The following is a 252,655-nucleotide window of genomic DNA, read 5'->3' on the forward strand; positions in this document are numbered from 1 at the left end:
TAGCTAGTAGACCCTTTCTTGAATGTATCTTTAATTCTCTCTAGTTCAGTAATTTACAAAACATAGTATCTCTTATGAGATAGAAGATATTGATTGCCCTAAGATTTTCAGTGGGTCACTCGGTCTGACGTAGTCTTAAATGGAAGCCACAAAATGTGGACAAAAATCTCTTGTTGGTTTGTCTACGAAACTCAATCATAGATGTTTTGATTTCTATACCTTTACTTTTCGAATGGAATTGTAGAATTGTTCATCAATTATATACGGGGCTATATATGTGTGATCATACGTGATGGCTAGTAAAATATGTAATCAATGTCTTATAGATTTGATGGAAAGAAAGTGGATTTACAAGGCTCATATTCTTTGGACAAAATGTGTGGACAACAACCTAATAAGTAATAACTGTAGTGAGGAACGATTGGATATGGTTGCATTCATTGGACACCCTAGTGGCACTGAGATGAATTTTTGTTATTAATTATAATCTTTTTCAATCACCTACATCTGCATGCATGTCATATTAATGAGCTATATATATATCATTACCCAAAAACTAGTCACATATAGACACTCGTTTTCTTGGTGACTCTTGACAACTAACGCCAAAAAAAAAAAAAAAAAAAAAAAACACACACACACACACTCTTGCGGTTTATTGGAGGCCATATTATACCGTACGGCTATTTTAAAGAAGAGAAAATAGTTTTTTCTTTGAATTGGTAGGATTATTGATGGCTCGAGACCTTGAGTACCAATAGGAAATAAGTAAGAGGATAATGGTTAGTTGATGGGTTTGGTCTCGTAATAAATAATTAACTGTCACTTTTTTATTTATTGCTCAATTTATGTTGGTTGCGACTTGTGAGCGTTCTAATTAATTTATTTCACGATGTATGTTGTATATGTTGAGTGATCGATATTTACTCGTATAATGTCTTTGCGAATATCATATAACTTACTAAAACAGTTTTAATCTATATTTAAAACATATATTTCATGAGTGGCTGTTCTATCAATTATTTTTTAGATGGAGCATAGTCATACTAAATAAATACTAATATTCAATATATATATATATATATATATATATATATATATATATATATAATACATCGTTACCTTTTTTATCTTTCTTATTAATATATTGTTTTAATTTCCAAAGCTCAACTTTTAGAAAAAAAAAAGAAAAAAAAAGAAGTGCAACGAAAAACAAAGGGGTTAATAATCTAATTATACAACAATGGATATTTAAAAACTTTGGAGCACGCTCATAATAATGGAAGGTCTAGGGCCCAATTGCATGTGAACCTCTATGTGCCATTGTACAGAAACCATTCATTTAGAAGTTAGAACCACAAATGCTCTCATATGCACGTCAGTGTACAGTTATGTATTTAATTATTTAGCGTTATTACTTGATCATATTAATTGTATGCATGTATGCAGTGACCGCTAGAAATTTAGTTGAAGGGACACTAAAATATTTTTTTGAGATAATTAATGAGCAATAATGAAATAATAAAAATATAAGAAAAAAGATTAAAAAAGGCTTTACATATGTTTAAATGAGTTATATCAAATAGGATTTAAAACACTAAATAAGCTATAAATATCTTATTTTATTTAGTTTTAAATGAATTTTAAGAAATATTAAAAAATGATTTTTTTGAAGAAAAAAAATTCTGTACTACAACCTAGAGCGCATGCATGTATCCTTAATTAAGGTACATACAGTTTATGACCGTCAAGAAGTATAATAATCACATATAGTTTGGCAACAAAGATTCAAGCCATGCACTCTTATAGGAGTAACGACGAAAAATCAATTTATAGATATATCCCATTGTTCAGAACAACTACACTAATAAGTTTTAGAGTTTATATATGTATGCTTCTACGTCTAAATATAAATTTAAATGGGTGATTCTCCGCAACGAAGCCAGGAATCTAAGCTAGGGAGAATAGCATAATTATTTATTTTAATTAGGGTATAATTTTTGTCATTTTAAATAAATCGAATGTATGAATTCGACATTTTTGAAAATAAAAAATTAAACTCAACATTTCATTTAAACACATGTTATATATGTATCATTTTTCAATTATATCAAATACGAAGAACTAATGTATAGTGCTCAAACAGTACTAACTAATTAACGACTAGCTAAATAATTAACGACCGTATCAAGAGACACGTCGTCGTACAAACATCACAATAAAGAAAAGGAAAAGAGCTGTCGCTTTACAATAAACACAAACGACGCTCCGCTAAGACTAAAACTTGAAACAAACAAACCAATTAAACTTATCTCCTCGTCTTGATATGGTAGACATTTTTTTTGCACGGGTGCTTGAATTTTATAGATTTTAGCAGATTGACCTCCATTTTTTTTTCTTGACAATACCGGCCCTTGAAGTTTAGAACTTAACATCCGCGACTATTTTGCGTTTTCATGGCAATACCGAAATCTTTGAGCAGAAGATTTCCTGGTTTGAATCTAAAACTTAATGCAACTAATTATAAGTTTGCCGTAAAAATGGTCTCACAGAGTAGCACTCTGATAAAATAATTGATTAATTGACAAAGTTTATATAAAAGGCCCAGAATTAAGCATCTCTAGCTAGCGCAAGTCACTTGAGATAAGTCCAAAGTGACAGTGTTTGGTTTGGATTGATTACACACTAAACTTTGTTTATTTTAGGTCATATAATAAGAATTCTTCTCTTATCATCTATTCTACATCCAAGATTATTTTCCACACACAATTTTCAAGAACACCACTTTTGACCTTTATCAGTGAACAAAACCTAACAATGATGGCATGAAATCTTCATACGGTCAGGGTTCAATTTCAATTATAATTCGTACTGTAAATATATTTAAATTCGTGTTTTTACTGGTTAGGTTTAAGAATTAATAAACAGGTCATTGTGATGATGTTCATACTAATACATATCCTTAAATCTATCATTAGGTTTTGTGAGAACGCAATATTATTTTAATCGCGTCTATTTATAAATATATATATATATATATATATATATATATATATATATACTCATGTATATATTTGAATATTTTCATGGCTGTATATTTCGTTTTCACCATTGTATGCAGGCATGACAGTAAGAAAGAATTACTTCATGATGTTGTATATAATATATGCCCCACAGATATCTCCACGCAATAAAAAGTATTTCTAATTAAAAAGAAAAAGATCAAAAATAGTATTTGAAATATAATTTTTTATTTTTAAATTTTATGGGGCTTTGATGGAGACAAGTTGATTGCACCAGTAGGTTCTAGTAGTTTTGTTTTTCTTCTTTCAAATCATAATTAGTATACTTTTGATTTATGGAAAGAAAAACCTGAGGTAGTCTTCTAAATAACCACTCTGTACCCTAAATTTCCTCTATTCCTCAAAACGCTCCTCATTTCAAAAATAAGAAATATTAAAAATTAAAAAAAAAAAAAAAAAAAAACACGTCTAGTGTTCTATAAATAGTCTTCTCATGTCGTATGCGAAATAATGCCATAAGTTAATAACTGCCATACCAACCAAGCAAAGTCCCCTCTGCTCTCTCACTATAAAAACCCCATTCCTTACTAGAACCAAATACATTCATCACACACGAATAATAATATTAAGTCTTATTATCATTATTAATTAAATAATAAAAAAAAATAGATGGAATCGGCGGCGAAGGCGGTGAACGGGAATAATAACCAGTTGGGGTGTGGGGCCCAGTTTCAGATGCCGGTGCACTATCCGCGATACACACGCGCCGACTACGAAGCCATGCCAGAGTGGAAGATCGACTGTCTCCTCAGAGAGTACGGACTTCCCATCTCCGGTGACGTGGCACACAAGAGGACTTTTGCCATCGGTGCTTTTCTCTGGCCTCATTCATAATAATACATCGTTTTTTCCTACTATATATATTACTGTTATTATATATATATATATATATATATATATATATATATATATATATATATATATATATTACCGCTTCTTCTTCTTCGTGAATGTACAAGATCATGGTCACGTCACGGTCTTTGTTATTGTTGTTGTTTAACGATCTTTTTTTTTTTTTTTTTTTTTTTCTGGCTAGTAATCAATTATTTAGGAAGGGTTAAGTATAGCTAGCTATAGCCAATATAGGTTTGATGAAGGAAAATATTTGGAGTTTCGTTTTTGTGATTTTTGTTGTTGTTTGTTTTCGTTGTTGTTGTTGTTGTAATATATTGGTTTTTGAAAATTGTAATATAATTGTTGTGTACTTATTGTGTAACTTTGTTCTGAATAATTTATGCTTGATAATCCATATATATATTAATCTATATTCGCAGTTAAAATTCATACATACTCTATTCTCATAGTCATATTGTATTAAAAATACAATTCTAGCGTACAAATATTTTATCTAACATAATAGAAACAAATTAGCATGCCTTGTGGGTTTTTTTTTTTTATCTTTTAAGGAAAAAAAAAACATCCGTCTAGTAAGTCTTCCACCAAGCCAACTAACTGGTCTAAATACAATTAACCTTAAAAATGACAATGCAAGAGACAAATTCAATTTCAAAAATGAAAACAGAGTAAAAAGAGAGAAAATTTAGTCAGTCACTAAAAAAGTGTAGCTGGTAACATATTCAACATACTTTTTTCCTCTTTTTTTGGTTCTTTAAAATGAAAGGTGGAAAGAATATTTGTTATTCCGCATTAATTGTGTTTACAAATAGCATAAAGTTAGCCTGTTGAAGTTGGGTTCGTCCAATTTATTCTCTTATGACGCTTAAAAAGCGACAGCATTTGTTGTTACAATCTGTATTACATAAACCGCGTTTGGTAAAATAATTTAAAGTGACGAATTGGGTTCAAGTTTTTTTTCCCCACTCTAAAGCAAACTGTGCGGTCGTTTTGGTTCCACTTGTCACCCCATTCGGAAAGGACCGTCTTTGACTAAATTTCTTCTTCTAACCATCGACGTGACATTAATTTACCACATACTAAGTTGTTCAATGTTTGACCGTGTTTCTATTGTATCTTTAAAACAACAACAACAAATTAGAAAAATAACCAATTTAAACGTATGATATTGTTAAATAGTCAATGTTTGATAAATATTAGGTAAATAACTATAAATGATGACGTGACTTAATATGACAGTGATTATTTACTTAATATTTACGTGTGTGAATATATAAAATGAGCTATTTACTTAATATTTATCAAACCTTGATTATTTAGCAATTCTCAATGTTTAAATTGGCTATTTTGCTAAATTACCCTTAAAACAATGTGTCGATGGGATAACTAGGGGGTGATAATTTTGTGTAAATGTGCAAGATCCGACCATATATCAATTGGTGTGAAAAACAAGTTCCCATAAGCGAAAGTGACGCCCTGAGCCGATCACTCGATAAGGATGTGAAAGAGCGAGGAATCCATCTACAACAAGTATCACATTATCAATAATTTTGTATTGAAATCAAATAAATTAATTTTAATCCAATAATATAATTACTCATATTGTGCATTTGTCTTTTTAACCATTCAGTAAAGAGTTGAGTCAAATTGGGATTGTTGGAGGACTTGGGCCGGATTTAGAGAATAGACTCTCAAGTCCGGATCGACCCAGGTCCTAAAAAATGTCCAATTTGAGCCTCCCTCGAGCTCTATTTAAGCCCAACCCTTTTATAAGGAATATGATTCCAATAATAAATTTCAAATACTTATTTTGTTATGTTCTTATACCATTTAATGTATTTTGAATTTAAATTCAGAATCATTTATTTGTATCACTTATAATATATAGTAATTTTAAATTATTTAAATGTATCACAACTATAATACTGTCTTCTCTTAATGTTATTTTTTAGCATTTCATATTCTATTTCTTATAATACTTCATCCATACTAAATATAATTCTAATTAAAAATACGAACATGGGCATGGCCTCAAGAACTAGTGTTATAAAAGAATGAATGTTTTTGTTGATAGAGTAAGAATGGGCATATTATCTTTTACTTTGTTATGCTCTCTCTCTCTCTCTCTCTCTCTCTCTCTCTCTCTCTCTCTAGCACACATGATCTAATGATGCCTGCTTTTTAGGTATGTAAGGATGTTAAATTAAAATAAGTTTGGAGCAAGGGATTATTCCTATTCTATGACTTGTACAAAGATTTTGGACCAAAATCTACTAAACCCAAATAAATCCTAAACTATGACTACCTATTTTCACTAAATACAAAAATACCCTTACTTTTAATAACATTTGATTTTCTTTCTTATTTAATTATTTGACTTTATTTTTTTATTTTTGGATTAATGGTATGGGTTATTCACGTCCCTCTCTCTTCCCTCTCTTTTCCTGCGTATTTCATGTCTATGTGTCTTCCCTCACGTCTCACGTTTCTGGGTTTTCGTTGAAGATTTATTGACATTGATGTCAATAAATATGCATTTTTATTGACATTAATGTCAATAAATCTTCAACGATTCTGGGAAATTCCTTTGAAGATTTATTGACATTGATGTCAATAAATATGCGTTTTTATTGACATCAATGTCAATAAATCTTCAACGATTCTGGGAAATTCCTTTGAAGATCTTCAACGATTCTGGGAAATTCCTTTGAAGATTTATTGACATTGATGTCAATAAAAATGCATATTTATTGACATCAATGTCAATAAATCTTCAACGAAAACCTATAAATTTTCAGAGCTGATCCCATGCCTCCCAAACGACGTCGCCGAGCTATGCCTCCTCCTCCCACCGTTGTCGTGCCCTCGACCCCGGCCCACCTCAGCTCCTCCCACCTCGCCGTCGACGGCACCGAAACCCTCTTCGCCCATGCCCAACCAAAAGAGTCGAGAGCGACGACGAGTTTCGAATCCCTCCAGGCGTGACAGAGCAACGAACGCGCTGGAGCTCGACGATCGTCTCCGTCGAGCTGGTTTTAGCTCGATTCGGAAGCCGAGCCGCATCGCTTCCTCGCTCCGTGTTGTGCGTTGACTCCACCTTGTTGTGGACGTCGTTGATAAGCTTCTTCAAGTAGTACCAGCTTTCTCCAGCGAAGATTTGGGTTTTGATTTTAGGGTTTGGCCACAGATTGAAGAACACACATCAAAAAGAAGAAGATAGAATCATTGTAGCAGAGAGAGAGAGAGAGAGAGAGAGAGAGAGAGAGAGAGAAAGACAAATGAGTGGTGAGTATAAAAAGGGTAAAAGAGTAAGTTAAACAAAATGAAAGTCATATATTTGGATTAATTTAGACATATTGGATTTTGGTCAAAAAATAGTGTAGAGGTAATAGTTTAGGAATAATCCCTTTGGAGCAATCTTACAAGACATTGTTAAACAGTATAGTTTTTTACATATGTTTCACCGCAACGAGTGAATAACCATCCTTGTTAGTTAGTAGTGCTGTCAATTGGACAAGACTTTCTATATCTTAATTGGTCCGCCCATTTTCGAAAAAAAAGTCAGGCCGGCTCGCTTAGAATATAGGTCCTCGAACTCGGTCCAGACCTTAAAAAAAATCCAACCTAAGCTCGATTTCATCCCTAATTAGATTTGGTTCGGGCCCAACTCTTTTTAAATAAAATAAATATTTTATTTTTGTTTAAAATTTATATTTTTATGTTTTAAAAGTATTCTTCACATACAAATTTAATTTTATTAATAATGATATAAATGTTTTAACTAATTTTTTTGTTGTTTTGAATGAAAGTATATATTTTGATATAAATTCAATTTTATTATTAATAATATTTATTAATTTTTTATGATATTAATTTGAACTTTTTAAGGTCAATCTATGTCCCTTTCAAGTCCGGCACTCAATCTTTAGGGTCGAGGGCTAAATTTTAAATTGGTCCTAAAGTTTTATTCTTTAAGCTCGACCTGACACGGCCCTCCAATATAAGATTGGGTTGGGCTCAGGCCTGAACCTCTTTTGGTCTTGAAAAAAAAAGGTCGGGTACTCTATTAAATCACTGAAGAAAAAAAAAGTTGATTATTTAATTTTTTTTAAATACAAAAACAAATAATTAAAGCAAGAATAAAATATTAATTTGAAAATGAAAAAGTTGTCTAAAAAGGTGAGAATAGTTAATTATTTAAATAAAATTAAATGTTTGGTTATTTTTTAATTGATATAGTTTGAAGTGGCCTAGAATTATTTAAAGCACAGCACTGTACTAGACTCAAGCTGGCTTCTTGGATGGCACACAAACGGGAGGACGGAATTCCGAGGCACGCGTCAGCCTCACGGAAGTACCGTGTACCGTGTGAATGGCAGACGGAAATTTTCGTTCCGACACGTGGCGGAAATGGCAGGAGGTGTCGGAAGGAAATGGCAGGCGATATTTCCGTTGCTCAGTAGCTATCTGCGTGTGTGTGTAATGTAACGGTTCAGTAGTGTTGTACTGTATAACGTACATGTGAACGTTTTTTTTTTATTTTTTTTTTAAATCTCAGCCGTTAGATGAACAAAGATTAAGATTTGGACGGCTGGAAAAATTTGTCCGTTAATTGACCGTTGGCCCTCCGATTTTACACAATTCTTTAAATTTTAACCCACTTTTTATTTCTCCTATAAATACATCCGAATTCTACAATTTTAATCACAACTCAATCTCCAAAACTCTCAAATTCTCTCATATTCTCCACATACAAAGTTTATAAGTTTATATTCTAATTTTTTTTATTTAGTTAAGTTTAAAAATAATTAGTATATACTTAAGTTTTTATTTTACTTAATATTATATAGTTAAGTTTTTTGTTTACTTAATATTATATACTTAAGTATTATAATTTTGTTTATACAACTAAGTTTAAAAATAATTAGTATATACTATATACTTAAGTTTTTATTTTACTTAATATTATATACTTAAATTTTGTTTACTTAATATTATATACTTAAGTATTATAATTTTATTTATATAACTAAGTTTATAAAATATTTATTATATAGTTACGTTAGTTAGTATTATAATTTTTTTAGATAATTAAGTTTATAAAATTAATATTATATACTTAAGTTAATAGAGGGTAGTCATACCGCTGATTGTAACCATTTTGAAATTTTTCAACCATGCGTAGAATCTATGAGAGCAAAATTTTCAAAATATTGGGGAACTACAAAAATTCCTTACTTATATGCTTTTGCATGCATTCTAGACCCTCGAATGAAATTTGGGGGTTATTTGACATTTTTACAATATTTAAAACGTCATACTGGACAAGATTACGTTACACATGATCATGCTAGGGTCGTGGAAGAGTTTTACTCCTTTTTCAGGTTCTACCAGCACCAAGCTCCTGTATTTCCCGAGCCGAGTCCACCTCGACACTCATCGACAAGCAAAGGAATGTTCCGAGACATAGCTCGTTTTGCTCGAGGTGGAACTTCATCTCCAAGATCGTCACCGCATGCCCAACCCACTGAAGATACGGCTTCCAACGACGAGATCGCGTTATACACATCTCAACAATTTGCCTCCATGAACCAAGACGACCTCAACTTGCTAGCATGGTGGCGTCAACACGAGAACATGTTTCCGATCTTGTCGAAGATGGCCCGAGATGTTCATTCGATCCCGGTGTCAACGGTGTCGTCCGAGTCCGCATTTAGTAGCTCGGGTCGCATCCTTGATGATTGTAGACAAAGTTTGAAACCCGAAATGGTCGAGGCTCTCACCATATACAAAGATTGGTGTCAACACGAACAACGTTCTCAAGAAACATTTATGAACATTGATCTTGTTGATAACTTTGATATTAACTTTCAAAACATGACTATTAATGAAATGTAGTCTTGTTATAATGCTTTATTCATAATATTGTTGTAATATTTTAACTTTATTTAAAAAAAATATTAATAAAGATGAAATTCAGTTTACATATTAGTACCTTCTTTTAAAATTTTAACAGTTTAGTCATTTTCATTTACCATTTAAATTTGATTTTTTTTTTTTAATTCCTTATTGGAAGTTAATGGAAATATGGATTTCATATGGATTTCCATTAAGGTTAACGGAAATTTCATTTCCGTTAAGCAATAGAAGACATCAAAATGGGTAATGGAAATACCATTTCCAATAAGCAATGAAATGTGGCTTATTGGAAATGGAATTGTCCCCGGGATGATACTAGACTAATTTTATCTCGTCACTTTTGTTTTTATTTTCTTTTTATTTTTATTTTTGTTAAATCTCAAAACGAAACCTCCATTAAAAACCCAATAATACCGGGGAATTCTTTCTATTCTTATTTTCCCTCGCTTATATTTCTTTTTCAAAACTCGCGAAAGAAGCCCAAAGGAAAGGAAAGTAGAAGAAAAGGAACCCTAGGTTTCCAGATAAATTGCGAGAAAATGCCGAGAGAGATCATCACACTTCAGGTCGGACAATGCGGGAACCAGATTGGTATGGAGTTTTGGAAACAGCTCTGCCTCGAGCACGGCATCAACAAAGATGGCATTCTCGAGGATTTCGCTACTCAGGTTCATCGATTGAATTCAGACTATCTTCCTAGTGTGTTTATGTGCGTCTCCGTGTAAAAATTCGCGAAGGAAATTTGAAATGAAGTTCGTAACTTAGTGTCTTTTGAAATCTGAAATCGCAAACTGAAATTCGCGGGTTTTGATTTGTTAGGTATGCTTAGTCAGAGGAGATGAAATCTGTAAACTTTGCAAACTAAGTGTGTGAGTTGAAAGCAAGTTGGAAATCGTGCTGTTTGGTTATGTTTAAGTGTGTTTGGCAACTGACGAAATTTCTACTTTAGAATGAAATGAAATGAATGAAATTTCGTAATAGTTGGCTTTGAAGTAGTATTCGAAAATGTAGAGTTTGTTTTGCTTTAATAGCTGATCTCTGAATATGATATGCTCAGGGAGGTGATCGTAAAGACGTGTTCTTTTATCAAGCTGATGATCAGCACTACATTCCCCGGGCTCTGCTAATTGACTTGGAACCGCGAGTAATCAATGGAATTCAAAACAGCGAGTACCGGAATCTCTACAATCATGAGAATATTTTTGTTGCAGATCATGGAGGTGGTGCAGGAAACAATTGGGCGAGTGGATACCACCAGGTTTGTTGCTCGAATTCACTTTAGGGCGATCTTCTAGTGGATTTTTAGATTGTGAGTAAAAGATTTCTCCCCCTTTATTGTGGTGTTAGAGAATCGTATTTGAACTTTGCGGTTATAAGGATTTTTGGATAGTAAGTCTCACTGCTGTTAGAGTCGCTAAGCAAAAACTTGCAAGAAATTTCAATGTGTCCGAACAAAGATATAAGTGAAGCAGCTGGGATTTCTAGTTGTTATCCGTTCTTGTGTCCTGGGTATTAATTTCTGCTAAATTATTGAGTTATCCAAATTTCGGATCAGGGAAAAGGTGTTGAAGAGGATATAATGGACATGATTGACAGAGAAGCGGATGGGAGTGATAGTCTCGAGGGTTTTGTGTTGTGCCACTCCATTGCTGGAGGAACAGGCTCAGGTTTCGTCACTGCACTTATGTGATCTGATATCTGTTTTTTTTTTTTTTTTTTTTTTTTTTTTTTTTCTCTTTGTAAGCCAGTGTCTTATGAAAAAAATTTCAATATGCACTTTTAAGTCAATTTTTTAGGGTTGAATATTCTGCAACTTGTTTATAAAACAACAATTAGTCCAGTTTTAAATATGAATTTAAAATTCGTCTTCATATAGCCATCTAAAAGTCCTTGGAATAATATGCTTGAAGCTTTCTCTGATGAGGCTCTGGTCTGGTCACATTTCATCTTGAATGTGTTGCTGCCTTCACCGTTTTTGAGTATTTTAAATAACTATGATACAGGAATGGGATCATATCTATTGGAGACTCTGAATGATCGCTACAGCAAAAAATTGGTACAAACATACAGTGTGTTTCCTAACCAGATGGAAACGAGTGACGTGGTGGTCCAGCCATATAACTCGCTTTTGACACTCAAGAGACTAACACTTAATGCCGACTGTGTCGTTGTTCTTGATAACACTGCACTGAATCGAATTGCTGTAGAGCGTCTTCATCTGTCAAATCCTACCTTTGCGCAAACAAATTCATTGGTTTCTACCGTTATGTCTGCCAGTACTACTACTCTGAGGTATCCGGGATACATGAACAATGACTTGGTTGGCCTTCTTGCATCTTTGATTCCGACACCAAGATGCCACTTTCTTATGACAGGGTATACACCACTCACTGTGGAGCGCCAGGTAATTCTATTTCAATTATGCCCACACCCAGACCAAAGTAAAATTATTTATGGCTCTTTTAGCTATATAGCCATTTGACTTATAGCGATTTGTATAATAGCCAATCTTTTGTAAATTTTCTGTAAATAGCCACCTCAACTTATTTACGACACTCAAAAAGACGAAAAAAACCGAAAATAGACGGGAATGTTTTTGGGTGTTTTTGTCTTTTTGAGTGCCGTAAATAAGTTGAGGTGGCTATTTACAAAAATTTACTAAAGGTTGGCTATCTAGCAATTCTTAGACTTTCGGTGGGTTATTTGGGTAATTTTTTATTATTATTTATACATTAGTGCTAATGTAATTGTGGGGGCATGGTTAATAAATTAAGAAAGTATTTTGGATATACTGGATAGGGTTAGGTAAGGGCTAGAATTGCTGGATATACTGGAATTTTGGATGAGAAAGAAAGTATTTTTGTTTCTAAAGCTTAAAATTGGGTATCTAATGCAAGTATATCTTCTGGGCAGGCCAATGTGATTCGTAAAACCACCGTATTGGATGTTATGAGAAGGCTTTTGCAGGCAAGGATTTTTCTCCGACGCTCCAAAAATAGAGATTGGAAATCAGTTCTAATTGAATTTATCTCTTTCTTTTTGTAGACAAAAAACATTATGGTTTCCTCTTATGCTCGCACAAAAGAAGCTAGTCAAGCAAAGTACATTTCTATATTGAACATCATTCAAGGAGAAGTAGACCCTACTCAGGTATGGGAACTATTATGGCATACATTGATTCAGGGATTAAGACTTTTGCGCAGCATGTATACGAGTTTGTTTGCAAACCTTTGACATGGTTTCTTCCTTTAATCAGGTTCACGAAAGTTTGCAGAGGATACGGGAAAGAAAGCTTGTTAACTTCATAGAGTGGGGCCCAGCCAGCATTCAGGTTTTCACAATCATTAAATTGCTATCATATCCACTCCATTGTTCTCTGTTCACTGAGAATCATGCGAGATCATCATTTGCTTTGTGTAGGTTGCTTTATCAAGAAAGTCTCCATATGTTCAAACTTCCCACAGGGTAAGGATGAATATACTGTTCACTTGACCTCTTACTCTTTTTTCTACCCTTCGTTTTTTCTTCTTCTGTAAAAGATCTCATCGAGGAGGGTTTATAAGGGTTGAACTTGAACGTCGATGTGTTCGTTGACCATAACTGGTGAAAGCTCTTATTTGGAAAATACTAACAATGCAATACTAAATTATTGGGAATAATTTGGTTGGATAACTCTGCCATCCAATAAATATACTGTCAAAAGTAAATGTGAGGAAAAAAAAAAAGAAAAAGAGAATTAGAAGCCTTTTTGTGTTGATCTTTTAGGTCAGTGGTCTTATGCTGGCCAGTCACACAAGTATCCGACATCTATTCAGCAAGTGTTTGAGCCAGTACGAAAAGTTGAGAAAGAAGCAAGCTTTTCTCGACAACTATCGCAAGTTCCCAATGTTTGCTGTAAGTATCCATCGTTCACACCCACAAATTGTTTTCAATATAGCGATGGCCCTACAAAACTTGCTTAACATGTTGATGTCGTTTTTCATCTTTGGTGAACGTAGGACAATGACCTTTCGGAATTCGACGAATCGAGAGACATCATCGAGAGCTTAGTTGAAGAATACAAAGCCTGTGAATCTCCAGATTACATCAAATGGGGAATGGAGGTAAGTTCTCCACCCAGATTTATTCCCGTTCTTATTTTCAACATAAAAGCATAACCGGGTAAAATTGATTTTACGAATTCTTTTCCTCAGGACCCGCACCACGCTCTAAGTGGGGAAGGCAATGCAAGCGGAACTGTCGACCCCAAGTCAGCGGTGTGAACAAATTGTAAGTCTCGATGAAGTGATCCCCGGAAAGTGTGGGTTGTCAATTTGGTATTTAAAGTAAACAAACTCCCTGGTTGCAGGTCAATTTATAGCCCCAGGAGGTTTTCTTTTAGAGTTGATGTAGTTCTGGTTTTGGGTTGTTTCATGGTTTGTGTGGTGTGGTTATTATTTTTACCAGTCTTATAAATATGTTCACAATGTGGTCTGTCAAAAAAGTGCTTTTTTGTAGCTCAAATGTATACAGAATCTCGCTGTATCTATATGATTAACTGGCCCTTTTTGAAGTCTCTTTTGTGGGTGATTCGGGGAATTTTAACCACTCATGATTAGCCGCCCTGGCAACTAGATTCTCGGTCTCCATTCCTTGATCCCAGCTAGATATCTTGGTGTTTTTTTTTCCTATTTTATTTGGTATTATTTTATTTTGTTTTTCAAGGATTATATACGGCCAGCTGTTTATCTGATTCGCGTAATCATTTAGCTTAAGCAAATCAAAGCTGCTGTAAACAGCGAAATTTGCGGGGGTTTTTTTCTCTCACGTTCAAGTTCAACAATGAAACTCCTGGGATTATTCTAAATTATTGTTATGGATTTATTTTGTTTAAATAAAAACATCACAAAATAAATTGTAAATTGTTGTAATAATGTAAAGAAAAAAAATGTCAACTTATTTTTTAATTTCTTTCCTGATACTTTAAATAAATTGAATTGAATAACTGCTTCAGAATCTTTTTTTTTTTTTTTTATAAAAATTGAAATAGGTAATAACATCTAAATTCACGTTGTAATTTATATGTTTCACATCATGACCAATACGTAACAAAAGTATAGTTTTAAAGTGCTAATCGTCGATAATGACTAGCATTTTTTTTCTTTAACTAGTAAAAATTCTAAAATGAACCTATCACAATTCATATTCATGTTTATAGAAAGAATTTTTTTTTAGTTATTTATTTATGTTAATGTAATGTTAGAGAGAGAGTATCTATATGGCCTTAAACGAATCGACGACGTGACACTCGTGAATGGCATGTAAATTTATATCGGGTCTAGGACTATTTCTATTTGAATTTGAAATTTAAATTTGGGTCGATGTGGATGTCCACGAGTACATGAATAACGGCTAGAGGGAAAAAAAGAAAAAAAAAAAGAAAAAAAGAAGAATGAATGAAAGAGAGTGAGACGTGAATGATAGATAGTTTAGCACTTAAGCTGCCGTTCTCAAGCACAATATTTTTCTCTTGTCTTAAAAATCATACTTGTCTTGAAAAATGCCTTTCATGTGGGCACGTATCGTTGTCTAGGCATTAAATTTGAGAATTTTCGCTCCATTGAAATCTACCACGGAAAAATAATACATGCAACCTTTCAACATAATTAACTATTTTTAATTTTTTATACGTGCAATTCTTTGTGCTCAGACTTTTTAATTCGAGCAACTGAATTATTTTCAACTGCTATTGATGTCCATGATTGCAACACTATAATTTAAAATAGTTATAGAAAAGTACGTTGTTTCATTTAATTTGAATGTCACTAAATTTTCATTCACCGAACGGAAAACAAATTCGTACGCCAAATATGTTGAAAAAATGAGATTTAAAATTCAGCAGACGTAAGATCATATTAAACGGAAAAGTTCATTATTTGACATAATTTCATGGGAAAATAACACATTTATACTCTGTGTTTTAGTGAAATGTCGAGTTTAACCCTCGGTTTTCAAAAATGTCGAGTTCATACCCTCTGTTTAACTAAAATGAGGAAATTATACCCTCTGTTTAACTAAAATGATGAAATTATACCCTGAAATAGACAACAGTGTCACAAATATTCTTTTTATTGACTTTTCATTGACGTTGACTATCATATTTATATATAAACACCAATTATCTTTATTCATTCGCGCCATATATGTAATTTATTTAAAAACTAAAAAATAAACAACAGTCTCTTAATCGTGAAGAACACAGAAAGAGGCAAAAGGGTAAAAATCGATAGTTGATAGTCATCAAAATCGCATATTCGAACAGAGAATCCAGGATTTAGAGTTATAATTCGAACACGGAATGAAGTCATTTCTTAGGAGGTATGAGTTTTATTATTTAATTTCAATTTAAGGCTATTTTTATTTCAAAATTGAGAATTTGGAAGTTAGGGCAGTGATTTAGATTTGATTTGGTTTTTCTTATATAAGAGTTAATATCAATGAAAGAGAGATTTGTGACGTTGTTATTCATTTCAGGGTATAATTTCATCATTTTAGTTAAACAAAGGGTATAATTTCGTCATTTTAGTTAAACAGAGGGTATGAACTCGACATTTTTGAAAACTGAGGGTTAAACTCGACATTTCACTAAAACACAGGATATAAATGTGCTATTTTCCCTAATTTCATTACCATACAAATTACAACAGTTAACAAAAGACACCAGATAAAATACAGACTCACTGGTAAATTCGTCACTAGATTTAAAATTTGAATATATTTTGAGCTCAAAAAATACGACCGGACTTTAATCCGTGGTCCCACACAGGGTCTACTCTAGTATAGTATCCGAGAAATATATATGCAATATTTTATTATAAAATATCCCAACATAATTATTTGAGAAATCAAGAATTTAATATTAGCCGAAGAGGTTACGGAACAGGCTGTCACTACTTAACCCGCCCACATGGCTCTTGCAATGAAGCTGGGGCCCACCAAACGCATCTCTGCGTGTGGAATTCCGAAACTGACCCTGGCGTTTCGTTGGGCCGTTGGGTATCGTTAGTATATAATCAGCCTGCCGAATTCCCAAGCTCTCTTCCTTTTTACCTCCGCGTCAGAATCGGATTCATTCTCTCTCTCTCTTTCTCTGTTTGGCATTTCTAGAGAGAGAAACAATGGCGTGCGGTCTCGTCTCCAGGGTTCTGTGGTTCGTAGCCGTCGCGCTCTCCGTCGCTTCGTCGTCCTTCGCTCAGGCCGAGAATGTCGCTCCGTCTCCTGCTCCAACTAGCGATGGTGAGTCTTCTCTCTCTCTCTCTCTCTCGCTAGATTATTGAGTTCGGTTTAATTGAGAATGTTGGGGCGATTTTCAGGGATCGCGATCGACCAAGGCGTCGCGTACGCGCTAATGGTGGTGGCGTTGGTTCTGACGTACCTGATTCACCCACTCGATGCCTCTTCCCCGTTCAATTTCTTTTAAGAGGTGTTTCTAGGGTTTTTTCTTCGAGATGAAAGTTGAAACGATTATTTTGTTTTTTTGTTTGTTTAGGTTTCTCTATTCGTGGTTGTGAATAGCCTTTTTCGAGGCCAATTTTATTCAATGCAGTTCTTTCTTTTCTAGTTCTATGATTCTTCATATTCTTGATTGATTTTTTTGTCGTTGAGAATTAAATCGGAAAGGATTTGTGAACAATTTGATTTGAGGCCAATGTTTGTATGTGTAGTAACACAATTGTAATCAAAACAAATCGGTTAAAATCTGGAATTCGTATGAGCAAGCCACGTATCCACGATTCGGAAATTTCACAAGAATAGCATTCTTTGCTTGCCAATAAAAAATATAAAAATATAATTAAAAGAATAACACGAATGAATAAATTGTAACAGTGTGGTCTGCAAGAAAAAAAATCGATCTAGAAGCCTAAACCATTTTTTGTCAACAAAGTGACAAGGTATTCTTGTTCATTGTTCTCCTCCGCTTGCGAGGCTTCTCCGTTGCTGTAAAGTGTATTTAACGACTTCGTAAAAGGAGACGACTATTCCGACAGATGGTCCGGCTCGAGCAACACGCGGCCCAACCCCCGTAAATAGTCCCTTCGCTCCTCCGTCCCTGTATCAAAATTATGCTGTTTTCGAGTAAATATTTTTAAAAAAAATGGATAGCCAAAGAGAATCTTAGAACCAACGACGAGAACTCACCGCCATATCTCTGTTAGGGTCTTTCTCGTCGTCATCTTCAGAGCTCTTTCGGGATCCTTCTGAGAAACAAAACAAAAAAAAAAAAAAAAAAAAAAAAAAAAAAAAAAAAAAACTAAGTACTTACACGAACCAAAACAAAGCGTATGTATTTTAACAAAGTTACCTCAATTTGTTGTCGAGTTCGTGCGACATCCAGCGGACATGTGGCGGCGGCAGCGAGGCTTCCGGCGACAAAACTGGCGGTGAAATTTGCCCCGAACACATGTGCTGCGCTGGCCTCACCTCCCACCAGCCCGAGAACCGTTCTTCTCATCTGCCAAACAGGAAGCGAAAAGACGAAACAATCTGGGTTCAGAGCTGATAACGAAGAAAAAGAGAGATGAACAAGAAAGAATCGGGTTATAACTGAAAGATTAGAGAGAATGGTGCGAGACCGGCTCGAGGGTTGACCAGCAGATAGCAGAGAAAGGAACGTCACGGGCAAGTTGTGCTCCAAGGCCAGTCCACAGAACGCGGTATCTTTGTACTGTCAGAGAACACAATGAATACCAAAAACGATAAAGCGACATATAATAAATATTATAAAAGGTAAAGAGTTTTAAACTTGCCATTTTGAAGAAAGTTAGAATTCTTATTTGCGGGTGAAACGACCGCCTGCAGTGTCCTCCAAACTCCGGGAGGTTTTCCGGCGGTTCCTCCTTTGAAAGCCTATCATATCACGAGAAAGAAAAAAAAATGAAAACACCGAACTTCGAACAATTTTCTCTGAATTGAAAACGTGAAAGTGCGACAAAAGTTGAACCTGCATGCGGGTCCGAGCCAGCTCGATCGGGTAGCAAGTCGCACAAGCTAAGGAGCGCGAGGCTGACCCAGCCACCAATGGTACGTAGGGAATCAAGCTCGGTGTGTTTTGGGCGGCAAAGTCTTCCACGTAATCGCGAAAGAGGTCATAACAAGGCAAGTAGATTCCAACCTGGCGGACGTAAAATAGACTCAATTGTGATGGAAAGGTTCTGAAATGTAAAATAATTTGAAAAGAAAAAAAAACACCTACGGTTGGTATAGCCAGAGCTAAGCTCGCATATGTGCCTCTCCACAGTCCCCAAAAACCTTCCTGCGATTGGAAGTATCAACAATATCACATTGTTTGATGTAACTCTGGAGAAAATAGTTTCAGTTTGATCAAAGGTTCGAAAGTAGTGACAGTAAACCGACCTGTCGTAAAACGTTGTATAGTACATCGATTGTTCCTCTATATTGGCCACACCCGGGATGGCACGCAGGTTCAGAGCCGAGAGCTGAACGCGTACGTGATACAGAAGATTTCAAATCTGGAATCACCTGATAAAGTTTCCAAAACCCCCCCGAAACTTGATTCAACTTTACCCCAAAATAGACAGACCCAATTATACGATATACGATTTTTGTTTTTTCATTCTGAAAGAGAATTCATCAGACTCACCACGCCCGGCTCCAAACACACAGTGTTGCTCTGATAAGGAATTCCAGCGGCTTGTGCTTGCAACCGAGTCTGAACCACCACAAAATCAACAAAGAAAATCCCTTTCAAACAGGGGTATTCTAAACCAAAGATCGAAAAGTATGAGTATATTCTCTACTGATACATCATACACTTGGGCCAAAACGTTGCTACTCAGAAGCTAAATGTAGACATTAAGAATATATTCGGAGCTAAATAAATAACTCCGTATATTACTGAAAAGAAAGGAACGAAAACGGTGCTCATCAAAGACAACAAAAGCAATGATCACAAAACCAGTAACAGAACAGTGTTCCTCAGATTACTTAACATTTCAACTCACTGACTTGCACGTTAATCAAACCACATTCTCCAAGTGCTGATTTTTTTTACCAGCAAGTATCCTCATATTTAGCATTGGTATAGCTTTACAGCAAAAAGAACATTTAATCTGAAATCGGTACTTTAAATCAGAGTCAGAACCACCATAGAAAGGAAAAAGAACCTTGGCGATGTCGAGAGGGTTGACGAGGAGAGCGGAGATAAGAGCAGCGCCGGCGGCGGAGAAAGCCCTCTCTCCGAACCCTAAGTCAGAGTCGTCGCCGGAATCTGCGCGAGTGGCACTACGCTGTTGATTCTGAATTTGAATTTGCATTTGCGCTTTCGTTTGTTGTTGATGATGATGTTCTTCTGTCGCCATGATTGCTTCTCTTTTGCTACCGGAAATGGAGTGTTACACGCACAAATGGAAATGGGATTGTGAGATTTTGTATTGGTTGAACGGTGATTCTGAAAATTGGTGGTGTTTCTGGGGGATTCGTGGCGTGGACCTCCAAGATCGCTCTTCATTCGACACCTGTCATTGTCCCGCTTTCTCCTTTTCGTATATCTGTCGTTTTCTATTGAATACGTCGTTTCTTCCCTTAAAATTAGGAATAGCAACAAAAAAAATAGGAATTTTAAAGAGTATGGCACCAAAGAGAATCAGTGGATTTCATATTTGTTGGTTGTACTGGGAAAATGCTATTAAGTATTTGTTTCTCAATTCTTCAATTGTTCCTGCAAATAAATTGCATAGATAATAACTTGAAGAGAGAAATGTTATATAATAAAGGGAAGAAATATCTGAAAAACGAAATGTTGCATTAATATTTTTGGTCCTAAAAAATTCAACGTTTGTATATTCAGTTTATAGTTTATTACTTATGTATGTGTTAACTAGTATTGATGAGGTAAATTTATATCTTATTTTTACTTTTTTTTTTATTGATTTTTTGGTTCATAATTTTTGAAATCTCTATCATTTTCTTATTATTTATGTAACATTTTAATTTAAAATCAGAAGAAAAAGATATCTCTCTCGGTCACTTTTCGATGACAGCCACTGCCCAAACCTTCAACTCGTACAACCAAACTCCTACCTCTGCCGCTTTCCTCTGATCCACCTCCGACCACCTTGTTGCCCTCCTCCATCAACACCGTCAATCCTCGCTAGACAACATGTATTGTTGCAATGGAAATGTGTCGGTTCTTAAAATAATTTCAAAGTCAGAGACAATGAATGAGAAACAAATGTACTTCAAAAGCAAGAGAAGTCATGAGAAAATGAATTTCGAAACTTTGCATCTCTCTCTCTCTCTCTCTCTCTCTCTCTCTCTCTCTCTCTCTCTCTCTCTTTGCTACAAGATTCGACTATGGCAGTGGAGGTTCGAGCGTTAGAGGGTAATTGGGTGTGGTGGTTGTTAACAAGAGACCGAGCCAAGCAAGAGATAGGTTCTTTTATTTTAAATTAAATTGTTAAAAAACAGATAAATATACAAAATTAAATGTAGGTTCAAGTCATTTAATTATAAGCCGGGATGTTTTTAAAAAAAAGGGGTTGGTAAAGTTGCATCATCATCATATTCACACACACACACACATATACATATATATATATATATATAATATATATATATATATATATATATATATATATATATTATGTAAATCTTCATATATTTTGCCATGAATTTTGTTGGCGTGGGATAGATTCCATACCCTACTTGTTACATCCGTGCCGTAAATATAATATTTTTAAATAATATACAGGCTGTCTAATTTTGGTACAAGAAAATGAATGAGAAGTTGGAATTTCCTACCCTACTTTTAGCATCCGTGTAATAATAAGTAGTATTTTTTTAACAGCATATATACTAGTTACATCTAAAAATAAAAAGAAGGGTAAAACATTTTTTTATAAGCGGATTCTTCTGTTTCTGAAGACTTCTAATTCACTTTTAATGAGGCATTAGAAGCAAATGTTGTAGTAGAAATATCCGCTTGTAACTTGACGCTTGTAATGGTTCACGAAATTAAATATGTTGCTTATTGTCAGTAGAAGCGAATATCCACTTCTACTGACCGAATCCTCTTGAAACAAAAATTCGCATGTAAAATTAATAATTGTACTAGTTAAAATTTATAAAACATAGTTAATGAGAAATTGAGTTGTTCGGTAGCTATATAAATAAGATATTCAAAGCAAGTTGAAATTAGTAGTTGTAATTACCGGCTCTTTTTCGTTATTTTATAAATTTGTTGAATTCTCGTACAATCAAAATAGCTATTTTTAAGGCTTAGCTAGTGTATATGGACTTCCCTTCGCCACAAGGGTCGGAAACAATGGTCGGCCCTCTTTTCGTGGGCCGGGTATCTCTTCGCCACAAGGGCCAGCCACGAGGGATGATCCTCCCTTCACACGCAAGAGCCTTCCACGTGGGCCAAATCTCTCTTCAGGCCAAGGGCCGACAATTAGGGTTGACCCTTCCTTCACCTCAAAGGTCAGCCCTCCCTTCCAAACATGGGCACGTCTAACAATATACAAAGGCCGATGTGTCCTATCCATTTCTAATAGCTTATTTCATCCAGGCTAAAGATCAATTTTCTCAACTAAACAAAATTATGCATCTCTCTCACCTCGAACTTCCCTTACTATACTAAATAAGACCTCTGTTAATCGCGGCATAACAACCCCCACCTCATGTTAGAATCAGAGTGAAATTGAATGCTAAAGAGCGTGTCGAGAAAATTTTTATACGTCCCATTAACTCACTTCTCATTTTTTGTCTTTAAGGTGACAAGCGACGAAAAACTGACTTTTCGACGAAGCTAGAGTATCAATACGAGGAGTCAGCGATCCTTAAATTTTGTCATATAGATCCTAAATAATGATAATATTTTTGGCATTAACACTAGTGTGGAATAAATAATAGACAAAGCTAGCAACCACAAAAACCGTTTTGTTTATAATTGCTTGTTTTCTTTGTTTCGAAGAAAAAAAAATGACCTCAATATTTTTTAAGAATGATAGTACGATACCATGGACAAGTATTAACCGACCAACCAAAGGCCTTTTCCTATATTGCTATGAAGACATTGTGCTATTGGGCCACGTTATTATCACTCACACACGCAGGCCGTGAATGTTCTATTTTTATTTTTTAGGGATTATTCCTATTCAATGACCTCCATAATGATTTTGAACCAAAATCAAATAAGTCTAATTTAATCCTATTCTATGACTACCTATTTTCTTTAAGTACAAAAATACCCTCAATTTTATTAACATTTCATTTTTTTATTTTATTTTTGTATTTGAATTTCCTAGTCTCTCTCTTCTTCTCTCTCTCTCTCTCTCTCTCTCTCTCTCTCTCTCTCTCTCTCTCTCTCGGGTTAGACCCGATTTTTTTTTTCTGTTCAACTCATCTCTCTCTCTCTCTCTCTCTCTCTCTCTCTCGTCTTCAACTCGTTTTTCAGTGGCTTCAACTCAAGGGAAGAAGGTTCGCTCTCTTTTTATTGGTCTTTGAAGTTGAAAAAACAACGAAAGAACGATTATTTGAAGCATGGAAAATCTGGAAAAAATTCTGAAAATTTCTGGGAATCGTTGAAGATTTATTGACATTGTTGCATTTTTATTGACATTAATGTCAATAAATCTTCAATGGTTCTGGGAAAATCCTTTGAAGATTTATTGACATCAATGTCAATAAAAATGCAATTGTATTTACATCAATGTCAATAAATCTTCACAGTTTTTTAATTTTTTTTTTTATGATTTTAAATGTTTATAAATGAATTTTAAACGTTTAAAATATGAAATTAACATCCCGATTTCACTCTTTTATGCAGTAATGGGTGATATTTTAGTGTATGTCAAGCATAGTTGTACATGGGTTAAACCTTCATGCTCTTTCTACTTTAATGTTGGTAAGATCTATACTAATGTGATATGTTCTTTCTCACAATTATTTTTCAATAACTTACACTGACTTTTTATTGACATTAATTAATTATTTTTCTATAACTCACAGTGACTTTTTATTGACATTAATACCAATAAGTTCCAATGTTTATTGACATTAATATTAATAAAAAAAGAACATGAATTAATTATTTTTCTATAACTCATAGTGACTTTTTATTGACATTAATACCTATAAGTTCCAATATTTATTGACATTAATATGAATAAAAAAAGAACATGAATTAATTATTTTTCAATAACTCACTGTGCCTTTTATTGACATTAATATCAATAAGTTCCAATGTTTATTGACATTAATATGAATAAAAAAAAACATGAACTAATTATTTTTCTATAACTCAGTGACTTTTTAATGACATTAATACCAATAAGTTCCAATGTTTATTGACATTATTATAAATAAATAAAAAGAACAAAAATTACTTATTTTTCCAGAACTAACTATAAATACTTGTTCATTGTAGGTGAGACCTTTTTCTGTTGAAGTTATTATTTAGGTGTCATTCACCCCATGGCAGTGCTAAAGCATGGGACATTCCTGTTGAAGTTAAGCAAAGAAGGACACAATAGAAAGACATGTGACGATCCTGTTCCTTTGTTTCAGAGAAGCAGTCGTTGAATAAGTTTTAATTTTGTAACTATTTTGTAATTCTGAATATGATGTAATACTTTATAATTATGGATGTTGACTTTTGTGAATATGAAATTCTTTTACTTCTCTAAGTTTTCTTGAAAATGATGGTTTTATTGACAATGATGTCAATAAAAATATCAGTTTTATTGACAATGATGTCAATAAAACCTCAATTTTATTGACAACGATCTCAATAAAACCTCAATTTTATTGACAACGATCTCAATAAAACTATAGTAACGATGTCAATAAAACCTCAGTCTTATTAACAATGATGTCAATAAAATATATGGTCCTCTTCCTCGGACATTGATTTCTTGATGACCTCATTGAAAACATGTCAACCCTAAATGACAAAAAAATAACTGAAAACATGATAACGTTGAAGTAACAATGTCAAACCTGCCGGTTTATTGACATTGATGTAAATAAACCAGATAGTTTATTGACATTGATATCAATAAACTAGCTACTGTCAATAAACTAGCTACTGTCAATACCAAACACATGTTATCAAAATTGGGAAACAACAACTTTGTATAAAAAAAACATTTGGGCGCCAAGAGTTAGAGATGCATGTTTAGTAACATAATTAACATCGCAACAACATAATCATGGTTTTTCTTCAACAAAATAAAACTATAATCATTCAAATGACAGCAGATACGAAGGGTAGTACAGAAGGACAGCCTTTCCCAGCCTCTCAATGTAAACAGGCCTGCCTTCTTTATCGACCCCGTGATACCCTTGTGGGTAGTACAGAAGGACCTCTTCAAGCTCTTCAAACTCGAAATCCTATCGATAATATCATATCCAAGAGAGTTGTCAGTCAGTAGATACGAAGCCCCACGATAACCGAATCCTCAGAGTTTCTTTAACAATAGTACAGTAAAAGTTGGCCTCTTTACCTCCAGAATCGTATCCGTTCCATACTCCTTTCTCCAGTCAAGCGTTTCATCCCACATTTGGGTCGTCTTCTCAGTGTTAAAATCTCTAGCTTTTAAGAACCTGCAAATTGAAAAGAAAGAGACAAGCTATAAAACAGCAGGGTGGCCAAATAAGCTAGAAAAAAAAAAAAAAAAAAAAAAAAAAAAAAAAAACCTACACAGAAATCAAAAGCCCCAAATTCCAAACCTAGTTCATCATGATTTTGGCCAAATTGAATCCAAAACAAGAAATCCGAAAGCAATCCTCAAATTCTCAACATAATCCTCACTAATGGAGTCCAAAGATCAAATATCACCAGCCAATTTCACAGAATCCTCACGGAATTGAAAAATCCCCAAATTTGAGCATAAACCCTACATTTGGAATTCAATCCGAGAAAGAGGAATTCTTACCTCAATCCACGAAATTAACCTTCCTTGGTGAGTTCTCACTTCTTCCCCGACGTTTTCCCTAGCTCCGGCGCCGCCGTGGCTCGCGGCGAGACTCGTTTTCCTCAGCTTGGAGCGCGCGTGAATGGAGGAGCCTGGCTGGTGAAGATGGCACACGAAGGTGAAGGAAAGAAGAAGAAGAGAAAGGGGTGTTCATCGATAGTGGTCGGGGTGTTTTTCATTTTGGGTGGTTTTTGTCGAAGAAATGGAGAAGAATTAGAGAGAGAGAGAGAGAGAGAGAGAGAGAGAGAGAGAGAGAGAGAGAGAGAGAGAGAGAGAGAGAGAGAGACGCGGTGGGTTTCGGCCGAAGAAATGTAGAAGATGAACTGGAGTGAGAGAGAGGGACGGTGGGTTTGTTTAGGGTTTCGGTGAGAGAGAGCGAAATGGAGAGATATAGTGAGTGAAATGGAGATAGAGAGACCGAAGCCTGGTTTGTTCGGTCGGTGGGTTTGTTTGGACGAAGAAGAAGAAAAGAAAGGGGATTTGGACGGTTTCAAATTTTAAATCCAAATAAAATTAATTGATATAGGTAATAAAATTAAAAGAAAAAGGTTTTAATTTTCTTATAAAGAGTGAAAGGATATAAATGTAATAGCTCAATTTATGTAGTTATATGTTAGGATTAAATTGGGTTTATTTGATTTTGGTCCAAAATCATTATGGAGGTCATAGAATAAGAATAATCCTTACTTTTTATGTAAATATATATATGTGTAGGTATACGTACCATTGTATGTGAAAGCTCAAAGTTTTATACGAAAGGTAATATAAATATATATGAAAAGTAACATAAATATATGGTAATATGTTATATAATACAGAGGATCTTACCCGATGGAGGATAGTATAAATTCAAAGGTTTTAGGTTTCCAAATGTTTGGTATTCCTCTCAAAAACAATTTTTTAGTTTTTGAGTTGAAAAAATTGAAAACAAAAATTGAAAACATGTTTGGTTTAAGTTTTTGGAAAAAAATTTCAAAAATTTTTGAAGTTGTTTTGGAAAAAAGTAAAGAAAACTGAAAACAAATAAAATGTGTTTTTGAAAAAAAAATTCTTTTCTTCTCTCCTCTTTCTCCTCATCTTCTCTTTTCATTCTTTCAAAAACAAAAATGAAAACTATACCAAACACTTTTTTCAATTTTTTCACTTTCTCAAAAACAAAAATGAAAACTGTACCAAACAGCTTTTTGAAAACAACTACAAAACAGTTTTTCAGTACAACTACAAAAATTAGAAAACAGAAAACAAAAACTTTTTGAGTTAACTACCAAACACAAAAAGTTCCCTAAAAAAATAAAAAGACCATATATTATCGCTATTACCAATATTAAATGCTAGTTAACGGTTTAAACATCGCTTGAAAACCACTATAAATTAAAACCTAGCTATGTATAATACCGTACCTTGACCAGCTTTACGAACCATACAATTAAATTCTTTTGGCCTAGCAGGATGTTTTTAGAGCATATAAGATAGTGTGAGACAATGAGCAAAAATGTTATATAAAATCTCCATCTTACTTAGGGGTGGCAATTTGAGACCGTACACGAGACGCGACACGGTTACGATACGGTGTAAATGGGTTTGGATCGACCTTAAATGGATATGAGTCCATCCGTGTCGAACGCGATTAATACGATTAAATAACCGATGAACACGACACGAACACGACAACTCATTGGGACACAATTAGACACGAATATTAAATGAGTTGTTAATGGGTAAACACGATCAAGACCCATAATGACCCAATTAAAATATTAAAAACAACTATAAAATTAAATTATAAGAATAAATATTATATACAGATTATAAGTGAAGTGTATCCACTCACTACAAGAATTTAACCGTATTAGCAACTATAAATGTAATCGCGATAACACACATATGTAATCGCCACAGACCAATGGCGAGTACACCGGCAACTACATTTGTAGTCGCATAAGCTTTCTCACGCTTTGCTGAAGCAAGTACGAATGTAGTTGCTTGGTTTTTTTTTTTTAATATAATGATGCTAGTACTGTGATAGTGATATTCATTCAACCTTATACAGAATACAGTAAATCAATCAATTACCACCAAAAATCTCAAATATAAATATGATATAAAATATGATCTAACCAAGTTTAAGAATAAGTAAAAAAGATGATAACAAAAGAACATCTTTTTAAATGCAAAGATAAGAATGTAAGTCAGCAATCGTCAAGATCGAAAAAAAAATTAACTAAAAAATGTAGCAAACTAGTTACCAAATCAGAATATAATCCCTAGGCATAATTAATGATCATTTTCCCCCTCAATCGAATTCAAATACTTTTCCATCTAGTCCACCGTTGATATTACCTTTTTTAGACACTCGACAACGACCATGTAAGTTGGATCCTCTTTTGTTGGTGTAGCACATGAAGTGGAGGCTCCCTCACGACGCGTATGGAGAAGAATTTTTGTTGGTATTTTTGGTCCGATTCCCTTGGTGTACCTACGGCCAGAGTGTAATAGTTTACGCATGATTTTTTCATCTGTGGTGTGATCATCCGGATCAGCATCTCGTTGTTGTCGAGCCTTGTCCATTTGATCCTAAAAAAACTTAAAACCTATTAAGAACATTATTCTAATAAACGATATATCTTATAACTGATTTACTTCATAAGTACATAGTAATAACAATTTTACAACTTACATAATATGTGCAAGCAACAGTTGATGTCCACATCGATTCTTTAAAATGCAAATCCTTCCATGCATCGATTGGGCTTAGCCATTCTCTCGTCTCCTTATTACGCTATTACACATGTTTGAAGTCATAAAAAATATAATAAACATAAGTCAATATTGCAAGACATAAGTGCAATCACATATTTGTATATATAGAGTATAATCATATGCATATATTAAGCTTACAGGGACAGAAAATTGATTTTCAAATTTTTAGACATAGCTATAGAAATTACCTAACGATGTCGATATTGTGCAATCGACTGGGACCCTTGCCGACTTTCAACGGCCACACATAAACGATTATGTGAATAAATTTTCGACATTGCCTTCATATATAAAAATAAACCATGTGTTAGAGGCAATAAAACAATTCAAATCCGTTATTTACGTCAACAATTTATTTGCTTTATATAACTACTTCAACATTAATAACATCTTTTATGATATTTAACTCCAAGTTTTTTTTACTGCCCTTAAATCTCTGTTAAGCTAAATTGTCAATTGTCATATGATACTAAAAAATCTACTAGAATAAGCTACAATCATACACAATCAGAGACAAACAAAACATTATATAAATTTTTATATATCCTATCATGAGCAGAGAAGAAGAGCTTACCTGCTTGTTAGTTTGGATAATGAAGTTCAAATCTATTGTGCTTGAATCTCTTTGGAAAGAATTGTCAAAATAAAAACACCTACAAGTTAGATAATCCTCAAATAAAAATTTGCTTAAAAATAAGATAATCTCCAAACAAAAAGACCAACAAAAAAAACCAAGAATTATGCTCTAAACTAAATCAATCCCTAAATTTATATAATGTTTTGTGTTTTTTTTTACACTAACTTTGTTAGGCTAAATTATCAATTGTCAAATAATGCCCAAAAATCTACAAGAATAGGCTAAAACCATTCAATCAGAGACACGCAAAACACTATATATATATATATATATATATAATATCATAAGAAGAGCTTACATGCGTATTGGTTTGGATAACGAAGTTAAAATCAGTTGTGCTTGAATCTCTTTACAAAAATTTGCCAAAATAAAAAACACCTACAAATGAGATAATCGTCACATCAAAAATTGCTTAAAAATCATATAATCCCCAAAAAATAATTAAAAAAAAATCTAAGAATTATGTTCTGAACTAAATCAATCCCCTAAATTAGATGCTACATAAAAAAATAAAAATAAAACCCTGAGAATGGCTGGTGACAGAGACGGGTTTGTTGACAGAGTGAGAGTCGGAATTAGGTCGCCAAATCATATTCACCTAATATTTCATCTAAAAATATAATAATTGTATAATAAAAACTCCTAAATGTGTTCTAAAAAATTAATCCCCAAAGCGTGCTTAATCATATTCAGAAAAAACTAATTTGAGAATTGCGGAAAAAGGGAGAGATCGAAGACAATTGAGGAGAACGAGTTCACTCTACCCCCGCGGAGATGGGAACAAAGCTTCTCCAAGAACATGGCATCGCGATTCCGATGGCCGAGACGGTCGGAGATGGCGGAGTAGGCGGTGGGAGGTGGTCGATGGTGTGGGAGTCTGAGCGTGACGACAACGAAAGAGAAGAGCCGAAATAAGTTTCCTTGGAGTGGTGAAGAAATCGCGAGAAGAGCCCAAATCAGTTTTTTGGAGTGAAAAAAACGCGGGTATGGTTCTATTAGCGGGGGTATAATTATTGTAAGTCATATTTCGGAGTAGTGAGTTTTTTTTTTTTTTTTTAAATTGTGTGGGCCGAAATCCAATAGAGACTACATATGTAGTTACAAAAGATGGGAAAGTACTCGTAAATGGTATCTATAACCGGCAACTACTTATATTGTTGCTATTAATTTGCACGCGTCACTTGCTAAATATGAGAATTCTTGTAGTGACTTTACATCGAACAATGAGTTAGTTGTATATTTCCAAAACAAACAATTAATAAAACTTTCCACTTGCTTCGTGGAATCTCTAGAGCAGAGACGTTGTGCCTTCTCTCATCGCGTGTACAAATGGGTTTAGTGGTCTAAATAGGTCTGTAGGTCTAAGTGGGTTCGTGGGTTACATGGTTCATTAGGACAAGATTAATAAATGAGTCTTAGTGGGTTGTGTCTGGGTTTGGCAAAAAAATAGTGGGTCGTGTTCGGGTTTTGCTCCTAGACACGATTAATAAATGGGTCGTGTCTAGATCTGTCAAAAAATACATGAAAACGAATAAGATACGGCACGAACACGACACGTAACCCGAATTACCGCCCTCTTACTACGAACATTTTCTCAACATTCCGCTCCATAATAATATTGGTAAAATCAAGACACGTGCCTCTATTCTATATGTTAATATAAACAATTTATTAGTATTAGATTTTTTAAAATTTAAATGATAATATTAAATTTGAAAGAATAAATACCATTTCCTCAGGAACTTGATGACCTCATTTTTCGGGGCCCTTCGATCGGATCGGCGTCCCCATCGGCCAGTTTTGCTCTTATTTCTAGCTAATATATATTTATTACTTAAAATAATAATAATAATAATAATGGTACTAGTATTTTATTTACCGTATGTGACTAACAACCTCTTACAGGCTTTTTGGTACTGGGTCTTGATTACTGGAGTGACAAAAGGCTGTTCCACGTTTGATATTCTTTCTCTTTGCAATTTCTTTTTACTTTCCATTTACACGAAACTTACCAACCAAACCCAAGGCAATAGTGGAAGTTTGACCGAAAGAAAAACGACAAGCTCAGATATACAGTCTCTTCTTTTGGGTCATTGGCCGGAAATTCAAGAACCAATGCTGAGTTATGTAGCACATGCAAAAGCTAATAAACTTGCAGGTAAAGAAAAAAAATGTCTTTGGTATTATAGCCTAGAAATAGCAATTAAGACACACACCTATAGTCTATCTCTGTGAGCTTTTTATGTTCGTTTTTTACTCTGATTATCTTGTCTTTTTACCTATGGGCTGGACGAGTGGTTAACATCGCATTAGTATATCGAGAGATGATGGATATATTTGCGGTAAAAATTAATTTCTCCGATAATATTTGTTTAAGTGTATATAATCAGTAATGTTATGCTTCACAATTCTATGCATAGATAATGACAGGTTTTAATATGCTTTTAGTTATTTTTAGCATAAGAGTTCACATGTTTGCCTCTAAATTTGTTAAAAAGCGCACCAAATATTTAAAGAAAAATTTCATTTTGTAAACTCAGTAGTTTAATAATATCTGAAATTGGACTTTTGGACACTTTTTCGGACAAAAATGCCCTTGAAATTCAAATAATCAATATTCCTCTCTCATTTTCAAATCATCTTCATCACAATTCTTGTCACCTTCGAATTGGGTGCACTAGAATTAGAACTTTCGGTGGTCGAGCTCACCGTTGAGCTCGTGGGGTTCGGGGCAACGCCCCGATTTTCATCGGATTTCATCGGAAATCCGATGATCTCCGATGAGATTCATCGGATTTTTCTGATGACCTTCAACCCAAAATTTGTGTTCAAAATCCGATGAAATCCGATGCTTTTTATACATATATGGACTTACAAGGGCATTTTTGTCCGAAAAGTGTCCAAAAGTCCAATTTCGGATATTATTAAACTAATGAGTCTAGTCTTGATATTTTGATAGTTTTTAGGTCTACCAAATGAAATTTCTCTATTTAAAACTGTTAAACCGGTCAAAATTCTCAAATTTTGAATTAGTAGTAAAATATCTCCAACAACCACAAAAAAAAATGTATTCTATTTTACGAATTTATTAATGTATAAAAAATAAAAAATAATAACTCAACAATATCAAGTATTTTGGTATTAGTACACCATCAAATTATTTCGTAAGAGAAATTTAGGCACCAAATATTGGTTTAAGGCAATGATCCAAATTGAGGAATCCTTCTCTCTCAAATGCTAGCAGCCGCGCTCTCTCTCAAAAAATCAATATTTAAGCGTTCAATCTTTGGTATCATTGCTTCCCCGGGGATACGGAGACTTTAGTGATTTCGATCATTAGAGAACCCTCGATATAAGGAAAAATATTTTTTTATCTTTATTTTCTTCTTCATATTAATAATCCAGATTTATTAGATCTAGTTTTTGTACCGCTCGATCTTTAATCAGAGTGATTTTGAATATTTTTTCATATATGAATCTCATATTTAAATATGGTTTTCTTTGGGCGTGGATCTCAGTCGGGCAAGACACCTAAAACCGCAATCTGCAATATGCGAAGACCGGCGTTTTCGCTCGTGATTCGTGTAGTAATATGATAACGACTAGTTACATGCATAGACGGGTAACTGACAAATTATTTTGTTGTATTTATGGCTGTTTGTTGTCTATTTTTTATCTTCTTTATGTAGAAGTTTTTTAATTTTCATGCGCTATTCTTTTTTATTATTTTTATTTTTATTTTTAGAAGTAGCACTATTGGTCAATATTACATTATATATTAGCAGTGCAAGTGCATGTGATAATATTGACAAAAATTACATGATTTAGTACATGAGCATTAAACCGAAAGAAAGATAAAATTCAACCACTTGTAAAGGGGATGAATTTCTGCTATTCCATTGAAGAGCCCTGTATAAAAAAAATAAAAAATAAAAAATAAAAATGGTTTAAGCTTTAAGCCATTAACACGTATCGATAAATAAAGGGAAATATATTATAACCGTAAATAACATGTTAGTGTATATCACACTTTATTCTTTTTTAGTATCGATATAGGTACTGCAATTCGTGGACTATTTGCACTGTGTCTGTGGTCCTCTTTAAATTATTTTTTTAACACATACTCCTAGTCATATTTTATTGCACGTTTTACAGAAATACTAATATTAATGTGTATTTTATTAATATATCAGTCGTTATTTCATTAAACCAAAGAAACATACAACCAAAACTCCATTCTAACATATATATTTTATGAAATATCCAATTATGTAATTAAAATCTACATTAATTTAACTGCAAACATTGAGCATATAGTTTTTGAAATCCTTTTAAATGACCAATATGAAAATAAATTAAGACCATACAAAAATTCAGTGTCTTTTCAGAAGGGGAAAAAAAAAAAAAAAAACAGCCCTAAAGTATGCGCTGTATAAGGACGAAACTATTCATCTTAGTATTTGCCATAAGAACAAGTTGTTGGAGCAAGGATGGTCAATATAAACATGATTTGGACAGCCTTTTAGTTGAGGCATGTGACACTGTCTCTCTCCCACCTTTTGTGAGATTTCATCCCATAATGTTCCTCTAAACACATAATGCCTCATCATTACCAACATCCATTCCTGCTTAAGATTCCCCTAAAATCTAAATCAATTCTCGCTCGCTCGCTTCTATTTCACGCTACTAGTTATAAAGCAATTTACGCTTAATTCTACGTGAAATAAAAATAATGTTTTTGAAGAGAAATCAAGCTTATATATATATATAGTACATAACCGTACTATTAAAATATATATATATATGTATAGTACATAACCAAATAACTACAAGCATTGTAATCCTCTTCCTCTTTCTTTTTAGCACATTAACTAAAATCCACCACTCTTTTTCAAATAACTACAAGCATATTGTTAAAAAAAAAAAAAAAAAAACTTGATCTCTGAATCAATGAATGTAACTGAGGAAACATGGGAATTTTCTAGTGGCTCTCAAGAGATCACCGTTGAACATGGAAAGCTTACTAATTTTTTTTTTTTAATCTGCCTTTAATGAGTTCATGGCAGACTTTTGAGTCTCAACAACACCACCATATAGAAAACAGTATTAAAATCTTTTTTATTTTTCTAGTTCAAAACATAAATATCAAGTTGATACACAGCTAGCGCAAAGGCAAAAAGAAAAATAAAGAAGAAGAAAATTTCATATCATTAAAGTCATATTAACCATGAATTAATATATGACCAAACAAAAAGAGTTATGGAAGAGAAAAAGATATAGAGACTAAACATTAAACTATCCCCTGCTTCGAAATAAAAAAAAAAAAAAAAAAATGAAACTATCCCAAAAAAACATAAACTCGAAAACACTTTACTTTTTTCCATTTCAGAAACTCGGAATTTACATAGATTAGAAACGCAAATAAAGAACTCAACAACAATCACAAACCTTTTGAGTTTCAAAAAACCAAACCACTTAATCGATCAAAATCTCATATATACTTAATTCATTGATTCTGTGTAGTAATTATCAACGTCCCATTTAAAAGACCCAAAATCAGTGTCCAAGTCCGCCAAAACGTCGCCGATGTCTTCGTCGGGAATCGCCACCGTCAAGCTCGCCTCATCGGCGAAAAGCATCGCTGGAAAACTTTCGAAAGGAAAAAACGACTCGTCGTCTAAACTGAAACCCTCCGCCCAATTAGTCGTACTACTGTTACTACAACTGGCAACCTGCTTAGCCGGTTCTACCCCCTCACTATTTACCGGCTCAAACCGTAACACTGAGGTCGGCGAAGCTATCACCACCTGACACGACGAGTCGTTGTCCGAATGCAAAACGACGTCGTTCGGCGAGCCTAGTTCATCGACAACGACGACCGGTTCCGGTTTACCGGAACCGAAATTGGTTACGGCTCCGGGACCTTTGAGCCGAATCGCCGCCTTGTCGTAGACCATCGCCGCCTCTTCGGCCGTGTCGTACGTTCCGAGCCAAACCCTCACTCGCTGGATAGGGTCCCGGATCTCCGCCGCCCACCGCCCCCACGGCCGCCGCCGAACGCCGCGGAATTTTGCGACGCCGGAGATCACTTCCTCCGACGGAGCCTTTTGCCTCGAACGGTGGCCGCCGATTCGGACCTCGGTGATGTGGCGTTTCACTCTCGCTATTTTCTTGTCGTCGTTTTCGTCCTCGCCGCTGGAAGAGTCTGTTGCGTTCTCGTCGGTCACTGAGATTCGAATTAATCTGAAATCGCATTTCGAAGATGAGGAATTTAAGAGCTTGTTCGTCACTGTCTTGTGCTCTGTATACTTTAGTGATTCCATTTCTATCACTGATTTCGAATCATGAGAAAAACCAGAAACAAAGAAAGGCGATTTTTTTTTTCACGGAAAATGCCAGGAACGAAAGAGTAAATAGCTAGAGAGAGAGACAGAGAGAGTTTTCAAAAAAGAAATGACAGAGAGAGAGAGAGAGAGTCTTAAAAATAAATAACGAGAGACTGTGTTAATTAAGTTCAATAATCTCGGGAAATAGGGGATTCCTGTTAATACCGGAGATTCCTAACGACTCGCCGCATATATATTGGCCTCTAGAATTATGACACGTGTACAAATATTATTCTTGGACCCCAAGCAACACACGCCTTTCATGCAAAAAAAATCCTCGTTTCTCAACGGCGGGTGAACTTAGCAAATTTCTCTGCAGTTTCGTAACTCTGGGCGTCTGGGCACGTGACAATACGTGACCTAGGACAAATATTAAAAAATAAGATTAAATTAAATGGTACCATTCCGTCACAGTCATGTTTGACTTCTTAAATACTTTTCAATAAGACTAAATAAAAATTATAATATATATACACATATTTTGTTTTTAATTTCCAATTATAGTTCTTAGAATATTTGCTTGTCGATCAAGGAATTGAATTGGGCTATACAGATTCTTTGGTGCAATAAATTTTAGGAATACATTTGTACCTACAAAGTTCATCCCAGCTATTCGTGCCTACCAAATGATGCGTATAATTTTACCTAATATTCTGATTTACTTGCATTGCATCCCAAATCATAGAAATTAATTACTTCCTATATATAATAAAAATAAAAGATCATACAAAAGAACAATTACTCGAATAAATATATATATAAAAAAAGAACGTTTATTATGTGCAACTTTTAGCATGCCTTCGTGATCAATAAGTATAATAAAACATACCAATATCGTTTGGTTTCTTTTTTATTTTTTTATTTATTTCTGACGTGACATCTTCCCGCAATTATATGCTAATCAGTTTTTTTAACCAATACCGTCGAAAGTCGCAATTTGGTGGTAGAAATTGTTTGAGAAGGAATATAAGTTATAAGTTCATTTTTTTTATACAGGATATAAGAATATATATATATATATATATATATATATATATATATATATATACATAACTCATATATAAGTAATTAAGTACAAAAAAATATGAAATTCCTTTTTTTAATGAATATACCATCGAATGACTAATTTTTTTTTAAAATTAAATAAAGTCAAATTGTTTTAACTTTATTATTTTTTATTAATATAATGTATTTTAATTAATGACAGTTTATTAAAATACACTACATATGAGAATTTATATCTCAAAATAATCATATAACTGAGAGTTTTATTTTGAAGAGAAAATTTGTACATTTTTTAATTTATGAAAAATCGTAGACATTAATTTAACTACATACTAATAATTGGACATGCATCCATCTCAGATTATATTTCTTAGAGCGCATGTTATTAGCAAATAAACACATCAATTAAGATTTAATTAAATTAGTATTTTCAAAGATCCAGTACAGTAATTAAAGCTAGTAGGGACCGATTAAATAGTAGGCTCAATTGAATTAGTATCTTTAAATTCTTTACATGGAAAGACGTCGTCGTGAATTAAAGCTTAATCAAGGAAAACCATGAGAATACAAAGGGACCAAAAAATGGTAAATACAAATAAACATTTTCCGAAAAAAAAGAAAAAGAATAAAAAAAAAAGGTCCAAATAAATAGAAACGGACTTCTTCTTTTGAAAGAGCAGAAGTTAGGTGTAAAATGCGAAAAAATCTCTCATCTTGTTGATGTCACTTTATCACTATTTTTACATTTACTTCATCTTACTTGTTATTGTTTATGGTTTTTTAATTTGAATAAATTACTCCTAACACCAAATTTTCAACTTCAATCTCAAGAATACCGTAGTAAACTTTTTTTTTTTTTTTGAGAAATCGAGACACTGGGAGATTTTATGCATTGATCAAATTTTTATTAGAGTTTTCTTAGTTGTTTTTTCAAACTGAAAAAACTAAATTTAAAAAAATAATAAAAGAAAACATAATTATAAGCGCAAATGCCACAAAATAGGGTGGAATTTGGAATTTTAGTGGTACTTTTGTAATTCCCAACTTCAAAATAAATATCTATCTCATTTCCCCTTTTTCATTTGGGCTTATTCATTATCCTCTGTATATACATGTACTCCAAATTAGTCTGTTTTTTAGTAGAATATGCACTGTTTTCAGTCTCAGACAGAATCATACAAATTAATAGACTTTATCTTTATCCTATTCTCTTTTTTTTTATTCTTCTTTAAGGGGTTAGAATCAAAATCATTCCAGGTTGATATAAACTGATCATCCTTCTTTACAAGCATTTAGCAATTTACAGTGCTTGCTTTTTGACCATAGATTAGCCTTGGCTTCAGTACAAAGTTTTGAGCTCATCGTAACGGCTCTGGTGAAGGAACTTGTAAATAAAATAAGCATCATAGTTTTATTCTTCATGTCTTCAAAATTAGAAATGAGAAAAGAAAAAGGAGAGAGAAAAAGTATGTTTCTTTTGTTTTCGGGTTTAAATTTAGCTGATACAGTTGAGTATAGAACTAGCTATACAAATAAACGGATCAACGTATTTGATTTTTCAATAATTTGGGCGATGTATTATTACAACTAGGAGATCATGAAGCTGGATCAAAAAATTCATAACTTCATAAAACATAACATTAAGATAATGCATTGAAATTGCGTTGGTCAGTCAGATTGACTACATTTATTACCTACTTGAAATCGCATGGTAAATGAGTGTGACAAGTTTATTTAAAATTCATGAAGTAATTTTGTTAAAACTCACCAATACGATATTAATGGTGTCAAGAGGACCGAGCTGGCTAGAGACCTTATCACGGCCTAAAATAGCCAATCGTCTATATAGAAATTTTTTATTTAATAAGAAAATTATTATTTTTATATCAAAGAAAACTATTTAAGGTTACCGCTTTCGGGGGGATCAAGGTAGAGTATTGAAGGTTTGATTACCCAATTTTGTGCTAAATTGTTCGACCACCAATTTGTATGATTGGTATGACATCCTTAAGATCTTGTGCATGCTCTTGCACCATGAGAAGTCGTTTGTAAGATCAAGATATATATAGATATGTTGTTGCTCGGGAATAGTTGTCACGATATGTTCGTAAGTCATCGTAAGTATTTTGATCAAGAATATCACAAGATGAAATTTATGATTTTTGAAATAGTTGCTTACAATTTGAATAGTGAACTATTAGTAGCCAAAAATCCTTGCGCTGAAAAATCATTGGTGATGCGATGACAATTTTATAGAAGACTACATAGTTTTTCACTAATAAAATAAATCTGATTTACAAATTAGAAATCACACAATAAAACACTTAAGCTATATCACCAAATATCACTATTCCTTGAATACACGGTAGCCATCTTAAGCTAGCGTAGATATGTACTTCTTTTAAAAAAAAAAAAAAATAGCTCGATGCTTTTTTTAATAGAAAATGAGTATAACATAAGAGTATCTCTTAATAATGAAGATTGATGCTCCAATGATTTAAAACTATAATCGTACGAAAGCATATCGTGTGAACTTCCAACAAACGTAACACAAACACTAAGATTGGCGCAACTCATTGACTCTCTCATAAAACCATCAAAAGTTAATATATAAACCAAAATGCTCGGGGACTACCAATTATGGAGAAATACGCTTGAGTGTTTGATCCACCAAAATACCAACAACAAAAAAAATCGAACTAAGAACCCGATATATGATTAATTCATCTTCAGAACACAAAAACAACCATAGTATATAGTGGACAAAGCAACAAAGATTAAAAAACTATATGCAAAAGATAAACTAAGTTAGTCAATACCCAAAACATTCAAGGGTAAAACACACACTTTCGAGAAATAAAATTTGATACTAATCCTAAAACTAACATCCTCACGAAAAAAAAACCTCACTACAAGAAACAACAAGCACCACCAACGCATTGGCAGAGGCGGGAGGAAAGAACAACTGCGACGATACCATCAAGAGGGTCGGAGATGGAAGCATTGAAGGTGAGATTGGATCCGAGAGGGAGAGACCACCCAAACACCGCTCCAAGTGTTTGATCTGCAAGGCTAGGGCATCGGCGGAAAAAAAATCCAGCGTCGTCGATATATGAAGAAACGGATGATAAAAGAGAGGTAAGAGACTAGGAATCTCTACCTTCGGAACAAAGATCCGTCGTGTGCTGAGAGATGCGATAAAGTGGTGATAATGACATTGAGTGCTTCAATGTTGATGGTGTACATAAGACGATGGAAATACCATCTTCCTATAAGTCGGAGAACGCCGAGTGTAGTGTCTCACTTCCTCGACAGGTATCAAATAAAAAACGAGAGCTTTTTCTCCCTACGGAGAGAAAAGATGAAATATGAGAGAAGAAAAAATACCTAGGCAGTTGGTTTACATAGATAGGTATTCATTTCATTCGTCGTTTGTTACTAGTTTGGGTTTTCAAGATTATTGTTTTGATTTCCAATCAATAATATAAATATCGATGTGAATTACATTCAAAGACATGTTATTCGATTGTTAAATATGAAAATTCGATTAAAATTGATTTCGAATGAAATTTTGATTTTGGGTTTAGTTTGATTCAAATGCATTATATATATATATATATATATATATATATATATATCCAATTAAATTGGACTCCAGGGCCTTAAAAAATGATATATGCGAAGAATACTAGTCTCCCTCACACGTAGAACTGCAGTGAAATTAAGTGCGATAGCATATTCACTACCGTTTATTCTTGCGTTTGTGTGTGGTTTATGGTCACTCATCATATTTTCTCTAGGTTGTGCTTCATCAAAAGATCATGTTTTAATTAAAAATACAAATAATTAGCTGTTTAGCCATCTAAAACACTAGCAATTTGGTTTTAGTCAATTTTTCGTTAATTTCCCGTAAATAGCCATCTTGCTTACGTGGCAGCTTATTAATTGATTTAGTTTTACCTTTTTGTCCTTACGCTATTTTAATTAGGCATTTTTTTTTAAAAAAAAATTCGAATTAAATATTGAAATCGAATAGGGAAGTTTTCAAATTTGAAATTTTAATTTTGAGCAGATTTTGAAAGATATCAGCCATTAATTGTTATGTATTTGGAAATTTTCAACGTTGACTTTAGGTAATTAGTTTCTATTTTCGTTGCAATTCATTAGGTAATTAATTTCGAATTAATTCTTCATTCATTGATATTATTTTTTCTTCCATATATTCATAATTTCCAGAATTTTCGTGCTCAAAATATTTCCAGAATTTTTCAGTTTATTTACACGAATACACTGTAAATAGGCTTTGTATTTACAGTGAATATACTGTAAATAAGCTTCGTATTTACACGAATATACTGTAAATATGATTTCTATTTACACAAACATACTGTAAATAGGCTATCAATTTACACGAACATACTGTATTTAAATAAAATAAAAATAAAAAAAAACTCCTCTCTCACAGGGACACAAAACAGGGAAAATGGCGTCCAGTTCAATCTCGCTCATCGAGCCGCCGTCGCTCCGCCTTAGCCTGCGCACCCGGACGACCCAAGACGACCTCAAAAGGCTCGCCGCCGACAAGGCCGTCGAGTACGTCAAGTCTGGCATGATCCTCGGCCACGGAACCGGCTCCACCGCCGCCTTCGTCGTCGCCAAGCTCGGCGCCCTCCTATCCTCCGGCGAGCTCTCCGAAATAATCGGCGTCCCGACCTCGAAGCGCACGGAGGAGCAAGCCAGATCGCTCGGAATCCCGCTCTTCGTCCTCGACGACCATCCCCGCCTCGACCTCGCCATCGACGGCGCCGACGAGGTCGATCCCGATCTGAACCTTGTCAAGGGCCGCGGCGGCGCTCTCCTCAGGGAGAAGATGGTGGAGGCGGCGTCGGAGAAGTTCGTCGTCGTCGCCGACGAGACCAAGCTCGTGGCGGGGCTCGGAGGGAGCGGATTGGCGATGCCTGTGGAGGTGGTTCAGTTCTGCAGAATATTTTGATGATCTTATTGATCTCTTTCTTCTTTTTTCTTTCTTCTTTCTTAATGATCTTAATTAATGATCTTAATGACATTAATGGGCGGTTATATCAGAATATTTTGTATTAAATTTTTTATTTTCAGCATGTTAATGGGCGGGACGGTTGGGAGGTTATTTTGGTATTTTTATCTATGTAAATAAATTGGGCTGGCTATTAACACGAAATTAACCAAATGTTGGCTAAATCCAAAACTGTATATTTTTAGGAGGCTATTTAGCTATATAACCCTTAAAAATATAAGGCAATCTGCACATATAGGATGGGATACTTGGTCCGGATCTTATATACTAAATGTATCATGAGAAATATTTATTGTAACTTTCAATAAAAGGAAAAAGAATAAAAAAGATGTCGTATTTAACCTCAAGTCCATACCCTAATATATAACCCGATAGAACTTAAACTTGCAAAATAGTCATAGTTTGCCAACTAAGAGCAAAATAGCTCAAGTTTCTAAAAAGCCCAATTATACCCTCGGCCCAATAACGGTTCTGAACCCTAATTCTTCTCAAGCTATTATGAACCCTAATTCTCCCTGACTCTCTCTCCTCCTCCGTGCCAATGCTCATGCGCCGAAAGGAGGTCAAGGACTACGGCATCGCCAAGTCCATCGAGGGACACTTCTCCGCCGGAGAGACCTACCTCGTCGTCGAGGACATCGTCACCAGCGGCGCCTCCGTCCTCGAGACCGTCGCGCCTCTCCACGTCGCCGGGATCGTCGTCCACGACGCATGGAGGAGAATCGGAGGGTAACTGTTCCGGCTCCGGCGAAGGCGCGGAGGTTCGGGTTGGTCTGGATCGTGGATTCGGCGAGAGAAGTTGTGGTTAATCTTTAGCTTGTTTGAATTTTGTTATTGTGGATTGTAGTTTTATAACCTAGGATTAAATTTAATGAAGGGTAGATTAATCAACGAATCTGGATTGATATTAGATTGTGGAAATTTATCAGCTTATTGATTAAAGATTAACATGGATCAATTAATTTTTTCTTATTGTTGTTGTTGGTGCGAAATCAATCAATGGATTAATATTACTGAAGCCTGGATTAATTTCATTGAAAGATTAATCCAGGCTGGATTAAAATTAATCCTGCCTTAAACTCATGAAAATATGAACAAAATTAATCCTGCCAATCTATTCCAAATATTTTGAATTAAACTACAATATCAAACAGTTTTCACAGCCTAAACATTCATAAACACTAAAATAAACAAGATGAAATCATTCAAAGAGCATTCTCTTCTTCCGAGGCCTTCCGGGAAGAGTCTTGAGCGTAGGCGGTTTGATAACGCTTGTATCACACGCATAAACCAATGAGGTCTGATTCTCGTTTACAAAATAGACGCATCTGGAATAAGTCGACCACCTCGAATAGCGTCAAATGAACTTCATTGACATAATTCAAGAAAAATATGACACTATCAGTAAGATTAATTCAGGCTGCATTAAAATTAATCCTACCTTAAACTCATGAATATATGAACAAAATTAATCATGTCAATCTATTCCAAATATTAATCGAGGCATGATTAAATTTAATGAAACCTGGAAATCCAATTCATAAACACATAATACAAAACAAAAACAAAAACACATTGAATTCAGCTGGATTAATGAAGATCGTTGTCGGAATTCGTTGATGAATTCGCCGACGACTAAGAATCAACGCAAACTCGGAGAAGGAACGCGAGAATCGGAGCAATTCGCCGACGACGAGAAAGAAGCCAAAACTGAAATTGACGATCGAGAAAAAAATCGAGCAATTCGAAACTGGAGGAACGCGAGCATAAATCCGAGCAATTCACCAACAACGAGCAAGAACGCGATTCTGAACTCCTCTGAAGCCGAAAGGGAAACTGAATCGGGAAATAGAAAATTTTTGAAGGAAATCGATCGATCGAGCGAGAAGGCCTCAAAAGGGAAGCTGAAGCTTATATACCAAAGGGTATAATGGTATTTGTACTCTCAATTGGCTATTTTGTTATACCTAAACTATGGCTATTTTGCAAAAATCATAGTTTGAATTGACTACTTCATACCATTTTATATATATATATATGCCATGTTGACTCATATTTTACACATTAAGCTTAAATAGGTACACACATACATATATATATATATATATATATATATATATATATATATATATATATATATATATATATATATATATATATATACAAGCGGGATACCCGCGCGTTGCAGCGGAGCCGAGATACTTGTTGCATTTTTATGATAATAAGTTAAACATATAATTTATTAATTTCTTATCATTAAAAATAATAAGTAGATTTGTTGAAATATGTAGATTAAATTAAAGACTTGCAATGATAAATATTTAGTCGAAATAATTACAATAATATATATATAAATAAATCATATAATATTATTTATATATGAGACCAACCATTAAGACTATTAGAAAATACTGAGAAGTTGATAAGATAATAATTTGTGAAAATGTAATTTTGTATGCTTAAGAAAGTCAAAGTTTTTTAATTTGAAAAATAATAATAATAATACAAATTTTCCCCCTTAAGTTAATTTCTCACTTAAAAAGAAACGTTTTATACTGTAGATAGATATTTAATATAAATTTTACAATTTTCTTAATTACAACTAACATTGTATAGTAGATATATACAAATGGATGACAGATGTATAATAGAAGAAGCTATTGAGGGTTATGTGCAAACTGCAAAGTGAAGGGTCTAGAAATAATTTTCAAAGGAATTGTTTCAAGACCCCACGACTTTTCCTGGTTCACTTCATTAACGCAGAGATAAAAAAGGAAAAAAAAAAAAATCACAGAGACAATTTTGGAGAGAGACTAAGAGAGAGAGGGTGAGCCGGAGAAGAAAAAGGAGGTGGTTGAAGCTCGCATGCGTGGTAGATTGAATTCTTCTTCATCTCGATCTTTCTCTTCGTTCTTCTTTCCCTTTTGAATTTCTTTGGAGGGCTTGAATAGATTGGGGGTTTATGTTTTCTCAGGGTCTCGACAGTGATTCAAGGCGGAAGGAAGGATTTTAAGCTCGTGGTTGCTGGATATCGTATCAAGGTAAAATAAAATCATTGATTTCTTTGTTTTGGTCCGATTTAGGATATTTGGGGCTTTTGTATACTTTGTTTTCGTGATTGTTCTTGGAAGGGAACTCATTTTTTTAAGTAGCTTCATGCATTTCCTAAGCCGATTTAAAAAAAAAATTTATCCCATATCATTTTCAGTAATTATTTTACCTGTTCTCTCTCTCTCTCTCTCTCTCTCTCTCGGTCTCTATTTTCTTGCGCATTTGAGCTATAATGGTTTATTTGTTACTTTTGTGTTTTAATGTTTGCACTGCACTAATATATAAGAGTTGGTATTTAATTGAGTCTTCAACAGATTGGAGAAAGGAACAACGCAAATCCTCACATCCTAATTTCTTCATTTCAGCTGGTTCTTCTTAAAAACAATGGCATTTCAGCTGTTGAGGTAAGTTTTGAGTTTTTAGAATGTAGAAAGATTAATTTCATACTGATATTCACCAACCTAAGACTCTAATAGTTTTCGCTAGTTTAATTTTGTTTCCTTTAATTCGTTACCATTATTCAGTGTAAGCATTTTGTTTATCTATAGTAAGCTCTATGTAGCTGAAGCTGAATCGGGATCAAGTTAAAATTTACTTACCAAACCCTTATTTTCAATACTCGTTTAGTTCATAGTAAGCACTCTAATTTTCACTATAATTTGTTTAAATTTGGTGTTGATTTTATACCCACACATCCAATCATCTTTGGGGCAGCAAGAATAGGTTTAAAATAAGTTGTATAAAAGAAGCGTTCAATCCTTTGCCTTAATTGTCACCTGCTGCAGAACTAAAAATGGAGGGAGCAAAAGTCAGGCAATTGATTAAGAATATAAATAAATGAAATTATTACTCATAGATCTTTGTATTTGGAAATTGTTACTGATATAGACTGAAAAACCAAGAAAAAATAGTTGTTATAGTGAGGTTCGACTATTACCTGATGATATGATATTTGCAGGTTGGAAGAGCAGTATTGGTAATGGACTCAGAGCATCTACAATGCATCTCTACTATAGAGATAGAGATAGAGATGCATGCACAATGCATCTTCAATTTTTTCTCCATTCTTCAAATATGGAGATGAATGCAATAGTGTGTCTCCAAATATGGAGATGCACTATTTCATCTCTATATTTACCCCAAACTTTTAAAAATTATATTATTAGCCCAAAATTTAATTTATAACTACAATTTAATACTTATATGTATTATGTATTTATTTGTAAATTAGTGTATTCTAAAAATTATTAATTAAAAAACAACTCATACTTGAAAAAAGAAAATAAAATTACTACAATAGAAATCACAATATTTTACATAGACGATTAAAAAAACATCAAGACATTTAAAAATTACATAATTGAAAAACTTAAGTCACAATACTACATAAAAAAAAAAGATTAAGGCATAAATAAAGACTTTAGACACAATAAATAAAACCAAACTACTTAGACTTATATGAAAGTCTAATAGCTCGGAAAATCACTTCCGGAACCTCCAATATTATCAAATATTGTCTCAAACACATTCGTGGAATTAGAAGTACCAGATTGTTGTAGTTGTTCTTCGTATATTTTTTGTGTAATACGTGCTTGTTCCTGAATAATATAAGCACGTCGGCGTGGATCAGAAATAGAATTTGGGTCTTGTATCATGATTTTGATCTCCATATCTTTCTTTCTGAGCTCCATGTCTTCCGCTTTCATTTCCAAGCGACGACGTGCAATTTCCAGCTGTTGTTGAGCTTCTAATTGTGTTTGCTTTTGATCGTTGCTCTGTTTCAATAACTCTTTTAGTTCGTCATCGCGTTCTCTTTTTAATTTTTCACTAGCTGAAGCCTCTTGGTGCAATTTTCTCTTAAGTTTTGCCTTTTTCTCTTTTTAATTAATGTACTCTATTTTCAATTAATATATTATCATATTTGTGCAATTAATGATTTTTTTTTTTAATTTTCGGATAGATTATTAATAATATCTATGTATTTGGACTAATATGAACAAAATTATTGGTGTTGGTCAAATTTACAATTTATAAAAATAATAATGGGTTAAAACTCAATTATAAAAAAATATAGTGGGAGATGATATATTTAGAATATTCTTTAAAGAAGATGTAAAATAGAGATGGAGTGCAGATAAAATATATTGTTCATTGATGTAAATATGTAAAATAGAGATGAAAAATAGAGATGGATTGTGGATGGTCTGATGTGCTTATTTAATTGGAGATTGTAATGTCTGCTTTGTATGTATGTATATATAAAAAATTCTCAGAAGTTTCGAGTTGACTCCGGAAATCAGCGTCTTCAGAAGAAGACGTCCTCTGGAAGAGTCCAGAATCATCACAACAATCTAATTTTTAGAATTTTTTTTTTACTCTTAATGGCATGAATGTAATTTTTAAGAATTCAAAGGACAAAACTGTCAATTTAATGTTTGAGTTCATTTAGTATATACATCCACATCCAGAATTTGAACCGTCCGCCGATGAAGAATACAATCAGAGGGTATTTCGTTACTGTAGAAAAAACAGTAAATTGAGTAAATTGAGTCTGGATGAACAGTGAATCTTGGGTTCTCCTTTATATATATATAATATATATATATATATATATATATATATATATGCCATGTTGACTCATATTTTACACATTAAGCTTAAATAGGTACACTTTACTTTACACATTAGAAGAAGGCCTAGTTTGACTCATATTTTTTTACTGGTGGATGAATTTGATATGATCTTTTTTTATGAGGTTCTCTCTAGCCGGAAAAGAGAATTTCACCAGCAGCTCTCAATTAAATTGATTCATGAGTAAAATGCAAGGATGTTTTCGCAAACACTCCAGCGCGAACAGTAAACTTGTTTTAACTTTGTGTGAGCAGATTTTGGATTAACGGTTTTAGCTTGTGTTAGTCAATCCATCCATGATAATGAGGCGCCTGATAAATTGAAACTCGAATCATACCTAGTCGAATTATGCCGTTATATTAAAAAATAAATTATCTACTAGCGATCATGTTCTATGAATGCTAGTCAATTAAAAAAAAAAAAAAAAACCTTAGCCGCTCTCTCTCACTCTCCCAAAAAATTATTACGGTTTAAGAAATTCAGTATCGTTGTCTCCCTCGAGGCATGAGACTCTAATGGTCCTAAGACTCCTAACCATCAGAGGGCTCTCATACTAGGATGGGAGGTGTTATCTTTTTTATTCTTTGTGTCTTTGTTGATTTCCGTCAAGTTTGTCATCATAAGAAAATTCTTTATTCTTTGTGTCTTTGTTGATTTCCGTCAAGTTTGTCATCATATGAAAATTCTTAACTCTTAGCGGTCGCCGTCTGGAGCTCAAAGTCATCGTCATCCACATCACTACGAGCCCGCCTTCGTCGTGCACACCAACACCGATCGAGTGTATCAAATATAGGGTTTTTTTTTATTGTTTTTAATTTTCTTTAGTTCTATGTTTTAACAATCCATACATGAATTTGGTTTTTGTACCACTTGATTTTTTTATTAGTGGTTTAAAATTACATTCTTTATATGTGAATCTTAAATTTGAGATATGGTTTTGTTTTCTTTGAGTGTCCATTTAGGAAAAGTCCTATAGAACACAAATTGACAACAGATAATCATACGTGTTACTGAAAACACTTATAACCCACTATTCTTTTTGTATTATGTTAGTGTTTGCGATCCACTTTTCATCTTCTTTTTTAAGGAGTTTGAATTTTCAGTTGAACTTAATTTTTGTAATCTAAGCTTTTATAACTTTTATCAATATATTCGTGTAAGGAGCCATTTGTCAAAAACATTCTATGAAGGCTATACTTTTTTTACAGCAATCTATGAACGCTATACTCTTTAGGGAAATTGCTCTAAATAGGAGTAAAAAAAAGTGTTTTGACTTTTTTGGACTTTTTTTTCAAAATGTCACAAATAGGACTTATGAATTTAAAATGAATTATGTAATTACAATTTTATCCTTACTTTTACTTTTTAATTACAATTCCTTATATTTCATTTAATATATATTTTTTTCATTTTATTTTGACTATCTCACTTCCTCTCTTTCCTTTTTTCTGGATTCAAATTTTGGTATGTTACGAAAACGTACAGTTTCCTGATTTGAAAAGTTTTGTTTCGTGACAGATAAGTCACAAAATCCTCATTTCTCGTGACAGGAAAGTCACGAAATCCTCATTTTTCGTGACATAGAAGTCACGAAATTCCAATTTTTCGTGACATAAAAGTCACGAATTCCCATTTTTTCGTGACAAATACGTCACGAAATCTCATAATTTCATGACAGAGAAGTCACCAAATCCGAGCCAATTACGTGAAACATGCTCTCTTTCGATCTTTTGATCTCGGTCCTCATAAACTTGCTTCTAAACTATTAAATGAGTGGATTTGGGAGGACTAACAATCCTAATACATGTGTTATCAATAAATCCCCACATTAAGGAGAAGTTAGAGGGAAAAACGACATGCCATTAAATCTCATTCACCTATGTTCATTTGTTTTAGACTACTTGACACTTTGTTCCATTAATTTGAAATGATGAAATGAAAAAATGAATGTATGTCAGCAACACTTCACAATACAAAACACATTAGAGCTTGACTTACCATGTATTTTTTCAATTTTTTATTTTTATATTTATAACAATCATTGGTCACCTAAGACGTATTTAATAAAATAAAAGAGAGATTTCTCATTAAATTCCATCAAAGTATCCAATTTTTCGTGGCAGGAAAGTCACGAAATCTCAATTTTTCGTGACAAATAAGTCACGAAATCCCCATTTTTCGTGACAAATAAGTCACGAAATCCCAATTTTTCATGACATAGAAGTCACGAAATTCCAATTTTTCGTGACATAAAAGTCACGAATTCCCATTTTTTTCGTGACAAAGATGTCACGAATTCCCGGAATTTCGTGACAAAGAAGTCATGAAGTCCGAGCCAATTACGTGAAACATGCTCTCTTTCGCTCCTTTGATCTCGTTTGGTCCTCATAAACTTGCTTCTAGAATGTTAAATGAGTAGATTTGGGAGGACTAGCAACCTTTATACATGAGTTATCAATAAATTTCCCACATTAAGGAGAAGTTAGATGGGAAAACGACATGTCGGATGACATGACATTAAATCTCATTCACCTATGTTCATTTGTTTTAGACTACTTGACATTTTGTCCCATTAATTTGAAATGATGAAATGGGACAAATAAATGTATGTCAACAACACGTCACAATACAAGACACATTAGTTCCTCAAGATCTTCTAGGTAAGTAGAGCTTGACTTACCATGTATTATTTTCAATTTTTTTATATTTATAATAACCACTGGTCCCCTACGACGTATTTAATGAAATAAACAAGAGATTTATCATTAAATTCCATCAAAGTATCCCATTTTGGGACTGGTATGTTACGAAAACGTACTGTTTCGTGACTTAAAGACTTTTGTTTCGTGACAGATAAGTCACAAAATCCCCATTTTTTGTGACAGACTAGTCACGAAATCCCCATTTTTTGTGACAAATAAGTCATGAAATCCCCATTTTTCATGACAAATAAGTCACGAAATCCCAATTTTTTGTGCCATAGAAGTCGCAAAATTCCAATCTTTTGTGACATAGAAGTCACGAATTCCCATTTTTTCTTGACAAAGACGTCATGAATTCCCAGAATTTTGTGACAAAGAAGTCACGAAGTCCGAGCCAATTATGTAAAACATGATCTCTTTCGCTCATTTGATCTCATTTGGTCCTCATAAAGTTGCTTCTAGATTGTTAAATTAATTGATTTGGAGGACTAACAATGCTAACACATGAATTACCAATAAATTCCCACATTAAAGATAAGTTAGAGGGGAAAACGACATGCCGAACGGCATGACATTAAATCTCATTTACCTATTTTAATTTGTTTTAGACTACTTGACACTTTGTCCCATTAATTTGAGATGATGAAATGAGACAAATGAATGTATGTCAACAACACTTCACATAGAAGTCACGAATTCCCATTTTTTTGTGACAATGATGTCACAAATTCCCGGAATTTCGTCACAAAGACGTCACAAATTCCGGAATTTCGTGACAAATAAGTCACGAAGTCCGAGCCAATTACGTAAAACATGCTCTTTATCGCTCCTTTGATCTCGTTTGGTCCTCATAAACTTGCTTCTAGAATGTTAAATGAGTAGATTTGGGAGGACTAGCAACCTTTATACATGAGTTATCAATAAATTTCCCACATTAACGAGAAGTTAGATGGGAAAACGACATGTCGGATGACATGACATTAAATCTCATTCACCTATGTTCATTTGTTTTAGACTACTTGACATTTTGTCCCATTAATTTGAAATGATGAAATGGGACAAATAAATGTATGTCAACAACACTTCACAATACAAGACACATTAGTTCCTCAATATCTTCTAGGTAAGTAGAGCTTGACTAACTATGTATTTTTTCAAATTTTTTATTTTTATTTTTATATTTATAAAAAATATTTGTCACCTAAGACGTATTTAATAAAATAAAAGAGCGATTTGTCATTGAATTCCATAAAAGTATCCCATTTCGTGACTGGTATGTCACGAAAACGTACTGTTTCGTGACTTAAAGAACTTTGTTTCGTGACAGATAAGTCACGAAATCCTTATTTTTCGTGACAAATAAGTCACGAAATCCCTATTTTTCGTGACATAGAAGTCACGAATTTCCTTTTTTTCGTGACAAAGACGTCACGAATACCCAGTCAATTACGTGAATTATGCTCTCTTTTGCTCCTTTGATCTCGTTTGGTCATCACAAACTTGCTTCTAGACTGTTAAATGAGTTGATTTGGAGGACTAACAATGCTAATACATGTATTCTCAATAAATCCCCACATTAAGTAGAAGTTGGAAGGGAAAACGACATGACAGTAAATCTCATTCACCTATGTTCATTTGTTTTAGACTACTTGACACTTTGTCCCATTTATTTGAAATGATGAAATGAGACAAATAAATGTATGTCAACGACACTTCACAATACAAGACATATTCTTTCTTCAAGATCTTCTAGGCAAGTAAAGCTTGACTTACCATGTATTTTTTCAAATTTTTATTTTTATATTTATAACAAATATTGGTCACCTAAGACGTATTTAATGAAATAAAATAGAGATTTCTCATTAAATTCCATCAAAGTATCTCATTTCGTGACTGAAATGTCACGAAAATGTACTGTTTCGTGACTTGAATAGTTTTTTTTGTGACATCTACGTCATGAAATCTCAATGTTTTGTGAGAGGAAAGTCACGAAATCCCAATTTTTCGTGATAGAAAAGTCACGAAATCTCCATTTTTCGTGACAGAAAAGTCACGAATCCATTTGTTTCGTTACATGAAAGTCACGAAATCTTATTGTTTCGTGTTATTATTTCATATAAATAAATAAAAATGTGTCTGTTTTATTAATTATTTATTTGTGCACTTTATTATTTTCATGGAAATTAAATCGAACTAATTTCATAAAAATAAAAAAAATGTGTCTGTTTTATTAATTATTTATGTGTGTACTTTATTATTTCAATTAATTGGCCAGATAAGCCTTATAAACAGTGACAATTGCGTTTTAGCCAACATTTGGTTAATTTTTTGTAAATAGCCATTGCGCCTACGTGGCAGGATATTAACTGTTTTTTTGTTACTTATTTGCCCTTACTCATTATATGCGGCAGTTTTTTTAAAATTAAAAAAAAAACTGAATATTTGTATGTGTTAATTGGACATTTTGGAAGAGGTTCGTCCAAGCCCTAGACAAGATCGGAAAGATCTGCCATCTCTACCTCACCCGAGACCACGCCATCTTCCTCCACAACCTCCTCAACGCCGACGGAATCCAGTCCGTCGCTCAGTTCCGGCGAGAAGCCATCTTCGACGACTACCGAATTTCCAGCCAGAACGACGACCGCATCGCCTTCGCCGTCGACGTCTCTCTCCTCCACCGCGCTCTCCGCAGCGCCTCCGGCGTCTGCGCCGACCGGAACCGCCTCCAGATCAAGCTCGTCAAGAAGCTTCCGACGAGCTCCACGGTTCCGGCGCCGTTCCTCACGTTCGAGACCAAAGGCCACAGATCCTCCGTGATCCAGGACGTTCCGATCTCGAAGCCGATGTCTAGGGCTCAGATCCGAAAGCTCCAATCCGCGCTCGATTCCGCTCAGGATCTCCCTCCCACGCTCGTCCAGGTTCCGGATCTGAGCCAGTTTCAGAGCTTCGTCGATCGGATGAAGAGCGTCGGAGATGTTTTGAGCGTCACGATATCGAAGCGAGGCGATTTGCATCTGCAGATCTCCACGGCGGCGGTCACTCTCGGCGCGGAGTTTCGGAGTCTTCCGGTCGTTGGAGGTCCTCCGGCGCCGGCGACAGCGGAGGAGGAGGAGGCTCCGGCGCAGAAGGTCCAGGTGAGCGTGAAGCACTTCGCGAAGAGTTTGTGCTACCATTTGGCGAAACCTAACAGTGCTTTCTATGGGATTTCGCCGGAAGGGATTTCGTTGACGGTGATTTTCCAGTTTTTTATTCCCGGCTCGCACCAGACTGACAAGTCGATCAGCCTCCACTGTCGACTTCCGGTGCTCGATCCGGGAGATAGTTAACTATGTCTGGTTATGGTATCGTAGATAGCTTTTAGTCAACAATTGTGTTTGTAGGCTGTTTTGGGCGGGATCGGTTATGAGGACATTTTGGTATATTTGTATGTGTAAATAAATTGGGCTGGCCATTTACCCGAAATTAACAAAATGTTGGCCATATCCAAAACTGTATATTTATAGGAGGCTATTTAGCTATATTACCCTTATTATTTTCATGGAAATTAAATCAAACTAATTTCATAAATATATATAAAAAAAATTGTCTATTTGACCAATTATTTATGTCTGTACTTTATTATTTTCATAGAAATTAAATCAAACTAATTTTTAAAAATAAAAAAGTGTCTATTAATTACTTATGTTTGTACTTTATTATTTTCATGGAACACTAATTTCATAAAAAAAAAAATGTGTCTATTTTATCAATTATTTGTATGTACTTTATTATTTTCATGGAAAACTAATTTCATAAAAATAAAAAAATGTGTGTATTTTATTAATTATTTATGTGTGTACTTTATTAATTTTAGCTTGTAGGTAGTTTGAGTTTGAAAGATTTACATTTGCATTAAGATATGAGAATTCATTCAATTTGTAGACGGTTGCCTGTGTATTATTTGCTAATGTTTTTTTCTTTTCTTTTTTTTTTTGAAAAAAATTTCTCTCTTTTGTGATGCTGTGGTTTGATTGTTCATAATATAATATAGAAGGACAAAGAATAGAGAGAGAGAGAGAGAGAGAGAGAGAGAGAGAGAGAGAGAATGGGTAGGTGAGAGTGGGGTCCATGAGATATTGACATTTGTAAAAAGTAAATAAATAAGGATGTAATGGTAATTACATAAATGGAAAAGTGTCAAAGGTCCTATTTGTGACCTTTTAAAAAAAAGTCCAAAAAAGTCATTTGCATTTTTTTTACTCATAGTTTTGGAAAACTCCCACTCTTTATTCATAAAAGGCCGCAATTTCAATAAAAACCAATCACAGGGGTTTTGCACATCGGTGGGGCTCGGTCTTAAATCGGCCTTTAAACCAAACTTGATGATCTCAAACCGTTTTAAAATAAATTGAAGTCGAGCCAAATACGATAAAAAAATCAAAGCAAAAGATCGCTGTCCAAAATAAATATATATTTCACAAATCAAACTATAAAATATCTAAAATAAATTTATCACGGTTCGTGATATAAGCATGCTAATATTTACCGCTCAAAACTAATTATATGAAATTTTAAGCAACTAAAAGTAATAACCAAAGTGAAAAATATAAAATTTTAGAGCTAGCCCTATCCTCCACGGTCTAAGCCTCGGCTTTAATTTTTAAAATCGGACCATACCATTTAAGACCAGTTTAACACAATCAATTTAGGATAAATCGTTTTAGACCGGAACTTGAAGTTTGAAAAACTTTTGATCCGTTCCAGTTTAAAATTTTCGCACACTCCTGCAGCCTCCCTACCAAAATAGGCAATTCAATAAATATATACTAAAAGGCGTTTCAAAACTACTTTTGCAAGTTAATGCACTAGCTAAAAACTAAAACAAACATAAAAGTTATTGAACTTCTTCAGGTGAATCAATCCATCTCTGAGTAAAGTAAATGACTTCAGAGTTGCCAAGATTGAGACAAGAAACAGTAACCAGAGAGAGAGAGAGAGAGAGAGAGAGAGAGAGAGAGAGAGACGAGTTGATATTTCAAACATCATCTATCGATGTCCATAGTTTGGGAACACAAAATATGGTCTTAATTTCAAGAGGGCAACATTGTAGATGTAGAGACTCCTATTCTTCAATTGACGAGTCTATTGCAGAATGCAGAGAGAGAGAGAGAGAGAGAGAGAGAGAGAGCACACTTCATGTATACATAAGACAAGAAGAAATATGTCAAGGTTTCCTAAAAAGCCCTCTCACATCACCCCATGGCGTACTTCTGGGTCCAGCTTCGAGCGGTGGTCTCGTACTTAGCCCGGTCCGTCTTGTACATGTGGGCGATCTCCGGCACCAAAGGATCGTCCGGGTTCGGATCCGTCAGCAACGAACAGATCGACAGAAGAACCTGAATTCCCATCACCCAAACGTTAAAGCTAACGCCGATGATAGTCGATATCAAAAACTGCAATTTTAGGACGAGAGCAATAACAAAAAAATGCAAATGCGAAGGACCTTGGAAATCGTCAACGCAGGGCTCCACTGCTCTTTCAAAATGTCAAGGCAGATGCTTCCATTGCTGTTGATGTTCGGGTGAAAAACTTTCGTTCTGAAAGCAACCTTCATCGAGGAAAAAAATAAATTAATTAAAATCAGGTTAAGAAGAGTAAAATTATCTTCTTTACAGCCGCACAATCATCAAAGATAACGTATTCGACGATTAACAAATAATAGGGACGATCCACGATCCACTTCCAAGCACTACGAAACATAGAACTTTTGTTTAGAAAGCAACCTTCACCGGGGATACAAAGAATTGAAAAAGGTTAAAAAAAAATCTCCGCTTTACAAAAGGTTGTCAATTGGCAAAAACGCAATCTACATCGAGGACAAATTCCACAGGTAACAAAAAACAATCCACTCCCAAACACCACGAAACGTAGATTATTGGCATTGATACCTTGGGTGGTTTGAAGGGATAGTCGGGAGGGAAATGAATGGTGACTAGAAAGACTCCTCCGGCGTAAGGACTATCCGGTGGACCCATTATCGTCGCTTGCCAGTGAAACATGTCCTCCGCCACTGGCCCTGTAACCAAACACACCGTACATCATTGCTCACACAGCATAAAAATGGCATATCAAGAATTTGCACAGCCCTATAACAATCCAGCTTTCTCTACACTGAAACATTACACTTCTCACCCAAAACCTGAGAAATATTTGAACAAACAACCAGCGCCAGCTACAAAAATCGTTAAACGTCACGCAATATTTCAATTTATTTTTTTCGACTTTTGAACAGTCGCAAGGAAAAAAAACACGATTACACAGATAAGTTCTGCATATATTGTCATCGTTATTACAGAAAAATTCTTCGAGAGTAGATATAAATCTAGATGCTAAAAATTCGACGGAACGCGCAGATCGAAGCTAGATTCACAAAAGTTAAGCGTAGAGGGGCAGAAAAAATACGACGAACAGTAGAGAAAAGGGGAAAAGGATTAGGTTTTTTTTACCAGCACTGCAAGAGGTGGGAGGATCCTTTTGGAGATCCTTGAGCTCCTTCAAGATCCGCTTCGATGCCATGGATGAGCGTGAAAGATCGTCGACGGATCTGAAGGGAAGAACACCGAGAGAGAGGGAGAGAGACGAGAGAAGTAAAAGAGCCTTACAAAAGTTCACAAAGCCTACAAAAAGGGACCAGAGAAATTCGTGCGTGTGAATTATGTGCGGTGTGTGTGAAGCGTCGTTTTCACTTTTCCTTTCTTTTTTTTTTATCGAATTTTTTTTTTAATCAGCGGTGCGTGTGAACCTAGTTCTAGTAGTTTCGATCTGAGCCGTCACTTTTGATGACTTAATTACTTGTCTCGTTTGACGGCTGTGGTGGTAAAGAACTGTATAATCTAATCTCCAAGTCTCTAATTGGATGTATTTGTGTGCAGCGATGGAATTAGAAATTCAAAGAAGGATCACAAAAGTAGTAGATATTTATTTTTTTTCATCAAATAAAAAGTCTAATATATGATGATAAACAAAATAATATTAAGTAATAATAATGTACATATGATGATTGCATCTGACGAGTTTTCATATCCTGCAAATGTTGGATAATAACTTTATTGTCAATATTATCAAAAATTTCTTTACATACACGATCAAGTTGTCATTCATGAATCGATCTCTCATTCTATTGCGTAAGCGATTCTTCACAAAATTCATGCTAGATAATATCCTTTCAACCGATACGGTAGCAATTGAAAGAATTAATACAAGCATAATAAGCAAAAAAGACTAAAGGATATATCTAATCCTTTTTTGTCTCAATAATCTTCTTCGTAAGATCTCCAAGCCCTTGCAATCTATCAAAATCCTCGTTGGAATGCACATGAAAGATATATGTTTCAAGTTGATCTTCAAGTTTCAAAAGTTAAATAGGAGAAAAGTCTTCTTGATAAATTTGGGCAAGCAAATCAACTTTTGTTTGTCATAACCACAAAATGAATCATTGGGACACAAAAATGCTACATTTAAAAGAAGCTTGATGTTGGCCTTTGTGAAACGATTGCCTATCAATAACTAATTAGAACAAGTTCACAAGGAAGTAATACAGATTCGTCGCTTCTTGAACTTTACGTCTTGATCTCCCTTGAGCTTTAATAACACCATTCATGTCGGGAACATCAATTTTGTGTTTTTTCACAAAAAAGAAGCAACTAGACCATAGAATGCTTGCAATCCAACATCTCGAATCATATGTAATCTTTGCTTGCATTTTCTCCAAAGTCATCCCATTCTATTGATTTCTTCTTTGAAAAGACTTTGAGAACTCGCTTATAATTCCTATTACGGCTTTCATCGAATCCCAGCCGCCATCCCTCTTGGATTTGGAATGCCGCTAAGTTAAATGCTTCTCCACAGATCATCTACCTTCGCCTTCTCTCTCTCTTTATCTCTTCGCACGTTTTGTTTTTTCATGTAGCCTTCTCACACTACTCGATATCATCAATTGTTGCGTCTTCCTCTACTCGGAGCGTAACTACAAGTATAGGAGAAGAACAAGACGGACTCTCATGCCTAGAATATCGGATCTCATACCCCATTTGAAAAATTATACAATTTGTTCAATCTTAATTTTGTATTCTGGTTTGAACTCGGAAAATTAGATAATATGTTGCACATGTATATTTAAGTTAGGATGAAACAAGAGAGAAATGGTTGATGAAGTAGTATTTTCATTGAAGTAGAATGTCCAGTACTAAAATGGTCTGGAAAATTTCCACTACACCTAAAGACAGATTCTTTCGATGTATATAAAAAAATTTGATGTCTTTTGCTAGTATAACTTTCATGACCACGATTTATTACTAGGATTTTCGCCTCGAAGTAAGAAATTGTATTGATACTAGATATAGTGATTTCCTTCGTTTTTATGGTTGCTTCTTAATGGTGAGATCATCTCTATACACCGGAGCCTCCTCCCTCATTTCATTTAATCAATCTTATTGTTAACTTGTACAGTTTACACCTTTTGGCTCTACCCATAATTATATAGTAATAGGTTGTTTCACAAAAGATCAACCTATACAACAGCGGTATTTTTTTTATTATAAGGATTCGCTGAGTAACTGAACTTGTTAGTCCGTTCTTGCAAGAGTCTAGAGTTAATGGTATAATATTTTTTTTCAAATCATATTTCCCATTAGAAGGCATAGTTTGATTCTCTTTGTTTTATTGGTGGATGAATTCGGTTGATCCTTTTTTTCTTCAATATGAGGTTCGCTCTATACCCGAAATAGAGAAGATCCTTTGATTCATGAGTAAAATTCAAGGGTATTTTCGCAAATACCCTAGCCTCTTTCTAGCTCTCTCTTATTTTTTTTTCTTCCCTTTACAATTTCATCACGACAATCTATCCATGATAATGAGGCGCCTGATAAATTGAAACTTAATCATACCTAGTTGTTTTATGTGACAGTAGGTTTATAAGATGTAGTTGATGTTGGAATTGATCTAGGGTTAAAAAAAGATTTAACGCTTCGAGCAAGCGACAGAAAATAAAAAATTTCTTTTAAACAAGTAAAACGATTTTACTAACCTAGACAAAGAGCAAGCACATGTTTATATTTAAAAACTATTAAAGAGCATTACTCGTTTACTAACCTTTGTGAAGCTTGAACGTTGAGAAGCCTTAAGAAGGTTGAAATGTTTGTCTTCCCACGCAGCTCGTCTTTCTTCGTTCTTCGGGAACTCAAGTAACCACGAAAGTTTATATCACATGAATCACTCAAGATTAAAAGGAATTATTGTGTGGGCACTTTTAAACACGACGACTCAAGAACAAGTCTAAGAGTCGAAGAGCTAAAACACCGGGTCAAATGTGGACCTAGGTGCCAAAACAAAAACGAAACGAACTAGAGAGAGAGGGAGAGGGGCGGCCAAGAGGTTCTAGATAGAGAAGATCTCAATCTCTAAAACTTTGGAATGAATAAACAATGAAAATGAGGGCCCTATTTATAGGAAAATGATTACCTTCAACAAGGTAGTTTCCTCTTCTATAGAGTATCACATATTCATGAGCAAATATTGCCCTTATTCTATCAAAGTAAGACGGCCAACATGAGGCTTCTAGAAGACTTGGATTTGTTTCCTCTTTTGTTTTTGCTTCTCCCTTGACTCTAGTTGGCCGATCCCCTACTTTCCTCATGGAGGAAATTTGTTTATTCTTTTTCTTTTGGAAAGTATCTTGATACATCAATGCACAAAATAATCTCTCTTTTTCTCCTTGGGTTGGACGGCCACATGCATCTAGAAGGAGCTTCTAGATGTTTCTTCATTTGTTCATGACAACATAAGAAAGACCCATTAAGAATTTTCAAGTAAAATTCTATTAAATGAAATTAATCTTAAAGGCCCAAAATCTTATCATGGCCGAGTGGTTTATTTGTCATCATATGACAATGTCAAAAAATTTATTGACATTCATTTCATCCTATGTCCAAAAAGACAAAAATACTATTTAGACAATTTTCGTAAAACTTGTCTCGTTCTTGTTTTGACTTAGCTTCTAGTTTAACTATTCCTACTCGATATGATCTGTGACAATGACCTCATGGATCCAAATGAACAAAGCTTGAGCTAACATACTTGGACTCAAAAGTTCACAAACTTTTTCCAAGTTTAGCTTAATATCAACGGACTCCACTAAAGAGTTGACACTGAGAATCTCTCGGTTCAAATGAATTTATTTTCTACTCAAGAATTCAACTTAATTGTGATGAGTGGATCCACTGAATATTAATTATGTTTACCCTTCATGAATATCATCAGCTAGTCGGGATTCACAAAATTACCATTTACCCTTCCAACTGTTATTTCCTCAACTCCTTTGTCGCTTCTGAATAAGTTAGAAACAATGTATTGACGAGGAGCTAAAAGTCACATTGATCCATCCAAAAGAGTCATGACTCAATTTGGACACTGGTCAGTTCATTTATTCACATTCCAAGGAACAAAACATGAGGTGATATACATTGCATTTCAGCAATCTTGTACATGAATTCCATATCTACGAGATCTTCACAAAGTTACTCATGACATTTTCATAACTTAGTACTTCACCAATAGGTCATGTTCAGAATCACATAGTGAATCCGAACTCTGACTTTCTCAAATGAGAATACGTAAGCTAAGAAATGACATGTCTCATTTCAGGACTGAGGTAAGCATGATGCAATTCATACGTTAAATTGTTTGTTCTTATTATGTCTCTAGAAGTGCACTGGCCAATTCAGTACCTTCAGAAGATACCTAGAAAAACTATAGAGTCTCTAACTCTCAATGTCTCATAACCAAACAGCATAGATTCTCCTAACAATCGTACTGAGATCAATAGTCCTTTGATCCTTAGATTGCGAATATATTGTTTTACGCAAACCATGAAGAGTTTGTTCATGCAAATCTATATTTGTCTCTTCATATGTTGTTAGGTTTGTTTAGGGACTAAAGACTATAGATTATCATAAAGCTTCAAACAGTCAAGGAAGAATGAATGAACGTTTCAACTTTTTATTAATGATTTGGCAATTACAAGTAAGAGTCTTCGTGAGACTATATTACATCAAATGTATACAAATAGACACTATTACTCTTCTTGTGGGCACCATTGACAACAGTTGCATTTACATTAAAAAAAATCTACTAGAGATCATGTTCTATGAAGGCTATACTTTTTGTGGAAATTACATCTAGTAGCGTGTTTTTTTTTATCTTTTTTTGCCAAAACAATGGGTGAACGTTCTACATTACGAAAACATCATATTTAGAATGTGAATTGTTGTTTTTACCCTTACTTTGTTTATTTCTCAGTTGCTTTTAGGATTTGCTCTGGCCATGGCTTCTTATGTCGCGCTCATTGTCGTTGTCCAATAAACTTAACGTATACATTATACGATTAACATACAGTATAGATATATAACTTAACTTGTAGTTGATGGAGATTTTTCTTAACGTAGAAAAATTCACACGACACAAGCGTACGTGTCGTCAAGTAGTAACGTGCATGAGCACGGATATTAATCCCACGAGGACTTTTATCATGTTTTGATGTATAGCACTAGCTTTTTCTTTTTGAATTATGAAAATGTAAATATTGAGGTTTTTTATAATTTTAAAAGTGTAACTAATTAAAATGCAAGAAATAAGTAGAATGACCCAAACAATTTGAGAACTTATAAAGAAAGCAATGGGCGTGACTTCGTTAGCTCATTGATTCGGCTGGTTAGGGAAACAAGTTTAAGATCGGGTTAGAGTGAGAAAATCTAGTCTAAATCCCCCTAAGGACATCCACTAATCTCTCTCAAGTCTTTAGAGATCTAGTTATTTAATGAACTTAAAATAAACAACCATATTTAGCCCGAGATTTCAACCAACTACATTTACTCTCTAGTTTTTCTATAGATCTAGGTAGATGAATGATGGGACGGATATAACTCGCTCGTTTATTACCTCTCAGTCCCTAAAGTAACCTATGAAGCACAACTATAATCTAACCAAAACCCATTGAATTCCTCTCTTTAACCCACCCCGAAGCACAACTCTAATCTAAGGTCATCAACCAACCAAATTCAACATACTAACTAGATCACCAACCAAATTCAACATACTAATTACATTGCCCCCCTCTAAAAATTTAGCTTCTCGTGATTTTGAAGAAACAAAGCATAATAGAAATAAGCAAAAACAATCAAACAAGAAATAGAGAAGACATTGAATTCAAATCTCAACAATCATCTAAAATGCATTGATCATGAACCAAATCTCAATATCCACTTCAATAATATTCAAATAAACATAAACTAATTCAAAATCCAAAATTCAATTCCAAAATAAAATAAATCCAAATCAAATATTCAACTCAACAAGAACTAAATCAAATCCAAAAGCAATAAATAAAAGGAAAAATTATGAGAAATAACTATTTGAAACTAATTGTTTTGTAAAATAACCAAAGTTTCAAATTTTTAGCAAACTAGCCAAAGTTACGCTGTCAACTTTTTGTTAACACTAAGATTAAATTTTTTGACTATTATGATAAGTAATTTTTTGTCAAATTTATTTGCTTTAACGCAAATAAAGCAACGAGAAAAAGAAAAGAAGTAAACTAATGGAGTGTTGATGATGAAGATGGATAGAGATGTCAACTTCCTCCTCATTCTTCTTCTCTTCTCCAAGAACTCAAGAACTTCAAGATTTTTCTCTAAAAATTGGTCTTAGATCTAAACTATGGAGTATTGTGTAATAATGATTTAGACATAATTAAGAGTATATGGTACCTAATGGAGGATTTTCGGAGCATTATGGACCCAAGATTAGCTAAAAAATGAGCTCTATAAAAAACTATCTTCGTGATCATACGCGACACGCTGGCTCCTCCACACGTCGCATCTCTGTCCACGCGTCGCGTTGGTTTGAACCTGTGTAAATTGGCGTCGCGCACTCGACGCGTCGCCTCTCTCTGCTTGGACCCGACGTGCTGAACTCTGGGTTCACAGCTTTGACTATTGACTTCCTAGGGCCATAACTTACTCCGTTTAGCTCCGATTTTGCTCATTTTTGCACCATAACTTTCTCTCATTATCTTATACCTGAAAATACACTAAAAACTAACAAATAACATCAAAGACCTAAGAACAAGCTTCTATTCTGGTCTAAAATATAATAATAAGTTTGAATGAATCTCACTTATCAGTAGCATATATATATATATATATATATATATATATATATATATATATATATATATATCATATGTATTTTATTCAATCACATATTGGTTATTATATACATTATACTGATTATGTGATGTTGTATACAATATACGAATGATGTGATCATTGTATACCGTTAGCGTCGGAGAGGAACGTCGGAGCCACGTCTGCGGCGGAGACGGCCTCCCACGGGAGTTTGAGCTCTGGCGTGGCGACGCGTTTTTGCATCTCGTAGATCTGATTTTTTTATCTGATTTTTGAATACTCTAACCAACCAAGATCCTGCAATTATATATATATACACATAAGGCGTTTTAAAACTACTCTTGCAAGTTCATGCACTAGCTATAAACTAAATCAAACATAAACGTTATTGAACTTCTTCCGGTGAATCAATCCATCCTAAGTAAAGGACAAGTTGCCAAGACATAAAAAACTGAATGCAGAGAGAAAGAGAGGAGTTGATATTTCAAACATCTATCGATGTCCATAGTTTGGGAACACAAAATAAGGTCTTAATCTCAAGAGGGCAACATTGTAGTTGTAGAGACCCATTCTTCAATCGAGTCTATTGAAACGGTACAGAGAGAGAGAGAGAGGGCGAGAGAGAGAACACACTTAATTTATACAAAAACACATGAAAGAAATATATAAGTCAACGTTTCCTAAAAAGCCCTCTCACATCACCCCATGGCGTACTTCTGGGTCCAGCTCCGAGCGGTGGTCTCGTACTTAGCCCGGTCCGTCTTGTACATGTGGGCGATCTCCGGCACCAGAGGATCATCCGGGTTCGGATCTGTCAGCAACGAACAGATCGACAGAAGAACCTGAATTCCGATCACCCAAAAGTTAAAGCTTACGCCAATGATAGTCGATATCAAAAACTACAATTATAGGACGAGAGCAATAACAAAAAAAAATGCAAATGAGGACCTTGGAAATCGTCAACGCAGGGCTCCACTGTTCTTTCAAAATGTCAAGGCAGATGCTTCCGTTGCTGTTGATATTCGGGTGAAAAACTTTCGTTCTGAAAGCAACCTTCATCGAGGAAAAAAAATAAAAAAAATTAAAATCAGGTTAAGAAGAGTAAAATTCTCGTCTTTACAGCCGCACAATCATCAAAGATAACGTATTCGTGATAGGACAATTCCACGATTAACAAATAATAGGGACGATCCACGATCCACTTACAAGCACTATGAAATATAGAACTTTAGTTTTGAAAGCAACCTTCACCAGGGATACAAAGAATTGAAAAAGGTTTAAAAAAATCTCCTCTTTACAAAAGTTTGTCGATTGGAAAAAGCACAATCTATATCGAGGGCAAATTCCACGGGACACAGAAAAACAATCCAATCCCCAACACCACGAAACATAGATTATTGGCATTGATACCTTGGGTGGTTTGAAGGGATAGTCGGGAGGGAAATGAATGGTGACTAGAAAGACTCCTCCGGCGTAAGGACTATCCGGTGGACCCATTATCGTCGCTTGCCAGTGAAACATGTCCTCCGCCACTGGCCCTGTAACCAAACACACCGTACATCATTGCTCACACAGCATAAAAATGGCATATCAAGAACTTGCACAGCCCTATAACAATCCAGCTTTCTCTACACTGAAACATTACACTTCTCACCCAAAATCTGAGATATATTTGAACAAATAACCAGCGCCAGCTACAAAAATCGTTAAACGTCACGCAATATTTCAATTTATTTTTTTCGACTTTTGAACAGTCGCAAGGAAAAAAAACACGATTACACAGATAAGTTCTGCATATATTGTCATCGTTATTGCAGAAAAAAATTTCGAGAGTAGATATAAATCTAGATGCTAAAAACTCGACGGAACGCGCAGATCGAAGCTAGGTTCACAAAAGTTAAGCGTAGAGGGGCAGAAAAAATACGACGAACAGTAGAGAAAAGGGGAAAAGGGTTAGGTTTTTTTTTTACCAGCACTGCAAGAGGTGGGAGGATCCTTTTGGAGATCCTTGAGCTCCTTCAAGATCCGCTTCGATGCCATGGATGAGCGTGAAAGATCGTCGACGGATCTGAAGGGAAACGAGAAAGGAAGACCGCCGAGACCTTGCAGAAGAGAGAGAGACGAGAGAAGTGAAAGAGCCCAACAAAATTCGACAAAGCCTACAAAAAAGGGTACCAGAGAAATTCGTGCGTGTGAATTATGTGTGGTGTGTGTGAAACTCGCTTTCACTTTTTTTTTTCTTTTTTTTTCTTTTTTTTTTGTTAATCTGCGAACCTGGTTCTGCGTAAAAGTATAGTCTATAGATTCGGTAAATTATTGTATTTTGATATTTGTTTTATTGAAATGAACCGGAGAGTTAATTTTAATTGAAATTTTGGTTAAATTTTTTATATTTTAGATTAATTACATTTTTGCGTCCTTAACTATGACACGACTTGTCTCTGCTATTTTTTTTCTATGTCGATTATTTATTTCAAATTAACATTTCGTATCAAAAATAGTCTTTCCATCAAATTTTTCTCAATTCTCGTAGGATTTGTATCAGGTACGCACCACAAGTACATCAATTAGTGGGAAATTATGTAATTTTTATTGGATATAAATACCCCAAATTAATTGCCCAAATTAATTGCTCAAATTATGTTTGTTAATCATCATCGCTGAACATTCGTGAACATTGAAAAATTCAATCATATCACCACATTTAATTTTCCGATCGCATGAGAAAGTATTGGATAAAAATTTGTATAAAATACTCACAAACTCCACGAAATGGATTGAAAAGCATCAAATTTTTTCGTATCACTTTGTTTCCCTTTGTATCTAGTATGTGGCCTTTGTTTTTTTTATGCGATTCAGGGCTCCTGATTTCTACCCAATCGTAGAGGCAAAAAAATCAAGAAATGTCAAGTGAGTTCGGAGAATCGACGAGCTTTCCGCCACATCAAAGCCCACGTCAATCTACGGCAATAGCGGTTCAAACGATGTCGGAGATTTTGAGTGCAACATTTGCTTTGATCTGGCACAAGACCCAATCGAGACTCTCTACGGCCACCTATTTTGCTGGTCGTGCCTCCATAAGTGGCTCCACCACCAAGTTTATATTGCCCTCTTACTGATGTACACGTGGTGCTCACGTGATTTAAATCCTAACAAAATTGAGCAAGACTTGATGGAATGACTATTTCTGATACAAAATGATAATTCGAGATAAACAGTCGGCACAAAAAAAATAGCAGGGGCAAAATATTAATCGTGTCATAATTGAGGGAGCAAAAGTGTAATTAATCCTTATATTTTCATTCAACATTTTCTATATTTATGCATTTAATTTTTAATTCATACAAACGTAATAATTATATTTTTCCTTTAAATTTTCAAATATGCATTTAATAGTGTATTACCAAATTACAATCTCTATAATTAAATATTATTAACATTATCTTCGAAATTTGGATATTCAAACATAATTATATCTGGGTTAATTTCGATTAATTGGGCTGAAATAATATTGGTTAACAATTAACCTTTGAACGAAATTAATTGTTCATAATTAACTTAGGTTAACTGAATATTTTCTTTAGTTCTGCGAAACCAGTTTTGATGACTTTATAACCTGTCTCGTTTGACAGAAGCACTTGTATGACTATGTTGTAGGACTCACTTCACTTGTCATTTGAGACTAGAATAACAATTTACCCTTTTAATTTGCTCGATATAAGTGGTTTGGTTCTCTCTCTAATCTATAGAATAACTAAATGGATAGTACCCGTTATGATTTACATAGGTTCATAGGTATGGATAGAGTTATAGTACTCAGTTATGAGATATCTAACTAGTTAAAAAAGAGAACTATAAATAACTAAATTTATAAATTGTATTCTAACTAGCCTTTGGTTATAATTAAAAATTAGTCATTTTGATAACTTATGACAAAAAAAAGTTTTGTACCATAAATACCCTTATTAATCGGGGTAATTGGTATAGTAGAATTGCGTCCTTTGATTCGGAAGGCCCAAAACAATGTGCATCAATCCACCAAGATATGCCCGCGAAATCAATCCCAACGCGGATGAAAAGAAGCTGTGCGAGAAGGAAGTATCAGCTTGTGCAAATCTCGGTCAAGAGGAGATAGGCACTAGGACAAATAAGGGCTTTGGATGCGACGAGGCTGGGGGCAGCACCGTGGGGATGATGATAGTTTCTTAAAGAAAAATTGCGAGAGTGAGATTGAGAGGCAACGTCTTACCAATGCGAGGTAGTGTTGGTCTTGGGTGGTCTCGGCGTCTCAGTATCTTAGCTCAGAGAGAGAAAGAGGGAGCGAGAAAGGGAGAGAAGGTTGGGCTCGGTGGTCGCGGCGTCTCGCATGGTCTATGTGTCTCGGTTACTCAGTGGTCCGGTGGTTGCAGGACAGAACCACAAACACGGCGATGCGATCAACGATGTCTGAGTGTGTGAGCGAAAGAAAGATCGAGAGATAGAGAGAAGCATAGAAAGATCGAGAGAGATACAGAGAGAAAGAGTACCTTAGAGTGAAAAAGAGTAGAGATAGAGAGAGAGAGATAGAGATAGAGTGGTCGCGTTGTGGTGGTGATCGCGATCTGGCGTTGGTAATGGTCTGGTTGTGGGTCTGATGGCGGTTGCCTGGCGGTGGTCGCATGGTGGCGGTGGTGTGATGGTAATGTTAACGGTGGTTAGTGGTGGTCGCGGTGTTGGAATAGATCTAGGATTAAGAATAATTTATCGCTTCTAGTAAGCGGCGAAATATAAAAAATTCTTTAAAACATATAAAACAATTTTACTACATAGACAAAGTGCATGAACAAATAATATAAAATAAGACTATAATGAGTTTTCACTCGTTACCAATCTTGCTTGAAGCTTGAGCGTTGAGAAGCTTTTGGATTGGTTGAATCGCCTGTCTCCCCACTTAGCTTGTCTTCTTCGTGTCTTCTTAAATCCGAGTAACCATGATAATTTCTACCACTAGAGTCTTCGAGTTTAGTAATGATTTACTGTGTGAGCACTATTAAACACAATGACTCAAGAACTAGTCTTAGAGCCAAAGCGCTAATACAAAACGCTAGGTCTAATGACGACCTAGGTGCCAAAACAAAAGAGCAAAAAGAAGAGAGAGAGAGAGAGGTGGACGACCAACTTAGAGAAAGAATGTCTCACCAAAAACTTGTTTCAACATTGTGAATGTGGTGTGGTATTTATAGGAGAAGGGATTGCCTTGAAGAGGCAATTTCCTCTTTTCTATTATGATTGAATACCACATATTCATGAGCACAATATTTGTTTCTCATTCATATCATAATAATACAAAGGCTGGAAATTTGTTTCCCTTTTTCTCTATGTTGGCCATGTGACTTCATAGTTATATGCCATAAATTTGTTTCCTCTTTTCCTTTTTGACAAGTATCTTCATACATCAATTCACAAAATAATTTCCCTCTTTCTCTTGATGGTGTCCACGAGTTTTTCATCTAGAACAAGCTTCTAGATGTTTCTTTATTTGTTCAAGACAATACAAGAAAGACACATGTAGAATTTTCACATAAAATTCCATAAAATAAAATTCAATCCTCAGGGCCTAAATCCTATCTTGGCCATGTGGATTAATTCACATTGTCATCATATGACAATGTCCAAAATCTTATTTTGACATTTATACCATTTCATGTCCTTATGGACAAAATTATCATTTAGACGATTTTCGTAAAATTCGTCTAGTTCAACACTCGAACTTGTTTTGACTTAGCTACTAATTTAACAAATCCTACTCTAATGACTTGTGTTAGTAACCTCATGGATCCAAATGAACAAAACTCGAGCTAGCGTACTTGGACACAAAAGTTCACAAACTTTTTTCCAAGTTCTAGCTTAATGTCAACTGACTCCACTAAAGAGTTGACACTGAAAATCTTTCGGTTCAAATGAATATATTTTCTACTCAAAATTCTACTTAATTGTGATGAGTGTATCCATTGGATATTATCTATGTTTACCCTTCATGAATATCATCAACTAGATGAGATTTATAAAATTATCATTTTACTCTTCTAGTTGTTATTTCCTCAACTCATTTGTCACTTGTGAATAAGTTAGAAACAATGTATTGACGAGGAGCTAACAAGTCACATTGATTCATCCTAAAGAGTCATGACTCAATTTGGACACTGGCCAGTTCATTTATTCACATTCCAAGGAACAAAGCATGTTGCGATATACATTGCATTTCAACAATCTTGTACATGAATTTCATATCTATGAGATCTTCACAAAGTTGTTCATGACATCTTCATAACTTAGTACTTCATCAATAGCACTTGTCTATATCACACGGTAAATCTAGAACTCTGACTTTCTCATATGAGAGTATGTAAGCTATGAAATGACATGTCTCATTTCAGGATTGAGGTAAGCATGATGCAATTAATACATAGTGACTTTGAGACAGAAGATGTTAAATGGTTTGTTCTTATACTGTCTCTAGAAGTGCATTGGTCAATTTAATATCTTCAGAAGATACCTAGGAAGAACTATAGAGTCTCCAACTCTCTATGTCTCATAACCAGACATCATAGGTTCTCATAATAATCATACTGGGATCAATAGCCCTTTGATCCTTAGATTGTGAATTTACTGTTTTAAGCAAACCATGAAGAGTTTGTTCATGCAAATCTATATTTGACTATTCATTTGTTGTTAGGTTTGTTTAAGGACTAAATACTAAGGTTTATCATAAAGCTTCAAACAAACATGAAAGTTTCAACTCTTTATTAATTATTCAGCAGTTACAAACAAGAGTCTTTGTGAGACTTTATTTCATCAAATGCATATAAGTAATAACTACTACTTTTTTTGTGGGCATCAAAGCCAATGCGCGGTCTAGTGGTGGTGATCGCGCGGTTTGAAGATGGTGGAGAGAGAGAAAGAGATAGAGGGATAGATAGAGAGAAAGATAGAGAGAGAGAAGGAGAGAGGCGGTTGATTTGGGCAAAATGAACAAGCGATTTAAATCGTTTTGATCTACTTTTTGGATGCGATAAAGTCGCATCAATGCTCGGCCAAACTAAAAAAGGGGAACTTTTGTCATGTAAATAAATGAATGAAAATAAAATGGAGAAATTAATCCCATTTAAAATTCTAGCTTTTGGATGCGACAATAATTTTTTCGAATTTTGGATGCGACTTTAAATATCCCACTAGAACAAACTAATTTTGGTGAAGCTCGGTGACTCTTTCGGATGGGACTAATCGCATCTAAAAACTGTCTGAAACTAAATAACCAATTTGTTCTAGTGAGGGTCAACTCCAGCTATTCAGCTCAGCGGTGCGAGTTGGACAACGCGATGCAACGGTTACTAACACGTCATCCCTTCCTTTAGGATCTCATAATTCTAATGTTTTATATTATAAATAGCTTGTCATAGAAGAAAGATGTAAACAATTTTTAAGATATATGCTATTGATATTATTTTAATCACACTATTTCTCATATCTATATATCATTTTCGTATTATTCGCAAAAAATTATACTTTATATTCATTAATATTTTGTTATTCCATTTGTTCTTGAGTCGGATCATCTACGACGTAATTTAAGGGACATAACACAAAAATAAATCGATTATGTTCATTAAGAGTTTTGAGACTATATGGAGTTGAATTATCAGGATCAACCGTAATCATATTAATTATTGAAATAATAAAAATAGACACTGATATTCAAATTGGGATTAATTGTTATATTTATATATTTATGTGTATTTGTATTTGTGTTTAAGTTGTACTCCCATTCCCTGATCAGTTCTAGATTAGGCTTTAACAAGTTTTTTTTTTTTTTTGAAAAATTACTTTTTCATATTTATTATAGGGTAATTTAGCAAAATAGCCAACTCAAACCTTTAAAATTGCTAAATAGCCAAGGTTTTGTAAATACTAAGTAAATAGCCACTCGGATGACGTGGCCCAATTATATGTTTTTTCATATCCGAAAATTGCCCTTGTTCCGTTTGAATTTTGAATTTTATTTCAAATTTCGGATTATATAACTTCCCGAATTTTTTTTAAATTTATTTCCTGATATAAGTGTGAACAAGATTTAGTCTATTAATGATTCTCTTTATGTATGAACTAATTTGGACGTGGCAGTTGCAATTTATTTGTTTCCTATTATATATTATTTTCTTATATTTACTGCTTAATTTATCTTGTCTTGTTTAATATTTAATTTTTTTTTTCAACGCGCATGAATGAATCAGGTCTATATGCTTTTTTTTGTTAAAATTTTAGGCTATTTTCGCACAGGTTTTCATAAAATTAATATTGTATTTATGTATATTTACTATCACTGTTATGTTGCAGTTAAGCTTCTTGAACGTCAATGGCTGGAAAACCATAATCCATTGTCAGGTGGTGTAAATACATAATGTAATCAACATGATTTACAAACTGTTTTCGGTAGACGGCGTTATTGTGAGCGTCTTATTTCTTACGGCGGTTATTTTTGTTCTCGCCGTCGTGGTTGAGTCATATTAACCCTGTTTGCAGTAAATACACGTTAATATTCTAATTTCATTAGATATAACAAATTCATAACTTGACATATTTAGCAGTAAATACATGGAAATATCTTCGTCACAACTTTCTAATGTATTTCGGCAACTTTGAAAATTGACATATTCTGCAGTAAATATGTGTAAATAAAGATTTGGTCAAAAAACCTTAGAGTGTCTGATATTTACTCAGATTTACTGCAGAATATGTCGACTCCTATTTCCTTCTAATATCCAAACACCCAAAATCTTCAAACGCATTCACAATGGTATTACCCATACACTAACACACTGAAACATGATTTCATTTCACTACGCATCAAGATCTAGATATAACACATCAAGATTTATACATCAAACCCGTTCCAACAACATTTAAACATTCAAAAAGATTTACAATAAACATTTAAATCACTGAATGACACATGCATTTTGTATTTAAATCAAAATAGTCGGATCCTCCAAATTTCATTGTGATGAATTGGGTTTTGTGTAAATTTTAGGATTAATGAACAATAATCCACAGATTCATTACACATAGGGAGATGAATAAGCAATACCAATTTTAATATGTAAATCCAGGTTGAACATTAGTAAATAAGAGTTCCAATCGAAAAAAAATCACACATGCATACCTGTTACAGCCGGAGAGAGGAGCTGGTGTGAAAAATAGTTGTTGTTCATCGGTTGTCACAAAAATAATTGCAGTTCGTTGGAGAGAGGAGCTTGTTTATGAACATATTTTTGGGAGTGATTTTTTTTTTCTTAATGGCAGAGTAAATATCGGAGGGGAGATGAACGGTATTAAATGCAGTTATTACTTCCTCGATTCCCGGAATCACGTTACCTATTTTGTTGTTTTTTTTAAGTATACCGTGTGTTATGGGCGGGAAAGTCTGGGCGTTTTGGTAAATTTAGGAGTGTCTTAAATGATATCTGGCTATTTACTTAGTATTTACAAAACCTTAGCTATTTAGCAATTTTAAAGGTTTGATTTGACTATTTTGCTAAATTATTGTTTATTATATGTTATTTATGATTATCAACTAGGCTACATGTCTTATTTTTGTAGTCAAGATTTTCAAGCGTCAGTGTTTTGAATATGAGAGTTTTTAGTCATCGATCTTCTTCCCTCTTATCTTGGTTCTCATTACAGAGGACTTGTGCTGCAAAAATTAATCGATCAACATTAATTTCTATATCAATATACCATTGCATTTAGGTTTTTTTTTTTTTTTTTTTTTTTTTTTTTTTTAACAAACTAATGTTTATTAATCTATTAACATATTAACCCTGATCTTATATTAATAGTTATTTATGATAAACTCATTAAATTGTACCTTGTTGTTGATGGTCTTTGTGTATTATTCAATATATCTAGAAGTGATTGTTGGATACTGAAATGTTGAATAGAAGAAGCATGTTTGATTGTAATCTCCATCGAATTGCGCGTAATTGATTTATTTTGTTTTTATTTCTCATTATAAACTGACTACATGAGTGGGCGGGAAATTTGAAAAAAAAAAAAAAAAAAAGCGGATTTTCCTTTACACTCGGCCCAACACAATTGAGGGCTTTAGGCAAAATTTAAGAATTAGGCTTGTTAAAAAATTACATTTATAAAGAAATAAGTCAATAGTTACATGTCCGATCAAATTAGGAACCTTTGATTTTATGAAATGGGACCATTTTTAGCCTTTATTATTTTTTAAAATTTTGGGGCTTTAGGCATGGGCCTAACTCGCTAAGGGCAAATGCCAGTATTGGTCCTTAGCATATAGTAAATAATATGGGTGATTAATTTTCAATTATTATTAGTTAAATGTTGGCTAAAATATAATTTCAACATTTTAAGTAGAAATCAAACATGGGACGTAAAAGTTGTTTGAAATAATACATACCATTAAACCAACAATCACTCGTTCAAAAGACTACTTATATTTTATTGTGTTTTGAACCTCCAAAGAAGGAAAAAAAAAACTTTCACACAGTGTCCTAAATAAAATATCATTTTCACTTTTCAGTTATATAATATTAGACGACAAATTTAAATCTAGAAATATGATATTGCATTATAGTAGGAATATTTTTTTTTGTCTCTGTACGTTATAACGTAAACCCTTCCTTGTTTGACTAGTGATATAATGTATACAATTTTGATCCGTTGAATATGGACATCAAAATATGTATTTTTTGTATAAGAGCTTTTTAATGTAATTATTTTTTTTCTTAATTTGGACAAGTTTTAGAGTATTCATATTTTAATCTATCACTTCGGTAAATGTGGCATATAAAATTAGATATATAGCCAACAAAATGGTAATTGTGTGTATTGTACTGTTAATTTCTGTATTGCAATAATAGTGTGCTTAAACTTTATACTATGAAAATAGCTTTTTAATTTGCAAACACTCATTGTAAATTGATCGAACATAGTATTTGATCTAGCTAGAAATACACCAACACACAAGCACAACTCAAACCACAAATAATTGCAAAAAAATAAAGGAAAGAAGAACACCGAATTTGTTGACGAGATTCAGCGTTAACGAGCCCAGTCCCCGCGAACTCTTTCAAGTCAAGATAGTTCAATATGCACTGATCTTCAAGAACAATACAATGATTCTGACGATTACAACCCTTCTCCAAGAGCAACTCCACAAAACTAGGGGTGGCAATTCGGGTTACGTGTCATGTTCAATTCGTGCCGTGTCTTATTCGTTTTTATGTATTTTTTGACAGACTCAGACACGACCCATTTATTAATCGTGTCTAGGAGTAAAACTCAAACACGACCCACTATATTTTTGCCAAACCCAGACCCAACCCACTAAGACCCATTTATTAATCGTGTCTTAATGGACTATGTAACTTACGAACCCATTTGGACCACTAAACCCATTTAGACCACTAAACCCATTTGAATACGCGAATCGGTTTAGGCCCTTAGGCATATTTATTTCAAAATATTGAAATTCTCTAAATCAAATTAAATAACAAATTAGTCAGAATAAGTAATTTATAAAAATACTCCATATAATCAATTAAGCCACCAACATAATATTTTTAATACAAAAGAGAAGTATAAACACAATCCATTGGATCATTATGGGTCTTGATCTTGTTTACCAATTAACAACACATTTAATATTCGTGTCTAATTGGGTCCCAACGGGTTATCGTGTTCGTGTCGTGTTCACCCGTTATTTAATCGTGTTCGACACGGATGAACCTAGATCCATTTAAGATCGACCCAAACCCGTTTACACCGTATCGTAACCGTGCCGTGTCTCGAGTACGGCCCCAAATTGCCACTCCTACACAAAACCCTCACCGAAAAACTCTCAAGAACAATGACTATATATTTTCCTGATAATCACACTCAGATTGCCTTATTCTTTGTTTTTCTATTTGATTTTTTTTCTCTCTCTAATTTCCTTAAGCTATACAGTACAATGAAGATACATGTACATCTTAAGCACATGCGTAACAAATGCTCGAAGCTTCAATCTCAGCCGTCCACAGCCTTCTAATCTCGACCACGTGAACGGCCATGTCAACATAAGACTTTAGCCAGCACATGAAGCATGAAGTCGTTTCTTTCTGCAGTAGATGATGTCTTGACATGTCGTACGAGTCTGATACTGCAGCTGAACTTACAACACTTATTCTTCTTGATTTTTGTCATAATTGTTTTTATAACTTTGTTTATTTATTCGGTTTTTATTTAACTTTATTGACTTTTTACAATTTTATTTATAGAGAAAACAAATACTCATCGTTTGAAAAAAACACTATTTCTAAAATATTTAAAACAACCGTTATTTTAAAATGTTGCATCTTAAAACTGTTATTTTTGTAATTTTCACGCGAATAAGTTACATAACCGTAATTTTTTCATCTAAATTAATAACAAAATGTTACAAACATGATATATATAATATAAAGTCTATTTGAGCTTACACGTACCCGTCATTCCTATTTCAGGCACACAATATTACTATGTGATCACCGACCATCCTCGAATGAAAGGTATAAATTTGAGTTGATCGTACAGACGAGCTTGCTCTACTCACCCCGCTCTGCACATAAAATAGCTATCATTGTATCATGTTAGCTTTAGCCCGATTCGTCTTTTAGTTGGAGAGTGTCGACTTCTCGGCTCATATAACTCATTATCTATTCATGTCGTTATTCACTTATTATTACGTGACTGCTTTTTAGAACAAATTGTGAATAGTGGTCCTTGGAAAGAGCTCGATTAGCTAGCCATCTAAGAAGCAAGAGTTCGTGACTTGAAGCCCCACGCAATAATATAGAGCTTTCTCTGCTGCGCCATTTGAAATTATTTGGCTCTAAGTCCTATGGTTGGATATTTGAACTTTTACAATCATTTGGTGTGACCACATGTAAGAGCATATTCACTTATTTCAAATCATGTCCTTCATGCTACGACACTATATTCGTAGCTACTAAGTTGATAGAAGTGCAATATATTATGTTCTAAATTTCTCAAGATTAAATAGCTGAGATGTGATAATCAGCTCTCACTATATCCCTGAATTCGTACATTTGTGTTCAAAACTTAACATGGCTTGTGTTTAACCTGGTTTAGCTGGAGCGGTATTTTATATTATAGAGGCACAGGAGTTCTTAGATAAATGTAAGTTAAATTAAGTCTAACAGTTAATGTATGTATGTTTGAATATTTCACTCTCTAATTCGTTCTCTACTATATCCCTCTTCAATCATTTGGTTCTTCACCGGTTAAACTTAAAAAATAAATAAATAAATAAATAAATGTAGGGGAAATATTGATCTAGATACCCATTCCAAAATAAATGTATTCGATCGGTCTCAAGTCTCAAGTTTCAACTATGAGACTAGCTAGTCTTCAAAACTTCAGTTATTTTCAAGCCTGGATAGATTGAAAACAAAAACCTTGCAAGATCACTTTTCATTTCTTTAATGACAATTATGAATTTGCAAGCTGTCAGATCCAAATAAACCCATCTACACTTTTTCCTTTACACTAAAAAAACCCGTCAACTTTGCTCAAAAAAAAAAAAAAAAAAAAAAAAAAACCTCTCAACCACCGCCACCACCATGATAAAGAGTCTTTTACACTAAAAAGAAGAGAATAATTATACCAATTTAAATTCAGTCAACAGGAGCATTTAATAGATAAATCAACCCACTTAAATTTATATATATGTGTATCAAACTGCAAAAAAAAAAAAAAAAAAAAAAAAACAGAGACGCATTGGGCCTTCTATTTTTCTAAACTTCTTCTTTATGTGTATGAATAAACAAATATAATAAATTATATTTAACTAGAACCAAGGCAAGCGTGTTTGATTATACTTTGAAATTACGTACATAAATGTCGGCAAAAAATTTGTAGCCTCAAAATAGCTAAATAAAAGAAAAATAAATAAATATGTATAGTAATCTGATCTCTATAAACACGGGCTTTCAAGAGAGTGAGGACTCATGTCAACGTATCTTAATCCTGCAGTCAAAGCAACAATCCAAATCAGAAAACTATAACCTCCTCTCATCAATACTTTATTTGACTAATGACCCTCCAAGAATACGACTTTAAGCCTATAAATAAACCCTTCAAATATATTAATAATTTATGATACCAAAAGTATTACGTTGAAATATGAACCACAATAATGCGTATATGAAAAGCCAATTAAATTAAAATTTTATCAGATCTAAATCTAATGATGTCACGCCTCTAATCACACAGTTAATTTTTTCCCGTTTGCATGATTTGCGTCAATCATTGATTTATAATACCCACTGTAATGTAGCTTAAGATTAAAACCCAGTAGTCAACTTTAAAAACAAGTTGAAAAAAGCAAGAGCTAAAAAAGGAATATATTAACCTGCTAATCGTAATGCAGCATATAACTATTTAACCTTACGTTTAAAGCGAGAGATAAGATATAAACAAAACAACAAAAAATTACGTGCGTGATTCATGACAATAGAGTTCAAGCCAAACAGTTCACCTGACGGTTAATCAATTAAGTGGTCCGAATTCATGAACAAGCAGGTAAAAGCTACGAGATAATTAAAACAATGAATCCAATTTTATTTTTCTTTTAACTTACTCTAAACATGCACGTTCAAAACTACGTACAATCATGAGAAAGAAAAAAAAAATAACAAAAAAAAAAAAAACCATAGCCATTTTCAACAAGTTTTTATTACAACCCCACTTTATGCAGAAAATCGCTAGAGCTAGCCTAAATTATGATTTGATTTCTGAGTTATAATCAATTATTTATTCGAAATAACGATTAAACCCTTGAAAAATTATCATGCATCCTAATTCTGAAAAAATAAAAAAGTTATAACATAAGAAAAACTCCCTAACCTAAAAACCCAATCCAGGAAAAAAAAAATCAACAACATAAACATACATCTGAAGCTCAACATTCATCATCAACCCTAACAAATAAATAAAAGACAAACACACACACACACACACGTTGCGTACCATTTGAAGACCTCAATGGCACATTTGGGCGCGTCACCATCACGAAGCCGCTTCAAGCTAACCCCGCCACAGACAACCCTAACCCGGACAGACCAAACCCTAATCCCCTGAACCACGTAACCAATCCTGACCTTGAGTCTCAGCCCAACCACAAGCCCTTTGCTCTTAAACCCGCTCCTCAATCGCTTCCCAACTCCCTCCTCCACCGCCACACCCTTCGCCGCCACGTCAGCTCTCAGGCTCGTCACGTTTCCCCTTCCCTGGAAGAACCCCGCCACGTCATCGCCGCCGAGCCCGGTCGCCGCGTCACCGGCCCCGGCCGTCACCTCCACCCGGCCCGGCCCGTAGTAGAGCTCCAGCTTCGCGTTCGGGTTCTTGGCCTCGACTCTCGCCACGGCGGCGGAGGATAGAAAGGTCATTTCGTCCTCGGCGCGGGACGTGACGTTGAAAGCGGAGAATTTGATGGACTGGAGATGGAACGTGGGAAGTTTCGGGTCGAACCAGAGGTAGAAAAGTCCGGCGGCGCCGGCGCCGGCGAGGGTCAGGAGGAGTGTGAACACGAAGAGGAAGCAGCAGCAGATTCGGCACCCGCTTCTCCGCCGCCTCCGCCGGGTTTTGTTGTTGTTCCGGTGAGTCTGGAACGACGGCGGTACGGAGGGTCTCCGCTGTGGGCCCGGGCCGGGTTTCGGCGGCGGAGCTCCGGGGTCTCGGTAGCCTGGGGGTTTCTGGAGCGGAGGTTTTAATGGCGGCTCGGCCATTTTGTTTTCTAGATTGAGAAGATGAAGACGAAGAAGAAATATATATATATATCAGTGTGGCGTTGTGTTTTGTCGTTTTTTTTTTTTTTTGTGGTGGTTTTATTTGTGGAGAAGGGAAGGGAATAATAATAATTAAATATGATATCAGTGGCAAGGGATTGGGGGACCGACATTCACGCGCGGCGGCTCTGACGTGGTGGTTTTGTTTACTTGCCACGTTGCTTTGTTTTGATTTACTTAATTGCCCTTTTTCGTTTTTTTCTTGTATTTGTACGTCGTAGCGTTCGTGGATTTTGGTCTTGTAATTATTTTCTAAAGTGAGTAACGGTCGAGAAATAAATGGGCTAATTTGGAGAAAAGTCCTAAGCTGATACGTTTCTTCGTCAGAAAAATAGCACCGTGTTATATATTTGTTATATACATATACTTTCTATGTGTAGATTTATAAAATTGTTTGTTTCGAGAAATCATGTGGGACATCGATCGGTATGAATATAGGAAGAGAGAAAGAATAAAAGAGACACAAGTGTTCGTTATTCGTGAGCGTTTAATTTTTTTTTTCCTCATAATAAAATGAGTGAGGGAAATCATATAATAGTGATATATTCATATATCTTTTTTTTTAGTTGGTATATTAATTTATATGATGTTGGATAATACGAAGAGAACAAAATAGAAAATGGCAATATACGACGTTGAGTACTGATGGCCTCGTGAACGCTGCATGTTCATCCACGTGGGTTTTCTTATCCACCGACGACGAGATCCACTACAAAAAGAGAACACAAATTGATAATTAATAACAGTAATAAATTACTAATATTCTATTGCTATCTTAATCTAATCTCGACTGAGTAAGCATAATTCCGTATAACCTACACGCACGAAAGAAAAGCTCATTTTTTTGCCTCGTAGTCAATTAATAATCATGAATTGATTTCCACATCCATTAGTATACGTGTTAAACCAAGCCAGTCACTGTTACCTTTTTTTTTGTGCAATAAATGTTTCAAGACTTTGATCGATAATTAATTAATAATAGGTGACTAAAAATGATGGATGTATATTATCTTATAGTATACTATACAAGAGTTTCATTCTTTTTCATATCTATAGAAATGGAAAACTTTATTATGGCAATTGTAGTAGAGTGGATAAGACCTGGCTGTGATGCACGTATTTGATGATTAAATATATTGCAAATTATAGCTGTTCGATGTATCCTTCGATGACGCCAAAATTCAATATATTCACCAGCCACCACACAAACATGAATTAAACACATCCAAATCACACGTTCCACTTGCAATAATGTAAATGTTCGATGTGTTTGCTTTTAAAGCTTAAGTGACTAACTTGCCACCAATAATCATTTGAATATATAGGAAAAAATAGCTTGTGAAACTCGTCCCACAAAATGCACGATTGTGATATTCTTGCTGTGACTACTGATAAAAAAAGAAAAGAAAAAAAAAGACAACTGTATTTAGTTTAAGAGTTAGGAGAGCTACACATTTTTAGTGCGAGAAACTTGATTTCATTGTTAACAAGTAATAATATTGAATTCTATTGAGCTTCAAATTTTCTCGAAAAATTAGAGACAAATTACAACAAGAACAGTCCCGATCTTAATGATCGATGCTTTTATATTTAAAAAGTGAACAAGAAGGTAATCCATTTTCAAACCAATAACAAAATCTAACTTTCTAAATATCTCGGGCTCGCAAGACTCTAGCTTCCTTAGTCTTTCTCGCCCAAACCTAATATTTATTATTAGTTTTGTCTCGTGTAACTCTCTCTTGTTAATTACAGCTTCTTTCTTGGATCTTTTGAAGTCATGGAAGCTTGCTTGCTGGACCTCTGTTGGCTTGAAAACTATACCTCTAAGGTATGTATTAATATTATGTAGATACTTGTTTTCGTATCAATCATCATATCGTATCTATGACGTGCTCTTTTCACGGTAGTATTTGCATGTCGTCAACTCAAAACTATATTTCTCGGCCTTTTATTTTTATATTCATTGTTATAATTCTGAGAAAGTTTTAGGTTATTAACTGTCTGTAAATTTCAGAAGTTATATTTATATTGATGGGTTAGGGATTTCAATTCAGTGGGCATATTTTGAGTGGTTTAGTGACGAGGATTAAAAGAATATTTTTGGATTTATTTTTACTCTATTTGGCAATTTTATTCTAGTAATTGAAACTCTAGTTTGATAAATACTCAATTGAAATTAGTACATTTGTAAAATATTTAAAGTTTGTCTAAATTTAATAAAACTAAAAAAATAAAAATGTAAACTATAATTGGATGTCCTACCTTTTTTTTTATATAAAAACGAGACGTCGTTATCATTAATTTGTAGGCAGGAGGGTATGCATTGCTTGTTCATTCATGTGCAAGGCTCGCATGTTAGTTGGACCTCAAGATGTTATGTCAATTTGTAATAACAATAATATGCGAGAACCACTCAATGCTCATTCAAATTACATTTACGATATTACCTATAATGAATAAATTTGGTAGCTTTCTTTTTTATATCATTTTTCTTCTTTAATTGATATAATATGAACTATTTTGATGACAAAATGTAAGTTACCCTATACATGCTTCAATTATATTTCAAATTGTGTTTGATCCTTAAACTAAATTAATAGCTTAAATGTTTTTCTAACCCAATATAGTCATATATTATTTTTATATATTTATTGAAAGGAATCGTCAATGGAAATATATTGATCGTTGCGTTACTTTCTGATTATCGAGGTGGCCTTCTCCTTGAAGAGAACAATCTATCTCGGTCAAAGTATATATCAGATTTTTTAGTGCGCTCGTCTCACTGACAGTAGGATTGTTGACACTCCACTTGAAGTCAATGCTCACTACTTTCCATCTGACGGGTTTCCTTTCCCCGATCATAGTCTATACCGTACGGTGGTAGAGAGCTTGGTTTATCTCACAGTTACTCGTCACAACATTGCACTTGTTTTCATGTTGTTAGTCAGTTTGTCACTGCTCCTACCACAGTTCATTGGGCTGTCGTTCTTCTCATTCTCAGGTATCTTCGTGCTACTCAGTTTCAGAGTCTATTGTTTCCTTCATCGTCTTCGTCAGAGCTCCGTGCCTACTCTGATACCATATTGAATTTCATCTTAGAACTAATTGGTGTCAAGTGAAGAGATCCAACCGATATATAAACACATGTTCAGTCACACACACAATCAATGTGGGACTATCCCACTTCAATACTCTCTCTCACGCGTAGCGTGACCAGACCAACCGAGTTACAATCTCCATTTAATATCCCTTGAGTCGAAGAGCACAATTGAATGATGACTTTAGCGTCCCAAGAGTGACGATGGCCATAAAAGAAACAAACATATAAGAGATTAATTTTTTTAGTGTGTGCGAGAGAGAACGCACTTTTGTTTCTCGTATAAAATTGTGCACTAAGATTCTTGACGTAACACATTAGATATTATCAGCGTTTAACCTTTATTGAACTCCTTACATCATTGAGGATTCTGACAAAGTACTCCATTAGAAAAAAATTAAAATAATAGCTAAATTGCTATAAATTTTATAATACTATTCACACTCTTAAATTATACTTAAAATAAAAGTTAATTGAATCCACCATATTAACCACTCTCTAAAATCTAAAAAACCTAGCTAGTATAATAATATATATGAATAAACATAGGTGATCTAAATTAACCATTATCTAAAATCTAACAACTTTACAATAAATCTGAATTGAGCATTTTTAAAAATTCACAATCGACCTAATATACATCAAGACCTTAGGCGGCGAAAATTAAAATTTAGGCTTTTTCATTATATTTACTATTTTTAGATTTTTCTACTTCCGAATCATGATCTTTGCACTTCTTCATCTATATTTACTAAAGCACAGGACATGAATAAATTCGATTTAAATATGCAGGATATGAATGTATCATCCGACTAAAATCTAAAGAACATGAATGATACTTTTTTAAAATATATGTATGGTTCACTTCTTAAAATGGTACTTTAAAAGATAATGAATAATGGTAAAATTAAAACAAACGGTTAAGATATGATTAGATCAAAAAAAAAAAAAAAAACAGTATATCCTCGGGATAATTATGATTATTCTCAAATAGAGTGGTAAACTCAGCATTTTAATAAAACGAATGTATATGATATTTTACCGAGAAAGAGAAGAATAATGTTTTATTTTGCAAGGTCTTTATTGCAAAACAATAGTGGGGTATAAATGTAATAAGAGAACAGAAGAAGCCCTGAATTACAAGGGCTCCCAGCGCCAAAATTATAAACTTCCTTTCGGCGCTCTCAGAATCTCAATACTCACCACCTTCCTTTTTCTCGGCCGCCGCGAGTCCCAAAGGTCAAAAAAGTCAACAGTCGGTCAAGACTTTTCAAACCTCCTTCAAAGAAGCAGTGATACTCTTCGGCGATGGAGTTCGTGAGCCCTGAAGGTCTCCGCTTGGATGGCCGTCGTGCCACAGAAGTAACTCCCTCTCTCTCTCTCTCTCTCTCTCTCTCGAATATATCATACAATGAATTCATGATGTCCTATTTTGTGTCTTGAAATTCAGCTGAGACAGATTCGAGCAGAGCTCGGAGCCGTGGCCAAAGCCGACGGGTAATTGATTTAGTTATGCTCTTAATCAAATTTATGGGTTCGAACAAATAATTTTTGTTTTGAGAGTATTGTTGCGGTTTCAGTTCTGCTATGTTTGAGATGGGAAATACCAAAGTAATCGCTGCTGTATACGGTCCCAGAGAGGTACATGAAATGAAAACACCCAATTTTTTTTTTATAGAAATTTTACTTCCAATAATTGTTTTCAGCTGTTAAAAATACAAGAAAAACTGATTTGTTTGCTGTTTTGCATTGTCAGGTCCAAAATAGATCCCAGCAACTGAATGACCAAGCTCTGGTTAGTGTTTATTCGTTTTTCTTTCTTTCTTTCTTTCTTATATCTAAATTTGATTAGCTGAATAATTGTTTTAGGTTCGGTGTGAGTATAGCATGGCTAATTTTAGTACCGGAGACCGGATGAGAAAATCAAAGGGTGACAGGTCTTGAAATTTTTCATACCTAGAAGTCATTTTTCTGGATCAGGAATTAGTTAACGTTGTCATGTTTTAATTATGGGTGTTGAATGTTAGGCGTTCGACTGAGATATCTCTTGTTATCCGACAATCTATGGAAGCGTGTATAATGACCCATCTCATGCCTCGCTCTCAGGTTCCATTTTGAACCCATCTCGCTATTTATACAACCTATATACTAGGCATCGAAATGTTTCTGAATTTTTTTTTTCTTCTTCTTTATACTTGTTTTTTCTTTTTCTTTTCTAGATAGATATTTTTGTCCAAGTTTTGCAAGCAGATGGAGGTAAATAATGAATTAGAATATTTTACTTTCAAAGTCATATTTTTTTCCTTTCTTTATATCTATATTGTTTGAAGATGTGGATTGATGTGTTGCAATGCGTTTCGGATACCAAAGGAACGCGGTCGGCGTGTATAAACGCTGCCAGTCTTGCCCTCGCAGACGCTGGGATTCCGATGCGCGATCTCGTCACTTCTTGCAGTGCCGGCTATCTTAATAGCACTGCTTTGCTCGGTAAATTCTTTTGGTTTTTTGTTTCTTGCAGCTTAAGTTTCTTATCGGAAGCCATTGTTCCACGTGAAAAGGGTTTTCTTGCCTGATGTTAGAAGTTCTGATGTTTTTACAGACCTGAATTATGTGGAAGATAGTGCCGGAGGCGCAGATGTTACAGTGGGGATTCTTCCGAAGCTCGACAAGGTTACTCTTCTTCAGGTAAATATATATTACCATCACCTAAGCATCTGGGTAAAATATCATCACTAAGCATCTGAAGAAAAGTGTACAACTTTCTATCTTCATTTATGCTAAATACTTTCGATAATTTCCAGTGTTAAAGAAGCAAGAAATTTTCATTCGCGTATTTTTTTTTAATGACGTGTCTTGACTTGACTTTTTATCATTCTTTGGGATCATAATGTTTTGTTTTTATTTGTTTGAATCTAGATGGATGCGAAGTTACCGTTGGATATCTTTGAAAACGTCATGCAATTAGCAACAGAAGGGTGTAAGGCTATAGCGAGCGAAATGAGAGAGGTAAGTTATTTATCCGTCCAAAAAAAAGGACTAGTCTTGTGATCGGTGGATCCGAACATGAAGCTCTAGAACGAATTTATTCATTGCCTTTCTTATGGTTTTCTCTAATGGTGTATGTCAGGTTCTTAAGGAGAATACAAAGCAACTGGAATGCCGACGAGGCAGATAAATTATTTATTTACTTTAGGTAAAGTTGTAGCAAGTAGTGTTTTTCTGAGTGACTTAACTTCAACGATGCAAAGCTTATTACCGGCTTTTTTTCTCGTTCGCACCCTTGGGAGGAATTTATTTTCAATGTATTGTGAAAGATAATATCTTATTGGTTGGATAGATAATTTCATGGTAGACTCGTTGACACTTTGTTTCTCATATATACACAGTCGAATATTATTTTGAAGATTTAGCTTTCTGTGTGAAAAACTTTTCTGCCACTTGGATCGGAGAATTTTTGGAGGAAAGTTCATAAGTTGTGCGGAGCCGAGCATCTTCTATTTGCGTATCCATCGAGCAACAATTACGCTTATAATTTTGTTTAAAGACTAGGCTATCACTGGTTTCAGCAAGAACAAGGAACAAGGAAGTTCTTTGTTGGTTTCAACTTCCGGCAAGAACAATGAAAATTCTTTTATACAAAAGTTCGATGAAAGAATTCGAAATTACTTTCAAGTTTCATAAAATACCTTTTAACCAGTCTCTCCGTTTTGTCGTATATTATTTTTATGTATAAAAAAATTGTATTGGTATATGACTATATGTTGTACTGAAGTGAAAAGTTTTTCCTTTCGTTTCTTTCGATATCTCTATGTTAGTTTTCCTCTCAAACTAAATTAAATAATTAATTATAGAGAAATTGCTCCATTTGTCACTAATTTCATAACATTTTCCCACTTTCCACAAAAATACTAATTTGTCCCAAAATACCACCGAGATGTCAACATTGTTGACATCTAAAATAGATGTCAACATTGTTGACATAGATGGTGGCATTTTGGAACAAATTAGTGTTTTGATGGAAAGTGGGAAAATGTTATGAAATTGGTGACAAATGAAGCAATTTCTCTTAATTATAACTATCTCACTCTACCAAACAACTTTTATTACTATCTCTGTGAGAGACAAATGCTAAATGATTTAATTTTATATTGGATATCCTATTAACCCATCAGAGTGGCGTAGCGGAAGCGTGGTGGGCCCATAACCCACAGGTCCCAGGATCAAAACCTGGCTCTGTATTTCAGTTGGGCTTTTGTTTATTGTTTTTTTTTCTCCCAATACACTATTAAGTGATTTGTTTTTGAGATTTGTAAATAAGTAGCCACTTAATGAGGGATCTTTTAAAATAATAGCCAAGGTTTGTGTTTTATTAAGCAATTAGCCAAAAAAAATTAATGTGCCTAAAATGCCCTTTCCCAATTCTCTAGATCAATTCAGTCGACGATGAACGAGGCCAAGTATGTTTCGTCCTCGAATTCCCGATCCTCTGGAGATCCGTCGAGATCCATCGTGCTCTTCTCTCCTTCCGCGAAATCGAATACCTCTATTCTCACCTCGCCACAGATCCGCTTTGATTCCCTTGCCGATTCCAGGCCATCTTCGTCGCATTTGCCGAGAGCCAGCCGCGCGAGCGCCGAAAGCCCGACCACGCGAGCGCCAAGTGCCGACCCCGCGCGCGCCTCTGCTGGTTCGCGCGACCAGCCGCCGCCTTATCTCTCCCTCCTTGCATCTTCTCTTCTTCTTCCTTGCCGCGCCCGTCCAGAAGCACCATCACCGAGCCTCCATCGCCGCGCGCGCGCCTCGCCGAGGAATGAAGAATCGCCGCGAGTCCCGGGAGCTCCGGTGAGCGTCTCCGACGAGGAAAAGAGAAAGTTGGCGGGTTGGGTAGCTCATTTCTTCCAGCGAGGTAAGGTTTCTTCCATGGCTGAATTGAAGATTTTAGAGATTAGGGTTAGACGAATTGATTTGGGGGTTTTGTAATTCCGAGATGAAATTGATGATCTGAGTTGTGGATTTAGTGATTCTCGGTGTGGTTATGATCAATTTGTGGTGGTTATGGATTTTTGAAGTGATGAGTTTGATTTTGGAATTGAGTTTTTGGCCGTGTGGTTGGTTGTTCTTGGCCGTGTCATTGAGTTTTGGTTGAGTTAGCCGTGAATTCTGCGTGTTGTTGATGCTGAGTTTAATCGAATTTACTCGGCTTCTTTCAATTCGCGGATCACTTTCGCCCGCAGTAAATAAAAAATGGTTATATTTACTGTTATATTTACCGTTAACGAATGATTTACTCAATTCTTAATAAGATTTACTGTTAATATGAAATAATTAGTAAATCGTATGTACTGTTATATTTACCGTTAACGAATGATTTACTCAATGCTTAATACGATTTACTGTTAATATGAAATAATTAGTAAATCGTATTTACTGTTATATTTACCATAAAAATGAATGATTTACTCAATGATTAATACGATTTACTGTTAATATGAAATAATTAGTAAATCGTATTTACTGCTAGATTAACTACAAAATGTTATGGTAAATAAATTTTACTTTTTGTTCTTGTTACGATAAATGAGATTTACTATTGTTCTTATTACGGTAAATAAGATTTATTGTTTTCTTGTTACGGTAAATAAGATTTACTATTGTTCTTGTTACGGTAAATAAGATTTACTGTTATTCTTGTTACGACAAATAAGATTTACTGTAGTTTTTGTTATTGTTAATTAGATTTACTAAATTTTTTTGTTATGGATGATATTATTTACTATGATAGTTAATAATATTAACCTAAGGGTATAATTGGAATATTGAAATGTTGTCATGATAAAGTGGCTATTTTCCTAAATATGTTAATAGTTGGGCTATATCTCTCGTTTCCATAATAAACTCAATTATTATTCACAACTCCTAATTACCAAGATCTCAGTTATATCTCTCGTTTATTATCTTTCTCCCTCTATTCTCTCTCTCACACACATATACGCACTTGCATTTATTCAAAACTAGGCGAGATTTTCTGTAGTATAAAGTATGAACTATCGCTCTCCTCATCACTACATATATGAATAATAAATTATTTATAATAAAATCACTAGTCTCACCTGAGAGGTTTAAAAGTGTTTATTGAAAAAAGATTATCATTTGACGACGCTTTAAGATGATTGGATCAATTATGTGTTGATGTTAGCTATTTGAAAATATTTTTCAAAATTTTGGGTAGTTTACATTTTGGAATATGGGGAGTTTCAAAGTTTAAACTCAATCATTTATGCGTTTTTTTAGAGTTTTTGTATTTATTCCTTGTTTGTTTGAAAATTGTTGAATTAATGAAGGGTGTTAATGTCTTTCAATATCCGTTTATAAATGTAGATGACTATTTGATATATATTAATTGTAATTTGACTGTTTTCAAATTTGATATCTTAATTAAGTTTATTACATATAGAACCCTTACAAAATTATAAACACCATAGCCCTTGTGCTACTGTTGCTCCAAGTCAACTGTAGGCACTTCATTTTCACTAAGCGCATTTCGTTTTTCAATCTAATGACGCTTCTTATTTTACTCACGAGGGGAAAATTATATCTTTAAATAGCCAATTTAAAGTTATGAATTTGCAAAATAACCAAAATTTATCTTAATTGAGTGAAATAACCAAAATGTGCAACAATCTGGTTTTAAAAAAAAATTGACCCCAAAATTAATTTGTTTGAAAGTGATAAATTACTTATAATAATCGTAAAAAAATTTAATCATGACTGTCATAAAAATATTGAAAACGTAAATTTGGTTACTTTGTTGAAAGTTGAAACTTTGGCAATTTTGCTAATCAATAAGTTTGAAATGACTATTTTGTACAATTTTTCTTTATATATATGTATATTTATCTAAAAAAAATGTATTTTTATCCCATGAGAAAATCTGTTTTAAAAAAATATTATGAAAGAAAATAAAAAATAAAATAGATCCCTATATACTACTAGCCTCTTGTGGTTTGAGTTTGAGAGAGGAAAAGATCGTCGGAAGTTTTATTTTTTATTTTTATCGTTTGATCTTTTGCTTTATATTTTAGTAGATATGAAAGAATTTCGGAAAAATAACTACACCACTTAATGCCAGCTAATTATTAAATTGCCAAGACTGTTTAAATGCCTCATTAATGACTCGATTAATCTCTTGTGCTACCACATTCCTGATAAATATAAAAACTTGCTCTCCAAGAAGTAGAAAAAAGGAAACTCATGCGAAGATATTATGATCGATCCTAATTCGTTCGATCAAAACCACAAACTTTAATCCAACGGCCAAACACACTCCAAAAGTAGAAGGCAACGGTAATATTTCTGTCATCACATGTATATAAACAAGAACTCGAGCGCTTAGCGCAGAACTCACCCGCCTTTCTTTCTCTCAGTCTCTCTCTCTTTTCGATTGTTAGGGTTTCCTCCAAAATCCTCCTGATCTAGGGTTTCGTCTCCACTGTCGCACTCGCTAGCCGCGTTGCCGGGAAACCTCGACGCCGTCGTCGGTATCTCGCGGCAGATCTTCTAAGCCGGTCCCTCGCAGAGCCAGGGTTGCGGGTTTACTCGTCCGAAGAGCCAATGTTTGGGATCGGTGGCGGTGACGCCCGAGAGAATCGCGCCGGAATAGCGGTCTTCCGGCGATGGCAAGGCTGGAGAGCAGCGCTCGGGTGGAGAGAAGAAGGGACTAGACTTGGTGTATCTTTTTCTTCTGAAATCGTTTCTTAAAGTAAGATTCGCAACATCATACATAAAGATAAGACTTCGTTCACACAAAACACCCTCGTTTCTCTTCTCAATCTGTATCCAATCGCCAATTTTAGGGTTTCGTTGAGAAAAATCCTGATTTAGGTATCTGACTCTCCACCGTCGGCCCGCCGTCGTTCCGGCCGGCCGGGAATCCTAGATGCCTTCGTCGTTATCTCGTAGCCGATCTGCGCGCTGAGCCCTCTCAAAAGCCGGGTTGCGGGTTTACTCATCCGTTTAGCCCTTGTTTTTGGGATCGGCGGCAGTGATGCCCGAGGCAACCACGCTGGCATAGCGGTCTTTCGGCGAGGTCAAGAACGACGCTCGGGTGGAGATATGAGGCTAGACAGGTATATTTTCAAGTAGAAATGTCAGTTGGGGGTTAGGGTTTCATGGGGTTTGACTCCTCCATCGCCATAGGGTTCCCTGCCCAGCCAATCGCTCTCTGCGTCGCCGTCCACCAGAACGCCATCGCCTGAATCTCAGGGCCAATCGTCTGCGCGGACCCCTGGAAAAAGTTCTTAGCAGGTACTCTTTCGCCGCCAAGTCTTGGGGTGTCGTCTCGGCCGACGGATTTTTCCGGGAAGCAAGGTCGCGGCACTTCCAGATCCTAGTTGCGCTTAAGTTGCCGAGAGGGCTTTTTCCGGGGCATCGTGGCGGACATTGACGCACGAGAACCTCGCGCTGGTGATCTTTCAAGCGCGTGGCTGGAGAGCGATCCCTGGTCTGCGAGAATCGCAGTGGAAGTTTGTGTGGGTTTGGCCGGCCGACAGCCACAAAGCCTTTCTATGGTGGGGGTAATTTGAAGGCCTGAACTTTGAAAGGAGACATAATGGGTAATTTTACAAAATTCTGTGACTAAGAAGGTAGAGCAATTAAACAAAATCAGAGTTAAATCTCTCTCTCTCTCTCTCTCTCTCTCTCTCCATTTGCAAAGTGTGGGATATGCACCATGAAATGATATACCATTCTGCTGCATTGGGGCAAGGCAGTGAACGATTTTTGGAGTCCATTTAAGAGTTTCTTTATCTCATGTTTATTTTTCCCCTTAACTATATTCCTTTTGTTTTAGGAACCCATGTATGCTGTAAGAACTTACAAAGAGGTTGCAATCAAGGAGGCACCAAATGGACCAGGTTGTGAACTATCTTGTGCTATAAAGTAAATCATTTGAACTCTTCGTATCGCTGTTTCACTATTAGTAACTTGGTTTTGATTGTTTACTACACAGTTGAGGCAAAGCTACAGGATTTCCAAACATGGAAGATATTCAAGCTTATTGTATGTTATATTCTCTTTGTTCTGCACTCTTTCGCTGTTTGATTAGTTCATTTATTAGTACATTGAATGGTGTTGAGTGTTTACAGATTATTGGAGGTGTTGTGCTTCATCATGACAGTTTCGATGCAGAGATGATGGGAAAGAGACACATTTGGATGGTTCTTGCATATCTCGTATGAAACACACATCAACTAAGAGGTGGGTATTTTGACCCATTTTGGTATGATTATGAAACTGGTTTTGAATAAATTTGTGAAACTGATGTTTATGCCAAATTAGCCAATATTTATTTATGTTTTTGGGGATTGTATTTTCATGAAGCTGCTGCGGGGAAGGAAACAGCCGATGAAATTGACAATGTGACGAGTCGCAGCGCAAATCAAATCTCTAGAGCTCCGATTCATCTCAGTATTTATTCTCCTAATGTTACACAATATGCTCTCTTGCAATTATTTACATTGCTATATAAGACTTATTGCGTTTGATAGATGTGTAATGTAGATATTTTATATATCTAGATGTAAATACAAGCCCTGATTCATTTGTCCTTACATGTATTATTTTTTACCTTGGCAGTTGTGAATATGACTCCTTGAAATCAGTCATCAATTTACTTTTGCACTTCTCTCTCGAAACAAACTCTGCTTTTATGTTCAACACACAATGCCAAACATTTTTTTTTTTCCTTTTCCTTATGCTGTATTATTGTACTCTTCTCAGTCTCATACTGTTGGTCAGAGAAGAATTTAACAAATCATCTTAAATAATATACCTCTCTATTATATTAGTTGATAGTATGAAAATTCATAACTTGTTTTTGCTGAACACAGTACATTTTCTTTGTCTTTCAATGAGCTTTTTCTTATTTTGATTTCTGTGATTGTTGTTAGAGCTTCAGAAACCGTACAGCACCACGGATCAGCTGCGATATCATTATTGTGGATCGGACTGCATTAAAAATCGCTGTAATCGTGGTTTAGTGTTCATTATCAGCCAAGTAGTTCATGATCTTGGGGCTAACCTAAGAGAGGAAATCAGGTACCTTCACTCTACATTTTTTTTAATTTTTTTTTTACTACCATCTTTGAATTTTAAGAATTTCCTTATTTTAAATTTTAAACCTACTTCTACGGTTTCTCAATTTTACCAAGATTCCATTTTTAATTAATATAACGGTCTGTTGAACAAAAAAAAAAACCCATTTCTATATGGTGGTGTTTTAATTTGAAAAGTTTTCGAAATTACTTATTCTTCTTAAACTATCAATTTCTTTTCTTCTATCATATATATTATGAAATATATACTATTATAAATACAATAAGTTTAAAATATAAAGAGGATGAGATACATGTTCTGTATTATGCTTATTGATATCTTGTTTTTTTTTACTCGCTAGCTAGAAAATAATGGAGTTTTGATTTTTTTTTTTTTTTTTTTGGTCATGCAATGCAAACTTAATGCATTGTTCTACTCTTTTTAATACTGAAATGTTAGCATTCGAAATCGTCCAGAGGCTGCAAAGAAGATGCCCATAACACTACATTTCAGTATGCAGGTCTCTATGCTCTTTTGTTATTATTTGACTCTCATACATTAGTATATGCAATGGTGTTTGATGCTTGGTTTACATGTTATTGGAGGTGTAATGATGACAACAGGCCTGGTCCGGCGCAGTAATGTTGAGAGAGAGAGAGCTATAGGTGGCTGCCTTTTTTTTTGTTAAAGAAATTATTTTTACTTTGCCACACTGTTCTTTTGAGACACGTTTTAAAACCACTTGATTTGGTTATTATTTCCTGAACTCATTTTGCATATAAATTCTATATGTTTGATGCTGTTGTGATAGGTGCAGTAGAGTCTTTGCTTATAGTTATGTTATTGTAAACTCAAAGAAATGGAAAGTTCTCAAGGTCTAATATGTACACCACAATCCTGTCCTCGGGGCACTTAAAGTACAAAACGAAGATGTTTTCCAACCCTGTTGTGTGTGTATTTATATGGTTTGTCAATTTTTTTAATGAAATGCGTGCTTCTGTTTTTTAACTGTTTTTATTTTAAATTTTATGAAGGGCTAATATTATTCACGGGCGGTGTTGATCGTTCCTCGTAAGGTTAAGAGCATACGAGTTCCGCTTCATGTGAGTTTCATACATTTTTTTCCGCTTTAACTGCTTTTCTGGTCAGGGACTCAGGGTTAGATGAATCTGAATGTGGTCTGGTATATATTATACACCAAATAATCTGAATGGTGTTTTAAGCTTTGTAGGGGAAAAGAGTTTTGCTTCTGGTGAGATTTATTTATTTTTAACTGAAAGAACTGTGTAGATTTTAGTGTTTTTTTTTTTTTTTTTTTTTTTTTTTTTCTGAACTAAATATTGTAGAAGCATTTGATGCTTTTCTATTGATGTGCAGGTATCTCAATTTGGTTTGGCAGCAGCCCAAATCCTTGTGTATTCTCTTCCGTGCTAGGCATGCGACAAAGGCAAAGTGCATTGGGTAGTGAAACAAGTCATAAGGTTCAGTTCCTATGATTTTCTCTTTGTTGTGAGCGTCTATAATTTTTCTCATTTTTTTTTTTCCTTGACAGGAAATTCAATACGAGTATTTGGTTGAGACTTGTGATGAACAAGACAAGGAAATCAAGGCGGTTAAGTATGTATTCTTTCACTCCAATCTTACGTTAGTAAATCACGAGTGTTTGAGACAAATGTAACACACATGGATTATATGTTGCAGGTTGAGGAGTTGCAGTAGAGGAAGCTTGAAGCAAAGGTAACACCTCTCTCTCTCTCTCTCAACATAATTACAGTCTTAGGTTTGTTCCGTAAGTTTCTATTTTCTTTTCATCCCCTGACGATGTACATGTGTATTGAACTTTCAAGACATTGATGGGCCCGAGAAACAGAGCAAAGAGCAAGCCATCAAGCTGAGTTACTGTTAGGTGCTTTGGATGAATACAGTCTAGAATTGATAGTAAAACAGACAGAGAAACTGAATAATCTGTCAAATTAATCTTAAAACTGCGGGTGCCGAATTAGAGGTCTGTTCTCTGCTTTTGCGAAGAATCTCGATGCTTATTTTTGTGTGAGGTCTTTTTTATTAAATGGATGTTTTGGAGATGATGCAGGCCGTTTATTTTCCCTCATTTTTGGTCGTGGAATGCAAAAAGCAATGAGTATCTTGAAACATTGCATTTACTTTCCAAGTGAACGTAATGCACTATTCTATTTATTTTATGCTGAAATGTTAGCATTCGCCATTGTCCAGAGGCTGCAAAATAAGATGCACGACATTTCAGTATGCAGGTCTCTCAACCCTTTTGTTATTTTTTGGCTCTCTCATTCACTACTATCTGCAATGGTGTTTGATGCTTCAGTTTGTATACCACAAGCCTATCCTCTGGGCCATTAAAGCAAAGAACGAAGATGTTTTCCAACACTGCTGTTGTATGTATTCGATCAGTTTGTCATTTTTTTTTCTTTTTTTTTTTGTGGGTTTCTGTTTTTTATTTTGACTTTTTTGAAGGGCTAATATTATTCATGGGTGGTGTTGATCATCCCTCGTTGAGAGGTTAAGGGCAGTCGAGTTCTGCTTATATTTTATTTTTGCTTGAACTGCTTTCTTGCCAAGCTTGATGAATCTGAATGAGGTCTGCTAGTCTGAATGGTCTTTCAATCTTTTAGGGGAAAAGAGTTTTGCATCTGGTGAGATTTATTTATTTTTTTACTGAAAGAACTGTATAGATTTTTTTTTATCTGAAATCAATTTTGTAGAAGCATTTGATGCATTTCTATTGATGTGCAGGTATGCAGGTATCTCAATTTGGCTTGGCAGGAGCCCAAATCCTTCTGTATTCTCTTCCATGCTAGGCATGTGACAAAGGCGAAGAAGAGACCGATATTGGGTTGTGCGCGTCACAAGTTTCAGTGCCTCTGATTTTCTCGCTGTTGTGTGCGCCTATAATTTTCTCACATTTTTCTTTTGTTCCTTGACAGAAAAATCAACACGAGTCTTTAATTGAGACTCGTTATGAACAAGACAAGGAGATCAAGGCGGTTCAGTCTGTATTCTTTCACTCCAATCTTACCTTTGTTTTCACATTTTAATATATTTGTTAATGCAGCAGATGATGTGTTTACAGGCTGAAACGAGCAAATCAGCCTTAGCTAAGCTCCAATTAGCCAACTCCAAGAAGGAATTTGGAGTTTGTACAACGGACAGAGGTCACCAACTTCCACCTCTATCTTCTCTTCTCTTGTTTGTTTGTTTAAAAATAAAACAATGGTTAACTCCAAATTGATACAACCACATGTCGTTCACAATCCAGAACTGGTATCAATTTGGAGTTATGATGATGATGGTGATCAAAGCAGGAATTCACACATTGGGTGTGTGATGGCATGGAAATTCCACCTTCTGAAGTCTCGATGCGGTAATTCAGTCACTAATCAAAATTCGTGAACTAACAGTGAAGCAGCAAGAGTGGAAAACATACAAGAATATCTGATGGAGCAATATCCAGCCATTTTTGAATCATGTGCAAAGGAAAAAAAAAAAAGAAAAAAGATCACTAGAAGCGTGTTAGAGAGTCGAATGTTGTGGAAAATAGTTACAGAAGCCCACTACAAGACCTGGCCATGACTCTTTAAGACATGAAGTTACTGCAACCGCTTACATACATCATATACAACATCTTACAACGTTTACTCAAAAGTCCAATCTTCTTCTTTTGTAGTCCCAATAATGCGAAGATTCTCGGATTTCAGTGTTCTGCCTCTCTCTCTCTCTCTCTCTCTCTCTCTCTCTCTCTCTCTCTCTCTCTCTCTCTCTCTCTCTGTTTTATTCGTTCATTCATTAGTATATGAAAAATGGTGTATCATGCTTGATTCACAGATTTTTGGAGGTGTAATGAAGTCAGTGCCTGGTTTGGAGCTGGTATAGATGTAACGACGAGAGCGGGAGCTAAAGTCAGTTCCTGGTTTTTATTAGTAATTCATTTTCCCTATGCACCATGAAATGATATACCATTCTGCTGCATTGGGGGCAAGGTAATGAACGATTTTTGGAGTCTATCTAAGAGTTTCTTTATCTCATGTTTATTTTTCCCCTTAACTATATTCCTTTTGTTTTTAGGAACCCATGTATGCTGCAAAAACTTTCAAAGAGGTTGCAATCAAGGAGGCACCAAATGGACCAGGTTGTGAACTATCTTCTGCTATAAAGTAAATCATTTGAACTCTTCGTATGTCGCTGTTTCACTATCTTAGTAACTTGGTTTTGATTGTTTACTACACAGTTGAGGCAAAGCTACAGGATTGCCAAACATGGAAGATATTCAAGCTTATTGTATCTTATTTTCTCTTTGTTTTGCATTCTTTCGCTGTTTGATTAGTTCATTTATTAGTACATTGAATGGTGTTGAGTGATTATTGGAGGTGTTGTGCTTCATCATGACAGTTTCGATGCAGAGATGATGGGAAAGAGACACATTTGGATTGTTCTTGCGTATCTCGTATGAAACTCACAGCAACTAAGAGGTGGGTATTTTGACCCATTTTGGTATGATTCTGAAACTGGTTCTGAATAAATTTGTGAAAGTGATGTTTATGCCAAATTAGCCAATATTTATTTATGTTTTTGGGGATTGTATTTTCATGAAGCTGCTGCGGGGAAGGAAATAGCCGATAAAACTGACAATGTGACGAGTCGCAGTGCAAATCAAATCTCTAGATCTCCGATCCATCTCAGTATTTATTCTCCTAATGTTACACAATATGCTCTCTTGCAATTATTTACATTGCTATATAAGACTTATTGCGTTTGATAGATGTGTAATGTAGATATTTTATATATCTAGATGTAAATACAAGCCCTGATTCATTTGTCTTTATATGTATTATTTTTTACCTTGGCAGTTGTGAATATGACTCCTTGAAATCAGTCATCAATTTACTTTTGCACTTCTCTCTCGAAACAAACTCTGCTTTTATGTTCAACACACAATGCCAAACATATTTTTTTTTTCCTTTTCCTTATGCTGTATTATTGTACTCTTCTCAGTCTCATACTGTTGGTCAGAGAAGAATTTAACAAATCATCTTAAATAATATACCTCTCTATTATATTAGTTGATAGTATGAAAATTCATAACTTGTTTTTGCTGAACACAGTACATTTTCTTTGTCTTTCAATGAGCTTTTTCTTATTTTGATTTCTGTGATTGTTGTTAGAGCTTCAGAAACCGTACAGCACCACGGATCAGCTGCGATATCATTATTGTGGATCGGACTGCATTAAAAATCGCTGTAATCGTGGTTTAGTGTTCATTATCAGCCAAGTAGTTCATGATCTTGGGGCTAACCTAAGAGAGGAAATCAGGTACCTTCACTCTACATTTTTTTTTACTATTTTTGAACTTTAAGAATTTCCTTATTTTAAATTTTAAACCTACTTCTACGGTCTCTCAATTTTACAAAGATTCCATTTTTAATTAATATAACTGTTTGTTCAACAAAAAAAAAATACCCATTTCGATATGGTGGTGTTTTTAATTGGAAAGTTTTAGAAATTACTTATTTTTCTTAAACTATCAATTTTTTTTCTTCTATTATATATATTATGAAATATTTACTATTATAAATACAAATAAGTTTAAAATATAAAGAGGATGAGATACATGTTCTGTATTATGCTTATTGATATCTTGTTTTTTTTTTTACTCGCTAGCTAGAAAATAATGGAGTTTTGATGTTTTTTTTTTGGTCATGCAATGCAAAAAGAAATACATATCTTAAAACATTGCATGTTCTTTCAGAGTGAACTTAATTCATTGTTCTATTCTTTTTTATACTGAAATGTTAGCATTCGAAATCGTCCAAAGGCTGCAAAGAAGATGCCCATAACACTACATTTCAGTGTGCAGGTCTCTCTGCTCTTTTGTTATTATTTGACTCTCATACATTAGTATATGCAATGGTGTTTGATGCTTGGTTTACATGTTATTGGAGGTGTAATGATGACAACAGGCCTGGTCCGGCGCAGTAATGTTGAGAGAGAGAGCTATAGGTGGCTGCCTTTTTTTTTCTTAATAAATTATTTTTACTTTGCCACACTATTCTTTTGAGACACGTTTTAAAACCACTTGATTTGGTTATTATTTCATGAACTCATATTGCATATAAATTCTACATGTTTGATGCTGTTGTGATAGGTGCAGTGTAGTCTTTGCTTATAGTAAGCATTTTATGTTATTGTAAAGTCAAAGATATGGAAAGTTCTCAAGGTCTAAGATGTACACCAAAAGCCTGTCCTCGAGGCACTTAAAGTACAAAAAGAAGATGTTTTCCAACACTGTTGTATGTATTTAAATGGTTTGTCAATTTTTTAATGAAATGTGTGCTTCTGTTTTTTTAACTGTTTTTATTTTAATTTTTTTTTAGTGGCTAATATTATTCACGGGCAGTGTTGATCGTTCCTCGTTGAGAGGTTAAGAGCGTACGAGTTCTGCTTCATGTGAGTTTCATATATTTTTTCCGCCTTAACTGCTTTTCTGGTCAGGGAATCGGGGTTAGATGAATCTGAATGTGGTCTGGTATATATTATACACCAAATAATCTGAATGGTGTTTCAAGCTTTTGTAGGGAAAAAGAGTTTTGCTTCTGGTGAGATTTATTTATTTTTAACTGAAAGAACTGCATAGATTTTAGTTTTTTTTTTTTTTTTTTTTTTTTGTCTGAACTAAATAGTGTAGAATTATTTGATGCCTTTCTATTAATGTGCAGGTATCTCAATTTGGCTGGGCAGCAGCCCAAATCCTTGTGTATTCTCTTCCATGCTAGCATGCGACAAAGGAAAAGAAGATACCGACATTGGGTTGTGAAACAAGTCATAAGGTTCAGTGCCTCTGATTTTCTCTTTGTTGTGTGCGTCTATAATTTTTCTCTTTCTTTTTTTTTTTTTTTTTCCTTGACAGGAAATTCAATACGAGTATTTGGTCGTTGAGACTTGTGATGAACAAGGCAAGGAGATCAAGGCGGTTAAATCTTACCTTAGTAAATCACGAGCGTTTGAGGCAAAGGTAACACACATGGATTATATGTTGCAGGTTGAGGAGTTGCAGTAGAGGAAGCTTGAAGCAAAGGTGACACCTCTCTCTCTCTCTCAACATAATTACAGTCTTAGGTTTGTTCCATAAGTTTCTGTTTTATTTTCATCCCCTGACGATGTACATGTGTATTGAACTTTCAAGACATTGATGGGCCCGAGAAACAGAGCAAAGAGCAAGCCATCAAGCTGAGTTACTGTTATGTGCTTTGGATGGATAGAGTCTAGAATTGATGGTAAAACAGACAGAGAAACTGAATCTGTCAAATTAATCTTAAAACTGCGGGCGCCGAAGTAGCCGACTTACCAGCCTAACTTGATGCTTCTTAGAGGTCTGTTCTCTGCTTTTGCGAAGAATCTCGACGCTTATTTTTGTGTGAGGTCTTTTTTATTACATGGATGTTTTTGGAGATGACACAGGTCATCTAAAGAAAGAGGTAGAAGTAGAGGTATAGATCTCAGAAATTGGGGAACTTTGTTTCTTGTTTTGTATTATTGTACTCTCCCAGTCTTATACCGCTGGCAATTGAGAATTTTAACAAAACTCCTTAAATTATGTTACGTGCTTGAGCAGGATAGGATAGTACGGAAATACGTTGCTTGGCTTGCTGAGCACAGTACATTTTCTATGTCCTTCAATGAGCTTTTTCGTACAGCACCGCTGATCAGCTGTCACATTAGTACTGTGGCGTGGACCACATTAGAAGTAGCTGTAATCGTGGTGTAGGGTCCAATATCAGCCAAGTAGATCAATGGGAGGGTGATTGTGGGGCTAACCTTAAGAGAGAAAATCAGGTACTTAACTCAACATTTTTTTTTTACTAAATGAAATTTTAAGAATTTCCTTAAATGAAATTTTAAACCCATTTCTGTCCAGCTCTCAATTTTGATAGCAGGATTCCATGCTTAATTAATATAACTGTCTGTTCAAAAAAAAAAAAAAAAAAAAAAAAACCCTATTTCTATATGGTGGTGTTTTTAATTTGGAAAGTCTTAGAAATTTGTAACTAATCTTTCTGAAATTATCTTTTTTTTTCCATTATATATATTATTAAAAAAAAGAGTAGTATGAATACAACAAGTTATTATATATGAAGAGGATGCGATATATAAGCTGCAGGTCATATCATTATTTTACATATGTATAGAACTATGCTTTAGTGATATCTTCTTTTGTTTACTCGCTAGCAGAAAATAATAAAATCTTGATAGCATTGAGTTTTGATGTTTATTTTCCCTCATTTTTGGTCGTGGAATGCAAAAAGCAATGAATATCTTGAAACATTACATTTACTTTCTAAGTGAACGTAATGCACTATTATATTTTTTTATGCTGAAATGTTAGCATTCGCCATTGTCCAGAGGCTGCAAAATAAGATGCACGACATTTCAGTATGCAGGTCTCTCAACCCTTTTGTTATTATTTGACTCTCTCATTCACTACTATCTGCAATGGTGTTTGATGCTTCAGTTTGTATACCACAAGCCTATCCTCTGGGCCATTAAAGCAAAGAACGAAGATGTTTTCCAACACTGCTGTTGTATGTATTCGATCAGTTTGTCATTTTTTTTTCTTTTTTTTTTTGTGGGTTTCTGTTTTTTATTTTGACTTTTTTGAAGGGCTAATATTATTCATGGGTGGTGTTGATCATCCCTCGTTGAGAGGTTAAGGGCAGTCGAGTTCTGCTTATATTTTATTTTTGCTTGAACTGCTTTCTTGCCAAGCTTGATGAATCTGAATGAGGTCTGCTAGTCTGAATGGTCTTTCAATCTTTTAGGGGAAAAGAGTTTTGCATCTGGTGAGATTTATTTATTTTTTTACTGAAAGAACTGTATAGATTTTTTTTTATCTGAAATCAATTTTGTAGAAGCATTTGATGCATTTCTATTGATGTGCAGGTATGCAGGTATCTCAATTTGGCTTGGCAGGAGCCCAAATCCTTCTGTATTCTCTTCCATGCTAGGCATGTGACAAAGGCGAAGAAGAGACCGATATTGGGTTGTGCACGTCACAAGTTTCAGTGCCTTTGATTTGCTCGCTGTTGTGTGCGCCTATAATTTTCTCACATTTTTCTTTAATTGTGTGCGCCTATAATTTTCTCACAGAAAAATCAACACGAGTCTTTAATTGAGACTCGTTATGAACAAGACAAGGAGATCAAGGCGGTTAAGTTTGTATTCTATCACTTCAATCTTACCTTAATGAATTACGAGCACTTGAGGAGTTGAAGAAGAGGAATCTTGAAAAGCAAGTGGTTGCAGACATGTTCACGCAGAGCAGTGGCGACGACAGGTACATCGATTTCAAATTAATTGAATATAATACAGAAATTAAAAAAATAATAATAACACCCAGTATGAATGGTTGATGCAAACCTCTCTCTCTCTGACATGGTTTACAGGTCGCAGGTTGAAGAGTTGCAGAAGAGGAAGTTTGAGGCAAAGGTAACACCCCCACTCTCTCTCTCTCTCAAAACATAATTGCAGTCTTAGGTCCATTCTGTAAGTTTCTGTTTTATTTTCATCCCCCGAAGATAAACGTATGTGTATTGAACTTCAAGACATTGATGGGTTACTGTTACGTGCTTTGGCTGGACACAGTCTGGAGATGATAGTTAAGCAGCCAGAGAAACTGAAGAAGAGACAAAGGCTTACTTTTGTAAGATGTCGTTTTTAACATAATTGTTTTGGAGATGACAGAGGCTTTAACTCCCACAAATTATCCTTTTTATATTCTTTGTTTTATATCCATGTGAGAGAGAGACGTGTTTAAATATCTTTTTTCATGATATGCCAGACAATTGGTCAAGCGTACGAATATATGAAGACATTGAACCAACGTCTCTTGTAGCAAGTGGACCGCAAGAGATAATTACAATATGTAGAGTTTTTTTTTTTTTAAGAAATTTATTTTAGACGTGTCTGTATTATCAATTTGATTTTTTTTTTTAATATTTTTTTCTTTGACTGAACGCCAGCTTGTTTCTGACAGTGTGAACGCACAAAAGGAGCCAAGAAACAGGCAATGATGGATCAGCTTCAATACACGAGCTCGTTACTCAAATCTTCAAGAACGAGAATCGCGCACAAGGAAAAACAGGTATGTATATAATTTTCAACAAAGTCTATGTATTTAGTCTTGTTTTCACGTTTTAATATATTTGTTAATGCATAGATGATGTGTTTACAGGCTGAAATGAGCAAATCAGCCTTAAGAATGCTAAGCTGAAATGAGCAAATCAGCCTTAAGAATGCTAAGCTCAAATTAGCCAACTCCGAGAAGGAATTCGGTGTTTGTACAACGGACTGAGGTCACCAACTTCCACCTCTATCTTCTCTTCTCTTGATTTGGTTATTATTTCTTGAACTTATATTGGTTATCACCAACTTCCACCTCTAAACTAGTTCTCCGAGACGCATTTCAAAACCACTTGATTTGGTTATTATTTCTTGAACTTATATTGCATATATATTATACATGTTTAATGCTTGTATTGTTTGCAGTGGAGTGTTTTCTTATAGATGGTAGTTCGTTGATTGTAAACTCTAATCTTTAGTTTGGGAGTTGGGGTAGCGTGTACAACTAGCGTTTAACTCTGGTCTCTAGCTCCTTTTGCTCGACCTTTTCCTTGTTCTTCTTTTCTGGCTTCGCCTATATATATAAAATATAACAAAATGTTTCTATTAAAAAAAAAAGAAAGAAAAAAGAAGACAATCTTTTGTTGATTGATACAACTTTTTTGTTTTCTGCTCATGGCTTACTATTTTTTTTTTTTTTTTAAGGGATTCTATACTTAATGTCATCAACCATTTTTTCTGTCTACAAGCTTTGAGCGAAATAGTATGACATTGTCAATAATGTTGCAGATTTTTAGACACCATGTTGTGATACGAATATGCGTTGGTGTTGAGCCATCATTAGTGGTTATCTTATCACGAGGAGGATAGGACATTGTACTCAGCTGAACTCCTCTATTCAAGGGTGTGTTATTCTTCAATTTTAAATTTACTATATTTTCCTCCTTGTTTGCTAGCTAAGGCTTCGAAAACCCGACTATATTTTCTCAGTTTGGTCTCAGTCAGTGTAGTGGCGTCGCAGCTGAGTGTAATGCTTATCGTGGGAGACTCATCATGAAGTAGGTATGTAGCCGTTTTATCCCTTTGTTTGTCTATTTTATTTTTCTTCATCTTTTTATTATACCTTTTTTGTGTCTTGTTCTAATGTGTTCTCTTCCATAAATTCTCCATTATATTAGGCTATCTTTGCTGTTGTTTTGTCTCTGGGAGCGTCTAGGACTTCAACTTTAGGCTAGGAAGGCAAAATGGATGAAGAAGAGAATATCTGAGGAAATTGGTTCTTCATTCTTTCTATGTTTCAGGTGTTGTATTTCTTATTTTGATCCATCTTGGAATTTGATGGATGGTCTTATACATAATCTACATACGTATAGTGTGTGTGCAGTAAAGTAATGGAAATATATGTATGTAATGTGAGCAGTAGAGCTATGTAACCACCAAATTGCTTTTACTGAAATATATTGGCTTTTGATTTGCTCTTTTCAAATGTAAATTTGATCTGTTGAGTTTGATTATTTCAATATTTTATTTTCCAATACTTGGTAACTTAACTGTTGCCTACAAAGTGTATGTGCTTGTATATTGATTTGCTTTTTTTTTTTAATGTATTTTTTATTTATTAGTGTAGTTATCAATAAACTTAAAGAAGTTTATGTCTCATATTTTCATAGCTTTACTATTGCTTACGAATTACCTAAACTTTGTTCAAGAGTGTAAACTTTGGATAGTTCATTTAGGCCAGAGGTTGGAGATTTTACAGTAAACAAATTATCTTATTGAAGCTCCTTTTGGATAACAGTACACTTTGAGTAGGTTTTATTGTGAATATGAGATGAATGGAGTAGTATGGATATTTCATGAGTAAGATTTTTACTGACATTTGCTTGTATATTATGTTGTTTTTGTGTAGGTATTTGGAGAGCCCTCTAAAGCTTAGTAATGAAAGAGAATACATAAGAAGACCGGATAACTATTAATGCGGACTCTTCTCTTCTCACCCTTGTTCTTCCTTTATAGCTTGTCAAAAGATTGCTTGCGAATTATTTCCAAGGCCAGTTGGTTTCTTCGATCTCTCCTCTGTTAAATTATTCTTTTTTAGCTGTTTTCTAATGTTGTCTTATGACTTGCTACAGGTGGTTATAGATTCGAGAAAGCCGTTTCAGTTTCATGCTTTTCGAAGAAAGCAAGCAGAGAAACAAATGATCCAAGACAAACCCTAGTCAATGACTTCCATACGCACTCGCTTTTGAGTTCTTTGCGTTGTTGGCTTCACTTTGCTGTATCAGAGGGTTATTGCTCACTTCCATTCCCCATGTGTTTGGTGATATGTCGGTTTATTTACTGTTGCTTTCCATTGGATTTTCTTTAAATTCCTCATAATTTTGTTCCTTGTTCATAAATTTATGTTTTTCAGTTCAGGAGAATATGGTCTTACAGCGGCTTCTGTTGATTCTCTTTGCTGCAAATGTGTCTTCACGCTTGAGGACTTGGTATTCTCCGCCACCACCGAGCCATGTGTATGTGAGTTAGTGCAACTTTTTTTTCCTCGTTGTGTGCTCTTCTTTTCATTTTCTTTTTTCTCTTAATTTGGTTTTGTGTTTCCCTGAGATGTTTATTATTTTTAAGTTTCTGCTCCTTGTTTGCGATCATGCTTAGCGCTACGTTACCAGTAATTGAGTTCCGTAAAATCACCATCTCACTGCTGTCCCTTTCCACATCACCTCCGGTCACCGGGCCATCTCAGCTAGTCCGTATTATCCGTGGTGAAGAAGCTCCGATGCCATAGTTCTTGTGTCCAAGATTTTAACCAAAACTTCTGACCACCAAGCCCGGCGCCATGGTTCTGCTGTCGAAGAACCCAAACCGCTCGAATAATCTATTGGGTCAAGCGGTTAAATGGCCAAATAGAACTTAAGGATTTGCAAAATAGCCAAAGTTTATTAAGTATAAGCAAAATAGCCAAGCTGCGATTATTAATCCAGGCAGGATTAAATTTAATCCAGACAAGATATCGGGATTAAATTTAATCCAGGCAGGATTAATTTAGTCCAGAGATTTTATTCAGCCTTAAAATTTAATCATCGACCTTCTCCGATCTTCTTCTTCTCAGACCTCCTTTCAGTCACTGCAATCGCACAGATCTTACCTCCCGTCGGACTCTCCGTCACGGCGGCGAAGGCGAGGAGATCGACGGAGATTCGTGACTCTCCGTCACGCTACGGCGACGAGGCGGGCTTCCTCGCTGGAAAGGTTCGTCGCCGGAGCTCCTGCCCTCCCTCGCCGGCGAGATAGTCGCCGCCGCCCGCCACATGGCCGACCACCGCCCGCGGCCGGACCCCGCGGTGCTGCGCATGGAAGTCGAGATGGTCTTCCCGGTCGACAGAATCCCCGGCGGCGAGGCGATCGAGAGTCTGCAGAGAGTGGTGGTTATTTTGGCTAACCTAATAAAACTATGGCTATTTTGCAAAAGCCATAGTTTGAATTGGCTAGTTCATGCCATTTTTCCTAATCTATTTTGAATTTTTTCTTTTCTTCTAATTTAAAGTGAATTAATAATTTATTTTTGTGTATATTTCCCCCATACTTCTTTCCGAAATTTTCATTTTGTTTGTGAAGCTGCAAGTTGGAAGGTTTGGATGTCCTGGTTTATATGATATGCAAAGGTGCTGGACTCAGTCACGTCTATCGCCACACCTGAGCCGTCTCTGAGGTCAGTGTTTAGTTTCGATCGCCATTTCATTTAATTAAATATTGTTGCTTATTTATTTTTTATTTTTTTGCAGGCCAACTCGAAAGGCTTGTTATTAGTGGTAAGATATGCTTGTTTCCGGTGACTCGATGCTGTTAATCTGGTAAGCTACATTTAGTATTATTACTACTATTCATGTATTATATTTCCAGACCGACTAATTTTAAAAACATATACATCAAAATTTTGCGCTTCCTTTTCAATTTGAATTTGATTTTGTTAATTGATTGTAGGCTTATCAGTTGCTCTCTACGGAGCATTTAAAAAAATCAAAAACAGATTTTGTAATCAGGAATGAAAACAATTAGCTACTTCAAACAGTAGTGCGTTCATTGGTATTATTGAGGGATAGCATGCATTTTAGAAGCCGTTTCACTAGTCCGTAGTCTTTGATTAAGCTTCACTACTTATTTTACGTGCATAAACTTAAATGCTGATTCATGTAACTGTTTCTTATGGCTCTTTTGTTCATTGTTTGTGTTTGGTTCATTGAAATCTGGCTGCCGATTCCGATTCCGATTCTGATTCCCCTAACTGGCTCTATAGGTTAATAGCTGTGCTCTTTTGCCCCATGATAAGTGTGTTTATGCAGAGTTTATAACCTTCTCTACTTCTTCTTTTTGGGCCTAAGATTCTCTCTAATATATATGTATACAATAACTTTTTGTTGGGTTTCTTGTTGGTGGTCTTACTTAAGCTCACGCTTGTTGACTCTACTTTTGTAAAAAGAGCTCACTGCTTATTACTAAAGACGGATTGTATGCAATGGAGTATTTGCATATTGTAAGAATTTCAAGAAATTGTAGAATTTTGTTGATTCTGCTTCTCTTTATTGTGTTCATCGGCATGTTTGTGATCGGAGAAAGTTTTTCAGTTTCATGTTGTCACAAGAAAAGAAGCCCTTGATGAAATAATGCCCAGGACCTAGTCAAGCTGCTTCCATAGGACGCACCTTATATTAACTGAATGCAGATTAAAAAAAAATTACAAATTTATTATACCTTGAAGGAAAACATTTTAATTTATTTTCGTCATATCTTTTTGGTTTTAATATATAATTTTTTTTTCATTCTTCCTATAATTCTTCTATTTCTACCAAACAAGAGTGTTATTTTCCATTTCACAAAAATAAATAAATAAATAAAAATAATGTTTATTTCCTCTTTTTCTCACTTACCAACCAACTTTTCAACGAGCTGAACGTAAGTGAATTGAATTGTATTTCGGTTTTTCTCGTATTCGATAATAAATTGACTATGGTGAAATTACTAAATATCAGAGTGGCGCAGCGGAAGCGTGGTGGGCCCATAACCCACAGGTCCCAGGATCGAAACCTGGCTCTGATATCTCAGTTGGGCTTCCGTTTATTGTTTTTCTCTAGCAATGTGCTTTTTACCAACTACTCTCTCCTTTCCGTTTTTTTTTTTTTTTTTGTTCTTTTTTCTAAGAAAGAAAATTTCTCTGTGCTTCAGCGGATATTTTCGTTACTTTTTTTTTTTATCACACTTTCGTTACCTTTCTTTTTCTTATTGTTCGTACGAGTAGCTGTAAAACACCATGTCAAACTTAATATATTTCAACCTCTTTTTGTTTTTTTAGTGCCGTAAATAAGTTAAGGTGACTATTTACAGAAAATTAACAAAAGGTTAACTATTATACAAAACGCTATAAGTCGAATGGCTATATAGCTAAAAGACCCTTTAAATAATAATAATAATAATAATAATATATTTCAAACATTAGTTCTACTATTTATAATTTTATCTATTATGTTGCGTAAGTTTAAATATATTTTTACGTTTTACCCAATTAACTGCTCTTAATAAATACCTCGGTGTCTACTCTCTATATGCTCTATATTAAATAGCTCGTAGGCTCTCTACGCAGTAGCAAAAGTTTATTATCATTAATTGAATTCAGTGATGATAATCAATCGTCTGCAATGTATCATATATTTTAAAATGTGCAATTAATCGTCCATGCTATTGACTTTTATTTTATTTTCGTAGACATAGTAAACGCTACTATAACAGAGTCTGCAATTGACGATATACTATCATTAGTTACAAGACTTTTTTTTTTTTTTTTGAAGGCTACAAGACTTTATTTCTGATTAAACAATAAATAAACAAAGTAATTTCCATTCGAAAAAAAAAAAAAAAAAAAAAAAAACACAACAACAGGCTCTAGTAGTTTCATGATCACATCCCAACGGACATACATATACATATATGATATATATCTCCCTTGATCCTACATGTATCACAGACCTTCCTTCTTTCTTTCTTTTTTTCTTCTTTTTTTTACCCACATTCACAGTCGGACACTTTCATTCTACTATTCTATCTGAGACCCTAAACACTAGAAATTGTTCAACCACCTGATAAGTAATAATAATAATATCAGGCTAAAAACTCTTTCAATCTGCAACCTCGCAAAAGGACTGAAATAAAGAATAATGAAGTGAAGAGCAAAGAGTGTAGTGTGTGAGCTTATAGGCCGAGATGTTCGCTGCAGAAACTGGAAGGCACGACTTTGAGCTGAATCCTGGCCGTCCATTCCTCGCCAGGCTTCAAAGTGATTGGCCTCATTATCGCCGCCCCATCCACACACACCATCTGCTTGTACTCTTCGTCTCCAATGTCTCCCATCGCTTTCGATTTCTTCTCCCACGGATTCCAAACCACTGTCCAAATTTTTTATGTTATTTTCAATGACATAAACAAAAAAAAATTCTTTTTCTTTTTCTTTTTTCTTTATTTGGCATACCAATATCGGGTAGACCTTCCTTTCGTATCACGTAAGTCCGTTTCTTCTCGTGATCGAGGATCGCGACTGCATTGGGAGCGCTGAGGTAAACGCGGTCCACCTGATTTATAACGTAAAATGTAAAGAAAAAAAATGGTAAAGATCGAGGCTTTTTGTGACGTGTAAACGGGTGTTACCTCGGATTCAAATGTTATGGCGTTCCCTTGTTCGGTAAAGCGTTCTCTTTGACAGAGGTTGTCCAAGTAGTCGAGCGTCTCAAGCCCTTCGATCCTTACTTCGCTGCAATGCACAAAAGACCGTGACTTTAAATAACTAAGGCTTGATTGATGGTTTTAACAAAGAATTGGACATACCTTATGTCGGAGACTGCAAAGTAAGTGCGATAAGCGAATGAGAAGCTGAACGGCTTTCCGTTCACATTCCTAACACGGGATATCAACGTCAGATCTCCATCGTACGAAAGAGACACCCTCAAACGGAACTCGAAGCTGGGGAAATTTAAAGAAAAAAAAAAAGGAAAATTATTACATAAACCAATAAACATCAAACCGTGTCTTCTAAAAAGAAGAAAAAAAGTTAAAGGTGCGTACACGTGAGGCCAGCATTTGAGGTCATCATCGGAGGGTCTAAGAAGAAGATCCACATAAGATTTCCCATTGGAATCGTTCGAGTGCAGAGGCGGAGGATCGTCATCGATCGTCCACATCTTGTTCTTAACAAACCCATGTTCTAAAGACCCTCCATTTCCAAACTAAATAAGCACACAGACATTCAAAATCAGTACTATGATTTTATCGAAGTTGTGAATTGATTGCAATATCAAGAAAAGAAAAAAAAAATTAAGATTATTAATGTTACCTGTGGGAAACAAATGGGTATGCCTCCCCGAATTGCTTTCGGGTGCTTGAAAATTCCCTGCAACCAATAACAGAAAGTAAGAAAAACACAGGACTCTATAGGAATTCATGGTAAACTTGCTTGTTTTCCTGTACAAAGGCATCGAGAATCGGTCAATTTTTTCAAAAATTTCCTGTAGTGATTTCGCTAATGCCACCACTAGCCACAATGAGCAGCTAAAGAACAATTTTTTTTTCCCCAAAAAATTGTTCTTCATCTTGTGTCGTAAAGTACTGATCTTTTTTCTCTCTAGACTCTAAATTTATGACTTGCAATGATGTGTGACAAGATTGAAGACGAGTTGATACAAATTACAAACCTTACTACTCGTGAAGAGGAGTTCTTCGCCGTGCTCGTTCCTCCACGAAGTAACCTGACCACCGTGCAAACTCACCTGTTCACCATTAATTAATTAATTCATAAAAACAAAGCTCTACTCTTTTATTATTATAATTATTATTATTATTGCTTACTTTGGCTGAGCCACCGAGTGGGCTCTTGAGAACAACTTGATCGATCCCATTCCAATCCTTCGTCATCTCGTTCGCTGCCTTGTTGTAGTCCCACACCGTCGCCGAATGACCCATTGTTTTCCAATGAAGAAAAGCTCTCTCTCTCTCTCTCTCTCTCTCTCTCTCTCTCTCTCTCACTGTCAAAATGAGAGACTCATATCGTCTTTGTTAAGTATATCAGATCTGACTGGGATGGTTTTCGGAAAAGCTAGAAGGACCAGATACAGAAACTCACGGAAAAGTGGAGAAAGGAAAAAGTTGGTGCTTGATTGGGAAACAATGGGTTGTGAAAATTAAAATGTGTCACGTTCATGTATTTTTTTGAGATTTCGAATTTAATGCAACGCTTCTTATTTAAATTTCTTTTCTTATCCCTCCTTTTTCTTTTAGGATGAACAACGAAACAAACAAACCCAAAACAATCCCAGTTGAGTAACTGACAATGATGAGTCAACTTCTCCAAAGGATTTATAACCCAAAAAAAAAAAAAGGTAAGCCTTGCACACAATAAAAACGAAACCAGGTAAATGGAATGAAAGCAAAAGAAATGTCTGTTTCACGAGCTTTTATATAAAGAGCAATGGCATAAAGAGTTCTAAAATTTAAAGCTGCCCTTTCGGTACCAGCATCCCATTTTTGAAGTTTCCGTTATATAATATGGAAAATAATGATCAAAAGAATATAAAAAGGTAATGCATTATTTAGGACGTAGGCAAAATCGTGGAAGAAGGTAAGGACACATGACTGAAGAAACATAAAATATAGTAAATAGATAATATTTTAAGAATTGAAGACAAGGAGAGGGAAAACCGGTCTCTATTCTCTCAGTTGCTGAGATCTAATCTAAGAGCGTGGATATATACGAGACGTACATGTTGAATGTACAACTATAGAGTCAACAATTTCAAATATTAAAATGGCTAAAATTTTGTTTTCAATATAGGAATAGAAATAGACTATTTAAGTAAACATTTGAATGAGGTCCATAACTTGGAAAGAAGTTTTAGAGTTGTGTGCTCTGTCTCTCTCCCCTCAAAAAAATGATAAATAATACAGGCGAAAGAGATGAAAAAGACAGCAAAACAAAAATACAATTTTTAGCTTGACCATGTGGACCAAAAGCCAAGTACGTTATATTATGTTGGTAAACGTCCAAATAGTTCTCTCAGATTTTGAAATGGGCAAAGGCTCTATTCGGCAAACTATGATAATTTCATCTGAATTCTATTTTGATTTGATCCCATTTAAATTGTTATTTAAAAAATTGCGTAAAAAACAATTCAAAAAGAAAATCAATAAATTAGCGTTCGATAACCATCTAGTGCATAATATTAGTGTATAGATTACTAGTAATATTATTAATTGAAAGAAAGCAAAATCACTATATTTTAAAATAAAATGTATTTAACTGATAAAGAATTCGTCATCCGGGCTCAGCCCACTAGCTCAACTCGCAAGCCGAGCTGAGAATTGTTCAACGAACCGTTGAATTCTTGAAAGACAAAGTCGAATGAAACACAACTTCATCAAACTACCTCCCTCATTTTGGATCTATGGGTAGTCATGTCATGTGCTAGTTGGAGTGTACAAAATCAACAACGACATGTCTTATGCAATACACGGAGGAGGAAATGACGGAAAAAATCCCTTAAGTTTTAGGAAACAGCTAACATTATTCATATTCTTTATTTTAAACGGTGAAAATCTCTAATCTTGAAAATTACACATTCTGTTGGTCCATACTGCTATATGACGTTAAATTCTTAACAGAATCAACATTTAAACATTTTTTTTGTAAAATAAATCATTAAAAGACTTAAAACAATTCAAACAATGAAAATAAAAACAAAACGTATATACACGAAGGGAAATAAATCATTAAAACATTTGAAACACTTAAAACAAGAGGATTTGAAAACTTCGAGCCCCAGCAGCAAATGGAAGAACCCCAAATAAAAACAAAACCTATATCCACGATGGAAGAATTCGAGCCCCAGCAAATGGAGGAACCCCAAATCGGAGTCGAGCACCGAAATGAAGAGTTTGAGTTCGCCGAAGAGGCCTATCTTGGCCAGGAAGACAACGACGAGGATTCACACCCAAAGCACCCTCAACAATGGTGGGCGTCGGTGAACCAGGCATGTGAAGAAGGCGTGGGTGGTCAAGACGAAGTTTTCAAATCCTCTTGTTTGAATTGATTTAAGTGTTTCAAATGTTTTAATGATTTATTTCCCTTCGTGTATATACGTTTTGTTTTTATTTTCATTGTTTGAATTGTTTTATGTCTTTATGATATATTTTACAAAAAAAAAAAAAAAAAGGTTTAAATGTTGATTCTGTTAAGAATTTAACGTCATATAACAGTAGAGACCAACGGAATGTGTAATTTTCAAGATTATGGATTTTTACCGTTCAAAATAAAGAATAGGAATTATGTAAGCTGTTTCTTAAAACTTAATGAACTTTTGCCGTCATTTCCTCATACACGGAGCTCATAGAATAAATAAAAGAATATAAATTAGCTCAAAAATAGACAATTGCTTTCAATATTACATGTCTCGTTATTCCTCTTTATTCTCTTTGCATTGAGGATGCAAGCTCCTCTCCCTCACTGTATTGTTCAAATTTTCTTCCGAATAAATGAGTTCATTTATCTTATAATATCCGAACTCGGATTCCCAAAGGCCTCGAACTTTGGATATTTATACAAAGGTCTAAAACTTAAGACGGCTTAAGTTGTGCGATTCATCTTTTTCTTTTTATGATAATTCATCAAAAAAATTTGGGCTCATATGTTTTTCTTTTTCTTTTTAAGTATGGGGGAACTTGTCTAATTGGACGGTGTAAAGTTAAAAGATAATTGTTGGAACAAATTAGTGATGTTCATTGTTTCTGTGCTCGAGGATTTTGAACCAAGTGGGACGTGGCCAACCTTTGACTCTGTGGACCCCCTTAAATGTGGGGTCCGAATTCTGATAAAATTCTCATCCACGTTCAACTTCTGATTTTACCACTCACCCTTATAATTTGCAAGCATAATGAAGATAAATTGTAAACAAGATAAGCATTAACTTTCTAACAAAATAGAAAGTTTAGGGTACGTTACAGGTCTAATTTTGACAGCAATCTATGATCAAATTTACTGTTGGGTTTGACTAATTTTGGGATTGTTTATAAAGTATTAGCCATTAAATAGTACTAGTACAAAATAATCGAATTTCAAGTTTCGCCCATGGTTTTAAAAATCATGAAACACCAATGATTTTAATCGGTGAAGGCTTTACCTCAAGGTTGGTTACTTTTCATGAGGGAAGACAGCCATGCAACTGGGGGAAAAAAAAGTGTGCAATAAAACCAAATGCTTTTCAAACGAGCAAAGATTAAGGCAAACAGTAGTGTCATTAACGTTATTAGAAGTGAAAACTCCAAGCAGCTCTGCCAAGGAATTAAAGAACCTTGCAAAGCTGGGGTCTTCTTTTCAAGCACATATTAGTACGGTCATCACATCCTAATAAATAGAATATTACACCACCACCAAAACACACAAATATTTTTTAACCTATTCTATGTATCACCCCTTTCAATTTACACTATCCTTTCGGTGGCATTACCAACCACTCTGAAAATTCTAGCATCAGGAAAATAAAAACATAAAACATAAAAATTAGAAAATCAGTCGGATAATATTAAAGTCTTTTTTTCTGCTTTCTTATAGGGACGCCAATTATGTGGACATGTAATATTCGCCTGCTTATCGTTAGCGGTAATTTTGGGCTAGAAATATTGCCAAAACTACATAATTAAGCAACAGAGCACACTTCCGAACCTCGGGTTTTAGCTGGCGGCGACCATATCGGTCCTCGGACTCGTGTCGAGGAGTTGATGAAGCTTTGCTCCCGAGTTCGAGCTCTTCTCGTAAACGTCCTTCTCTTCCTCGGCCACCGAGCCTGAATTGTTGACTCTGGAGAGGAGGTTCTCGGTGCTCATAGGCTTCTCTATGCCCTTCAGCATCATCTTTTCGGTGCGTCCCAGTCCCAGCTGAGCGCTCTTCAGCTTTTCCTGAGCAGTAAATAACGTATTGGTGAGACTAACATCACAGAGCTCGAAATAATTAAGAACACAAACCCTTGGTCCTTAATTATATTCAGAAATACGGTTCGTTATTAGGGAGGTGAACCAATCTCTCGGGATTTGTTCTTCCCATCAGCCAAATGACCCTCTAATGACTTGCTTATACGTAAAACATGACTAAACGAACTGCTGTTGATAATTCCATCTAATATAAGATTCTAACACGGTACTCTGGTAAAATACAATAGGGAGTGATGGCTCGTTAAGGTGAAGAAAATTGGACGTACCATTAACTTGGCATTCTCTTGCCTCAGCTTCTCTGAGTTTTCAGTTAAACGAGTCAAGTCAGATTTGAGTGCCACGTTCTCCGTGGTCAGGGAATCGACCTTGCGTCCAAGTTCTTCAGTCTCGGCCTGAAAAAAAAAACCATTGTATAAAGCTCCGTGCAAAGAGATAGAAATCGCTAACTATAACGATGATGTCCAAGTCTTACCTGCTTCCTCAACCTTGACCTCCGAGCAGACTCTCGGTTGGACTGTTTCCTTCTCTCTCGCTTCAGTTCCCGGTCATTCTGAAAATGCGATTCAAATCAGATTTTTTACATTTAAACAAGCCTTGAAGACAACAGAAGTAAGCTATTTATGAACGATTGAGGTGGGTTTGGGCGACATTACATGTACCCAGGAATCAGGAGGCATAACCGAGCTCAAGTTAGAAGGGTTCCTCAATTCCAATGCCGTGCTCATGCCAAGCCCAGCAGGAGATATATCTGTGCTTTTAGCAGAAATATGATTCTCGGTCTTCTCATCTCCGACTGTAGGATAGCATTATCAAAATATTGGGTTAGCCTCAGAGATTAACTCGGTGTCCATTCCCAGTGTCTGTAATATTGGGTTAGGGTATTGAAAGAGAGCGTAGTGTAGTTGCTTGCACTACACTATATAGAAGAAGAACATACCATTGGTCGGTGTTCCTTCTCGACTTCTTTTTCTTCTGCTTTGATTAGCCTGCAAGAAAGATATAATTTTCTGTAAAGTGAAAAACTTGATTCATAACAATATGACCAGTGAAGTTAACAGATGTCGTCACATTACCCCAGAAGAATTTCCATCACTTCCGTCACTTGAACCTTCCGTCTCCAAACTGCAGTGAGAAATATTATAGTACCAAAATTAGCAGTTTACAGACCAAGTTTCTCAGTAAAAAGTATCTTACATAGAAATATTCAAAAGACAAAAAACAGATGACAAAACAAACCTCAGTGACATTCTTGGTTCAGACGCACCCTCGGTGTTACCGTTGCCGATCGAAATAGCAAGTGCATCGAAACCTTTCGACTTTTTTACAATCTCCTTGTCGGTGCCAGATGATTTTGTCTGTGTTTCAATACCCATGGGAGTGACAACCTGAATCAAGAAAATAAAAACATTAAATGACGAGCATGTCAAACCTATAGCTAACCAAGTAGGGGAAAAAAACTTACAGCAGGTGATGATGGAACTCCTTGGCCATGTGACCCCTGAACCAAATAAAAGAAAGATAAAAAAAAAATGGAAGAAAGGCCTTTTAGTATGCTATGGAGAGCTTAAGAAAAAAAAGGATGTCCAGCTAAACTTGACATGAGTAATCAAATTAGATCTACATCTAGAAAGGAAGAAAAAAACACATAATAATCAATTAGAATGTGTGAGCTATATCAGAAACAAAGAGACTAAACACTTACAAGTGGAACTCCAGGATGAGCATAAGGTGGATATATTGCAGCATAAGGTGGTCCATAAGGCGGCATCATTGCCTGCAACATCAATCGCATAAGTCAGCTCATTATCCGAATTCGATTATTACTCTTTCCTCAAGAAAACCGAACTTAAACGCTACGAAATTCAAACAGGCAAAATTCAGTTGCTTTGACCGCTGGTATATACCTGTGGTGGACCCCACATATAAGGATGAGGAGCATGGCCCGGAGGCACCGCGGAGTTGTAATACGCGGGAAGTGCAACCCTAGGACCATAATACGCCTGCATAATAATAACTAATTAAACCTTAATGGTTTAATAGGAAACAAGTATGTGAAATAAGTTCAATGATTATTTGCTCAATGTAAAAATGGAAGATCATTGGTTGTACCTGCATGGCCGCCCAATCAGGATAGACGTGCATGTTTGGCTGATTAGTATCCTGTCAATACAAAAATAAATAAATATTAAAACCAAAGGCATAATGAGGCTGAATCTACATTTAAGTATGAGGAAACTCAAAGCATTATTATGCATATCGGGGATTTATGTACCGGCGTTTCTGGTGGGGATGATTTTTCAGGTTTAGCCGACTTTCCCTCTTCTTCGATTCCCATCACGATGAATGACAAGAGCTTTCGAAATGGGATTTCAATGAGAAATTGGCGATTCCCAGAAAGTTGAATAACCCTGTACCAAACAAAACGTGTTGGATTGTGATGGTCAAGGAAAAAGAACCACAATACGGCAATGGAACAAAAACTAACTAAATGCCTATCAAAAGATGCTCAAACGTTATTATTTGTATTTTTTGAACATGTTGCTATGTGTGTAGTCGATGAAAACTTACTGCAAAAGTTACACCATATTTCTAGTCTTACTTGGCTGATAAACTCTCTCCCCCTTTTTTATTTATTAATTATTAACTGTTATTTTTGCTCAGAATATAACAAAACTCGTCAAAACGCCTGAGTAGTTTGTGAAGCGCATCATAATACTCCATGAAGATTAGTTTGTGATTGTGATATACCACCGAGCTTAGCTTAAATATAAACAGCACAAAGACTCTTTATTTTTATTTTTCTACGTCGTTCGAAAAAATAAATAAATAAATCAATAGTAGATAAATATGCATACATTATAAACACGTGATTCATAATATATATATATATATATATATATAAAATAAAATAAAATAAAATAAAAAAAAAAAAACAGATTCATAGTTATTGTTTCCTTTTTTAAAACAGTAAATTAAGGAAAAATAAAAAAAATAAAATAAAAGTCTTGCTCTGTGAAAACTTCGGGGTCAATGGAGTCTTTTCCTAGTCTCTCTTCATAAGAAGACCGTAGCTATGTTTATCTCAGCGGATAATCAGGACGCTAAGTGACAAATACACCCCTAAATGAAACTTTGTGGGATTGATTTGCTTGATTAGCTTTCTTTTTGGTATAATCTAATCAAAGTTAAAAGGCAAAAAAAAAATATACAAAATTTATCCACTGTGGTTAATTCTTACGCGCTTAAAGTTCAATCCCATGAGTAGATTTTGTTAAAAATTAATTAATCCAGTAATTGATTGATTAGTAACATGTTAATTGAAACTTCTCACAAACGAAAAGGCAGTGTAAATCAACGAGGACGATAAAACCAGTCGAATCAGCTACTGAAACCGAAATTGAAAGTAAAAAAAAAAAAAAAAAAAAAAAAAAGATAAACTAATAAATCCACCGACTCGAAAGATCTATCACACTCAAACAGCTAGAGAACAAAAACATAAAACGTTATTACGTAAAAATTCGAGTTTCCTTCATATTATAATTTAATTTTCTCTGCATTTTCTCAGCAGACAAACAGCACCGGAACTAAAACTGAATTAAACCTAATATTGACGCTACAATTCTCTCACTTTCTCTCCAAAGAAAAAAAAAACCGAACCAGATCAAAAAAATATTCTAAAGAAATGTCTTAAATTTAAAAAAAAAAATAGAATAAATAAAACGCACCTCGAACTCCAAAAAAAAACTCGAATTGTCCTCTGAAAATGGCTCTCTGGAGAAAGTTCAGAAAGCCAATACCGTTAAATCCTAAACCTCACAGAATCTGCATTCCCACTTTTACTCAATTGTTTCTCTCTCTAGAAAAAATATATAAGAATAAATGAGTCTTTCGCGGAAGAAAAAAAAGAGAGAGAGAGAAGGAAAGAGAGAAAGAGAGAAAGAAAGAAGAGCGCCAAGGCGAGTTCCACGTCACCAGACACGTGTCTGTAATGGGAGAGATTATTATATGGTACGGCGTATATACCAGAGCTGTGGTGGTGGGTTGTTGTTGTTGAGCTGGCCCATCGATATTCGCGCTCCCAGTTTTTTTAATATATATTCTGAAGACATCTGGAACGTACACGTGTTGCACGATGGATCGATCTACGCGTCCTGGGGTCCAACCTATTCCACCCGTCATGTGGCTGACGTGGTCCTCGTCATTAGATTAATTAATATTTTTTTTATTAACTGGAATGAAATTGTCCTTTGGAATCCACGTCTGGCCACTCACACACACGAACCATCAACGAGCGACCGAAGTGCCACGCTTTTAACTACAGTTTTTGATATTTTCGTTTCCCAACTTTCTTGGCATATCTTCTCCAAAGGTTACCCTTTTTTAAAACTATACTAATAAAGCGTTTTGTAGATATTTTACTTGTCATTTATTTGCTTACTAGTTTTATAACGATGCGCGAGTTAGCAATTTTTTATTTTTTTTTTAAGTAAAAAAAAAAATAAGTAAAATAGAGTAAGTTAAAGACCTTTAATTATATTAAATTAAATCTAGCAAAATCGTTTTCAATGATGTTTAAAAAATAACAAAATTAAAGAAAAAAAAATATAGAGAAATAGAAAGTAAAAAAAGTTTCTTATATTTATATTAATATAAAATCTATGTATAGTTTTTCAAATAATATATATATATATATATATATATAAACATATACATAAGGTATGTTATTAATATAGTATAATATAATATTAGTAATTATAATTATAATATACATAAAATAAATTATACAAAATATATTGATGAGAGAGGGAGGAAAAAAAACTGTACAAAATATGTTGATAAGGGAGGAAAAAAAAATTTAAAGGATAAGGGCTGAAAAAAAAAATCAAAAGCCAAGGGTTGGAAAAAAAAATTAAAGGACGAGTTGAAAAAAAAAAAAAAAAAAAAAAAACCCGCCACGTATCGCTCCTGGCGGCGCCACGATGCAAGTTGAATGAGAGGTGCTCCTTATTAACTATGTTATAGATTATCATCATAAACAATTAAAAAGATTTTGATAATAAATAAACAAGTAGCAATTTTAGCTAAAGGCTATACAAGCTAAGCCACAGTGTGATTGGTCATTTGTATTTCAGTCACCATTTTAATTTCATTTCACTTGCCCGTCAACCTTCTCTGAATTATTACACGATTTTTTCAGATTTAAAAACATATGATTAATTTATAGTTAATTATGATTATGAATTTGTTCCCTATTTTGTACCGATACCTATTACTTCATATATCTAGATTGTTTTTTCAAATTTTTATTTCAGCGGTATAACAGAAGTTAAACGAACGATGATTATTTTGTTCTTCCCTTGTTTTTACGTATTTTAGCTAAAGGCTATACAAGCTAACTAAGCCACGTGTGATTGGTCATTTGTATTTCAGTCACCATTTTAATTTCATTTCACTTGCCCGTCAACCTTCTCTGAATTATTACACGATTTTTTCATATTTAAAAAAACATATGATTAATTTATAGTTAATTATAATTATGAATTTGTTTCTTATTTTGTACGGATACCTGTTACTTCATATATCTAGATTGTTTTTTCAAATTTTTATTTCAGCGGTATAACAGAAGATAAACGAATGATGTTTTTTTTTGTTCTTCCCTTGTTTTTACGTATTTGTAGAAATCTCACTAGTTGGTATCGTTTTTGAAGTGGACATAATGCCGGCTTCATCTTTTTCATCGATTGAATCTAGTAAGTGTGATCGTGCGTTTATGATTCATATTCGTCTCAGAATTAATCTTCACCGTTGTTTCAGTTTTTTAAATGCATATGGTCGTAATAATTTTGAATGAACGAGCATCAATTTATAAGATTGATCATTCTATCAAAGTCAATGGTAACAGTGGAAATTTATCTAAATTTTGAAGCGATCATGGGTTTCAATGTCATATCTTCAAGCTCTTTTGATCCATTCGTTCATAGCTACAAATTTTCTTTAATACTAATGTTTTTTAGAGTCCGGGATATGATCGGTGGAGAAAGAGATTTACATATACAAAATCCAACTCTTCTGTAAAAGAGTAAATGTTTGCTCACCGGATAGTTGAATCTAAATTTGTTAGATCGCATACACTTTCGTAATATGATTACCAAAATAAGGTGTTTAGGAATTTAATGGAACTCGTGAATGATAAGTGGGTAACAGTAATATACACATTTTCGCCATGAGGGTACTTTGAAGATTGATGAATGCACATTTGTGCCATGAGGGTACCTTGAAGATCGATGAAAGCGTGATGGCTATATCAATAGACACTCCAATACAAAGAGTAGATGATATACTAATAACGAGAAGAGTTGAGTGCAGGTTTATAGTGGAATAACCACATGATTTGATAAAAATAAAAGATTCAGTATAATTCTTGTTTATCTCAACTTTAGTTATGTATATTCGGTGAGCTTTTACCAAAAAAATTCAACGGTGCTCATCTTAAAAACGGCTAGACATTGGATTCGAGAATTTTATAAAAACTAAGACTTGAGTTACTACTGAGCCGAGAAGTGCGGATCATAGAAAAACATGGACGCCACCAAATATGGGTTGTTATAAGTGAATATACATGCTTCTCTCCGTATAGATGATTGTAGATTTGTGGTTCGAGTTTGTAAGGTGTCGTTTGAGCCTTTTCTAATCCATCAACAAATTATTAGGAGCCATTTAACATCGAGTGTATGACTATTCGGAGTGCCTACACTTCACAAATACCAAGGCTTATGGTTGAAGTCCAAAATATATATTTCTTGATATCTTTAGCAACTCCATTGGGGAGTGTTCTTGGAGTGCTCATGTCTATGTGGAGTTTAGGTGGAAAGCATGTCAAGTTGGTTTTGCATTGGAAATAATTAGGGCCCAAAAAAAATGACAACGGTGTTATGTAGAGCACCAATGCTCACCTTATTAATTTAATAAAAAATAATAAATAAAAATAAAATACAACACAATCCATTAAGTAAACACAATAAAGTGATAAAATGAGTCCCACTTTGAGCAATTATGAATCTTATTCACACCGGAGTGTTTATTTTATAATTTGCTTAAAAATTATGTGAATGAGAAAAAATAAAAAATAAAAATAATATTTTGAGTGACATATCTAAATTTGGCATTTCTATTCATTGGAGTTGCAATTAGCCGTTCATGTCCTCATATTTTTCGCAAGAGTACAATGTCTTTAAATTTCAAAGGAACGTTTATTTGTCCATTCTTCTATTAAATTTGAAATTGTATTGTGAAAGTTAATTTTTGTCGTAATATATATAATAATAATAAATAGTAAAAATATGAACACTTATAACTTCTTGGTCAAATTCATTTTTCAATAAAGATTCAAATTCTTCGAACTCAATGTTTTTTACATATATTTTTTTATGATATTTGTTGGACCGAAAATTCACCTCGAAACAGTTTCGATAATTCGTAATAAAAAGGGTAGATTTAAATTTATAAATGGGCTTCAAATTTTCATTACAAGATAGATTTTCCTGCGTAATATTATTGAAATAAATAAAAGCTGATTATAGAATAAAAGAATGACTCGGGTCCTTTTTATTAAATATAAAATAAGGACTTTTCAATCAAAAAATAATTATGAAGAACATATGATAAGTAAATAGAGAGCTTAAAGAAAATGGAAGGTGGAGTTTTCTCCTCTCCCTTCAGGTATTCAAATGGAGATCTCTATTCATAGACCTCATGATAAGTTGGTGAGCTTCGTTGGTTTTGGGGGCACATCGTTGTTGAATAGGTCTCCTCCTCTCAACTCGTAACATGTATGTGGCATGATCCGAAATTGACGAAGCGATTGAGAGTAGTGATTGACTAGTTCTCGATCTCCGAGATTCTAGGAGCTCTTTGAAACAGTCCACTGACGAGTTAAGCTGAGAAGAGCTCACGAGTTGAGACGAAGAGCTAAGTTGACGAGCTGAGACGGAGAGCTAAGTTGACGAGTTGAGACGGAGAGCTAAGCTGACTAGCTCAGACGGAGATTTAAACTGACGGGTTGAGCCAGAGGACTAAGCTGACGAGCTGAGCCAAAGAACTAAACTGAAAAATGGTGTAACCCACTATGTGTTGTGGGCTGAGACTCGAGATCAATTTATGGGCTTTGACCAAGCTGATCAATTTGGCGCAAACAAATTCAAATTAATGGAGGACGAAGTCCAACATCAATAATATTTTATGTTTATGTATTAGAAAATGATATAATATGTATATGACATATGAGTTTGTCATGTTTCAATTTAGATCTCTATACATACCCTTTTAAAAGAAAGATTTATGTATGTAAAAAATTAGAATACAATATTTTACAAACATGAGTATAACAATAGCGTTTTAAACAAGATTTTCATGGTCACACTAACATTCTACACTGGACCAAGGTTCGACTTCTCGGGGGAGCCAACCAGGAACCGGATAGGAACCAGCGAATCGGAGAGGACCGGGAGGGTAGGGACAAGAGCCGTATTCGTTCCTAGAAACCGATAAGAATCCGGTCGAATCGGACCCGATTTTTTTGGACCGGATTCCGTTCTATAAAAGCCTAATTTGGTCTCATTTTTTGGAAAACTAGATTCCTTATCCCCATTTTGACGAAACCCTAGGCTAACGTATTTCGTTTCTCTGTTATGAGATCTGCTCAGTTTCCGGTCAAATTTCTCGATTTCTTTCACAGACGTCGTGTTTCTCGTCGGATTTCGCTAATCCCAAGCACAATTTGTCAACTTTTCGATGTACACACGAGGTGAGTCACTCGGATTTTTCGAATTTGGGGGTTTTTCATTTCTTTTCTTAATTTTGTGTTTTAATACATGAATATGATGATGAATTAATGATTATGATGATGATTATATTTGATGATTTATGATTATGATGGTGAATATGTTAATTTGAGATGACGATGATGATGATGATGATGATGAATTGATGATTGTGATGATGAATATGTTGATGATTGATGATTTGAATGATGAATATGTTGATTTGAGATGAAGATGATGATTAATTGTTGATTATGATGATGAATATGTTGATGATTATGATGATGAATTGATGATTATGATGCTGAATATGTTGATGAATTGATGATTATGATGCTGAATATGCTGATTTAAAATGAATATGGTGATGAATATATGATTTAAAAATAAATATGATGATGAATTGATGATTATGATCATGAAGTATGGCATCCGACCCGGCACGGAAGTATTGCGAGCCTGTCGAAGGACGGCCGAATGCAAGCAGATGCAAATTTTGCGAATACATCATATGCGGTGGTGGAATCACTTGGCGAACATGGACAAGACAAAAAGTGTGAAGATGTACGACAAGTTTCTTCTTTTATTACATGAGGAAATGCGATAGTTACTCTACGTACAGTCTAAAAAGAAGAAGCAATGTGAGAGTTTGGGTGAGTCGATGCGAGTCGACATCTGAAAAAGTCTAGGGGACTCTGACGAAGAAATAGACGAAGGTCCCGGTGGATCTTCGGGGTCCTCTGATCAAATAAGATCACACCCTGGGGTCAAGAGTTTGGCCAAAGCCGTCGACTGATTCTTCATTCACGAGTGACGAGACACTCAAGACACTCTATCTATAATTAATTACTAATTAGTGTGTTTTATATTTTATCGTACGTGTTGTAAGACCGAAAACTTTGAACTTTATGGTAATTTATGTTGAATTTTATCTCAGTTTGAACTTTGAACTTTATCTTGGTTTGATTTTAAAGTATGAACTATGAAAAGTATGTTTAGTTTTGCAAAATATAAAAAGTATGTTTAGTTTTGCAAAATATAAAAAAGTATGTTTAGTTTTGCAAAATATTTGTGTGAATACTACTCGGTTTCCTACATTTTTTTACCAGTTTCCTCTACGGTAAGTAATTTACTGTCGATACTGATTTCATTTTTTTTTCTTAATACCTTTCGATTTCCCCTCCGGTAAATGATTCACCCCTACAATTGAAGTCTCGACACGATAACGGTAACGGTAAGACGAGTCTTGCACTAGACATTAAATGAAGTAACTACCATCTTATGAGGTATAAACAAATAAAAATAAAATCTACGAAACGAGTTAGTGAAAAATAAAAGGGCATAAATGCAAACTAAAAATAAACGTAAAATGAACACGTAGTCTTTAAGGGCCTACAGACTCGCCGCAGATGTCGGTGTGCGTGGGTCGGGCTGACGTGTCCCACGTCGACGGAATCAGAGTGAAGTGGGACCCACCTAGGACACAGAGGTTGCGTAGCCAGCTCAGTAATCACGTCACTGGAAAAGACTTTCTAGAAAATACCCGAATTTCTTTTTAATTATTATTATTGAAAATGGTAAGAAAATGTTTTGGCTGTCGTGTCAGCAACAAACTCCACGTGGGAGGTCTCCGCGTGCTATCCCATAATTGGTCTAACTACTCGGCTGATCTGGGCAACAAACTTCCGTTTTTATGATGTATTTTATTGATTTTCTTGAAACGACTTGATTCCAATATCAGTGTTTTGAAATCAACCGTACGATTCGCAATTGTTGATACGGGAACGACAGGTGTTACTTGGCCATCTTATCTTACAGCCGTTATTCTCATAACAATATACATATATATTTATTATGATAAAATATATATATATATATATATATTATAATATATGTGTGATATTTCCATTTCTTCAATTCTTCTTTTTTTTTTTGCTCGAAAATTCTTCTATTATTCTCTCTTTCCTTGTTTGGAGATTGTAGTAGTTTACTATAATAGAATTTATTGTATCATTTAAATATGACGTACCTGATTACAAGAACAAAATGAATTTCGTAACTATTTTATAAATATTATACATTATATTATTCACATAACTAAAACGAGGTGCAATTTTACTGTCTTTTATACAGTAATTTTTTGTCCAACCAAAAACTTCTACGTTAACAGTGGGACCGTTTAATTTTGTTTGCTATTCGTTGAAGTTTTTACGTGGATCCTACTAACAAACTGTATAACTAAAAATAAATGAAAGAGAGAAAGAAAACACTTCTCGAGAAAACATGAAAAAAAAAGGTTGAAACGTTAATTTCAGAGGATGTGCTTATCTTATTGGACTCTGATTTTTTTTTGTTTTTTTTTTTCTACTCCGTTTTATTTGTTAGTTTTTGTTTTACCATTTTTTTTTAACCTCAAAGCAAATATATATAAGGGTTATTAAGTTATATAGCCACACGGATATAGTGGATTGAGATATAGCCCACCTTTGGTTAATTTCTTGTAAATAGCCAAGTAAACTTATTAACAAATTAATAAAAGCCTTATTTAACACAACCAAACATATATTTTAGGTAGTTAATTGGCTGCCACGTATGCAAGTTGGCTATTTACAAATTATTTACCAAAGGTTGACTAATTTACAATTCCTATAGTTTAGGTGGCTTACGTAGCCAATTTTTTGTATATATAATGCTTTAGAAAAAAGAGGAAAAAAGGCACCCCTGTATATAATGCTTTAAAAAGGATAAGAGTTTTATTTTATGAAAGTATCATGAGGTTCCATCTCAAAACCAATTGGTAATGAGAGGAGTAACCCATGACCTTTATAAGCTCTTGTTAGTTCTCATTCACTTTCGATATGGGATTCCTAACATATTTGATAATTTGGTTCTTCATTATTATTAAAAAAAATTAAAACGTAATTAATAAATATCAAGAGTATCTCTCGTGTTTAATCGAAATGCGAGATTTATCCATTTTATTTCTAAAAATATCAGACATATCCCTTCAGTTTAATATAAATGACATATACCTCCCCTAAAAAATGTTATATTACAAATATCACTCTTTTCGTTTATTTTTTACAAACAAAAATAATTTGAACTCCCCAAAATACCCTTAATAAAATAAATATTATTTACTATTTTATTAAAAAAATTCAAAATCTCTCTTTATATATAAAAAAATAATCCTTAACTTTTTATAAATAAATTTTTTAATTTAATTTTTGTATATAGAATAGAAAATAAAAAATTATTTCATTAAGGGTATTTTGGGGAGTTCAAATTGTTTTTTTTTTAAATAAACGAAAAGGGTAATATTTATAATATAACATTTTTTAGGGGATGTATATGTCATATATATTAAACTGAAATGATATGTCTGATATTTCTATAAATAAATGGGATAAATCTCGCATTTCGATTAAATACGAAAGATACTCTTAATATTTTCCCTTTATGTAAAGATATGAACGTGTTTTACCAATGTCAAATAACATCTCACAAAAAAATGAGTACAAACAATAGCGACTCTCTCTCTCTCTCTCTCTCTCTCTCTCTCTCTCTCTCTCTCTCTCTCTCTCTCTCTCGGTAGATAATGTTACAAGAAAAACAAAAAGTAATTAACATATGTCTTTCACTATATTTATAAGGACACTGTAGTTTAATAACCAACCAAAATATTCATGTTTTGGAAATATCCAACGTTTACAAATTTTTTAAAAAAATAGTCAAACAGCTTACGTGACATAAGTGATAACTAATAAAAATGACTTTTATGATCTTAACTTTTTAAATTCGTCACTTTCTCTATCCTGATTTTAAATTCGTCACCTTCTCTCTCCTAATTTCTTTCCTACATTTTTTCCATAAAAATTTCAAAAATTCATATCTATCTTATACGAACTCGAAATTGAGTGATTCCAAATGCTACGGATTCGTGGCGCCAATATCTTCAAAAATAGATCCATTGTATTTGACGAAAAATCATGTTTAATGCGACGTAAATATGATGGAAATAACTGAATGTTTTTGAAATCATCAAAAAAATAAATGGAAACGTAAATATGATGCATTAAACATAATTTTTCATCAAACACAATGGGTCTATTTTTGAAGATCTCGACGTCACGAATTTGTAGGATCTGAAATCACTCAATTTCGAGTTCTTATGAGAAAGATACGAATTTTTGAAGTTTTGATGCAAAAAAAATTATTTGAAAAAAATAGGAGAGATAACTTGACGAATTTGTTAATAAATAATGACAAATAAGACCTTAATTATTGTCATATAAGTCATTTGCCTATATCCCTAAAAATTGTTAAATATATGTTAGATCCAAAATCACATGTTTAAAGTGATCTAATTAGTTGCAAATCTCCTAAAATAAATAAGAAAAATTTATGTAGACCAGCAAACACAATAGACATATTTTGGACAAAAAAGGGTCAACACACTACACATATATTTCAAACTGATTCAATATAAGTTTCAAAAAGAAATCTTTTGTTATATTTATATGTTATACAATTACACATATAGCTGTGTAGTAACCTTTGAATAGTTACCTTTTTCTATTTATATGTTATATAATTAGTTATCAAATTACTAGGTTTTACATTAATTTTTTTATATATAAAATTGGTCTAATTTTAATTACAAAAACTACGAATAATTTTTATTTTATTTTATTAGATAAATAGAGAAAATATAAATAACCCATTGTTATTAATATATAGCAAATAATTTAGGAGTGTATCATGAGTTTTAAACAAACAAAAGTGAAGGATGATAAGATTATACTTCATACATAAAACCAAAGGGGTTTGAATACATTTTTAATCAATATTATATGTACTTTATATGTTACTTGAATACAAAACTAAAATATTTTATCAATTATATATTAGTTTAGACAGGGTAAAAAACTTATAACTCATTACAAAACTTTTGACATTCAACCACTTATTTTTATGTATATCTAATTAAACAAATACAAATTATAATTTACATATAAAATATAATAAAAATGATAATAGTATGTATGTATAATATATGAAAAATACTCATATATTCATGCACCTATACATTTTTATATGTATAAACTTAAATATAATATATATACAAATATTTTTTATTTACCATACATCTCATTATTATTAAAATTTTAAAAATATGAGAATTTATATTTAACTAACTCGCAGCAACGCGCGGGTTATAAAACTCGTAAATGCTACTACAAGGAACAGCTCCACCAATGGTGGATGATTTCATTGTTAAGGGTTTATTTGGTAGTAAAGATATATATATATATATATATATATATATATATAAAATAAGTATGATAGAAAAAAAAGGGATGAATTATAAATTTTGAAAAATGAAAAAGAGGATAATTCAACAAACTCCGATACTTCTGCGATAGGAGAGAACCGACGAACTGCATATCGATGCAAAGTGATTCCATCATGGGGATAGAGAAACTCCCGCTTATCGAGCTGCTAAACCCCACTTCCATTACTCAAATTTGCCGAAAAGCTAAAGGGCAACGATACTACTTGTCATCACAAAGCCAAGTTCCACGACAAATGCCGCGTTGTCGAGGAGGGTTGAAACACTGAAAAGATAAAAAAACGAATACGGCAACAATGGGGGAACTTTAAGAGAGGACGGGGATAAACGGAAAGTGCAATCTCTTAACGACTCCCCTTATGTCGAGAAGCACACCTGTGGGCAAGATCATTTGATGTCTTTAACGCCCAAAGGGAAAGGCGGCGACACCGATGACTAAAACCTTATATTTGGAAACGAGGAGGGAACAATGATTTTTAGAGAGAAAAGTCATTAACTCAACTATATTTACCAATTAATATCAATTAATGGAGAAATTAGTAAGAATTAATAAAATAAAAAATAAAAGATTAGTTTAACAATAAATGTAAAAACGAGGGGAGAAAATGATATGCTTGAAAACACAAAGTATAGATATATAATTTTAATATAAGCGAGGGAAAATATATGATATGTTTGTAATAATCATCCGAGGTTAACAAAAGTTAATTGAAAATCGATTAAACTAATAATAAAACCGAAACGGAATCAAAGTTTGATTCAACATAATTTAATAATCATAAGTGAGGGGAAATATATGATATACGCCTTTTCACAACCTCTATATGAATGTTTGTAATAATCCTGAGAGGTTAACAAAAGTTAACTGAAAATCGGTTAAACTGATAATCAAACCGAAACGGAACAAAAATTAGATTCAACATCATTTAATAAAAAAAATTCGATTCGACTAAATGGATTCGTTTTATGAAACTGTATAAATTATTGGTTTTGGATATCCGAAATTTCAGTTTCAATTATTTAATCATTTTTTATTTTTTTTATAAACATGATAACTAGTATGAAAATGAATAACTGATTTGAACCGGATAACCAATTATGAAATCGGATAACCGATTTTACCCTGATAACAAGTTTTGAAATTAGATAGTCAATTTTTTTTGTTCTAAACTGGTATAACATCGTAGGAAAGTAAATATGTTCGAATTAGGTAACCAATTTTATTGGATAATCAATTTTTGAATTAGATAATCGATTTTCAAGCTGCATATTGATTTTTTAAAATTTGGTTAACTATAATTTCAAATAATCGAATTTTTATTTTAGATTAAATCGTTTAGGCTAATTGTTTTGATCCAAAAATTTATAAACCGAAAATTCAATCGCAATTTTAAAAAGGGGCCAAAGTAAACCAACCAAACCAAACAAAACCAATTTTTATTAGAGAGAGAGGTTGGACCGTCATGTTAATATGCGACATGTGATCGGCGAAGTCTGACGTGGTCTTCTATCTTTCCTTTAAAATGTGGGGTCCACTCAGAGGCATCGTGTACCAACATGATGACGTGTCTTGCAGGCACATGCCTAACTATGCAAAACTTGTGGGTCCCGATAGACGTGGACTCTAAGCGATTTTCTGAGATCGGATCTGATTTCCACCACTTTTTGTTTGGCCTTCTTCCCAAAAACCCCATACATTCCCATCTTGAAATTACTATTAAAGCCCCTATAGCTATGTCCACTCCGTCTGGTTTGAAAAGGTAGCTAATGCGTTCACACTTGCCTTTTGCTAATGTCTTGTGCATATTAATAAATCAAATTAATTAGCACAAAGTTGCTTTTTAAACTTTTTTTTATAATTTTTTTATTTTTTTTATTTTTTATGTTGTCGATTCTTGGATTATAAAAATAAAATAAAAATAAAGTCGAAAAACATTAGGTTGGTTGGCCCAGGTCCACAAACTTCTAGCCCAAAACTAATTGGGCACTTGGATACTAAGCCGAGCTGATTTGATGTTCTCATCTTGCTCTACAAATATAAAATATTTTCAAAATAACTACCTCATCTGACTGAATGCTCTCTCTGATTATTTATCATAAATATTGCCTTTATCATGGTCCAATTTTTTTTTTGGCAGAAATTTGACATGCATATATCATTCGACCCCTTATAAACTACCATATATGAAGCCATAATATTTCTTAACCGGCCTCCTTGAAACCTTTTTTTTTTTTTTTTTTTTTTTTTAAAGCTTAGCCTGAAGATTAACACAGGCGAGAAAAGAGCGCCAATTTATCAATGAAAGCATCTACCTCCAATTTTTTTTTTTTTTTTTTTTTTTTTTTTTTTTTCACAAGACTGAAGAATCCCAACATTACAATAGATGTCCTGAATTGCCCAACCAAGCATAAATAATACTAGAAAAATGCTTAAACGAGTTAAGGGCCGGCCCAACATGAATTGTGGCCCTACGCAAATAAAAAATTATGTTTTCTATTAAGGCTTTTTTATATATATATATATATATATATATATATATATATATATATATAATGGTGACAAGTAGTCACAACTTTGATATTTTAGACAAAAATAAATCAAATTATGTTTTTTGATACTTTTACTAATAAGTGTAAACATGAAAGTATACAATTATCATAAACTTTAGATTTATAAGTCTACGAATAATAACAATTATAGATATATAGGTCTATACTTACTACTAGAATGATCCAAAAACATAGTTTGACTTATTTTGACCCAAAGTATCAAATTTGCTATTACTTGTGGTCATTTATCTATAAAATAATAGGTTTTTAAATAAATAAATAAAAAATCAAATTTGGGTTTCTTATATTAACTTTTTAGAAAAATGAGGCATAAATTATAAAGCAAAGAGGACTCTTTAAATTTAACGCCTAAAATGATTGCTTATGTCGCTTAAGGCAAGAGCCGACTCTGAACGAGTTTAGGATTGACATAAAAGTTACTTCTTATCGTTACGTAAAACAATCCAAAATTCTCTTGTTATCGCATTCAAGCGAAATCATTATCAAGCACATACAATTTTGCATGTTTGGTTGTCGCTGCCACTACCGGGCTTCAATCAAATAGGTTGTCCTTCTTTGATATCGACATTCAACTTTATCGTTTTTATCTCCAGAAAACCATATATACTATTTCTTTCCGGTTTGTATATCTCCAGAAAATCAAATAGGTTGCACATGATGTTTATCCCTGTTTGTATATGCAACATGATGATATCGAGTGAATTTATTTCCGGTTTACAAGCATCAACTCACTCGCCATTTAATTATTCAATATAACAATTTATTTGTTATTCTTTCTTGATGTTTAGCAATTTATTTTGTAAACATCAAGGAAAATATTTTCTATATTTTGATATATACTATTTTCGCGATAAAAAAATTAAATACGTTTGTTTTTGCAATAAAAAACACTATTAAATAGAATATTCACTAAAGAAAATATAAGTAATAGATAAATAAGTAATATTCACTGAAGGAATTAATTTATGTTCCGAAGTCAGGCATGTTATAAAAAGACACGTACGAATAGTACGATCGTTGAAGGCCCAAACAGCAGTGGAACTATTCAATAAATAAGAGAAGATTAATTGCCAAATTAATTACGAGCATATCTTTTTTGGATTTTATTCAATTATGTGCTTGAAAGTTGAAACAAGCTGCTCGCATTTAATAACACTAACAATTCAAAGCACCTAATAAATTATTCGGACTGAAATATCCTAAACAGTTTAGATGTAAAAAAATGAGAACCAACTATATAAAAATAAACTTAACAACAATTTTAAACTGATACGGTTTTAACTAATCAAATTTAACGGAGAAGCTCCGCAAATAGTTTATTTGGAGACTCTAATTTATATATTGAAAAATACGGTGTTTATTTTTACATGATTTTGTCTTTATTTCAAATAAATGATTTTATAAAAATATTTAAGTGAAGACCCGAACTAAAAATATCCTCCTCTAGAGCCTACACATTTCGTTTTAACAATTTTAAATTTCTCAAAAAGAACTAAAAATGACAAAGACCATTTCTCTTCTTTCAATCAAAAGCACGTCGTTTGTAATTGTAGCTGCTTTTACTCTTCGCTTTATAATGTCATTCGTTCGTCCATATTCAGCATGTGCACTAAAAAGTCTTTAAACTTTACTTTTATGATATTTGTATTCAAGCATAAGCCACGACAAGCAAAAATTGCCTTCACTTTTGTATGTTTCAGTATAAATAGTGAAGAAGCAGTGACTGAGTTTCTTTGCAACGAACTAAAATAGAGTTTCCAAAAAAAAAAAAAAAAAAGAATAAGAAGAGAAATGAGTGCGATATTATTGTCAGAGTCGAGAAACGGTGTGAGCATTATTATTTGGGCGTGGATTGTGGTTGTGGCGTGCTTTATGATCGGTGGCACAGCCTCTTCGAAATGTGAATTCCAAGCCATCTTCAACTTCGGCGACTCAAATTCCGACACCGGCGGATTTTGGGCCGCTTTTCCGGCACAGTCCAGCCCATTTGGAATGACCTTCTTCCACAAGCCCGTTGGCCGAGCCACCGATGGAAGGCTATTCATTGATTTTCTTGGTACGTTAAACTCTATATTATTCCTCTCTCACATCTTTAAACCCATAATACCATAACAACCTTATCCTCAGATATATTATAAGATAAGATTTCTTCCTTAGGTTTGATTTAAGACAAATAGGCCAAGCTGGCAAAAGAGTAGATGAGTCATACTCAAGTATGGATTTTCCTTGTTGTATTAGACAATAATGTGACGTGTGGGCTTCAAAGAAAGCCTTAGGTTCAAAATTTTGAATTATCTACTTAAAACGTTCGGCAAGGGTTTTTTTTTTTTTTTTTTTTCATTAGTTAATACCATTCGTTATTCTATTGTTATTTGACTTATTTGTGATTTGCCTCGCTCTTTCTTTCTTCCTATATTTCTTTATTTTTTCCTCAAACACCTCCCTCTTTCTGAGCATGTCAATCAATACAATAGTGACTATTGCTTACTCTCAAATGATTTCATCTACGATAAAATAGTATTATATTTGTAAGTGTAGCAAATAAGGTTCAAGTATTATTTTTTAAATATTAACATTAAATTAGAAATAGGTTTTTATGGATAATTATAAATAGTTTAATATTGAAAATTAAATGAATTTTCTTGTGTATAAGTTTATTGGTTATAATTCTATTCTTTTATAAATGAATAAAAAATTAATAAAGATGAACTAAATATTTAAAAAAATATATAAATTTGGTATGAATTTTAAAATATTTTATTAAGAAATATGTGAAAAAATAATCATATAGGAGATTTTCATCTTCTATATTATGTGCGATAGTTTTTTTTTTCATCGACTCAGAACTTCATGAAACCTCAAAATGGCCACCCAAAAAAGCTTGAAAATCAGCGGAAAGCAAATTTGGTCTCCACTCTCCCGAAACAGATTGAAAGAGAGCCCATTTTCCCAACCTATCCGCGCGGCGTCCGAATTACACATCCAGGAGATTTCATCTTCTATACGTGTGATAGTTAGTCCAGTTTATATGTGTGAAAAATTCAAAATCAAAATATATATAAATCTACTTAAAAATGCCTTTGACGCATATTTTTTAAATAAAAAATTGTTAACTAAGATCGGTCTATCCAAATATATGTACAGTTATGTGTATGACTAGAATTGGAACAGAATAATAATATTTAGTTACACATAAAAAAAGGTCCATTAAAAAAATAATCAACTTAAACGTTTGACATTGCTAAATAGTCAACGTTTGGTAAATCTTAGGTAAATAGTCACTTTTAGACATAAATCTTAAGTAAATAGTCACTTTATATATCAAACGTTGGTTATTTACCTAAGATTTACGTCTGAAAGTGACTATTTACCTAAGATTTATCCGACGTTGACTATTTAGCGATGTCAAACATTTAAATTAGCTATTTTTCTAATTTTATGTAAAAATGACAAAATTAAACATGTACAAAGCTCATTTTGGCCACATTTTCTAGGTACATAAATTGAAATAATATAGTATAAGAAGTTCATAAATGAAGAGCTAATGTTTGCATACAATTTTCATAACCAAAAGAAAATGAAAACATTTGAAGACATTGTGAAACCAAAACTTCACCTTGAATATAATAATATAAAAACTGATACATTCTAAAACATTTGACGGACAACTTTTTATAGAGGCAAATATATACATATATATATTATAAAAGCTTGTTATACGATACTGTGCAAATTATTCCAATAATCACTTCAATTTTTTAAATTTCTTTTTATTTTTATCTTTAATTTTAACATTTATATTTATATTTTAAAATAAAAGACATAATGCAAGTAAAAAAAAAAAATGGTGCCATGCGCCATGGGCACTACTTAAGAACTAGTTAGATACTAAAGGACGACCATGTATTAAATACGTACTTTTTTAAAGTAAAAATACGCACTTTAAGTTCAAATTTATTTCCTGAGCAGAAAAAAAAAAGCCGATAGAATACGTTAAACAAGCTTTGTACTGATTAAAATATGGTGTCCAAGTAAGCATGCACTGTTCTAAGGTCTCCAATAGAGTAAAACTTAAGATAAAAACAAGTGACAATATATAATAGTCATATTATAAGGATTGATATTACTAGGTAAAAAAAAATTATTAATGTAAATGAAAAAACGATTTCTGAAAATTTTGATAATATTGCAGCTCAGGCGCTAGGATTTCCATTTATTAGCCCATATTTGCAGTCAATTGGGTCAAACTATGTTCACGGAGCTAATTACGCCACGCTGGCATCGACTGTGCTCCTTCCAAACACTTCATTGTTTGTCACTGGAATCAGTCCCTTCTCTCTTGCCATTCAGCTCAACCAAATGAAGGACTTCAAGCTCAGAGTTGAACAATACTCATCTGATCCACAAGGTTTTCTTTTCATTAATTGATACTTTGTTGTGAATCATCACTCTAATTTGGGTTTTATTTTGTGCATAGAATCTAAAAGACTTCCTTCTAAGGACGTGTTTGGAAAGTCAATATACAGCTTCTATATTGGTCAAAACGACTTCACTTCAAACTTGAATACAATTGGTGTAGAAGGAGTGAAGCAATATCTACCTAAAGTGGTTGACCAAATTGCCAGCACCATCAAGGTTAGCTTGTTTTCCCTCTCATGACCAGCTTGTCTTAATAATCCGGAATCGAAATCTCAAATATATATTATGTTGTTTAATTATTATTTTGTTCTAAGTCAACAAATATATTTTCGACGATGAACATTTAGCGGCTTAACTTATAAGGGCAATAAAGGCAAGTTTGAGTTTTAAAGTTTTATATAGTAGTTCCTACTACTTTTCATGACTAGTCTGTTTTGGCCTCGGCATAATCGAAGATTCTAGTCACGACTTAATTCTCTGGTTTGGATGGAAGACAAATTTGTTCCGTCGGAATGCCTAGATTATTAGTTGTACACAAAATTCATTTTTTATATATTTATTATTATTTGCACAAGAACAACCAAATTTTGTTTCTTAATATAAATAAAGACAATTTTGAGTTTTAAAAAAATTTAGTTGTCAAAAGATTATTGGTTGTATGATACAATTCTGCAAGCCCTTTTAATATATATTTAAATTAATTTTTATAATAATTAAAAAAAAACGGGAACATATAATTCCGGCTATTTTCAAGACTAGCCCAGGTCGTGACTAAAATATTTTGTTTTCCGGTTTGGATCCATCTAAAAACGCTAAAGATTAGTTGTACACCGATTGAAACATTCAAGTTTTTTTTTTAATTGCACAAAAACAACCAAACATTGTTACTTGTACAAACTTTCTTATTGTTGTAATTTATGAAAAAAAAAAAAAATTGGAAGCAAAATGATAACATTTGGGGAAGTGTAGGAGATATATGCAATAGGAGGAAGAACATTTTTTGTTCTGAACATGGCACCAGTGGGTTGTTATCCGGCCTTATTGGCTTCCATTCCTCACCAAAGCTCGGAGATTGACCCTTTTGGCTGCTTAATCCCTCACAACGACGGAGTTATTTACTACAACAATTTGCTGAAGAAAGCCCTTGAGTTGACTAGACATTCTCTCCCAAACGATGCCAAAGTCATTTACGTCGACATTTTCTCGATTATGCTCGAGCTCTTTCGTCATCCCACATCTCACGGTACGTACTATTATGCGCTCACATAACCTAAGAGGACAGAACGTAAGTTCTTCCTCTAAAAATACTCTTGAATAACCTAACAAGTTTATTTGCAATCTGTTTTTGTGACAATGACATAAAAAAATTGACTTAAATAAACAAATCTATATATAACTAACTTAGGTTAGAATAAGGATGAGAAATCGTGTGTATCTTTGCGCCTTCAAAGCCCATTTAGGTTCAAAAGATTGTTCAAATCTCGACGTTGTCATGCATTTTTGGGTGTCGCGGCACTTTTCAAGACACCTCACAAAAAATTCACTAGAAATACTACAAAATAATATGCCTTTGTACATGCATTATTATGGAAAAGGAAATACAATGACGATGTAGCAACACACACGATAATATGATACTTATTAGTGCAAAACAAGTGGGTTTTGATACGAGTACCCATTTGTAAGATGGTATGTTTCTGCGCCCTATTCCAAATTTATTGTCAAAACCAATGCTCATTTTTAATATTAAATTATATGTAAATGTGAGATATTATTATAACAAAATAATGAAAAATGCAAAGTCTATTATTGTAAGAGAATAGACAGTAAATGTTGTTTTACAAAAATAAGCATGCGAATCCTTGTTGCACCTAGGAGTAGTTTTTCTAGCAAATGAAGGATTCTAATTTGGTTCTATAATGATGAATAAATAAATAACAATAGCTAACATATATTTCAAAATTTGGTCATACACGAAGGATTAAACATACATTAAAAAAATGAAACTGCAAGAACAATGTTTTTAAAGTGTAAGATTTTCAAGATTGTGATTTTTTAAATCCTTCAAAAACAGTTTTTATTTTTAATTTATAAACAGTTATTTGACATCATTTTCTTGATAAATGAAACAGTTAACAATATATAAAATTAAATGGAGCAAACAAATTTGTTTAAACAATTTGTAAACATAAAAAAATGATTGTTTACCAATTAAAAAATATTGTGATAAAATTTGAAACACGCAGTCTTGCAATAAATTTTAAAAATATACCATCACATACAATTTTCACAAAATAAAAGGTGAATAAATTATAACCAAAATTTTTGTAAAAGAAAAACAAAATAGTTAGTTTCCCACAACGCCGCGATATTTCATATAGAACATACAAGATTAGAAATTAGTATTCAGAGTTGTATATCTCTGACGGTACTCATGATAATGCAATTTTTTATTTCGCAGGGCTAAAATACGGTCCGAGAGCTTGTTGTGGCTATGGTGGTGGTGCCTATAACTTTAACCCAAAATTATATTGTGGTAACACCAAATTAGTTGAAGGGAAGAATGTGAGTGCACAAGCTTGTAGTGACCCATACAACTATGTGAGTTGGGATGGGATTCATGCATCCGATGCTGCTAACAAGATCGTCGCCAATGCCGTTCTCACCGGCCATTATTTTGATCCACCTTTTCCCTTGAACCAACTATGTGACCTTCAACCTATAGGCTGAAGAATAATCTTAATGTTTAGTGGGAAATCTATAATGTATCGAGCTTTAATGATACTTCAATTTTCAATGATAAAAATATGAAGTTTGGACCATCTACCAATCCAATATATTAAAGATAAACGTCTTCTTACCATTTGATTGACGATAGTGACGACACTTGATCCTAAGTCAACAAATGGATTTTCGACGAAGAACATTTAGCGGATCAACTTATAAGGGCAGTGAAGGCAAGTTTGAGTTTTAAAGTTTTATTTAGTAGTTCCTACTATTTTTCATGTCTAGTCTGTTTTGGCCTCGACATGATCGAAGATTTTAGTCACGACTTAATTCTTTGGTTTGGATGGAAGAAATATTTGTTCCGTCGAAACGCCTAGGATTAGCTGTACACAAAATTCAGTTTTTATTTATTTATTTATTACTATTTGCACGAGAACAACCAAATATTGTTACTTAATAGATAAAGGCAAGTTTGAGTTCAAGAAATTTAGTTGCCAAAAGATTATTGGTTGTATTATACAATTCTGCAAGCCCTTTTAAAATATATTTAAATTAATTTTTATAATAATTATAAAAAAACGAAAACATATAGTTCCGGCTATTTCCAAGACAGAAATACTAAGATAATACAATGGTTGGGTGAACAGAAAGACATCGGATGACTTCAAAAAATGGACAACCAGATGTTCCGGTGACTCAAACCAAAAATTTTGGTTTTGTAGAGGAACCGAAAGTTTCCAAAAATACCCAGCAGCGTTCCTTTTGGGGTGTATTGGGAAGTTTCAAATCTGCAAGTGTCATGCGATATGTTGGAGCGCACAATTAATCCAAATATTAGGGGCTTCACACAGGTCTTCAAGAGTTGTATAAAAATTAACAGAAAATTGGAATAAACCTATAACAGAAGTGATCCAAAACTAAACTGAACCGATTATATACGATTATGTAACAAAAGGGCATATATGATATAGTGTTTTAGTTGTTAAGAGATTTTGTTGTTATCCCGAGGTTCATGGATCAAATCGTATACTTAGCATTCCTTTCATATATTTACTAGTGTTAATGCGATTTCTCGAATAACATTCATGAGACACGCGTCGGGGTGCGAGCTTGCGACGTGTCTCGATCTAGTGTTGTCGGAGTCACGTTTCCTCGGGTCTCGAAAGAGTGGTGAAGGTTTGCTTCCTCTTGAGAGTCTTTCGGATCGGTGATTATGTTCTCCTCGCCTTCTTCATTATTTTCTTCGGATTTCTCGCCTTCTCTTCGTTATCTTTTCTTTGTCTTGACTCTTTCTTCTCTTCTTTCCGTCTTCGTCTTTGTGTTTTTCTTGATTTTTTCTCCGTCTTCGTCTTTATCTTTTTCTTGATCTTTTTCTGTCTTTTGGGCGTATTAAGTGCTTTGAGAGCATTTGGAGCTTTGTGGTTCTTTTCCTTTTGAATTTTTTGGGTATCTAGAAATAAATATTTTGCTTTTGTATTGGGTTTTTCGTAGAGAGAGAGAGAGAGAGAGAGAGAGAGAGAGAGAGGGAAATGAAGAGATAGAAGTTGTAGTTTTTTTATTTCCTTAGACTTGGTTTTTTTCTTCTACGTCATGGATGATATTTATAGAAAGGGTTAGTTGTCTCAAATTGTGGTTTCACACTTGTGGAAGCATTATGGGCTCAGAGACCTTAGAGGCTATGCCTTCAGAGTAGTTTGTGGCTCAGCGTTCAGAGCCGCTTGTGAGAACATTGGGGGCTCAGAGCTGTTAGAGGCTCTACCTTCAAAGACATTTGTGGCTCATCCTTCAGGGCCGTTTTGCGGCTCAACATTCAGAGCCGTTTGTGAGAATATTTGGGGGCTCAGAGCCGTTAAAGGTTCTGCCTTCAAAGCCGTTTATGGCTCAGCTTCCAGGGCCGTTTTGCGGCTCAGCATTCAGAGCCGCTTGTAAGAAAATTAGGGGCTCGGAGCCGCTAGTGGCTCTGCCTTCAAAGTCGTTTGTGGCTCAGCCTCTAGGGCCGTTTTGAGGTTCAGCGTTGAGAGTTGCTTGTGGGAACATTAGGGGCTCAGAGCCACTAAAGGCTTTGCCTTCAAAGCCGTTTTGCGGCTCAGCCTTCAGAGCCGCTCGAGTCTTTGGATATTTTTCTTGTCGTTTTTGCTCTAGGGACGTCGTTTTTATCTTGTGAAAAATAACAGCGTAACATTAACCTCCAGTTTCTTATGCGACTCGTCGCACGGGAAAATTAACTGTCTTGAATAATACACATGTATATATATATATATATATATATATATATATATATATATATATATATATTGTTTTTGAATTCTATCTTGAGCTCCTTTCGCTGATTGTCGTAGCTTTCCCATGCCTGTACCCCATTTTCTTTTATATATATATATATATATATATATTTGTATGTATGTATATATATATATATATATATTTGTATGTATATATATATATATATATATTTGTATGTATGTATATATACACATTTACATATATTTTCTGAAATAGACATTTTTTTTTATTTTTTTTTTGTAGATGCACGTGAGTGACTTTTACTCATCTAGTACTTCTTTTTCCACACTTCTCATTTCTTTTTCTTTTTTTTTTAATTCTTTTTTTATTTAGTGGTCTCTTTCTTTTTTTTCTTTAATTCGTTTCTTTCAAAAATAAGGAAACATAAAGGAAAACCCATTTCTCTCATTGATGTCCTTCAACCAACAAGGGGTCAACGGGCCCACCAACCCCGACAATGTTGGCCCTCCAAATTCACGTGATTTCCCCGAGCCTTTATTTTTTTCTCCAGAGAGTTACTTCACCATCGATGAAATTTCTAATACTCTTGACTTTGAAGAGAATATTGAGAAACTTTCTCTTTCTCTAAGTAAAGACAGGGACTTTAAAGATTATTTATTTGACAGTCTTGATGAGCCGGAGATCGTTCCTTCGGTCGAGGGTGCGGTATTGTCTTCAAGTAGCGGTGACCACTTGCTGGTCTCGGGTGTTCCTTATGGTGGGGCCCTGGTGCGACGAGGGAGTTCCGGGTCTAGGCTTAGGACCGCGGGAGTCGCCTCGGTCTAAGGCTTCGGCCTCGGGGCCTCCTTGTTGCGGTGATTCGCGACTTCCAGATCTCGCCAACGGGGTTGCATTGCGAGGGCCGAGGACCGTCGACTCGGGCGGTGGTGGAGTTAGTTGGGACGTCGTAGGTCGGTGCGAGGAAGATCAAGTGGTTGTGGCTCCCGGTGTAGAGAAGGTTGCAGGTGGGGGCTCGGCGTGCGTGGGCGGTTCCGTTCCTCGCGATTTTCTGGTGATTGGTGCTCTACAAGGTGGTTCGCAAGTTGGCGGGGCTCCGTCGAATGAGCTAGGGGATTCGGCGAGGTCACCGGTCGGAGTTGTCGACTCGACGGGCTCCGGCTTTGGTTGTTTGACACATGGAAGTGTGGTTCTTCGAGACCGTGGTGCAAGAGCCTTGGCGGCGTCCAAGAGTGAGGCGTCCGCAAACAAGGTTGACGAGGGCGAGGCCAACAAGGCGGCGCGTTTTGACTCTGATTTTGACGAGGCGGAGGTCCTGGTATCTCTTAGCTGTCCCTCCGTGGTACCGCGTCTCCCGCGGTTTCGGGGAGCATCGGGTCCTCTTTGGCGACAAAACTACAGGGTGTCGAAGCACTCGGTGATGCCCATGGACCGTGGATTGTGAACTCGTCCTCCCATTCTGCGCCGAAGGGTCCGAGCATTGTCAAAGATGTAGACGTTTTTTCCCTCGGGGTGGGTTCTGTTGATGGTCTAGGTGCGGCTGCCCCTTGCGGTGGTGCGGGTGTGGTGATATGTGACGATGATTTGGTCAAAGAATTGATTCCGAGTGAGGATATCCTGGAGACCGAAGAGTATGCGAAGCGGTTAAAGGCCCACGTCGAAGGACCGTTCTTCGGTCTTGATGTGATGAGTGTGACGACTCTACGGCGGATCGAGATCTTCCGAGAGCGGTTCGGGATTCCGCCGGGTATTTCCATCATCGTACCTTCGGTCACTGATGTCCCAAGCCAGCCCCCGCCCGGTTACACCGCCGTCTACGCTGATAGCTTGAAATACGGTCTTCGATTTCCTGTGCATCCCCTTATCCAATCGTTCCTTGAGAGGACTGAGTTGGCCCCAGGGCAACTAACCCCAAAGAGTTACTTGATCATGATTGCTTGCTATGCCATTTGGTCTCGGAAGAAGCATAGAGAGATGTCTATTATTGATATTCTCAGGTTAATGACTTTGGCTCGGAACCCCCACACCAAAGGGTCATTTTTCTTTCGGAACAGGAACAAGAATGGGAAGACGCTTGAGGACCTTCGGGATAAGGACATGGGTTGGCCGGACGAGTGGTTTTACACCCGTCTTAATTATTTTGGAAAATTCTCTGGTAGGTGTGCTTCGATCTTGACAACTTGTTCGGGATTGTTGTCGTCGAGTATCACGGAGGAGACACTTGATGCTCCCACTTTCTCCGTGTCGGCTTCTTCCCCTGGGTCCAAATCTCCGAACGTTTGAGCTTTGTCGATCTTGTTTGGAAGGTCTTCTTCGACCTGGTATATAGCTCCTATTATCTTGTCACATTCCCCAGTAGCGTCGATTTTCTTGTTGCGTGACCCTTGAACATAGCACATCCTTGCATCGGTATGATTTCCCTTCATTATTCCAACTCCTGACGGTGTTGGGAACTTCATGAGGAAGTGGTATGTCGAGGTGATGACGTGAAGTTTATTAAGCGTAGGCCTGCCTATGATGATGTTGTGGGTGGAAGGATGGTTTACGATTAAGAAGTTGACCAATCGCGTGGTTTGGGCTTCCCCATCCGTTCCGAAGGTAACATGGAGATTTACGGAACCCTCTGTGTAAACACGTTCTGAGGTGAATTCGAAGAGCGGGATCTTTACTGGGGTTGGATGAATTTTGCCAAGGCCATCCGTTCAAGGGTCGTTTTGAACAAGATGTCGGCTGAGCTCCCGTTGTCAATGAGGATTCTTTTCACCATGTTGTTGGCAACCTGTGCTTTAACAACGATCGCATCGTTATGCGGGTGCATCACTCGGAGAGCTTATTCCTCTATGAAGTGGATTGTTTCGCAGGGAGTGGTCGGCCATTTGCTTTCTGTAAGGTTGATATGATGAGAGTAAGCTTCCCCAGTCGCTGCTCGTGCTTAGTTTTTTCGTTCATGTACAGTGTCCCCTGTCTCAAGTCCACCAAAAATGGTTGTCACGATGTTAAACGGAACAGTTACCGTGGCACCACGGTTGTCGTTATTGGTGGCGGGCCTTTTCCTGCAGTCTTGTTGCTTGTTGGCCTGGGTGGTCTGTCTCCTTTCAGCGGCGTCTGGGTTGGCGACCATCAATAGGACGAAGTTTTTTAATTCTCCGCCCTGGATGAGGTCCTCGATCTGTCTTCTGAGTTGAATACAGTGGGTGGTGAGGTGGCCTTGATCTTTGTGGAACTCACAATACTTCCTTTTGTCTCGTGTGAACAGGTCTTTGTACATGGGCAGCGGGTCTGTGAACATGTTTCTGTGTAATGAAAGGATCTTGTCAAGCGTAGTTTTGAGCCTAGTAAAGTCTGCGTTTCTTTGGAATCTCTCAACCAGGAGAGGTCACGAGTTTGACGGTGGACGAATGTTCAAGACCGCGGTTGTGGTATTCCGACTCCTATTGCTTTGCGAATCGATGTCGAATTCCTCTTCTCTCCGACGACTTCCCCTTTCGCCGTTTTTTCGACTGTAGAGATATTCCTTGACGGAGATATGCTGGGTGACACGAGTGATGAGTTCTGACATAGTCTTTGGTCATTGCTTCACCAGTGATATTAGAAAATTGTTGAATCTGAGCCCATCAATAAAGGCAAAAATGGCGTCGCTGTCATCGTAATCATCTACCTTGTTTGACTCTTCGATGAATCTGTTTAAGAAGCGCTGAAAGGTCTCGTGGTTCCCTTGCTTGATTGTTAGGAGGTACGACTTTTCTTTCATTCGAACGCGTGATACGACAAAATGCGTGAGGAATTTTTCTTGAAGGTCTTCAAAGGATTGGACTGATCCCCGTTTTAGCATTTGGAACCATTCGAATGCGGTTCCAGTGAGCGTTAGGCAGAACGCTTGGCACATTGTCGAGGGTGCCTGTCCTGCCATCTTCATATTTGTTTGGTATTGGTGGATGCGGTAGAGCGGGTCGGTGCTCCCATCATAAAGCGCCATGGTGGGTGGACGAAAGTTTCCCACTGCGTCTTCGGCGATCACGTTTGCAGAAAACGGTGAGGCTACGCCTTCGATCATGCTTCTTACGATCGGGGTCTTGGTCTGTGCTGCCTGCAACTCTCGGATTTCCTCTCTAAGTACGTTGAACATGTTAGTTACTTCTTCGTTTCCGGCTTGGGTAGCGGTAGGTGTAAATCTGGTAGTGCGTCCTCTCTCGTTTGAAGCTTGATCGATTAGAGTGACACGTGCTGCGGGCGGCGTTGCCCTTGTCGGAGGGGCGACCTCTAGTGGGCCGCGTGCTTCAGGGGCGGCTTGGTGTCTTGTGATCTCCCCGGGCATTGAGGTGACGTCTCAGATCCAGATTGGGCTTTAGGCGTCCTGGCGACCTCGCACGCCGGGGGAATGAAAACCTTTTGACGTTCCCACTGGCTGCTATCTATTCTCCTTGTCCCAATCGATCAAAACCAGACGTTCGTGATTCGGCTCTGGCTCCTGTTGCGAAGCGAGCTGCTTGAGGGATGTGTTGTTGGGGACGCGGGTCCCTCTCTCTCGATTTGGTCGACGTCTGAGTGTTGCGGTGCGCGTTGATCTTGGTCCCGTGCGGTTCTCCATTCCGCCTGGTGGTGGCGGGTGATGTCTCGAATACTTGGGTCAGGCGCGTCGTCTTTGTTGTTGGGTTCCGCGTTGGGTATTTTCTCTTGCTCGCGCTTTTGACCCTCTGAGTGGGCGTTTTGTGGGTGCCCTTCTCTTGCTTGGGCATGTAGTGTCATGGCCCTCTCCTCTCGGTCTCTGCCAAACTCGCTTGCCAGTAGGAAAATGCTATTCTCGAGGCGCTTCATGCGATCGTCCCGCTCAACGAAGACGGTGTCGGGGGCAAGATTTCTCATGTCGGTAGTGTTTAGGTGTGGTGGTGGAGCGGTGCCTGCTCTCGGGACGGCACTCGGTGGCGAGGTTTCTTGTGTCTGACCGTGCCTAACTTGAGTTCGGACCCGTGTGTGAAGTGCTACGCTTTCCGCCCTTTGAGGGGCATTGCTTCCGGACGTGACGGCGCGGTTGGACATCTTGGGGAGATTTCCTTGCGGCGTCGCTTGAGTTAGAATTCCTAGCTGTACGTGAGCTTTCCTTCGGGGACGAAAATAATTGCCGGCGGGAATATCGTGGTTGTTCTCGAGATTCCCTCCTTCTAGCGTCAAAATGTTAATGCGATTTCTCGGATAACATTCACGGGACACGCGTCGGGGTGCGAACTTGCGACGTGTCTCGATCTAGTGTTGTCGGGGTCACGAAAGAGTGGTGAAGGTTTGCTTCCTCGAGAGTCTTTTGGATCGGTGATTATGTTTTTCTCGCCTTCTTCATTATTTTCTTCGTATTTCTCGCCTTCTCTTCGTTATCTTTTCTTTGTCTTGACTTTTTCTTCTCTTCTTTCCGTCTTCGTCTTTGTGTAGGAATTGTAAATTAGTCAACTTTTTGTAAATTCTTTGTAAATAGCCAAGTTGCATATGTGACATCCTATTAACTGCTTATTTTTTTTTTACATGTTTACCCTTTATTAATTTCGGTCAAGTGTTTCAAATTAGGTAGTTATATTTAGGGATATAAGCCACAAAAACATAAGCATTTGCATTTTAGCCAACGTTTTGTAAATTTTTCGTAAATAAACATAAATGTTTCGTAAATAGCCAAAAATATGACATAACCAACGTTATTTACACATGTTTACTAAAAATTTACTATGTGTGTATAGATTTACGTGGCTATTTACCAAAAATTAATGAAACGTTGACTATTTAGAAATTTCTAACGTTTTATATGGCTAGATAGCCACTTTGAAACCGATTAAGAAGTTTCAAACGTGAGAATTTGAAATTTTCCAGCAAAATTTGAATTTTTCTAGCCGCTTGTTTTTATTTGATTTGGCTTCTAATTTCGGAAATTAGCAGTAAATAACAATCTCGGATATTTTTTCCATTTATTTGCAATCTGTTATTTATTTTCGGAATATTTCTTAATACCATTTTTTGCCTCCATTTAGACATTCAAATTCTTGAATTCCTTTTCAGCGTTCTTGCTAAAATTCCAGGATTTTAGAACGTCCAAAACAATCTTAAAAATTCTTTTCTCACTGTTTTCCAAAACCAACTAATCCACAATGGATGATGGATCGTCCTTTTCACTCATTGAATCAGGTATGTATTTTTGTTCTCAATTATGGATACTTGTTTAGATTACGGCACGCTAATTTTTTTGTTTTTTTTCAGTGAAATTTGTATTTTCAGTTTGTTTACACAAATATATATGTAAATATGCTTACATTTTACAATGCATTTATAATGCTTAATTTACTACATTTCATTGTAAATACATATTTACACAATTTGATTCTAATTAATTTTTGATTTTTTTGTAGGCTCGTATACTGTGATCGAGACTGAACCCGACGGTACTTTTAGGTACTTCTTTCTTGCATTTGGTGCTTCGGTAAAAGGATTTCAATTTTTCCGTCGGTAATATTCGTGGATGGTACTTTCTGAAAGGAAAATCTCATGGTACCTTTAACCAAAACGTGTAAAAGAGTAAATATCTAAACTATTTACAATCATCACTTTTAACTAAAGAACAAACTGAGAAAAAAATTTCAAGATCAATAAATTTCCAGATTTACAAACTCATACCGAAACAAAATTTACAAACCCATTTCAATCTTTCACTCGAAACCCATTTTCACACCTTTAAAAGACATCCATTTTCATTTTCCATTTCGTCCCCAAACAATCGAAACTCAAAACTGTAACCCACTTCCCGAAATAAAGCAAATGGTTTCCGATGAAAAAAATTTCATCAAAATTCTTAAAAAAATGTTGTCGCATGTAAGTAAATCGTTCATGGGCTGAAAATAATGGATATGAATTGGTTGAGTTATAAGAGTTTTTTTCTATCCGGTAAATAATGGACGGGAATTGGCTGAGTTATAAGACTTTTTTTTTTATTGGGTTATAAGAGTTTTTTTCTATCCCATAAATAAGATATCCTGACTATTTACAGGATATTAATAAAAACGTAGGCTATATTACAAAATACTATAACATATATGGTTGTATAGCTTAATAACCCTTCTTTTTATGTCCTTTGTGAAATTATGTATCCAAGTTACGGTTGCTTTATATTTAACATATCGATTTTTAGTCTTCTTGTTAGCCTTTTTGTGTTTGTGTGACCGTTGTACTAAACACATTACACAAGGCAAATGGCGTGGGCAACGTTGACTTTTTGGTGCATTGGAAACCCCATGGACGACCTTTAAAAATTGTTTAAATTCTTGAAATACATATCATAGAGTTGACTTAACAGTATGGAACACCTAGTGCATTTGCTTTAACAACCCAATGCCATCAATTTCCCATCCAATAATCGGCCTTGACTTAAAACAAAGAAAACAAATCAATAAAGACTCTCTTTATGCTACCAAAAGTTTTTAGTTTTTTTTTTTTTTTTTTTTTTTAACTCGCAAGCTACCAAAAGTTGAGTATTGATGTAACTATATATATTTGAATGACCAAAAGTTTAATATTATGTGGTGGACTTTAAGTAAACTCCCAATAATACTAAATAGCTTATATAGTTGGCATGTCCTTTTTCTTTGTGGGCTAGCTTTGTTTGCTTGTGGGCATAGTAGAAACGAAAACTAGTCACAGATTCTTTTCTTCCTTTTTAAATATTAATAAAAAATCCGGGCTTAAAACGCTAAAGAAACAATTAGTATATTACACTATTGTGGTTCTTCTACCAACTTAGATTCTCCTTACACATATTTATTTAGTGCACTATAGAGGCAGAATAGTTAAATGGAGCAACATAAGTTAAGATCACATTGAATGGAAAAGTACTTTTAATACTCCTAATTGACATTTTATTTGGTGACTAATTAAATTTGGCATAAATATATCAGGTGCGGTAACTGTATGATGATTTCTAAATTAAATCGAAATTTCAATTACTTGCTAAAATCACCGGGGTATCGTGGATAAACCAATTTTCGAAAAATATCAGTGTCTCTAATTATGCTATTCAGATTTTGAGCTAACTTCGGTGAAAATCAAAGAAAACAATATTCAGTATTTTGGTAAAATCGAATCACTAAATTTAAACTTTGGTATCACTATATGAAACATGGCTTTGCTTTCAATCACAATATGAAATGAGTCTGCTTTGGTAAATTAAACAGATAAAGAAATACACGAGAGAGAGTGTGCATGAATGTTGATTTCTTTTTTCCTTTCATTTGTGTAAAAGTAAAACTAAGGAAACACCGTATCGGTGTAATATTTTCACTTGGGTGAAAAGTGAGAAAAAAAAAAAGAATATACACAACAGATACAAAGAGAATAAATTAAAAATGGAAAAGAAAGAATAAAAACAAAAATCATCCAATGACATAAACATCCTCAATCCCGGGCTGAGTTCGAATGGTTAAAGCAGAGGGCAATTTAGCAGAAGAACCAACGTGAAACGTGCCAAACGACACGCCGTTTTCGGATTCTCTTTCCATCGTCCTCAACCTCTTCCTCTTCACTCCCTTGGAAATCGCCAAAACGACCAAACCAATCAAAACGACACCGACGAACCCTCCTCCGAACCCTATCACCCACCATTTCAAGTACCTCCTCTTCTTCCTCTTCGCCGGCGATGGAGATTCCGATTCCGATTCCGACGGAACGACGATCGAGAATCTCCCTTGCCGCCGCGTCGCGCACGTGTTCCCTCTCGCCGCGCCTTCGATCACGAACGCTCCGTCGTCGCCGAACCGCACGCACTTCCGAAGAGCGGTGTCGTTTTCGCTCTTCGCTAGGTCGCGGAACTTCACCGAGATCGGTCTCCCTCGGACGGCGAGGCTGATGGTCCTCTTCCCGGCGCTCGGAGAAGAGTCGTAGACGGCGAATCCGATCACCGGAGCGACGAGAGAGTGGTTAGGGACGGCGTAGAACAGAGAGGACCAGTTTCCCAAATCCTCGTAGACTATGGCGAGCCTCTTCGAGAACGGACTCGGAATCACGTTGGGAGGGATCGCAAAGGAGCTGAAATTGGCTCCTCTGGTTCGGAATCTCCCGCTTCGAAGCCTCACGAAGCTCGCTCGCATTCCGGTGAAGTTCGACGGCAGAGAAACGCCGTACAGAGTCCCGGTCCGAGGATTGGCCACGGACTCGCTCGCTCGCTCGCGGAAAAACTCGCTCAGCGAATCGGGATCGTAGTGACGGCCTTGCGATTTTGCTGTGATTGTCGAGATTGTGAGTAGTGTAATAATCGCGAGGGGATTGAAGAATCCCATTTAGCAAGTTAATTGCGCTATGATCGCTCCGATAATGGGTTTACATGGTTTCGGTGACCCATTGAAAGAAAGAATAATCAGATGAGTGGATAGGATATACACATTGTAGAGGTTGTAAAGTGGATGGTTATTATTTTTTATTATGTATATATATATTATAAATGGTATAATTAAGTGGGGATTAAAGGGGTAGCCATGTTAGACTGGCACCGAAGAGGAAAGGGTCGTCGATGAGTTGTTTCTATTGATCTTTTGTGATCTTTCCTCTTATGATTTGTCTTCAGTTGGGTTAGTTGGAGAGAGAGAGAGAGCTATTAGTAAGGGAGGAGGGAAGGAAGAGAATAGTCCTCGAGAGAAGACGAAAGCCAAGCACATTCATGTATTAATGGCTATTTTAAGTAAAAGTCATTTGGGAGCCTCATCGATTAAAGGAAAACCAAAATAATGAAATAAATAATGAATAAAAAAGAAATAACAAACATAATTTTTTTTTTTTTTGAGAGAATAACAAACATAAATTAAACTACCTCTTTTTAGTTAAGTGCACTTAAGTTAGTAGGCGGCGTTAAAAACATATTGATTTTTCAACAATAATCAAATACTTGTATTTGTAACTATAAAATATTTAATTTCATCTATACATTTTCTTTATATGAGTTTTAGTTTTAATAACACTGTTTAGTCCTGCTATTCATATGCTATGATACGAATATATCATATCAATTTGTTTGCCTATTAATCATGAAATTTGTCGTCACGGTACAGAACGGGAGCAACGTACGTAAACAAACAGTGTCATCCATGGAGTAGCTCTTGTAATTGAAATTTATACACGTTTCTTTAACTCTCTATAATTACTTATATGATTAAATAATCATAAAGAAAATACAATTTTGTTTGGTGTTCTTATCAATGTTACAAATTGTTAACCTGAAAAAGTGGTACAACAATTGTCATGTAAGGAACGGTATGGTCCGAGAACTCAGTCCCGACCACATATAGGTTCAAGGTAGAATTTTCTCTAAATACAAACGAATATAGTAAAAGAGATAATGTAAACGAGGAGGTGACCGCACTCTTGACGAGCTGCCTACTTACTCGCGTTGCGGGATTAGGTCATGACGTAGTTCAAGAATGTAAATGAGGGTGCTTGTTGATAGGTGAAATTTCCGGCCTCCCCCTCGTTGTTGCTTTGCTTCTCTTTTTTATAGAGCCGACTTTTGAGATCATAGGGTGTTCAAACCCATGATGTGATAGTTATTTTGTAACTTCCCCTTTCTTTTTGTGAGTTAATGGTTATTTTACATAACTACTTAGTAGTTATTTTTACTAAAGTAACCGTATGATTTTAAATCATGATACGACCGTGTCTTCTTATTTTTACGACGAGTGTATAACCACATGCTTAGAGGGTCCGAGAACATGGGTCCGAGCACATGTTCAGAGGGTATAAATTGACTTTTTATTATGAAGGCAAAAATGTAATTTTTTTGGCATTTTACAAATTCAAGTAACTAACTAAGAAATTAACCATAACTCCAAAGAAATGTTACAAACTATATAAAGCTCAAATAAAAGTTTATATATATCACAAGTTTTGAGTAACAATACTAGATGACCTAGTGGGTTACACTTATATCTCTACGTTAAAATTTTAGCTCATATATAATTACTAATAAAATATTCAAATATATAATTATTAATAAAATAATCAAATCTAAGACGAGACTCATGTATCATACTAGGTGAGAGTTAAGCATGCGTTGAACTATTTCTTTAGTGAAAATTTAAGGGTCAAGCGGCTAAATGGCCAAATAGAACTTAAGGATTTGCAAAATAGCCAAAGTTTATCAAGTATAAGCAAAATAGCCAAGCTGCGATTATTAATCCAGGCAGGATTAAATTTAATCCACACAAAATATCGGGATTAAATTTAATCCAGGCAGGATTAATTTAGTCCAGGGATGAGAGTAATGGCTATTTTGGTTAACCTAATGAAACTATGGCTATTTTGCAAAACCCATAGTTTGAATTGGCTAGTTCATGCCATTTTTCCAAAATTTAATAGTCTGACTACAATTTTATTTGATGGTAATTATTTTATATAGTTTTTTTTGCAATAATAAGTTTGACTTAATTATTTTATATTAAAAATTTTAAAAAAAATAAATGAATTTGTTGTAGCTAATCAATTTTCATTTTTTTAAAATATCTAAATTAAAATTTTATTTTATTAAAAAAAGTCCAGTAGTATATCGAAACTAATTAACTAACATAATCAGTTAACTTAATTTATTTAAGTCCGATTGACTATTTTTACTCTTTTTTAGAATAATTAAATTAACCGAATAGTTAATTAATTAACTTCAGCCTAATGAATTATTTTCTTAATAAAATAAAATTTTAACTATTTTTTTTAAAAAAAGAGTAAACTTTTGATTTATTGGTAAAATATGTGTTTATATTTAGGATGTTTACTGATTTTTTTTTACAATTATTTAATAATTTATAATTATTATATTTTTAAAATTAACCTGCGACCAATTTAATTACAAATCATATATGTGCTTAAAAGTTAAAATCAGTAGGAGGAGGATCAATAATTTATTAATTGTTGACATCCGAATTATCAATTGATATTAACTGTTTATATCCGAATTAACCATTGATATCAGCTGTTGACATTTATTGTTGAGAGTAAAATTTTATTTTTTGTAAAAATTAAATTAATATTTTTGTACAAATTGTGTTTTTGGTGAAAAAAAATAAAGCAACGACAAATGAGTCAATTTCTTATTAATATATAACGTCGTCTCGAGAGATTGTGTAGGATGAAAGTGATGACCATTGAGTGCCCTCAAAAAAAAAAAAAAAGTGATGACCATTGAGCCTTAGGCCTCCATTGAGGCAACCATGAACCATGTACTAATTTATGGGCTTTTGATGACGTGATTACCCTAGGCCTCCATTGAGGCAACCATGTATCAATTTATGGGGTTTTAATGACGTGATCGACTCAAAGATTAGAGTTGCCCGCAAAAGTATGCATGTGTTCGGGTCCGGCTTTAAGCATCATAATATCGATTACGTCGAAACCTCGTCGAAAGATTTTCAATTGTAAGGTTAATGAGAACAAGTAAATTTATTTTGTTCTTTTAATTTTAAATTTATGAAGTTTATTAGGTTCATCTCAGCTTTGTACTTTTTATATTTTCAACAACAAAAAAATTACCTTTTCCTTTTTGCTAATTCGAAACTTTAATGTTAATCAATTTCATATTTATAATTTTTTTTTAAAATTAAGATTTCTTTATATTATTTCTAAATTTTTATTTTATATTTTCATTAATTTCAATTAAAATATTTTATACTATTTTAAATTAGGCCAGTGTAGCAAAATAGCCAAAATGAAACTATGAAATTTGTTTTTAGCCTACGTTTCACAACTTTTAGGGAAATAGCCAACATGTTTATGTGACAATAATTAAGGTATGATTTGCCCTTATTTATTAGCAAATTCGTCATTTTATCTCTCATACTTTTTTCGTAACTTTTTTTGTACATAAAAACTTCAAAAAACCATATCTATCTCATATGAACTCGCAATTGAGTGATTCCAAATCCTACGGATTCGTGACGCCGAGATCTTCAAAAATAGATCTATTGTGTTTGATGAAAAATCATGTTTAATACCACATATGCCATTTGTAAATCAGACCTTAATTATTGCCACATATGTCATTTGGCTGTATCTCTAAAAATTGTCAAACGTAAGCTAGATCAAAAATCACATGTTTAAAGTGGTCTAATAATTACAAATCTCTTTAAATTACTTTATATATTTGGCCCATAGTAAAAGACATTATATGAAGGTCTTAGATTATTTTATTTTAAATTATTATTATTTTGTATTTAATTATTTTTAGGGAGAGTCTCACATTTTCTACGAGTCCAAACATTAAGTTACAGTTTTAGTTTACCACGAAATGAAATAGTCTTAAAAGTGTGGGGTTCCATCTAAAACCAAACTTGACAATTAGAGGAGTAACCCACAAACCTTATAAAGAGCCCAGGATCGTACTATCCAGTAATATCCAGTCGATATTGGACGAGAAATTTCATTAATTGGGCTTAATAAGCCATTAAATATCAAGATTAGACCCTAATGTTTAAAAATATCTAAATATGGACTTTTGGACACATTTTGGATCAAAATACCTCTGATTCAAAAAACTCATATTTTATTCTCATTTTCAAATCATTTTCATCACAATTCTTTTCATTTTCGAATTGGTTGCGCTAGGATTAGAATTTTCGGTGGTCGAGCTCACCGCTGAGCTCGTGGGGTTTGCCCGATTTTTTTTTTAAAAGGAATTTGGGTATGTGTTCAGCTTCTATTTTGAGGGTTTCACATTGTATCTCATCGTACGGCATCGTATCGCATCGTACGGCATCGTACGACATCGTACGATATCGTACATTATAATGTGTATGCATTTTATCGTTATAATGTACGATATCGTACGATGTCGTACGATGCTGTACGATGTCGTACGATGCGATACAATACATTATAATGTACGATAAAATTCAAACACATTATAATGTACGATATCGTACGATGTCATACGATGATGTACGATGTCGTACGATGCTATACGATGCCATACGATGCGATACAATGTGAAACCCTCAAAATCGAAACTGAACACATACTCAAATCCTAGCGCAACCGATTCGAAAATGAAAAGAATTGTGATGAAAATGATTTGAAAATGAGAAAAAAAAAATATGGGTTTTTTGAATCAATGGTATTTTGGTCCAAAATGTGTCCAAAAGTCCATATTTAGATATTTTTAAACATTAGGGTCTAATCTTGATATTTAATGGCTTATTAAGCCCAATTAATGAAATTGTTGATCTCTTGTACTGTCCTGACTTCCCGTCTCCTAACTCTCGAGTTCTTCTGATAAAAAAAAAACCCTTTATTCTGAAAAAAAAACCTCTCAGTTCTTATACGAGTTTCGCCTATCTCAGTCTCTCGAGTCTCGACCGAAGTGGACGACGGACCAGATCCTGTGCGTGTCTACGATTCTACGTACGTTCTCATCCAACCCTCTCTCTCTCTCATATTTTCTTGCCCAGACTAAAAAAAAAAAAAGCTTTTGATTGTAACACCGAGACCTAGCAAAGGTCGGTGCTTTACTTGGTTACATATGATATAAATACTCGCTCATCATATATCAACTCGGTACTTCTCTCACTACGCTCTCTCTCGATCTCGACAGGCATGAGTTAGGGCTTTCATGACCTTATCGACCTTGGGAAGATGGCGAAGATCAGAAAGAAGACAGTGGCTCGGCCAACGGAGTAAGATGGTTTGATTTGACTTTTGTTCTTGGAGTCGTACCATTCTACATCTATGTCTTTCGTTCTTGGAATTTGGCCTGTTTGTTCCTTTTCCAGATTTTTTTTTCTTTTTTTTTCCTGAATTGACTGGTTTTCTTTTCACTTTAGACGAAAACTTGGGAGAATGACGATGATATGGAAGAAAGCAACGCAGGTACTCTCTCTCTCTCTCTCTTTCTTAAAATGCCTCTCTGTTCTTGGTATTTTTTTTGTTTATAAGGCTTGTGAATTAGGGATTCACGTGCAAAAGAACGAAAGATATTGTCAATTCCAAATCTATGTCGTTCGTTCTTGAGTTGGGCTGTTTGTTACTTTTCCCTATATGTCTTAAATTGATTAGGTTTGGAATTGGAATTGACAGCCCAACTCACCCTCGTGAAAGGCCGACCATTCACAATAACTTAGCATACTACAACTTTTCACAGTACTCAAATGTCTCGCGTAACCTCTCCCCTCCATATTCTCATCGTCCCAACGCCACACAGTAAGCAAATAATCATAACTCAGCTCAACCCACTCTAGAATGACAAAGTGTAGCTGCCCATCCCATTGACCGATAATGGACTTGTTTGAGGTAGCACGATGCAGGCAGGGAAAAGGCAAAGTAGTCGCATTTTGAGTATCGTACTCATACTTCAGCAAGTAAAAAGGATTATTATAGCCAAAATTTTGTCCGGGACTATAGACATAAGCAGCTCGACCAACGTTGGTCATCAACATAGGAGCTTCGAGGAACTACAACCACTCATAGCCGATCATCCACTGGTTTGTAAGGGACGAGTACCAGTCAAAAAGTATAACGACATCGATATCCATGATGTCAAAATTAAAATGATAAGAAGAACAAAAAAAAATTGCAATTCACAATTGTGAAAGATGTTGCGTCTTGAGCAAGAGTCATCAGTGTATAACGGTTATATACTATGTGTTCGTAGAGATAATAAGGAAGACGTATATACTCTGATAAAGCAGGATTGCAAACATACAGCTTCTCCGTGTGGTCAGTTGGCCGCATGCGGTAACGCCATTTGATGGGCATCCTCTTCGTCCTGCAGAGAACAAACCACCGTGATACATGTCTAGTATCTAAAGTTATCAATTAGGAAAATAAAGGGTTTTTAATTACAAAATAAGTGTTATATTATGCAATTAGGTTTTTAAATTTTGTCTACTATTCCGAAGTTAGATGAATTAATTAGGTTTACTTATGTAATTAGGGTTATGATTTTGGGTCCGGCCCATTAGATTGTAAACCTAGGTTTATATAAGAGACCATAAGAAAAGCGCAGCCAATAGTCAATCACCAAAAGTTTAGTATCTCCCAAAAAGGGAGGCTAAGCTCGGTGATTGGCAAAGCTCCTTATTCGAGATCGAATCCCCGGCCGTATCACATCGGAACTCGCATCTGCGACCATCGGCTTGTCGCCGAAGAAATCATTGATACACGTATCATCATCCCATGAACATGGCGCATCAGGATCAACGAGTGATCCACAGAACGGATTGTAGATCTTTTTCAGGAGAAGGATCAACCTTGGGCTGGGCACTTCCTTGACGCAGACGTAAATGTTATGGTATGGGATGCGATATGGGTTGCCAGTAATCAGAGGTTTGTCGGTATTCTAAAGTACGAAGCCACACACTGGCGCCAGGCTGACGTGGTTGGCGTGTTGCAGGACAAAATCCGGTTCGGATATCCGGGTAGTCCACTCTGTAGCCACGCGCCTAAAGCGTACGAGGTCTTCTGCGCGGATACGGAATACGATATTTGCGAACAACTCGTTGTTGCTCCGCAACAACTCCGCCTCGTTCAGTGGCGACGTTTTCTTGTTGTGCCTCGTACTCTCGAAGCACCGGTCGATGAATGCCAGCTCGTCGCTCGATGCTTTCTCGCTGGTCGATGACACATGTTTCACTTCATTTGTTTGATTCTTTGCCCTCTTTGCCACTTCATTTGACTGGTTCTTTGTTTCCTTAATTTTTACAGACCCCAAATTCGATCTATTGAGAAAAAAAGGAACAAAGATTATGAAGGGAACAAAGAACTGGTGAAATGAAGTGACAAAGAGGGCAAATAATCAAACAAATGGAGTGAAACAGGTGTCATCGACAAGCGAGAAAACATCGAGCAACGAGCTGGCACTCATCAACCGGTGCTTCGAAAGTTTGAGGCGCAACGAGGAAACACCGTCGATGAACGAGCTGCAGTTGTGGAGCAACGACGAGTTGTTCGCAAATATTGTATTTCGTATCCCCGCAAAGACCTCGTACGTTTTAGGCGCATGGCTACGGAGTGGACTACCCAGATATCAGAACCGGTTTTGTCCTGCAGCACGCCAGCCCGGTGCCAATTTGTGGCTCGTACTTTAGAATACCGGCAAACCTCTGATTACCGACAACTCATATCGAATTCGATACCATGACATTTACGTCTGCGTCAAGGAAGTGCACAACCCAAGGGTGATCCTTCTCCTGAAAAAGATCTACAATCCGTTCGGTGGATCATTCGCCGATCCTGTTGCGCCAAGTTCATGGTATAATGATACGCGTACCAATGATTTATTCGGCGACAAGCCGGTGGTCGCAGAGGCGAGTTCCGATGTGATACGGTCGAAGATTCGATCTCGAATAGGGAGTTTTGCCAATCATCGAGCTTAGTCTCCCCTCTTTGAGAAACTAAACTTTTGGTGATTGATTATTGGTTGCGTTTTTCTAATGGTCTCTTAAATAGACCTAAGTTTACAATCTAATTAGCCGGACCCAAAATCATAACCCTAATTACATAAGTAAACCTAATTAATTAATCTAAAATCGGAATACTACATAGGCAGAATTTAAAAACCTAATTGAAGAATAAAACACTAATTTCGTAATTAAAAACCCTTAATCTCCCTAATTGATAACTTTAGACACTAGATATGTATCATTGTGGTTTGTTTCTATGTAGGACGAAAAGGATGCCCATCGAATGACGTTACCGCATGCGGACCACTGACCATACAGAGAAACTGTATGTTTGCAATTCTGCTTTGTCATAGTATATACGTCTTCCTTACTACCTCTACGAGCACACAACGGATAACTGCTATACACTGATGACTCTTGCCCAAGACGCCACAACTTTCACATCTATTTCACTTTGAATTGCAATTTTTATGTTGTTTTTATTATTTTTAATTTTGACATCAGGGTACTCGATGACGTTATACTTTTTTATTGATACTCGTCCCTTACAAGCCAGTGGATGATTGGCTATGAGTGGTTGGAGTTCCCCGAAGCTCCTATGTTGATGATCAACGTTGGTCGAACTGCATATCTCTATAGTCCCGGACTCACCGGACTCAATTTTGGCTATAATAATCACATTTTTACTTGCTGATGTTTAAGTACGATACTCAAATTGCGACTACTTTGCCTCTTTCCTGCCTGCATCGTGGTACTTCGACTAAGTCTATTATCGGTCAATGGGATGGGCATCTACATTTTGCCATTCTAGAGTGAGTTGAGCTGAGTTATGATCACTTGCTTACTATGTGGCGTTAGGACGATGAGAATATGGAGCGGAAGCTACGCGAGACATTTGAGTATTGCGAAAAGTTGTTAAGTATGCTAAGATATTGTGAATGGTTGGCCTTTCACGAGGGAGAGTTTTTGGTGTTTGACAATTCAGGTGTACTTCGATGCAACTTAGCCACTCGCACTGTCGTATGCATCTTCAGTCCGGCAAGTGAGGATAGTTCGCTTTTGACTGAAGAGAGTTCTTGGATTCCGAATGAGAGTTTGATTAAGAGGGTTTTTTCCATACACGCCAACTAGTTTTAGTTTGTGGTGATGTTGACTAACTTTCATAAGCTACTGGGTTTTTTTTGTGTTTTCTTACAATCCTTTATTTCATATCAGATTTATCATTTTCAGAAGCTCTTGTGTGTTTTTCTTTCCTTTGAATCCTTTACTTTGTACATGATATATCTTGCACGCATTTCTTTTTTGTTCTTTTTTTTTTTTTTTTTTTTTTTTTGTAGAGTATTATTATCGTGAAATCTGTTGGACTAACTAAATGAATTAGATACTGTATGTGTGATTATCCTTAAAATGTTGATAGAGATTTTCTATAGTAGGGTTTAGTTTATTTATTTCATGTCTTATTTATGTTTTTTTTATCACATTTAAATTTGCTATTAAATATCCATTATTTGAGGGATTTGTTAATATATTTTTAACAAATATTTTATTTAGACACTATCCTAATTTATTAGGCACTAGTGCTGACCCGTATATATATTTGTTTTGTGCTCGACATATAATTATTTTACCCAAGGTTTAAAATGATTTACGGAGAATCGACATGTCGACGAAAAATCGAACGGAAAAATATGGAAAAAGGACAATTCAATTGCCGTTTTTAAATATCGTTTTCGATGGAAAACCTATATGCCGATGGAAAATCGAACGAAAATAATATTGTAGAATATAATATATTATATATATATATACCTTCAATATATAACCTTATAAAATATATGGTAGTTATGATATATTTTATTATGTAGTATACATATATATATATATATTTATATATATTAATTTTTATATATTTATTTCATAATATATATATATAAGTTTATGATGTTTTTTTTTTCTCTTTTGAATATTTGATATTTACGACATTTCACATTATGTACTATATACAATTTTTTATATATAGAAAATTGTACGTAATTATTGTATCAATGTGCTATATAACATTGCATCAAATTTTAAGTTCCTGCCGGGCTTTTCTTATATATTATTTTATTATCTTTAACAATTCAAATTTGTTTTTCTCATGAAAAAGAAAACATTGGGAAAAAGAATCCATTATTGTTCCTTCTCTCTCTCAGACTCAGTCTCTCACGTTCATTTCTCTCTCTCTCTCTCTCTCTAACCCCTCATCAATTCCCACATCTCCACACCACCTTTTCCCACTCATTTCCCCTAAAATATTCTCACGCCCCTAGAAACCCGTTTTGTAAAGGGTTCGAGAGATCAATAATGAATCGAAGAAAAATAAAGAGGGAACACCAACGCCAGCGAATGCTCTTCCTCGAAGGCCAATGCCATGGGTTGCTGGGACGGCAAGGAGGAGCAAGAATCCGGCGTCGGCGGAGCAGGAATGGACGAGCTTTTCGCCGTGCTTGGCTACAAGGTCCGATCTTCCAGCATGGCTGACGTGGCGTAGAGGCTCGAGCAGCTCGAGATGGCCATAGCCTTTTCTTTTCTCCCGACTTTCGACGAAACCCCTCGATGGTTGATGATTTTTGCTCATTAAAATGAACGAAAAGAAGCGGTCGTTTATTTGAAAAACGGCGTGTCGTTTCGACGACTTTCGAATGACATATTATGAAAAATTACATTTACAGCTTCGTCGGCCGTTTTTTGTCCGGCAGCGCCGCCGCCACCGAATTTAGGCGACTTTCGCCGGCATTTAAAATCATGATTTTTCCAACATACTATGGAGTAGTTTCCTAAAGTTTCAAATGTGTAATATATTGCACATGCTTACGTAAGTTTAGGAGAGAAGAAATATTATTTTTAAAAAACCATAAATAGGCCTTCTAGCGGGGGAGAAAGTAATTTTTTTTTTTTTTTTTTTTTTTTTTGTGAAATCATATTAATAAAGAGAGGACAGATATAAAATAAATTGTTAGCGAAAAAATAGCACTTTGCATTAACTATAGAGGCCCACATATTGAAAACAAAATAAAATGTTAACATACAGAGCTACATGTCACGACAGAGAAATGTTAAAACAAACAAAATTAACTTAATCAATAATTAAATGTTAGTGGGACCTCTAAGCCAAATGTGAAAATGTTAGTATACAATAAAGTACTGTTGTAATTACAGTACTAACGTTCCATAAAAGAAAAATAATAATAATTACAGTACTAACGCACCCAAATTAGTTATATAGGATAATGTATGTAAATAATTACATTGCCTATTTTGTTGATTAAACACATCAAATTTTTACTATAAATAGAGGTGAATAGGGTAAAGAAAAATCATCTCCAATTTTATATTTTACCCTCATTTTTCTCCATCTTTTGTTATCCATACATCCCTCTCCCTCTAAATCTCCTACTAAGGATACTTATAGGTGTTGCATTAATTATTTCTTTGATTTAATAACACGTTATCAGCACGATTACTAAATATGGGAGGTTCTGCCACCTTTTGATAATATGGTGTAATTTACAATATTTTAACTTCATTAATGTATAACTTCATAATACTATATAATGGAAGGTTTTGCCTTCTTATAGTAAAGTGATTTGAACTACATCTAATCTTATTTGTAATTAATAGAAGGCTTTGGCACCTTATAGAAAAATGTTATATTGTATTTGATTTTATTTTCATACTCATATATTTACATCTTCTTTATTATTATTAATTTTACCACAAAATTAATAAATAACAAACAGCTATAAATGGCTACATTTTATTTATAAATACATATCTACTCAATTTTTTGTTAACCATACAAAGATTCAAGTTTTCTTTTGCCTCATATATTTTTCTCACCCAACTTACATAAAGAATGTCTCGTTTAATACTAGTCCTTATTACCATATTTATTGGTATATTTACTATTCTTATTTTTATTGAAGAAATTCCATCAGATAAATCTTACTTTGTTATAATAATGTTTGGATTTATGTATTCCTTTTTGTCCTTACAATTTTAATAGCTTGTATGTTTTTAATCATTAATCTAAGAATTTTTTGTTTCATAAGAGCATCTTTAATGGTTTAGCTAAATGTATTGCTTAGCTAAATAGTATTTTTGCCACATAGATTTTTCTAGAGCTAAATAGTTAAGCAACTAGCTTAAATTAGCTAATTTGCTTAGATTTGCTTAACTAAATCAATAGCCAATATGCAAAACAATGGTTAAGCAACTAGCTAAACATTTTTGATATTTACAAGCAAATCCCTACAATTCTTAAGCAAAAAACCATTAAAGATGCTCTTAGTTATTGTTGAAGTTTAGAGAGAGAGAGAGAGAGTCGAATATGGAGAGAAGATAAAGAAAGAGAGAATCGGAGAAGAGAGAGAGTGTTCCGAGACTTTGAATATTTCTTATATTTGATATTAATTTGTATCACCTATTTATACATATGGTGGGTACAAGAGAGAGTGTAATAAATACATGTGTAATAACTACTTCTAGGAAAAAGAGAATAATAAATATACACAGAGAGCAAAACATAGGAAATAACATGAGAAATAAATGCAACAATTTCCCATGTGGAATGAGTTCCAAGGAGAGGACTTCCGAGGCAAGCTCGACGAGGAAGGGCGAGCTGGCGAGCTCGACGCGGAAGGGTGAGCTGACGAGCTCGACGCGGAAGGGCGAGCTGACGAGCTCGCTTTCAACACTCCCCCTCAAGCTTGACTGTATATGTTGAGGAGGTCAAGCTTGCTACATAGCTCGGAAAAGGTTGCTCGCGGAAGGGCTTTGGTGAGAATGTCGGCGAGCTGATGACCTGACGGAATGTATTCCATATCGATTATTTTTTCTTCAATCTTTTCACTGATGAAGTATCGGTCGATCTCGATATGTTTTGTTCTGTCATGATGGACTGGATTTTTGGCTATGCTGAGAGCAGCTTGATTATCGCAAAAGAGCTTGATTGGACCTTCGATGATGATCTTGAGGTCGTCGAGAACTCTCTTCAGCCAGATGCCTTCACATACTCCACTTGCTAAGGACCTGAGCTCGTCTTCAGCACTACTTCTTGAGACAACGGACTGCTTCTTGCTTCTCCAGGTAACAAGATTTTCCCAGACGTATGTGCACATGCCTGATGTTGATCATCTGTCTGGAACATATCCGGCCCAGTCTGCATCTGTGAATACTTCGACACCTCGACTTCGTCTTTTCTTGAAGGAGAGACCAGTCCCTGTGGCAGATTTGAGGTATTGGAGAATCCTCATGACTGTGTCCATGTGAGTTTCTGAGGGATTACTCATGAATCGACTTACCATACTTACTGCGAATCCAATATCTGCTCTCGTGTGAGTTAGGTATATGAGTTTTCCTACGAGCTGCTGAAATCTTTCTTTGTCGGTGGCGGCCTCGTTGGTGCGAGCTAGAAGTTTCACATTGGCATCCATCGGAGTGTCAACTGGTTTGCAGCCAAGCATGCCAGTTTCTTTGAGGAGATCCAACGTGTACTTGCGCTGGGAAACAGAGATGCCCTTTTCTGATCGAGCTACCTCCATGCCGAAGAAGTATCGTAGGCTGCCGAGGTCCTTGACTTCGAACTCAGATGACAAAGTTTGCTTCAGCCTCCTGATCTCTTCCAGGTCGTCTCCGGTGATGACTATATCGTCCACATACACACTAAGAATGGTGTGCTTGCCTTGTGTGGAGATTTTTGAGAAGAGTGTTGGATCTGCTTGACTCTGCTCGTAGTCACAACGTTTGAGCACGTTGGTGAATTTTCCGAACCATGCTCGGGGGGACTGTTTTAGTCCATATAGTGACTTCTTGAGTTTGCAAACTTTATTGGCTCCTTGATCTTTGTCAAATCCTGGTGGGAGTTACATGTAGACTTCCTCTTCCAGTTCGCCGTTTAGAAAAGCATTCTTTACATCGAGCTGGATGAGAGGCCAATCTAAGTTGGCTGCTAGTGAAATGAGGATTCTGATGGTATTGAACTTTGCAACTGGAGCGAATGTTTCTTGATAGTCAATGCCATACGCCTGCGTGTACCCTTTTGCGACAAGTCGGGCTTTGTATCTCTCCACTGTCCCATCTGGATTGTGTTTGATGGTGAAGAGCCATCTACATTCAACAGTTCGCTTGCCTGGTGGTAGCTCGACGATATCCCACGTATCATTCTTTTCGAGAGCTTGGATCTCAGCATGACTTGCGTCTCGCCACTCGGAACTTTGAAGGACTTCCTCGATGGAGTTTGTCACTTTTCCTTCATCTAACTTCGCCACATAGGCTTGGTAGCTCGTAGATAAATTCCCATAGTACACGTAATCCGCCATCCTGTATTGAGCACACGACCGAGGAGGTTTTCTCAATGCAATGGGTAAGTCTGGAGATTCGATGTTACCTTGTTCAATAGTGTCGTGGTTCAGGTTCGGATAGACATCTTGGTCGCGAGCTTTGTACCGGACTCTGGGTGATATTCAGTTCGCATGGAGAGGGTTCAGAGGCTTGCGAGCTGGGAATTTCTTGACCAGGTGAGGTCGGCGAGCTGGGATTTTCTGGAACAGGTGAGGTCGGATTTTGAGGCGAGCTAGGCGAGCTGGGAATTTATGGAACAGGTGAGGTCAGATTTTGAGGCGAGCTGAATTCTGGGTTTATGATGAGCCAATTTGGGAAGTCATTTTCGTCATTCTCCCCCTGACAAGCTGAATTGGCGAAGTAAGGACTGAACTCATGAAAAGATGTATCCATTGAGACTATGAATTTTTGTGATTGGGGTTCATAACATTTGTAGCCTTTCTGGGTTACTGAATAGCCAAGGAAGATGCATTTGAGCGATTTTGGTTGAAGTTTACCTTGGCCATAAGAATGGGTGAAGACTGAACAGCCGAACACTTTCGCAAGTAGGGTTGAGATGAGTCGACAGTGAGGGTATGTCTCTAGAAGGACTTGAGATGGGATTTTATAGCCAAGGACACGAGATGACATTCTGTTTATGAGGTAGGTGGCTGTGAGGACAGCTTCTCCCCAAAAATGAGATGGGATGTTTGAGGAGAACATGATGGCTCGGGCGACTTCGAGAATGTGTCGATTTTTCCGCTCGGGTACCCCATTTTGTTGCGGGGTATGAACGCACGAGCTGGAGTGAATTATGCCATGTGTTTTGAAGAAATCGCCGAGCTCAGAATTAAAGTAATCTCGAGCGTTGTCAGTGTGGACAATTTGAATGGATGTGTCGAACTGTGTTTGGATCATTTTGTGAAAGGTTTTGAATAGATTGGACGTTTCAGATTTTTGTTTCATCATGTATATCCAACTGAGTCTAGTGTGGTCGTCAACAAAGAGAAGGAACCATCGAACTCCAGTGATATTGGGAACTTTTGAGGGCCCCCATATATCACTGTGAATTGTGGCAAAATGACGAGATGGTTTGTACGAGGTGGGGTGATATGAGCTTCGAGAATGTTTGGCGAACTCACACATGTCACACTGAATGGAATTGATATTTTTATTGAAAAACAAAGAAGGAAACATTCTTTTGAGATACATGAAATTTGGATGCCCTAGTCTAAGGTGATTGAGCATGGTCTCTTTGTACTGGGGTGAATGTTGGGCGAGCTGACACATGGCGGGCTGATCTGGCTTGATGACATAGAGTCCGGTACTCAGCTCGGCATTACCAATCTGTCTCCCCGTGACCTGTTCCTGAAACACACATGAACTTCCATAAAAAACAGTTCGGCACTTAGAGTCTTGGTTGATCTTATGCACAAATAAGAGATTGCATTGCAGTTGAGGCACAAAGAACACCGAGTCTAGCCTCATGGACTTCGTCAAGACAACGGTGCCAATACCAGTGACTTGAGTTTTGGCTCCGTTGGCGATGGTGACTGATATGCTTTTATTGCAAGCGGAGTAAGTTGTGAATAGACTTCGATTACCAGTCATGTGATCAGTGGCACCGGAGTCGACAATCCATGCTGTGAGATTCTCTGAGCTTACATTGAGGGCTCAAGGAGAGTTACCTAGAGGACCAATGCCCGAGTGTTCTCCACTGAGTTGGACTTGTTGAAGAAGCTTCTGGAGAATAGCGAGTTGGTCGTTGCTGAAGGGAGATGAGTCTGAGGTCGAGGTCGAGGCAGCGGACGAGGTGGATACTAAGTTTCCGATTGAGTTCGGATCCTTAGTATCTTGAGTTGACTTCGAGCTCGGTGGTTTCCCATGCAGCTTCCAGCAGGTTTCTCGGAGGTGTCCAGGTCGTCTGCAATGATCGCAGTAGGGGCGAGGTTTGCGAGGTTTCTCTGTTGAGACGCGGGCTGCAAGAACTTCGTCTCCATGTGTGGTGAGGGCGGACGAGTCTGAGGATGAGCCCGGAAGTGAGCTCGATTTGATAACTCCCAGCATGAGTTTCCTCTTGCTTTCCTCGTGTCTGACCGCGGAGAAGGCTTCACGGAGAGATTGTAGTGGTTTTGTACTAAGTATCCGACCTCTGACCTCATCAAGGTCTTGGTTGAGGCCGGATAGTAGTTTAAACACACATTTGGTCTCCACTATCCTGCGGTAGATTTTTGAGTCTTCGGAGCTGGTCCACTGGTGCTGTTCGTAGAGGTCGATCTTCTGCCATAGATGTGTGAGGGAGCTGAAGAACTGAGTAACATACATCTCTCCTTGACGTAGGTCGTGGAGAGTGTTCTCAATTTCAAACAGCTCGGACATATCTTCTGAGTTGGAGAAGATTTCTCTAGCTGCTTGCCAGATTTCTGCTGCCGTTCGGTAAAGGAGGAAGGTTTCTCCAATTTCGGGGAGCATAGAGTTTATGAGTCAGGACATCACCATGCTGTTTTCGGCCTTCCAACTCTTGAACGTCGGATCTTCGATCACAGGAGATGTGGCCACGCCTGTGAGATAGTCATCTTTACCTCGTCCCGATATGAACATGAGCACAGATTGGGACCACTGTAGGAAGTTGTGGCCATTGAGTTTGTGGCTCGTGATATGTTGGGAGAAGGATTCAGATTGCGACTGAGTGGGAGTGGTCTGAGTGGTGTTCATGGTGGTTGATTTTCCCTGCTCTGATACCATGTTGAAGTTTAGAGAGAGAGAGAGTCGAATCTAGAGATAAGATAAAGAAAGAGAGAATCGGAGAAGAGAGAGAGTGTTCCGAGACTTTGAATATTTCTTATATTTGATATTAATTTGTATCACCTATTTATACATATGGTGGGTACAAGAGAGAGTGTAATAAATACATGTGTAATAACTACTTCTAGGAAAAAGAGAATAATAAATATACACAGAGAGCAAGACATAGGAAATAACATGAGAAATAAATGCGACAATTTCCCATGTGGAATGAGTTCCAAGGAGAGGACTTCCGAGGCAAGCTCGACGAGGAATGGCGAGCTCGATGCGGAAGGGTGAGCTGACGAGCTCGACGCGGAAGGGCGAGCTGACGAGCTCGATTTCAACAGTTATCATTATGGCAAACCTTGTCAATCTCAATTTCAGTCCTTTGGACGTTATCGACTAAAACTACATACCATGAGAAATGGATGTAGAGATATATCTGGAATCATTGGGTCTGTTGGAAACACTATCTGATAAAACTACTTCGTCAAACATAGACAAGACAAAATCTTTTATTTCCTTCATCGACATCTTAAAAGTGAGTACCTTATTAATAGAGATAGAAGTGTACTCTGGAAGGAGCTGAAGAATAGATATTATCATAAGTAATGCTTCTTTTTTACCGTGACCAATGGGCCGCTCTACGGTTCCAGGATTTTGAAAACGTCAGCGAATACAATTTCAAGCTCGAATCAATAATTTGATGATTTTTAAATGTTGATTTTTCTTTTCCTTTGTTTGTGTTCTCCATGATTCATATTTTAAGTATCATTATTTTTTATTTTAAATAAATTACATATGAAACTATAAGACGTATATGTATAAGGGTAAAATAAGGTGTACATGAGATAAAATAGAGTCAATATCAATTAAAAATTAATAAAAAATATTTGTGAAATAATTATCTATATATTAAAGTATAATTTTATCATTTTAATTAAATAAACGGTACGAGACTATATTTTATAAAACTAAAGTTAAACTTTGGCGTAAACAGAAGGTATATATATTTGTCATTATAATTTATCTTTGTTTTATTATATTATTATATATGTTTTCGATTCCATGCCCTAGCTTAGTTTATCAGTCCCGTCTAACTCTTTCCCGCCCCTTTATTCTCCGACTCTCGCCCACTCACTCGCACGACCGACTCCGACGAGTTAGCGACTTTGAAACCCTTCCCTTCGCGTGCCAGCAAGATCTCCGACGAGCATAAGTGCAAAGGTCTGTGATTTACCTGCTTCCGTTTATCCGGGAAATCGAAAAAGCCCTGCAAGTTGAGGTTTTTGAACTCGAATTAGGTTTAGCAACCGATTCTGGTATCGAAATTGGTGTGATTATAGATTGTTATTCTGAAAGTTGTTGATGTGATTAACCGCGTAGGTGTTGTTCAGTTACAATGTCGGCAGTAAAGTCGCTCAGCGATTCTGGTCGTCGACGCTTTGTTGTAAGTTTGATTCTTGTTCGTTTTCGCGTATCTGTTTTCATTCAATCTTTTTATGGCTTAACATGTTTTCGTCTTCCGTTCTTTTGCAGTTTAAGAAACTCTCTCAGAGAATTGAAGAAATCGAGATTGATGTCCATCGTAACCTTCAAAAAGTAAAATCCGAGCCTTCTGATGGGTCTCAGGGTTCTTTTTTCCGGGATTGCCTCATGGAATGGAGGGTATGTATGCTTTTAACTGATAATCTATTTTCACGGTCTAGGGTTCTGTAATTAACAAAGTTTTTCTTTTATATTTTAATTTTGATTTTCGCCCACAATTTTTCGGGCTTAGAGAAGTTAAGCAGATTGTGTTGATCTCGTGGCAACTTTTGTGCGTGTCCTGTATATTTTTTTAGGATATTATAAAAGTTATATAAGACATTATTTTGACCGGAAGAGTTCTCTTTGTTTGTCAGGAATTGAATACAGCGGAAGATTTCATCTCTTACTACGAGGAGATGATACCCTTGGTGCAATCACTGGCCTCGGTGATACATCACAAGGACAAATTATTGTCGGAACTGTTTTCCAGATTACATATGAAGGCAACACTTTCTCTCGAGCCTATTCTCAGGTATGCTCTCGTGCCCCGAACTGACAATGAAATCTAAAATATTTGGTTTCCATGTGAGTTTACTACTAAGTATTCTGTTTCTCGTAAAAGAAAAAGCACAGAGTTTATTCTAACCACGAGTGGCAAGGGAAAATATAGCAGAGAACCAGTGAAATTCGTCCCAACATGCAAATCTTAAACAATTCAATATCCTAAAATTGATTCAAAGATCTTCTCTTAGTGATGAAACACAAGTATCCCTAGCATTTAAATTCTTTGGGACCTTTACCAATTTTTCTCTTTCATGTAAAAGTCCAATTTATGTTTCCTCTAATTACACCAATAAAATTTTAATACATTTTTTTTTAACTTATATTTTGAGATGGTTACATCCCTGTTTGTCAGTATTTCTCTGGTTAAACAATATTTGACCTTTTGTACATCCTATCTTCTACAGGCTAGTTGCGGCTCTATCTAGAGATTTGCCCAAGAAGGAATCCTTGGGGTAAGTTGAAACCTTATTGTTTCATTTGTTTCTTTTTGTGACGTATAGTTGACAGCTGGTGGAATTCTCGTCCTTGCTTTGTATAGCAAACTCTGTCGGTTGTCACACTCTTTTTACAACTCTCGCCATCTATTTCAATGTTTTTCGAATGACATATGTTAAATTGTTCCTGTAGTTTATTGCCAGACTTTGCAGAGAAATTACATGATCTACTCAAAAGTGGTGCAGATAGGGATCCCGAAATTGTCAAGCAGGTACATATTTTTGTTGCAAACTTTCCTGTTCATAGTCAAGTTTCTGATTTGGCTTGTGTCAATTTTCTTTTCGATGTGTTGTGAAATATGGCTAATGATTAATTGCATATGTGCAGATTTTTACTTCTTGGTCTTATATTATGATGTATCTTCAGAAATACCTCATAGACGAGCTTCCGAAAGTACTTAAGTAAGAATCTCTTATACTTTATGTTCAAGTAACGGTCTTCTTGGTTTTACAAATGATATAACCAAAACTTTGGCCTTTTAATTTAATGATTTTTACTTGCAAATCCCCGGTTTGATTCCCCCTGGATGCAACAATTGGGGCCACTGGGGTAGTCTCGCGGTCGATAATGCCAGGGCCTCGTGGATATTAGTCGGGTCTAACCCGGACACCACGGTTATCAAAAAAAAAAAAAAAAATAATGATTTTTACTTCAGTGAGATTTTCCCATTCAGACTCGTGTTAAGATAAAAATTCGCGGGAGCAATATCGTAATATAAAACCTAGGTTGCCAAACTATATTGTTCATCGATCACTTTAAGATGTTTTATATTCTGATTTAGTCTGGAATTGGACACTTGTAACATTTAAACTTTTGTAATCGTAAAGTCTTGTTCTCTTTAAAATAAAAAAAACCGTCTATTATAGGGAGTTCCAGGTCACCATCTTTCTTTAATCTTCTCTATTAGCTCCTTGGCCATTGCCAGACACCTCTTTTTATTAATAGACGGTTGTTTCAATCAATTATCATTTACACATTTTTTGTGTGTGTTCGTATTGAAGGGTTACAGCTACATTAAGGTACTACCCAAAAGAACATATCCAATTTTTTATGGCAGAGTCAGTATCATTCTTATTAAGGAATGCCTCTTCTGATCAGCTTAAACAAGGTATGCATGATAATCCTGGTATTGTTTGTTAGTTAATTGATTATAATACTATTAGCAAGTGCCACAAAGCTGATGACATCCTTTAGAAAGGGTGTTTGCCTATCATGCGTAACGTTTTATAGTCCGGTCTCTAACCCAAATCAGCATTGAAGGAAAACTCTGAAATTCATCACAATTTGCATCTATCATAAGGCTATATTAAAACTCTTATATCTTTTCCTCTCTTTTTAGAAGCTAAAATTGACAGTCTTGTGAAAGCAGGGGTTTGGAAGATCATGCGTGAAGTTGCAAAGAAACCTTCGGCAAACAGAAAGGATGGAGTGAGTACCTTACTTCGTTGTGTTATGAAAGGAACCTCATCAAGGTTCCATTCTAAAGGAGAGAAAGTACTGCAGTTCTTATTGAGTGATCCAGTATTAGGTCTCGACGATCAGTTTAGTAAAGGCAAGTATTCTTATCATAAATTTGTGGCAAACTATTGTACTATATGTTGTTCACTGCACTTTCTTCCACAGCCACTCCACAATTATTTTGCCTTTTTTTTATTTTCCGTCTTTTTCCATTATCTTTGATTAAGGTATTTAAATGAACAAAAAAGCATTCTGTACCACATATTAATAATATCTGAACTATTATCCCGTGACCATTGATATTTCTTGTTAATACGATATTACCGTGTGACCATTTGTCGATCTGTTTGTTTCTAAACCCCTTTTTCTTTCTCAGGCTCAAACACCATTGTTGATGTTCTGATTCTCACATTCGAAAAATTATGCGATGCTACGGATTCCGAAGAGCTAAGTTTAATGTGGAAATGCTTACAAGACAAAATCGACCTTTCTATAAAGAATAGACAGTTTATCCGATTAAATCATTTGTTATCACTGCTAGTAACTACGGTTCAGACTAATGGAAAAAAAGTTTCCGGTGAGTGATAGCTTGCTTTGTGTGTGTGTTATATATATTATATATATATATATTATATATATATATATATATATATTTATGAAGAGCTGTCTTTGTTTTTTCACATCCCAATATTTATTCGCTTTTCTTTATTGCTGCCACAATATTTCTAACTCACACTTGGATAATCAATATTGTTGGAAGGGTATTTGGCGATTTGATAAAATTCTTCTAAATGTATACCCTTTACGTATCATTTATTCAATTTTGATTCTGCTGTTCTTGGCCTATTGACTAATACTTTGCCATCTGTCACAGATTCTAGCTCTATGGTTAAAATCGTCACTATGCTTTTACAAACAACGTTATTGCCTTCCGACATTAAGGATAAGGTTCTACAGCTGATGCTATGCACTCTGGATGTGCTGCAAAATCACAAAAAAACCATCACTTGCTGCTCTCAGTGGACTCCAGTATTTGAATTTCAAAGTTTAAGGTGTGTTTTTTATAATTTAAAATTTTGGTATGGGTTTTTTTTTTCTCATTTGTACTGACTATTTAGTGTTTTAAAATTCAGTTTGTTGAAATTTGTCGAGAAACTTTTACAGAAGGACCAATCAGTAGTGAGCTTCTTCAAAACTAATATATTAAGGTAATTCGCAGTTGCATGATAATTTACCGGGGATTTTTTCGGGTTGTTGTACGCATTATTTTTATATATATATATAACTCTACCTCTCCCTTGTATCAATTTTTTACTGCTAACTCTTTTTTTGTAACATATTTGTAATTTCAGCACCATGATTGACTTGATAGAGATATCACCAGAAGAACTACCACAAGAAGAAGTAGTGCACCTATTGCATTCTCTATTTGAAAAACAAAGCAGTAAAGAAAGCACCGTCATAGATGGGCTTTCTGAAGAGAGACTTCTCAAGATTCAGGGGTTTCTGCGAGGTGGTGTCCGAAAGGGAATAGAGGAGATAAATGCATCGATGCATGTGACTAACTTGAAACTGCTATGGGGAATAGTGAGATGTGCTCCATTTTTGTTAGACACCAAAGAAGATTCATTCCTGGTGATGGATTTGATTGATTGCATCGATCGACTCCTTACGATCGAATCTGGTACTTCTCTCTCTCTCTCTCTCTCTCTCTCATATCCTATTATTAAATACCAGTTAAAAATTAAATCTGTGTGGCCAAAACCAAGTTAGTGAACATGGTTCATGGAGAGACCTTTAGCGTACAAATTCTGCAAGTCTTCTAAGCCAAACCTAATATCACATAATCCACTCTCCCTTGTATTAACTTTAGCTGAATGTATTGCTTTTGATCTTCTGCATATAGAAAGCATGTATGTGATTAAATTCTGTACGATGATACGCTTTATTGGGTTATTTTTATCTTTTAACAACAATTTCTGTGTTTCATGTTTCGCATCTGTTTGTTGCTGTCAGTATGTTTGTCATTGTCAATCTTCATTTTATGCTCCCTTTTGTATAGCTTACTATTATCAGCTCGGATTTTTAAGGTAGTGGTTCTAAACTCTCATCTCTCATTATTCTTCCAGATATGGTTTCGGGCGTTCCTAAAACTACGTGGCAAAGCATAATTGGAGCTGCTCTTATTTCACATACCAAATTGGGTAGATTTGCAGAAACTAGCAAGGTTCTACGTCTTGCAAGCAGTCATAGATCTAGTTTGCAAGTAATATCCGCAGCTGCTGATTTTTTGGATTCGGTATATGGGTAAGATAATATACATATTGAAGTGTTATAAAGTTGATACCTTCACTCATGTATCACAGTATGTTGCGGAGTAAGTAATATCACTCACTTCGTAAATTACAGGCCAAAGACGGAATCAGACTGTACTTCTCAAACGTATCCTGAAGAGCTTAAAAAAGATAAATTGCCAGAGGCTTTAGGTGATTTTCATTATAATATGTGCCACCCAGAGAAGGAGCTTCGTGTTGCCACTCTTAGATTACTCTGTCACTATGAGCCTCTGATTTGCGACAGTTCCACCGAGGATCATCAGCGTGCTAAGAAAAGAAGGAAAACTGAAATCCCTCAGAATGCTGAATCAGAATCAGAGTCCTATGGGAGCTCCGATGTATGACAATAATTTTTTTTTGTTTTTTTTTTTTGTTCGAGTTGTATCTAGTGGATCAGATTAGTTACTGATTCTATTTTTTTATACATCAGGTTTTGCAGTGTCTCCTCTGTATTGAGACAATCCCTCTTTCTGTCTCATCAACCAGAAGAATGACCTTGTTGATCTCTAGATTAGCCGTCTCTGCTCCAAGGATAGCCGAAGCTTATGTGCCTTCTGTCTTGAGCGCAATGATCGGTATCTTTTATAACCGTTTTAGTGACCTTGGGACTCCAACCTCCGAGTGCCTTTCGGCTTTGGTAAGTCGCCACGGGACATCGGCGTTGAAAATATTCGTAAATCATTTTGAGGAGATTCTTTCAAGATTCCAGGCATTGAGTGGTCAACGAGATAATATGAACGTCACTGGCTCTCCAAAATGTAGTGGTATGATATAAATATCCTTTTTTTTTTTACTTTACCAGTTAGTCTTGTTCTAATCTAGGATGTAAAGATAGAAAGTTTTAAGCTTTGTCTTTATGGTACAGAGTAGATCAGCGCACATCCTCCTTTTGTCTTTATTTTTATTAATATGTTTACCCTATTCTTAAAATAGTTTTAAAAAAGATCCTAGGATAAGAAGTTCATTTTCTGATAGTTCCAGTGATATAGCTGGAAAATGCAAAGACCAAGTCTATATTCACATTATTTATGGTTTCTACTTTCAATTAGATTTCAGTCATCTACTCCACAGATTCCTAAAGTGCAGATTATTTTTATTTTTTACTTTATCAGGTGTCGAGAAACGATTTATGTTGTACACCTGTCCTGCTTCTGATGCCACGCCGTTGAAATCAGTATTATGCTTGTTGCTCCAAACTTTGCAAGGGATTCAGAAGGTAGTTGATTCGCAGTCCCTTATTGTACCCGTGTTTTTAAAATTTTTGGGGTACGATGGGGAAAAGCCTACGAGGTAAAAAGTTTCCCTTTCTGTTTTTTTTTTTTAAATTTTTAATTTTTTTTTTTATGCTCTTTAAAATTGAATATGCGCCTCTCTCTAATTTTTCACTGTAGGGATTGTGAAAAGCATATAGGGTAAAATATCACCTTTTCTGTTTGTATTTGCTTCTTCTTTTTATGCTTGTTTCTCTAAAATCTAACATTTACGTTTTTTAATTTTTCACTGTAGGGTGGGATCATTCGATTCCCTTATTTGTAGAGGAAAAGAGTGGAAGAGCATCCTCAAAGAATGGTTAACTTTGCTGACATTGATGAAGAACATTAGGTCTAATGATCAGAATGAGTTCCTTCAAGAAGTACTTGAAAATAGGTTTGTATCAAGTAAAGTTGGAAAATCACTTATTTTGATCTCCTCGTAGAGATGCATGACTGACTGATATTATTTGGTGTTCATTCTAGGTTTCTCGATGACATTGATCCTGAGGTACAAATGAAGGTCCTTGATTGCTTACTAAATTGGAGCAATAAATCTCTGGCACGATATGGTCAGCATCTGAAAAAATTGATAAGCTTCAGCAGTTCCAGAGATGAGCTAACTACGTGGAGTTTGTCCAGAGAGTCCAAGCTTATTGACGAGATTGACAGACGAAAGCTCATCCCTATCGTCATCCGAGTTTTGATGCCGAAAGTCAGAAAGTTGAAGAAACACTCTTCTCGAGAGGTGCATTTCTACCTAATTTTGAATATGTATTCGGCTTGATTTTTCTGCCTTAGTTTTATGCATGTATTTGGTGATACAAGTTCATATTCAAACCATTTTGTTTTGACCTGTGTTCATGGGATATTTCATTTTAATCAGGATGAGAGTGTAAATTTTCGGAAGGCGGTTCTTGCTTATGTAGCTCAACTTGACGTTGAAGAGCTCCCACTTTTCTTTGCGTTGTTGATAAAGCACTTGGGGATTGTTCAAGAAAAGAGTGACAATACATTTGACTGGCTTTGGACTTCCTCAGGATGTTCCAAAAAGATCTTTCAAGCCTCCGATTTTGCAAAATATTTCACTGCTGATAGAATAGAAGATCTCTCTTGGAATACAAGAAGTGGATTTCTCCATGGGATTGATGATCTTCTCGGAGTTTTTGATGAACAGCGCGTCAAGCCTTTTCTTAAGTTTTTACTGGGATCTGTCGTCCGGATATTGGGAAGTTGCTGTTCAACTCTGGAAGCTGCGTTGGAAGCAAAAAATAAAAAAACTACGGAAGCTGCGAAAGATGAAAGTAATTTGGATGGCACTCAAGTTTCCACTGCTACTGTGGAGGAAAAAGAAAGTGCAAATAGGAAAATGTTCCAGGTAATTGCATTACTTTCATATATATATATATATATATATAGAGAGAGAGAGAGAGAGAAATAATTTATTAGAAAATAATTTTTCTGCCGTTTTATTTCTTTTAGTTGGGCATGTGCATGTATTAAATTTTAATTAATTAATTAATTGTTTTTAAATGAAGTTAATTATCAACATATTTATACTGAATGTCAACCTATATTCACCCGTGTAACACCAGGTCTTTAAATTGTCACCACTTTCCTAATTATGCTTTGTATGTTGTGTTTTTTTCGCGTTTGATAAATTACTTGCAATAGCTGAACTGCAGCTTTGCTTTTGAAATTTTTATTCATATAAACTGACAATTGGTGTTTCATTTGTGCAGACCTCCCCAGATCCGAAGAAATCTAAGGAACTAAGGTCCCTTTGCTTGAAGATCGTCTCTAATGTTCTCAACAAGTACGAAGACTGCGATTTTGGTGATGATTTCTGGGACCTTTTCTTCACGTCCGTGAAACCTTTGGTCGACAGCTTCAAGCAGGAGGCTTCTAGCAGTGAAAAGCCAAGTTCACTTTTCGCTTGCTTTGTTGCCATGAGTCGATGTCCGAAACTTATTTCACTGCTGCATAGACAAAATAGTCTCGTCCCCGACATATTTGCAATTCTCACTGTTTCCTCTGCATCTGAATCTATTTTGAGATACGTTTTCAATTTTATTGAAAATCTGTTGACAAACGATAGTGCGTTGGATGGTGATGACCATGATGCAAGGACAGTTGTACTTTTGAACCTTGAGACACTTACTGATAGCTTGCACAAATTTTTCAACACCGAAAGTGCGAGTAAAAGGTATAACTATTATGCGTTGCCATTTCATCTTAACAGTTTAGGTTCCTTCCATAATAGTTGAACTCTGGTATTTGAATATTTGATCATTGATGGCTTTACTTTTACTGTCTCAATATCTCAGGAAATTTGTCAAGTGCCCAGGAGAGACTGAAAGAAGAGTTTTTAAATTATTAGCCAAGTATATTACGAATCCGAATACAGCACGGAAATTCATGGATATTCTGCTTCCATTCGTAGCAAACGGCACACAGAATCCTGGTATATATTTGATACTTTTTTAGATGTATTTACTCTTTATAAACAACTTTCTTGATACTCAAGGTTTAAATATTCATCCTTGCAGATGTTTGCTGTGAAATAGTACAAATCATACAGGGTATAATACCAATCTTGGGAAGTGAAGTCACAACAACAGTCCTGAATTCAATATCTCCACTTTTTGTCTCCGTTGATCGTGATATGCGGCGTTTTCTCTGCAATCTTCTCGACACTGTCGCTCAAGTCGATCCTTCCATAAGAGACATGGTATAACATTTTATTCGTAATCTAGGAAATTTACTTATTTCTTATCACCAGAGAGTAGTTAGTCTAGTGGTCAGGCCCTTGGTTCATCTCCAAGAGATCCTAGGTTCAAGCCTCTCAGAAGGTACCCACCTAGCAATTGCCAGCGTTTCCGTTTCTCCAAATGTTATGGGGTTGAGTGGGGAACCTAGGGACTAAACCCTAGGTTTATATATTTATTATAATGGGTTCCTTATGGTTGCAAGTTTTTCAAAGCCTGTTTATTTTTCTTAATGCAGACAAATTATCTTCGGGACTTGAACGCAACCTCTGAAATTGAAGTGGGCGGTCTCGATTACGACAGGATAATCGAAACTTATGAGAAAATCAATGTCGATTTCTTCTCCTCTGCCCACGAAGATCAGACGCTGCTCATTCTGTCGCACTGTGTCTTTGACATGTCGACTGATGAGCTCATACTGAGGCAGAGCGCTTATAGGTTGCTTCTTTCGTTTGTGGAATTCGCCGCGGCTTTGCTAAATGGCACTGTGAATAATTGTAAGAGCTGGACGTCAGAGTCTATTATGCGCTTTGCGAGGATGTTTCTCCTAAAGCATATGGGCAGTGCAATGAAGGGTGAAGACACTGTTAAAAGAGTGAGTGCTCTTATTTAGCCTGTCTTATGATGTGTATGAGAAGAAACACAACAATATTTTGTATGTACAACATTCTATTCATATTTTACAATCTCGCTATTATTAATTGTGATTCTTTGTGTAACTCTATCTCATTTTAGGAATGGATTAACTTGCTGCGAGAAATGGTGTTGAAGCTTCCGAGTGTAGAAAACCTCAATTACTTGAAGCCTCTTTGTGATGAAGATGTTGAAATAGATTTTTTCAACAATATCATTCACTTGCAGGTGAGATCTATGTTACAACCTTTATGTACGCAATGCTTTTAGTACATGAAAAAGGGTAAATTTTGTATGTAAATATATATATGTATATATTTTAATCAACTGGCCATCAGCTTTCTGTTTTTTTGTTGTTTGTTGCAATCAGTTGTCTTGTTCAGGTAGTATTCTGTTTGTACCCTCTTAAAAGATAATTGATATTTTTTCATTCTGGGATGTATGTTGATAACCTTTCATGATTGAGATGATGAACAATTTTGAGTGACTGTCGAACAAATCATAGATTCATTCTCTTTTTCGTTTTTTTTTTTTTTTTGCAGAGGCATAGAAGAGCTAGAGCGTTGTTGCGCTTCAGGAATCTCATCGATTCATGCTTTATGGCAGAGGTAGTGTTTCTGCTTATTTCATTTTGGTTAACGCCCCTCTTTAACCTCGACGCTAATTTTATATGTGTATGCATGTGTGTGTGTTTCAGAGAATAATGAGTAATGTCTTTCTACCACTCTTTTTCGACATGCTTTTTCAAGTACAAGATGGGAAAGGAGAACATGTTAGAAATTCATGTATAGACGCCATATCTTCAATCTCTTCACAAATGAGATGGGAATCTTATTTCTCTCTGCTAATGAGATGCTTCAATGAGGTTAACTTGCATCCAGATAAGCAGAAGATATTACTACGGTTGATTTGCTCCATTCTGGACCAATTTCATATTTCCATCGCCATAGACTCTTCTGAGAACATATCTGCTTCACGTACTACTGATTCTTTAATTACATTACGCAAGTGTACTACTTCACGCACACCAATCGAGATACAAGCTTCTCTTCAGAAAGTCGTGCTTCCGAAGATTCGAAAGATACTCGATAGCGATTCCGATAGGATAAATGTTAACATCAGCCTCGCGGCGCTCAAAATATTGAAGCTTCTTCCGGAAGATGTAATGAATTCACAGCTTCCCAGTATCATCCACAGAATTTCAAACTTCCTGAAGAATCGTATGGAAAGCTTCCGTGACGAAGCTAGGTCTGCCTTGGCTTCTTGTTTGAAGGAGCTCGGGGTACAATATTTGCAGTTCATAGTAAATGTTATGCGGAGTACATTGAAGAGAGGTTATGAACTACATGTGTTGGGATACTCATTGCATTTCATTCTGTCCAAGTTACTCATGACTCCAGTCAGTGGCAAGTTGGATTACTGCTTGGACGATCTCTTGGCTGTAGTGGAGAACGATATTCTTGGAGAAGTTGCCGAGGAGAAAGAAGTGGACAAAATCGCTTCGAAAATGAAGGAGACCAGGAAGTTGAAATCCTTTGAAACACTGAAGTTGATTGCGCAGAACATTACTTTCAAGACCCATGCTTTAAAAGTCCTTTCCCCTGTCACGTCTCAGTTGCAGAAGCCTATGACATCAAAAATAAAAACGAAGTTGGAAAGCATGTTGAGTAACATAGCTGCCGGTATTGAATCGAATTCTTCTGCTGATCAGAAAGACTTGTTCATCTTTTTATATGGCCTCTTGGAAGATGGAATTAATAAAGAGCGAGGCAAGGATGACAATTCGTTGAAACCCAGTGGTTTTCGAGTCAAAGGTGCTAAGATGCTGTCCTCGATACTCATTATGGTATTTGCTCTCCGAATACTGCATAAAAGTATCAAGTCTGTCGCGAGAGATGATCTAGAAGTGTTACCGATGCTTGATCCTTTCGTCCAACTTCTAGGAAAGTGCCTAAATTCCAGGCACGAGGATGTTTTATCTGCTACTTTTAGATGCATAACTCCGCTGCTAAGATTTCCTTTGCCTTCCATAGAATCCCATGTTGATCAAATAAAGAGAGCTCTGTTTGACATTGCTCAGAGTTCAGTGGATGCCAGCAGTTTTCTTGTTCAGTCTTGTCTCAAACTGTTGACCGTGCTTCTGGGAGGAACTAAAGCTACTCTTTCTTCCGGCGAGCTACACTCATTGATTCAGCTTCCAATATTTGCCGATCTACAAAGAAATCCTTCTTTTGTTGCCCTCTCTCTTTTATATGCAGTGGTCAACCGCAAGCTAGTTGTTCCCGAGATATACGATCTGGTAATTGTTGTTGCGGAGATGATGGTGACAAGTCAAGATAAAAACATAAAGACCAAGTGTAGCAAGATTTTACTGCGCTTTTTGCTCGATTATAATCTTTCGGAAAAACGTCTGCAACAACATTTGAAGCTTCTTAAATCCAATCTCGGGCAAGTATTTATTACCCACTCGCCATTCTTTTAAAATTCAATATTTTGTAATAAATTTTGGAACTGACTTATAATGGTATGATTTGTAATTCAGGTATAAACATGCAGATGGAAGAATATCTGTGCTTAAAATGATTCGAACAATTATCATTAAGTTCCCGACAAGTGTATTGGATGATCAATCGCAGGATCTATTTATGCATTTGGTTATAAGTTTGACTAATGACCAGGATAAGGATGTTCGTTCCAAGACGGGGACAGCTATAAAGACTCTTGCTTGCAACATAAGTCCACATAAAACCACTGCAATCATAAATTACACCATTGATCTGTATCTCTCTAGTGGGTCAATAGTAAGGGCTTCTGCGGCACAGGTAAATTTTTCTGAGCTGATCTTTTTTCCCAATCTAAAGCGTACATAGTCAATAACTTTAAAATTACTAGTTCTGTATAGGATAAGGAATCTAGTATAAGAATAGTAGATCATTATTTTATTGTCTAATACAATTCTCATAGATCACGGGAACACATGAAAGTATAAGAAAAACGCAACATAAATACTGCTGGCTGATAATTTCGGTTTTTTTCATTTTTCTACAGGTCTTGGGGATATTGGTTGAAGATAATAAAGGAAAGGAATTTCAAAAGTATGACTGCAGGGTGCTATTAAAGAAAGAGCATATCTGCAAGGTATTGCCAACGGTCAAGGATATTTGTTCTTCTGCTGTAAAAGATTTGAAGAATACGACTCTGGATAATTCCGACGAGGCTGGTTCCTCTTGGAAGGCAGCATATTACTCATTGATTATGCTGGAGAAAATTCTCAAAGAGTTTGGTGATTTATTCTTTCAGGAGGTTCTCGAGGTATGTAAAGTTATTTAATCATCATACCAAAATGGAAAAATAATGGCTGAACACGACCATTGATTGTGGGACTGTATGGTATAAATAATTAAAAATCTTTATATTAATCATAATGAACGTTTGCTACATAATAGTTTACATACTTATTTTTTCGGTCTTTTTACTTAATTGTTCAATTTTCACGTCTTCTAAACTACATGGCTGGATAATATATAGGAAGATATATGGAAAGAAATATGCAATCTTCTATTGCATCCGCGCGTATGGTTACGAGACGTTTCAAATCGCCTTGTGAAAATGTACTTCTCTGCCGCTAAGGAGAAGGGAATACCCTACGTCACAACACCGAGCAGTCTGTTCAAGATTGCTTCTTCGCTATGTTACCAGCTTAAGGTCAAAGTTGAAGATTCTGCGAGTGGCCCGATAATCCACAATCTCATTTTCGCGCTTCACGAGGTTCATACTTCGCTGGGTCAACTAGACGACGGTCAGGCGGGTGTGCTTTTGCTAGAAGCGGCCAAGTTGCTCGACTCTGGGAAAGGAAAAGAACGCTTGATCTTGTCTCTAACTTCCGACGGACTTGAGAAAAACGACGATGGGCATTCCAAGGACGTTAGGGATAGGCTTATCCCCTACTTGATTAAAAAGATGGGAAAAATTGCTATCCAAATGGAGTTTGTTCAGGTTTGTGTCGTGATTCATTTGGTTTGACCTTTTTTTGTTTGTTTTTCAAAGTCTAGTAAAGCCTGAAATACGCTGTACTATGATTGCTTCATTGCAGATGAAGATTGTCTTCGAATGTTTCCGCGAGTTTTGTTCCAAAATCAGCGAGAAAGATCGTCGCGGCTATGCATATGATATCCTGCTTCCTTTGTATAAAGTTTGCGAAGGATTTACTGGACAGGAAATCACTGGTGAGTTATTCTCCTTAAAACTCAGGTCTACTCTTCATGTACCACTTTTTCTTATCCAAAATATTATTTGAGCACATGGTGAGTCTATTAAAATCTTGAAAAAGTCACAAATACATCCCTCATTGGTTATCTCGACTCACTTTTTGCCCATCCGTTGCAAGTTTTTAATATACAAATGTATCATCTCCACCCCTTCATTTTTTCTTAATTTTTTTTAAACCAAAAATTTAGTTTTGCGAAATGTCGGGGTTTAGGTATGAATTTTCGGAGTAAGTTTTAGGGGTAGATATTTATAACGAGTGAACAAAATGATAAACTTGGATGTTAATGTGGCCTTGTTTTATTCGTCTCGCAGATGAAATGAAGGAATTAGCAGAGAGAGTTACGAAGAGCATACGGGAAAAGATGGACGAGTCGTACGTGAGGGTTTTGAGTGAGATCAGGAAAACGTTGAAGGAGAAACGGGACAAGAGGAAACAAGCAGAGAAGATTATGGCGGTCGTGGATCCCATGCGAAATGCCAAGCGCAAACTGAGGATCGCTGAAAAGCATCGCGCCCATAAGAAAAGGAAGATTACCATGAAGTTCAGACGATGGACATAAACCCTTTACTCCTTTAATAAGTGGATGATGAGGTTTAAGAGAGGTTAGGTGTGTATATAAATATATTTATAGAGTAGACCCATATGATGGTTCTATTTCAAACCCATCAAATTTTGACTATTTTATTTACTGCCTCATACGATGTATCTGTTTCAGACCCATCAAATTTTGACATATTTTGTACCTTGTACTTGCTCAAGTAACAAGCTATAGTCTAATTTATTTATTGGTGATGATTTCTTCCTATCCTTTATAATTGTATTTCTTATTTATTGGAGAGTTTTTTTCCCCAAGGTCAAATGAAAAACTAAATAATAAAATAAAATTGCTAGGGGATTATATATGAAATCTATCTATTAATTATTTGAATGAATAAATATGGAACGCGGATATCAACTTCATCTTGATCTTTTCAATCTAAGTAATTACGTAAAATTTAAAGGCAGAGGTAACTTGCAAGTCATAATTGTGTACGTGTATGCAAGTGTGTTGACACTGTCACATAATAAATAGTAAGATTTTTAATTTGCGAACAGATTAAAATCTAGTTTTCTTTTAGCAAGGCCAACTACAGTTATGAGAAGTTTATTAATTTTCAGAGTAATTTAGTAAAAACTAATTTGACTTATTGCTACCGTAAATTTTGATTTTTCGTGTAAGTAAACTGTCTACAATTTGAAAAACTATACAGACAACCCATATATTATTGGATTTTTTTTATTATTATTATTTTTTTTTTGTTTTTTTTTTTTTTTTTTGTGTGTGGAATGAGTTCTGAAAATATAGTATGCAAGGTGATTTCTTCTAGTTTCAACACGATCTATTTTTCTGAAAATTAATAGTGAAGTTAAAAAAGAAAAAAAAAGTTAGAATAAATGACACTGTTGCTCCGTGTACTATGACGGTCGTGTCACTTCGTTCCCTGAACTCTAAAATCTGGTTGATAGTGTTTGAACTTTAATATTTTTTCGTTTTGGTACTGCATCTAAACTTTTCCCAATCCGTCGGCTCTGAGGATGATGAACACATATTTCTTTAGGACTTGTGTCGGAGAGTGGTGAGTCACTCCATCTTCGGCGTCTCATGAACCGACTGAGAGCAATCTAACGGAGGCGATGGGAGCTTTGGAGTATTCGGCAAGAAAGAAATCCTAGATGACGGCGAGCATGGTGAGGATCAAAATAAGGGATTCGAGGGAGAGAGACGAATATTTTTTTAATGGGCTTTTCACCGCTCCGTGAACTTTCATTTCTATATATATTAGAGGAAATGGCGGCAAAAAGACCCAATGTTTTCGGGTTATTACACTTATGTACCCAACGTTTAAAATTGGTAGGTAAAGTACCCAAACCCAAGAAGTTACTACTCCGTTGGTAACTTGGACGTTAAAAATGAACGGAAGGCGACGTGGCTGCATCTTAGGATACTTGCGAGAATTTTTTGTATATTAATTACCTAAAAAATCAAATAAGACATTGCAAAATACATTGTAAAAAAGAAAAGAAATGAATTAATAATCTCAACTCGAAAGAACAGAGTGTCGTTGCAGATGAGAAACACGATGACCATTCAAAGCAATCTTCTCCGGCGAGCCAGCCAGAGGATTCTATTCCTCTTTGATCTCTCCGTCTTCGTCGGAGTCCAACGTAAACTGCTCCGTCTGACTCTCCAACGTCCGCATCTCGGCGGCGGCGATCGGTCTGTAAGCTGCGGAGAAATCTCCGGCGAACTTCCTGGCATACACCGAGTACGCCACCGAAGCGACGACGACGATGAGTGCCAGGTGGCAGTTGAACTGTAGAGTCGCGATCGCCCTGGCGCAGCGGAGACGACGCACACGGCGATCGGGACGAGGATGAGATCGTAGTACCGATTCTCGATCCCCGACGTGTCCTTCCTCTGGAGGTAGAAGAGAAGAAACTCCTCCGCGAACGCGAAGAGTGCGATCGAGTCGATTAGAAGCGACCGGGGGGGGGAGGGGAATCGACTCCGACGTTCTGGAGAGGATTCCGGCGACGCTGTGGAGGAGGAACAGAGACGCCACGGCTAGGGTTTGGAGCTGGAGAGCCGAGCCGATTCGGTCGCCGGAGTTGACGGCATCGAAGAAGGAGACGAACGAGTCGAGGACGGCGAGCGATGAGAGCAGGGACTGTTGGAATTGATCTAGGGTTTAAGAAAAAGATTAAACGCTTCGGGAAGCGGCGGAATTTTAAAAAATTTCTTTTCAAGTAAAAACAGTTTTTACTAACCTAGACAAAGAAGCAAGTACATGTAATTAAAAATCAATATGAGCTAAGAGTTTACTAACCTTTCTTGAAGATTGAACCTTGAAGAAGCTTTTGGAAAGTTTGCAACGCTCGTCTCCCCTCGCAGCACGTCTCTCTTTCTTTCCTCGGCACCTCGAGCAACCACGATAGTTTCTATCACTAAATCACTCGAAATAAAAGAAATCAGTGAGTGGGCACTTTTAAACACTACGACTTAAGAACAAGTCTTGAAGTCGCAGAGCTAAACACTAGGTCGAGTGAGGACCTAGGTGCCAAGACAAGAAAAATCGAAAATAAACTAGAGAGAGAGAGAGGATTTTCGGCCACAAGTTCTAGAGAGAGAGTCTCTCAAATCTCTTAAACTTGGATGAATGAAATGTGAGGAAATGAGGCTCCTATTTATAGGAGAGGTCTCACCTTCTATAAGGTAGTTTTCTCTTCTATAGAATATCACATATTCATGAGCCAATTACCTCTTTTCCCACTTGAGATGCTCGGCCAACATAGGCTTCAATAAGCCTTGGATTTGTTTCCTATTTTGTTCCAAGCCTTGCTTTGACTCTCTCTTGGCCGAAGTTATGCTTTCCTTCTAGAGGAAATTTGTTTCCTCTTTTTCTTTTGGCAAGTATCTTGATACATTTATGCACAAAATAATCTCTCCTATTTCTCTATAGGGTAGGCGCCCATATGGTCTAGAAAAGGCTTCTAGAAGCTTTTCCATTTATTCATGAGAACATGAAAAAGGCCCATTAAGAATTTTCAATAAAACTCTTATGAAATGAAATTAATTCACGAGGCCCAATGATCAAGTCATGGCCGATTGATATTAAGTCATTAAATGAACTTGTCAAAAAATTTATTGACATTCATTTCATATTTTGTCTCAAAAGACAAAAATACCCTTTTGACTATTTTCGTTCTTGTTTTGACTTAGCTTCCAGTTTAACTATTCCTATCGATGTGATTCGTGACAGTGACCTCATGGACCCAAATGAACAAAGCTTGAGCTAAACACTTGGACTCAAAAGTTCACAAACCTTTTCCAAGTTTAGCTTAATGCCAACTGACTCCACTAAAGAGCTGACACTGAAAATCTCTCGGTTCAAATGAATTTATTTTCTACTCAAGAATTCGACCTAATTATGATGAGCGGATCCACTGAATATTATCTATGTTTACCCTTCATGAATGTCATCAGCTAGTCGGGATTTACTAAATTACCATTTTACCCTTCTAGCTGTTATTTCCTCAACTCCTTTGTCGCTTGTGAATAAGTTAAAAACAATGTATTGACGATGAGCTAACAAGTCACATTGTTTCATCCAAAAGAGTCGGGACTCAATTTGGACACTGGCCAGTTCATTTATTCATACTCCAAGGAACAAAGCATGAGGTGACATACATTGCATTTCAGCAATCTTGTACATGAATTCCATATCTATGAGAACTTCACAAAGTTACTCATGACATACTCACAACTTAGTACTTCACCAATAGGCCCTGTTCGGAATCACATAGTGAGTCCGAACTCTGACTTTCTCAAATGAGAATACTAAGGTGTGAAATGACATGTCTCATTTCAGGATTAAGGTAAGCATGATGCAATTCATACATAGTGACTTCGAGACATAAGAGGTTAAATGGTTTGTTCTTATCTTGTCTCTAGAAGTGCACTGGTCAATTCAGTACCTTCGGAAGATACCTAGAAGAACTATAGAGTCTCCAACTCTCAATGCCTCATAACCAGACATCATAGATTCTTCTAACAATCGTACTGAGGTCAATAGTCCTTTGACCCTAAGATTGCGAATATATCGTTTTAAGCAAACTACGAAGAGTTTGTTCATGCAAATCTACATTTGTCTCTTCGTAAGTTGTTAAGTTTGTTTATGGACTAAAAGACTAAGGTTTTATCATAAAGCTTCAAACAAAGAAAGAATGAATGAACGTTTCAACTTTATTAATGAATGAATAGGCAATTACAAGCAAGAGTCTTCATGAGACTTTATTACATCAAATGTACAAAATAAAGATTACAACTCTTCTTGTGGGCACCATTGACAACAGGGACGCCAATACGAGCGACGGAGTCGGAGAAGAAGATGTTGAAAGTGGAGATCGGTTAGGGTTCGATATTGGCGAGGTTTGAATCTGGAAAGGGCTTTTAGCCGGCGGAGAAGAGAGGGCTTCGCATACGCCGATGAGGACGAAGCCGATTCCTCCGGCGGCGAGAGTGAAGAATCCCATTTCCTATCTTTTTTACAATGTATTTTGCAATGTTTTATTTGATTTTTTAGGTAATTAATGTACAAAAAATTCTCACAAGTATTCTAAGATGCAGTCACGTCGCCTTCCGTTCATTTTTAACATCCAAGGTACCAACGAAGTAGTAATTTCTTGGGTTTGGGTACTTTACCCACTAATTTTAAACGTTGGGTACATAAGTGTAATAACCCGAAAATATTTGGTCTTTTTGTCGCCATTTCCTCTATATATTAATGAGATGTGTTCATTTGTTTGTGTCTCTTGAGCTTCTGGTCATTTAATTATATATCTAAAAAAATTATATTGTGCCTTTGTATATGTATGTATTGTGGAATATGTACATCTATAATGGGTTTATGCTTCATTATTGTGCGGAGAGAGAGTAAAATAAAATAAAATTTTAATATAAGAAAAATATACTAGGGAGAAGACGAGGGCATGTTAATAATTTTCATTTTAGAAGTAATCACGTGCAAAACGGGTGTCAATTTAACTGCAGGATTCATCAAAAAATTAACGAAAGGACTAAGTGTTAAAAATATAAATTTCATACATCATTAAAACAGATTTAAAAGTTCATGAATCTAAATGACACAACAATCATAGTACAAGGGGCAACTCATTTATTAAAAATTTAGCCCCTCAACTTTGTTACTTGTAACGAGTTGGTCCTCAAACTAAATAACCTGCAGCGTTGCTCCCTCGTCATGGTTACTGATTCACTTTAACCCATTCTGTTAACATTATCGTCAATTTAAGCGGTCGTGAAAGCCACGTGGTCTAAGACACAGCCAGGGCTTTATTTAGAGTACAGTAAAGTACAATGAATTCTTGTTCTCTTCATATCTGCAACCCTGTTTGGGTGTGATATTCCATTGAGCCGAGGATAAAGATCGAGTCTTTGAACGAATGGGACAATGAATTCTTCGTGTTTTGGGTTCTAGAGGGAATGAAGGTTCAGGGTACAGAGATGTGTGTCCTTGTTTTCATGGCTGCTCTGTACTTGTGTGTAAATGTGGAAGCTCAGGTCAAGCCCATCTTCATAAACTGCCGCCGAGTCGATCGGAGACCACCCTCTCGCGGAGATCTACAGCACCGCCCGGGTCTTCGCCGGAGCGGATGCCCTGAACTACACCATCCGAGGGCTGCCGGAGGGGACCTACGTCGTGAGGTTCCACTTCTGCGCCGCCCCAATCGCCGACCGCGACGCCAACGGCTCCTCCTTCGTCGTCGCCGCCAACGGCCTCCGGTTGGCCTCCGAGCTCGACGTCCCCAGCGAGATCGCGCACCGAAACTCCTCCGTGCCGGTGGTCGTGAAGGAGTACTTCATCCCCGTCGGGTCGGGGACCCTCGTGGTGGAGTTCGCCGCCGATGGAGAGTCTCTAGGGTTCGTGAGCGCCGTCGAGATCCTCCCGGCGCCGGACGGCCTGCTCCCGGACTCCGCCGAAAAGATGGGCGGGTCTATATCGAGCCTAGGCTTCCCGCGGTGGAGACGATGTACCGGCTGAACGTCGGCGGCGGACCAGGTGATGTGGCGGGCGTGGGAGGTGGACTCCGGGTATATGATCACCGCCAACGCCGGGTCTGAGATCAGACCCGCCTCGGAGATCATCGTTTCGAACGAGACCGCGGCGGCTCCACCGGTGGAGGTGTACGAGACGGCGCGGTCGATGTCGAACGTCCAGTCACTGGAAAAGAAGTTCAACATTGACAAAAATGAATCAGTAAGCGGTCGTGAAAGCCACGTGGTCTAAGACCGCTTAAATTGACGAAAATGTTAACAGAAGAGGTTAAAGTGAATCAGTAACTATGACGAGGGAGCAACGCTGCAGATTATTTAGTTTGAGGACCAACTCGTTACAAATAACAAAGTTGAGGGACTAAATTTGTAATTAATTCTTAAAAAAATTACTATCTCGAAATAATAATTCTAGGATGATCTAGCTAAATAGCTAATTTAAAGTTATGAATTCGCAAAATAGTAAAGGTTTGTTTTTAATGAGTGAAATAGCCAAAATGTGCAGCAATCTGGTTTTAAAAAAAATTTTGATCCCAAGATTAATTTTATAATACATTTATACCCTGTGTTTTAGTGAAATGTCGAGTTTAACCCTCGATTTTCAAAAATGTCGAGTTCATACCCTCTGTTTAACTAAAATGACGAAATTATACCCTCTGTTTAATTAAAATGACGAAATTATACCCTGAAATAGACAACAGTGTCACGAATATTCTTTTTATTGACTTTTCATTGACGTTGACTATAATATTTATATATAAACACCAATTATCTTTATTCATTCGCGCCTTATATGTAATTTATTTAAAAACTAAAAAATAAACAATAGTCTCTTAATCGTGAAGAACACAGAAAGAGGCAAATAGGTAAACATAGATAGTGATAGTCATCAAAATCGCATATTCGAACAGAGAATCTAGGATTTAGAGTTTCAATTCGAACACGGAATGAAGTCATTTCTTAGGAGGTATTGGTTTTATTATTTAATTTCAATTTAAGGCTATTTTTATTTCAAAATTGAGAATTTGTAAGTTAGGGCACTGATTTAGATTTGATTTGGTTTTTATTATATAAGAGTTAATATCAATGAAAGGGAGATTTGTGACGCTGTTATTCATTTCAGGGTATAATTTCGTCATTTTAGTTAAACAGAGGGTATGAACTCGACATTTTTGAAAACCGAGGGTTAAACTCGACATTTCACTAAAACACAGGGTATAAATGTGTTATTTTCCATTTTTTTTAAGTGATAAATTACTTATAATAATCGTCAATAATTTTAATCCTTGCTGTCATAAAAATTTTGAAAACGTAAATTTGGCTAATTTGCTGAAAAGTTGAAACTTTCGTTATTTTTCTAATCAATAAGTTTCAAATTGCTATTTTGTACAATTTTTCCATAATTCTAATTAATATTTATCAAATGGGATCAAGATTTACGGAATATTTATTAAATCAGATGTTTATTAATTTCATCACAAGGTAACTGAGAGAAAGCGGAGACCTCAGACCGCAAACGTGGATTTTGGGATAGAGAAGCGCCCAATCACAACGCTCGTAGATTCCACGTGTCAGCCGCTGAGACGAGGCACTCAAAAGCCCGAACCAAAGATGGATAATAAACAAACCGATACCAAACACTTGACTGAAAGAAAGATATTTTTTTTTTCTTTCTTTTTTCTCATACCCTGAGTCAATAATACTCGAGAGAGAGAGAGACCCTAGAGAAAGAAAAAAGAAAGCCGATTACTTTATCAGATTCTTTGGGCCGGAATCAATGGCGTCAACGGCGACTTTCGCGGCGGCCAGCGCCGTCATGGTCCCTCGGGCCTCGAGCCAGCCCACTCGCTTCTCCGGCGTGCCTCCTCTCCCGCCTCGCTTCTCCTCTTCGTCTCTCCGCGTTAATCTGCTCTCAGGTACGTAAGTTTGGTCTCTCTGAGGCATTTCGTCGAACACTTGCCGTCCATCTGACCTATTATGCTTTTGTTACCTGTCTGCGAAGACGGGAATTTCATTTAGAATGTCGGTGAGAGTGGAAATCACTAAGATTTTTCATCGAGGAAGAAAAAAATTAATTACTTTGGTCTGAAAGCTGACATTTTGAACATTGAATTGAAGAGCAAAAAATAAATAAAAATAAAACAATTAAGTAATTTTGTTGACACAGAGACGAGGAGACCAATGAGGCTCCAGATCAGAGCCTCGTCCGACGAAGCATCTGGTGTCGATGCCGGCGAGCTCTTCACGGACTTGAAGGAAAAGGTTAATTATATGAACTAGAACAAATACCAAAACCAATGAATTATAACCTCATTTCATTGTTTTTTTTTTAATATTTATTTTATATATTATTTTCTCGATAGTGGGACGGGCTGGAGAACAAGTCGACGGTGCTTCTGTATGGAGGCGGTGCTATCGTTGCCGTGTGGCTATCTTCCATTGTCGTCGGTGCAATTAACTCAGTCCCTCTGGTAATTCTAATCTTCTACTTCATTATTACCCCTCAATAAACTTTTGAATTTGAGGATCTTATTATATTTATATATATATATATATATATATATATATATATACATATATATATTATCTAGCTTCCCAAGATCATGGAGTTGGTAGGGCTCGGATACACCGGATGGTTCGTCTACCGTTACCTCCTCTTCAAGGTATGAAAAATAATAGTAGCAAAAAAATTGGCTTATTGCGTAATGAATAAGAGAAAACGTTATCGTATTTGTTTTGTTCTTGTTTTTTCGACAGTCGAGCAGAAAAGAATTGGCGACGGACATCGAAGCGTTAAAGAAGAAGATCGCCGGGACCGAGTAGATGCAAAATGTGTGAATTTGTTTTGTTAATCCTATTTATTTTTGGATAATGCATCTCCTCTTTATAAAGAGGCATTTCTTCTACCTTGTAATGTTGTTAGATTAGTTTTTTTTTTTTTTTTTTTTGGTATCTATCTCTTCTGTTCTTCCCTGTAAACCTCTCCTTTTGCATTTCCTACCTCTTCTGCCTTTTCAATAAAAAAAGATTTGACCTTTTTTAATTATATATTTATGTCAAACGTCTTTTTTTTCCCCTCTCTCTCTTAGATTGATTTATAGCCGGCAAATCGAAGGCCTGTTTGTATTGAATTTTCAATTTGGATAATCAAAGCATATTTTTCAACGTGAATTGGTTGAGTTTTTTTTTCCCTTTGATGCTCGAAGATGTTACCATAGAAAATTTGGTGGTAGCAAGAATGTAGATGCAAAACGATAATATAACAGAATAAAGATATTACTTAATTATTAAATGCACTTATTCACAAAGCGAAGCACAGATGAGAGCTAATTTTGACAGAATTAAGGCTCGGTTTAGCTGATAAATTAAATTATAAGATGAGGCTGGTTTTTTCATATCAAATTTGGATTTGAGTAAGCAGAAGCATGTATTATCCTATAAATATTTTAGTTTTTGTAGGTAAATGCCAAATGAATGTGTACGAACATAAAAAAAGTACAAAGTAGAAGTACAGACTACAGAGTGCATAGAGTGAAGTACAACGAGGTTTGTTATTACTTTGTACGATACAAAATTTGAATTAAGCGTCTTGATTTAATGAGTTTCGTTAGGATTGGTTTCAGACTCTGCTACGTAGTTTATTCTGTTAGTTGCTGTGGAGTACGTTGGTAATTATTTGTTAAGTGCTTGATGTACAAAACCAAAACCAAAACCATAACCCTAGACACATAAACAATATTGAGATCGGATTTAGTCGTAGAGTAGGAACTGCGTAAAACTGAGATCACTGCGCAAAATCTTGTTTCCCTGCTTGACAAGACCATATTAGTTTTTCTTTTTCTTTTATTGGTACGATAATCAGGGCCCAAACTCACACGAAGACGCTAGACAATTAAATATTTTGGGACCCTATAATACTAATAAAAATTTAAATTTTAAAGGTAAAAAATGTAAATTTTTTAGAAAATGGGCCAAAAATGTAAATTTTTAAGGTAAAAAAATGTAAATTTTCTTAAAAATAGGCAAAAAGTGTAATATAATTTTTTTGGGGGTTCAACCCAATTGGGGGCCCAAGGCACAAGCCTTGCCCGCCTTAGGTCAGGGTCGGCCCTGACGATATTGGTAGAGGTACTTAGGGGGAGAATAATACCAAATATTAAAAGATTGGTTTTAAATTAAGAAAAATAGAAAGGAGGGAAAGTTCGTAAGTAATACAATTCACGAACTAATTTTTTTTTTTTTTTTTTATATAAAAAAAAAAATCAGTTAAATAAAGAAAATAGGTTAAATTGGTAGAATTTTTTTGTTAATTGCCCAATCACGTCAACCAAATTGACTATTATATTAAAAATCTCAAAATGAACGTTGACTATTTTAAAATTTTAATGCTTCAAGTAACATCATATAGCTTTCAAAAAAAAAATTACTAATTGTGAGAAATTTCATAAAGTGGGCTTCAAAAGTAGCAAAATATTAACGTTGGACCTACTAATTGCAAAATATCTAAAATTATATATTTTACAAATTCGAAAAAAATATCATTTACGCCAAATAAACATTTGTTTTTATTTTTATTTTTATTTTTCTCTCATTTAACTCTCTTTTCCTCTCACTCGCCCAATTTCATGAAGATTTCCGATAGGTTTGACGTGGGTGTGCATCCTCACGTGAATTTGAGCTCGTCCTTTTTAAAGTGCCAAAAAAATGTATGTTTATTATTATTATTATTACTATTATTATTATTATTATTATTATTATTATTATTATTATTCGTGTTTCCATTACTTTAAATTTGGGAAAAAATACGATGATGTATGATGATATACGATAAAATTCATATAAATATACAATATTGTACGACCGTGTACGATGAGATTCACGCAAAATAAAGAAATAGAATCGTATTTTTGTCCTTTTTTTTTTTGTCAAAAGTCAAATTTTATATATTTTAAAAATAAAAAATCTTGCCTTCATATTTTGACTCATTTGAGGTCCTGAAATTTCTCTTGCACAAAATATACTATCATATCATCATAATGCTTTTCCTCGCAATATAATTGCATTACTAAAATAAATATACACCGTTCGTAATAAATCAGTAAGTTCGGCTGAGGGCACTGTGGTCCAAGAGTATGAACTATGAGCCACCAAAAGTCTTCGACTGAGAAAACAGAAAAAGCCTTACAAGTTACAGCAATAAAAGCCTTACAAGTTACAACAGAAAAAGCCCAGTACAGATTCTTCAAACGAGGTGATCGTAAATTTGACAAGCAGACAAACTTAAGAACAAAATGGGTAGGGCTCTATAACTCTTACTCATAAGTGTCCGCAACCTTTTTTACCTCGACCAATCGGAGTTAGAGAGGAAACTCATCGTTCGTGCTTGATGGTGAGCTCTGCTCTGAGGTGAAGAACACCGTTGATGAAATATACACTGTCCTCTGCTGTGAAGCTCGTCCACGGCAATGCAAAAAGGTTTCTGTAACCCACAGCTTTGCCTCCGGTGAAGGTATAGTTGCCCTTGTATTTGCTCGTGTACTCCTCCGAGGGCTTCAACCTCGCCGCAAACTCGTAGTCCACAGCAAAAGTGACCGACCCTTTTTCTTGCATCCCAAGGAAGAGACCGAAGCAGTGGAAAGAGCTTTGTTGGTCCATGTTGCAGTGAGCCGAGAGGAAAAAGCCTTGACCCCCCAAGTGGAAGGCTTGGGAATAGACCCGACCCGAAGGGTACAGAGCAGCGCACTCTTCTCTCTTGAGGTCGAGGTACACGATGCATTGCTGCCTCGGGAGCTCAAACTCCATCACTTTCACGGGCCGGTATTTGTAGGCTCGCTCCACGAAGTGGCGGTTCAGAGCCGCGGACTCCTCCGAGGCCAACGCTCTCTGCCGGTGGGGAACCTCGGCCTTGAAGAAGAGAGCCTCGAGGACGAGCTTGGACGCGATCTCGTGGTCAAAGTCGTTGCAGGTCAGTACTTTCTTTAGCTTCCGACAGGTCATGTATGGGAATCGGATGTGGCGAGCAAGCCGGTTGCCCAGAACTTCTCGCCGTTCCTCTAGTTTCGGGTACTGTGCCCGGGCCCACTTCAGTGCAAAGTCGTACACCACGTCCTCCGACGCGATTTGAAGATCGTCGCTGGCCAGTACTGCCTCAATCCCGGCTAGAGGCAAATCCATCACCTCATCTTGAAACCTGGTTCAACAAGTCAAATAAGCCTCCCATAATAGAAAAAAAAAATGCAAGTTTTCCAATTAATATATAAAAAAAATGATCAAATCAAAATAATCTAGGGATCCCTTCTAATTAACCTTTGGCTATGCAACAACAATACCAATTTTCACAAATTTTTCTTTGAGTTTGGTAACCTTACCCTTCAAACCCTTACATGTGGAATCAACATGATAGATTAATATAAGGATAATATAATAATGTCTGTCTATAGAAGAATGAATAAATATAAAACTAAACTAATAAGGGATACCACGGATATAGAAGAAAATGGAGCGCATATGAGAGCAAACATAAAACTAATAAAAAATATGCTAATTAGCCAATTGGAGAAAAATGCCAAATATATTCATCGCTGAGTTCACACATCATAGAACCTTACGTGGTAATGTTCCGGTAGCGGTCAGCAAGATACTGTTTTGCGGCATCAGTCAATGGTTGAACCGCTTCAGCCATCAAGACACTTGAAGGAAGGTCGAGATAAAGCAGTGCAGACCCGGGTGTCATAGGCATGTTTCGCAGCATACGGCTGCAATATCTCATGCACGAAGCTACTTCGAACTTATCAGCAGCCATAAGCACATCAAGCAGAGCTGAAGCAGAAGTAATTGACAAGGTATTACTATACATAAAGTTCAGCAACTCCATTAGTGCAGCTTCCTCTGTTGCACATAAACCAAACATACAGATGGGGCATTAGGACATTTCATTTCACCAGCGAAATTTAAGATAAATAGCATGTCATGTAAATTTTTGGGTCATACCAGAAGCATTTATTCGAAGAGTTACATGTCTCTGTTCTGATTCTCTCATCCCATTAGAAAAAAGCTAAAATACCGAAGTAGGGGTAACATTAGGAATGCCAGTCTAGACACATCGATGGCCAAAAAAATATAGGATATTTGGATTATCTAGTCGCATTTCAAAATTTTACCTTGTAGAAGAAAGGGCTCTTTGCTGCCAAAATAGGAGAGCTAATGTGTAATGTTTTAACTCTCACAATAGTTGAACAATCCATGCTCCAATCGGACTCATTGCTGTTAGCAGCTTCATCACCTGTCGAAAAAAAGTTATGTATCTTCACATGTTTGCGGATTTATTTGGAGGCAATTTGTTTATTGGTACTGTTTTCACATTGATTAAGGGCATCACAGAGCTTAACGAGAGTCGGTACTTCGCTAGTATACCAGCAGCATTTTGCAAACGGCAAGGTATTGTGTTGATTTTAGAGAGATACCACAGGTGTATCGCGATATTTTAATAATTGGTTGTAAGTATAGTGGAGCTTTAAATGTTCGCAAACAAATCTCTATCACACTCTCACCTCAAGGCATAATTCTTTAAACATAATTGTTCACATTGATTTCTATAGATTGCTTATATGGTTTTTCTTTGTTTGTGTCGTACTTTTTTAGTATAGACATACCCATTTAACTGTTTTTACAAAGATGATATAATGGATTTTTAGTTGCTGAAAAATTATTTGAATTGAAGAATCGGTCAAGGAAAGTATTGTCCACCATTAGAGGTTTAAAATATATTGGCAGGGATAGCATTAAGATCAAGTAAGAGATTAATTGAAACTTGAGAACTCATTGAATGCCTAATGTTTTCCAATTAGGTTTTTATGTTTATAATCGTAGTGACTAGAACACATGCATCTCTTTTAAATGCATGCATGTATGTAAAACTTAGTTTAGCATTTTTCGATAATGATTGACTTGCTACAAAACTGTCAAAATAACCAAATCTCCTAAAATCGAAATACCAGTAAAAAACCAACAAAATAATTTATCTGTGGACAAAATATGCCTGTATGCCAGTGAAATACTGACTCTCGCCTGCTTCTCGCTGAACTCTAAAGAACTACGGGTCATTTCTCTGTTTTGTATCGATAACCAATTTTTAACGGATATCTTTGGTAATTTTTCTCCTAAGAAAAGCTTGACACTTTATAAGGCATTCCTATTCAGGTTAACCAAAAGATAAAAGTGCATATTTGGGTAAACCAAATTGATTTATGATTGTTAGAATACCTGAAGGTGATTCTTCAACCATCGCAACCGCATCCTCTTCCTGATTTTCACAGCCCTCACAGTCATCCATGTCGGGCTGGTTGCAAGTCAAGATTTGCTCCTCTTGGCCGCCAGATAAATCCACAACTACAATCAAACATTAAACCATGATTCAGTGTCACCAATAAAAACGTTGCATACATCAAATTTATCTAATTCCACAAGTAAAGCTGGCCCAACTCCTAATATCAGTTTGTTTAGCATCCCTGTGAAACTTAACTTGGCTCTGATCATTATTACTAGGAACCAATCAACTTGCGGAGACTGCTTCAAAACCAACCGAACTGAGCAGAATATAATCGTTAATCTATTTCCCCAATACAAAAATGACAACCTCGAAAATGAAAGACCAAATCAAACATCCTCTGGGAGTCTTACATGGTCAGACATCTATCATTTTCTTGGCAATAAAAAAACAAAACAGCAGAGAAAAAGTTATTTTTCTTCTTCTTTAAGCTTAAAAATGCAACAGATCCCAGTTTCCCTCTCACTTACATCACATTTAGTTTTTTTCCTTCCTAAATTTATAATTTATTAAACCACAACCTGCAAAAACAATCCCCAACTCAAAAACCTAAGAAGCCATTTTTTTCCTTGGAAAAAAAAATCCCTCGATTTAACCAAAACGAATGAGATATCTAAAAAAAAAACTGAGCACTTACAGTTCTCCTTCTTAATATCCTCTCTCCTCCTCTTGCTGTGGCGAGCCCAATCGGCGATGCTCGTACACGCCTCGGAGTCGTGCCTCGCCTCCGACGAATCGCCCATAATTTCGATCCTAAGCTGGCGGTCGGAGAAATTACTGTCGTTAAACGCGAACCCGAAATCCGCGTCCGAAGACGACGACGCGCTCCGACTAAACTCCGACTCCATCACAGTTCTCATATCAAACAGATCCGAATTCAAATCTTTCATCGTCTATATATACACGCCTGTAGATTATATATAAGACCTCGAGGTTGAGATAGACCAGCTTGGACGGGAACGAGACGAAGAGGAGAGAGAGAGAGAGAAAGAGAAAGAGAAATTGAAGCCCTAAACGTCAGACAACGAACAGCGAAGATAGATTATTATTGAAAAAAATAATTCTAAGAAATGAAGGGCTAAAAAGCAAATAATATATATTATACATATATATGGGGTGAATTTGAGCCGGTCGGTCGTTGCAAGAAAGTTAGAAGAACTAAAAGCACGTGTTAATCAAAATGATCTATTCTGGTGTTCTATTGAATATATTCAGTCCATGCAAAAATAAGTACATATATATATATGAATAATAATATTAATCATCAAAATTTTATTTTGTTTTCGGGATTGTTGTTATGACTTTGATAATGTGATACATTTTGGAAAATAATTCTTATTTATTATATAATTATTCTCCAAGAAAGTTGGATAAATAAATTAGTGTTTAAAATGTTAAATCAGAATATTATTGTATTAAAATGAATGAAAAAAAATATCTAGTGCTTTTAAATAAATGACTTTTTTTCATTTAAATGTATAAATATAATGAGTAATAATGAGTTCGCCCAATAGAGTCCTTTATCAATTATTTATGAGATGAAAAGAAAAGTCAGGTAGCTAAAGCAATTGTAGGCCAGTTGACGTTTCTTGCTAATGTCAATTTAGGAGGGGAAGTGCCGAATTGAATAATATTATATATAGCCCTTAAAAAAAGAATAATATTATATATACACCTTAATTGAATTATTTATTAAATTGACCGTGGGATAAATTAATTTCCATTTTCTTCTCTAATTTCGGAGTTGTTTCCGAATATTTGTAAATGGTGTTTAAACTTTGAAGTTAAATGAGATGGCACATGACAGATTAATACCGGATTTGGTATTAGAAAGTGAAAGTAACAAAACAATGGAAATGGTTAAAATTGAAACAAAAGAGGGTTCGTTACTGCTGGTAATAACGGTGAAAACAAATTTCATAATAATCATTGCCTGTGCTGACAACTCAGTCTCATTTAAAATAGTAATTTTACGACTCCGGTGACAGAATTCAATCAAACTTGGATAGGCATTTTTATTTTCAGCATTATATACATATTAATTTTACAAAAAGGAACTGTTTTAATTTTAAAATAGTCGTCATTTTCACACTCGCAAATTTGACGTAGCTTTGTAGTTAAATTGGAGTTGACTTTCTATTTTACGTGAGCTTAATTTTGATGATTTGTAGTTATGAATTATTTTTTTAAAAAACAAAAACAAATGATAGAGAATCATACAAATGAAAAATATTCAAATAAAATTTGTTATAAGATAATTGTGTGATATGAAAATGTTAATTTAATAGAAATTTCGATAAACATTGCATATTTATTTCAGGTTTATAGATATTTTAAACATGTAGTTTACATTACTCAAATTGAAATCTTTAATAAAAAAAAAAAAGCCGAGTCAACAAATAAAACAATCGAATAATTAAAAATAACTTGAAAGACATAAAAAAACATTAAAGCTGAAAATGACTAATTAAACATAAAAAAATAGTTGGAACTTAGAATACACTTTTATTGTTAAATTAACAAAGTGCACAGTTCTCTAACGAACGTAGACATTGCTAGATATTTTATTATCATTGATACTATTCATGTAAACCAATTTGCATATGTGCATTAGATTAGACGTCGATATTTCTAATTAGAGAAACCTTCCTGCTGTTACGAGCAGGAATGTCCTAAAATTAAAATGCATAAATTGGGTGAAATGAATTGGAAAATAAAAACATTATTGAAGAGGAGACAAAGTAGACAGCGAATATGATTTTTTTGTTAAAAAGATGTTATTTAAAAGTTCCATTATTGGATTTAGGTTTTCGAACAACTCTTAAGATTGCTTACATAGCAAGGATGATATAGATGCATGCATAAATCGGCTCGAAAGCTTTTTTTTTTTTTTTTGGTAAGATAACCTCTAAAGCTTTGGACATGGTAATGTCATACTGTTACATTTAAATTAATATTATACAGTCCTGAGCTTTTCTTGACCCAGTTAGCGGAATCCATTTTTCCATGACACTATACTACAAGATTTATGATAATTTATTAGCTTTTAAAAATTAAAACATTGACCAAATTTTTTTATGTTGCAACTATGCTCCTTTTAAAATTCTAGGTTAAGTTTCATTTTATTAAAAAAAAAAAAGAAAAAAAAAAGAGCACACCAACCCATGATAAATTAAATTAAGAGTTTTACTAAAACAAGATACCAATATAGTACTGAATTGTTTCTACATGATAAATAAATTTATTTACACTGCAAATAACGAGTTTTACAGGTCTAAATGGAAATAAAGTAGTTTGTATTGAGTCCGCAATATTGGCAATAGATTATCCTCTGATAATTGGAAGAAAACAAAATTCCATTTTTAATAAGGTACCTTTCAGGGGTTGGTCAAAAGTACCACGGAGTCTCAGGTAAGAATAAAATTTGATGCTTTTATTTTAAAAACATATACAATATATTATATAAAAAGTTAGTCTTATACATAATAATTTTATTTTTGAGGTTTTTTTTTTTTTTTTTTAATTTGGAGCTTTTTTTAAGCTTATTTTTTCATTAAAAATTTGAGGCCTTAGGCCATGGCCTAAATTGCCATGGTAAAGCCGGCCATGGATACATTTAATTGCTTATTGGAAATGACACTTTCATTAGGCAGTTTGGTGCATTCCATTGCGTAACGGAAGTGGAATTTTCGTTAGGCTTAATGAAAATTTGGATTTCCATTAATTTCTATTAAGGAAATTAAAAAATATATATAAAATCAAATTTAAATGGTAAATAAAATGGAATAAACTGTTAAAATTTTAAAATAAGGTATTAATATGTAAAATGAAATTCATCTTTATTAATAGAATAAATCTAATTTTTACCCCTTGGACTCGTACCTTCGTTACATTTCGCCCAATGGACTCGAAAATGTTGCAAAACTCGACTCAAAACTCAGATACGTGTTACAAGGCCCCACTTCGGTCAGTATTTGGACGTTAACTTATCACGTTTTGATGACGTGGCATGATTTTAAAGGGTATAGTAATATTTTTGGTTATTCTAAATACTTTTAATATTTAAAATTGTTTATCAAATTGTTATTATATCAGTTCGATTTTGATTGTTCATCAAAGCTTCGCCGTGAATCCATGGACGGAGGGAAGTGATTTTCGCCTGATATCTTCGGTGATTCATACAGCTAGGTAAAAACCCAAGGAAATCCCTGTTTTTCCTTCGAAAATTAGGGTTTTTTTTATTTCAAATTTGAGATTTTGCTTCTATGTTGATTCTGCGAGATGGAATTGTAATATCTTCGGATTTTTATCACATGAACACGATCATGCTCTTCGGCGTGAGGCTGACGGAGGAAGCGTCGAAGCGAGCTCTTTCAGGAAGAGCGCGAGTATGACCAATTTGTCGCAGTTCAACGATCAGGCTCTGCCTCAGGAATCGATCACTGCCGTGGAATCCGGTTACGCCTCCGACGACGTCGTTCATGCCTCCGGTCGCGGTCGCGAGCGCAAGAGAGGTCTGTTTTGTACTGTGTATTTCTCTGAGAGATTTTTTTTTACGGATCTGATTTCGTTTTGATTTTTGGAGATTAGGAGTTCCGTGTACCGAGGAAGAGCACATGTTGTTCTTGATTGGACTACAGAAAGTATGGAAAGGAGATTGGAGAAGAATTTCTAGAAACTTCGTGAAGACTCGGACGCCGACTCAGGTGGCGAGTCACAATCAGAAGTACTTTCTCCGGAAAAGTAACAACAATCGCCAGCGACGCAGATCTAGTTTCTTCGGTGAATAAGAGCAGAGCTCGGATCGCTATTGGTGTTGCGATTTGAAGCTTTCTTTGTGTTTTCAGATGAGAAGCTCTGGGGAGGCGAGCAATAAGGCCATCAATGCTTCGGTGGGAGGGTTGGTTCAGGAGAGAAGAAAAAGAAGAAGAAATTGAGGGGACATGCCTCGGAGAAGGAGAAAGAGAAGAAGAGTTTTTTTTTAATTTATTATTATAAAAATAATAAAACGAGGGTATATTGATAATTACACATATTTTAAATCTCACGTGACAAAAAACATGACATTTAACGTCCAAAATTAGACAGAAGTGGCAACGTGTAATAACGCCATTAGTTAAGAGATTCTCAATGCAACATTTTCTAGTAAATGGGGCGAAATGTAACCGAGGTACGAGTCCAGAGGGTAAAAATGAGATTTATTCTTATTAATAAGATCAATGTTCACAAATGTTTCTTGAGAACGTTGTTCGTGTTGACACCAGTCTTTATAAACGGTGAGAGCCTCAACCATTTCGGGTTTCAAACTCTGCCTTCAATCGTCAATGATGCGACCCGAGTTACTAAATGCGGACCCGGATGACAACATTGAAACCGGGATCAAATGTACGTCTCGGGCCATCTTGAATAAGATCGGAAACATGTTCTCGTGTTGACGCCACCACGCCAGCAAATTGAGATCGTCTTGGTTTATGAATAAATTGGCCAGGAAAAAACCTTTATGAGACGAACGGTGAGTTTGTGGAAAGAATTTGTGGCATAAAAACGAGGGTGCAAGTTGTGACATGTGCAATAGTTCAGGATAAATTTCTCCTGCCTGTAAAAAAAAAGTGATTAGGCTAAATTATCAGAATTAAGCCATTTCCACATGGTAAAGCTTCGAACTCCTGCGGCTAACTCAATCATCTTTGCATTGGCGAGATTGTTGTTGCTGTCCTTTCTTACATAAATGTATGTATATATCGAGTCTGATGTGATTTTGCAAGTAATTCGACAAAAGCAAATTCATTTTTTCCCGGGTGTATTTAACAAAGAAAATCTTGTAAATGACCCCTCAAGAAAATAGCAAAGTTAGTAATGAGGACATATATAACTAATTACGAAATCCTGATCTTTTTCTTTTTATCATAATTTTGAAGTGAAAGAAACTATTATAAATCAAGACGTTAAGAGAGAGAGCGTATTGCTGAAACAGCCACAATATACATTGGTTCCAATTTCCTAGTCATTAACCAGGTTTTCAAGATCCCTGGATATTGGAAATTGGTTTAGCAATGGCTTACACTGAGAAAAGATCAGCGGTACAAATTGCAATTACTGCTCGGGCGGTTGGTATAGAGTCGATTTGAAATTGCATGCTAACGAGCAAACGTTAGAAAAACACTAGTGGTCTTTTAGACAACATATTAATACTAAGTACAAAATAGTTGGCTCATAAAATAGCAGCCATGGCATTACCAGTGAAACAAAGGCACAAATCGCATCACAAATCGTCCTCCTCGGTAGCCTCATGTAACCACGATTTCATTTCTATCGGTGTCTCAATATCACAAAACTTCCATACAACCGCTGGTTTTGTACTAATCTCCACTTCAACTTCACAAAGCCGGTCACAAATCTTGCAAGCACCAGTGAGGCAAGGCACTCCAATTTTTATTAAATCCTGCATAAATTTTATTAATTTCAATGGCAAAAGGATTAGGATAATAAATTCTATTTATTTATTCAAGAATAATAAAAGAAAAGCTACCAGACTGAGACCCAAGCACAAATCTGCAAGGATAGGATCGCTTGTCTCGCTGCAAATAAAAAAGGTAAAATCTCATCATAATAATGATATCTATGAACCACCATTGCATTTCATTGATTGCTTCTCAAACAAACCTGTCGTGGCTCGACAATATGACAGTCTGTTCTCTCCTTTTGGCGAGCATTGCGAATTTAATGCACTTTGAGACTGAACCTATTTGACCCACCTGTTGACGAAACGAAGTCTATTTGATAAATGATCATCAAACACGGCTGAATGTGAGAAACTCGAGGTACCTTTAAATGAAAGCAATTGAAAACTCCTTTTCTATTTGTAAATTCCTCTACACTCTTACAATCGAATTCTGTTATCACATACTCTTCTATTACATTCTCTGTAAACGTGGTGCAATAGTTGTAGTGATCAATGTGGTACATATCTTCGTAGGACGTCACTTCAGGGTCTATCCAAACTATATGTATGGCTTTATCAAGAGTTTCAACACTGATCTCGGCTGAGCTATCACAATTCTGCACTTTTTTTTAGAGCATTAGCATTAATGTACAAGTTCATTCTACACTTTGTACGTTAAAAAATACCCACCTCTTCTTCGTTGAAGTTCAAGCGGTAAGTTTTCTTGTCGTGATTGTAAAACTTGGATGCACAGAAGTTCACTCCAATTGCCACCTGAACATATTTAAATTTTAAAATCTTATTAGCCATTTCACACGTGCTTACAAAATATTGATGAGGTCAAAGATTACACAAAAGGAAAGGGAACTAGAACTAACACTCTTTCTATCATTCCCTCCAGATAATTGATTTGCAAGGAACTTCTTCAGTGATGACAAACAATTCTTGATATCCTATTACAAAATAAAAACAATAGATTCTTATAACAAAAAGACTAATCACATTTGTTCATTGAATTAAATAGACTTAATAAGACTAATCATAGCTGCTCAGTGAATTAAAGAGACTTACCTTTATGTTGGGGATGTAAGATCCTTCATCACCATCAGCAATTGCGCTCTGATCGGATTGAACCTATTTACATAAACGTACAGGAAAAAAAAATAATTAAGAGGGTAACGAATAGACATAAGAACAAGCAAGATAAAGATATGCATGAGTAGTATCCGAGAATATTATAATACGATGAATTTTTTTATAAATATATAAATTAAAAAGAGTAACTCAGAACGCGTACCACTTTGGAATATTCATCATACAGTTTTTGGATTATGCTCATGGCGACCTTAAAATAATCGGGCCACAAGTAAATGAGCACAAGATGCTGCAAAAGTGTGAGCAAACCATACACTTAAAACTTAAATGTGAAATATGAGGAAACTAGCAAGATAAGAGCATACCTGTTCTGGTCGTGTACCACCATTAGCTAAATTGAGATAAGGTTTTGGCATTTCAAAATCATTTACGAATTCCGGATCATAACGAGATCTTAATTTCTTGTTGTAGTAGAGCACGGCAAGCTGACCAATATACTGCAAAAAAAAAAAAAAAAAAAATGACAATAATCTGAAGTCTTCTATAGAGATACTAAATATATAAATTCAAAGTATACGAGAAACATGGAATTTAATTCTACATTATCATTGTCATCCTACAATCTTCATAACATCATTGTTATATATGATTTTCATCGATTCAAGGATGAGTAGAGTGTGGCTAAAAAAGTGTACCTTCCACGGAGAAATGTTCCGGCGAAGAGCACCGGCTCTACAGACAGCTGCGGATATTGCCCAGTTTACATTACTGGCAAGCTACAAAGTCCAAAACGATAAATAATTCGAATAAGAAAATAGTAACAATAAAAATGCAATACTCTTTAATATGATTAATTATTGGCTCAAGTATTTGCCTTCTCTAGTTCGCTCAATGAAACCTTTGCAAGGAGTTCATCCAGAGCTGTGTCTATGACTTCTTGGTTCGATGGATCCTTAGAGGAACAAAATAAAATATCAATATCATATTATTACCAAAATTACCAAAAGGGGAATAAAAGGAAACCTATACCATGCCAGTCAATACGGAGGCCAAAACCTTGTCGACGTAATAAATAATGAAGTCTTTATTTTCATTTTCACGGAACCAACCCGGCAGAGGAGATGGTATCGAAAATCCATCCCATAGCGTAACCACAATCTAAAACCAATCGGTACATTCATGGATTTAAAAACACGCATGATATAATTAATTTCATAAATTTGATACGGAGAGAACTGTAAAATAGACCTTCATGGCTTCAATATGATCCACCAGTTGAACACTTTTGATTCTCTTTCCCTGTAAGAATACACACATAATTTTAAGAATAAATTGCTACGGAATTACAAAACTACTTTGAAGACACTTACTAACCTCCGGCTTGTTAAACATTTCCGCAAACTTTTCAATATTCGGTTGCGCCATTGCTGAGTCTCGGAGATCAGTGTCTACAAGTCTTTCTAACACCCAGAGAAGAAATGACGAATTGTAACAGAATGATCGTTTTCAAAAACGTAGAGAGAGAGAGAAAAATAGTCTTAAAAAAATAAAATCTCAAACAAAGATTGTACAAATTTAGAACCCACCCACGAGAACGATAATCTCCGCGACGGTGGTGTGAATCGAGACCGAAACGGTGGCAGTGGAGGGCTATTTTTTTCGTTCGAGTCTCTGAGAGAGAGGCGGCGAGAGAGAGGGAATTCAAATGTAAAGTTTGTAAACCACGTACATGAGAAGCTCTCAACTTAAAAAACAAAACGCCATAGCACGTTTAAAATAACATAATCGGGCGTGGGCTTTTCATATTAACAATAGGGAAAATAATATATATATATATATATATATATATATATATATATATATATATACAGGGACGAGGCCAAGATTTCCATTTAGGGAGGGCTAATTTGTAAAAAAAAATTCAGAGGGGGCTAATTTGTAAATTTTAAGGGTAAAAAATTGTAAAAAAAATGAAAAGCGGGTAAAAAATGCAAAAAAAAAAAAAAATTGAGGGGGGGCTACAGCTGGCTTCGTGCATGTATATATATATATTGTATACTTTTTTGTCGAGTTTAACTATTAATTTTAAAAAATGTCTAGTTTATGTCTACTTTTAATTAAATATATTTTTTTATTGATTTTTCAGATGACTCTAATATAATAACTCGCACCAAACTCTCAAATTTTCAATATTGGAATAAAAAATAGCTCTAGCTTAAAATAAACTGATAAAATCCATACATCCTAAGAGGTGGCTTTTTTCCGTATTCGAATTGCAACTCTGAGTCTTGAATTTCACGCTCGAATCAATGATTTTTATGACTATCGACTGTTGTGTTGTCGACCCGTCGAGGACCGACAGGGGCAAAGAAGTCACTATATGTCGCGATCCGATGAACCGTGTGCAAGCGAGACCCGCTCGGGGCCTCGAGAAAGTCATGCCCGGCTGGCCGGCCACTGTCCATGACTGATCGGCCACCTCCGCTAATGTTGTCGGCCCATTGAGGACCGACAATGTCAAAGAAGCCAATATACGCCGCGATCCGACGAACCATGCATAAACGATACCCGCTCGAGGTCCCGAGAGAGTCATGTCTGGGAGGCCATGGTCGGCCGGCCCCCAACCCGACCAAGAAGTCAAAAGAGTCCCATGGCCGAGAGGCCATCGGATGCATGGCCGACCGGCCATTGCCCTTGACGGCTCCATGGCCGACCGGCCACTACCCCAACAATGGCTCCATGGTCAATCGACCACTGCCCCAGCAGTGACTCCATGGATCGACCATTGTCCCTCCAGTGACTCCATGGCAGATCGACCATTGCCATGCAGTCTCATGGCCAATCGGCCATTCCCATGAAGCCCAATGGCCGATCGGCCATCTCCCACGACGAAGCGACGGGATAGACTGTAGATCGGCGCGACGAGATTTTAGGGTTTCGAATGTTTTTGGTATGAGAAGAGAGAGAATTTCACAACTGAGAGAATTGAAGCATTACATATAGGGTAATTTTGGAATTATGGATGCAAAATTAGAATCGATGAGCTATTTAAAAAAAAAAAAAAAAAATCAAAGTTGATGGGCTTTTAGGCTAGTGAGCTAACTCTCCCTAAAATTAAAGTGATCAAAGATATTTAAGACATAGTTTAACTTTTATTTTTATTCACCAAAGCTTAATTAATTACCAAATTATTTTTGGACGAATAGAATTATAAAAGAAATAATATTAAAATTGTGTGTTAGTATTTTGTATTTTAAATAAATCTTGATACTTTAGCGCGAATCTGTTGTAGATTTAATTGTTTACATGCCATAAAAAATCATTGTTTTTAATGAAAATGTCAAGATAGAAAAAAAATAATAATAATAATTTCGTCAATATATATACTGCTCCATCTAAGATGTTTTCTTTTTCTTAATCCCACATCTTTATTTAAATTAGTACTATTTATAGAAAAAAAAAAAATTAATATGGCTTTTTTGAACTTGAAGAATTACATAAACTACATAATAAGTCAAAAGTGTTGATCTTGAATAAACATTCTTGGTACACGTGTAACATACAAGACTACATAATATCAACATTAACTAAGTACGTATACATGACATATTTTGCTTGAAACTAGTTTGTCGTTTGTTAGATAGCATGTTGATGACATGCCTCCGATTTAGTTGAGCCGGCTCTGGTCGATGGCTTATGAAAAGATATAGAATCTTATAAATGAAGAAACAGAAATGAAGCACGCCTAAACGTCTGACAAGGCCGTAGAGAGCCAGCGAGGTCCAAAGCCAACTGTGGAGATCCGTGGAGATAAGAGGAAAGAAGAGGTTTCAGAGGATAGCAAAAGAGCTTCGTTCATTACTCTTTCTCCGAGCTTGAGCCGATTAAACGCCAGCCTCCGTCTCTCGGGAGGGGAGTGGCTGAAGATTTAAAAAAAACTAGAACTTTTTTTTTGTATGGAGACAGATCAGAAGAGAGAGAGATAGCGTAATTGACTAAAACTTGTTTTCCAAGAGTTTCCCTATCTAATATTTATTGTTGCGATTGATTTTTCCTTACCCGAAAAAAATATGAAAGCCCTATCCAAAAAACCAAGAAAAAAGGCGAGCCTGGTCCAAAGAATAAGAAAATCCAAGCGTGGTCCAGGGCCGGCCTCAACAACAAAGTATCAAGACATGGTTAAGGGCAAGGAAAATCTCGGCATGGTCAGGGGCAAAGAAAATCCCGGCGTGATCAGGGACAAGGAAAATCCCAACGTGGTCCAGAGCCGGTATCATCCCACAAAATGTCAAGACATGGTCAAGGCAAGGAAAATCCAAGCGTGGTCCAGGGCCGGCCTCAACAACAAAATATCAAGGCATGGTTAAGGGCAAAGAAAATCCCGGCATGGTCAGGGGCAAGAAAAATCTATTGTGAAAACAGGGGGGCTATCGGACACGAACGATCGCTCTGATCCCTCCTTGTCGGTGATTATAGCACCTTGATAACCATGTAAGTTGCGAAATAAATTAATTACACTAACAAGAGCTAATTAATGTTATGATTATCTAACAAGATCTAGATTTACATATTAACCAAACATGAAAGCAATGTCAAGCAACCAACAAGAACATAGAATAAGGTTCATAGAGAACTTACGGGTTTGGCTAACGAACTGACAACTTCAAGCTTTACCAATCCATCTTCTAGAGCTCTTTCTTCGATCTTTAGATCATCGTACTCCTCTTTGATTACACATTAGTCTTCCGAAACGTAATCTTCGGACGAACAAAGATAATACAGCGTGGGACCACACTCTTTAATCTCACAAGATCAAGAAACAAAAGTTGTTTCGAGATCTTCACTCTTATTTTCTAAGAACTTAATATAGCAATTCCAAGGGGAAAGAGAGAGAAGTCGGCCAACACTAGAGATAGTTTGGACGATTTTTCCTATTCAGAAAACTTGTATTTTTGATGTCTCTTTCTCTTCTCCTGAACCCCCTACGATATATTCTTGCTAGTTTCCAAAATATGTTATTTTGCATTCACTTTATTGAATCAAAGTTTGGCCATTTGATCTCATCTCAGGAATCCTAGTTTCTCTCTTAGCCATCAGATCAATATCTATGAGATTTTATCTTGTGTTTAAATAGAAAATATTTTGTTATGAGAGAATAAAGGAAATATCTTATTTCCTTTTAGATATTATTCTCTCCTGATATTCATGAGATAGAATAAAAGACAATATCTTATTTCCTTTAAAATGTTATTCACTCTCCTTTATTTAAACAACTAAAGAGAAAATATTGGTAACTACCAATTGTGTGATGGACGCAATTTGAGGCACACGGTCAAGAGGATTTGGCGCAAATCCTTATGCCCAAATGCCTTAAATTCGCCCACCTCATGCTATGCAAGGCACAATTGTGTAAAGCTCAATTAATTATTTATTTACTTGATCCAACAATAAACAAATAAGTAATTGATCAAACAATAAATAATCAATACTACCATAAATAATTATTTAATTATGCAAATATCCATATTTCATAATTGATGTTGTCAATCACAACTACAGCTAGTGATATTATAATAATGAAACTCATCATTATTAGAGGTCCTTTATTCGTCTTATTGAAGCTGAATCGGGGTCTATGGACCTAGTAATAGAAGCTTAACATATCTGATGAAAAGACGAAAAAGTCTTTTCTATTTTCCACATTGATTTGTCTAATCTTGGTCAGACTCCACCTAGGTACGCCAACACTGAACTCTCATTTATATTAGAATTATATTTACTCATCGTGACGAGTGTCCACTGATCTAGTCTGTACGTGATCAAGATCCTCCAGGTTTAACCCATATCGAGAAATGTCAATTAATCTGTTATACCTTTCTTGATACCTATATACCCTAAGCATTGTTGCTTCTCCAAAGAAAGATTCTTCCAAACGTACAAACTTCGGAAGTGCCGGCAATCTATCGGTTCTGGAATCAACCCTTAGGTGAGTGAACATTGACATTCTTTAAAGAAGGCTGGATTCCGTATGTGTCAACCATTCGAATCATGCTTCAAAAAAAACTCTCAAGACATAAGCTGTGATTAGCATGATAGTAGCATTTTAGCGAATGAACCAAAGAGTTTGGTAACATGATCCAGTGTCCATGATCACTTCAGGATTTAGATCAAGTCTCACTGTAACCATCATAGCGACCCTGTTTAGTGCGTCGTAACGGTACTTAAACGACACATCTACAACCAAAGTCTGTCCGGATCGTGCATTTACCACAAGTGTGAAATGCTCGCACGTCGTGATCAATCTTCACTACCGTTCCACATATATGACGTTAGATACAGCTACCCAGGCATGTATCAGTCATCGACCATGTTTTAGCTACACTGCCTGAACTCAGGTGTCCAGCACGTGACTCAGTTTAATACGGAGGCTACGGATGATAGTTGATATTGATTATGATATTCAGACATCAACCCACTAATCATATGATGCTAATATAGTAAATCATTATTCTATTTAGTAATCATTTATTTATTATCTCTCGTGAACAAGAATTCCTTACAAAATCTTGGCATGGTCAAGGGCAAAAGAAATTCCGGCATGGTCAGGGGCAAGGAAATCCCAGCGTGGTCCAAGGCCGGCCTCAACCAACGAAATATCAAGGCATGGTCAGGGGCAAGGAAAATCCAAGCGTGGTCTAGGGCATGCCAAAATATCAAGTCATGGTTAAGGGCAAGAAAAATCCCGACATGGTCAGGGGCAACAAAAATCTCGACGTGGTCAGCGGCAAGGAAAATCCCAGCGTGTCCAAGGCCGGCCTCGATCGACGAAATGTCACGACATGGTAAGAGGCAAGGAAAATCCAAGCGTGGTCCAGGACCGACCTCAACAATAAAATATCAAGGCATGGTCAGGGCAAGGAAAATCCCGGCATGGTCAGAGGCAAGGAAAATCTCTGCGTGGTCAAGGACAAGGAAAATCTCAGCATGGTCCAGGGCCGGCCTCAACAGTAACAAAATGAAAGGAGGACCCCGGTATATGAAAATTTTACCACTACTCATCACATCTCTATAAATACCTCCAATCTCCTCATTTGGATGTAAGATTCTCATAACTTAAAAAAACCTCTGCTTCTCTCTCATCTGAGACCCTCTATCTCTAGAATTCTGAAGCATACCACTTGGACTATTGTTGAACGTCGGAGTGCCTGCTGGAGGAAACCCCTCCCCGCCTCTTTAGCTCGCGTCTTCTTTATTTTTCTGGTGAGGAGCCGCCAGAAACTTCTTTCCGGCACGGCGGAGGCGATAAGTGTTGAGACAACTTTCCCGTTCGATCACCGCGCAGTTATAGAGTTCGACCCTAGACCGAACCACAGATCGGTTTTAGTGTTGATCCATTTTCAAGTATTAACATATATTTACTTTTAAAAGTATGTTATTTCCTCGCTGTTAAAATAAAGGAAAAAAATTGTATGAAGTAACCAATTCAAATTATGACTTTTGCAAAGTAGCCATAGTTTCATTAGGTATAGCAAAATAGCCAATTGAGAGTACTATGACTTTTAATCCTGCCTCGATTAATTTTGATTCAATCTTCATTAAGCTTATATTCTGTCTTTATAGTTCGTTGGGATTAAATTTAATCCAGCCTAGATTAATCTTATTTGGGCTAGTTTGCTTATAGTTGACAAACTGTGGCTATTTTGCAAAAGTTTAAGTTCTATTGGGCTATATAGCCTTTGGACCCTAATATATATATATATATATATATATATATATATATATATATATATATATATATATATATATATATATATATATATTATACACTCAAATACAATACACGTTTACAATGGCCGAGATTAATATCCAAATAGAAAATCTACAAATATTTATTTACTCAAATAGAATACACGAAATTTACATGATAAAGTTATTTTTCTCTTCTTAGTTTAATTTTTTTTAGCAATATTTGCGGGAAGAAGATTCAAGAGCTCGTTTTCACATACTACATGGGCAATTAAAGAGTAAGAATGACGATTAACCAATTGTTTTGTATAGGACAAAGGTTTTGGGTATAAATCAGAGAAATGTGAATCGATTATAAAAGAATGGATCTGTAAATATGAGAATAATCAAAAGCCTCACTTTTGCTTCTAAACGATGTGATTCCGTTCATTCACACTCTAAAAACTCTCGTCTTTTCATCTGTGTTTTTCGTCTTCTTTTTACACTAATTTTGACTTAACTTTCTTCGAATGTCGTTGTATAAAAAAAAAGAGGCAATTTAAAGTGCTAAAATTTTATCCAACTTTTAAAAACGACATTAGAAGCTATTAGTACATTAAAAATTGAGAAATAAGATTTAAGGTTAAAATTAGCTCTAATAGTAGTTCAAATGATTGATACACTTTCTTGAAACCTTATACGCTCATGGTGGCTGGTGCGATGGTGGGGCATTTATAATTTAAACTTGCTAATCCGTTGATCACTTTGTACTTAAAGCTTTAATTTATTGTTTTCTTTTTTTAATTTCTTCTAACCCGGGTCAGTCAAGTAAAATGTCTCGTTCAGGGAATCAATGAACCCCTTTACATTATTAAAAGCAACCCTATTTGGTGAGTCAACTGAATTAATTACCAAATTGTCTAATATCACTCAGGATGATGAAAAGATTGAACGGTTCCATTTCATCTAAAGTAACAGCAGTTTAGACTTTAGAACATAAACTAAAACACATCTGATATTTCATAATTAGCAATAATAGCACATTAACTGTCCTTCGAAATCTAGCGCTGTCTATATCAACTTAGACTCAAAATATAAGGCGTAGAAAGGGAAACAACACAGCAACTTCTTTTTTTTTTTTTTTTTTTTTCATTATTCACAAGTGTAACCCTACATACACTACTAACACTATGCCAAAATGACAAGAATGAATCAACAAATGAGCTAAACCAAGCCTCCTTTTGAAGTCCCGTTGCTCTGACTCCGCCTCCGTCTCTCCAATCGGGCCTCGATGAGCTGTCCCATCAACGTGCTCTCGTCGAGGTCCCGTGGCCATCTCGACGAGCACTCGGACCTTTCGAAATCTGGGGTCGCTAGCTTCGAGTTCCACCGCTGCACCGGGCTATACACCGACCCCTCAGAACCTAATTCCTTCCGATTATCATAATCATCGTTATTATTCCCCTCCAAAGATCCCAACCCGTCGCTGGAATCTCCTTCCTCGGCGGGGTTTCGAGGAGCGCTCATGGCCTCGTTCAGAGGGAACGACTCCAGAGAGAACCTCCGCGACTTGGACTTGGCCCGGAGAAACGCTGCGATGTCGAAGCCCATCTTCTCCGCGATCTGGGCCGAGCCATGGCCGTCGATCTCGAGCTCCTTCATCTGGGCCCGCTCGTCGAGCCAGGCCTCGGAGATGTGGAGGATCGCCCGTTCGGGCCCGGGCTCGGGACCGCCCTTCGAGGCGGCTCGCAGCTCGAGCTCGTACACGCTGATCCCCTTTGCGAACTCGTCGCAGAGGCTCTCGAGAAGCTTCCGGGCCTTCCTCTCCCTCTCGAGCTCCCTCAGGGCGGCCGCGAAAGACGAGCCGAGCTCGGAGATCTCGCGGCTCAGCCTCCGGCGCGAGGCCTCGGACCGCTTCCTCAGCTTCCTCTCGCCTTCGAGCTCGTCCCGGGCCGACTGGACCGCGGAGCGGGCCCGCGAGAAACTATCCTCCGCGGCCCGTTTCGCCACCTCTTTCTCCGCAGTCAACTCTTCGACTCTCGTTCTCGATCGGACGAGCTCGGATTTCAGCGCTCTGAACGCGGACGCGTTCGAGGCGTTCTGTTCCTCGAGGCTCCATATCCGGTTCAGCACGTTGATCAGCTCCGTCGAAGTCTTGTGGCCGTGGCCGAACTTTGGATCTGTCCAATGTTTATTATACGGCGCTACCTGAATAGATAAAGAAACAAAAAATAAGATTTGTATTCAATCAATCGGGTTCGATTTAAGGGCTCTCACCTTCACCATGGAAGCAGTAGTGCCATAGCTAGCCGGAGAAACGGGCTGTATAGCTCGATCGTTGTTTTTTTCAACTGACCGGCGATGATACTCGATCAACGATGCCTGAGCAGTTTTATCATTTACACCCTGAAACCAGACAGAGCAGACATTCAAGTTAAGAGCACTATTTATTCTAGGTTGAGAAAGAAGTTCAAGTTTCTATTTTGGTACGACTTTTACTTTCTTCATCTTCTTCTCCCAAGTTCAATGACAACTAAACTATCCTTTACAATGCATTTATAAGTATACTAAGATAGGAAAATAAACTAGCTAGCTTATAATAAAAAAAAAAATAAAAAAAAACAGCTGTAAAGAAGAACAAGAAAAAAAAGTCATAGTGTCTTTCTGTCGGATCAACATCTTGCCCAAGTATCCCAAACACAAAACTAATGGTTCACATTTAAAAAAAAAAAAATCAGTGACGAAAGTAAATAACAAGAGTAAAGAAAACAAACAATAGCTGGTCCACAGAAAATAAAAAAATTCGTCACTAAACAAAGCTCATCAAGTAAAAAAATGAGAAAAATAATAAGCAATTTCGTATTTATATACCTCATCTTGATCATTATTGTTGGAATTTCCACGAAACGCACTGCTCTTCTGGGGTCTCCGACGAGTCCTCTGGCCTTCTCTCGCCATTTTAGAAGCATCAGGGCTTCTGTGGGACTCGAAATCCCACAGATTTGCACAGAGCTTCCTAGCAGAGGCCGTCGGTGACGTGTCACCGCTAACGAACTCCGCAAAACGCTTGTCGTTGTTGCTGTGATCGCGAAGCTTCCATTTCGGCGGCGGAGTCGTACAGTTCCTTCCTCTTCTCGCTGCCAAAACGACACCGCTGCTCATCTTCCTCTCCGTCGGCAATCCCTTCTCTCTCTCCTCTCCTTTCTCATTATTTCCCATTCTCTCTCTCTCTCTCTCTCTCTCTCTCTCTCTCTCTCTCTCTCTTCAAAATCTAGAATCCCCAAATAGCACCAGCTTCGTCAAAGGTCAAACCATGTTTGTGTTTCTTGTTTCCGATCAGTGGTCACTAAACTCAGTGCCTCCTTTTTTTATATTGTAACTTTTCTTTGCTCCTGTTCTCTGAGTGTTTCAGAAAGTTCTATACTCTCTCTTTCAGCTCTCCAGGAGTTACAGCAGTTTCTCTTTTCTTTAGAAATTACACTACAGTCGAAGTATTATTTGAAAATTACACTGCACGCCACTTTTACCGAAGTATATCACCGTTATACCCCTGACGAACTCCACTACGAAAACTATTATTAAACGAAAAAAAAAAAAAGAGATCTTCTTCTCTTTTTTTTTCCCAAGAAAATATATGATACACTATATATGCTCAACGAAAAACAGAAAAGGCAAGAAGAATTTGTGATTAATGTTTTTCATGAGTCGGTGGTTGGTAGTAGTAGAAGAAGATGGCAAATTATTAAAAAACACGTTGAAAATTAAATTTGCCTTATCATAGGCATGACTAAGAAAATAATGTCTCGTACATATAATTACGGCTTGCGAAGCTGATTGTTAATACTTAATATGATATTTAATGCAATAATATGATAACAGTTATTATTTAAAATGATAATTAATTTGTTTTAAAGCTTATATATATAAATAAAAAATGAATTTTTGTTCAGATGTAAAACAATATGAAAAATTATTAATTTATCAAATTACTCTTTAAACGAATAGAATCAGCCACGATACTCCACGGCACCACACGACATCTCGTCGCACTATGTAGAGGTAAAGTTTAGGCTATTTTCTTCATTATTAATTATTTAGGCTTGAATTTTAAAATAAAATCTAAAGTACTTATATACTTAATTCTCTATAATTTATTTAAGAAGTCTCAATAGTTAAATTCATGCATGCCTGAAAAATATACTTTGAAATTATACTTTGTAGTTTGTTAAAAAAAAACATTTGATACATTGTAAAAAGATATTTTAAGTTTCCCTTTTAAGTTATGAAAAGGAATGCGACCATAACTATTTTATAAATTAGGAATATTTTCGTAAATTTGGAGGATCTATTGATGATGCAATTCATTTTTTTTTTTTTAAGTTTGTAATTATATATTTTCTAAAGAAATTTGACTTATTATACGTACTAAAATATTTATTTTCATAAAGATCAATTTAGATATTTAAAAATTACACAAATAGACATCTGACCCATTTTCATACTAAAATACCATTGACTTGATTTTCAACTCAATTTTTCATTTCGATTTATTTTTCTATCTCATACTTTCAAAAGTTCAATATTCTCATTTATAATCCATTTTTGAAGAAAAAAATGTTTGGGGCCGTTTGGTTAACTTTTCCAAAACCGTTTTCTGTTTTCTGATTCTAAATTCTAGAAAACAGTTTTAGAAAACCTGTTTGGTTATAAATTCAGAAAACAGATTTAGAATCATGTTTCTGTTTTCTTTGAAATTTGTTTAGAAAACAGAAAACAATGAAAAGTTGTTTTCTATTTTATCTCTATACAATTGAATGGAAAACATAACCAAACAACATTTAAAATATTCCGAAACGTAATTCTAAATCTGTTTTTTAAATTTAAAAATTAGAATCAGAAAACAGAATTTAAAAACAGAAAACAAATTTAAAAAACTAAACCAAACGGGCCCGTTATGTCTAGACTTTTACATGCATGTGGGAATTTGCTGACATCAAGAATTCGTCATAAAATTCAACGTGTTCTTAATTAATCCCGACATGCGTAAAAAATATCCAAAAAATATTAAGATAGAAAATGCACAAAGAAAATCATTTTTAAGTATATAGATAGATTTTATGTGAGTAACAGATTTTTTAGTAGTGAAAATAGAAAAGAAAAAAAAAATAGTGTAAAGACAAAGTTGCAAACGAAGAAAAAATTGAAGTTTTTGAAGTTAATATCATTTACTCTGAAAATGAGTCAAAAATATATTTGTAACTTTTTAAATATCAAAACTATTCATAAAATTACTAATGTCGGTGGTTCTAATAAGTCAAATTCGTCTCTCTAAGAACTCAAAGTTCAGCAGCATCGACACTGATTTAGGTGTAAATCTATGGTCGACTAGAGGCCATTACTTTTTTTGGATGCAACAACGGTAGATAGACTAATAAATGCCTAGTACACTCATTTTAATGCCACCTATTATAAAATTGAAAGTTTATAAAGCATTGGAAAAAGCCCAAAAGAGGAAAAATAATTTCAAAGCAAGTGTTTTTTTATTTCAACTCAACTTAATCTAAAATATACCAAAACTCTTTTCGATCGAACAAAGCAGATTTGAAACACCTACAAACCAATAAATCATGCTCAATCCAACATATTAAACACTTAAAATTGAAAAATATTACCTTTTTGACATTTTTGAACTTGTCAATTGATCGTCCCCAGAGAAAAAAGAGTGCCTTAAGACTTCGTCGGATATCTTTGGCCATCCTCGGAAAACGATAGAGAATGAGAGAGACTTTTAATAAGATAAAAGGGTAATTTTTCCTTACAATTAATCTAAAGTCTATTTAAGTAATTACGAAACTATCAAATCTAACAACTAATTTAGCATATTTATGACGTGTACTTAATTTAATTTACCTTTCAATTTCACTTCATATTGGTCTCCTTGGTAGAACTTGTAAGGTTAATTTTTTTTAAAGGTAAAACGGGTCTCGTTAAAACCTCTTTGAAACATTCTTTTTTGGGAATTTCGTTAGAGACAAGAGTGCCTCCTAAATTGAATTAATCGGCTTCCGTCAAAATGACTAATAAACTTCTAAGACATTCTCAAAATCCAGAGCAAAATTCAAAGCAATCATTAAGATGTGCCCATTTACACATCTTGTGGGAAGCCCGTTGTTACATCTCGGGGTCCAAATAAAAGAAACACAAAACATGACTTAACAAAATCTAAGCCATTCTCAAAACAAATCAACATATTCTAATATGGGCATGACGAAGATTTGTTCAAGCACTCCATGATCATTTTGTTGCCTCCTTCAAAGATTACTTTCCGAGCGTTCCAGAACTTAGCGACCATCGCAGCGATATGGACCGCATTGAGCTCTGCTTATGTCGCAGACTTAGCCTTGGTTCTGTTTCTCCACACCCAAACGATCTTCCCACGTTGATCTCGCAGCAATGACCCCAAACGCGGTTTACGAAGGTTAAAGTTCATTGACATAATAAAAAGGTTTGCAAAATCAATCAAAATGGAGCACATGTGGAACCTTATCAATGTCTTTTGTTTATAGCATCTCGCAGCAATTTTGGTGTCGATCTGCTCAAACCCACACCAAATTTGGTGTAAATAAATAGTTCCACACCAAATTCGGTGTGAGACTATTCATCTACACTAAATTTGGAGTAACACAATTTTTAATTGCAAATTCACCACTAATGAAATTAATATATTATTTTGATCCTAATTTAAATAATTTATATAAAAAATGCATAACATCAATTAAAAAAAGAGTATATAAGATAACATTAATAAAATACATAATATTAAGTAGTGAATATCAACGTTTTTTGTGTGTTTATCTTTTTATGCGTGTTTTTTTCTCTAATTTATTTTAAGTATTTAATTTTACCTATGAAATGCAATGTTTATGTAAGCTTTATTCTATGAATATTATCCCCAAAAAAATGTTTGTTTTAAGGTGATTTTTTTAATATTAATTAGTATTAACATAATATTTAATATTCATATAGATTAATTTGATATTGTTGATTTAGAAAAATAATATAATATTAATAAGATTATTAATATGTAATTGATATAAAACTAATATTGAAACAAATAAAAATAATATTATTTTTGTGTGAGATTTGATGTTGCGGGTTGGAGATGAAAACACTGTAGTTGCACCAATTTAATGTAAAAGTTATATTAATTTAATGTTATGGGTTGGAGATGTTCTTAGCTATAAGAACTCGCAAGTCAAATATTTAGCTGAATTTTATTCATAGTGTTGTTTAGGACCTTAGGTTGTAGAGTTTCAAGTTTCAACTTAAACTAAAGATATTCTAAACGGTTTTTTTTTTTAGATTTAATAAAATAAATTCACTTTGTTTGAAAAATCCAATTCTATTATATTATTTCGGTTTAAAAAACTCGAGGCGTAGATTATCTTAAAAAAACGAATATCAAGGATAGATGTTTAAACTTCAATTCATCTCAATACATTACTCACACACACACACACACATTAATCTTTGTAATCTTTATCATTTTTTATATTAAAAACACAAAAATTCAAACACGTTGCAAAAAAACACTCAAACACGTTCTATGGTATGTTGGTCCAAATTGTCATTATTTTCAATGTACAGCTCTTTTGAAATTATAAACCCAATTTAGTGTATTTTTTAAGTCATATATTCTAATTTTTCTCATTGAATACGTACATAATATTTTTCTCATTGTTAAAAACTAAGAGTATATTTTGTCTTTTGCATACAAATCAGGGGATATTTTTTTCATTTTCTCAATATGTAAGGGTTTCTTTAATCAAATTTGGTCTTGGTTTCTTACCATTCATCAATTAAAGAATAATTTATTAAAAACTGTGATTAAGGTAACTAAACCAACTTCAATGCGCTGTGAAAGTATGATTAAAGGTCAGTTAGAACAGTAATAATGATTAAAGACTATAAGTGCTAAGATTACGATCCTTGCCTAAGCTTGGGAGGATTAAAACTAGGATAAAGGTAATTTCTGATAAACCAATAAAACATGAGCGACGTGGTACAAGTCATAGCATTCCTAGACAAAGTACTGCTTTGTTTAGCAAGTTCTATGCATAAACTCATTATAAGAACAATAACATTTTTTTTTTGCCTTTTTAAAGTAAACACTTTTATTCAGCTTTAGAAAAGAAAAAAAAAATTGCCCATCTTGATTTGCCCTAACAACCCAAAATCTATATGCTAAGTGGTCCTTGTTGTTCCAAACATCTCAGAAACTAAACTATCTCGTGTTCGTGGTCCTCCTTTCTTAATCTCTATCATCAATAAAGTGCCTTATTTATTTTTATATTCAAACCAGTTTTTGAGAGCCCTGTATTCAACTATCATTACATCACCGATACAAGAAATTATAAAACTACAGAGATAGTTAGGTTCTACTAACTAAGCCTACGTAATTTTTTTAAAATAACTAACTTGCATGAAGAATCTGCTTTGGAAAGGAATCTTCATTCTTTTCCTTTTTTTATTCTTTATTTTATTTTTATATATTGAAGGCTTGTTCTAAACTCTAATGAGAATTATTGTGGAACTTAGGTTCGATTTTATTACAAGTTTAGCTTACCTCGAGGCTAAGATTAAATACTGATTGGCTGTGGTTAGGGATGGTAATGAGTACCCATAAAATCTAAATCAGACCCTATTCATAATTTCTTTTAAAAAAAAATCTTAGAATATACAAAGTAATCTAAATGAGTACTTTTTTACACATTTAATATTAAATTTATTAATAAAAAAAAAAAAAAATCTAAAAAATACTGAAATTAATAAATAAATACACTAAAATTTACTTATAATTTATAAATATAATATAATAATTTCAAATGCCTAGAGTATGGGTAGGATTCTGGGTAAAGTACTTAAATCATAAAATAATTTATTCTGAGTATGGGTATGATTTACTTAAAAATCATGCATTATCTATATTCATATAATTTTTTTATGGATAATACTTGTATTCTAATAATTATCCATTTATTTGAATAAAACCTTAAAATTTTATGGATAAGTGGATACATGAGTAAAATTGTCAGTGATAATAGATATTATGTATATTATTTTGTGTGTTGATTGCAATTCAATGTTGCAGCGACACTTGGAAGCAGCTTTTTTAACTAGTTCGACAAGGGATTCATTATTAGAAATTTCGTGTATACCTTTGGACCACAAAATAACTCGTTTTTGGACCACGTTTGTGGTTTTAGGGTCTTTTTTTTCCTGACAGAACGTGGTCCTGAGAAAAAAAAACAACCCCTTTGCATTTTTTGCGCAAATGCCTAGAACACATTCCATTCTCTAACATGAGTGATCATAAAAAAATAAGTTATATAAAAATAATATCAAAGCTAGGAAATTGCAAGTGCTTAAAAGCTTGTCCTTCAAGTTGTCGTATTGTTGAGTGTATCTAGCATCATAATACATGTCACTTGTGTTTATTGCTATTATTTTATTTTTTAGAAATTGCACGGAATATTATATCGGAATTAGAGTAAAATAATAATAGAGACAAGATAATAACATCTTAGAAACATACTTGAATCACAATGAATCTTACATTAATGAAATATTATTGTTCATTTTATGCATGCTTTAGAGAAATGAAATGAAATGAAACTTAGCACATTAAAAAAGAAATCTAACGCAGGTAAGGCTATTTCAAAATACATGTAGTGGTTGATGGAGAGATCTAATTAACCGGGTCCGATGATCATGAAAAAGGTGTATGAAAAAAAAACATGATATGATAATATGTCAACAATTCAAATAATAAAAAATTCAGAATACAGTGCAATAAAATAAAAATCCAAAAAATATAAATAAAATTGGATATAGACACCCGTAGCACAACTTTGTGCAAAGATTATATAGGTAATGACATAAGTTAGGACATCGTCGGATCACCGCTACAATGGAGATCCACATAACATGGCTGGCATCGACCAACACAACCTGACCAACAATGGAGACCCACGTTACACCGCCACCATTGACGAAGACGCACATCGCACTATCACGGACTAAGACCCACACACGCCACTAATGATGCTAACTACTCATGTTGGCCCACCGGAAGCGGAGACATATGCATCACACTACTGGCAACGTCACACGCCCTTCTATCGTTGGCGCCAGTCATTATCTCTCCTTGTTGGTCGCACGAATTCTTATCATATCTCCATCGAAATCCATATTTTATTTTATCTTTCTTTGGAGTCGTAGACAGGACGACAATTGACCGAAATCACTACAAGTCATGGGGGAAAAAGAACTGTGCGGTGTGCTACCTATGTTGATTTTGCTACAACCCTAAGAGTATATATGTATTTAACTATGGGAGGTGCATGTATACCTTAAAAATCCTCTAAACAAACTGCGATGCCTATATACATAATGAAATCTAAATTTTTATAATAGATAAATATGGCATAGGGCAATACCATAATCGAATATCGAATTTCTGGATATTCAAAATCGATAATTGAACCAAATTTTCGGTTTGCTGATGTGCCACCGAATTTTGGTTTCAGATCGGTTCAGTTATTGATTTAACCAATTTTCGGTTAATTTTTGTAGACCCACAGTGTACGAATATGGCTATTGTGGAAAATATTCTTAATCGGGCAAAACTTGAGTTTGCAATTTGTTTATATTGACTAATCTGCAATTGGAATTACAATGAAGTGGGTGATAAACAATGATAACTCTAAATACATACATCTTCTTTTATAAATAAAATGAAAGCACAATAGGACGAAGTCGATTTATTCTATTAAGAGAATTACTTTCAATTAAAAGATTTGAATAATAGATTTAAAGATAACACTTAGAATTTATCCTTCTTAGTTTAAATTTAGATCCTATAACACATTTTTTTACTTTAAAGACTTTGGGGTATATGAAATTATATCGCTGGTACAGAACTCCAACGATTATAGAGCCTTGACAACAATTTTGTATCTATGTTAACTTAATTCATGGGAAAGAATAATCACTTTATTGGGGGTATAAATTGATCCTTTATTCTATGCCGCTTTGAATGATTGTGGCAAAACTTTTATTTTTCTTCTCTGGGATCAAATTTAAATGACATTTTCTGCGTATGTGAAGATTGAAGAGTATTCAAAGCACCGTTGCATTCTATGCCACTGGAACTAGTAAAATGTGTGTGTATGTATCTGAATACTCAACTATTGATCATTTCTACGTCTCATGTTTTGCCATGTAAGTCGGTTATTGATGTGGATATACAGAAGTAGCGCTCAGCGAGTGAATTTATAGAGAACGCTTCTCACTTATAACATCAAAATGGTCTCAAAAAATATATTGGGCCCAATATGGCCTCACGACCCACAAGAGCCTCTTACCTGGGTTAAGTTAAGGAGCCCAGTCTAAATATCTGGTCTAACTACGCTTCAATTACAAGGTCCCCACAAAAAAAAAAAAAAAAAAAAAAAAAAGTAGAAATTACATGTGATAGTGTTCCTCTGAAACTAATTTCAAGAATAGTGTGTTGAAATTTCATCGTAAATTATTTGTTTATTGTTTGAAAAGCGCAATTTATTTATTTGATACTTAATTGACACCAAGAAGTAAAATCGCTAAGATGACATGATTAGAGTTTGCTAAGTTTGGGTATCAACAATACTAAGCAACACATTCAATGCCATTATAAGTGCACAGCATTTATTTATATTATTTTTTAAAGATTCAATGAAATGAAAGGACTAGGCATCGAAATTTAGGAAACACGCATTTTTCCTTATACGCCAAATAAAATAGTTGAACGTTAATTTTCGGTCTGATCATAATTTATTACATACTTCTTCTATGCTCTATCTACCAAGCTGCACTAAAGTCTATTTATTGCTGGACGACAAAATCACACAACCTTAGAGCGCTTTTCTTCTCTTCTCGTAGCTTCCCATATCTCTCTCAACCTTACCATATGCATCATAATTATTCGATCCACTTTCATATGCATATAGGGACGAAAACAAAATAAAAGTAGTAGTATTTAGCATAAGCTAGTCGGTAATTACACACCACTTTCAAAATAGAGGTCGTGAGTTCAATATTCATCTTAAAAAATAAAAATAAAATAATGGTAAGCGATCTCCCAGAAATAGAAGAGATGAAAATCTTTCCATCAATAATAATGATACTACAACAACAACAGTTCGCAAGCTAATTCTACATCTATAGCATTCAATAATTTGATAAAATTTTTGTTTCAAAAAATAAATTGATGAACTTAATTTCATTTAATATATGCGATAATTTCCTTTTTGTGTTTTCATGTAAGATTGTCTCTTGATATTATCGCTTGATATGTAAAGTAATAAATATGTAAATTTATTAATGGTTTGTGATTGTGGACAATAAGGTTAAATCGGTTAAGCTTAACCGGTCTACTCCGGTTAAAGGTTAACTGTATTTTTTTAGGGTAATCGGATCATCCATTTTCTTTTTCTAAAAGACTTGAATAAAAAAAGGGGTTAATTTTACATGTTTCTTTCAAATTAATTGATACATGATTCTTTTGGGCCGTTTTAAACCAATCTTAACCTAGGCATTTGGAAAGTTTAATATGAAAAGTTGGTTGGACCCCACGTTAATTCGGACATCCAACTTTCCATATTAAACTTTTATTTTCTTTATATTTTTTGCCATTGGATTTATATTCGTTGGAGATGAAAAGACCAAACTTATTTTTCCGTTTCATTACCGAATGGTGTCCCATTTTTTTTATAAAAAAGAACTAAATTTTTAACCTAATTTTTGTTTCTTATAGATACACCCGCTATTAACACTATTTCCTCACACGTATCTTATTTCTCTCCCGAATTCATCCATTTTTCTCTCCAATTCATTTGAAAGTTTGTAATCATTTTAAACTTGTATTTGTAATTTTTATTCTAAAGTTAGTAATCGCATTTGAAACTTTATACTTCGTATTTTTCATTTGAAATTATTATTTTTTATTTTTCGTATGATAAAACTTATGATGTTATTCTTATTCATAATAAGTTTTGAATCACATTTATATATTTATAACCTTTATTCCTATTTTCCTTAAGTTTTTTTAATTTAATTACTTTACTCTTCAATTTTTGTTTCTTTTAATTGGCTCGTATCTAAAACTGCTCAAATAACTCCATTATTATAACATTAAAATTAATTAATTTTTTTAAATATTAAAATATTTCGGATTCATCTAGCTTTTTTATGGATCCATAAATTCTGGAAGTATGTCCAACTAAATACTCAGGATTGAAGCCAAATCTAGCTTTACCAACACGTGATAAAAAAAAAATTAGATGGACGCCAAATAATAATACAGAAGGGGTAGAAATGAATAACACGAATGTAGGATTATTAGGGCACAATTGAATTGTTTCAAACATCAAAGGGTGGGCCGTTGCACGAGCTGAAGAGGTAATCTTGTAAATTATCCAATCACTTATAACTCTTATTTAAAAGTGGTATCTAAATTGCTGAAAGCCTAAGCCTAAAAGTTGGTCCTGGCTATATTATATAGCCCGTTTTGTGCAATTATGACTGTAAAAGTTTATTAACATAAATAATCAGCTGAAAAGAAAATTGCATTCTCATATGATATAAAGTATAAACGATATAAACCTCATCACTTTTTTTTTTTTTTTTTTCTCTTAATTGCAACATCATATACCTCCAAAAGAAAAAAAAAAAAAAAAATAGGCATATAATATTTTTATAGCAATGAAAGTGGGTCCTGAACTCCTTATACATTGTATGAGCAATTATATTAAAATGTATTTCCTGATTCTTGGGGTCCATAAGAAGATAGCAATATTTTGGAATAGTCACATCTCCACCAAGCAAAAGCCGCCTTTGTTTAAAGCAAACTGTTGGACATCACTTCTCCACCAACCCGCCCATGAACCAAGCCAAGTGCTAAATAAAATAAGATAAATTTCATATAGACCTAACAATTTCAAAAATATAAAAAACTGATCTCTTACTTACAAAATATCTAAAAATAGACTTTTAACCAAAAAATTAAAATAAAGATCATTTCAAGATATTTAAACTTAATTTTAAAAAAAACATATTACACTCCATTATTGAAAAATGTTAAATTTCATCGTATTTTATCGTAATTTATTAATATAAATCAAAATTAAGGTAAATAATTTCAGCAACAACGACTACAAAAAGAGTCGTTGCTTTTATTCAAATAAATTCCAAAAAACACCGTAAAATGCGATATAATACGATGAATTACGATGATATTTAAAGTTCATCGTAATGCATCGTATTATATCGTGTGTATCGTATTTTTGAAATTAATTTGAATAAAAAGCAACGACAACTCTTTTTGTAGTCGCTGTTGCTAAAAATAGTCTTCGTTTGCTCTATTTACTTTAACTGAAATTCGTTTGAAAAAATTACGATAAAGTACGATATGTTACTATAAAAAACGATGAAATTTGAAAAAAAAAAATTCAATGATAGATTTTAAAATATTTTTTTTTAAAATTAAATTTAAATGTCTTGAAAGGGTATTTTTGTCCGTTTTAGAGTAAAAAAATCATTTTTTGATATTTTGCAAGTACGAGGTTCATTCTTGATATTTCTTAAATTATTAGGTCTATAATATGAAATTTCTCTTAAATAAATACCTATTTAAAAAGCATCACAAAATAGTCAATTTCGAACAAAGCCCGAGCAAAATAGCAAAGTTAAACGTTGTAATTGTCAAAATAGCCAACTTTTGGTTTATTTTTAATGTGTAGCCAATATACCACATTAACAGTAAAAAAATACAAATTTGCCCTTCATTTAAATAATATCAAATCAAAATATTTGGAAGATTCCCGCGTCCAAAAAAGAAAGAAATGAAATTGGAATCGCGTGAATAAATGCCAACTAAAACAGATCCACCGTGATAAATGCATATCTAACAAATCCACCGTGATAAATGCTTATCTTTTAAACACGCAACCAAACCTACACCTCACGAGAAAAAATTCAAAAACAAAGTAAAAAAAAAAAAAAAATCTTCAGAAATTAACATATACAAATTAATATACGTATATAAACCTAAATAAACAGAAATTAATATACGTATATAAACCTAAATCTTCAGAAATTAACATATACAAACTAATATACATATACAAATTATTTTCTGTTTTTTCTGTTTATTTAGGTTTATATACGTATATTAATTTGTATTTGTATATTAATACGTATATTAATTAACAGATATTAACAGGATTGAAATCGTTCCATACATGAATCAATGAGTGAAAAATCTTCAATCAAAGCTCTAATTTATACAAATTAATATACGTATATAAACAAGGTAATGAATGGATTTACTGGTGAGCTCGTCGAGCTAGCGAATGACGGAGTCGAAGGTGGCGCGGCGAGTGATGTCGTAGATGAGGAGGGCGACGGCGGCGCCGCGGTAGTAGGCGGAGGTGACGGCGTGGAATCGCTCCTGGCCGACGGTGTCCCAGATCTGAGCCTTGACCTCTCTGCCGTCGATCTCCACCGCCTGAGTCTGGAACTCGACGCCGATCGTGGCCTTGACGTTGGGGTCGAACTCGTTCCGCGCGAACCTCGACAGCAGGTTCGACTTCCCAACCGCCGAGTCGCCGATCAGCACGATCTTGAACAAGTACTCCTCTTGCTCCGACGACTCTTCTTCCCCTCCTCGCCCCATCTTTTGATTCTGTTCCCTAAATATCACGCTTATGTCTATATTTGTAATACAAGCTCACCACTGCGTAATTGGAGGGGTTTTGCGTATGTGAACGTGATAATTATTAACAGAATATCTTGGCAATCAAATCATAAATATGTTGGCAATCAATTTTGATTTTCTTTAATTATATTTTTTATTTAAAAAAATTAAAAAGGGCATAACTGGAAGCAAAAATATTGGCTTAAACGCCACGTCAGCGAAATTGGCTATTTCTCAAAATAAATGTAAACGTTGGCTAATATGCAATGTCAACATTTGAATTTAGCTAGTTTGTCTAATTTATATATATACACATATATGTAGGAAAAAAATACGGATGAGATAATTAAGATACGAGGTTTTGAAGCTATCAAATATATACACATATATTTGTTGACATTAAAAATACTAATATTTTAAAAGAGAAAATTACAAGAATAATATATTGAAAGTACAACATTTTTTAAATATGACTCTTTTGAATCCTTATAAAAAATAGTGTTTTCAAGATATTACTTATTTTTCTTTCATAAATGAAATTATAAAGTTAAAAAAAAAAAGTTAAATGTTGAAGCCCAAGACAATATACAATGTTTTTTTTTTTTTTGGTTAAAAGCTCTATAAATATAAAAAGAAAAATTGATTTACAACTTTTTTTTAAATAGAAATCTATCATTAATCACAGCGTTCTTGATTAATTACAGACTCTATCGAAGGAGCGTAATCCTCCAACCAAATGAGTTTATCATCTATGAAAAGAACGTAAGTTGCTAAACCATGGGCTGTCATGTTGGTCCCTATAGATGTGAGACAACTTTACTCCTGGAAAGTTAGACAATAAACTAGATACATCCGACAAAATGGAACCAAACTCATTCTTGAAGATAGTTTTCTTCTCAAGAGCTTGTACCACCATCTTAGCATCTGACTCCACAAAGTGGATAGAAAGAAACACTTCCAAAGCCCAAGATAAGCGATAGCGGAGAGTGAGAGCTTCAGCTTCTTTGACCGTGAATTTGCCCGAAAGATTTTGAGCCAATGCAGCCATAACCAGTCCAGAAGAGTTGCGAATCTCGGCTCAAACTCCAAAGTAGTTTGAAGATTTAGGAATTGAAGTATCGACGTTGAGCTTGTATTGGTCGCAACTTGGGGGTATCCATCTTGCTTGGGAGTGGTCATGTCTGGGTTCAGGACCACTCGGCAAACTATATGTAGATGACCGTCTGGATTGGACAGACTGAAATTCAAGAAGAATAATTGACGTCCACGAGGTAATCTAGTATGGATTCTTAATAAGTTTTTAAACGAGTCTCTTGTTCTTAGCATTTCAAATGAGGTCACCAAAATTTTGTGAAGAATATATATTATATAAAAAGAATACAAATAAGTCCAAATAAAATAAAAATCTGAAAACTAACAACAATATAAATTTACGATGTCAACAGTGGCGTGTCTAAAATCCACACCCAAAACCATCACCATTCCATCCTTACAAAGGTAAAGATCGTAATTTTATCAATAAAACTCGATTTTTAAAGAAAGAAAAAATACAGACAACATAAGAAAATTATAGTAAGATGCTAAAAAAAACCACAAAGGGAAATAAATCAAAACATAAATTATTTGTTCGAAGTCAAAGACATGGACAATCATGATGAAACTACCAGGAGAATAAAAAAAAAACCTCTCAATAAGAGAGACAAAAACTCCCATTAAGGAAAGAGAGACAAAACTTCCATGTAGGAAGACAATAACTTTTTTTAAGGGAAAAAATTTCGATTACAACAACTCGTTAGATATTTAGACGATTGGTGTAGGGCGATTATTTTTTTTAAAGGTACGATTGATTTATTTTTATTCACTAGGTGTTAAAAAAACAAATAGGACTGAAAATAAAATAATGCATGATTTCATAAAAAGTGTTTATAAACATTAAATTTTGAAAAATGAGATTTTTGGTGATGGTGTGGGTGTGAAATTTATTTTGGAAGAAAATAAGATTAATAAACATTTAAAAAAATTTTGACTAAAGAACTTCAAAAGATTTTTTAAGCGTACAAGTGGAAATTGTAATATATATATACTTTCAAATTATGTAAGAAATAAAAACTGAATAAAAAATAAAAACAAAGAAACTAAAAAATACTAAAACTTTATTGTAAACGACGATAAGAACAAAACTCACATCAATTTTGGACACATTATTCTTGAAAATAATTTTTAAAAAAGCACTGCATAAGCAATTCTATACTTTCAAATATATTATTTCGCCTATCTCACCTTATTTTTTGGACTCAATTTTTTTTTTTCGTCTTCCTCCTTTTCACTATATTTCACACATCTATGCATAATCGCATTCAAATTATGTTTTCAAACTATGAAAAATTTAAATACCGTCAAATTACATGACCTAAAAAATAAAATTTGCTTTGAGCTCTACTTAGAGATCACAAATAATAAATAGTTTTATTTTCTCGTAACCTACCATAGAAGAATTTTTTGTGTCTATTTTGCATTTTCTCGCATTTTCAAATAATTTTGTATGCATGCTGCAGTTTTTTAGGATATGTTAGAAATCATAGAACGTCGTTGAAAACCACCGTAATAATAAAAACAAATCGAAAAAAATCACACACATACATTTTGTTAATAAATTTAAAAATGAATATTTTTTTTTTGTATAGCTTCTGACCTAAACCATCGGAAATTATTTTGAAATACATCATTAAAACATTATACACACACACACGTGTGTGTATATCTTAAAATTTGAAGATATCGGATGATTTTCAATATTTTCTCCGGACTGGTGCAACATGAGTCGGAATCATCCAAAAGACGAAAACGTCAAATTAAAGTTAACACCAAACTTAAATTTATTCTAAATATGTAATCAAATTTGTTAAGATAATATGAATTTAATATTGTATGTTATACAAGTAAAACTCAAAAGAACACTTTACTATGTAGTTTTGAATTAGATTTTAAACATATTTAAACTTTACCTGTTGGTTTGAAAACATATTTTGAATGTTATTTGTTTTTTTATTTAATGATATGAAAGAGAGGAAAAAAATAGAGATGGACAGAAATGAAAGTCGGGGGTGAGGACTAAAATAAATTTTATATCTTGTTGCAAATGTAAAGATGTATAGTTCTTCAATTATATAATTGGAGTATGTTGAGATTTCCTTTTCATATTCTTCTTCTTTTTTTTTTCTCTCTCAAAGAAATTTAAGGCTTCTTGGTTCTCAACCACCATCCTTTTTTAGAGAGTAGCACACCGATGTTCTCCAACCTAGGAGGAGATGGGTATTTCCGTCATCTTCTCCGGGCCATCACTTTTGGAGCACTTAATGTCATTCTTGTCGACTTTTTTCTCTGACAGCGGATCTCGAGTCTCTCGTCTCTCTCTCTTGGTCAATCCCCCGGATCTAATCTCACCTTCAATGCCTCCAACTCCAATCCTTTCGATGGCGTCGTTGCGGTTGTCTTCTCCCTCCGCGTCCCCAGCTCCATGGCCCGTTCCGCCACGTTCCATTGTGCATTGGTGCGTTTGTTGTTGTATTTTGTGGTGAGTTTTTTATTTTTTATTTTAAAAAAGAGATGATGTTAGGTTTATGATTATTAATAATTTGTTGTTTCCGGCAATGGTGTGGTTTACCCTTGACGTTAGGGGTATTGGCTAGTTTAGTTTATATTTAGAATTTAGTTTGTGTAATCTTTTATATTTTGTCTACCAAACTATTGCGATTTTTGTGTTTCTAAGAAGATGATCTAGTCATCTATCATGTTCTTAGTCTGAGTTTTGTGTTGGTCTTTTAGCAGTGCAAATACTCGAACGTTTTGGTCCTCGAGCACTTTGCTTCATTCATGAACCTTTGACGGCTTTTAAAAAGAGACAATGAGCTGCTCAAATTTCAATTTTTTGGTCTATAGCCCGTTCGTCGAAAATTTCCACACAATATGCGTTTATGCGGTTATAATTTTGAATTATTATTGTTTTGAGGTCTTATTTTATCTCGTTGAGATATGTAAGATGTTTGTACTATTAAATATTATACCTAGTATCTATTAGAAAGCCTCGAGTCATTTCATAATTAAAAAAAAAAAATCAAAATCAAACTCAAATTTATCATATAATGATCATCGTTGAACTTGACCCATCGATAACATATCATATACATATGAAGCCCCAATGAAGATTAGAATTTTGAGGAGGCTTGATTGATGAAAAAATAATGCATCATTACAATAATGAAATAAATATAGCTCTCTCTCTCTCTCTCTCTCTCTCTCTCTCTCTCTCTCTCTCTCTCTCTCTCTCTCTCTCTCACGCACACTAAAGAAAGAAAAAGGGAAAATAACACATTTATGTACCCTGTGTTTTAGTGAAATGTCTAGTTTAACCCTCGGTTTTCAAAAATGTCGAGTCCATACCCTCTGTTTAACTAAAATGATGAAATTATACCCTCTATTTAACTAAAATGAAGAAATTATACCCTGAAATGAATAACAGCGTCACAAATCTCTCTTTCATTGATATTAACTCTTATATAAGAAAAACCAAATCAAATCTAAATCAGTGCCCTAACTTCCAAATTCTCAATTTTGAAATAAAAATAGCCTTAAATTGAAATTAAATAATAAAACTCATACTTCCTAAGAAAAGACTTCATTCCGTGTTCGAATTGTAACTCTAAATCCTGGATTCTCTGTTCGAATATGCGATTTTGATGACTATCAACTATCGATGTTTACCCCTTTGCTTCTTTCTGTGTTCTTCACGATTAAGAGATTGTTGCTTATTTTTTAGTTTTTAAATAAATTACATATATGGCGCGAATGAATAAAGATAATTAGTGTTTATATATAAATATTATAGTCAACGTCAATTAAAAGTCAATAAAAAGAATATTCGTGACACTGTTGTCTATTTCAGGGTATAATTTCGTCATTTTAGTTAAATAGAGGGTACAATTTCGTCATTTTAGTTAAACAGAGGGTATGAACTCGACATTTTTGAAAACCGAGGGTTAAACTCGACATTTCACTAAAACACATGGTATAAATGTGTTATTTTCCCAAACAAAAATTGTCACTCATAAAATAATGAAAAAAATATAAAGCAGTGTGGCGTAAGGTAAGCTAAGAAGTGTGCAACAGGCTGTGGATCAGAACTTGCAAGCAATATCTTCCAACGAGCCAAGAAAAAGAAAAGAAAGAAAAAGGGGTGGACACGAAAATTGGAAAAAGGGAAAGGACAAAACAGCAAATTCAGGAAGGCGAGCTTGGAAATCTACGTAGTATCATTATAGATGCTGTTGACTTTTAAAATAGGGTACATCGGTAAAATAATCAATTTAAATGTGTAACATTTAGTTAATTTTAGGTAAATAGAAATTTTCATATATTTACAGATGTAAATCTTAAATAAATAGTTATATCTATATATTAGATAACGTCATTATTTACGGTTATTTCCCTAACATTTATCGAACGATAGCTATTTAGCAATATGAAACATTTAAATTGATTATTTTTTTTAATTTTCTGTTTAAAATATTGCACGTTTGCCCAATATTTTGCAATCTCCAAGAATGACCCAATTGATTAAAGTAAAAAACAGAAGGGAAGAGACAGCTCTTTTCGTTTTCAATTTTTTTTCGAGCACAAACTCCAATGAATTTCTCGGAAATAGAATGGAGATCGGCTGTCAATGAGGACATCTGTCTGAAATCTCTTGTGAGAAAACCATGTCTGTGTTAGTGAATGAAATGAACAAAGGAACAAAATATTTTTTATATAAAAAAAAAAAAAAACAACAATAAAATATATGATAAGCCAGAACTGCTGATAGCTCATGGACCCATGGTTTATAACAAGTTCTCAATTTCTTGTTTTTCTCCCCGAATTTCCACGGAACATGTATTATTTATAATTGTTTTCACCGAATTTTCGACCACAAGCAAAAGACTTGGCATTTGCTGATCTACATGACGATTTAATATACCTGTTTTTCCCTGCTTTGCTAATCAGACCTACATTCATTTTCAGAGGTACATAATTCGAAGTTTATCACATCCTATCGAAGGGAAAGGTTTACTGTAATCTCTTATATCCATATGCTCATTTATCTTAAATAAATAAATAAACAAAACAATCAGAAAGGCACCAGGTTTTGTATCGAAACGGGCAAATATGATTTAAAAAAAAAAAAAATCCAAGGATCATTCAGGGGGAAAAAAATACTAGAACAATGCTTTAACAATAGGGAGCTAATTAAGGAGCGATCTCGAGGCGGGGCTCGAAGCAAAACCCGGTGAAGAGCTGAAGCGGAAACCTCTTGGCCACGGGGCACTTCTGAGACCACTTCCATTGACGAAGCGCGAGATCGTACATGAGCAGCGCAGGCGCACCGTAACTCTGTATGTACACCACGTCCCCGGTCCCACTACTCGCAAACACATCGTCAAACTCCCCGAATCCGTGGAAGAACTTGTGAGGCATCCTCGCAATCTCCTCCCACTCTTTCCCGGTCCCGCTCAGACCCCAAATCCCGATCCCTTTGATTATGTCCGGCCGATCCGCTTTCCCGATCCCACCGACCATCACGACCCGCCCCCGGAGATTCATCAGCCGACCGCACGTCAGCGAGCACGGCACCGCCACGAAGCTCCCCATCAGACCGCGGGCCCCGCCGAGGTCGCACCGCACCAGCCCGTGCCGCCCCGCCGGAGCGAGCCCCGCCCCGGTGGAGTACACCAGGAAGTAGAGGGACCCGCGGCAAATGACGCTCTCGTCCCCGCCGCGCCACCCCGTGAGGACCTCCGCGAGCGGCGCGGCCCACTTGGGGTCGGCTGCCTCGGAGTCGAAGACGTGGATCGAGACGTCCCATTGGTGGAACGTCTCACGGAGCTGCTTGGAGCGCACGACGCTGACCGTGTAGCCGGGCTTTTCGGAGGAGATAGCCAAGGCGGTGTAGTCGGAGGAGAGGCTCGGCGGGTCCGGGAGGCGGCGCCAGGTGGCGGTCAGGGGGTTGCAGACGGACAAGGCGGGGCGGGACGAGTGGTGGGCGTCGATGCAGCAGATCAGGCCCGACGAGGTGGCGAAGAGGCGGTCCCGCGGGAGGTCCAGAGAGTACCACTTTCGCAGGGCCGGGTCGTACGCGTGGCCCGCCACGTCGCCGGAGCCGGTGAACATGAAGTACCACGGCTTCTGGCGGCGGTGCTGACGTGGCAGGCTGTCGGAGGCCACGATCCCGCGCCAGCGCTTGCAGACGGACCCGCAGCGCACCACGCTGGCCGTGGGTAGGCTCGCTAGGATCCGTTCCAGCAGATCGTCCGGTAATGCAGCGATGTAAGTCGCTGAATCCGATTCTTCTCGTTCCTCGTCTTTGTCTGATGAGTATGAGGAATCGAGCTCGCCGATCTCACGCGACACGTCGTCGAGGCAGTGGCTGATCCACGACGACTCTCCCTCCATTGCCGCGCCTGAACACAGAGCTGCATTGTTTCAGTTCTTCTATTCCTTTCTCAGAGCTTGTTCAAGTAAGAATTTTATACATGAATAACGTCCAATCAATGTTGTGTGGGAAATGGGAAGAATGTAAAACAATGGGCATCTAAATTGTTGTAAAGAGTTTTAATGCCATCACCAATATGATACTAAAATAGCCAAAATCAAGAGTGCTATTTCTCGCTAAAAAACAATCTTTCACAAAATGAGCAACAAACCCTAATGATGATGGATTACTGGAAAAATTAAAAAATAAAAATAAAATAAAAATGGTAGGTGGTGAGAAACTAGCCCATTGGTTTGCCTATCAACCAGAAATCCCAAAACACACACACGCACGATTAAAAAATAAAAAATAAAAAAAGAAACCCCACAAAATTTTAAACCAGTAAAACGCTGCGATAAGCTTAACCCCAATACCGAAGATTTCAGAACAGAGCCAGATCAATGGTAAATAAAACAAAACAAAACATTAAAAAAAAATCTCAACTTTTTTATTTCTAGAATTAAAAAAGAGAAACAAAAACCGTATAACGAGAGACCCGTGAGAGAACGAACCTTTGCGCAATGCTATTCCACTGTCAGTGACTAAATGGGTTTTCCCAGATTTGTTGAGTCGACGGATTTCTGACGACAATGGAAGTACTGATATCAAATTAGGGAGAAAAAGAAATAAGAACTGTCTTTAAAAATAAAACACAAAAATCTCAAAAGGAAATGGAGTATTGTTTGAGCTTTAAATAATATGGCCTTCAAATGCTAGAGAGAAACATTTATATATCGTGGTGGGTAGTTCTTAGATTTGAGAAATAGTATATATTTTTGCCCAAAATATACATAACCCACTGAGAAATAAAGTTTTTTTTTTTTTGGGCATAAACGACAGGCATGTTATGAAATATGAAGTGGGAAGGAGGGCTTTATATTTTGGTAGAGATTGAAAGGCGCGTGATAGCGCGTGGGTTATATATATTTTATTATTTTAAGAAAAGTAAAAGAAGGAGAAGCGAGCAAAAAAAAAACCAGATCAGGTCCTTGACAATAGGGCAAGGGGTGTTTTAATTTCCAAAGCATTTAATGGATTCTAATAAATGTCAAAAGTAATAAAGCATATTTTGGCTATGAGATTGTGTTTTTTTTTTTTTTTTTGAAAGCAACCACCCCAGAACCTCTCTCCTCGTTCAGGGGAAGAGTAGTAGAGGGAGGGGAGGAGGAAATTCATTTCAGACGGTCAATATGTAATGCGTTCCGCACAGGGGGCGGAACTTCCCTGTTCTTACAAAAACCAAAATCTTCAGAAAATGCAGCTCATTTACAAAGGCTATCAGCAACACCATTGACCGTTCTACAACACCACAAAAACTTAACAAAATCAAACTTTTTAGCTAAGTCTAAAACTGAATTATACAAAGGAATTACAGTCCAAAATGGGCAGTTCTTCGATCCCGCTAGGCTCTCCATGACGATCTTGTTATCACCCTCCAGTTCCAAGCTTTTGATGTTCATGAGTCTAACAGTGAGTAGGGCCATCTGGACAGCCTTGAGTTCAGCCCCTGAGGCCGAATCTGTGTCGATGCGACACCGCCACAGCCACAGCGGCGTACCAGATTCATCCCAAGCGACGGCTCCACAAGCAGCTCCGACGTTGTTGAACGAAGCATCGACATTGAGTTTGATCTTCCCCGGGGCTGGAGGCTCCCACCTCGGACTGGTGCGATCCCTTGGAGCCGTCGGCTGGGTTCTGTCGCGCCGAGAGATGAAATGACCACCGAGGCGAGTCTTGATTTTTCTGAGAGACTCTTCACAGCTGCGCCTTATTCCTCTGAAAATAAGCTCATTTCGCCGATCCCAGAGCTCCTCAAAAATCGCCCAGGCTCTAATAACAAAATCATCCAGCAAGCCCCCATTTTTGTTTAAGGATTCGTTGAGATCCAGCACCGCTAAGATGAGAACTACTCCCTCTGACCGATTAGACCAGTCCCAAGTGCGACAGAGCCCTTCGTTCAACCAGAAAATTCTCGCTGTGGCGCACCGAAAAAAAAGATGAGCTTCTGTCTCGTCTTCAGCTCCGCAAAATCTACAGCTTTGATCATCGGCCAGACCACGTCGGACCAGTAGCGGCCCTAAGGTAAAGCACTCAGCAGCTATCCTCCATAGAAAAAATTTGGCATGTTCGTGGATCTTCAGCTTCCAAATCTTTTTCCATACTTTGTCTTCGGGATTGTCATGGGGTTGGGAGAGTTTTGGCAAAGCTGATTTAACTGAAAATACCCCGTTATCATTGGTTGTCCAACATAAAGTATCACGGCGGCATCCATGGGAGATTTTAATTTTTCCAATGCGCGTAACCCATTCTTCTCCACAATAATCTGCGATTCTTTGATTCTCCCAGGTTCTCCCCGAGTCTGACATAATATTCTTCACCAAAATCCCTTTGAAATCTCCTACTCCTTCTTCGGCTAAGCAAATGTTCGGCCCTATCCAAATTTCTGTGAATAAATTGGCCTCTTCTCCACTTCCAATACTATAGCAGGAATTTTGTTTGATAAAATCCCTCGTCGAACTGATATCTTTCGAACCTGGAGAGTGATTTTGCTTGCTATCCAAATCCAAGAATTTTCCCTTCTCGTGTAATTCTTTATTCAGCAAGACCCGAACAAAATCCAACTAACGAATGAAAATGAAGAATTATGAAATGGAATGGATAATTTTAGCGTTCATTTCCTATCAAACCAGAATTCCGGTCCGTTGAAATATTTTAGTTTGAATAGTTCTTAAATTTTGACCAAATTAAAACGAAACATTACGTTACAGTTAATTCCGACACTATTCACATAGTAAAATAAAATTGTCATGAGATTTGATTTTGTACAAAATTACAAATCTCAAAGATAAAATGATAATTTCCGAAAACATATAGATAAAATCTAGATTTTCATAATATTATAATTTTTTTCTAAACTTATCTATCAGGAAATCTTGGATCAAGAGTTCATCTGTGGCATTAAATAATCTCTCTGTGTTTTCTTCTTTTTTTTCTCTTGCAAGTTTGGTATATGCTTTGCCAACCATAACAATATTGCCCAAATTAAGTTGGCGGCAGAGGAGTGTATTCCTTATTTCTTCCCCATTTTTATTTGTATTGTCTTTATTATTTCTTATTAGAAAATCATATTCCATTTGCTCGTTGACGTTTTTGCTTATGTATGTGTTTTCTTTCTAAAGTATAATATGTTGAAACTTGAAACTCAACTCTCTCTCTAATTCCTCCAATGCAACTTAATTTATGAGGCGCGAGAGTTCCAAAACACAAAGGGTGGGCAGTGCCGATTGACATACCATGTGAGCATGTCCATCAAAATGTCTTGGAACAATATATACTTAAATTCATCAATGCTTGAAATTTTAAAATGGAAAAATTATAATTCGATTATGAGTTAGTAGTTGGCTTTAGAACAAGCTTGGCCTACTCTTTTAGCATTTGTTTGAAGCCAAACCTTGTTCCATCTCTCTACCTTAAAAGACAATAAATTCTTACTACCTCAAGCTCTTGTTCTAAATTCGAATCAGTTGAGAGGTTTGTGATGTTGACCCCAAAAAGTTGACTAATAGGGTCCTTAGTCCTCTCCGCACCTATTTCTCCCGCGATGACCAACTCGCATTTGTCACGATCCAACCACTCGCATTGATATGAAATCTACAGTTTTGCTCATAGAAGTGAAGCGATGACTTCCTCAATGACTCGTATAAGGTGATGATTAAAAGAGTGCTCATTTCAACACCTATTTCTCCCAAAAAGAGTGCTCATTTCAACAACTATTTCTCCCAAAAAGAGTGCTCATTGATATGTAGTTTTTTCTTTATAAAATTACTAATGGACAATTAATATAAAACACTATTCATCTTAATTAAAATGATGTGTGACTTTTCACAAATATACATGATAGTTGACATAAACAAGTACGCGAGTGACACGAACAAAGCTACTCAAAAGAGACGGAATGGATGGCTAAGCATGTGCCGTTAGTAGAGTGGGCAAAAGAAGGCTTCAAGTCTCTATTTTGGAACCTAATAATGAGATATTTTAAATTAAGATAATTCGTGTTACCTAAAAGATTCCCTCCTTTTATTCCCTTACGTTGATGAAGCAAAGAAGCCTCCAGGGGATAAAACAAAGCAAAAAACACCATATATATTCCGGGTATATGCAATTGCGATCCCAAAGCTATATATAATTTTTTTTTTTTAAAAGCATAACAGAACATATTTATTTAACACTTTTGTTTATGACACAAATTTTGCATGATAAAAAAAACTGTTCAATTGTTTACGCTTCTAATTGTCATTTTCACTAATGCGTTGAACGTGGAGCCTCATAGATCACCAAATAAATCAACTTTATCCATCCATACCGAAAATTAATTAATGAAAAAATAACACATATATATTATGTGTTTTAGTGGAATGTCGATTTTAATTTTTTATTTTAAAAAATGTCGAGTTCATACTTTTTATTTAACTAAAATGACAAAATTATATCATGAAATAAATAACAGTGTCACAAATCTTACTTTCATTGATATTAACTTTTATATAAAAAAATCGAATCAAATTCAAATCAGTACTCTAACTTTCAAATTCCCAATTTTGAAATGAAAATTGCTTTAAATTGAAATTAAATAATAAAATTCATTTCTCTCACGAGATGACTTCATTCCGTGTTCGAATTGCGATTCTGAATCCTGAATTCTATGTTCGAATTTGTGATTTTGATGACTACCAACTGTCGATTTTTACCCATTTAACTCTTTCTGTGTTCTTCACGATTAATAGACTGTTGTTTATTTTTCATTTTTTAAATAAATTACATATATGGTGTGAATGAATAAAGATAATTTGTGTTTACATATAAATATTATAGTCAACGTCAATGAAAAGTCAATAAAAAATTCAATAAAAACAAGATTCGTGACACTGTTATTTATTTAAGTGTATAATTTCGTTATTTTAGTTAAAAAGATTGTATGAATTCGATATATTTTTAAAAATCAAAAGTTAAACTCGACATTTTACTAAAACACAAATTATATATGTGACATTTTCCCGAATAAACAAGCAAAAAGTAAGGATTCACATCTAACTCTAATATTGACCTTTGACAAAAACGAAGTGTGTTCATAGTTGCAAAAAAAAAAAAAAAAAAAAAAAAAAAAAGATTACATTGGAAAAAGTCGCAGCGCCACACCAGCACTATAAGCAGCCCTCTTTACAGCAAATCACATTGTGTCTGGAAGCGCATATATATATATATATATATATATATATATATATATATATATATATATATATGTGTGTGTGTGTGTGTGTGTGTGTGTATATTTATTTCATATATAGGTCAGCCTCAACCTCATGTTGTGACAAAGATCGTCGTGACAAACGCACGAAAACTAAAGTAAAGGTAAAATATTGGAAAAGACCCTGAGACACGTCTAAAGTGAAAACTTAGATGGTTTTTTCGTGGATAGTTTCATTTAAGTAGATGTCTAGGTTCAGAATATAGTTTTCCGAGTATATTGGTTTAAAGAGGTGCTCGTTCAAAAATAATAGAGCTCATCAAATTATTATTATTATTATTATTATTTTTTTTGGGACCTCCATCCATGCATGGTTAATTTAAGTCCTTGAACTTGTAAACATGTTGTTTATGATCTATGATACAAGTTTCTTCTGTTTAATACCAATTGATAGCTTATTTTATAGTAATATTTTGAGTGTGACCCATTTTCCAAAACAACTGAATTTAACCGAATTATCAATCCTCGCATCGAGAGGTAAAAAAATTAAAATTTAATTTTATAATATGAACGAATAGGTAAATAGTCACATTTACAGTTTGACATTACTAAATAATCACCGTTTCGTAAATATTAAATAAATAGCCACTTTATATATTTACTTACGTAACTCTTAGGTGAATAGTCAATTCATGTCACGTTATCTTTATGGCTATTTACCGAAGATTTACGAAACATTGACTATATATCAATTCTAAATATTTTAGTTAGCTATTTACCTAATTAATATTCACAAAGCGTTAAAAAATGTTATAAAATTGTGAAAGAAAATAAAATATCAAAATTTTGAGCTTTAACCAACAATTCGAGAAATAAACGTGCACTTATGCACAGTCTTGAGTGGAGCGGTTATGCCTTCTCGCTTATAACATGTCCCTAGAGTTTCTCTTTCGAACACGCTGAACATAATAGTTCAAAGTATACCCCCATTTTTCTCGAGTCATTTTTTTTCTTTTTTTTTTTCCGTGGTGGTGGATCCTATGAGTAAGGTTATTGGTCGTCGAAGTTAGACAAGTGTGTTACTCGTGATGCATGTTGTTGTATCGTGAGAGGTTTTTTCTAGTCGTTTCTAATACTCATGGGATAGCTATTATAAAACATGAAGAAACTCATCTAACAGGCCTCAAGAGTTTATGTTTCCTTCAATTTTTTGTCAGCTCAAGGTTTAAGTCCATTTTTATTTACAAAAAATTAGGTAAATAGCTAACTAAAACGTTTTGAAATTGCTATATAGTCAACGTTTCGTAAATCTTAGGTAAATAGTCATAAAGATGACGTGGCCTAATAAATGTAAGTGGCTATTTACCTAAGATTTACGTTTGTAAATATATGAAATTGATATTCACCTAAAATTTATAAAACGTTGGTTATTTAGTAATGTTAAACTGTAAATTAGGGTATTTACCTAATAGACCCTTTTATTTATTGTAATTGTATCTATATTTACTTATCTACTTTACAACGGTTGGTTTCAAATGGCTATTTTACATATATGTTTTTATTATATTACTATTTAAAAAAAAATCTGAAGGAAAAACAAGCAATAACTTCATAAGCAGGAAACTTGATTTGGTTTATCTCGCGTATATATTCAATTTCATTGTACCTAATAATTAATAAACGCAAGTCGCGTTGCCTCAAGGTATGCGTGGAGTAGTTGAGTAAATTAATTGACTTTTGATTGACCAAATTTCCACCTCAACATGTTGCAAACCTTTTTTTTTACGTGCTTCAGAAATCATATATAGAATTAACGACTAAAATTAGGTCATATAAGCTTTCCAAGTGTCATTTCCCAGTATTTTGAATTTTATTTATAGCAAAACACAATCGTGTGAATGGATAGTCACGGATGGTAATGCTTCTGTTCTGTGAAAGGTGAAAGTATAATGAGTGGTGTTTGAGAAAGAAACCATGCCAAGTACTCCAAATGCCCTTAGTCTAAGCACAACATAATAGCTACCTAAGAAAACTAAATTGATATTAATTCTCAATTCCACTATGTTCTTCCGAGTTCCATATATTGTCTTTTTTTTTTTTTTTTTCAGTTCAAAACATTACCCGGGTGGGCGAAATTTGTGGGGTCAATCCAATATTATCTACCACCAGTTTTTTTTTTTTTTTTTTTTGGTTTCCCTTTTCAAACTTTGGGGTTTCACTTCCATTGCGATTTGCAACCATCGAATAATTAATGTCTTCTATTTCCCATCTTATTATTATTATTTGCTTGGTTAGAAACTTTATGAAAAAAAGGAGATGTAGCTGCCTATTACTTCATTTCTGGTACGAATTTATGGAAAAATAGACAAGTCAGGCCTATTCCTGAACAAGTAAAGAAAAAAAAAACTGAACAATACTTTGGAAGATAATGAGTAATAAGTGAAAAGAGAGATTTACACGTGATATAAAAGTTTAATTTTCTAATATAATTAAGTAAAAAAAGTCTTAAATGCTGGAGAAAGTTTATTTCGACGATATGCATGAATGATCGGATTGATTAGGCACAATAATTAGACACAATAAGCTGTCAGTTCATAAAAAACCTATCACTTTTACAATAATAAAAAAAGGCAAAGTCATATAGCCATCTCCAGCCAAAATAATCACTTCATAAGAAAGAGAAATGTGAAAAAATTTAATAATAATGATACAATATAACTGTTCTTCATTATCTATATAATAATAATAAAATAACTGCCCATCAAATTTCAAAGATCATAAGTCATAATTGAAATTTTCCATCTCGCAGCCGTATTGTACCTCTAATTTTGGAAGTATCTCGTCTCGTACAATGATATTTTGCGATATTTGATAAACGTTCTAAATATCTCGTACTGCATATTAAACCGCAATTTGCATGACACACCGTAAAAAAATAAGGTCTTTTAGTTATATAGTCATTTGACTTATAGCGTTTTGTATAATAGCGCCAACTTTTTTTTTAAAATTTTTTGTAAACAACCACCTCAACTTATTTACGACACTCAAAAAGAAAAAAAAAAAAAAAAAACCAAAATAGGCAGGAATGTTTTTTGGTATATTTGTCTTTTTGAGTGCCGTAAATAAGTTGAGGTGGCTATTTACAAAAAAATTACAAAAGCTTGCCTATCTAGTAATTCTTAGACTTTCGGTGACTTATTTGGCTAATTTTTAGCTATATAGACATTTGACTTATAGCGTTTTATAAAACAGCCAACCTTTTGTAAATTTTCTATAAATAGCCACCTAAACTTATCTACGGCACTCAAAAAGACAAAAAAAAAAAAAAAAAAAACTCAAAATAGGCAGAAATATTTTTGGGTATTTTTTGTCTTTTTGAGTGCCGTAAATAAGTTGAGGTAGTTATTTACAAAAAAATTACAAAAGGTTAGCTATCTAGCAATTTTTAGACTTTCGATAGTTTATTTTGATAACATTTAAATTTGATTTTTAAAATAAACCCATTTCAAATCAACAAAATCAACATAACAACATGTAATTATTCTTAAATTCGGATTAAAAAAAACTATTTCAAATCAAGTGAACAATACTAAAAAATCAAAATATAATGTCATTCTTATTCGATTTCACTACCAAATCAACATATCAAACTCCAAAATTCCAAATCCGTTCACAAACCAACTAAAAAAGCCTAGATCTTAAAACTTACCCCGCAGTATCTGCGGAAAACAGCGAGATCTGGGTAAGATTTAACAACCGAACGACGGAAAACGGTGCTCTCGCGCGGGATTCAAAAAGATATGGGCAAGATTTGGCGATGGACGGACAAAAAATCCAGAGAGCATTTTTCATATGTTTTGGGGGAAAATGGCAAAAAACACACGACTTTTGTTCAGTTTTGTTCACGCGAGGAGAAATAAATGACACGCGAGAAGAGGCGCGAGATATCGCGAGAAACGGACCATATCGCGAGTTATACTCATTTCTCTCTCTCAGTGCTCGGAAATGCGAGATCTCACGCGAGATACTCTCATCTCGCGCGAGATTTTAATCCTTGTCATAATATGCCCCATTTTGAAATTACCTCAGTATTCATACTTTCAAACCCATATTTTATAGTATTCCAAATCAATGTCATATTGAGTTGGTATAATGATGGGCAAGAGCACACTATGTTTACATGAAAGTATAAAAAAAGGAAAATAATACATATATATGAATTGTCAAGTTTAATTTTAATTTTTAAAAATGTCGAATCAAATCTTTAAATCTTTCATTTTTATTATTTTTTTTTTACTTTTGTGGAAGCTGATATAAAAAAACGAATCAAACTCCAAATCAGTACCCTTACGTACCAGGAGGTCAAACCTCCATTCCCCAATTTTGAAATAAAAATAGCCGTAAATCGAAATTCATACCTCTCAATAGATAGCTTCATTTTCGTGTTCAATTGTAACTTTGAGTCTTGAATTTCACGCTCAAATCAAAGGGTTAATGACTTTCGATTGCCGATTTTTACTCATTTCCTCTATTTGTATTCTCAACGATTCAAAAATTGTTGTTTGTTTTTCGTTTTAAAATAAATTACATATATAGCGCGGATGAATAAGGGTAAAACGAAGTTTAAATATAAATATTAGAGCGCCAACATAAATGAAAAGTCAATAAAAAGAAGATTTATGGTACACATATCAATTTTAGAGTATAATTATGTTATTTTAATTTAACAGAAAATAGATATTTCACGTAAACACCAGATATACATATATATATATATATATATATATATATATATATATATATATTATATGTGAAATATTATGAAATAGTTTATTATTGATTATTGATAGGTGTGTGTGGGGCTTAGAATTAGAAATGTATCTTATCAATTAGGCTCTAAATTTAATAATGCATGTGGGTGGTGTGATATTAGTATGAGTAAAAACGCTGAGCATGTAAGAAATACAAACACGTCTAAAATAACTGTGAGTTAGTTAGAGTTAGTTAAGCTTTCTTATCCTCTTCTACACGTGGCGTGCATCTGAAGGCAGTGGAGTGTTGCAGCAGCTCGTCAGTATGGCAGTTGGATCGTCAACAAGATTGCTTAACTGGCAAGGCATCTGTGTGTTCGCTGTTATAAGAAGTGTTAAGCTGGCTTTTCTTCATCAGTCTTGTAATCACTTGTAATTTTACTTTTCTGAAAACACTGAGAGTCTTGAGAGAAAGTTTGGGGCTAGAACTTAGGTCAAACAAGTGGTGTTGAGAGAATTGTATTCGGGTGAGAGTTGAGAGTTCTCTTTCTGATAGTGGATTGATCTTGGATGCTGGATGTAGGTCTCAAGACCGAACCAGGGTAATCTGTGTGTCTCATTTCTCTTCTTGCATTAAGATCCATGAACAACGCTAGATCATAGAGGATACTTGCACTGGAAGTTATCGCTCGACAGCAACAACTGAATCGATCATAGGATTTTGCACAACAATAACATATAGGAACAATATTCGGTCTTGCTTGTTTGAATAAATTATTTGCTCTTTGTCCTTGGCCTTATATTACTTGAGCAAAAATAAGGTCCACAATGTAGAAAACAAAGAATTAGCGGAGAGAAAATTTGTCAAAGCATTTATTTTCAATTTATTATATGTAGTTGAGAGGATTATTGCATGAGTCAATGCATAATTGTAATTATGAAATTTTTGCTCCTTTTTATTTAGGAGGTATTGTATAGGTTGTTGCTATTGTAATCGTAATTTGTAATTGTACACGAAAATGAAATTGACATAGATGTTAAACATCTAAGATTTCTTACTTTTGAATCAGTCACGCGATTGATAAAACGTGTGTATAAGTTGATAGAATGCGCAAAAGCTTACTTATTTTTTAAATTTATTTAAAAATCCCTATGCGCACGTAGCACAATTAAACAATTTGATGTAGATCTAGCGATACAGATTGGTTCATATTTTTCATGATTCAACTCATCTATATAGGGTTTGTGTTTTTTCGACCCAATAGCTTCACGATATGGTACCTCAAACTCGAATACATTTTACTCTAGTAGAGGAGCATTGTTTCACTTAATGGACAATCTGACCAATGAAAAAGACGGGCGATCGCATAATAATAATTCATAATTGATAGGGTTGAAAGCAAATCAAAATTAATGACAAAGGGCAACTAGAAAACAAAAGCTATTACTATATTACTAGTTAGTTGGTGATGGTACTTTAATGGTGGCCAATTGGATGAAGCGGAGAGTCATAATGTTTCGAAGAAAAAAAAGTAAAACAAACTTTCGCACGTGTATATATAGTGTTGATAGAGTGAAACTTTAAGCATTTTTAATGGCAAACTCTAATATAGAGTTTTAAAAAAATTTCAATAGTAAAAATTCTAAAACTCTATACTTAGTGTAATTTTGACATCAAATAAATAATATTGCATAAAATTTTGTGCAACACTTTTATTTTATGTTAAAATTACACTAAATATTTAAATATTATTTTAATATAATTAATTCATGATTAAAAATAATTATTTTAGTTTATCTAAATAAAATTAATATATATTTTTTCAATTATTTAGAGCTTTATACATAATCTAAACTATTTTTTTAAATACAACTTAAATCATTTTTAGTATGCTTATTTTTTATAGTAATTTTTTTATGTAGTAATGAATTCAATTAATAATATGTAATTTTTTTCGTATTTAAGTTTTTTAACGGTGTGTTATTTATTCTTTATAAAATGATGTACTATTCATGTAATGAAATTTATTATTTTTATAAAGGACAATTAGGCAAGTAGTCCAATAGCACATGGTCCTTTTAAAATTTAGCCAATATTTCATTTTATTAAAAAAAATAGCTCATCAATTCGAAGTATATTAAATTAACTAAAATAAGTTAATTTAATATACTTCGTCTTCTTGATGGGCTATTTTCTTAATAAAATGAAATTTTGGCTAGAATAAGATAGAGGATTGACTAGTGCAACAACTTCTTCTTTTTATAATTACATTTTTCTATTTTAAATAATTAATTATTAATTTATACTAAACGCTACACATAATTAGGGATGGTAATTTTACCCGCCATGAGTAGGGTCTTGTTAAATTCCATCTTAGAATTAATTAGTGTCAAGTGTAGGGGTCCAACCGATATATAAACATATGTTCACTCACAAACATAACCAATGTGGGATTATCCCACTTCAATACTCCCTCGTACGCGTAGCGTGACCATGCCAAGTAGCAATTCCCCTCATGCTTTGCATGGGGGCCGGGCCAAATTCAAGCGGTGTGAATCGACAGAGCTCTTATACCATGTTAAATTTCATCTTAAAACCAATTGGTGTCAAGTGGAGGGATTTAACAGAGATATAAACACATGTCCATTCACACACACAATAAATATGAGATTATCTCACTTCAACAGGTCTTACCCGAATAAATAGATAATAAGTAGGGTACAAGTATTATCCATTAAAAATTATATGGATTAGGTAAGCTATGATTTTTAAGTACCCTACGCACTACCTTACCCATATTATACCCGTATGAGATTTTTACTATATTTTTTAATTTTAAGAAAATCTCAGTGAACATATTTATTAAATTAAATACTTATATATATATATATATATTATATTTTATCGATAAATATAAGATTAAATGGGTAAAAAAAATACCCATGATTACACTGTACCTTCTAGGGTTTTACCCATACCCGTTAAATTTTACATATAAATAAAATATAATTACATTATTATACATATAATTTGTAACTAATGAAATTATTAAACTTTATCTAAAAGTATATTCTTAAAATATTATTTTAGTGTAAATTTTGGTGTTGTACCATCGGAGCAAAGTAAAAATTTGGCGTAAAATTTACACTATATTTGGTATAAAAATTATATCAAATGTAGTGTTAGCATTTTTGAGATGCTCTTAGCTTGGTTTAGTATAATTTTGTATTCCCTTTAAAGAGAAAGTCGTGGATTCAATCCCAATTAAATAAATATCTTTAAAAAAATAAAAATTTAGTGCCAATAGATAAATGTATTACAACATTTGTTTGGTTAGAATTTACCGTGTGGCTCACGGTGAGGATTTCACATGTGTACATGAGAAAGCATCTATGGTTAGTATACATGTAACCTTTTAAGACTGATAATTTTGTACAAATCTGTCCGACAATGAGTTTCTTTTATTGTGTTAGACTTTGTTTTTCTCCATCATTCTTCTATCGATTTAGGTTTATTTTAAAACTCTCCGAGTATCAATTTCTCATTTATTTTCATCCAATTTAGCAAATCAATAACAAATTTTATACCTCTTGCTACAATTAAAATGAATCCGGTTTAATTTAAGGGCATTCTAGAAATATGGTTAAAAGCAAACCTCTTTTTTTTTGTTTTAGTCCATGTTTGCCAAACTTTAGGAATATAACCAAACGGAGTGATAAGCCAAAAAAAAAAAATAAAAAAAAAATCTGATTTGCCCTTATCTATTGACAAATTCATCACTTTCTCTATGGCATTAACGTAATTCTATGTCTAAGGCAGTAACGTAAACCTCTTTCAGTTATTTCTATGTCTAAGGCAGTAACATAATTTTTCTACATATATTGCATTAAACATGATTTTTCATCAAACACAATGCGTCAATTTTGAGTTCGTATGAGATAGATATGGATTTTTGAAGTTTTTATGCAAAAAAAAGTTTGAAAAAAAGTAGGAGAGAGAAAGTGACGAATTAAAAAATAAGAGAGAGAAATAGATGAATCTAAAAAAGAGTTATATTTATTTAAGGACAAATATGAAATTTTAACTCAATACCTCTAGTGGCACCTAATACAATTGACTATTTTTATAAAACTCTCCAAACCTGGGCTAAATCTCAAATCTTGAGTTTAAGGTGGCCTATTAATTACAAAATTCTTAATTCAATATGTGTGATGTGTGAGTCTCGCTTGAATAATCATAACAATCAGCCAATTTATTAAATGGTAATAAACTAACAATTTATGTCCAATTTTCCAACAGCTTTCTTTAACAACATCATGTCATTACATCATAGAGAGTAAAGTAAATTTAGAAGATTCTTTTATGATATGGTATAATTTTGAGAAATTGATATGTGAATTTTGATGATATAATATATCAATATGAAGAAAATAAACCTTAATAGTTATTTCATCGTTTATTTTCATCATTCATAATTTATAATAGAATTTTTACAGTAAATATATCCCGAGCATCAGTGTAAAAAATTTGGTCCGAAGCAAAACACATCTGATCCTTAATGGTATCAGAAGATTTCGGTTGTTAAGGACAAGAACTACTGTAATCTGAATTTTTGGCTCCATGGAAAAAAATTCAAGTTCCGATTCCATGATCAGTAATTCCGGGTTCCGCTTATAATATCATATTTTTACATTATTTTTAGAAATAAACTAACTAAAAGCGATTACGAAAAAATATAATAGTACTTCGTCTCAACGAGGTAAAAAAATAACGTAATCTGGTAGGATTTAAGTCCAACGGCCCAGCAAAACGAAAATAATCCACCAATAGTTTCGTTATGACTCCACTGCGTATTTCATGGCGTCAGAATTGAAAATTTTCGAGTAAATATATGACATATATATATTGTCCAATACTATATGCACTTACTATTCGCATATAATAAATTATTGAGAGTTTAATTAAGACCAAATAGATTCCTAAACTTCACCCATCAACTAAAGTTACTAAGGGGCCGTTTGGTTAACTTTTCCAAAACCGTTTTCTGTTTTCTGATTCTAAATTATAGAAAACAGTTTTAGAAAATCTGTTTGGTTATAAATTCAGAAAACAGATTTAGAATCATGTTTCTGTTTTCTTTGAAATTTGTTTAGAAAACAGAAAACAATGAAAAATTGTTTTCTATTTTATCTCTATACAATTGAATGGAAAACATAACCAAACAACATTTAAAATATTCCGAAATGTAATTCTAAATCTGTTTTTTAAATTTAAAAATTAGAATCAGAAAACAGAATTTAAAAACAGAAAACGAGTTTAGAAAACTAAACCAAACGGCCCCTAAGTTTTCAAAAAATAAATAAATAAATAAATAAAGTTACTAAAACCCTAACATACATCACATCAACTAAACCCATCATTTAATATATATTATATTACGTATTGAGTCAGCTCAAAGAAATTATATTTCAAATAAAATAAATGATCATTGATTAAATCAAATATTCTCACAGGCTCACTTAAACATGGCAAATTTTATTTTACCGAACCCAATATTATTTTTACAGATATCGAAGGTCGACTATCAATCAACGTTGTCTAAAAATCAAAGCTGTCGTCACATATAAAAATAGTAAATTAATCCGGGACGGCCGATTCGGTAGCTGTACAAAGTTATGGCGTCTTTGAGAAAAGGAATCAAGTCTCGAGGTGGTTTTGTGATTAATGGTGATGAAATATATATATATATATATATATATATATATGTATGTATATATATAAAATATATAGAGAGATAATTATTGGAGAAAATGGGGTTAATGCAAAAAAAAAAATGTATGAACACACGGAAACCTATACAACTATTGAGATATTATTCGGTCTTAAAAGGATGGTTTGTGGGGGTCACATTTCAAAATCAACCACCCAATCAAAAGTCTTATTTTTATATATCGGTAAATAGTATGCATAGATTTTCGATAAAAAAAAAATTAGTATACATAGATGTAGATTAAACCTGGCTCAGCTGGAATTCAGGACCCCTTTAGGTATTAAAAAAAAAAGAAAAATATAAAAAAAGTTTTTAAATAATTATATAAAATGATTTAATTGAAAGATTTTAAACTAAATGACTAGAAAAAAATAATAAAGAAGGTCAATTTAAAAATGGGCCTCCTAAAAAAACTCACCGACCCCTAAAAAGGTGCGACGGCAAGGAAAAATAGCACCCCTTATCTCGTTAATTATTTGAAAAATTATTCCGGACAAGGGCCGGAATATCCCTTAGTTATACAAGTTACACTAACCATTGATGTTTACATTTGCAAAATCAACTTCAAAATCGTCAAGAATATCAAAGCACATGAATGTTTCTTATGCTCGATTACTATGTTGAATCAAATCCTTACCACATGTCAATGCTTCGACCATCTCCGGTTTCAAGCTACATCTTTTATCGTCGATGATGCGTCCCGCGCTACTAAAAGCCGCCTCAGATGACACGGGTGAAACAAGGATGGTGAGGATGTCTTGAGCCATAGATGACAACACCGGGAACCTCATTGCATTTTGTCTCCACCAAACCAAGAGGTCGATG

General features: G+C 35.1%; 20 protein-coding genes, 3 long non-coding RNA genes, 1 other non-coding gene and 2 pseudogenes across 35 annotated transcripts; 12 read left to right on the forward strand and 14 right to left on the reverse strand.

Moving 5' to 3' along the window:
- The first annotated feature begins 10,260 nt into the window (after window positions 1-10,260).
- On the forward strand, window positions 10,261-14,470 carry TUBG1 (gamma-tubulin). Of its 2 annotated transcripts, XM_089611152.1 has the most exons (12): window positions 10,261-10,525; window positions 10,915-11,115; window positions 11,413-11,524; window positions 11,861-12,261; window positions 12,771-12,824; window positions 12,903-13,007; window positions 13,114-13,188; window positions 13,278-13,322; window positions 13,623-13,751; window positions 13,856-13,960; window positions 14,051-14,126; window positions 14,206-14,470. In XM_089611152.1, the coding sequence occupies exons 1-11, from the start codon at window positions 10,397-10,399 to the stop codon at window positions 14,117-14,119; spliced, it is 1,425 nt and encodes a 474-aa protein (XP_089467278.1). In that variant the 5' UTR covers window positions 10,261-10,396; the 3' UTR covers window positions 14,120-14,126; window positions 14,206-14,470. The 2 variants fall into 2 exon arrangements, with proteins under 2 accessions (XP_089467278.1, XP_089467277.1); XM_089611151.1 differs by having other exon boundaries at window positions 10,262-10,525; window positions 14,051-14,470.
- Window positions 14,471-16,925: 2,455 nt separating this feature from the next.
- LOC149400387 (arabinogalactan protein 16-like) lies at window positions 16,926-17,460 on the forward strand. The gene is made up of 2 exons (XM_089611156.1): window positions 16,926-17,132; window positions 17,210-17,460. Exons 1-2 carry the CDS (start codon window positions 17,015-17,017, stop codon window positions 17,314-17,316), a joined length of 225 nt encoding a protein of 74 aa, XP_089467282.1. The 5' UTR covers window positions 16,926-17,014; the 3' UTR covers window positions 17,317-17,460.
- Window positions 17,461-17,538: 78 nt separating this feature from the next.
- LOC149400388 (mitochondrial carrier protein MTM1-like) lies at window positions 17,539-20,382 on the reverse strand. 2 transcript variants are annotated; one of them, XM_089611153.1, is made up of 10 exons: window positions 20,021-20,382; window positions 19,498-19,566; window positions 19,251-19,415; window positions 19,090-19,149; window positions 18,838-19,008; window positions 18,644-18,743; window positions 18,470-18,561; window positions 18,199-18,348; window positions 18,036-18,094; window positions 17,539-17,946 (listed from the first exon to the last, which is right to left on the reverse strand). In XM_089611153.1, exons 1-10 carry the CDS (start codon window positions 20,213-20,215, stop codon window positions 17,799-17,801), a joined length of 1,209 nt encoding a protein of 402 aa, XP_089467279.1. In that variant the 5' UTR covers window positions 20,216-20,382; the 3' UTR covers window positions 17,539-17,798. The 2 variants fall into 2 exon arrangements, with proteins under 2 accessions (XP_089467279.1, XP_089467280.1); XM_089611154.1 differs by having other exon boundaries at window positions 19,251-19,376; window positions 20,021-20,381.
- Window positions 20,383-34,480: 14,098 nt separating this feature from the next.
- On the reverse strand, window positions 34,481-35,693 carry CRF6 (cytokinin response factor 6). Its single transcript, XM_089612991.1, has one exon. It carries the CDS (start codon window positions 35,552-35,554, stop codon window positions 34,733-34,735), a length of 822 nt encoding a protein of 273 aa, XP_089469117.1. The 5' UTR covers window positions 35,555-35,693; the 3' UTR covers window positions 34,481-34,732.
- A 5,538-nt stretch (window positions 35,694-41,231) lies between these two features.
- Window positions 41,232-41,745, forward strand: LOC149400390 (putative ribose-5-phosphate isomerase 3, chloroplastic). The gene has a single exon (XM_089612617.1). The coding sequence runs from the start codon at window positions 41,232-41,234 to the stop codon at window positions 41,613-41,615; it is 384 nt and encodes a 127-aa protein (XP_089468743.1). The 3' UTR covers window positions 41,616-41,745.
- Window positions 41,746-44,360: 2,615 nt separating this feature from the next.
- LOC149400391 (uncharacterized) lies at window positions 44,361-45,700 on the forward strand. 2 transcript variants are annotated; one of them, XR_016296588.1, is made up of 4 exons: window positions 44,361-44,547; window positions 44,650-44,716; window positions 45,041-45,130; window positions 45,685-45,700. It is a non-coding gene; the product is annotated as an uncharacterized LOC149400391 (long non-coding RNA). The 2 variants fall into 2 exon arrangements; XR_016296587.1 differs by lacking the exon at window positions 45,685-45,700 and having other exon boundaries at window positions 45,041-45,678.
- A 6,800-nt stretch (window positions 45,701-52,500) lies between these two features.
- LOC149400392 (uncharacterized) lies at window positions 52,501-53,385 on the forward strand (the record flags this gene model as incomplete). The annotated part of the gene is made up of 1 exon (XM_089610424.1): window positions 52,501-53,385. A coding segment is annotated over one exon (885 nt), but the record flags the coding sequence as incomplete, so codon positions are not given.
- Window positions 53,386-55,069: 1,684 nt separating this feature from the next.
- On the reverse strand, window positions 55,070-56,738 carry LOC149400393 (ubiquitin-conjugating enzyme E2-17 kDa). Its single transcript, XM_089611407.1, has 4 exons — window positions 56,545-56,738; window positions 55,987-56,114; window positions 55,542-55,646; window positions 55,070-55,434 (listed from the first exon to the last, which is right to left on the reverse strand). The coding sequence occupies exons 1-4, from the start codon at window positions 56,612-56,614 to the stop codon at window positions 55,291-55,293; spliced, it is 447 nt and encodes a 148-aa protein (XP_089467533.1). The 5' UTR covers window positions 56,615-56,738; the 3' UTR covers window positions 55,070-55,290.
- A 6,997-nt stretch (window positions 56,739-63,735) lies between these two features.
- On the reverse strand, window positions 63,736-65,478 carry LOC149400394 (ubiquitin-conjugating enzyme E2-17 kDa). Its single transcript, XM_089611391.1, has 4 exons — window positions 65,250-65,478; window positions 64,690-64,817; window positions 64,228-64,332; window positions 63,736-64,121 (listed from the first exon to the last, which is right to left on the reverse strand). Exons 1-4 carry the CDS (start codon window positions 65,317-65,319, stop codon window positions 63,978-63,980), a joined length of 447 nt encoding a protein of 148 aa, XP_089467517.1. The 5' UTR covers window positions 65,320-65,478; the 3' UTR covers window positions 63,736-63,977.
- An 11,693-nt stretch (window positions 65,479-77,171) lies between these two features.
- Window positions 77,172-79,212, reverse strand: LOC149400395 (Late embryogenesis abundant (LEA) hydroxyproline-rich glycoprotein family). The gene is made up of 2 exons (XM_089611062.1): window positions 78,358-79,212; window positions 77,172-77,355 (listed from the first exon to the last, which is right to left on the reverse strand). Exons 1-2 carry the CDS (start codon window positions 79,113-79,115, stop codon window positions 77,340-77,342), a joined length of 774 nt encoding a protein of 257 aa, XP_089467188.1. The 5' UTR covers window positions 79,116-79,212; the 3' UTR covers window positions 77,172-77,339.
- A 4,205-nt stretch (window positions 79,213-83,417) lies between these two features.
- On the forward strand, window positions 83,418-86,073 carry RRP41 (3'-5'-exoribonuclease family protein). The gene is made up of 12 exons (XM_089613882.1): window positions 83,418-83,634; window positions 83,723-83,769; window positions 83,853-83,913; window positions 84,029-84,067; window positions 84,142-84,209; window positions 84,300-84,378; window positions 84,492-84,528; window positions 84,643-84,759; window positions 84,872-84,957; window positions 85,189-85,278; window positions 85,400-85,465; window positions 85,659-86,073. The coding sequence occupies exons 1-11, from the start codon at window positions 83,581-83,583 to the stop codon at window positions 85,445-85,447; spliced, it is 726 nt and encodes a 241-aa protein (XP_089470008.1). The 5' UTR covers window positions 83,418-83,580; the 3' UTR covers window positions 85,448-85,465; window positions 85,659-86,073.
- Window positions 86,074-90,218: 4,145 nt separating this feature from the next.
- On the forward strand, window positions 90,219-107,084 carry LOC149400397 (uncharacterized). Its single transcript, XR_016296389.1, has 31 exons — window positions 90,219-90,884; window positions 91,121-91,184; window positions 91,280-91,329; window positions 91,416-91,527; window positions 91,651-92,367; window positions 92,824-92,884; window positions 92,970-93,845; window positions 93,917-93,981; window positions 94,066-94,101; window positions 94,212-95,233; window positions 95,325-95,552; window positions 95,657-95,761; window positions 96,223-96,377; window positions 96,463-96,526; window positions 96,626-96,866; window positions 96,990-99,221; window positions 99,302-99,469; window positions 99,578-100,227; window positions 100,778-101,431; window positions 101,539-101,725; window positions 101,835-101,877; window positions 102,425-102,532; window positions 102,608-102,743; window positions 103,300-103,414; window positions 103,501-103,572; window positions 103,689-103,811; window positions 104,420-104,560; window positions 104,643-105,030; window positions 106,126-106,219; window positions 106,293-106,361; window positions 106,805-107,084. It is a non-coding gene; the product is annotated as an uncharacterized LOC149400397 (long non-coding RNA).
- A 448-nt stretch (window positions 107,085-107,532) lies between these two features.
- Window positions 107,533-107,604, forward strand: TRNAM-CAU (transfer RNA methionine (anticodon CAU)). Its single transcript has one exon. It is a non-coding gene; the product is annotated as a tRNA-Met (tRNA).
- Window positions 107,605-108,429: 825 nt separating this feature from the next.
- On the reverse strand, window positions 108,430-110,992 carry LOC149400399 (Galactose mutarotase-like superfamily protein). Its single transcript, XM_089611114.1, has 8 exons — window positions 110,398-110,992; window positions 110,244-110,318; window positions 109,886-109,942; window positions 109,618-109,778; window positions 109,381-109,515; window positions 109,204-109,306; window positions 109,028-109,127; window positions 108,430-108,944 (listed from the first exon to the last, which is right to left on the reverse strand). The coding sequence occupies exons 1-8, from the start codon at window positions 110,509-110,511 to the stop codon at window positions 108,751-108,753; spliced, it is 939 nt and encodes a 312-aa protein (XP_089467240.1). The 5' UTR covers window positions 110,512-110,992; the 3' UTR covers window positions 108,430-108,750.
- A 2,793-nt stretch (window positions 110,993-113,785) lies between these two features.
- On the reverse strand, window positions 113,786-118,459 carry LOC149400400 (common plant regulatory factor 1-like). Its single transcript, XM_089611113.1, has 13 exons — window positions 118,254-118,459; window positions 116,801-116,936; window positions 116,638-116,688; window positions 116,433-116,528; window positions 116,231-116,302; window positions 115,991-116,026; window positions 115,765-115,913; window positions 115,602-115,650; window positions 115,466-115,514; window positions 115,182-115,321; window positions 115,001-115,078; window positions 114,795-114,920; window positions 113,786-114,495 (listed from the first exon to the last, which is right to left on the reverse strand). Exons 2-13 carry the CDS (start codon window positions 116,861-116,863, stop codon window positions 114,271-114,273), a joined length of 1,134 nt encoding a protein of 377 aa, XP_089467239.1. The 5' UTR covers window positions 116,864-116,936; window positions 118,254-118,459; the 3' UTR covers window positions 113,786-114,270.
- A 14,415-nt stretch (window positions 118,460-132,874) lies between these two features.
- LOC149400401 (GDSL-like Lipase/Acylhydrolase superfamily protein) lies at window positions 132,875-138,734 on the forward strand. The gene is made up of 5 exons (XM_089610293.1): window positions 132,875-133,327; window positions 135,464-135,679; window positions 135,749-135,906; window positions 136,660-136,933; window positions 138,152-138,734. Exons 1-5 carry the CDS (start codon window positions 133,063-133,065, stop codon window positions 138,418-138,420), a joined length of 1,182 nt encoding a protein of 393 aa, XP_089466419.1. The 5' UTR covers window positions 132,875-133,062; the 3' UTR covers window positions 138,421-138,734.
- Window positions 138,735-148,790: 10,056 nt separating this feature from the next.
- LOC149400402 (uncharacterized) lies at window positions 148,791-150,304 on the reverse strand. The gene has a single exon (XM_089611224.1). It carries the CDS (start codon window positions 149,955-149,957, stop codon window positions 149,055-149,057), a length of 903 nt encoding a protein of 300 aa, XP_089467350.1. The 5' UTR covers window positions 149,958-150,304; the 3' UTR covers window positions 148,791-149,054.
- Window positions 150,305-154,891: 4,587 nt separating this feature from the next.
- Window positions 154,892-159,364, forward strand: LOC149400403 (uncharacterized). 7 transcript variants are annotated; one of them, XR_016296419.1, is made up of 5 exons: window positions 154,892-155,055; window positions 155,246-155,335; window positions 155,475-155,520; window positions 158,314-158,376; window positions 158,556-158,695. It is a non-coding gene; the product is annotated as an uncharacterized LOC149400403 (long non-coding RNA). The 7 variants fall into 7 exon arrangements; XR_016296424.1 differs by lacking the exons at window positions 158,314-158,376; window positions 158,556-158,695 and adding an exon at window positions 159,037-159,364; XR_016296420.1 differs by lacking the exons at window positions 158,314-158,376; window positions 158,556-158,695 and adding an exon at window positions 159,037-159,364 and having other exon boundaries at window positions 155,246-155,327.
- Window positions 159,365-168,248: 8,884 nt separating this feature from the next.
- On the forward strand, window positions 168,249-183,334 carry LOC149400404 (ARM repeat superfamily protein). 2 transcript variants are annotated; one of them, XM_089611221.1, is made up of 33 exons: window positions 168,249-168,428; window positions 168,588-168,651; window positions 168,741-168,869; window positions 169,106-169,263; window positions 169,700-169,747; window positions 169,923-170,001; window positions 170,118-170,191; window positions 170,792-170,898; window positions 171,160-171,342; window positions 171,625-171,825; window positions 172,123-172,300; window positions 172,382-172,456; window positions 172,601-172,932; window positions 173,378-173,555; window positions 173,658-173,922; window positions 174,015-174,348; window positions 174,697-174,874; window positions 174,976-174,996; window positions 175,091-175,231; window positions 175,321-175,582; window positions 175,721-176,212; window positions 176,577-177,040; window positions 177,162-177,298; window positions 177,384-177,565; window positions 177,841-178,197; window positions 178,338-178,463; window positions 178,778-178,843; window positions 178,933-180,683; window positions 180,778-181,057; window positions 181,284-181,547; window positions 181,764-182,231; window positions 182,329-182,461; window positions 182,817-183,334. In XM_089611221.1, the coding sequence occupies exons 2-33, from the start codon at window positions 168,604-168,606 to the stop codon at window positions 183,062-183,064; spliced, it is 7,959 nt and encodes a 2,652-aa protein (XP_089467347.1). In that variant the 5' UTR covers window positions 168,249-168,428; window positions 168,588-168,603; the 3' UTR covers window positions 183,065-183,334. The 2 variants fall into 2 exon arrangements, with proteins under 2 accessions (XP_089467347.1, XP_089467348.1); XM_089611222.1 differs by lacking the exon at window positions 174,976-174,996 and having other exon boundaries at window positions 182,817-183,333.
- A 1,286-nt stretch (window positions 183,335-184,620) lies between these two features.
- On the reverse strand, window positions 184,621-187,578 carry LOC149400405 (uncharacterized; annotated as a pseudogene).
- A 3,177-nt stretch (window positions 187,579-190,755) lies between these two features.
- On the forward strand, window positions 190,756-192,156 carry LOC149400406 (CURVATURE THYLAKOID 1A-like protein). Its single transcript, XM_089611225.1, has 5 exons — window positions 190,756-191,031; window positions 191,283-191,377; window positions 191,479-191,586; window positions 191,707-191,778; window positions 191,873-192,156. The coding sequence occupies exons 1-5, from the start codon at window positions 190,893-190,895 to the stop codon at window positions 191,936-191,938; spliced, it is 480 nt and encodes a 159-aa protein (XP_089467351.1). The 5' UTR covers window positions 190,756-190,892; the 3' UTR covers window positions 191,939-192,156.
- A 1,987-nt stretch (window positions 192,157-194,143) lies between these two features.
- Window positions 194,144-198,494, reverse strand: LOC149400407 (BTB/POZ domain-containing protein POB1-like). Its single transcript, XM_089611223.1, has 6 exons — window positions 198,079-198,494; window positions 197,378-197,503; window positions 196,276-196,397; window positions 196,106-196,169; window positions 195,724-196,003; window positions 194,144-195,305 (listed from the first exon to the last, which is right to left on the reverse strand). The coding sequence occupies exons 1-6, from the start codon at window positions 198,329-198,331 to the stop codon at window positions 194,486-194,488; spliced, it is 1,665 nt and encodes a 554-aa protein (XP_089467349.1). The 5' UTR covers window positions 198,332-198,494; the 3' UTR covers window positions 194,144-194,485.
- A 5,179-nt stretch (window positions 198,495-203,673) lies between these two features.
- On the reverse strand, window positions 203,674-205,564 carry LOC149400408 (enolase-like). Its single transcript, XM_089610425.1, has 10 exons — window positions 205,556-205,564; window positions 205,344-205,475; window positions 205,181-205,267; window positions 204,955-205,017; window positions 204,762-204,836; window positions 204,574-204,657; window positions 204,267-204,500; window positions 204,105-204,196; window positions 203,971-204,019; window positions 203,674-203,883 (listed from the first exon to the last, which is right to left on the reverse strand). The coding sequence occupies exons 1-10, from the start codon at window positions 205,562-205,564 to the stop codon at window positions 203,704-203,706; spliced, it is 1,005 nt and encodes a 334-aa protein (XP_089466551.1). The 3' UTR covers window positions 203,674-203,703.
- Window positions 205,565-213,829: 8,265 nt separating this feature from the next.
- LOC149400409 (uncharacterized protein At5g41620-like) lies at window positions 213,830-216,278 on the reverse strand. Of its 2 annotated transcripts, none has more exons than XM_089610720.1 (3): window positions 215,575-216,278; window positions 214,981-215,109; window positions 213,830-214,911 (listed from the first exon to the last, which is right to left on the reverse strand). In XM_089610720.1, exons 1-3 carry the CDS (start codon window positions 215,920-215,922, stop codon window positions 213,928-213,930), a joined length of 1,461 nt encoding a protein of 486 aa, XP_089466846.1. In that variant the 5' UTR covers window positions 215,923-216,278; the 3' UTR covers window positions 213,830-213,927. The 2 variants fall into 2 exon arrangements, with proteins under 2 accessions (XP_089466846.1, XP_089466847.1); XM_089610721.1 differs by lacking the exon at window positions 215,575-216,278 and adding an exon at window positions 215,203-215,255.
- Window positions 216,279-224,337: 8,059 nt separating this feature from the next.
- On the reverse strand, window positions 224,338-228,480 carry LOC149400410 (ras-related protein RABA5c pseudogene; annotated as a pseudogene).
- Window positions 228,481-234,675: 6,195 nt separating this feature from the next.
- Window positions 234,676-236,903, reverse strand: HWS (Galactose oxidase/kelch repeat superfamily protein). Its single transcript, XM_089613782.1, has 2 exons — window positions 236,573-236,903; window positions 234,676-235,989 (listed from the first exon to the last, which is right to left on the reverse strand). Exon 2 carries the CDS (start codon window positions 235,979-235,981, stop codon window positions 234,779-234,781), a length of 1,203 nt encoding a protein of 400 aa, XP_089469908.1. The 5' UTR covers window positions 235,982-235,989; window positions 236,573-236,903; the 3' UTR covers window positions 234,676-234,778.
- Window positions 236,904-252,655: the final 15,752 nt, after the last annotated feature.

The sequence above is a fragment of the Urtica dioica genome, chromosome 4 (assembly GCF_054948205.1).
Source record: "Urtica dioica subsp. dioica isolate 48M chromosome 4, U.dioica_male_clone48M_v1_H2, whole genome shotgun sequence".
Taxonomy (NCBI): domain Eukaryota; kingdom Viridiplantae; phylum Streptophyta; class Magnoliopsida; order Rosales; family Urticaceae; genus Urtica; species Urtica dioica.

What these genes read in the sequence shown, in the direction of transcription:
- TUBG1 (XM_089611152.1), top strand. Translation starts at nt 10,397, where the DNA reads ATGCCGAGAGAGATCATCACACTTCAGGTCGGACAATGCGGGAACCAG. An exon ending in TCGAGGATTTCGCTACTCAG is followed by an intron (nt 10,526 to 10,914) that starts GTTCATCGATTG and finishes TGATATGCTCAG; the next exon opens with GGAGGTGATCGTAAAGACGT. An exon ending in ACATCAAATGGGGAATGGAG is followed by an intron (nt 13,961 to 14,050) that starts GTAAGTTCTCCA and finishes TCTTTTCCTCAG; the next exon opens with GACCCGCACCACGCTCTAAG.
- LOC149400387 (XM_089611156.1), top strand. Translation starts at nt 17,015, where the DNA reads ATGGCGTGCGGTCTCGTCTCCAGGGTTCTGTGGTTCGTAGCCGTCGCG. An exon ending in TCCTGCTCCAACTAGCGATG is followed by an intron (nt 17,133 to 17,209) that starts GTGAGTCTTCTC and finishes GGCGATTTTCAG; the next exon opens with GGATCGCGATCGACCAAGGC.
- LOC149400388 (XM_089611153.1), bottom strand. Translation starts at nt 20,215, where the DNA reads ATGGCGACAGAAGAACATCATCATCAACAACAAACGAAAGCGCAAATG. An exon ending in ACCCTCTCGACATCGCCAAG is followed by an intron (nt 19,567 to 20,020) that starts GTTCTTTTTCCT and finishes GTGGTGGTTCAG; the next exon opens with ACTCGGTTGCAAGCACAAGC. An exon ending in TGGCTCGGACCCGCATGCAG is followed by an intron (nt 18,744 to 18,837) that starts GTTCAACTTTTG and finishes GTGATATGATAG; the next exon opens with GCTTTCAAAGGAGGAACCGC.
- CRF6 (XM_089612991.1), bottom strand. Translation starts at nt 35,554, where the DNA reads ATGGAATCACTAAAGTATACAGAGCACAAGACAGTGACGAACAAGCTC.
- LOC149400390 (XM_089612617.1), top strand. Translation starts at nt 41,232, where the DNA reads ATGATCCTCGGCCACGGAACCGGCTCCACCGCCGCCTTCGTCGTCGCC.
- LOC149400393 (XM_089611407.1), bottom strand. Translation starts at nt 56,614, where the DNA reads ATGGCATCGAAGCGGATCTTGAAGGAGCTCAAGGATCTCCAAAAGGAT. An exon ending in TCCCACCTCTTGCAGTGCTG is followed by an intron (nt 56,115 to 56,544) that starts GTAAAAAAAACC and finishes GTTTGGTTACAG; the next exon opens with GGCCAGTGGCGGAGGACATG. An exon ending in CTGCGTTGACGATTTCCAAG is followed by an intron (nt 55,435 to 55,541) that starts GTCCTTCGCATT and finishes ATGGGAATTCAG; the next exon opens with GTTCTTCTGTCGATCTGTTC.
- LOC149400394 (XM_089611391.1), bottom strand. Translation starts at nt 65,319, where the DNA reads ATGGCATCGAAGCGGATCTTGAAGGAGCTCAAGGATCTCCAAAAGGAT. An exon ending in TCCCACCTCTTGCAGTGCTG is followed by an intron (nt 64,818 to 65,249) that starts GTAAAAAAAAAA and finishes GTTTGGTTACAG; the next exon opens with GGCCAGTGGCGGAGGACATG. An exon ending in CTGCGTTGACGATTTCCAAG is followed by an intron (nt 64,122 to 64,227) that starts GTCCTCATTTGC and finishes ATCGGAATTCAG; the next exon opens with GTTCTTCTGTCGATCTGTTC.
- LOC149400395 (XM_089611062.1), bottom strand. Translation starts at nt 79,115, where the DNA reads ATGGCCGAGCCGCCATTAAAACCTCCGCTCCAGAAACCCCCAGGCTAC.
- RRP41 (XM_089613882.1), top strand. Translation starts at nt 83,581, where the DNA reads ATGGAGTTCGTGAGCCCTGAAGGTCTCCGCTTGGATGGCCGTCGTGCC. An exon ending in GCCGTGGCCAAAGCCGACGG is followed by an intron (nt 83,770 to 83,852) that starts GTAATTGATTTA and finishes TTGCGGTTTCAG; the next exon opens with TTCTGCTATGTTTGAGATGG. An exon ending in ACAAGGTTACTCTTCTTCAG is followed by an intron (nt 84,958 to 85,188) that starts GTAAATATATAT and finishes GTTTGAATCTAG; the next exon opens with ATGGATGCGAAGTTACCGTT.
- LOC149400399 (XM_089611114.1), bottom strand. Translation starts at nt 110,511, where the DNA reads ATGGGTCATTCGGCGACGGTGTGGGACTACAACAAGGCAGCGAACGAG. An exon ending in CACTCGGTGGCTCAGCCAAA is followed by an intron (nt 110,319 to 110,397) that starts GTAAGCAATAAT and finishes AATGGTGAACAG; the next exon opens with GTGAGTTTGCACGGTGGTCA. An exon ending in CCATAACATTTGAATCCGAG is followed by an intron (nt 109,128 to 109,203) that starts GTAACACCCGTT and finishes GTTATAAATCAG; the next exon opens with GTGGACCGCGTTTACCTCAG.
- LOC149400400 (XM_089611113.1), bottom strand. Translation starts at nt 116,863, where the DNA reads ATGGGAATCGAAGAAGAGGGAAAGTCGGCTAAACCTGAAAAATCATCC. An exon ending in ATATGTGGGGTCCACCACAG is followed by an intron (nt 116,303 to 116,432) that starts GTATATACCAGC and finishes TTGATGTTGCAG; the next exon opens with GCAATGATGCCGCCTTATGG. An exon ending in AGAAGGAACACCGACCAATG is followed by an intron (nt 115,322 to 115,465) that starts GTATGTTCTTCT and finishes GCTATCCTACAG; the next exon opens with TCGGAGATGAGAAGACCGAG.
- LOC149400401 (XM_089610293.1), top strand. Translation starts at nt 133,063, where the DNA reads ATGAGTGCGATATTATTGTCAGAGTCGAGAAACGGTGTGAGCATTATT. An exon ending in GCTATTCATTGATTTTCTTG is followed by an intron (nt 133,328 to 135,463) that starts GTACGTTAAACT and finishes ATAATATTGCAG; the next exon opens with CTCAGGCGCTAGGATTTCCA. An exon ending in ATACTCATCTGATCCACAAG is followed by an intron (nt 135,680 to 135,748) that starts GTTTTCTTTTCA and finishes TTTTGTGCATAG; the next exon opens with AATCTAAAAGACTTCCTTCT.
- LOC149400402 (XM_089611224.1), bottom strand. Translation starts at nt 149,957, where the DNA reads ATGGGATTCTTCAATCCCCTCGCGATTATTACACTACTCACAATCTCG.
- LOC149400404 (XM_089611221.1), top strand. Translation starts at nt 168,604, where the DNA reads ATGTCGGCAGTAAAGTCGCTCAGCGATTCTGGTCGTCGACGCTTTGTT. An exon ending in TAATGGAAAAAAAGTTTCCG is followed by an intron (nt 171,826 to 172,122) that starts GTGAGTGATAGC and finishes CATCTGTCACAG; the next exon opens with ATTCTAGCTCTATGGTTAAA. An exon ending in TAAGGGCTTCTGCGGCACAG is followed by an intron (nt 181,058 to 181,283) that starts GTAAATTTTTCT and finishes ATTTTTCTACAG; the next exon opens with GTCTTGGGGATATTGGTTGA.
- LOC149400406 (XM_089611225.1), top strand. Translation starts at nt 190,893, where the DNA reads ATGGCGTCAACGGCGACTTTCGCGGCGGCCAGCGCCGTCATGGTCCCT. An exon ending in CAATTAACTCAGTCCCTCTG is followed by an intron (nt 191,587 to 191,706) that starts GTAATTCTAATC and finishes TATATTATCTAG; the next exon opens with CTTCCCAAGATCATGGAGTT. An exon ending in ACCGTTACCTCCTCTTCAAG is followed by an intron (nt 191,779 to 191,872) that starts GTATGAAAAATA and finishes TTTTTTCGACAG; the next exon opens with TCGAGCAGAAAAGAATTGGC.
- LOC149400407 (XM_089611223.1), bottom strand. Translation starts at nt 198,331, where the DNA reads ATGAAAGATTTGAATTCGGATCTGTTTGATATGAGAACTGTGATGGAG. An exon ending in TCTTCGAATAAATGCTTCTG is followed by an intron (nt 196,004 to 196,105) that starts GTATGACCCAAA and finishes TATGTGCAACAG; the next exon opens with AGGAAGCTGCACTAATGGAG. An exon ending in CGCTACCGGAACATTACCAC is followed by an intron (nt 195,306 to 195,723) that starts GTAAGGTTCTAT and finishes TTGTTGAACCAG; the next exon opens with GTTTCAAGATGAGGTGATGG.
- LOC149400408 (XM_089610425.1), bottom strand. An exon ending in GAGGGAATGATAGAAAGAGT is followed by an intron (nt 204,658 to 204,761) that starts GTTAGTTCTAGT and finishes AAATATGTTCAG; the next exon opens with GTGGCAATTGGAGTGAACTT. An exon ending in ATATTGTCGAGCCACGACAG is followed by an intron (nt 204,020 to 204,104) that starts GTTTGTTTGAGA and finishes TTTTATTTGCAG; the next exon opens with CGAGACAAGCGATCCTATCC.
- LOC149400409 (XM_089610720.1), bottom strand. Translation starts at nt 215,922, where the DNA reads ATGGGAAATAATGAGAAAGGAGAGGAGAGAGAGAAGGGATTGCCGACG. An exon ending in ACAATAATGATCAAGATGAG is followed by an intron (nt 215,110 to 215,574) that starts GTATATAAATAC and finishes GTCTGGTTTCAG; the next exon opens with GGTGTAAATGATAAAACTGC. An exon ending in CTACTGCTTCCATGGTGAAG is followed by an intron (nt 214,912 to 214,980) that starts GTGAGAGCCCTT and finishes TTATCTATTCAG; the next exon opens with GTAGCGCCGTATAATAAACA.
- HWS (XM_089613782.1), bottom strand. Translation starts at nt 235,981, where the DNA reads ATGGAGGGAGAGTCGTCGTGGATCAGCCACTGCCTCGACGACGTGTCG.